Source organism: Ambystoma mexicanum, chromosome 6q, assembly GCF_040938575.1.
Source record: "Ambystoma mexicanum isolate Mex_15411 chromosome 6q, UKY_AmexF1_1, whole genome shotgun sequence".
NCBI lineage: Eukaryota > Metazoa > Chordata > Amphibia > Caudata > Ambystomatidae > Ambystoma > Ambystoma mexicanum.
In genome coordinates this window covers 1,667,158,300-1,667,402,092 of record NC_090937.1, presented here as the reverse complement: position 1 = coordinate 1,667,402,092, position 243,793 = coordinate 1,667,158,300, and the positions used below count along the sequence as shown (strand labels likewise).

At 48.0% G+C, this 243,793-nt stretch overlaps 1 protein-coding gene across 1 annotated transcript; it reads left to right on the top strand.

Moving 5' to 3' along the window:
* The first annotated feature begins 6,869 nt into the window (after positions 1-6,869).
* MRPS26 (mitochondrial ribosomal protein S26) lies at positions 6,870-194,325 on the top strand. The gene is made up of 4 exons (XM_069632521.1): positions 6,870-7,197; positions 54,462-54,608; positions 105,148-105,271; positions 193,596-194,325. The coding sequence occupies exons 1-4, from the start codon at positions 6,965-6,967 to the stop codon at positions 193,725-193,727; spliced, it is 636 nt and encodes a 211-aa protein (XP_069488622.1). The 5' UTR covers positions 6,870-6,964; the 3' UTR covers positions 193,728-194,325.
* Positions 194,326-243,793: the final 49,468 nt, after the last annotated feature.

The following is a 243,793-nucleotide window of genomic DNA, read 5'->3' as shown; positions in this document are numbered from 1 at the left end:
GTTTAGGATATTTCTTCTCTGTGAAAGATAGTGAGCTAAAGACTCTGGGTAAGGCTCTTGTAACCAGGACTCATGTCTGGCAGAGAGTCTCCCAGGACCCCCCTTGTTATTTGCGGATTGGAGTCCAGCCATAGCACTCAGTATCAGGGGGGGGTTGGCCTGGATGTGTTGAGCGCTAGTATCAGCGGGGAGTGATCAGAGACAGAGATTCCTCTGGGAAGTTGGTATGCCTCATGTGTGCTATGTATGTCAGTTAACGGAATGAGGAAATAGTCTAATCTTGACGTGGCGTGTGCCCCATAATGTTGGACGTGTCATTGGTGAGTAGTGGGGATAACAGGGTGGGTGGCGCATAGATTGCCAGCAACGCGATGGATTGTTCCCAGAGTGTGCCTGTGGTGTATACATATCTACCGCCCGTGTCTTGAGTGACGGTATTAAGATGGAAGGGAAGCCTCTTGTGTACTAGTATCATGACCCCTCAGGATCCCATGGTGAAGCCGACATGCAATGCGAGCCTGTAGTTGGTACGTTTGAATAGGGTGCAATTGGTACCTGCCAGGTGGGTTGCAGAGAAGAAAACTATATCCGGGGCGTGCCTGTTTAGGTATTGCATGACAAGTCGACGTTTGACTCTTTTACCAAGGCCATTGACATTCCATGTCATAAACTTAAGGACCCTGGGGGTACTAGAGGCTGGGCTACGTGTTGCCATGATCATATGTGGCAGGGAAAGTGTGTGCTAGAGGAAGTGGCTTGGCAGGTTTCACTAGATTTTGTTTGGGTGTCACTGCGCTCTTGTCTGTCTTTGGTATGTACTGTGTTTGATGAAACCGTTTCTAATCTAAACTAAACAAACCCATAACCCCCACCCTATACTCCTCCCAACTAGAAGTATCGGTCGCCCGAACAACAAAACTTTCAGTTGTCAACCGGACAACTTACATATACTGAACTAAACAATAGCTCAGATAGCTACCCCTGCAGCGCGTGGTTTGGGGGGGTGCTACTTTCCGTGCTGTAAAGAGAGAGAGAAGCACGGCCAGAACAGGGCAAGTGGGGAAAGAGAGGGGGTGAATAGAAAAGGTGGGGAGGCCTCTGCGTAACCGCATTGTGTAAGCATGATATGATAGGTTATTTATAACACGCTTGATACCCAGAGGTTTCTAAACGCGGTCCCGGGGATCGAACCTGTGTTGCTCCTTGTCATCTTGCTTCCCAGGCGGGCACGTTGCCGCTGAGCTATCCTCTCAAGCATGTCACGCTCTGTGTGAGGTATCAGGGTTCTTCTGCGGGACCGAATAGAGTGCTGCTTTCTACTCACAGTTCAATCGTGGGCTTCGCTAGGGATCAAGGTGGGGATCAGCCACTTATGTCTTCTGATGGGTCCTGTGCTGGTGGACGCAGTGGGGCAGTCGCTGGGCAACCGTTGGCCCGGGGTTTCTGCCCCTGTTGCTTCGCGATGTCGCCCAGTCCCCGTCTATATGCTGCTCGGCCCAGCGCCACGCTTCTTTGGCGTCGTTGAAGTGGACTGTTGTTCCTCTATGGTAGATCTTGAGCTGCGCAGGGAAATGCAGACTGTATTTTACTCCTAGTGTTTGAAGTTGTCTTTTAAGCTGGTCTAAAGATTGTCTAGCCTTTTGTACTTCGCGTGTGTGGTCAGGGAAAAAGGCAATTTTTGAACCGTTGAAGGTGATTGAGCCTTTAGCACGAGCCCGCTGCAGCAATGCATCTCGGTCTCTGTAGTTTAAAAATCTCGCTATTACGGTTCGTGGCGGAGCATCTGGTACTGGCCGTCCCGTGGGCATACAGTGTGCTCTTTCAATGGAGAAAAACTTAGAGAAGGAGTCCGGATAAAACAGATCTGTGAGCCATTGTTCGAGAAAGAGTTCCATGCAAGGGCCTTCCCGTTTTTCGGGTATGCCGAGTATGCGCACATTGTTGCGCCTGGATCTCCCTTCTCCTTCCTCAATTCTGTCTTCCAGGGACTTGAGCTTGGCTGTGACTCCTTGGAGCTGCTATTGCACATTTGTTAGGCTGTCCTCTGCGTTTGAGAGGCTTTGTTTGGCCTCTCCAGTACGTGATGTCAATTTTTGTAGGTCATGCCTGAGGAGAAAGACATATAGACTTATCACATCCATCTTCTACTCCATCGATGTGCGGGAATCCGCTATTGCGGCCATGACGTCCTTCAAAGAGAGCATATGTTCTGGCTCTGTTTCCACGTGTTCCGTTGGTTGCGACTCCTGAGATTGTGCTAGAGATACAGTGTATTGATCTATTCTGTTTTGTATGGCAGGTTTTTTTAATCTGTCTTTACCCATGTTTGCTACCAGGTCTCGCCGCTGGGCAGGAGCGCTTTTGGTATGGTGCTCACTGATCTTGCAGGATGGGGGACCGTGTGATTTGGTCCAGGGTCTCCTGGCGTTTGATGCTCTGCCTCCTCGTTGAGCCTCTGGCAGTAGTCCTGTTCTGTTGGGGGATTCGCCATGGCCACGCACCTCAGCAAGGCACCCCGCGATCTGCTTCACCAGGCACAGAAGGTGCGCTGCACAGTTTCGCCCTGCTGCCCTTGGTAGCTAGCGGTGCTGCTGTGGTGTCTTGGCTGGTTAGGGTTGTATCCGGAGTCGCATTCAGTATGCTGGGTCTCTCCTGGTACCCGCTGTTTTGCCCTTGCCCGCTCCCTGTCGTGGTCAGGGCCTGGGGCGGTGTCCCTCTGCGCTTCGGGCTGTGTGGTGTTAGATTACGGGTCTGGATTATGCTAGCCCTTTGGCTCCGGGTTCGTGGATCTCCTGGCCTTCCGCGTGATCAGCCGTCTGTTATTCAGGGTGGCGTAAGTGCTGTTGTCGCCCGGGTGGCCTTGCGTTTACTTAGTTCCCCCCGGGTGGAGCTGTTTGGGTAGAGAGGATTCGCTAACAGCAAGCTCAGTAAGCTGTGCACCGCCGGTCCCCCATTCGCCCACTTAGGCTAGTGTGTGCTCCGGTTGGGCAGGGAGGCTTGCGCAGCGCCTCCCAGGTGGGCTCCTGGTTGATAAAGGGGCTCTGTCCCCAAACCTGATGTGTGCTTTTGCCGCGTTACCACACGGGTCTTCCAGTTTTCATGCTGGGCCGCACTCACCCTCGTTGCTTGAGGGGCTGTGCGGTTGGACGGTTTATGGAAGCGAGCCGGGCGCAGGCGGAAATGAGCTTGCCGGCTCCACGCGTGATACACGATGCAGGCCTTCAGCACACCCTCTCTTAGTATTATGTGGGCTACTGGGAGGGAGTGTTGCACGGGCACCCCAGGGGGCACTCACTGGGCAATCAGCATGGCCGCGCCTCTCCTTCCCCGTCAGTCCACCCTTGCTCCACGTGCTTCTTCGGCACCCGCCCTCGGCGAGCTTCAGTGGGACGGGGACAGCGCGGATGCCACAGGGCCGGAGCGCTCCCAGCGTCCAGCAGCACGGCTCATCCCGAGCCGGCTCACCCCTCGGAGGTGCCCGCCACGAGGCGCCCCAGTCCTGCCTTACGGGTAGTGGCCGCTGCTAATCCGCCAGAGGGGCACGCTGGTCTTTCTTTCCTTCTGCCGGGGATTTCTTGCCCAGATCGATCGTATGGCAGCCGTCCCTCCTCGCTGCAGGTGTCGGGCCTCTCTACAGCGCCACACTGCTCTCTGTGTTCCGCCCGCAGGCTAGGAAACCATTTTGGGGATGCTTGAATCGGTCTCCGCTCTGACTTTCACCTGCTCCCAATCTGCTTTCGCCTGGCCGATTCTTATCGTTCTTCGGTCGGGTGAAGCCCCAGGATGTCCGTCGCACGGGAGGAGTATTTGTTGGTCCTGTGAAGGTTTAGAACAGGTGATTTTGCCAGGATGTAAGCTGCGGTCACGGAGCGACAGAGACTCACGTCTGTCTCATTGCGCTGCTGGCCACGGCCCCCGCCCCCTGAAACCACTATCATAAATAGATCCCAGGAGTGTGTGTTTTGGGCAGGGAAAGGTTGAGAACGGGGGGGGTGGCACTAGGTATAAGCATGGCCATGGGCAGTCAAAGGATGGGTTAATAACCAAACAACATAAACAAGTGTTGTGTCCCTCCTCACATCCCATCTCTCATCCCATCTCTCTCCTAGATGTTCTCAAGTGCAATAGTTTCTTCTTATGGGTGTAGAGCCACCTAAATGCCAATACTGAAAACCCTATATGCAGCTCCAAAATGGCTAATTTCTCGTCACAGTGGCGTCTGGGCAGAATTCTCCCCCGAAACTTTCAATATCTGCTGGAGGGCAAAATTATGTTCTCACCCCCATTGCTCCAGAACAATAGGGCAGTTGGCACCTTTGCCCCCATATACTCTGCGTCAAAGCTTGTGTGGATTGTAAGCTCCTGTGATGTTAATAATAGTGGCCATAACCCAAAAGGTTAGGTAAAAAAGTCAAAAACAAACTTAACATTGCTGTGCTCACAAGTTTATCCTGGCCATGCGTGAGAAATCATCAAGTCTTGTTTTTGCTTGAAATTCTGGGACTTGCAGTTTTCCTTAAATCCAAATGGGTAGCAGGATCCAAAGGGGAAAATTGGGACTAGATGGCCTTGTCACCATGGTCACTATAAACTTGTGGGCTCAGTGCGTGTCATGCTGTAGTGCAGACTGCACGGACATATATAACTGGACAAATCTGACTAGTGTTCGGAGGCCACTCATTTAGTAATATGATTTCTCATGCTGATCTAGGTTAGACCATGCCAGAAAGCGCTTCATTGTGATCTGTTTAGGGCCATATATCAGGTGGCGTTATTTTCGGTGATGTCATCAGGTCAAAGGTGACATGAAGTAATTTCCTACGATATCATTATTCTAATGCCTATTTTGAAAATTAAAAAATCCTACATCTTTTTGGTCACAAAATGTTGGCAAGTATGTATTCCTTTAACATTTTATGAAGCCCTTGATCAGCGCTTCCCTGCATACCTGCCTAATCTTCGGGTTTTCCCCCAGAGACTTCAGGTTTTTAGCCATTTCTCCGGGGAAGACCCTGGAGTCCCTGGGTTATCGGGTCCTGTCCAATCCTCCATCTGATTGGCTACGAGCAGCTGTCTTTTCCCACCAATCGGACAGACGATTGGACGGGACCCGGCGTGAATGCTGTATTACCGCGTTTATTTTGCTTAAACTTTTATTCTTATTGGCCAACTTGCATTATGTTTTAGTCACCCCAAATTGAAGGGTGACTAAAACATCAGGCAAACTGGCCAAAAAGAATGAAAGCTGAAGCAAACAAAAAAAACGTGGAATGGCAGTATTCCTATTTTTTCAGCCAGTTTGCCAGGGCTCAAGTTGAGGGTACAAGCGGTTGGACGGAGTCCATCCACTTTTTTCAGAGTGTGGACTCGGTCCCCCCCCCCAGCTAAAATGAGAAACATTGAAGGTCCTCTTTGAATTCATGAATTAGCCGACCTCAGGGATCGAACCACAGCCATCAGGTTTGCAGGCTGAACACCTCACCAACGCACTATATAACCGCATGAAGAATAAGAAACTACTAAGCTGAAATGTCCCATTTCGGTAATGCAAGTTCAGGGAAAATCTTTGTATTGGTTCTTGAAGTTAAAAACATGCACACATGTTAACGTTTTCAAAAACATTGTTTGAAGAAAACATCCTCTCTTGGTTTTGTGTGAGTATTGCTTTTTTGGAAGGCGAATGCCATTCGTCCAAAGCAATTAGGTTGGTTATGGATGTCCTTGGACATTCACATGTATAGAATTCCATTGTAAAGTGCAAACTGCAAACGTGTTTCTAATGAGGGCTACAACTGCTGAGTTTACATTTTTGACAGGTGGGCGGGGACGTGTACAAATGGGCAGAGTCTTTTGTGACTGTGGGCGGGGCTTACATCTCAGGATGTTTGACTTTCAAATGTAGGCAGGTATGCTTCCCTGGCAGGAGCAAATAAAAGTAACCCTGATTTACAATTTTAAAAAACATCCTTTTCTGAGCCCCAGCAAATCCGGGGCTGCGGCAAAAACCCTAGTCTCCGGGTGAAACCCAGAGGTGAGGCAGGTTTGGTCTCCAGGCGAAACCGGGAGGTGAGGCAGGTATGGTCTCCGGGTGAAACCCGGAGGTGAGGCAGAGCGAGGCAGGTATGGTCTCCGGGTGAAACACGGAGGTAAGGTAGGTATCCGGGTGAAACCCGGAGGCGAGGCAGGTATGGTCTCCAAGTGAAACCCGGAGGTGAGGCAGGTATGGTCTCCGGGTGAAACCCGGAGGTGAGGCAGAGCGAGGCAGGTATGGTCTCCGGGTGAAACACGGAGGTAAGGCAGGTATCCGGGTGAAACCCGGAGGCGAGGCAGGTATGGTCTCCGGGTGAAACCCAGAGGTCAGGCAGGTATGGTCTCCAAGTGAAACACGGAGGTCAGGCAGGTATGGTCTCTGGGTGAAACACGGAGGTCAGGCAGGTTTGCTTGCTGCGGAACTGACCAGACCTTCCACAGTGAATGAACGGCCATCTTAAAATTTACAAGGACAGTTTATAGACAGTGGGGAGAAATCCCATGTAGCCACAGAGTTCAGCTTGGGTAGTACTTTGACATCGTTGGGCCAGGAAACATTGTTATATTAATAGAGGCAGTTTTTCGTCCTGTTGCACTTGGAGAGATAGCGCGGAGGCTCTCGTTATGGACGCAGTGAAAGTGGCGGCCATCTCGGAATGGGAAACGCAAAGGCCATTCCAAGATGGCCGCCATGTTGCAGGCAAGGGGACCGGCGTGCCGGCTCTCGTTATGGACGCAGTGAAAGTGGCGGCCATCTCGGAATGGGAAACGCAAAGGCCATCCCAAGATGGCCGCCATGTTGGAGGCAAGGGGACCGGCGTGCCGGCTTTCGTTATGGACGCAGTGAAAGTGGCGGCCATCTCGGAATGGGAAACGCAAAGGCCATCCCAAGATGGCCGCCTGACCCCTGGCGCGCCTCCACTGGAGCCTGATCATGGCGGCCTCCCGGTGCTTGGTGTCCGGTAACTCAGTGCTGCGGGCCGCTCCTTGCTTTCTCCGCTTGCGGCCCCCGCTCCTCGCCCAGTCCCGGGGCCGCAAGTCTCGCAGCGACCCTCCCGCCAAGTCCAAGGCTGGGCGCATCAAGCTGCCGCCCCCGGTGGACCCGGAGGAGCTGGTGGTGGTGCAGGGCCGCTACCTGCAGTACAAAGGCATGATGGCGGCGCTCAGGTGCGTGCGGGATGCGGGTCCAGCAGCACGTCTCTGTTCTAGGGTGGCTGGCTGGCTATCACGAGGCACTGGGCACAAGCACGTGTTGCACTCATTGCACTCATCCTGGGCACATGTTGCCACTGCAAACAGTGCCGTCATTTATGCTCCTTACCACCTGGCCACGCCGTTGCTTGCTTATCACAGGACCTCAGCCCATAGAAAAATGCAAGCTGTCTTTAAGACATTTTTATTTATGCCAGTAGCCATTTACAGCAGAAATGAACTCTCAGCAGACTGCTTAGGAGTACAACTTGCAGGTTAAAGTTTGATGTTACTTCTTGATGGAGCTAGCGCAAAGAGGTCCCAGAAGGATGTGTTTTGGGTGCAAATTTGCTAGGTCAGAAGAAGAAAATAAGCCCAGTGTACCTTGGAAATAAGCCTAAAACATGCAGACATGCAACCAAACAAGCCCAACTCAGGGTTATGATATGTTAAAAGGGTCTTATACCGTGCCCTGTTGCCTCCCGCGTGGTCTCTTGGCGCTCAGGTGGGTCTGTAATACAAGGAGGGTGGCGGGTATATTAGTAGAACAGAGCGGGGGAAAAGAACAAGAGCTGTGATGTGCTGTCGGCAGCTTCAATTTGGAGGAACTGGTCACTGAGCGTATTGTTATTCGGCTGGTAAACTCCAGGACTGATGTGTTCCCTGTGCACTGTCTGTCCGTGAGCTACACAGTTTCTGCATCTAGTTGAATTCCTTTCTGTGTGACAAGTTTCACACCTTCAGTGGTAAAATTAAGTGGGACACGTCGTCCTTCCCTGTTCCACCTTTGGCCCTCTATTGGGATGAGATGCACTTCTGGTCTCCAACCACCCTTCCAAGTTAGACTCCTCTCTTCTCCCCTACCCTCCACTCTGGTCCGGCCCGCTCCTTTTCTGTTGTGTGCATTTCATGGTGCACGAATGTTGCTCAGTCGTTTTCCTCCTGTTTGGAGCTGAAGAGCCAGGTTGTATTGCTATCGGGAGGGAGTTACAAAGATTTACGGCTATGCAAGAGAATGCTGATCCACCAAGTTTTTTAGGTTCCCGGCAACTGTCGTTGCTGGATTAACTGCTTGGAGTGCAGGTGAGTTGGAGACCCCTTCCCTTGTCCCTCCTCCTTTCACCCCTCTTGCTTTAATGTGTTTTGTCTCCCTGTTTTGTGCCGCGCTCCTCGTGTTGTCTCCTCCGCCAGCCTCGTTGTTCTGTTTCCCCTCCCCATAGCCTTCCCCCCTATAGGCTGCAGATCTCCTCATTGTACAGCCCCACAGGACAGCCCAGTGCCTGATCAGCCCCTGTGGCGAAGGGCAGCTCCTGACTGTTTGTCAGTGTTCGGCGGTGGAGCATGCAGAGCAACCGTCAGTCAGCTAGCAGCGACTGACAAGGTAAGAAAGGTGCGGGCAGGGTTCACAGCCGTTGCTGCTCCCTATTAAATGGTCCAACCTTTGTTACTTTTGTTACTCCGTTCACCAATGCTTTAGTCTGCTGTAGGTCGCCCACTATTTGCATGTTGCCCATCTCGGACACCTAGGCCCTTCCAGGTAACTTTCTTTGGTGTTTTGCTTTTTTCTGCTGCATGTGGAAACCTAGGGTTTTTCCCCGTGCCAGGAAATGTGCATCTAGGTGTTTTGCTTTTCTGCTGTATGTTTAAACCTAGGCTCTCCCTTTATCCTGGTCTTGTGCTATAGATGGGTGTATTGCTGTTGTGTTGAAGTTGCTTCGTGCTTCTCCCTCTCCAGCTTTCAGGCCTCCCTTGGCAACACTTTCCTCCTACTCTTTGTTCTCTCCCAAATCACCTGGTGAGGTCTTTGGACAGCCCGCTCTCTGAGATTTCTCATCCAACAGGTGTTCCCCCTGCTCCTCCTGAACTTCAAAGTCAACATCGCCTCTGTTGCTCCAGCCTTGGCGCAATCTGTGTTAGTTCCTTCCTGCCTCTCCTCTAGCACTCCCTTGTGCACCCTCCTCTAATTGCAATTGAATCTGTTCACTTGCACTTAATGTTCCCTTCTCCTCCCCCTCTTCCCTCATTTTTGTTACTGCACTTGCACGCTCCGAATTGTCTCACAACCTAGCCGGAACGTTGTTTGTTTTCTGCCTGTTCCTTCCCCTCCCATGTCTTGATAAGCTTTGAAACACCTTTTGGCTGTAGGTGCATTGTAATTTATAAATGTCCAATAAATAAATACAATCAGTGTTCTTGTTGGCTTGTAGATGGTGATTTTCTATTGTATGACTTCCGCTCCTTGGCTGTGGCTTGCTCTGTGTGTTATGCACATTGTTGCCTGATTGTTATGCTATTGTGGTTATTTCCCGCACAATTGGGCTACTTCACAGGAAATTACGGGAGAGTGCAGATTGGGGATTGTTGGTCTACTTTGCACGTCAATGCTTTCAAGAAATGTTTGTTCCTGTACTGTCTGCAGACGTGGGAGTGTAACACAAGCACTGGTACACATAACACCAGTGCGTTTTCATTTTGAAGTGCTTAGCTTTAATTTAAACAGTCCCAAAAAGTTAGACTAATTTAGATTCAGCGATGCTCCACCAAGCATTTCCCAAGTCCTGGGGCTGCAGTCGGCCTCTCCTAAGGAGCTCAGCATTTTCCCAAGTCAAGGCCTGGTGAGACAGACACACAGTGTAGCCTGGGGTTGCAGTCGACCCCTCTTAAGGAGCTCAGCATTTACCCAAGTCAAGGCCTAGTGAGACAGAATTTTTTATTTTTTTATTCTGCTGAATCTGTCACCCTTTCAATTTTTCAAAAGTATATAAATATACAGACGAGAGAACAATTTACAATTAAATATAGAGCTTATAAAAACAACCACACATGTTTCTGTTATCCAACTTAAACGCAATACAGTTCAATACCCAACCTACATTAGTCAAAATCATGATCAAAACTGGAAAAGAATCCATATTAACATGTAAATTAACTTACATTTAAAGCAAACAGTAATCTGATGGTAGCTATCTGGACGGCTGTTAGTTTAGTGCATAAAATGTGATACCAAAGTCCACCTGAATTCAAGATTTTAAATGCTTTTGTTTATAAGCGATCTTGGGGCATTCAGTAATTGCATGTTTTAGCGATTCTGCCTCTGTTGGCACCTTGCAATACCGACCTATGTTTTGAGACTTTGCAATGGTTCTCCGTCTTGCTAATATCTCGTCAGCCATAAATTGAGCCTGAATTGCAAAAAGGCATTCCTGAATGCTGGCCAGGGGAACTTTACCAGATAGGTCTCCAGCACGCAGAACTTTTTGTGAACGAAGGGATTATTAACATACCTTGAGCATGTTTGTCGAGTTTTAATCCAGTCCTATTTATACAGTTTTTGTTTGGCGGGTGTTGGATTATCTAGTAAGAGCTTTATAGGTTTATCAGCAGCTGACAGGGTGTAGTCAAAACTTCATTTTTCCACAGTTCTATAAACTTGTGACTCAAAGAAGTTAGATGGGTGGTTAGTATAAGTAATATCAGGTTCGATTTGGGAGCCATCGGGCATTTCCTATACAAGGAACACAGCTTCCATATGTAGATGTTGATGGCATGCCTAGTTCATGCCTGGTTATTGCCATTGGGGTAGGCCCAACACACGTTTCCAGAACATGCTCTCCGTTTTGAGCCAGAATGATTCTGGTAACCCAAACTATATCTGCACTATATCGAACTACGGGAACTACTTTTTGATTATAAAAGGACAGCACCGGTGCACAAGTACATTTCCCATGGAGTCGAGGCTGCAGAGTCAAGGCAGTCCGTGGCAGTCCGAGCCAGGACCGCTAGGGCCCCGACGTCCTGACAAGATGAATCGAGCGGCACATGCATCAGAATTAGAAACACACTGGCTAAGAAGCCAGAGAACCCGTAGTGAAGACAGCGGGCTCGAGCACCGTAGCCCTCATAAACACTTCTCAAGAAGTAAGAAAATACAAGACGAGCGGCCGCCTATCCCCCCCAACAGAAGCCTGAACCCTTGATAAACCTACAAAATCAAGGCGTTCGAGGGCCATTGGGGAGGTCGATTGAGGACCCCAAGTCGGAGGCCTCCAGCTTGCCTACCTTTCCGCAGGCGCACCGGCAAGCAGCAGAGCCCCACTCGGAAAAGCCGGCCCGTCACACAGCGACGGCGCCGCTGAGGGCAGCCAGGACGGAGAATGACAGGCCACCCGGGGCCGTCCCTCAACTCCTGGGGGGTTCGGAAGCGTTCGCTTGTCTGTCAGGCCTCGAGGAACAGGGGGGGTCACGGGATGCCGCCCTCAACTCTCGTATGGCCCTCCCTCAAGCCTCAAAGGGACTTGAACTAGCGACTCGAGTGCGAAGCACGGAGGAACAAAACCGAGCTGGGAAGGGCGCGAACTTTACAGCACCAGCGCACAGCCCGCCTTTGAACGGCCTGGATGCTGGCCCAGCTAGACCAACAGAAGACAACGAGCGGGGCAAGGAAACCCCGGAGACAATCCAGCTGCAGCCAGATACCACAAAGACGACGGATGGTTTGGGAGCGTCGGCTCGACCCCCAACTGCAACGTCTGGCAAAAGGGAACCCGGAGCAGACCGCCCACCTACAAAGCCCGACTTACCCACTGGCCCGGACGTGCCGGATCGACCTCCAACGATCATCGCAGGGGCGGGCACGCTGGCTCCTCCGATGAGACGTGTCCAGATTTCCCCGCTGCCGGAAAGCCTTGAAGACGGGGCTCTTCCCAAAGAGACAGCTGCAGAGCACGAAGTCTCTCCAGGCGTGGCGAACAGCCCCACAGGCAGCCACTTTGACCCAGAAGACGCCAGCGAAGAGGCAGCGGGCGAGAGCTCCCAGGCACGGTCAGGTCCTACAGGAGGGGGCTTGGGAGTTTATGGCCCCAGATGCGATGGAGGATGCGCTGTGTTAGCTCCAGCGGCGTCATCAGACTCACCCAAGAACTGCGAGCACTCTATCACACCTGAGACTGACAAGAGATCTGACCCCAAAAACGTGCTCAATAAAAACGCACCTTACGACGGGCCTAATAAAATCAAAATCGACCTGGAGATTCATCCTACAATAGCAAGAGAGGACTTAGTCAGCCCTCCCTCCAGCTTGGGAAACTTGGAAACAGCCTGGTCAGACGACGGTTCTTGTTCATTAATAGAGGATTTAGAAAACGAACCCATGTCAAATCAAAACTCAGCGCTTTTTCCAGACACCTCAAAGACAGCGCCAACGGAGTGCCCAGAGGAGGCCTCCTCACTAACTATTGACAGAAAGCCGCTCAAAGACCCAATCCCAAAGGAGAACAAACAAGCGCCGGAAAGGGAAGATAGATTCATCTCAGGAATTACAAATAAAATAAACCCTCCTATGCCCAAGACTACAAAGAATCATCAGCAGTTGGTTCCCACCAAGCGGAGCAAAGAGGCCCCGAAGCCCTTGGCGGGCACCTTGGACAAATTTTTTAGCAAACAAGGAAAAAGAAATCATAATGAGAAAAGTGAGATATCAGACGCAGAGCTTCTGGAGGGGTCCCTAGAGGAATCAGTTAATTTCAACTCTCCCGCTATTCCACTGAGACTTACTTTCAATGCACATAACCCGAACCCCAACACCTCGAGTCCTCAGCCGCTTACCAACAAAAGATGGCATTTTGGGAAACCGCCAGCTAAATCCACGGAACTTACATCAACAGAGCCTTCCGCACAGTCCTCTGCCTCATTATACAACCTCAACAAGGCAATTTTGCCCAAAGAAAATTCCTCACATGGGGGGGTGGCAGAAGCCACACCCTCAGTGGGAAAATCAGACAGTCTCGGTCCACCTCTTAGGATCTCAGAGCCAAACAACTCTAATTTAACGAGACCCATAACGCAACCCTTGCCATGCAAGCAAACACAAGCCACAGTTCATTCAGATCACTTGACAACGCTCAAAACGCCTATGACTAGGCGACAATCGGAAACTCAAACCTCTAAGCCATGTACGTCCAGCCCACAGCCAACGAACAGGAGACAAAGTGACACTGTGGGTAATTCAACAAAAGAAACTCCAAATAAAAAACCAGACTTAATGACGATAATGTCAGCTATCACCATAGCCCTAGCTCCATTTACAAAACTATACGAATCATTGAATGACTCTAAAGGACCAAGCATCACTGGCGGTACTGACCCAAACTAAACTCACGTTTTTAGAGGGATTCATCACTTCGAAAATGGAAAACAGGAAGACTTTAAAACACGCTTGCACTCAAACAATGGACCAACACTTCCGAAAAACGATAGCAGCTCAGTCTAAGACTAACTTCTTGCCGGAGAAAATATTCCACTTCAAAGCAGACACTGGCAAAACAATTGCCAACTCCAGTCTGGAGGATCACGTAAATACCTCAGCAGTGTCGACAGCCCCGGGCAAATGGAGCATTAAAACACCCCTCCTAAGTCTTAATCTCGAGCCAACAAAGAAAGCACAGGAGGGCCACACCAATGGAAACCAAAGCACTCTCAAATTCCCCAAACTTCAATCGAGCAAGAGCACAATAGAAAAAACCAATGGTTGCATCGTTAACGAGAAAGAACAAGATCTTAGAGCTCTCTCGGAAGACACACCTACGCTTTCGGCTCCAACAAAAAAAGTAAAAAGCGGTCCACCTGCGCTCCCTAAATCGGCTACGGCCAAATCTCAGATCTCGAATAAATCCTCACCATCGTCAGATAGAAAGTACATCAAAATCCGCACTAAACCACTGACCTCAAAATCCAGTCAGCAAAACAGTGACAGCCAAAACATCAACAGATCTCCCTCTACCACTGAAAGCGATCTAATGGAAGACGCTTTGGAACTTGTGTCACTTTGGCAGAACAAAGATCCAAACCTAGACAATAATCAGGGAGCCAAAAGAAAAACGGTGTCTTTTAAACGAAGCCAGGACAAAGACTCACCTCCAAAGAAAATCAGACAGTGGGAGTCTAAACCCCCCAGCACCACACAGGGGGGAAGGTGCGTCTTTGGCCGGGACCAAACTAAAACAGAGCTCGAAAAAACGGGAGGAAGACACCACAGTGAAACACAAGTCCACTCCCAATAGGTGGAAAACTAGAGTGCATTTGAAACAAAAAAGAGACTCCAGAGAACGTAGCCAAAAAAGGGAAAGCACTAGGAGGACTCCACTGAAATCCCGCGAGAGAGAATGGAAACGCCACGGCTTAATGAGAAATAATAGAACAACGGCAACGCGCTCCTTCTTTTTGCAGCCGAATTCTAAAGCAAAGCACAACCGGGTTCTAAACAGAACCGCCATATTGGACTTATTTCATCAAGTCCCGGCGCTTAGATCAGTAACATCAGACTGCCTAGACGTCATCGAATTTTCGGGCCCTCACAGCATAGACAGCGTGTACATCCACATATCTTCTGCTAGCACGAGACTCAAACTCAAGAAGGAGGCCAGAGCCCTTAAAAAATTAGGCTACTATTTGGAAGAATTATACAGCGACAGGGAGATCCCCAGTAATACACGGAGAGGATCAAAGGACCGAGACCTCATAACCACCAGAGATCGTACGCCCCAACACAAGACAGTTTCCCCTTCAAGAGAACGAGCCTCTCGCCACGCTTCTCGCAATTTTCACCCAGGAACAGAAACTTCACATAGGAGTGAAAGTAACACATCTGATGTTTCTCAAGACGAACCCCCAAGACACCGGATCTCCCACTATAGACCCTACAATAACCTTGAGGAAATCAGAACAGGGGGCCAGGAAGAACTGAGCCCTTTTAGCAACCAGCAAGGGAGGCCACCTAAGACTAGAAGAACCCTTATCTATAGAGACAGATGGGACCCACAGTCCACTCCAACTAACACCCAACAATGGCACAAAAGTGCCCGGAGTAGCACCAGGAGCGAACACAACGAAAAACAGAGTAATATGGTCTCGGATCGAGCCCCCAAGGGACCCCCGCAGAACTGGAAGTCATCAAAGGACCCAGCCGATTCCAGAAAAAGGTCAAGCGACCAATACACCCATTCACGGCTAAATCGTCATGACCTGGAAAAAAAAAAGATGGTCCTGGACGCCGGAAAGACTCTTCACAAAAACAAGAAGATAGCCACAAGTATACACGACGGGAGTCAAGGAAGAATCAGGTAACCCTCACCAGATGACAAACAAACTTAAAATGGGGTCGTGGAACACAAGAGGATTCGTTCACTTGACACTCAACTCAGATGTACAACTGGGGACCTTTGACCTTCTTTGCTTACAGGAGACTTGGCTTCTCAGGAAGCCAACAATAGATGGCTTCGAAATCGACTTCTCCCCAGCTACACAAGGAGCGTTGGGCAGGCCCTCCTCAGGTCTCCTGACAGCAGTCAGAATCTGTAGTGGCCTACATCTCAAACAAACAATACTATCTAATACGTCAATTCTGGCCTCCTTGGTATCAGAACAGAAACCTGGCGACTGGGAGAATAGAAACAAACCAACATCTTATCTAGTGATAAATACATACTGGAACCCAAAAGTCGTGAAAGAAACAGCCCTTCTCGAAATCATCGGCCAAACGATAGAGACATGCCTTAATACGATGACAATTGATCACATCATAGTATGCGGGGATTTAAATTCAACATTACCTAACATTGGCCTAACCACATCGAATTGCAATTCACACTCCACATTGGCTCCTACCGTCTCTTCAACAACTCGAGAATCTGACCGGAGAGGCAAGGGATGGGAACTGCTCATGGATGCACTAGATCTCCATAACCTCCACTATCTGATCTCGACCACACTAAACCAGACTCCAACTTGGGAACAAGGCTCACGTAACGCCTTTCTGGATCACATATACGTATCAAGAAATTTGCTCGCAATGATATCTGTATACGAAGTTATAAGAACTCAAAACAGTGACCACAACCTCCTGACGGCCTCATGGTCAGCCCCAGAAAGGAAATCGGAGGCAAACCGACAGGAAATGACTACTTCAATTCTTACTAATGGTGCAGGGACCAGACTAAGACTCTCTGATGAAGCAATAAGAACCATTACAAGGAACTTCGAAAGAACTATTGCGGTGCCAGGGGAAGCAAATCCACCTGACTACTATCCCCTGCTGATCCCATATCAACAACAAAGGAAAGCTCAATCTGCAGTAAAAAAAAAAAAAAAAAAAAAAAATCATATATACAATAAACCACTGGTGGAGAAAAGAAGGGAAATGAGAAGAATCTTACGCAAAGCGAAATCTTGCCCCTCAAAACAAACAGAGGAGGCAGCAATATCTGCGAAAAAGTCTTACAAAAACTGGCTTAAATCGCACCGTGCCATTTTGTACCAGGAAGACTCTGAGACTATGCTAAAGACCCTAAGTGGGAAACAATCTAAAACTTTCTGGGCCTTGATCAACCCGAAAGGAAATAACTCAAATGAGGCCCTAGCTAACTCAATCGGAGAGAATCACTGGAGATCATTCTTCTCGGATATGTTCGCCCCACCAAAGGGCAACACCCAAGAAACAATAAGGCCCAAAAAAAATCGATGGGACATTGAAAAGGATGAAAAGGAAATCTGCGAAAAAATAAGGAAACTGAACAACTCAAGGGCACCTGGACCCGACGGAATCTCTAACACGGATCTCAAAACGAACATCGAAGTATGGGGCGGACTCATAGCCCGAATATTCCAACAATGCGCGGACACCCAATCCATCCCGAAATCTTGGAAATCAGCAAACGTGGTCCCAATTTTCAAGAAAGGCGATAAAGGCAACCCAGCAAATTACCGCCCAATAGCCTTACTGGACACCATTGGGAAATTGTTTGGAGCCTTTCCTCTGGATAAATTCAAGAACTGGGCAGTCACTTCCGAACTACATGATGAATTTCAGACAGGATTTGTAAAAAACATCGGAACACTGGCTAACATAATGCTACTCAGTGTACTGAAAGCCAAGGTGCTAGAGGGACGACCAAAGATACACCTGGCGTTCATAGACCTCTCACACGCATTCGACACGGTGAATAGAGAGTGCCTCTGGACTAAATTGAGGACTGGGCACTGCCCGACATCAATCCTGAACCCAATCATGGAGCTGTACTCTGGAACATCCATGAGAGTCAGACTTAATGGAAAAGGACAACTTTCAGAGGAGATCAACACTTAGAGGCGTGAAACAAGGCTGCCCACTGGCCCCCGCACTGTACAACGCGTTCATTGGAGACTACCAACACTGGGACCCCACCATTAGAACATTTCCGCCTAGAATTGGAGGCGAAACGGTTGGCAGACTACTCTACGCCGACGATATCTTATTACTGGACCAAACTGCCATAGGGCTACAACGCAAACTCACTTCACTCGGAGAATATCTTGAGACCAATGATCTGATTCTAAACTCATCAAAAACAAAAATAATGATTCTGGAAAAATCCACCACACAAAAAGAAAAATCTAAATGGTTCTTGGCTGGAGAGAATTTGGAGAAAGTAAAATCATTCCGATACCTGGGAGTCACGATAAGCGCAAATCGCTTTGAAACCCCTATGCAGGAATCCTTGATAGCCAAGACCAAAATCATGATAACACAAGCCCGACTCATGGACAAAAAATACGGAAGATTCTCACTGAAACCAGTGTTGAACTTCTACACAGCGAAAGCGGTACCTGCTATCACCTACGGTGCAGAAGCGATGCCTATGATTCCAGAACGGACCTGGCAGAAGCTAGAAGGCTTATTTTGGAGGAAAATTCTAATGCTCCCAAATTCTACTCCGATGGCATCTATTCGCAGAGAAATCAACGTCATCTCTTTAAAAGGAAGAGCCAAGCTAAACATCTTAATGCTGAACCGGAAAATCAGACTATCCTCTGTGAAGATCTTCAAGTTTATAAAGGAAGAACTCAAAACAGGAGAGAATAACATCTTAGCCTCCTGGGAGCAAAGAAACACAGAAACCCTTGAGGAAATTGGAAGCTCATGGGAAGAATTAGAAAGCAACCCCGCTAAAACAGTAAAAAAAATTCAAACAAATGGACTGGATCAAAACGCTGGAAGAGGCCGCCAATTACAAACTGGCCGCGGACCTACCAGTCAACTGCCAAAAACAAAATGAACCCATGAGCTATTTACTACAAGGTCCAAGTAAGCAAATTAGAAACACCTTTCTAAGGGCCAGGCTGAATCTTTTACACACGAAAGAAATCCTATTCATCAGAGGCTCTGCGGCTAATAACCTCTGCAGATTTTGCAACAAACCCGAAACAAAAGAAACCTTGAGGCATCTGCTGCTTTCATGCCCGGGACTAGCGGCCAAAAGAAGGATACACATGGGCCACTTATCCAAAAACAGCAGTTGCGGGGAGGAGGAATATTGGTGGAACATCCTGATGTCAGGTCGAAATGTAAAATCAGTAATCGCAGTCGGCCAGTTCTTCCAGAATATAAACTTGAAGAAAGAAGATCCAATCTGACAAGCACATTTTCACCTGTCTAGACACAGAAGCGCAACAGATCAGAATTCCTCTGGGATCACAAACTCTTTGAACGACAAACTTTGTTAAAACTGTGAAAACAGTTGAATCAAAAAAAAAAAAAAAAAAATGTCCCATATTTGGCATGAATTATCTTGGCCTGAGATATTGAGGTCTGCGTCTTTGATTTAATTTCAGCAAAATATGGTAGGTCTTGATCGCGATCATTTATATTAACTCCCAAATAACGATATTCACGTACCACTTCTAATCTCGTATCGTGCAGATTCCATTCATAGGTTCTTCGATCATTCTGTCTCTTCACACAATGTAGAATCTTGGTCTTGGTTAAATTGATTAGGAGCTGATTTTCTTGTGCATATGTGTTCTGAGCATCTACCAGATTCTGTAAGCCTTTTGTTATGGAAATTAAAACAAGTCATCTGCTTAGAGCCGCCATAGGATTTTATGCAAACCCAATTTTGGGGCATCTTTGGTGATTTTGTTGAACCTTTCCTTGAGATCGGAAATGAAGAAGTTAAACAGGGCTGATGCCAAGACCCAGCACTGCTTCAATCCTCTGAAGGTGGAAATTGGTGATAATAGAACACCATTTAACGTCAGCCGAATCTGGATCGTGGCGTTGGTGTGTAACAGTTCAATAAAGGAACCAATATGGGTCGGCCATCCTGCTCTGTATAACTTGGCCATTAATAACTGTCTGGACACTGAGGCAAAGGCTGATCGAAAATTGACAAAGCCCATATAAAGTTGCTGCTGGACTAAAATGCTGTGAGCTTTCATTTCCACAATTGACATCAAGTTGAAGCCATACCTAATCCGGCAACAAAGCCTGTCTGGAACGGATCTTGGCGTTGGGACTGCATTGTCCACTGGTTAACGCCTTTCTGAATAAACCGTGCAAATATTTTACCGGGGGTGTCGAGGAGAGCAATCAGCCTATAGTTGGAGGGTGCTTGCCGATCCCCTTTTTTTAAAAAATCGGTATGATTATGGATTTCAACCACGAACTTGGCAGAACATATGTAAAGATGTTAAGGAGGATTTTAGACCAAGCCTCAGGGTGGTCCTTAAACCATTATGATGACCATCCGGGCCAGGCACTCTAGAGAAGCTAGATCTCTGTATGTAGTACAAAATGTTCTCTTCGGACACTTGAAGTTGTAGATCCTTTGGAAAACACTTCTTTGTAGTACGCGTTGCTAGAAGGAGGCATACGCATATAAGGTTATAAAATGATCTCTCAAGTTGTTCTGTAACTCCATTCATTCGCATAGACACTTCGGTTGAATGGTTGGCACGATTAAGGAAATTCCAAATCTGCGCTGAATTGCTTTCAACCTCCGTTCTCCATTTCTCTGAAATAGTAATGCTTTACAAGCTCTTACACCATTTTTTGTACTGGGTCTTTAATTGTTTGAGAGCATAAGCTCCCTTTGTCGGATTCAGGACACACGTGAGTCTCTTAGCTCGGCAAAGCCAGCTTTCCTGTCTTGCGATTCTGGATCGTAGACCTATTTATTTTTGTCAATCTTTTTTCTAATCGTGGGCTGATACTGGCATATGATTTGTAGTGCAGCAACATACTATCACTGTGTCATATAAGGTGACGAGGAGTGATATTCATGTGTAATACAGTCATGTAGATCTTTTAGAGACGGTTCAGTCCATCAAAATCGATTTGTGCCTTCATGGGTGTTAACGGACCATTATAACTATTCATGGCAGTGTGGGGTGTCTCTGCAGGCCATGATCAAAATACAGATAACATCCCATGGTCACTGTGTTTTTGTTATAATTTTTAAAACTTTCTGCATGTGCAAATAAGTTTTGATCTATATAAATGTAATCAATGATGGCTTCTTGTGGACGACTTTTCCAGATGCATTTTGGTGGTATATCACCAGGAAGCGATCCATTCAACATGACTAGATGTCTCTGCGCCATTAAGTTATTCCAACGGCGCCTCACCATATGTTCCTTGGAAGAACATTTTCGAAAAGCAATCTCCTGCTAAAGGGGTATGATCGATTGATGACTCCTGCAAAATGAGATCAAGAACTAATTTCCAGATCTCGAAAAAATCTGCAGGCATCAATGGTTGCTTGGTTCCAATAAATGTTAACCACAGCTTCATTTTTTTTGTAGGACGTTTAATCTTCACCAATTGAATGTATTGGTTTGGGGTAGCCCATGGTAAAAGAGAGAGACCAGATTCAATTTTGTTTCAAGAAAATGTAAGAGGCTTAATTACAAAGTTGCTCGGGCAGGCGACTGGTCACTGGATGTGGACGGGTGTTGAGCCCTAACCTTTCAGAAATGGCTGCGGGGAAAAGGGTGACTCCAGGACTCAGTGCCAGTGGAAATGAATTCGATTATTTTTTATTGCACAATCAGAAATTTGAGAATTTAGCCCTCTGCTAGCTGCTCTCTGCTACCGATTACACGTGTTTAGGCTTGCCTGAGCCTTTATCAAATTGGGGCCGGTATTTGAATAATAAACTTCATGTGACTGTTGTCCGGTAGTTAGTAAATGGGACAAATCCCCAAACATCAATGGTCCTGTTGTTCTGGATTCAAACGCGCCGGCTGCACCAACGCGTCGGCAGTCACATGAAGTTTATTTTTCAAATATCGGCCCTGATTTGATAAAGGCTCAGGCGAGCCGAAACATGTGTAATCGGCTAGCAGAGATCAGCTAGCACAGGGCTAAGTTCTCAAGTTTCTGATTGTGCAAAACAATCTAATTCCTTTCCACTGGCGCTGAGTCCTGGAGTCAATTTTGGTTGCAATTAGGAGTCCCAACGTCAGCCTCCCTTTGATGGACGTATTCGCTGCATGCAGGGAGACATGGTGGCCATCCCAAAGGGGTACTTGTTTAAACCAAGTCTCCTGCAAGGCCACTATATTGTAATCATTCAAATGATTGCTAGAGGCGTCCATCAAGTGGACAAATACTTGCATGTTCCAGTTAGCAAGGGTAAAATGGTGTTTATGTTGTACTTCAAGTTGTTATGCGTGGGAGCCCGGGTCGGGCCTGCTGGTGATTCTGATTAGTAAGAGCAAGATCAGAAGGCCGAGAAATATGCTGAGTCATAGATGTAAATGTGACTTTCAGTGACGGAAGTGCGATCCTTGAGGTCTGTGGACCATCGGGTCGCCTGGACTCACAGTATTATTTATCTTTACCCATATCTTGAGTGAGAATAAAGCCCAATGCAAATAGGTCAGCTCTGGCTTTCCATATTGCATTGAGGACCACTCCTGACTGTATCCACAGTCTTGCTACAGATAAGTCAGTTTCTTCAATTGATTCTACTTGATCTATGTCTGAAGATGTTAGATCTTCAAGACTAGGGACATCGCTAAATATATTAAGAATTCTCAATCTATTGAGGTCATAAAGCGAATAGGAACCAGATCGACCCTTCATGATCAAATGGTGATAATGTACTTGCTGAGGCTTATATTGAATAATAAAATCTCTGTCTGCCTTAGATTTGATTGCTGCATGCATCAAAGGAGGCATGCTGTGTTTGATTGTTTACGCTTGAATATTCGTGTTAGCCAAAGGATGAGCATTTTGAACATCCGTGGTTAAATAGCCATTTGGGAGTGTGGACTGTCGAGCATTTGGATTTTTTTATTTTTTCCAAATTCAATTTTATTGAGTTTTAACATCAAAAGTGAACAATCTGGTGGTAACATAGCTGGGCATACGTGGTTACTTCACAAGATTATCGCGATCCTCCCCCATAACATTCCAACATTAACATACATGTCTACTTTTAATGGATGAACAGTACCAACCCCTGTCCCCCGCTGCCCCCCTTTGTCCATTCTCCGACGACTTCCAGGTGTCTGCGTTTGCTGTAGCGATCTATAGTATGTGGTGTGACGGTGATCGTTGTTAGTGTCATGAGTTACAGGCGAAGTTTGTGACAGGCATGGCTATTAAACGGTATTGAGTGTGGTGATAGTTCCCTGTGGGGTCCGTTGAGTGGTATTTTGATTGGAGCGGTGAGTCGGTCGCGACCGTACTTGTAATATACTGACGCGTGAAGTCGATCCAGGCTTCCTCATGTCGCGTGGCCCTGTCATGGAGGGCCGCGGTTATTTTCTCCATCGTATATATGTTCATGGCAATTTGTAGCCAGTCCTTTTTGTCTGGTAGACGCAGAGACTTCCATTTGATGACTAAGGCTGCTCTTGCCGCCAACAGCAGGGGGGATATTGGTCCTTTTATGCCCGCCACCTCGTCGTCGTCTTCTTCGAGGCCAAATAGGATCAGAAGAGGGGATAATTCCCTTTCTATGCCGTCTAATTGCTTTATCCATCCCAGGACCTCTTGCCAATAAATGCATACCTTAGGGCACTTCCACCACATGTGCCATTAATCGGCGTCCATGTCACAGTGTCGCCAGCATTTTGGGCTGGAGGTTTGGAACATTTTAGACAGTCTTAAAGGATCATACTGCCATCGGTGGAGTAGTTTTAGAGCAAGCAATTTGTTCTGGGTGGCAATTGACGTTTTGGCTGGTGTTTTGTCCCAGGCTTGCTGTTCAAATTCTCTATTAAAGTCCTTTTACCATCGCTCTTTGAGGCGAAGACTCAGAGTTTGGTCTTTGGTGATTAAAGTCTTGTACATGCGAGCTATTAAACCTTTTGTTGAGTTGGCCGTGTCCAGAATAGATTCAAAAGGCGTCAGCTCTCTTCGTGTAGTGTCCTTCCATTCTTTCCTTGACAGGACCCCTTTTAATCATAGGTACAAGATCGGAATCTGATGAATTTAGAGGGCCTCTTCTAGTTCCGAGATTGAAATGAATTCCCCATTGCTCCACAGTTGGCCTACTCTCTCAAGTCCGGCATCGAAGCAGGCTTGGTACCTGGCATGTTCGGGGTTTTCCTCTCAGATCCCGAGGGACCAGAGATGGCTTAGGGGGGAAGGCCATGTCGTGATTCCTGTCATCCCTTTCTTCCAGATGTTCCACATGGTGCTCATTATTGGGTGGTCGCGTAGGCGTTTCGTGAGCTTTGCTCTGGGGACCCATAGCCACTCTGCGAGAGTAACGTGGACCAAAATATAATTATCCAGTTGGACCCATTGGAGGTCCTTTCTGTTGCGCAGATGTGGAATCGGGATTCTAAGTTGGGTTGCCTGGTAGTATCGTTCTATGTCCGGGAGGCCCACTCCCCCCATTTCCTTCGGGAGTCTCGGGATATTGTACGGTATCCGGGGTTTCTTTCCGTCCCACAGGAATTCCAGTATGGCCTTCTTGACCTGCTTGAAGAAGTGGTCAGGGATTGAGATGGGTAGGACCTGGAAGGGGTATAGGAAGTGCGGGAGGGTCACCATCTTGATGGCGTTTAAGCGCCCCATCCAGGAGATTGTGAGGGGTTTCCATTTCGCGAGATCGGTTTTGAGAGCACTTAGGAGTTTTGGGAAGTTTGCCTCATAGAGCTGTTTTCGGTCTCTTGTTAGGTTGATCCCCAGGTATCTCAGTGTGGGGCCTCCGATGATCAGGCCAATGCGTGCAAGCTCGTTATGCTGCTCTGGGGATGGTCCGTGGAGTGGGAAGAGGGTGGATTTGGATTTGTTTATTTTGAAACCAGAGAGTGTCCCGAATTCCTCAATGAGGCGTATCCCCCTTGGGATTGATGAAGTGGGTTGACTACATGGAGCAAGATGTCATCTTCATACAAGGCTAGTTTATATTCTCTGCCATTCACCTGCATTCCTTCGATGGCGGTGTCTGCTCGGAGGGCTCGGGCGAGGAGTTCTAGGGAGAGTGCAACAAGGATCGCCGAAAGGGGGCAGCCTTGTCTCATTCCCCTCCTGAGAGGAAACCAACGGGAGTACTGGGCGTTCACCGCTGCAGAGGCTCTTGGGGCTGTATAGACGGCCTTGATTGCTCGTCAAAGTGGGTCCCAGGCCTATTTGCTTCAGCGTGGCCGCCAAGAAGTGCCATTTGACTCTGTTGAACGCTTTCTCAGCATCGATCGAAAACAGTGCTGGCATGTTCGGCGAAGTTCTGGCCTCATGTATGAGGTGGAGGGTCTTGTGGGTGGAGTCTGCGCCTTGCCTGCTGAGGATGAAGCCTACTTGATCGATGTGGATTATTGTGGGCATGTGTGACTCTAGCCGTGCGGTGAGATCTCTCGTATAGATTTTGGCGTCGATATTCAAGAGCGATATTGGCCGGTAGGAGGCACATTGCTTGGGGTCCCTTCCTTCTTTAGGGATGGCTGTTATTAGAACTTCAGAGAAAGATTCGGGTGCCACACCAGTGCTGAGGATGTTGTTGAAGAGGTCAACCATGAACGGGAGCAGGGCGTTCTGGAAGGTTTTGTAGAACCCTGCCGTGTATCCGTCGTTTCCCGGTGCTTTCCCCATTGGGAGTCTTTTGATTGCATCTTCGATTTCTTCCTCTGTGATGGGAGCTTCCATGGCTTGTGTAGTTTCCGATGGGAGGTTCGGCATGGATACTTTGGTCAAATAGTCTGTAATCTCCCCTTAATGCGGTGCATCCTGCGCGGTCTATAACCTCTCGTAGAAGTTCGGGAAAGATTCCAGGATAATGTGGGCGATGATGGTCTGGGGGTGTGTCTGTATCGTGCACCGTCGGCACCCATCGCTCACGGCGTTGGCCGCGGAGTCTTGTAGCGAGTAAAGTACCAGCTTTGTTCCCTTACTCGTAGTGCTTTTGCTTCAGACATTGGAGTTTGTGCACAATGCTATTTGTTTCTAATTGCCGTAGTTCTTCTCTCTTGACGTTGGCTTGTTTGATCTATGTGCTCTATCAGAGTCCGCCGATTGGGCCGTGAGATCGAGTTGGGCAATTTCATTTCGAAGTTTATTTTCTATGAGTAGGCGTTCTCGTTTTTTCGCTGCTCCCTCCCTGATAAGTCCCCTCCATGTGACTTTGCCTGCCTCCCAAACTGTTGATGGGAGTTTAACCTGTGTTGTTTTGCTCGAAGTATTGGGTGATGTCCTGCTCAAACTGCTCCCGAAAGACTGAGTCCCTGAACAGCATCTCATTGCATCGCCATTTGGAGCTCCTCCAAGAGAGAGCCATCTGGTCGATGGTGACCATCACCATGTCATGGTCCGACCATGTAATAGGCGATATGCTTGCTTCGGTCGTTAAGGTTACATATACGTAGTCAATTCTGGAATGCGTGGGATGTGGAGTAAAAGGTGAAAGCTGTCCGGTTCGGATTCGTGCATCTCCATGTATCCGTAAAATTGTAGGCGTCCATCATATCTATAATCCGGGAGTGCCCCACGCCCAGTGAAGAGGTTGTGGATGGGTTGCCTGCTTGCCTGTCCATGTCCGGGTCCATCCACGTGTTGAGGTCGCCTCTTATTATCACTTCCCCTTATGCCTCATTCATGACCTTGGGGATTGTTTGTTGAAGGAACCGGGACTGTCCGGTATTGGGTGCATATACGGACGCGAGTGTGATGATGGTGTCCTGTATCCTGCCAATTAACACTAGTGTTCTACCACTCACGTCTGACCAGGACCTCAAGAGCTCAAATTGGATTGATTTGCTGACTAGAATACCGACTCCGGCTTTCTTCAGTGGGCCGGAGCCCCAATATTCTGTGCCCAATTTGGCATAGAGTACCCTCCTTTCTTCTCCTTTACTGTATCAGGTTTCTTGTAGGAAGAGTACATCTAGGTTCGCTCTCTTGAATTCTGGGGAAACTAGCAACCTTTTGGTGGGGGAATTAAGCCCCTTAACATTGAGCGTGCCAATTCTAAGTGTGCCATGCCTGTCACCTGATTCGTCATGACCACCGATGAGTGGTAAATCCTGTGGGTTCGTTAATCACGTCACCTCGGTCTATGCCGTGAGTCGCTGGCGTGGAAGTATTCTGATGGTTGTCCCAAGTCCAATGGGACTACAAAGGTTTTTGCTTCCCACCTCCCCTCCCCCTTTCAGGGTATTGAACATAATGCCCATTGTCTTAGGTCCAACTTTTTGCACATCATTGTCCTTGCAAGGAACTGAATCCCAGTTTGGTGGCGTCCGAGTTGGACCAGGTGCATGGTATACCATCTTATTAACGTTTTGAGGCCCCCCCCCCCCATTCTTTCAAAAGTCAACTAAGTTACAACTTAACAAACATCAGCAACTGTGTCATCATTGAATAGCAAATATGGTACATGCGGTTTCCGGATCCCTTGGCCACTAGCCGATCATCCGTTATGGCTCTGAAGAGAAGATCGTTCTGGGCCGGACCTGTTGGCTGGAGTGTGCCGGTCTCAAGCACGTTGGAGAGTCTCAGAACTATGATTTCTGAGTAGACCTAGCCGGATTGGGAAATTTGTGTGTACTGCTTCATTTGGCATTTTCCGGCGTATTGTTAGGCCGTCTGTATTTTCTGCCTCCTTTGACTTTCTTCCTTTTCGGGCCTTGAGGTCTCCATCGCGCTCTATCCTGTGGTGTTTCATCTTGTGATCCTTCGTTGGGGCCATGGCCGAGGAGATCTGCGATGCAGTCTTGAATCTCTTCTTCGGAGCGGAGTGTTATCTTTCTGCTCCCATGTTCGAATGTGAGGGAAAAGAGATAACCCCACCTATATCTCGTGCCTTGGTCTTTGAGACATTTGGTTAGGGGGCCACCTAGGCGTCACAGGGCCAAGGTGAGCGAAGATAAGTCTTGGAAGATGGTTATTTGGGCTCCCCCGAGGGTGAGGGTGCCACCTGACCTGGCTTTTGCGAGTATCCTAGTTCTATCTTGGTATCTATGAAATCTGGCCCGGACCGACCTCGGGCCCCCTAATGGGCCTCTGTGTATTCTTTCTATTGCGGGTTCATCAATGTTCTGATCGGCGGTTAGGATTCTGATGATGTCATGTATGGTATGTTTAAGGTCCTCTTCTGTTTCTCCCTCCCCTTCCGTAATTCCAAAAAATCGCAGGTTGTTACGCCTTTCTCTATTTTCTAAATCGTCCATCTTCAGACGTATGTCTTCTTCTCTTTTCTCTTTTCTTTGCGCATTCGGAGGTCCAGTTGGGCTTCTAGCATGTCGATTGAGGCTTGGTTGTTCTCGACACCCTCAAGTCTCTCCTCTATATTGTCCACCCTCTGGGTCATTCTGTCGATTTTGCCACCCAAGTTGGCGCCCATATTTCTGATTTCGCTCAGGAGGGCGGCTATGTCCCCCTTGGTGGCCGCTGCCCCCGTCTCGGAGGGTACCACCGACATTATGCAGTTAATTCCTGGATCGGGGTGTAGGCGTATCTGGCTAGCTTACTTTGGTGCTCATACGATGTATGGGTGCGAGGAGGCACACACCCCTAAAGCGGGGGGCTCTACCCTCAACACTCGATGCAGTAGACCGGTCCTGGGGTGTGTTGTGGAGCAGTGTCCGGTGTGTCGTGGCGAGCAAGGGTGTTATGGTGGGAGGAGGCACACGCCCTGAGACCAGGGGCTCTACCCTCCAACTGTGTCACCCTCTGTTCACGTTGGCTCCAGCCTTCGGCTCTGATGCGATGTCCGAGGTGTTCCGCCGGTGTTGGGGGTCGACTTGTAGGCCCTGTTAGGATTGCGTAGAAGGGGGCCCGGGGCGGGAAGCCTAGGTCCTTGCGGAGGCTCAGGAAGAGTGTACAGAGGAGGGCACACCCTCCACGAGTGGGGGCCCAACCCTCTGTGTTGGCTTCGGTGTGGGGGCAAGTTCTGGTCTGCCCTCGCGGATGGAGCAGTGGCGGTCGCATGTGGAGTCTAGGCCAGGGCAGAGGGCACAATGTTCGTGGGACGGGCCCATGTGCCGCCGGGTGGGAAGAGGGCACTCACCCGTATGATCGTCGGGCCTCGGTCCGTGTAGCGTCTGGGGCTGCCACCACGTAGGCCACAGTGCCGTCGATGGGGACCGCAGCACGGCTCAATGGCTCCGCAAGAGGTCGGTGGGCGGAGCCGATAATCTCGGGCCTCTGCAGGACGTGGGGCTCGATGAAGGTTTTGCGCAGAAGGCCTGGAGGGGGAGGCGCGGGCCGGGAGGCTTTTCTCGGGGCAGACCGCTCCGATTTCTGCCGGATTTTCGCCCAGTGGGTGGGGGTCTGGTTCCTACAGCCCGGACAGCTGTTGTTGCATGGTTGGGGGGGGGGGGGGTCAAAAGTGGGGACTCAAGCCACTTTTGAGGCCCGTGGGTCGGAGCTCACACGGAGGAGATCCACATCCGTGCGCCCCCCGCGGCCGATGAGCATTTGGATTTTTAATGTAGTTTTGACTTGGCTGCTGAGAAGAGTCAAAGTAGAGATTGACTGATTTCTGAATCTCATCTCGTCTCTTTTCCAACGTTAAATACTCCTTGCCTACAGACACTAGCGGTGTGTGGCAAGATGTTTCACCAGTAGGGGTGTCACGGTATTAGTTTTATGACGATACGATAACCTTCTTGCCAAATGACGGCATATCATGGTTATCGCGGTATAGCAGGTGGAGTTAACCAATCTTAAATATTTTCTAAAAGGTCATAAATTGTTAGATTTATCATCACAAACAAAACCAGGCACCCAGGGCCAGAATTGGGCTTATCAACATGCTTTCCACTGAAATGCAACCCCTTGCTTCCACCAAACACATGTGTGGAGAGGAGGGGGGAGAGCCCTACTGCGACTGGCAAAGCAAACTGAATAGCTTTTCTTAAGTGGTCATTTAGGCTTTTAGCTCCCCCACTGGCTACTGGTGAAGATGAACATGTTGCTATATTTATAACCTGCATGCCACAGATCAATGGAGGCTGATGGTAGAATAAGCTTGTGCGCATACTCGCACATGCACACTCTCTTTACATTACAGCCTTTAGTTTACTTGTGGGCCAAAAGGTGCTCAGTAATCACGGACATTACACTTTGGTATGACAGCAGGGAATACCCACAGAGATGAGTGAATTTCGCAGTGTGACTTATTATATGTTAATTCAATGATAGAACCAGGGAAATCTCCCATTGGCATATGTTTAGCACACATTATACATTATAAATATATAAACCCAAAAGCCGCCAACCCAAAGTAAACCCTTTTCCTTCTTGGCACTGTATTTATTCTTCCTATTGCTAACATATTGATTTTGTGTCAGGTGTTAGGGAGAATTCTCTGTTTAGGCTGAATTTCCTAACCTAGTGAGTCCCCCAGCAGCTTTGCTGGATTTTTGGGGTTTATTCTTTTCTCCTGCCAAGAGTGAGACTCTCTTACCCTCACTCTTGGACATGACTTGAGTGTTTCTGTGACTTGCTATGTGCTTATGGGCTATGGGGTATTTTTTCCCCATAGGCTATCATTGGTTTTTGAATGTGTGTTACACAGCACCCTCCGTGCAGTAACACAGGGGTTTCATAGTGACCCCCAAACATAGACTCCACACCCTGGGACTGACTGTCTCCCTGGGTCTGTAAAGTCACCATTGACTTTACTAGTCTTAATTTAGGAACTTAACCAGTACAAACCATCATGCTGTGGAAGTACTGGTAGGGGCAATTAGATTGCCCCTGGGTCCGTTGTCAAGGGGGTACTGTCCCGTCCCCCCTCGCCGAGTTTCTGGCTGGTGGCAGTGGATACCACGGAAATATTCCACCGGAATATTTCCCAATGGGATTTCCCATTGATTTTAATGCACCACTTTTTGGTGCTATGTTAACGATACCGCCGGTTTATTTATTTAATATAAATTCACCGGTTGGGATTTTTTGCCAGAACTCGCCGCCAAAATGGCGTCTAGGTTCACTTCAGTAACCCTGAACCTGAGTCGAGCCTTTGTTCCACTTTTGGCGGGCTTCTGCACAGAAGCCCTCCAAAGTGGTGCCATTCTGTCTGGGTACCACAGGGGGTGCGGGAGGGGGGTATAGGCACCCTGGACTGAGTTGCCTTGCCAACTCATGTCGCACTCTGGTGTGATTGGCCCAAGTGGTGAGCCACCCCGCTCACCACTTAGCATGTTTGAGTGACAGCTAGGCTGTATGAATGGGGGTTTGCTGCATAAAAGCAGGGTTTTTGCGACTGGTTCTTCAGAAGTCGCCACAGGACCTAAGAAGCCGAAGAGGGAGAAGCCGAGCCGACCTGCCAAGACGACACCACCGGTGGAGCCCTGCAGAACCGTCTCACCACTTTTTCCCGACGACAGAGGAGATCTCCCGCCGGAGAGTCTTCTTCCCTTGACTGGTGGAGACAACCAGTTTCTGCCTTCTTTTCGCCGTCCCGAAGCATCTCGTGGCCGCCTTGCCTGTGCCAAGCACCCCGGCAACCGGGATACCACTTTTTACCTCAACCGCGAAAGAGGGGTAAAATCCTTTGTAACCGGAAAACTCCACGGCTGGTCTCTTCCCTGGTAGTGCAACGACCTTCAGCTTTCCTCCACGTCGAGATCACCTCTTCCTCTGGACGACGCCGCGACTTGCACCCACTACCAGGAACAACTACTACCGCTGGAGGATCCTTTCCACTTTTAAAGGTACTGTGTTCCGCCCGGCTTCCCTTGCCACCGATTGTACGGGGTAGATTTAGCCCTCAGCTCTCGAACCTGGGTAAGCCTGGGACACCCTAACTAAACTTTTCTAAACTTAGAAAAACCTTTTCTACTCACCTGCAAACACTTGTGACATTGTGTGATCTTGGGCATATTTTCGCCTGGCTCTCCCTAAAGTGGGCCTCGAACCAATTCTCCTTGTTCCACAATTGACTGCCTTTCTAACCTTATGTGAAAAGTGTTTTATTTTGCTGTTTTCATTACTCCTGCCTTTTTCCCTCCCTTTTTAACTAACTTGTTGGAGTGCCATCTAACGTTAAGCGCTCACCTCTGTTTGGAAATAAGTGGTGTTAACTTAGACTTGTCCAACAAATGACTAGGGATGTACATATAAGTAATAGTGACTGTGCTTTGACTTACTTACCTTTTTCTGTGCTAGTGTAATTTAGGAGTGTGCCTTTAAAATAAATAAGTATATACTTTTACACCTAGCTCTGGTCAGTGTTTGCTTGTACTACTGTGCCTCTGTACCTATCCTGTGTCCTCTATATACTGCCTAACTCTTCTTGAGGGAAGTCTGACTGCTCAGCCACAGCTACCACAGTGAATCTGTGTGGTACAGACTGCTACCAAGTGGGTTTACTGTCAACACCTGTAGTCTTAAATCTTTTGCAGTGGTCCCAGAGGGAACTGCACAGGTTTCTGCCTAACATCAGGCACGTGTGGTTTATGGAATGGCATTAAAAACTGCTCCAACTGAAACTACTCGACAGATGGCACATCCAACAGTGCAAGACCAAGACTGCGCAGCACTTGCTTACTGCAGCTTTCCAAATCAGATTGAAAAGCACACTTAACGGTATAAACGGTATACCGGTATAAACAATGTGACGGTTATTATTGTTCAATTGAGTGGTTCACGGTATCTTTAACGGTATACCGTTACATCCCTATTCACCAGATGTATAATTTCTTCTAACATTCGTCCAAATTCAAGTGTCATCCACTTTCTGCTGCTCTCTAACAGCTGAGACAAGGTTGTCTAAAGGATCATACAATAAATGTGTGATCTCCCTTCTAGTTTTGTTACCTTTTCTAGTTTTTTACCTTTTTCTATTTGCGTAATCTTTCCATATTTTTAATTACTGCTGCCACCTCGCTCTGACTGTTGGGTAAAGTTATAGATTGTATGAACTGCTTTGAGCTAGTATTTGTTCATGAGAGGTTTGTTCATGTTTTTTTGTTTGTTTTTTCACATTATCATATTTTATTCTTATTTTGTTTTTGATTCAAAAATTGTAAAGGACTGTTAGACGACTAACTTATGGTTCAACTGCAAGTGAGACTAATGATTGTGTTAGTCCACATCAGAGATTCAGCAAAGAGAACGTCGGTTGCACACGCTATGTGATCAATTGGGTACAGTTTTGTCGACTGTGTTGGCGGTCCCCATATTGTTGCATTAGGTGCTTTCCCCTTTGGTAACTCTGTTAATCAGTCTCTCACGTTCGAGCAACTGGACAATAAGAGCTGTCTGTTGATTAACTTTCTTGTCCACTGACTTGAAAAGTTTTGTTAATGTAATTAAAGCTGTATTCATTGCTGTTGAAGTGATGGTCCAGTAAAGGGGATTCAGCAGCTTGGCACAAAGTTAGCCTGTGTTGTTGTCACTGTTCCCACTTTAGGCGGCGTCGGGTGAGTGAAGGATATGGATAATGGTGACGAATTGTGGCAGTCTTGTGGAAACAATATCAGAGATTGTGAGAGAATAAATCCACCAGTTGGTGGGGGCGAGGCAAGCAGTATGACTCTGAAGGGGGCCAGGCCCCAGTCGCAGCAGCAGATGGGGAGCTAATACGCGAGGGGCTGATGGAAGGAAGAGCAGAAAAGGAAAGTCTTGAGATGTTTCCGGAACTTGAGAAGATCCGGATGAAGTCTGAGGGGGAAGGAGGCTGTTTCAGAGGGAGGAGCCAGCCGAGGGAAAGGGTGCTACCTCCCACTCTCTGCTTGGAGTAATGTTTGATCTGCAGAAAGTTGGAGCCAGAAAACTGAAGGACCCTGGCTGGGAGGTATTTAGGGAGGGAAAGCTGAATGTAAAGATGTCACTGGCCATAGACAGCCTTGTGGATGATGCAAAGGGTATTGAATTTGATCCTTGCGGTGGCCGAGAGCCAGTGGAGAGTTTTTAGGGCTGGAGAGATGCGGTTTCTGGGCTTGAGGCCAAGGATACGTCTCGCAGTCCTATTTTGGATTAGTTGAAAGGGGCTAAGGGAGAAAAGAGACAGGTTGAGGATGAGGCTGTTGCAGTAGTCTAACCTAGAGACATTGAGCTTTTGGGGGAAGGTGAGGAAAGGCAGAATGCCCCTGAGGAGATGCAGCTGGAAAGTGGACTTCTTGGCAAGGTACATGATGTGAGGAGAGAAAGCGTGAGTGGATCAAAGATGATCCTAAGGTTTTTTGCTTCACAAGTGGGTGAGGGGAGAGGACCGTGGGAGACTAGCCGGAGAAAGGGGCGGGGGAAGGGGGAAACGAGCATCAGGTATCCAAATGAGAAGGCTCTATGGCTTCAGGCAAAGATCATTGGCAAAGCACTATGCCTGAATAGAAGTTGGGTGTGAGATAGGGGGAGGTAGAGGAAGGCATCTTGTAGGAGAGCTGTGTGTCTGTGTAACACTGGAAATTATGGGAGAAAGTGGAGATCAGGTGTGCCAGAGGGGCCTGGTAGATGTTGAAGAGCCATGGCGATGGGATAGAGCCCTGAGGGGCGCCACAGGTAGAGAGTGAGGTGGAGGAGAAAAAAGGACCCATTTGCACTTGGGAAGTCTGTTTGAGAGGGAGGTCAGCCACGCCAGTGCCCTTTCTGTGATGCCAAGAGTATCTTGGAGACGGTTTAAGGATGGAGTGGTTGAGTGTGTCAAAAAGCAGAAAAAAGATTGAGGAAAAACAGGACATGGGGAGTATTAGAGTCCAGGTTAGAGAGTAGGTCTTCGTGGGTGTTCAGGAGAGCAGTTTTCGTCTCTCTGGCTGCCCTGAAAGCCGACTGGTCATGGAGGTAACCAGCCATTTCAGTGTAGGGTTGAGGGAAGGAGCCAGTGGCAAATGAGTGGTTATACTGGTCAGCCAAGGCTGGAGCGAGAGAGGCGATGTTGTCCTTGGTGGTTCTGGAGGAGCATGTGAGCACTTGTTTAGAGGAGACTTTCATAGAGCGGACAACTCTCAGGTGCAATGGGAGAGAAAGAGGAGAGTATTGGGGGGTTGGGGAGAGGAAAGCCAAGGGAGGCAGGAGGAACGGGTGGTTGGGGGAAGGAGGGGCCAAGGGAGGCAGGAGATGATGGGGGGGGGGGGGGGGGGGCAAGCAGAGGACAGGATGTCCAGAGTTTTGGAGGAAAAGTGGGCGGCCAGTGAGGAGCAGAGGGCCTGGGAGGGATGAGGAGACTGCAGTAGGTTTGACAAGTTCTTTGCAGATGTTCAGCCGTTTTATTGGTTGCTCCAGATATGCAGACTTGGACATGGGCCCTCTTCTTGGAGCAGACGGAGAGACGGTATTGCCTTTGAGGTAGGCGGCAGGCCAGTTTGTCAGAGGAGGAGCTAGATTCATGCCACTTCCGCTCTGTAGATTTGCACTTGCGTTTCAAATCGGCCAAGTCTTGAGTCATACCAAGAGTTAAGTTTGGAGGCAGGCTTCATGTGGATCCTCATGAGTGGCTCTCTGCGCACTTACTTGGCCTCCACCGATTGGAGCACTTTGGACACCCCCCCCCTGTAACCGCCTGTGCACTTGCATGATCCGAATGTATTGTGCCTTAAGATCGTCTGTCTGTTCACCCCTGTCTTCACCCCTTAATTGCACTTGGTTAAACTGCAGAATATCTGTCAGACCTATTTGCTGTCTCTCAACTGTTAAGTGTATCATATTCACTTACTCTGCCTGTGCAACCTATGATCGTCTCTGAATTTCAAGGGCTCTGAGCGACAGTTTTTTTTCCCCATGTTCTCACCCTCCGTGAGCGCTTTGAAACAATTGCCTTGTGTAACGGCGCTTTATAAATAAAAATTACCATTACCAGTGGGGCATGGGGTGGATACCAAACGCTGCTGTTGCGTGTTATGTGAAGATGTGAGAACTAGGCTCGGGGCATGTGCACAAGAGGACATGCGAGGAGTCCTTGATCACATGGTGCAGGAGCAGCGCATCCACACTTCTTGGCTCGCTGCTGTCCCCTTCCCTTTGTTTGTTTGCATATTTGTGTGCTGTGACACCCGTCTTTACTTTTCTAACACGTGCTGACTCCTGTCTTGGGTTCTCATTTTTTTAAAAGTAAGAAGCAATTCAATTTGCTTTTGATTGTTGACCTCTGTGTAACTTTGTACACAACATAATCCTATATCTCTTGACTTTCATGCTCTAATTGGAGATGCACGATAAACCTGTGTTTGTAGAATGTTCTCAAATGTCTTCCCCCTTTAGCAGGAAACTAGTTATGCTTTGAGTGATGGAGTCTCTGAAAGATTGTGATATGGATGATATCAACTTTGGAAGACTTGGGAGTGACCTTTCCTGGTGTATGTTTGTTTGTAGTTCCTGGACTACTTGCTAATGATTACTGGTGCGAGTTAACAGCCTGCCCCTGGTCAATTGCTTCCAGTATCGTTGGATTCATGGACTGCAGGGAGATGGGATATTGTTTTAAACATCAGAACAACCTAAAGATTGTACTTGTGTTACTGTAACTCTTCCCAAAGTGCTCTTGGGATTGTGCTATTTTGCCATATCCTTTGTATGGTTCTCTTGTATATGCCAGAGAAATTCCGGGGACTGCAGTCTACTCTGTTCTAAACTGTGATATACTTCTGTGCTGGGGTGAGATTGATTGATTTGCCAATTCTGTCGGGCAGCAGATCAGTGTTTGCTTAAATAGTATAAAACATTTATATTTGATGGATTTTATTGCCCCCCACCCTAGTCCCACAACTTTATACTGATTAAACATGGGATGCAGCAGATTACGAGCTTCAACGTGGATCTCTCACCTAATTATATGCAGCATTCTCATTGGAAAAGGACATTTCTGAGCAAGAAGAGACCTCTGTAGGCGCCTAAAGATAATGACTAGTTGTGGAAATAGTGTCTCTCCTTTAATGGCCTGCGTGATGTCCTGGTGCAGAATAAACAATTCCATAACAAACCTTGTCAAATGGCAGACATTAGGCCTCATCACGAGTTGGCCGGTATCCCGCCTGGGAAACCGCCCACCTGTATTTGCATTACCGCCGCCCGTCCAGCATTTTTAGCCCTGGATCAAGGTAACGGATATTCCCCGTCTGCAAATCAGCATTTTGCCAGCGCTTAGAGCTGGGTGTAAATGCTGCCAACTCATGTTTGGGCGGTCCCTTGTGTGCGGCAGTAATGGCACTACCGCCGCATTTGAAGGGCTACCGCCCAACTCGTGATGAGGCCTATTGTGTAGTCCTCGCACAGTGTAGTGCTATTGAACTGGGAGACTCGAGTTAGCAATACCCTTGAGATTAATGGGGATGCAGAATTAACACAAACATCAATAATTGAAACGACTCAGGTAGTTGGCAAAAGGAGAACTGTTTTAATATCCATCATCTAAAACAAGAAGTACAACCGACATCAACGGACGTCTCGGCGCATAGTTTCTCAATGCATCTTGAAAAAAGCTTTATTTTATAACAAACTCGTCATAGGTGACGTCAACCTATGTATTTAATAAGGTCTTCCTACGTGGCAAACTACAAATGATTGGTTCTAAGGGAACATCTAAGTATAGATGTTCTCGCGCCTTGAAACACTTGGTATAGGCGTGTTATAAATGCCATATCATATCATAGGTTCCATACTAGTCTAAGAAAATGGGCTTCTTAACATCAGGTGGGGCACCTAAGCCCTCCCCTCAAACAGGTCACTATGAACATCAATAAATACACAACGTCCCATTGGTTACACAACTATAGGACCCTTAATCACACGGCCCCCTAATCATTGGTTGGCACTCTAACCTTTGTCAGTACTTTTCCACCTACGTTAGCAGCACACGCAGGCTGGTCTTCCAGGTGCTGGTGAGCTAGTCCTTAACCATAGCTTCCCACCAATTAGCATGTCATCTATCATCACCACAGTGGTCTGCTGTCAATTAAGACTTTGAACTTGTCCTTGGGAGTGTTCTTTTGCTCTGGAGAATTCAGGGGAGTGAAGGCACGCTATGCCCTCATGCATAGGTGTGCAAAATAGAGCTCTGGTCTATTTAAAATACTATTTTCTAATAGACCTCAGATGTTTTCCTTGTTTTTGTCCATGTCTTCTGAACAGGAGTTTTGTTCTTTCACACGATTTGTATCAAATGTGTGCTTAGCTCAGCCTGATACGACCTTGGCTTCTTGGGCTCATCCAGCCTCGCCTTTCTGAGTTTCACTTCTGTTAATTCATTCAATTGTTTTGAACTATGACACACTGGACAGGAGGCCTTCCTTTTTTAGTCCAGCTCCTTTCTTTACTTGCTCCTATATATGTATACATTGACGCAATCTATTCACTATAAAGCTAGCCTCAAGAATACTTTGTCTGCTTGCGTTTCTTTGCATATGTACATGTGTAAAATTACTTGATATCATCATCAGTTCTGTAGCATAAGTTTCTTCAGCTTGATCCCAAGATGTCTGTCAAGGCTCCAGTCTTCAGGCTCAGGAGTGGCACGAACCAACCATCCCCTTTGCAGTCTGCAGTCTGAGCGCTTGCAAGTCTGACCTTACACAAGACACCAAGACTCCAGCGGGGAAAGAGGGTTAGGAACACAATGGTTGGATGGGTTCAGCAGACGGGTAACAAGTGAGAGGGTTAGGAGAGAGGAGGTGGATAGGGAAGGGGACAATGGATAACACAATAATCATACACTACACATCGTACAATACACAACAGAGAGTTAGAAAGAGACTTATCTCTCGGTTGAGCACTGGCCTCCTGCCTGCGTACTCTCAGGTCCGGTGTCTGTCTGGAGCGTATTACCGCTGCAAGAGAGCAATGAGTTACTATATTGCGTGTTACTGCACACACCTTAAACAACATTTTGCCAGCATGCAATTGGTTAATTTTCACCCTGTTGCGTGTGCTAAGCAGTGCGGAGCACTATGAGTTAGTGTGCAGGTTAATGCCTTTAATGAACCGGCACATGCGGAATAAGCCGCATTTGGCCCCGAACTGTACTGGTGGATTCACTGGGTCGCGGACGCTTGAGCAATCCGAGTTATATGGGTGTGCGATTTGCCGCACGTGACGTGTGGCGGCCTAACCGCACTGTTACGCGGTTCCTCCACGTGGCTAATTGTCATGCAAATCACATGCACTGCTCTGCGCTCATGGCCTGCTCAGCGGTATGCGCACGTTATATCAGTTGTGCTCCCGTGCCCAGGTAAGAGACGTGGCTGTCTTGTAGCAGGGGGGACAGTGGATCGTGGGCAGAGTCCCCTGCGCGTGCCCCAGGCAGCCTTCACTGGTCGTGCTAGCCCCACGGTGTGGTGTCTCCACCCTGCCGTGCCCCAGGCAGCCTTCACTGGTCGTGCTAGCCCCACGGTGTGGCGTTGCCGCCCTGCGTGTTCTCCCCCATGCAGCTGGAGTGCTTCTATTGCACGCGCTACTTGGCTTCCTCTGGCGAGGGGCCTGGGTAGAGGTTGTTTGGGGCGCGGCCACTCGTGCTGATCCCTGTACACGGAGCTCTTCAGGACATGTCCTTTCCGGTCGGAAGCTTAAGCACAGCCCTGTGCTTTGGTTGTTCTTGTGCACACGCGCAAGTCCTGCCCTTTTTGGGCTTGTCCCTGTAGTTCTCGGCCCAGAGGAGTCTGGGTAATGTAGTCTCTGAGGCCTTTCTCCTGCAAATAGGGCATAAGAGTTTCCTATAAGGATGGATTCTGTGTCTTGTGTGGTTTGTCCACATAACCTGGTTTTGGCCCTTTACTGGGTCCATATTAGAGGGGTTTACACCCTGCCCCATGACAATGTCACTTATCTTTGATACTTTCTTGATGCCTTATAGAATATCTTCATTCTTTTGTCCCTGCATCTCTTCTATGTACGTCAGCTGGTTTCATGTGTGACGTCACCACTCTTCTCTTCCATTCAGCTGTCCTGTTTCTTCTGGGATTTCAGTCAAATGTCCATCACACTGTCTCGTATGCAGGTATGGTTTTCTCAATGGGCACCTTGCTTCCAGGATTCTCCTTGGTATCTGTATGTGCAATGGTTTTGCTCGTGTCTCACACTCTGGTTCCCAACATATAGGCAATATGGGTGAAGTGGTTGAGGTGGGGATGCTTGGCTCCGTCTCTACACTATGATATATGTTCTGGTTCTAGAACATCCTCCCTGTGGAAATGGATGTAATTTACATTTCTATTTTGCCATTCATCGTGCTGCTGTGCTGGGTGCTGCTTCACAGCTCCTCTATGCAGGTAGGCCTTCCAAGGCACTCTGTTTCCTTTTTCTCTGCTTGCCTGCACCGCCTTGCATTGTGGGTATTAATCCTTTGCACAACTGAGTTGTTTGCACAGGGGTGCAACACAGCCCTTTTTGGTGGCTAAATTAATGTTTTGTGCTCTCACTGCCTGCCGTGGTGCATATCTCTGAGCTGCACCCTGAATTCTGAGTTTTTGGTCGCTCAGTGTCTTGTTGTTCTTGTGCTCCTTTGTCCCTCTACCTACTCCAAGATGGCTGGCCCACCTTAACCATTTGGTGGCTTTCCTCACAAACTTCCGCCTGGCCCCTTGTGATTGGTCCTTACTTCCATCACTTTCTCGGCACCAGCTACTAAGGCCCACACAAAGGCCCCTGTCTGCTTTCTGTCCGCTACCGGAACGCTACATTGATCCACTACCGCATCCTTACCCTGCCTGGTGCTACCAGCTCACTCAGTTATGCAATTGGACTACCAAGACTCTCGTACTTCCCTCTCCATGTGCTAGTTCCCTCCTTCTGCTTACCCTTCTCTTCCCTTCATGCTCCTTCACTCTCCCTTTTGCCTGCTCCAACTGGTCTCCTTGTTTTGCTCTCTTATGCTCTTGTTTCAGGACTCTCCTAACTCATACCTCATTTCTTTTACCTATGGTGCCTTAGCATCTGCCTTTGATAGTCAAATTTGGGTGCGTTTTTCATTTAACGTTTGGCCCTCAATTGTAACCTGCTAGCCCAGTGACTGTTCCTTTACCGCTGTACTTGCATATTTCTCCTGTTGCCTCCTCTCTTTTTTTAAAGCATTTTAAAAAGGACATCTTGGCCTCCAACCCAGGTCTCCCCATATCTGATACCTATTCCAGCGCCACTGCCAGACAAACCCTTACGGACATCCTCTTTGTCGTTCCTTCGCCAGATCTCTGGACCCCTCATATGATTTCTGTGCTCTGTCCTGTCTCCTCCTCTCCCATTAATGGAGGCACCCGCTGGGGAGTCCTCATGGATTCCTTTTGACTCCTCCAGAGTCGTCATTAATGTTTACATGAATGTCTACTTAAATGACACTGTCCTGGTGCAAGGCCCCGAGGCCAGTCAACTCCTCTTTGATAGGTGGTTCCCTCGCCTCATTAACTTCCTCTCATCTCCTGCTGTCCCCTACTCTCCTCCCTTGGCTACCTTGCCCTCTTTTCCTTCCTCCTCTGCCCCATCTCAGGCTCCCTCCACAGGGCGTACCTCATATTTGTACCCCTCTCCGGAAGGTCCTTAAGGCTGGCAACCTTCTTCACCCTGCCACTCAACTCTCGCTCTGCTGTCAAACATTCCTCTGGCATGTACCACCTCCTCAAAGAACTTGACCTTGATGTCCTCTGTCTAATGAGACATGGTTCACGGCCTGCTCTGTCACGAGCTTTGACACTCTCCTCCCTGATGGCTACAAGATCCTCTCCGCCCCCAGATCTACCCGGCCTGGAGGGGCTGTAGCCCTGCTTCCCTGAGTGGATTCCTGCCTCTATCATCCCCACTCAGACTTAATCCTCTTTTGAATGCCTTGTCTGCAGGCTCTCTCTCTCTCCTAGCCACTCTTACTGTTACTACTCTCTGCTGCCCCCCTGGTCAATTTTCATTCCAAGTGGGCAGACCCATCCTCCTCCCTCCTGGCCTCAACCACTCAACTCCTCCTTGGTGACCTCGATATCCATTTTGATTCGCCCTGTTCCTCATCTGCGCTCTTTCGCGACCTCTGCGATTTGACTCTCCCTCTCTATCCTCCCCTCTGGCCCGACTCGCTCTGCTGGTCACACACTTGATGTCTTGATCTCCCCTGGCCCCCCTCTCTATTCCCCTCACCACTCCTCTTTCCTGGAGTGATCACTGCTTACTCTCCTCCCATCTTTCCATCTCCTCCCCTCAAGCCAAGCCTACCCCAAGATTCCCACCACCTTCTTGGACATCCGGCCCATGAAGCGTGTCAGTTGATGTTTTCGATGACACCTTCCCCCCTCCACCCCTGGTTGACTCTCACCCTGACACAGCCCTGTCCCTGCTTTACTCGTCTATTTCTGCTACTCTTGATGCTCTTGCCCCTGTCATGAGGATCCGTTTGAAGTCGAAAGCCAAGTGCAATTGGACTGACCTGCTACACTACCTAAGTGTAGGGTGGCTGAGATTCCTGCTCATCCTCTGACAAACTGGCTTGTTGCCTGCTCCAAAGGCAAGAAGAGAGTCCACATTCAAGCCTGTCTCTCTGCGGAATCTAACAACTCTGCCGAACTCTTTAAAATCTGTAAGGAGCTGGCCAACTCTGCTTCAGTCTCCACCCCTTCTCTCGCCTCCCAGGCTCTTTGCAATGCCCTTGCCTCTCACTTTATCTCTCAAACCCTGGACATCCTGTCCACCCTCTCCTCCGCTCTCCATCCTCTCCGCTTACTAACCCTCCTTCACCAACCCCCCATTCTCCTCCTTTCCTCTTTTCTCCCCAGATGAGGTCGCTAGACAATCCTGATCTATGAAAACCTCATCAAAACAGGTCCATCCCTGTTCCTCTAAAACCATTAAGGATCCACATCGATACCCTCACCGATTTCTGCAACCTCTCCTTTGCCTCTGGATATTTCCCCTCCCCTCTGAAGCACTCCCTTGTGCATCCTCTCCTCAAGAAACCCACAGCTGATCCTTCTTGTCCGGTTAACTATCGCCCAATTTACATTACTCCCTGTTAGGAAAGATTTCCATTTCATGTGGTGTTTTCCCTCCAGTTGTGTACCCCATCTTTTTGCTGATGTTTAACACCATAGTCTGACTTTACAAGAGGAGCCCAGCCTTCTGCTGCACTCCTCTGGGTATTTCGCTCACTTTCTTTTTTTCTTATGTTTTATTTCACAAGTCAGTTAGTTTACAATTGAAAACTTTTAACCCATTCCATGTTTAAAAGAAACAAGGTCCAAAAAGAACAAAAGACAAACGGCGGAAATAAGGACCTTCTGTAATCGCAGAAATGTTCAGGTCTCGGGGTTCTCAACCAAATTTGACTTTTTGAAATTTTGTTTGTGTTAATGCGTCTTTGGTTGCATTTTCCCGGTTTACCGCCAATTAGATGTCCTGCAGCAATTCTTCAAGTCTTATTGCCAGTCTAATCAAAGCCAAGTTGATGCAGATTTTTTTTTTCACCTTCGATCAGGGTTCTCAACCAGTCGTCAATGTCTCTATAATTGTATTTTCTCAGGATGTCTCCTGAGCAGATTTCTCTTTCATGTCTCAATCTTTTGCAGGTTAACGCCCGATGTTTCAACTATTCTACAGTGACCGCATCCTCACACAATCTACAACCGGATTCACCTTTTAGTTTTTTCCTTCTCTCTAGTATTTCTCCAGTTTCTAGAAAGTTCATTCAAAATCGTATGTATATTGACCTCAGGTACCAGTTCGGAAACAGCTTCAGGTAACTGGAAAAGTTGTTCAGTTTGCAGGGGTGTGGGGGAGGGGGTTGCCCAGAAATCCTCATAGTTTTTATATTTCCAAAGATCTTCCTGGGTCTCAATCCAATCTCTTGTATAAAGTTTTTTCTTTGTTTTGTCTCGGTTCCTCAATAGGTCTTTCTCAGTTAGGTCCTCTAACATTGCTCTGCAGGTGTTCTGCCAATCTTTGAGAATTACTTCTGACTGATCTTTCAGGGCTTGGTCGAGTACTTTAAAGCCTCCTGCCGAATTCTTCTCTAAGCATTTGCGATAGAATTGAATGCTTCCCCATTCTGCTATGACTCAGCGAAGACAAGGCAAGTTCTCTCCTGATTTATCTATACCGGTAATGATTTTGGCAACTATAGCACTGCTCGCCAAAATAGTCCTTCCAGGGCCGGCCATATCTCTGCTGGTAGAAGAAATGCAGTTTTGGCGCCATAGGTTAGTATAGAAACGACCTTCATCCTGTAGGAGGTTACCAGCGGTTGGAGGATGAACTTACAAGGTCTTTATAGAATGATCTTCCCTTATGTGGCCAAGTTGACTGTCTTTTCTCAGATCAGCAGTTCTTGGAGCCTCGCACCTGCTGTTGTTGACGCACACTCCCAGATAGCTAAATGAGTTCACTTCCAGGATTCTTTGCCCTTTAAGGTACCATCCAAACCAGGCTTTTTTCCTACTGGTGATTCCAGCACTCAGCCTTAGGATTCTGACTTGTCGGGGTCGATGGTTAGGTCGTTACAGTCCACGTATTCCTGGAGGGCTACTAACTGGCACCGGAGGCCTATCGGTGTCTGATCCATCAGTACTATATCATCTGCGTACAGCAGTCTTCCGATAGTCGTACCTGCTACCTTTGGAGGAAAACAAAAAATTTGATCAAAGGCTGCGTCAACATCTGAAACAAAAAGGTTGAAGAGTCCTGGGGCCAATGGGCAACCTTGTTTCAAGCCCATCCAGATGTTAATATGGTCGGGCAATAACCCAGTTTTATCCAGCCTGATCTTTGACTGTCTTCATATAGGTCTTTCACGGTTTCCAATATTGCGACAGGACAGTTCCATTGTCCAGTTTGTTCCACAATTTCGGCCTTCTAATGGGGTCAAACGCCTTTTGAAAGGTCTATAAATGCCACAAATGTTTCCTGCTCCTTATCTCTCAGCGCTCTGAATTTAAGTTAATCAGAAAAATATTATCAATTAACCTGGCAATTTCATCTGGAAGGGTGTTATTTGTAGGGATTGCCGGGTTCCAATAAACATTGAACGGTATCAGAGTTCTTGTCCGACCCACCATAGTTTGTTCTAATTGTAAGACCACCATTTGGATGCATGGAGACAGATTCTCCGTCTGTAATAGGGAACAGTTCAGATCATTTCTAACGGCCAACAGTAGGCTTGACATAGGTCTTCCCTTCTGACCTTTTAAGGCCGGATTCAGCAACACACAGTATCCCTCTAATAAAGGACTTTCAATCAGCCACATTTCCTGCAGGCACATCACTTGATGGACGTCCTTTTGTAGTACTCCAAATAGCCAAAACCCTGGTGTTCCAACTAGCCAGAGACCGCGCTCCTCCCGGGTCCTTCTTTTGGCATTGTTTCTTCATTTTGTTGGCAAGGTGGTTTGATAGCCACTCACACTTGTCTTCGTCACCCCCAGTTTCCCTGCTTGGTTTTTTGTCTTTGGTTGGAGCACTCTCATATCTAGTTGTCTCAGTTGACTCCCTCCTAAATTTTAGCTGTTTCGTTGGAACTGGTCTTTGATAGCGCATCGTAGGACTTTGGTGTATTTCAGTCTTCTCTTTCACTGCTCCGGTCTTTTTTTCATATAGGTCGTAGCCCATCTGTCTTAGTTGAGCTTCGTCCAACAGGAGTTGTCTCGCTAATCTCGAGACCGTGTGTAAGATCACCTTGTCTGTACATGACTCTTCCACAAATTCAACTATAGCCAAATCATTAGACGTGATCAGTCTCAATGCTGATATGTGCTGGAGGAGTCTAACCACATTAGCACTATTGAGAATGAATCTGTCCAAGTGTAGCATCCTTTCCAGACGCAGCCTATAAGTGTTTCTTGTTTGAGGCCTTATATCAGTTACTGATTAACGTCTCTTGCGGTCCTTCTCAGTAGGGCACGATAGCTTGTGGCTAGGAGAGGATACTCTTGATCTTCTTTCTTCTTTTGGAGTTATGGACTGTCTTCCGGGTTTCTGCTTCTGTCGTTTTTCTTCTCCCCCCCTCCCCACTGTATTACATAGTTCAGTGCTACTTGTCTCGTTATTTGACTGTATACCAAGATTCCTGTAGGACATTGGTCCTGTGTCCTGGTAATTTGTTCTTGGGCGCTTTGGCATTAAAACTGCTGTTTTGAAGTGTTCGTGAGGCCACGTGCTGAGTGCGGTCTGCTCCCTAATTCTTCGGCGGCCTTGTTAGGCGAGTCCGTCCCACTCTCTTAAAGTGCACCACCTTCCTCTTGGTCCGGATCAGACTCCTTTTCTGAGTGGCTTCCCTCTATGTTCCTCTCATCATCAGAAATTGAGTAGGTTGAGAAGTCCATTGGGTCAATTTCGGATCTTTCTTCGTCCTCTGGCATCTCTATTACCACTTTTCTTTCTCTCAGTTGAATTTTGAATTTGTTCGGTGGATCTTTGGGTAAATTCTTTGCACTGCCGAGAACCTTTGGTAGCGTCAAATATTTTATAAATGTTCGACTTTGGTTGGATTTTTGTGGCACAGTTAGGGTTTGGTTCTTTGGTTTCTTCTGGGCTGCCTGTGTGAGTGGCACTACAATTTTCTTAGTTTCCGATGTCTTTGCTCTCTTCTAAGTAGTCTCTGGTCTTTTGTTGCCGCCATTAGGCCCTCTTTTAGTGAAGATCTCTCAAATGGGGACATCGGAAGTGTTTTTTGTTAATTTCCCCTTCCACGTTGTTGAAACCTATTTCGGAGTCTTCAACAATCATCATGTCAGCCGGGTCTTCTGTTTTTTTTACATGTGTTTCTTGTTTGAGTCTGTTCTTGATTCCAGAGCAAGAGTGTTCTGACCACCTGGAATCGTCTCTGGTAGAGATGTGTTTGTGTTGGGCATGCCTACTTTCTTTAGCAGTAGTGTTGAAGCCATCAGGGTTTCAGTTTCAGAGGAGTTCTGATTGTTTCCACTCCTGGGGACAACCAATTGCATTTCGTTCTCTGCCGAGATCCTGATGTTAGTTGAAGCTGTGGTTACCTCGTGCCTCTGTGTTAGCACCAGCCTAGTAGATTTGGCCCGGTGAGCGTTAACTTGCTCGATAGTTCTCCCCACTATTTGATTAGCTGTGTTGATGTCGTTAATCTGGCCCAGTAAGTGAGGCAAGTCTGAGAGGCTACATTATCCTACTGTAGCGTCGGGCACCCTTGAGGCTAGTCTCCTTTCTTTTTTGCCTTTCATGATGGACTCTATTATGTCATGTAAAAGTTGGGAGACCTGTGCCGTACTGTTGTCCATATTATTCTGTACTGACATTACACCCTCCTATAGCTTCATAAATGGCACTAAGATTGCCGTCATTGTAGTCACTAGGAGGAAGTTGTCATCCTGCTGGGTTCCTGGGACCGTATTTTTGGTGGTCTTCTCACTCCCTGGGCATTCATCCTCAGTTGTCATTGTTGAGGCCTCCTTGTTCCTCGTTAGTGATTCATTGCTTTCCTTCTCCTCTTCCGTCAGATCTGTGATTGCAGTCATTGATTCTCTTGATCTAATGAGGGCTGTCAAGTTGTTGCCTTTGCTCGGTTGTGCAGCGCCCGTTGAGGTCACAGAATTCAAGTTCCCATCTAGGCTTTCAATTGCTCGATGTTTCTAACAAAATCTCTTCTGATAGTTCGGGGGTCTCACAACCTGCTTCTTGTCCAGCCGAGCAAGTGTCGTTCCCTCAAGCTCTGCACTTCAGGCTGGAGGGAGTGTTTTCCCCAAAGTTAAGTCGATATTGGAGTATTGAAACTGGTATGGTTTTGTGGTTTCCGTATACTATTAGCATCTTGCTTCCTGAAATACACTCCATGTTTCTGGGTGTTCAGGAAGTCTCTCCTTGGGGGAAGCCACGGGCCCATTGTAAAAGCGGCACTCCTGCTGTCGTTAGTTAATTTGCACCTTTTAACTGTATAAGAGGACACAGGGCTCGGGATAAATAAACACTCACACTTGACCTTGGCCCTGTCTGTCTTTCTTCTCCAATGGCAAGAGTAATGGACTCCACTTGAAGTCAAAGTTTTTTGAGTTTTTCCTTTTCAGGGTAACGCCCGTTGAGCAGTTTGTATTTGTAATTGGTGGCATGGCTTCCACAAGAGTTTTCGTCCTCAAGTGATGGGTTTTGGTGTCATATTGACCCTTTTTAGGAGTAGCTACGGGGACCCCCATTTCCGGGTTTATTTTCTCCCATTCTAATTCAGGTTCCTTCTATTTGTGCGCCATGCATTCATTGGAACTCTCCACGGGGGCTTTGGGGGGGTTGCCGTTGGCCACTGGGTATATCCATCTGTGGCTTGGTGTACACTCTTTGTGGTTCCTGCAACAGGGTCTACTGGTGGTTGGTTTGAATTTGGAGGAGCCACCAGGGGTTGCAGGTTTTCAGTGGTACTTTCTGCCAGATTGTTCATGTACTGGGCAGTACTTGCCCCAAAGTTGACTTTTCTCATAATCGGGCAATTAGGTGTGGATAGCTTTGCTTCAAATTCGTCTGGTCTGGGCTGTGGCGGATCTACTTCCGCTGCCCATGATGGTGTCGAGCATTGTTCACCCAGCTCTGCTTCCTCCAGGTTGGGAAGGGGGTGTGCATCATCCAGTCCAACAGACAGCGGCTCAGTGGTTTCATTGCTAATACCCGCAGACTTGGAGGCATGCGGCAGCAAATTCTGATTAGGTTGCCGCGCAGAAAAGAATAAGGACGCAGCCAATGCGATGTTTGAATTGTTCAGGAATTCACCACTCTCCCTTACCTGGTCATTCTGCGAGGGTAAAGCCGCTGTCGAGGGTCCACGGACACTCTACACACTCCGCTTCGCTTGGCTTCCAGGTTTTGCGCGCCAGCGATCAGGGACGGAGCGTTCCGGTTACAATGAGGAAAGACTTCTTTTCTCAACAGTCCGGGCCGTAGAAAGAAGGACTGCTTTTCCGAAGGTTTACTGCAGTCTTTCACAGCAATCTGTAGAGCAAAGAGCTGTTTCTCAATTCAGGATCCAAAAGTTACGTAGCAGTAGAGGCGGCACACCAGACACTCTACACACGCCGCTCACTTTTTATGGGGAAACTGACATGCCCTTAAGAAAGTCAGTACTGGGAGACTGTTTCCCTTAGTCCTTTCCAATGTTGCAACTTTTCTGCGACATGTAACAATGTACCTTTCAGTACAGTACACTTGGGTCTATTAGTAATTTCCAAAGGCCCTAGATACACTCTAAGGATATTTTAGGAGAAGTGCAGATGTGCCTTGGACAGGGCTGGTAGCAGCTTATTTTGTATATTTGTAACCCTTTCTTGGCAGGTAAACCACGATTACCGCGTTTGGCGCGAATAGGTGGTCTGGCTCCAAAATGGCCATGCCATGAGGTTCTTTGTCCTGTCCTTTGGCCATCTTGCCCCTTTACCTTCCCCCAGGTTGAGCCGACCCCCGGGTCAGTCATTATTTGGGCATGCATTCTGCTGCGAAACGCCAAGCGTTCGCAAGCTTCTGCATTCCTTGTGTGTGGGCTGGGATGTCTGTTCCCAATACACTTATGGGTGCCAGAGAGTCTGGAGTGCTGTGAATGCCTGGGACCACCGTGGTCCGTGATTGGCCCACGCACAGTATGCCTGTATGTGAGCAGGTCTCCCATTGGGTCCTCTTCATTTTGGCGCGAAGGAGATTCTGGATAAGAGAAGGCCCCAAACACCCATACCATGTCGATCTCTGGAGTTCTCAGTGAACGAAGGATAGGATCCAAGTATCCTGAAACTAAGAAGCCGAGTCAAGGAACCGCTGGTGACCCGCTGGAAGGTTTGGCACCTTGAGCCTGCTGTCGTTCCGTGGGATCCCTCTGCAACTGGTCGTCCTAGAAGGTCTGCGAAGACGCTTCGACCCATTGAAATAGTGGGAACTACTATTCTCGGCACCTTCATCAAACCCTGCAAGTAAGCCTTCTCGGAAGTGTCCCTGGGCCATCCAGTGGGCTGACCAGCTTACGCAGACTTTGCCTTGATACCGCCACCATTTCGAGGAGGCACTTGAACCTTGGTACGTCGCTAGCTCTGTGTTCACGGCACTCGCACCGAATTTCGTACACTGGGCGTTCCCCGGTCTGGAGTAAAGTGAGTGCGCCTGAACAGTATACGCGGTCACTGTGACGAACTTTGCAGGTGCCCCTCTTGCCCCTGAAGCCTGCTGCAGTTAAACTGGCCTGATCCATCCACCAGTAGCAGAGAAATCGCCACTGTCCCGTTTGGGATTCATTGCTGTATCTTCGTCGCTGAAAGCCACAGAGCTGCCAAATTACAGCACTTGAACCTGCAACCGAAGTGGACTCGACTGCCGAAGTTTGAGTGCGCCCGGGTTCAGTCAGTAATTGCAACCCTAACTGGTCGCCCCTAGTGCCTCCCTCCATTTTAACACACGAGTGGCCCCTGGGCCCCCCCCTCTCCTTTCCACTACTAGTGTGAACTAGAGAACTATTCCCAACTCTTGGAATCGACTCTGCCCTCAAGTGGAGACCCTCCTCGAATAGTGGGAAGCTATTCTTCATCGCTTCACCCACCTTCCTGAGCTGCTACAGACCCCAGAGAGACCCGTTTTGCGCATTTGAACTACCGCGTGCGCTAGCATTGCATGCACATTTGAGCAATAGGCTCCGCTCTTCTTAGGGACTGGACTGCCTCTTAATTAGGAGTGTGTTGGATGCAGAAGGGACTAAAGACTATTTGCACTGCCTGTTTCCTTCTCCTTTTAGGTTTTGTACCCATTTAGTGCATTAACCCTTTAGACCCCATTGGTCTTACATATATGTATTTAGATAGGATTGTGTTGGCTTAATAGTATTATTGTGATTTGGTTTGTGTGTTGAACTCAAACGCATTGAAATACATGTATTTGTATTTTTAATATATCTACACCTGATTGGGAGTGATTTGTAAATGTCCTTTACTCTGTGTGCTCATTGAGGTCTTTCAGTCACCCTCACCCCTCCTGAGACCTAGTCTTGACCGCCGCCAAGCTACCTTGATTGGTCTGGCTTGTCCAGAAGGTTACCCTGTTCCAAGAAACTAGGCTGGCCACCTGAACATCTGCCCACCAGGTCAGAGTTCAGAAATCCCTCTTAACACTCCCTTTTTGGGTAAACTCCTGTAAAAGCTGGCCATCTCTCAGCTTAACCTTCATTCTGATTCTGTTGGCTCTCTCCATGACCACCAATCTGGCTTTAGAGCTGCCAGAAGCAAGGAAACTGCTCTCCTGAACATCTGCGAAGACCTGCTCTCCAGCCTTGACTCTAACATTCCCTCCGTCCTTCGGTCCCAGGTACCTACACACCCTGCCACCCTCCTACACTGTCTCCGGGCCACCACTTGCACTGGGGTCTGAATCTGTACCCATACAGTTCCCCCACCCACTCTTCTTCTGCACTTATCAGATATTCCCTATCTGACTAACCCAGCACTTGCTGGCTGCACTACCACTGTATATTGCCTTTATTTTACTTATTAATATTTATTCAGTTCTCTCCGCTGTTCTGCACTTTCCAATTCTCCCCCCTTCCATGCACTTTCCTCCTTTTCCCTTTCCCATGCACTTGCACGTTCTTTGTTACTGGGCCTAGTAAGACCGTTGTTTTTGTTTCTCCCCTTTCCCCTCCCTTTGCCTGGTTGCACTCTCAATCACTTGTGTATGACTGCGATATAAATAAAATATTTCATTTCCTCCTAAATTCTAGTGTGCACATTTACATTCTGTCTCTCCCACCCTACCACTAGCCTCTGATGAGTAACAGAGCACGTCTTAAATAGATGTAGTTCTCTAAAATGAAGTTCTGCATACTGTATTATACATGTTATATCAATTCAATAATTTTCATAACAGCCAATGTTGTGTGGGGAAATGATATCAAGAGATCCACTTGGATTTGCCTGATACATAAACATGAAGATGAGAAGGCAACATGGCCATGTTAGCAATACACCTAAATTCTTCGTCCTGATTAATTCCTCTACGTAACGTGTCCATAATGGTCATCAGTTTGAGTTCTTTACGTCTGAGCAATTATACTTTGTTCCCTCCTCTGAATGGTGAAGTAAGTCGTTCTAATAAAACGGTACACAAAATAGATGCATACTGGATTACAACCCGAATAAAGGGAGTTGGACCATAGGTCAGAGGCGATATCTTTTAAGTACGAAATAGGAAGTATGAGGGAATGGAGCAAACGTGTAGTGGTAAAGCATTCCAGAACCTGGGGGCAAGAAGACAAAGAACGAACGCGAGATTGAGCGCAAGGGGGCTTAGGATCAGAAGGCAGGAACTGGGAATTGGATCGCATAGGTTGGGTACAGAGAAACCAAGGCACAAAGGTAAACCAGTGCAAACCCATAGACTTGTTTAAAAGTAATAGAGAAAACTGAATTGTAGACAAGATTCAAAGGATAACCAACTGGCAGTGAAGGGGTAATGGAGGAACGAGGAGGAAATGCAACTGAGTTTGTGAATAGCAGAGTTCTGTGCAAGAGGGACAGATGCGAATCAGGAAGACCATAAAGAAGACCAGAACAATGGCAAGGTGGAGAAAAAAACAAGGGTAGTGATTATCATTTTAGTGGCACGGTAGGTAGGTAGGTGAGGAAAGGGTGAGCTTTTCAATTGTTACAGTTGAAAGCGTCAAGACCGTGCAGTATTTAAAATATTTGAGGCAACTCCTGTGAGGGAAGAATCGTAAAGAACGCCTACGTTGCGGATATAAGATGAGAAGGAAAAAAAAAACAGGCTGGAAGATGATAGATGGGGAGAGATGGCGGGGGATGTGGGGTGCACAGTAAGGTCTGGAAAAGAGAATTTCAGTCTTGGAAGCGTTAAGATGCAAAATGCATGAGTGCATCCATGTTTGGATAGCAAGTAGATATTCAGAAATGGAGGAATGTCGAGAGTCAGAATAAGAGATCTACAGTTGGGAGTTTTCAGTATAGAAGTGTGCGGACAGCCCAAGAGAGACGATAGCAGATGGGGGGGGAGCATTGTATAGTGAAAAGAGAAGAGGGCCTAAGACTGATCCATGAGGGACTCCGTGAGCAAAAGGAAAGGAGGGGGGATAGTTCATGGCTCTAAGGTATTCTTGTTTATGTACTGGGTTTTCTAATTGAACTTCCAATGTACCATTTTCTGAGTTTGCACTGGGTGCCATAGATGACCTAGCTAGTGTTGCAGTTCATGAATGTTGGGATCTTTTTACCATTCCGCACTGTAATATCTTTCAGTTTTTCCAACATTTATTGGCATATATTCATCATCCAGTTTGTGGTTCTCCTTTGTTTGTGGCATCCAAGTTAGTGCATCCTTTTGTTCATATGGAACGTGGGTTTAAATAACAGACTAATCTTGTTTCTAATTGTCAGTGATGCATGAAAAGTTAGTAAAGGTATACTTAATGCATATTAACTAGTCTTTATTCACGTTCAGTATGTTCCAATGTTTATTTTTCTTTAAAGTCAGTACTGTATGTAATTATTAAACTAACATTAACGTCTTTCTCTTTTTTCTTTCTTGTGTTTGGAGATTAGTTTTCTGTAGGGACTTTTCTTTCCAGTGCTTTATTGATATGCCATTTTTGTGGTGTAATAGTAGTTTCTCTCAAATTCCTTATACGTGCTGCAGTTCCTCTTTATTCTCAAATTTACCCCAGGGTATATTTTTGATAATGTTGTATGGATGATTGTTCTTGGCGCGTAGGAGACTGTTTCCTGGTGTTGGTTTGATGTGCAAAGTGGCTTGAATCGTCACATTCACAATATAACTTTCGAAGTCCAGAAAAAATATTTGTTCTCTGTTGTAATTCATACAGGCTTTGAAATTAAGTGGAGCTGGGATTTATTTAACTCCTTCTTGTAGCCTTGAAGAGCCTCCTTAGCGTGACATGAACTGCTCCGAGGAGCTACTTTTGGCTCCTCAGGCAAACTAGTGCTGAACAAACACTTTTCTGAATATAGCTCTGTGCATTTGGGACAATCTATAAATAAACATTAGGGCACATCTAGAAGATGGAGCATACTTTGTGCCCATTTCTGTCACTTGCAATTGTTTAAAGTCAAACCGTTGAAGCAGAATATATTGTGCAGGATCCAAAATTAAGATTCAACGAGCAGGGGTTAAAACCAGCTTCTGGGTTTCGGGCATTACCTAGTAGGCAGGAGCTACTGCTGGGGAGCTAGGAGTGAATGCACAGCGCACTGTAAATCTCACTTCCATATGAGATGCACACTTAACCTTTTGCCCCTTCTGTATGATCCATTAGATTTAAAGGTCTCTTGATTCTTCTTTATTTACGTTCCCAAAAACTGTTATGTTTGTAAGGCACCAGTTTACTGTGTAGCCAAAGGTAGCTCCTAGTAACTGTTGGTTTTAAGCTAACCAGGCTAGAAGCGGGAGCTAAATGGCTTCTGGCAATTTCAAACCCTGATGTGTGTTAACATGAATTCCAACATGTCATTGTGTTTGAGAAACAAAATGGATCTAGGTTTCAAAAAAGAAATTGCTTGTGCATGTGAAATCCTCGTGTATAGTGATGTGACATTAAGTGACGTAAAGACATCCTCACTGTTCCTAATCATCCTCACCTTTTGGTTAATGACACATTTGGTGTATTTTTATATGAAGATAGACATACGACCATGGGGTTGAGATATTTGTCAATATATTGAGGTGTTATTTTATTGATCCTATACTTTTATAATTTTTCTACAGAATTTTAGGAAGAAAATATATTGTTGCAAGACTGGGTATCTTACACTAAGATATTGATGTTCGTCTTCATTAAGCAATCCCAAATTAAGCCATTTTGTTATTTTCAACAACCACTCGGTTATTTGTTTAAAAGGATTGTTATCAATGGCACTCGGTTTTCTGTCATCTGCCAACATTTATTTTCAACAGTAATGGATATTGATAACGAGGAGTGAATGTAGGAACACGTTGAACAACCTTGCACTATGTTAGAAAAGAGAAGGTGCATTTTTGTTAAATATCTGCTTGGGTGGGACTTGGCCAGGATTCGTTTGGTGGCACAAGGCCTAGATCAGATTGAGTGGAGTAACGACAGGCAGCAGCCAAGGGTGTGGTGATCCGTCGAGTGTTGGGATTACCCAATGCTAACTCAGATTCTTTTCCTTGCTTGTAGGGCTGACTTCAAGGAAGAGGTACTTCGGAAGCAGTACGAGGAAAAGGTGGGCTCATTGGCTGCTGAGCGAATGAAGCATGAGACTGAAGAGCACCAGATGCTCATGGCGTGGAACGATGCTGAGAATGCACGATTGCGCAAGAAGCGGTAAGACGCTGAGCTTTTCCATTCTCGATGCTGAGCCTTTTAAAATTTCAGAGGCCCGTTCTAAAATGACAAATGCGACCTTCACCCTTGCCGCCCATGTCCACAAGCGTGTTAGGCAGAGTTTGCATGCAGTACCCTCTGCGACCACTACACACAACTTTGACTACAGGTGTAAGCAAAACCAACCTTTGGTATAAGTCTGTACCACACAGTTTTTGGTAGCGAGCTGAGCAGCCAGGCTTATCTCAAGAGGGAATGTGAGCTTGTAAGGGTACACAAAGGCCTACAATGACAAGTATTCAGATAGGAACTTCTCAATTTATTATACAATCATTTATAAAGCATTCACTAAACGAAGCAACCAATATCACCCACAAGTTATACTACAGTACTGATGACTAAGCAGTTCAGCTCCCTTGAAGTAGGAGCCAAATGGCATTGAAGTAGGAGCAAAAAGGCATAAGTTAATAAAAACGAATATTACAGTTACTTTAAAACCATGCAAATAGTTTGAGTTCACCAGAGGAGTCGATTCAATGCAATAGGTAGGCCAAAGTCAAATGGCGAGTGTCTTGTAGAAGTAAAAACGGCTCTGGTATTTAAAACGGAAACGTTTTTGCCACTGTTCTTGGAAGTAGTTCACGGAAGAAAGGTTTGTTTCTCGGGTCACAAGCTAACTAGGCCAGCAAGTTGCCAAAGTTCCACGAACCTTTGCAGTGAGTTCTCTCGACGGGTCTTCACAGTACCTTTTATATTGAAGAAAAAGATGCAGCTGAAGACTTCTGTTCCAGGCAGTTTCTGCAGATCTCGCTGTTCCTTTGCCTCAGTCGTGGGGACAAGAGGGAGGACGTCGGTGGACTCCTGCACTGCACAGGGACTGTTCGCAAAGCTGGCAAATTGGCAAATCTTCGATTCCGGTTGCTGTTCTTAAAGCACACAAGCTAGTGTCCTTCCCCCTGGTTAATCCTAACCAGCTCTGAGAATGGTATCCAGGTGGCTTATGAGTTGATTAGTCCCACCAACTCAAAGGAAGAAGTCGTCCTTGAAGGGCCTTCTCTATCGAAGTGAACTTGGCGATTCGGACCTGCAGCAGGGCTCCACCGGGCAAACCAACGTTCCAGTAGTTGCAGCAGCCATCCTCTTCCAGCTAGTCTTCGGGTTCCTTTGTTCCAGTGGTCGACTCTGCCTTTCAGTCCGAGAGACTCGCCTTTTAAACAGTTTTCCTCCCTTCATTCCAGGCTAGGTGCCACTCACCCAGCAGGGTGGCTGTCCTTGCCGGACAGGCAGCCAGCCAATCACGCCAGAGTGCATTTGGGTCTCCTGGGAGACTAAGCACAGGGAGCTTCGGGCACCTCCCTCACTCGGGTGCCAGAGGCGGTCTTCAGTCCTGAAGCCCGCCAAAGGCTAGGAACAGGGACCAAACCTGGTTTGGTGCAGGACCTTTCCAAAACGAAATGGCGAAAAAAGAACAGTGGGACCTGTTTAAACAAAGTGGGTTTAGGCGCCATCTTGAAAAACATGGCTCCCACGATTTTTAGCTACCGGTGTTCGGGGTCAGGATAAATCATGGTAGTTCGTTGTAAAACCACTGCCACCAGCCATTTCGATAAGAAAGGGTAGCATTCGACTGCTACATGAGTTTCTAGACCTAGGGGATACTAGGTAACCCCTCCAGCACTCCAGATTGTGTGTGTGTGTGTGTGTGTGTGTGTGTGTGTTGGGTCTAGGAATTTAAAAAGACTAGTAATGTCAATTTAACTTTACATTCTCTGAGAAACCATAGTTTATCCCAGAGAAGGTATTTAAACCTTGGGACAGCCTAAAAGGCTTCCCTGTGTCACTGCACTGAGGGTGCTGTGTAACGCACATGAAAAGATGATGCCTATGGAGTTTATCTAAAAACCCCATAATCAAAGAACACAAGGGTAAAACACGCATCAAAATGCATGAGTGGGGGAAAAAAGGCTCACACTCTCTCCAGGTAAAAAAAGAAGTCCTCAAAATCCAGCAAAGTTACTGGGGGTCTCTAAGGTGAAGGAAATTGGCACATTTATGAGAATTCTCCCTAACAAAGCGAATGGCAATACAATATGACACTCTATGCGCAGCGCTTGTACGTTGATGGGTAGGAATCCATCTCGCCATATGGCCAGGGCTGCGGCAGTGGCTTCGGTATAATGCGGTTTCATCGACAGTCGTTTTTACGACTGTTTTATTATTATTTTTCTTACAAGTACACTTTGCTGAAAGAATTAATCTACATTTTGTGAGGTGGGAAAGGTCAGATAAGGGGTTGGGGGTGTCAGGAATAGATGAAAATAGGCAGGGGAAGGGTTGGGGGAACCCCCCCTCAAAATAAATGTTTGATTACATTTTTCAGAAACATATTTGTTAGAAATACCAGTCGTAAAAATAACTGCCGATGAAATGACATGGAACCGTCGCTTCCAGGGTTAGCTGTTGATATTTAGGTTCTTTTATCAACCATTCCATATAATAAGGTGTTTGCAAGAAATGTAGTATACAGTAAACCAAATGACTGTCTTCTCACCGCTAGCAGCAGCCGACCCGATTCCCATCACCTGTGGTGTCCCACAAGGCTCTTGTGTATCGCCCACTTTGTATAATATATTTACAAAGCCCCTATTCGACAAGCTGGACCATCTGGGTGTCACCTACACCAACTACGCAGATGACACCCAGATACTCCTAACCCTATCCGGTAACTATAACTCGGACGTCAGCCGGATCAATGAAGTCTTCGCCATCATTCAGGCATGGATGGCCATACATGGCCTCTGCCTGAATGATGACAAGACTGAATTGCTCCTTGTCGGATCCCCCAACACCATCCTGAGGCTCAGCCCCAATTATTCCAGCTTCATTATTGATGGAAACACGATTCCTATCGCGAAAAGTGTAAAAACCCTTGGTTTCTACCTAGACACCAACACTAACCTCTCCAAACAAATCAGCATGACCGCCTCAGCCACTGCTTACACAGGTAAGCTGATTAGAGCCTGTAGACCTCTGCTATCCACCACCAGCTGCCTTACATTAGCTACAGCACTACTGCAACGGCTTATACGTAGGGGCTAACAAGTCTGTAATCAACAAACTGCAGGTCCTCCAAAATAATGCACTCCGAGCTGCTCTCAACATTCCTAGGAGAGAACATATCTCGGCTACTAGAACATCATGTAAATGGCTTTCCATCCAACAGAAAATCGATCTAAAAACGATCTGCCTTACCTACAAAGCCCTCAATCATCTTGCCCCGCCCTATCTAACCAATAAATTCTCTCTGAACCCTGATACCAGAATCACCAGATCCTCCAACACACTACTCCTGACGGTGCCTAAATACACCCTCAAAAGAGCCGGCGGAACCAGTTTCCCGGTTCTAGCTGCCCAACTCTGGAACACTATTCCACTGGACATCAAATCCATCCCCACTTTTCAACCATTCAGAAGCAAGGATCACCTGGCTACTAAATAAATAACCAACACGTCCGCAGGTCCTTCGGGATACCTCACTCCCACACTAGCACGCACCCACCACCACCCTGCGTGTGCCGTTACTAGCTTCTTCAGCCTCCGTATCTATGGGTACTTGCTACTCATATCCTTCACAACCTATTGTATTGTTTGATTGCTATCTGCATTAACTGTACTTCTGTAAATTGTATAAATGCTGCACAAATGACCTAATGTATTTTACCTATGCCTGTAACCATGTCCTTGAGTGCCCACATACCCCTGGGTCTGGAGCGCTATACAAATAAACAAACTGCATGCTTTGGCCAAGAAAAGGCAACCAGTGTTGGGTGCATTAACACATTACTATATCAGTAAATTTAATAAATACATTAGTTGTGTAAGAATGTATTTTACGGGGACATAAAAGTGAGACCTCTTTATGTGAATGTATGAATGGAGTTTATAAAGTGTAAACCTACCTGGGAAGGAACCTTGGGTGTTCTTTGGGGGGTGGGGAGATTCACCCTGTTTGGGTGGGTAGGGAGAGAGGTCATGGGTATGATATGGGGGGTAGCAGAGGTTGCTGTGATGGGAAGCAGGGGAGCGCCAGTGATCCCGAGCGGGAAACGTAGGGTTGATCTAAGAGATCAGCGATTAACAAGATGCTCTTAGAAAATGAGTATTCAGGTACTTCCTGAAGTGTAGAACGAAGCGTGTAAACCTGATCTCTATCGGAGACTCGAGTGTGGTGATGTCTTCACTGGTGTTTAGTTAGCATGTGGAGATGGTGAGCTACTCGCCAGGTAGACTGATGTTTTGGTTGTGACTATTTTGCAGGTATTTCAGGCTGTCTTGAACAGGATGCGTGCTCTATGGGGTACTCGGTGCAGCTCCTTAAGGAGGATGGTTATGTGATGAGGTTCAGCATCCTCGACTACTTCTTTCAGAGGTGGCTAAGGTGGTGGCTGGGATCCTGCGAGGTGATTGAGTGCTTCACATTGCAGAAAGGCACAATCTTGTACTGCCCTCGGTGACACCTTGAAGATGTGCATGGTTGGTTGGGTATTCTAGCACGTGAGACCTTCACCAGTTGCAATGCAGCACAGGGAGGATGCTACGGAGGCATAGCACACTTTAAAGGTAGTAACGAGGAAATATAACTTGTAAGTTGACTGCTCTTTTTCCAGGGTTTACGGTGCCCTAATCACGGCATAGAGCTGTGGGTGTTGAACCCACTAAGCATTGCCATTCACCTGTTGGTAATTTGTGAGGTTAAGAGATAGGTGAGGGCAGATCAAGTTCCAACTCAGGTTTGTGACGTTCGTCGTGGTAGGATGGTGTTAGGAAAGACTTATTTTTTTGCCTCATTCTTCATATCACCAAGCGTGCCTGCTGACCCTTCTTTTATTTCTTTTCATGACCCTATATGGTAAGTGTTTTTTTTCCGCCACCCCCAGTTTCCATTACAACTCGCGTCTTGGACATGTGTTGGCCACTCCCTAAGGCTGTCAGCACAGGGCACATCCCTCTGCAAGTAGCCTGCAGTTCAGGATGATGGCATATACCCTTTGACTGAGCCTTTTGGCATGAGATCTAGTAGATCATCCGCCCCAGAGGATCTGCTCTGCCGGTAGCCAGTGCCTGCTCCTCTGGAGCATTTTCTGGCACCTCTTTCTGCAAACTCACAGGAGAGAGTTGCTGCCATCAGTCACTGTTAGTGAACAGTAGTTTCCACCAGGAAGTATGGTGGTCCTTAAGCAAGCATTGGCATATGCTCCTGGGGTGATGAAGGTCGTATCTACGAAGGTCGTGCCTGGCCCCAGTGTCTCTCTCACCAGTGCTTTCCTGGCATTAACAACACCACCCTTCAGTGTTTGTTATTATTCGTAGTTTACTTTACTTTATTACATTTATATTGCGCAGCCATAGACCCATGGGTGTGAGGGCGCAGACAAGACAGATACAAAGACATGGAATAACCGGGAAATCCCTAAGTTTCTCCAGAACAGGGAAGAAGAGGCGCTAAGAGATTCGAAGCCTCTATTTAAAAAGGAAGGTTTTGAGACCCTTCTTGAAGTTACTCAAGTCTACGGAGCTTCTCAGCTGATCTGGCAGGGCATTCCAGAGTGCCGGAGCCGCAAAGGTGAATGCGTCCCATTGTGCTTTTTTAGTTTTAAATTTGGTCTGGTGAAGCAGGTTCTGGTTATTTGAACGAAGGTTTCTAATGCAAGATTTTATTCCTATGTACCTTTGTAGGTAGGTGGGCATAGTGCCCTTGAGAAATTTAAAGGTGATAACCATGAGTCTGAAGGATATTCTTGACTCCACAGGCAGCCAGTGCCGTGCTCGACGTGCCTCAGATACATGTGCCCCATAGGCAAGTCCAGATACCACTCTAACCGCTACATTTTGAATCACCTGGAGACGGTTAATGGTCTTTTTACTAGAACCTGCTAGTAAGCTGCAGCAATAAAAGGTCTGGGGTTATGTCACCCTATTGTTTGCTGGCCCTAGAAAAACTAAAGGTAACATCTGCTTGAACACCTGGGTTCTTCAGCAGGCGAGAAGGATTAACCATAGCTAGGCTAGCAGAAGGGACCTCCCAAAGTGTGTTAACCTTACATCGGAGTGTGTCCTCCCTGGCCCCTGTAAAAAGAAACTAGCATTGGCAGTGCCAGCAGTTTGTGCTTTTGTTTAGACATGGGAAAGGTAATTGCCAGGCACAGCCGCAGTGGTATTAACTGGCCATTGATGGTAGCAGGTGCAAAATGGTGCGAGTACCTGGGCATCCAATAGCAGCGCCTGACAAATGCCTAATACTTGTACACAAGCCAAAACTGTTGGCTTTGCCAATGCCCGCTTTTAACAGGACTGAAGAGCACGCAGAGTGCTTATAAACACCTGGTTAAGACGTATTGTTACACCAGTAGCGGGTTCACAAATCCAATTAAGTGATTAACTCTCAGACTGCTTTAAATTAAAACCAGGCAAGCACTCCCAGTGTGAAGTTGGCTGAGCCCAAGGAGTTCTTTGAGGTGTTTTGGGCGTGGTAGGAATGGCCATGGGATTAGCATGGCCTCGGGCAGGCCATAGCCCAAACTAATAACAATTGAACTAGCATATGGGAGCTTAATACGTCCAGACTCTTGGGTTTTCAACAGGAGCCCTACTAACTCAATATTGAGATTCCCATGGCACTTAAAACAGGATCCCAAGTACAATGCTTATGTGACTCCCTCCTTTCTTCGCTCCTTCGCTGCTTCACGCTTCTGAGGAGCGCCTTCGGCCTTGTTTTACATCCAACTCATTTATCAGCCAAATGCATTTTTCAAATCGGGGGACAAGAATTGGAGAGATGCTCCAGCATGACCAAATGGATCATGCCTGTAAAATCACTAGTTTCTTAAGGCAAGTATTCAACTAATCTACAATTTTTCCCAAAATAGCCATTCTGTGTATGCTGCATCCCATAGTAGCTCTTCGGCTCATTACCTCTCATGTCATTAAGATTGTTGATCAACTGGAAGGCATACCTACTCCGGTATCTAGTATTTGGTTTACATCTGAAGCCACACTAGAATACATCTTGCAATACGAAAATGAGTTGTATGGACTAGAATGTATTTGTAGAATTGTCAAGATGATGTCATACAAAAAAAATAACTCCCCTCTCCCCCCCCCACCCCTCGAGCTAAAAGGACAATGCTATCCATCTATCGACCTATTGAGGTGAGGGTGCAGGCACAACGAGATGACGCAGCAGATAGTTTGTCATGCGGCGTGATATGGGTGAGAAAGAAATAAACCAAGACGAGGTTGATGACGGAAATGGATAGTGGCAATGGCTCCCTAAGGTCTTTAAGGACCACTTTTCAACAATATCTTGATGTCAATAATATAATCTGCTCTGGGAAGACTAGAGGGTTTACACACCTATCTGCTGAGGATGGCGTACAGTCCCTTGGAACACTATAGGGCTATACGTGTATCTGCTGAGGATGGCCTACTGTCCCTTGGAACACTAGAGGGTTTACACACCTATCTGCGGTAGGGGTGTCACGGTATTAGTTTTATGGCGGTACGATAACCTTCTTGCCAAATGACGTTATATCATGGTTATCGCGGTATATCAGGTGGAGTTAACCAATCTTAACAAATATTTTCTAAAAGGTCATAAATTGTCAGATTTATCATCACAAACAAAACCAGGCACCCAGGGCAAGAATTGGGCTTTTCAACATACTTTCCACTGAAATGCCACCCCTTGCTTCCACCAAACACAAACACACGTGTGGAGAGGAGGGGGGGAGGGGAGCCCTGCGACGACTGGCAAAGCAAACTGAATAGCTTTTCTTAAGTGGTCATTTAGGCTTTTAGCTCCTCCACCGTCTACTGGTGAAGATTAACATGTTGCCTTATTTATAACCTGCATGCCCCAGATCAGTGGAGGCTGATGGTAGTATAAGCTTGTGCGCATACTCGCACACGCACGCTCTCTTTACCTTATAGCCTTTAGTTTACTTGCGGGCCAAAAGGTGTTCAGTAATCAGACATTACCCTTTGGTATGGCAGCAGGGAATACCCACAGAGATGAGTGAATTTCGCAGTGTGACTTATTATATGTTAGTTCAATGATAGAACCAGGGACATCCCCCATTGTCATATGTTTAGCACACATTATACATTATAAATATATATAAACCCCAAAGCCGCCAACCCAAAGTAAACCCCTTTCCTTCTTGGCACTGTATTTATTCTTCCTATTGCTAACATATTGATTTTGTGCCAGGCAGGTGTAGTTTATGGAATGGCGTTAAAAATTGCTCCAACTGAAATTACTTGGCAGACGGCACATCCAACAATGCAAGACCAAAACTGCACAGCACTTGCTTACTGCAGCTTTCCAAATCAGATTGAAAAGCACACTTAACGGTATACACGGTATACCCGGTATAAACAATGTGACTGTTATTATTGTTCAATTGAGTGGTTCACGGTATACCGTTACATCCCTAATCTGCGGAGGATGGCGTAAACTGTCCTACATCAATCTTTTCAGTATAATTGCTCTGTAAGAAACATGTCTGACAGAATTGTGGGAAATGGATGGAAGGAGCACAATGCAGATACTGACGACGTAGGGAGCTATTGGTCATCCTAAGGCAGGACTCTTGACCTCTGTTCGTCTACCGTGGATCTTTTATTTATTTGGATTTGTATAGCGCACTACAGCCCACATGCATCGAGGTGCTATTACAGGAGCAAGTAGGTAGGCTTGATTCGGGGTTACAAAGAATGCGGCCCAACAGTAAAGTCACTTTGTGGTACTTGATTACAAATGCATAGTTACAATTACAGGTAGTTGGTAAGATTAATATAGACAGAGGTAGATGAAAATTTGGCTTTGGTCTGTCAATTACATACATCACACTGAGCAAAAACAAGGATGCAAAGGCGGGGTGTACAGGAGCAGCGTCATGCAAATAACCTAGTCTTGCGTTGCGGAAGGCTATGTGAGAGTTAATTATCCTGATATGAGCATGGAGGGAGTTCCAGTACGTGGCGGTCATGGTCGGAAAACCGGAACCACCAGCACGAACTCTGCGAGGGTAGGTTTGGTAATCCTTTGGACCAGGTAGGGGGGGTGCCAAGTCATGGACAAATTTATGTATCGGGCGAGGGTTTTAAAAATCATCCTTTCTTTAACGGGAAGCCAGTGGACCTGCCTTATCACCTCAGATGTGGTCCCTTTTTGAGATGCCTGTGGCAGCCCTTAGGGCATGTAGTTTAGAAATATTCTTACAGGAGGTCCCTACAAAGAGTGCTTTACAATAGTCTAGTCTTGACCCAATTGTTGCCCTAGCAATGGTGAGGCAATTCTGTTGGGATAAGAAAGGTCTTGCTGCATTAAGGAATTTGGAATGGTAGGAAGAGGCAGTTAACGTGCCTATTCATAGTCAGGTTAGAATCCAAGTTCACAGACTGGGACACAGTGATGGGGAGATTATCAACAGTGAAGGAGCTGTATTGCTTTTCCAGTTTGCCCAAGGTGGCCGGGGATCCAATTAACAGAAATTCAGTTTTCTCGCTGTTGAGGCATAACCACTTATCTGCCATCCAAGATTGGATCGTTGAGGGTATTCAGGTCAGACTTATAATCACCCGTAAAGGGGGCTAAGCACCTGGGTGTCATCAGCATAGTTCGTGTATGAGATGCCCAGTGCGTCCAGAACAGAGGCCTCGTGAATAGGTTGTAGAGGGTGGGAGCAATGCACAAGCTCTATGGGAATTCTAGCAAGAGGAACAGTGGGCAGATGCAGGTCAGTACTTGCAGTCGTCAGATTAGAGGTGCTGAAGCTGGACGGAGTGGGCAGGTGCCGGTCTTGCTGGAAGGCTTTAGCATAGTAGGTGTATTATGATTAACTTTGTGAGGTGATGCGTAGTTAATTTTATTGGCACCCTGAGGTGGAAGTGTTGCGATCTGTGGGGTGTGCACAAAGGAGTGTGTGCTCGGCAATGCCTGAGCAGAACTGGTGGGATTATCAAGCTGTGGCGAGGGGCAGCAGGGCTTTAACCGCAGATAGCGACATAATAGCGATCGGTGTCATAGGAGGCAGAGGTGCCTGAGGATCCATTGCAGACGCTAGGGAGCAGGTGCGCGCTGCTTCATAGGTAAGCAGAGGGCTGACTAGTGGTGCATTACTGGGGAGGACAGATGAGGCGGGTATCGTAGCAGAGGGTGGAGGTGTGCCAGGATACAGTGGAATGAAGGTAAGGTGTGTGCATCTGGCTCCTAGGCGTGCATTTCTGGAGATCAGGTGAGGAGTAACGGTGAGGGGAGGGAGGGCATGCAAGTTACGCAAACTGACGGTGTCGCAGGGGTCGGTAGATTGGGATTCTTGCCGTTAGCCTCCTCAGGGGCTGTATAACTGACTGAAGCAGTGGGCAATCGGGGAGTGGCAGGACCCTTACCTTTGGCAGGGAGGGCGGTTAGCAGCAACCAACAACGTCTAGTAGCGGAGAGCTGCAGAGAGGGAGCTAGGCCTTTTCTCCCAGCCTTACCTCCCGGGGCACCTCCTCTCCATTTAAAGGAGGGGAGGGTCAGACAAGGTGTGGCGGTGAATCAAGGTCCTGGGGCTCATCTTAAGTCATGTACAGGGCACGACCACAATGGTCCAAGTAGTTAAAATTGGCTATATACAGAGTGACCTGATCTTAATTAACACGTATGACGCGCCAAATGTTGTTGCGACTAAACAAAATATTAGTTCTGTCAAAAAGATTGTTGAAAAAAATTATTTATTTTGCAATTATTTCGCGCACCTAACCTGTAGGCATCTAGGTGCTGTTCTTACGGAGGATGGCAATAAATAAGTTATTTTCATAGTTGCATGTATACATGACAGAAGAGATAATGACAAAAGGAACTATAAACTTAGAGATGATTGTTACTTCTGTAGCTACCTTACTGGCTGAAGGGCATGCGATAGTTCCATATTACCTGTGTAAAGAGACTGGGTTTTGGTGGTTTTCGGAAGTTCCAATAGGAGTCCTCGGCCCTTAGTTTGGCTGGTAAGGTGTTCCAATGTTTAGCACCTATTGTGGGGAAGCTACTGCCGTTTGCTTTCTGAAGTTTGAATGTCAGTGTGGCTAGCAAGTGCATGTGTGCTGAGCAAGTGGGCCTGTTGGATTGGGATTTGGAACCTTTGTAAGGTAGGTGGGCGTTCACTTGTGTAGGCATTTGTGTGTCAGGGTGAGTGTTTTGAACACGATGCGCTCTTGAACCGGTAGCCAATGGGCATTTGTTGTTGTAGAGATGTGAGAGTTTCTGGGTATGTTTAGGGTTGCTCTTAAGGCGTTCTTTTGTATCACCTGCAGTTTTCTGATGTTGTGGTTCTTGGTGCTAGCATAGAGGGCATTGCAGTAGTCCAACCTGGACAAGATGGCGGCTCTGGCCAAAGTGATACAGCTGTCTGGAAACAGGAAGGGTCTGCATGCTTTTATAAGCTTGGAGGTGTATGCTGACGCTGTGGCATTAACTTGTTTAGACAATGTGAGGGATTAGTCCAGGTAAAAACCGAGTTTGTATTTCTTTGGACACCTTTTTTATGATTCTGTCTATATTGAAGGCTTTAAAGGAGTCAACCAGTTTATTAAGACGAGTTGTGAGCCTAGGAGGAGAAGTTCAGTCTTTTCGTCGTCCAGGCATAGATCATGGTGGGCCATGCAGACTTGGATAGGTTGATAGATAGCGTGACTGAGCCGACGTCATGGGAGCCTGTGATGGGAATGAGGATCTGGGTGTCATCTGCATAGTTGGTGTAGATGACCCCATGTCATCGAGGCGGTCAAAAAGGGGTTTTGGAAAAATGTTGTAGAGCATCGGTGAGGCACAAGAGCCTTGTGGTACACCACATGTGACCGGGGCTTGGTTGTGCTGCAGCACTCGTGGAGAACTCTCATTGTTCTGTCTGTAAGGAATGATTGTATCCATTGAATGGCATTAGGTGAGAAGTGGGCCGCAGATGCTATGCGTCTACATAATATTTTGTGATTGACCAGATCAAATGCTTTAGAGAGGTCGAGTAGGAGGAGCATGGCTAATTTACCTTTTGTCTTTTAGTTCATCCATTTGGATTTTCAATTCTAGAAGTGCTGTTTCTGTCCCATGTCTTGGGTGGAATCAAGATTGTCATAGGCCAAGGAGGTTGTTTGCTTTCAGGTAATTTTGCATCTTGAGATACGCCATTCTATCTAGTATTTTGAGTAGGAAAGGCACTGTTGTAATGGGTCGGTAGTTTGTCGGTATATTAGGGTCAAGCAAGTTTTTGTTTTGTAAAGGGAGTCCCCAGGCGTTTTTGCGATTAGTTGGGACAGAATTGTTTTTGAAGGAGGCGTTGATTAGACGGGTAATGAATGGGGCGAGTGAAGGGGCACCGTCCTTGATGACTGCTGATGGGCATGGGTCGCCCTGGCACCTTGATGGCTTGAAGCTGTTGGGATTTCTGAATTGGAGACAGATGTAAATTCAAACTTAGGCACTGTACTGTTACCCAGGGGTTTAGGGGACAGATGAGGTGGTTGGGCAGGTTGGATGGTAGTTTTTTCTTTTTTTTTTAATTCAATTTTGGATTGAAGTAGCGCAATTTTATCAGTGTGTGCATTCTGAGTGTTGGTGCACCAGTTAGTATCTTTGTTGCAGACTTCTAATGGTGTACGGGGGACTTTATTACTCTGAGGATGGCAAAGAGCTCCTTCGTTCCTGATTTGGCATTGGTTATTCTCCCATTGTCGGAGGAACATTTTGTAGCAAGGACCGCTTGTTTCTACTTATTTGCTGCCTTAGCAAATTTTAGTTTTTTTGGATCATTTGGAGATTTTCTTTCCAGTTAGCCGCAGCCTTTCATTGGGACACCAATGTTCCCCTGTGGATAGTAGCGGTGTCTAACGCAAAGAGAGGTGCGTGTCATCTGTTTGACGTGGCTGAGTCTGCTCCTGCCAAATCGTTCATCTCCAATCGGCAGGGAGACGCGTGAGCCACGTCGTCATACTCTTAACAACTAACAAGGTTAAATGGATTTTGCCTGGTGATGCTCAAAAAGCCTTCATGCGTGTGAGAGGAAAATGGTGCTATCTATAGTAATAATGGCAAGAACCGCAAAATATGGAATGCAGTAAATCTAGATAAAGCGAGGATTGTTGTTGAAAGAGAATTTCCAACATATATTGAGAAACATTTAGATGGTCATGAAAGTGATGGATCTGCTATAAAGGAGGACTTGTACTACCTACAAGCGTCAAGGAAGCTATGAATGTCCCCAAGAGCGTTGGACAAGGCAGTCTAAAAAAGGGCAACGCTACGATAAAAGAATGAATGCTGCTAAAAAAACAATTGGGGGTGAATATTGCACAAGCAATTCCAGAGCGTATTAAAAAACTAAAAGCAGAGTATTGAAGGTGGCTGGGAGCTCACAGATATAAATGTGAGTTTGAAGTCTGGCAACAGATAGCTGCCCATGCCAAAATTGGTAATACCATGTGCATATGGATGGTGATTAGAGGTGTGGCTAAAGTAGTTTGTGAAGATGCATGGCGAATACATATTGCATTGACATTGGGGTCCGAGTCACCAGTCGACATAGAGGAATCTATTCAATTTGTAAATTGGACATGCTAAGTGTCAGTGGCTGACATAACCAATATTATAGAGATGCTGCATAACTCAGCGCAGCTGGCCCTGACGGGTACCTGTAATAGCATGATTAAGCTTTCACCAAACACATGGGCCCAGGCATTGCATATCCTTTTTGTGCACATTGGCAGTGGCATACTTCCTGCCTCTTAGTCACATTCTCCCTGTGCACAAGAAAGGATGTTGGAATAATCGGACTAATTATAGGATGCTTGCAATGCTGGACATACTGGCGAAAAAGTTCACCATGGTTTTTGTTGGTTGGATTACAGATAATGGGATATTACAGCCAAATCAAATTGGGTTTAGGTTGAACTCTAGCACGACACTTAACTTGCTTCTTTTAGTATCAGCCATTGGATATGTGTGGACGAGACGACAGTTGCCTTTTATATGGCGCATATATCTACTTCATGCGGTACTCGACACGGTCATGAGGAATCGACTGTGGAGTAAATTGACTGCATGGAACATTCCTCGTGACCTGGTGAATGTGATTATGATACTACATAAGGGAACTAGTGTGAGGATCTGTTTGAATGGTCCGGGAAAGTTGTCAGCATCATTCCCAACTAGCAGGGGCGTTAAACAAGGATGCGTACTAGCAGCTACGCTCTTCAATTTCTATCTTGCCGACGTAGTAACCGCTTTGGATAACTTACCAACTTGTCCTGTAAAAGTGGGCACTGTAAAATCATCTGGCTAGGTTATGCTGCAGATTTGCTATTACTAGAATATACACCGCTGGGTTTGCAAAATATGCTTTGAATCTCTAGCAACATATGCAAAACTCAACGAGCTTCGTATTAATATTCAAAAAACGAAGATGATTGCATTTACAGGGAAAAGAACAATAACGGGTTCAAAATGTGTTTGGAAACTTGAAATGACCAGGTTGAATGTGTTGTGTTATAAATACTTAGGTGTGGTCATTGGCCCAACTTAAAATGGAATCAATAGCACAGGTCCAAGTCTATTAAAACCCCTGCAATCAGTCTCTTGCTTCTTCAGCGCACGGGAACAACGGTAATTTCTTTCATAAAAAACAGGGCCCGGGCAAATCAAACATCCAGTAGAAAGACAGTCTCTTCCAAACTCTTGTAATGTCTCGAGTCTGTGGCTGATAGCAAAGCTATAGACACTTTCTACTTAATTTATTTTCAATCTAACAGAAAGAAACATGAGCCTTTTTAAGGAAGTTAGTATCTTTCCCAAAGGCACTGAGAGGTTTTCCATTATGTCTCTTAGAAGTAGGAAGTAACAGTAGTTGGCTGAGAATTCATTAAATTGTGAATAATAAAATTGGAAACAGTTGGTATAGCCAAGTTATGTTATCATTGTGAAACATTGAATTCATTGAACAATCTGCCGTATTCATGAAAATGATACCCTTACCTTGCCTCCAGGCACACCAGGCATAGATGCAAGTATGAAGGAGTAAACAATATTGTGAAAGGAAACAAACATTTGATTTATCCTAATGAATTGAAAACCGTATTCATGGAAGCTTACACATTGATGGGGAGCACAATGGCCTACACAGGAAGGCATGGTCTATCTATTAGATTTTTATATCGAGCCAAACACCCATAGGCCTCGAGGCGCTCACAAGAAGGCAGATATCAGAGGAGGAATCGAATAACGGTAGCCAACGAACCTCATTACACTAGTGCAACAGTCTGGAGAGCACCAACTTCTTTAAGCCAGTGAAGAAAGCCACATTTCTTTTCAAGAAAACCAAGATCTTGTGGTTCTGTGCTAGTCCTACAGACCTTGGAAACCGAGCTCTTTTAATCCTACCCCTATGCCCTCCTGAGGTTCCTAAGGACCTATTAACTATAGCAAATGTAGTTATTACTCGCTGAAGAATGCAAGTATTATAGACCTGAATATAAGGCGTTATCAAACTGGCTTTAAAGCATCAGGATAATGGTGCATGAGAACTTCGGTGACCTATTGTAATGCATGCACATACATCGGGTGGACCCACGGGTGTGCTCAATGGACCAATCACAGTTTCAAATGAGTGTAGATGCACCAAGAGTCGAGTGACTGTCTGCCGGTGACGGATATTAAGTGACAGATCGGTGGGAGTGTTGGTTCTGGGAGTGGAGTGCTTAAAGGACAGTCAAGAAGAAGCCTCTGTCAGTGGGTGACCAGTGTGGCCCAGTGACCTCAGTGAATCGCATAGGATGATTGGTTCCTTCACTCTGAATATTTGTATGGGACTGTGCAGTGCATACTGAATTGAATGGAGTCATTTATAACGCGTGCCTGACAAACTGGATCGTTTCTGGGCGCAGCTGGAGCCATAAGGGGACCCATTAAGGGATCAACCATCTCAAAACGGAATCCTACCAACTTTCACACCCACTGATCACCCGACTAACCAGATATATTGGAAGGTTTCCCAAGCTTAACCATAAGTGTGTTTTCAGAACTTTTTCAGAAAGCCGGGAGTGTTTTTAAGGCTTGACATTTTCATGGGAGTTTGTTACACAACTCTGGGCCATGAATCCCTGAAAACCCATTTAGAAGGGGGGGACCAGCAACAGCAACCCATCACAGGAGCATAGCTGACGTGATGGTGATTGTGTATACAATTTGATTTTGTCCACAAGATAGCTAGGGGCTGAATGATTAATACATTTAAATACCATACAAAGAATACTCTCCTTCACTGCAAGCCAATGCCTGGTCTGACGCATGTCTGAAATTAGAGACTGTTCTCTGCAATCTCTGGACTTGACTAGCTTGACTAACAGAGCATTGCAATAGTCCAAACGTGAGTTTATAAGGGTTCGCACCACTGCTGCGTGATCCTTTCCTGATCTAAAAGGAAGAACCTGTCTTAACAGTTGCAAGATACCAAAGGCTGATAGAACATTTGCACTCATCTGCGCTTTACTCGCCTGATCCTCCTCCCAAATGCAACTCACATTTTTAATCTTGGGTGCTGGAGCCAGATGAGAGACCAAACAGCACAGGGATAGCGGATGCCTGTCATTCTGAAGGCAATGTTTTTGGCCAAATGGAGCCACCTCGTTTTTCCCAGTATTCAGCAGGAGCTAATTCACACACATCCACGCTTGAACTTCCTTTAGGCATCTTTCGGCTATCTCAAGTCTTCTTCGATCTTACCGACCTTTAGGAGCACCTGTTTATCGTATGCGTATGAGTGAAATTTCCCTTTGTGTTTCCTCAAGATGTCCATAAGCGGTCTCGCATATTGGTTAGAAATGAGGGGAGGGGAAGAGGGAGGGGAAGAGGGAGGGGAAGAGGGAGGGGGAGGGGGAGAGGGAGAAAACGAACGAACACGACACCCCTGTGGGACACTGCAGGGTCTGTGGGAGAGCATCCGGCAGGTAACCCCCAAGTCTAGTTCCTGATCTGACAGAAAGGACCAGAACCATCCACAGGCCTTCTCGGACACATTCCCGATCTCACTAAGACGTTGCAGCATGATACCATAATCCACTGTATCAAATAACGCTGACAGATCCAACATGTTCAGCAGCAATAACTCCTCCTGATCAGTCGACCTCGTGGAAGTCATCCCAAACTGTCAGCAGGGCCGTCTCTGTACTGAACCCAGGTCGAAAGCCTGACTGAAGAGGGTCCAACAAGGGCTCCCTCTCCTCATACTCCTGCAATTGAGCGATTACAGTTTTCTCAAGAATCTTACTTGGCCAGGGTAGCCCAGCCACTGGCCTATAGTTCAGCGCGTTTTGAGGATCTAATTTCGTTTTTTTAAGAACGGTAACCGCTGTTTTTTTTTTTTTTTTTAACACTGTAGGTATTGAGCCTGATGGTAAGTATTTGTTCATCAAATCAGTCACAAAGGGTGCTATATCTGAAGCAACCCTTTTGGCTACTCAGGCGGCATGAGGAATAATGTATCATTTTTGAGTTTCACATTCTGGGGAAGCGATCGTACCGTAGAGAAGTTAAAATGAACCCTAACTAGTGAACCACTGGGTTCCGTGGATCTACTACGGTCACTTGTACGCTCCAGTTCAGTGACATACGATTGTGTTAATTTTTTCTTTTTTTTCTTTTCCTGAATCGGCTCAATCTTTTCAAAAACATGTCCGCCTGAGTCTGAGAAGCTTCTAAAGCCAGTGAGGTTCGTTTTGGTTCAACAAACTTGGTAATGACAGGGGTATAATTCTCTAGGTCTACTGGTAGCCTGGTGGATCTCTTATCAAAAGTTTCGATTTAGCTTTAAAGATGGCTTTACTATAGGCAACTTGTGCTGCCTTAACCACCTCACTAAGGTTAGGAGTTCTAGCCCTCCTCCATTTTGTTTCCACTGATCTAAGATGAAGACGTAACGTGAGCAGTTCTTGTGTAAACAATGGCTTAGAAACTTTCTTGGTTTACCCTCTTTCATAGGGGCAACTTGACTACAGATCGTGTCCATGTTCTCCATCCCAGCATTAAAGAACTTGCCACAATTCCAAGAAGGAATGATTACTTTGAATGCATGTTTTAATTCACTACCAGATATTTCCAGCAAGTCCTGAGATCTCCGATATTGGGCATACGTAGGGTGGTCCTTCCCGAACATCCTGCTCTAGCCCACTTAAACCTAAACATTCTTGCGGCATGTTCAGACCACGGGACAGCAAGGGTGTCTAGGAATTCTATGCTCTCTCCCCCTATATAACAATACAACGAGACAGTGTCCCTGATTATGCGACGGGGCTACTACTAGTGGTGTTAGCTCATGAGTGGATAAACTGTCCAATAGCTCCTTTTGTATCCAGAGAAGTGGTATCCTCCAACCAAATATTGAAGTCTCCCACACACGGAAGCTCCTTATGTTTGCTTCCAATATCTTTAAGGAACTGATCTAGTTGTTTCAAAAACACCCATACTGAACCCGGTGGTCGATTTCCAAACAGAATGTTTGTGAACACCAAATACAGGGGTGTCCTATCTGTGTAGAGGCTTCCCAACCTAACACTTATAAATGAGACCGCTTAAGTGAAGAAGTAACAAATACTGATGGACAATATAGGGTACCGAGGCTCCGGAGAGCATACAAGCAAACTGCTTATGGCAATTAGCCATTACAAAGGAAGGAGTAATTGACATGTTCCTACCTTCCCGGTCTGTAGTAATGTGTTCTACTTTTGACAGCCCTTCGGCAGGATCCTATGAGAAGCGACTGGGAAGAGGCTTGAGACTAACTTCTAGCTCAGGGTCCCTTGGGATGTTCTTATAGTTCAGTCAATTTGGTAGTGCCATAGCTTAGTGAGATCTCACTGGGGCTCAGTGTTTCGAGGCTGTGGGTTGGATTGTGCCTTCCTTGGATGGAGTCGCCTCTGAAGCGCTCATCAGCTTTGAATGTGAGGTCCCATTGTATCCTCTTTAGGAATTGGAAGGTGGGTCAGTTGAGAGAGTGAGTTGCGATGGACGGCTGGTGGAGGATGAGAGATTTGATTTTTAGGGTACCAAAATGTGAGTAATTACTGAATGATGTTCCCAGTCCGGTCTTTAGTAAGGGCATTGGGCGGAATTTAAGTCCAAAGAAGGCTTCGCACAATTTGTAGCTCCTTTAGGAAGTTGTAGCATACAAAGGTATTCCAAAATTGTTAGAAGTCGTAACTATTTTCTGAGGTCCATTATACAGAGATTGCTGTCCCAAGAATGACCAAGTTCTTACAATTTATTTAGTTTATTTTTATTTATCTGAATTTGTATAGCGCACAGCGTGCCTGAGGCATCGTGGCGCTGTAAGAGTTTGCTTGGTACATCCATAATAGCGTAAAAAACAATACAGCACAAAAATTAACAGCAAAAAGGATACATTATGTACAGAGAAAGTGCGGTTGTACTAGTTGAACAGATTGGTAAGATATGGTAGGATTCTTCATTCCTGAGTGCAGTGGGGAGGGCATTCCAGTTCTTGGGGGGGATAGGTGTTGGAAGCTGAGCCTCCTGCTTTTACCCTTTTGAAAGAGGGAACATGGATCTAGTTGGAGAGATGTAATTTGGTAGGTCTGACTGGGGGTGGCGGGTGATCCTTTCTGTGAGGTAGGGGGGTGCGTTATGTGAAAGGCACTTATGTGTGATCGCCATTGTTTTAAAGAAGATGCGTTCTCTGATGGGTAACTAGTGAGTGTCTTTTCTGGCCTGGGAGATATGGTTCCTTTTTGGGAATGCTGAGTGCTGCTCTGAGGGCATTGTTTTGAATTACTTGAGTTTCCTGATGTTTTTGGCAGATGTGTCGAGGAAGAGAGCGTTGTAGTAGTCGAGCTTGGTTCCTACCGTGGTTCTGGCAATGGAGAGGAGATTGATAGGAACGGCTCAACTGCGTTGATAATCTTTGTTGTAAGTGCAGTGGGGGAGGCTATGGCACTAACCTGGCGTGACATAGTCAGCGAGCAGTCAAGATATACTCCTAGGGTTTTTACCGAGGAGGATGCTGTGATGGGGCTCTCGGGCTCCCCGTTGGAAAACGCTGCGGTTTTTCTTTCCAAGTTTCTCAGGCTCGTCCAAGCCAGAGGAGCCTGAAAAACTTGGAACGAAAAACCGCAGCGTTTTCCACCACAATAACGTTGTATTTATGTTTGCGGTCGCTTCAAAAGCGACCGCAAACATAAATGCAACGTTTTTAAAGCTGTGGTTTTATCGAGCCCGGAAAACTTAGAAAAAAAAACGCAGCTAGTGCTTATTTTTTGCAAAAAAAATAGCACTTACCGAGATTCAGCTGCAGCTTTCCTGCTCTGGTCTCCGGTCCGCGTCCTCCGAGTCCCGGCACTAATGAAGGGAAAGCCACCCAGCGGTAGACTTTGTTTACTATAGCTGGCTGGCTTTTCCTTCATTAGTGCCGCAAAAGCAAAAGCCAGTACAGGAGGGCCTCCATTTCACAAAATGGCGGCCCCCCTGTGCTTGCTTTTTCGAATTTTGAGCTTGAATAGCTCAAAATTTTACATAGGAAGTTTTAAAACGGAGGATGCGATTTTTTTTTATTTTTTTTTTTTTAATTTTTTTTTTGTTAATGTGGCCTATCTATTTTTGAAATAAAATGTTTTACTAGAGTATGCCTTTAAGGATTTCTTTAGTGCCTACCATGAGGATCTCTGTTGTATCCCCATTTAGGCTGAGGCCATTTGCTGCCATCCAGGTTTGGATGGCTGTGTAGATGTTAGTGCAGTGGCGTATTGTTCGTGGATGGCAGTTAGTGGTAGTAGGACTTGTGTATCGTCGGCATAGTTTGTGTCGGCTATTTCGCGACGATCTAGGTCATTGATTAGAGGTCGATGTTATACAAGGTGGGTGCGGAGTGTGGGACACCGCAGTGTATGGTGGTGGGGGAGGCACAGTCGGAGAATACTCCCATGAGTCTCCCTTTTAAGGAAGGACTCGATCCAGGCTGTGGCTTGTGGGGAGAAGTGGGCTGCATCTGTTAATTGCTTGCAGAGAATGTCATGGTTTACGAGATCAAAGGCTGCCGAGAGACCTAGCAGAAGAAGTGCCGGTTTGCCTTTGGCCATAATGTCGCCCAGTTGGATTTTAAGATCAAGAAGGGCCGATTTCTGTTCCGTGGCCAGGGCGGAATCCTGATTGGCTTTTGCATAAGATTTTATTCTCTTCTAGGAATTGCTGGATTTGAGTGTGTGCCACTGTGTCAAAGATCTTGAGCAAGAATGGGACGGTGGTTAAGGGCCTGTAGTTGTTGGCTACTTCAGGGTCCAGAGAATGTTTTTTAAGAAGTGGGCAAAACCACGCTTCTTTAGGCTATCGGGAACTGTTAGTTTTGAAGGATGCATTAATGAACGTTTTTAGAAAAGGGGCGAGGGTTTCTACGCAATCCTTCATTAGTTTGGCTGGGCATGCATCGCCTTTGCAGTTAGGCTTGATTTTGTTGACGATGTCTATGACTTCGGTTTCTGTAACTTCCTTGAATGAGAAGGGTTTTATGTTGATGGCTTTACTTTTGGTTTCAGGGCGGAGGCTGGGTTGGTCAGTTTAGAGAAGTTAGTGTGATGTTCTTCTATTTTCTTTTGCAGAAGCTTGATCTTATTTAGTAGAGTGGTCTGTACGCTGGTACACCATGCCTTGTCTTTGATGATCTCATGCGATTTAGTAGCTGGGGTGGATAGCTCTTTGAAGATGGCAAAGAGTTCCTTGGATTCGGAAGTGGCGTTTGTAATGCGTTAATTATAGGATGAGCATATGGCTGTCGTTATGGCTTTCTTGTATTGCGTGGCTAGAGTTTTGGAGGCGGATAGTGTGGATTCCTGTGGGGGGGTCAATCAATTTCCTTAGGGCTTTACGTTTAAGGGTGCACAGATAATTTAGTTCTGCAGAGAATCAGGTGTTGCAGCTTTTTTACTTAGAAGGGGTGCAATGGTGTTGACCGCTGTAGTTAGGGTGGCAGTACCGATGGGTCTGGGGAGATTGAGAGGTTGAGTGTTATCGAGTCTAGGTGGGGGAGGATCCTTTCTTTAGTAAGGTTCCGTGCACTTCTGGCTATGCGGGTGGGGTAGGGCTGAGATTTTTGGGTGAGTTGAGCCTGGTCGGTATGAAGAAATGTATCAGGTGGTGGTCAGACCAAGGGGTAGGAGTGTTGGTGCGGACGTCTATACCACAATTGTGATCTACCAGCCAGTCAAGGGTGCGCCCTTTGCAGTGGGTAGGTGTGTGCATTTTTTGTAGGAAGCAGAGTTCCTGTAGTGCTTGGGCCAAGGCTTTGGATGGTTTGTCATTCTGGTCATCGAGGCCTAGATTGAGGTCCCCTCGGAGGACTGTTTTGGTGGATTTTTTGAGATTTTCTCCTATGAGATGCATGAGGTTGTCATGGAAATCTGCTATGGGACCGGGTGGACGGTATGCTAGGTGTAGGGTGATGGTAGTGTTGGGGGAGATGGAGATCTTGACTGTGAGAGCGTCTGTGTTCTCACCGAGGTTGGCAGGGATTTGTCTAGTCTCTAGGCAGTCTTTAACCCTTTGGTGGTGTGCCTATCTTGCCTATCTATCGATAGTGTCCTTGTGGGAGGGCTAGAGTGAGGGCAGGACCAGCAGCTTCGTGTAGCCAGGTCTCGGTGACCGCAAGAATGTCGAGGTCGAGATTGGTGTTGAGGACGTGTGTTTGTGTGGCATGTGCTGGGAGGGATCTGGTGTTAGTGCGCATTGCAGATAGGTGGGTGCTGTGGTGTTCTTGGTTTTGATTTTGGCTGGAGTGGGAGGCTGTTTTGTTGGTATGGGGGTTGTATTGGATTTTGGCAAGAGAGGAGTAGCAGGAGCTATGGTATTGCGGTGTATCCAAGAACCTAGTCTGGCGTTTCTAAGATTGAGAGGGCAAGCGATCAGTGGTGTAGGGGGAGTGGCAAAGCGTGTGATGCATTCAATGGGAGATAGGAATTGGGTGGCAGTCTGTACGCCAGTTCTGTGTGGCTGGTATGGGGTGAAGGGCAGGGAGGAATTTGGTAGGTGTTATTGAAAGTACGGTGCCAGTCATGGTGAGCGTACCTTTTGGTGAGGGGTGCATGTTGGGTGGGGGAAGGCAGGGCAGGTAGGATGTAAAGGGTCAGGGATATTGGCTGGCTAATGTATCTATAGGGTGATGTGCACGGCGCTAGTAGTAAGGCAGGCTGGCACGGAGCAGTAAAATAGTGCAGTTAGGGGAGGGGGGCTAGTTGGAGCTTAGTGCATTTAGGATGGGAGAAATTGGGATATGTGATAACGGTTCTTCTTAGGCCCCAAGGCTCCTGCCTCTCACCCACCCTCTACAACATTTTCACACAACCCCTTTTCCTCATCCTCGACGCCATGGGCATTTCATATACTAACTACGCGGACGACACACATATTCTCCTCACCCTCACTGGCGACTACGACACTGACTCCGTGACCCTCAACAACCTCTACAACACCATCCAAGCCTGGATTGCAGACAATGGACTATTCCTCAACTCCGACAAGACCGAACTCCTCCTGGTAGGCTCACCCGACACTCTGAAAAACCTAGACTCCCAATTCAGCCATTTCACCATAGATTCCATCAAAATACCTGTCTCAGAATCGGCCAAAACCCTTGGAGTCTACTTGGATTCCAACCTATCCATGGATAGACAAGTCAACGCAATAGCCTCTGTGCCTGCATATCATACCAAACTATTCAACGCAGTCAGGCCCTTTCTCTCCAAAGAAAACTGCACAAACATAGCCAGAGCAATCACTGGATCTAGGCTGGACTACTGCAACATACTCTTCCTAGGCACCTCCAACAAAAACCTAGAGAGGTTACAAATCATACAGAACAGTGCTCTCCGGGCAGCCCAAGGCATTGCCAAAAGGGAATACATACCGGAGGCCAGAAAACTAGCCCACTGGCTCCCAATAAAACAAAGAATCATCTTCAAGACTCTGACACTGACCCACAAGTGCATTCACCTTACTGCCCCTGACTACCTCTCTCAAAGGATCCACCCCGTCTCCTCTACTAGGCCAACCAGATCACCATATACAAACATGCTGTCTGTGCCATTAGTAAAAAAAGCTAGAGTGGGCGGATCCAGCTTCCCATATCTCGCACCCACCCACTGGAACGCCCTACCTCCCACAATGCGAGGTGAGGCCTCCCTCAGTGCCTTCCGCAAAACCATCTTATTCACATAAGTGCACTGCACCAGTGGTATCCATACTGTATGCATGTGTTCCTACTGCATAAACTGTATTGTAATGACTAACTGTAACAACCAAAATATCTGCTTTATGACTTGTAGAATTAATAATGTACCACTGAATGCCACTATTCCTGTAACTAACCTCTTGCAAGTAACAGTGCCTCAATGCCCATGGGCTGCTAGCGCACTATATAAATTTAAATAAATAAGAGTACACAGTACAATAGGGGCCAGGTAGAGCAATTGGCAACAATTAAGCAGCTTCCGTTTGGGCAGGGGTACAATAATGCAGTGCGGGCAGAGCCGAGCAATCGGCAACAGTAATGCAGTTACAGTTCATGTGCATGTACAAAAATGCATTGTGGGCAGGGCCGAGTCGGTGACCTCCGAGATACAAATCTGTTGGCGCAGTTGGCACAGTAGTACAGGTATGGCAGAGCAGTTTGGGCGATTGCTGTACATGTTAAAAGGGGCCCATGGGAAGGCAGCAGCTGTTCGCAGGGGTAGGTGGGTGCTCCTGCATGGAAGAGTCTGGGGCTGGTAGATGTGAGACTGTTGAGGTGTCTGCAAGTGGGCTTGAGTAGTGCAGCTGTTTGCATGGCTGTAATGCCGAAGAAAAGTTAATAGCTGCTTAACGGTTTATCGGTATACGGCAGGTAGAGGAGCGGATTGTGGCGAGGGTACGATGCGTATTTGAGTACGATGCTCACTTAGAGAGACGTTTCAATATAAAGAAAGATGATGCGGGAGGCATATAGGGGCGACAGCATCAGTAGAGAGTACACAGTTTGTGTGCATCGGGTGGCCTGCGCCAGGCGACGCGTCAGACGCAGACAGGCAGCACCCTTTGAGTACGCCATTCGATACAGCCGGCTCACGCCTTCCGGTGACCCAGCGTCACGGAAGCAGAGTTGAGCAGCCTATAAGCGTCCATATATATTGCTTAGCAATGATGTAAACAGCTGACTGTGGCCATTTTGCAGATCCTCCTCGTGGGGAATGGCAATTGGCGGCCTGTAATGCCTCTTGGAAGGTGGTGTGAGCACAAATGCAGCATGGGGGCACAGGTGGTTTGAGGTATGGGGCAGCAGGCCTACCCAGGAGATGAGGGCAAGCAGAGGGGCACGTCAGGCGGCTGTGGAGAGCTTGGGCTCAGCAGGGCTCTCCGACAAATCATGGCAGAAGTTGCAGGGGGCTCCTGCCCTCGTGTAGGCGATCAGGGTGTGAGGGCGCAGACAGGCAGCACCCTTTTGAGTGATTGAACCCCAATTGTGTGACATGATTGGTCGGGTTTGCTGGGAAGGACCCATTAGGCATGGGTGGATGAACAAGTTGTAGGAAGTCTTTTCGACTGGGAAACTGTATTAAATCCACATTTGTGCACAGCTGGAAACATCATCATAGACGGTAGACTCAACTGCATGCTATTAAATAAGGCTGCTTTTACCCGCTTTTGGTGAGTCAGAATTGGGAGACAACTAATTTTGGAGCGAATTAAAGACTTTTATTTTGGTGCAAATCTAGTCTGATCTTGCTCTTGCCATTACAAAGTAATAAAACTACAATTAAAATGATTAAGGGCTTCTTGCCCGACTGTTTGACTTCTGACACATACTGGGTTGTCCCAGATTGTGGTCCTGAAGCCTTTGTCCTTGGGGCCTGTAGTTCAATTCAAGCAAAGCCTCTTAAAATGTCTTTCGGTGGCTGGGACTCTCCCAGTATGGTCAGGAACCCCTTTGGTTCTTACCCCTGCCTGGGGTCTCAGGGTTTTCACTCTCCCAACCCTGCTTGGGTGGTTTGCTTTCTTGAGCTTTCTCAGACTCTTTAGGCTCTCAGCCCCTTTTTATTGGAACTAGTTCCTAACCCCCCCTACCCTTCCTCTCTCCTTGGGGTGTTCAGGTTCCTGCTCTGACTCAGTTCCTCTTGAGCTTTTGTTTCTTCACTCCAGCATTTTGTTCGCAGCCTCACCCCGTCATGGGCTATATGGCGGCTTGGTCCCTCTTGGATCCTTCGTTCCTTTACCTCTTGCACTATCTTGGGCTGTATGATGCTCTGTCCCTCCTTGGACCTTTCCGTTTCTTCATCCTGGTCTTTTTGGTCTGGGACCTATCCTCCCTCCCGGCTCCTCGAGCGAACCGCGTACCTGTCTCGCAACCGCCTCGTTTGTCCTCTCTCGGTGGTGTTGAATCAAATCTGGTTTAAGGCCGTAAAGTGATATATCCAGGAAGACGTTTGGGGGGAAAGGGAGGTTATGAAATTGTATGGGTACAAAGTGTATTAATGGATTATTTTCATTTTCATTGCAGACCCAACGCGCTACATCCTCTGGGTTATGGTGTCGGTGACCTTGCGGCTGTCCTTGTGGGCCCTGCATCTTGGTATTGCTTTCTGGGCATTCCAAGCCCTCTTTCTTTTTGGGAATTCCCAATCACTCAGGTTATTGGATGTTTCGGAAGGTGTAGTTTTTAAAAAAATTTTTATAGCAAATCTGGTATTTGTAATATCTCAGCACTGTACATGCGTCTATTCGGAGAACAGAGTTGTCAATACCGATCAGCAATGCCTTCCGGGAACACAGGTACAGATGGCGGAGGATCCCCGGAAGTGTGCCTGTTCAATAGCACAAAGATGCAACTAAGTTGGGAGCCAGAGGAGGAACAGAGACGTAAGAGATGAGTAGACCGAGATGCAGTCAGGTACTGAGGAGTGAGACCATTGATTGCTTTGTAGACTAGACGAAGGGACTTGAAAAGGGAGTGGTTAATCATGGGAGAGCCAGTCTGCATGGTGCGACTAGGTGGGGCGGGGAGGCGTTTGTAACAATCTGGTTAGGTTGCTGAAGGAATGGGTAGCCAAGTTGAGAACTAGGCCAAGGAGTAGAGTAGAGTACACGGTGGAGATTCATTTTTGTACAGTGGTGAGTAAGAAATGCACACATTTTTCAAATGTTGATGAGAGCAGCAGAGGCTGTGGCAGTGATGCATTGGTGTAGTGGGAGGGTGGTATCTGAGGACCCCAAGATTGCAAGCCTAGTCGGAGAGCGCTCTAGTTTGCCGGGTAGTCTGGCCCTCTAGTGCGCTCTAGTACGCCGGGTAGTCTGGCCTCCTAGTGCAGTAAAAGGACTGTCTTGTTGGCAGGCCACAGGATCAGCAACAGTTGACTGTGTTGATTATGGTTCTTTACGACAGGGTCTCCACCCAGTATTCAAGGTTTCAGTGGCTGTATAAATCCGGCCTATTTAGATTGTGCTACGTCCCAACAGAGGAAATTAGGCCTTTCAAACATTGTAAGTGGTGCAGCAGGTCATGTATCTATTTTGCCAAAGAGACGGGACCCCAGGCTGTTATTTTGAGGTGCATGCGTTGGCACCGAAATATGTTTTGTTTCTGCTTGGGTTTTAGGAATCGCCTTGAAATATACTGAAAAACATGTTTGTAAGATAATTGGTCCATTTGCCCTGAATTATATTTTGTGTAGTGCCAGAGTCTTGAATGATATGATAGGTTATTTATAATACGCTTAATACCCAGAGGTTTCTAAGCGTTGACCCGGGGATCAAACCTGTGTTGCTCAGTGTCGTCTTGCTTCCAAGGCAAGCACGTTGCCACTGTGCTATCCTCCCGAGTCCCGTGCATCCTTGCCCGCATCTATACACCACGTCAGTGCTGATTATGCTAGGTGTAGGGACTATGCAGTCTGCCTAGCCGCATATAGTGGAAAATTGGCTATGGGCAAATGTGGGCCCAAGCTATACACATAGTGGGGGGGATTTATATAGAAAAATGGGGGTGTCCAGGATTTGCTATGGTTTGTATAGGGATGTTAAGTTGTGTTGACTTATACCGTGCACTGCTACCATCCAGGGGCAGTCTGGATGAAGAATTTAACATAAAGTTGACATTTGAGCTGCAAAACTTGGTAAATTAAGGATTTCACTGGAAAGCCTTCTTAAACTGTGGGGGCGGGGAGGGGCTCGGCTCCTGCGCTTTCTTCATTGCACTGTATGTGGGAATGGAATACAATGTCCAATCCAAATACTGAGTGGTAAATGCCCAAGATGCTCACTGCCACCTTGTGCATAGGGGTTGGTTGGGAGGAGATATTGAAGTCCTTCAAAGACTTCTGCTTGGAGCCTCTGTTGGTTTTTTGTGTGTGCAGCCAAGTGTCTGAGAACAGGATCCGTTTCTCAAGTTTGCATAAGGTAGGGGGTACATTTCATGTGGGTGTAAAGGAGTATACGATCAGGGTTTTAAGTGGGCCTAGATCAGAGGGTCTACACCGTTTGGCTCGTTCAAGTACCCAAACATGAAGGACTTCAACTCCATATAATAAAAGCACCACTTTTCCTTCGTAAGATTGGGGCTGAACCGAAAATGTACAATGTTTGTAACCTATCTTTAACATCTGGCCGGATAGTAAGAGTGCCTTGTACTTCCAAAAATGAAACTGAACTCTCTATTCGGCCTTTCGAGGGGATGGGGTCCTCCGACGTATTCCATATCTATGACAGTTATCACCACAGCTGTGCTGATTTGGAAAAGTTTCGGCGCCTGCGTCGATGACGTCGATACGCTGTCCTCGAGGGCCTCCGTCAAGCCAACGTCACTGGATGTTATAAGTAGGACGCATGACGCCCGTAGCCTCAGTTCCGTTTTTTCCATGAACGTGTTCGCTTCGGAGATCTCGGCGCACCTTGGTTCTACTGAATCCTGTTCTTTCTGTTCTTCGAACCTGTTGGTTTGTGTATTCATTGTCGTCTTCGGCTTCTTCCACCCAGCGGGCTGGTTTTAAGAAGTGTCGGGTTTGCTGGTCCAAGATGTCATTGACGGACACGCACGTCGGGGAGGACCACAATACGGATGACTGTCGACTGTCAGTCACTTACAACGAAGGCCTTGCTGGAGCATAAGAAGAAGCTGTCGGTGGGTAAGGTGGCCAAGCCCCGGAAGTCGCGATCCACTGGACTTTTGACGGACGATTCGAGGGGTGACTCTCTGCAGCGTCGTTGTGAGTCCGGGGGGGGGGCTCGGTCCAGGAGTCGGTCTCGCCATTCCTCTGCCTCTTCGAGGCACTCGGGGATTGGCCGTCACAGGTCGCCTTCCCCGTCCTCATCCGAGGACTCCGCCCGTCGTCGGGTTGCTTGTCCCAACAAGCATTCCACTCCTGCGGAATGGGATTCGTTCCGGCAGGAGATGATGGCGATTTTTCAGTCGCAGGGCCCCGTTCCGTCCGCGCCGTCAAAAGATGCCGGCCGTGAGCCTGCTAGAGACGCCACTCGTACGCCTTCTGGCTCGAGCGGTTGTCGCGACCACCTGGCGCCTTCGAGGTCCCGGTCGGACAAGGCTGGTCGCTCTAGCCATGCCAGTTCTAGGTCCTCGACACCCTCGAGACCGTCGGAGCCTGTGAAGTCTTTGAGGAAGACATTGGCGCTGAGGTCGTCGAGGGACTCTCTCGAGGCTGTGCCTCAGAGGAAGCCGTTGACGCCATTGGCACCCACTGTCGTACGACACTCTCAGGGCTCAGCCCTCGAGGACTGTGTCAGCGCCACGCTCTGTCGACGCCGCTTCCGTCGACGCCTTTCGAGGCTGCTTTGTCGGAGGTACCCCATGGCATGGTGGAACCCCCCCCAGAAAGGCTCTGGCCAAGGCAAAAAATGTCTTTGTCCCTTTTTCTGTGCCCTCCTTCCGACCTCTGGATTATATTTCTGAGGGGGATGAGGGGTTTAAGGAAGGTATGGTGCCTGAGGAGGTGCCTGATGAGATTTTGTCTGGTCATAGCCAGATTGAAGACCTGCGTCAGTCGCTGCATGACGCCAGCGGTTTGGACACCTCTCCGGAGTTCTGTAGGCCTGAGCCTGGCACCCAATGCAGAGTCCTCGTACCAGCGACTTATTTCGAGGGTCACAGAATACTTGGGGTGGTCTGCGCCACCTGTGGATTTTCTGCAGGATGACCTGACGGACATCCTCAACCAAGGTCCTCCAACTTACCCGGTACTGCCTTTCCATATGGCTTTGCAAAGAAGGGTGGCGGCGGCTTGGACTGCCCCGGAGAGTCTCCCGGCAGTGAGCAAATCTTTGCCACGAAAATACCGCCCAGCCAGTAACGACCCGTGTTACTTGACCACGCACCCCACTCCGGAGAGTTTGGTGGTGCAGGCGGCTATGGCCTCAGCAAAGCAGGCGTCGTACCCTACCATCCCTCCTGATAGGGCCAAGTGTTTTGATGGCTGGGCGAAGGTGTTTTCTTCAGGGCATATGGCTTTACAGGCGGCCAGCTCTGTGTGCCTTGTCACGTTTCACGCACACTCTACTGGAACTGTATTTCATTGGCGGCTGAACATATTCCTGAAGGGGAGGAACGGGATGGTTGTCTTGCTATTGTACAGGATGGCAAGAATGCTATGTATGAGTCCGTTCAGTCGGGTCTGGACATGGCGGATTGTGTCAGCCGGTCCATGGCGGCGAGTACCGTAATACGCGGGTTTACGTGGTTGCGGAAGTTGGGGTTTGCTCCTGATGTGCAAGCCCGGCTCCTCAAAATGCCCTTTGATGGTGAACATCTTTTTGGCAGCAAGGCTGACTAGAGCCTTCAGAGGTTGCAGACCTCAAAAGCTGCAGCGAAGTCATTGAGTGCTGCAGTTCGCCAACCTCCGCCTTTTCGTCCTAGTGGACAGCAATGGAGGGGCGGTTCCTTTTGATATTACTCATCCTTTAGTAAATTGAGAGGAGCTGCAAGTCAAAGGGGCCTTCTTAGGAGTGCCAGAGGTGGAAAACGGGGTACTCGAGGTGCCAAGGCCGCTCGGGCAGTTGCCTCTTTGCCCTCAGGCACTGCCGCAGCTACTTCAGCTCAGTCATGAGGACATGTCCCATGGTTCGCCGGTTGGGGGAAGGATGGAGCAGCATCTTGTAGAGTGGCGTGCCATTACTTCAGATGTGTGGGTCCTGGAGATCATAGCCCACGGCTACTGTCTTCCTTTCCGGCAGAGGCCTCACGACAATCCACCAGGGAATTTCTTTGAAGTGTCCGGATCTGCTCCTTGCGCAGGAAATTTAGTTCCTGCTGGAGAAAGGCACCACAGAACTGGTGCCTGTAGCGGAGAGGAACAAGGGATGGTATTCCCCTTATTTTTTGATTTCAAAGAAAGACTGGGGATTGAGACCCATCATGGACTTGCACGGTTTGCACAAGCTCCTCAGGAAGTTCAAGATGGTTACTCTTTCTCAAGTCCTCCAGGCCCTTCAACTTCAGGACTGGTTGGTGTCTCTCGACCTCAAGGACGCTTATTTTCATGTGCCGATCCATCCCAAGCACAAGTAGTACCTGAGGTTCGCGGTTGGAGACTCGCACTTTCAGTTTCGGGTCCTGCCGTCGGATTGACCTCTGCCCCGAGGGTCTTCACCAAACTCGTGGTGGTGGCAGGGTATCTCAGGAAAGGGGGGGTTCACGTCTACCCCTACCTGGACAATTGGTTGATCAGGGCACGCTCTCCCGAGCAAGTCCTGGATCATCTGTCAGCCACCTGCCACTCCCTTCACAAGTTGTGCTTCTCCCTCAACTTAAAAGAAGTCCCATTTGATGCCAACCCAGCGGCTCCAGTACATTGGAGCAGTGCTCGACACATCCCTGGGGCAGTGTTTTGCTCCCCAGGTGAGGGCTCATCGCATTCAGCAGATGATGCACAAGTTTCAACACGCCCAGAGTCTCCCGGCGTTCGAGTTCCTGAGGTTGCTCGGCCTCATGGCATCCTGCATTCTTCAGATGCCAGCGGCCAAGTTGCGGATGAGATCTCTGCAATGGGCCCTCAAGATGCAGTGGTCACAGTCCTCCGGCAGGATGTCGGACCCCGTTCAGGTGCTGCCCTCGGTCGCCCAGGACCTTCTGTGGTGGGCCGTCGAAGGCAATCGGATGAAGGGGGAGGGGGGTCCATTTTGGCTACCCTGGCCGGAGGTAACGATCGTGACGGACGCATCCCTCACAGGATGGGGAGCGCATGCCAACGAGTTGACAGTCAGCGGTCGTTGTTCTCTGTCAGAGTCCAGACTCCATATCAATCTGTTGGAGCTGAGAACCGTCAGGCTTGCCCTGAAGGCTTTTCTGCCGACTGTGCGAGGGAAGAATGTCCTGATCCTGATGGACAACATGGTGGCCATGCACTACCTCAACAAAAAGGGAGTGCAGGGTCACTTCCTTTGTACAGGGAAGCGATGCAGCTCTGGTTCTGGGCAATTCAGCAGGAAGTTTTGATCTCTGTGGCTCATCTGGCCGGAGATGAAAATGAGACGGCGGACACTCTGGGCAGGCAGAGCGCGATCTCTCACGAGTGGGAGCTGGCTCAGGAGATTCTCCTGGAGATCTTTGCCCTTTGGGGGACCCTTCAAGTGGATCTCTTCGCCTCCAGTGTCAACCGGAAGTGTGAAAGGTTCTGCTCGCGGGAATTGCCTCCAAAAGGAGCCTTAGGAGACGCGCATGTGGTGGAGTGGTCCTTCCCACTCCTGTATGCGTTTCCTCCAGTCCCCGTCATCCCACAAGTGCTGCAGAGGTTAGGGAGGTTCGGTTCCCGGATGATCCTCATTGCTCCGGCTGGGGCCCGGAGGACGTGGTACCCTGACCTTCTCGACTTGTCAATCTGCCCTTCACGTCGTCTTCCCTACCGAGACATCTGCTCTCATGGATGGGGTCAGGTTCTCCATCCAGAGGTCAGATCCCTCAACCTTCACACTTGGCTTCTGAAAGGTTGAGGTATAAGGATTGGGACCTCCCTGAAGACCTGATGGAGGTGTTGCTTTTGGCCAGACGGCCGGCAACAAAGTCCCTGTACCGTTGCCATTGGAGAAAGTTCTGCGACTGGTGCAGGGTTAAGAATGTGGATCCTTTTTCATGTGACATTCCTGTGGTTCTGTCCTTTTTGCTTTCGTTGGCCCACAGGGTCCTGCAAGTGGGTACTGTTAACGGTTAAAGGTCAAGCCACCCTTCACTGTGTTTCATAAGGACAGGGTTGTCCTTAGAGTTTGTCCTTCCTTTCTTCCGAAGGTGGTGTCGGAATTTCATTTAAGCCAGAAGGTTATTCTTCTGGCATTTTATCCTCCTCCACATCCTGGTAAGGAAGAGGAGAGGCTCCATAGGTTGGATCCTAGGAGAGCTTTAAGTTTCTACATTTCAGGCATGTCCCGGGTCAGAGTGGACGATCAGCTCTTTATTGGTTACACCGGAAGGAGTTTGGGACAAGCTGTTACTAAGCAGACTTTGTGTAGATGGATTATCTTGGCAATTTCTGAATGTTACCGCCTGGCGGGTAAGGACCATCCAGTAGGCTTACGGGCCCATTCTACTAGGGGTATGGCTGCCTCTACTGTCCTGCAGAGGGGTGTTCCTATTCGTAACATCTGTGAAGCAGCCACATGGGCTTCGGTCTGTACTTTTGTACACCACTAATCCCTAGATTCTATCCATGGGCAGGATCTGGCCTTTGCCAATGCGGTCCTTTACTCTGCAATTTGTTTGGGCATTCTAAATTTCTATATTCTAAATGCTTTTTCCTTCCTCCATACGTTGGTACTGCTTTGGGAGTCTGACATAGATATGGAATACGTCAGAGGAACCAATCCCCTCTAAGAACAAGTTACTCTCTTACCTGATAACGTTCTTTCGATGGGATGGTCCGTATCGCTCCCTCCCTACCTGCCCCGCTACAGAATTTCTTATGCGATTGCAGCTTATGTTTCCGCAAGGCTTTCTGTGGTCATACTGGCAGTGGTTTGGTGCCACACGTTCTGGGGAAAAAACTACAACTGAGGCTACGGGCGTCGTACGTCCTACTTACAACATCCGTTGACGTCGGCTCGACTGAGGCCCTCGAGGACAGCGTATCGATGCAGGACGCAGATGCCGAAAATTAATTTTCCGAAGCAGCACAGCTGTGGTGATTACTGTCATAGATATGGAATACGTCGTCGGACAATCCCATCGAAAGAACGCTACCAGGTAAGAGAGTAACATGTTCGTCTAGGACATGTTTCGAGTTAGAACCAATCATGGACCAAGTGAAATTAGCAGCCTTAAGGGAAGTTGTCAAACACATCTCCTTTGTTTTGGCAGAATTCTCCTTAAGGTAATTTTCTTACACAAATTTTGAAAATGCAGTTATTATCTTTTGCAGCTCTATATGCTTGCAATCGGATTAGAAAGTCATTGGCGTAGGCTGTACACATGAACTTCGTTCCACCAATATTGGGAGTTAAAAAAGATTCTTTTATGAGGTGTTCAACTGCATCGGAAACGTAAAGATTAAATAAACATGGTGCAATGAGGAACCTTGTCTTACCCAGAGATCGTGGGAATTGACCCTGACAATCCTCAGTCCATGTTTAAACTGACTTTGATACATGAGTTGTTATAAAGACATATGAAGATATTAAGAAGGTCCTCAGGGATAACCCAAGATTGAAGTTTAGCCCAAAGATGATGACTAACCAGGTCGAAAGCACAAGAAAGATTGCCACATAAATATGCTCGTATTTCTTAGACCAAGCGAGATCTATTAAATATTTTGCTATAAACCAGTTTATGAATGTGCTTTGGAATTTATGGGAACCAGTCTGAAATGTTTTCACTCTTCCAGCATTAGCGGCCCAAACATGCAAGTGCGACAGAATGATGGATGCAAATACTCTACCATCCCCGTCATCACCATGATGGGTTGATAGTTCATCTAGTCCGTTTGATGGCCCCTCTTATAAATTGGTACCACATAAGATGTTGCCCAGGAATCGAGTAACCTCTCTGCCCGAACTACGTTGTTATAGAAGACACATAAAATGGGTACCCAATTAGAAGTCAGCCTTAAACATTGTATTTGAAAGCCTATTCGGGCCACATGCCCTTGAGCTGCTAGCTTTGACGATGCAGTCGATAACTGTTAGGCAATATTGTATGCAGTACCCTTTGGGTGCACTACAACAACCCTGCCCTCCTGGCACTAGGAAACCAAGCTTTGGTACAGGTCTGTACTACACAGGTTGGTAGCGTGTTGTGCAGCCAGGCTTATCTCAAGAGGAGTCAATGTGCGCTGTAGGGGCACACAGGGATTTACAGTGGCAAGCATTCAAATAAACTTACACACAAGGTTTCTTGATTAAACAGTTTGAGTAAGCCTTCTTCAGAAGGGTCAATATAATAGTAACACACACATACACTCCAAAATACACACTCTGGGTTTCCCTAAATCAATACATACCCATTGGGGACGGCACACAGACACTTCCTACACCCTCCGGTGACTTCATTGGCCGGGACACTGTGGGCATTAATATATTACGGTTGCATTTAGAGCAATACTTAGGAATAGGTCAAAGAAACAGATCATTAGAATAAAACAAGAGATCCCACACATATTCTGAAGTAGGTAAGTACTTTTGGTAACCCCCTGACCCCCACCCCACCCCCCCTTCCCCGCATGCAAAGTAAGTTAACCCCTTCCTGGAAGGAGGGTTAAACACAGAGTCGGAGGGAAGAAGTTATTCAGGGAGCCAGGCCAGGCCAAAATCAATTGGACAAAAGTCAAGGTGAGCTGAAGCAATTCTTGCAGGTAGGTTAAAGTCTTGTTTTAGAAGTCTTTGTAGAAAAGAAGAAATCAAAGTAGAGCCACAAGCTGATTAGGCTTGTGAGGTAAAGAAGCTGTTAGCAACTCTACAGAAGCAACCAAGACAAGTCTCGACTGAGAACAATTGAGATTACACAACAAGAGGTAAGTTCTTAGACTTTACAGTACCTTTAGTTAGAAGAAAAGGGTTTTGGCTGGCTTCTGTTCCTGCGCAGTTCTGCATATCCTGTGTCCCTGTGCCTCAGTTGTGGGGACAAGAAGGACGACTTCTGGACTCGATGACAGAAAATGACCAACTTCTTTTCAGTGGCACTCGCAATTTCAGCTCCTCGCATCTAAGCAAATAGCAACACTGCGGACTCTTGGCTGTCGAGCTGGGCTTTCCTTGCATCTGGGGTCCAGCACTCTGTTGAGGCTCAGGCGCGGTCAGTCCTGCTTCCTAGGAGTCTGCTGTTCCTCTCCCTGGCTCTGCGGTTCCAGAAGCAACTGCAGTGGAAATACAACCAGCTTCGAGAGATGTCCAGGTGGCTTACTTTGGAGTTGATTGGTCCCACCAACTCAAGGGGAGAAGTCGTCCCTACAGGACTTCTCTAGTCGAAACTAATTTGGAGCTTTCGCACAGCAGCAGGGCTTCACCGGGTAAACCAACGGTCCTGAAGTTGCAGCAGGCGTCTCAAGTTCTTCTTCGGATTCCTTCATCCAGTGGTCGACTATGCCTCCCAAGCCATAAAGCCTTGCCTTTTATACAGGTTTCTCCCATTCATTGCAGCCTAGCTGTCGGTCACCCAGCAGGGTGGCTGTCCTTGCCGGACAGCCAGCCGACCAATCACCTAAGAGTACATTCCTGTCTCCTAGGAGACTAAGCACAGGGAGTTTCATGCACCTCCCTCGCTTCCTGCCCCCGCTAGACACCCTGGAGCCAGAGGCGGCTTCTCTCTTGAATCCCACCTAAGACAAAATGAACAAAGGGACCAAACCTGGTTTGGCACGCAAAGTAAATCTCATGAAGGACCTTTCCACAAAGAAATTGTGAAAAAAGAACAGGGCCATTTTGACAAAAATGGCACCCATGGATGCTGTACTGCATCTCTGAAAGCAGTGTGCGGTAAAAGCACACCACGGTAGTTAAAAGTAACCACTGCCATCAGCCATTCATTGAAGAAAGAGTAACATAAAAATGTTACATGAGAAACTAGACAAAGGGGATACTAAGTAACCCCTCCAGCACCCTATTGTAAGATAGTGTGTGCTGGGTCTAGAAAGTTACAAATGTAAGTAAAGTCAATTTCACTTCACTGCTCTTGGAAAGAGTAGTTTATCCCAGAGAAGGTATTTAAACCTTTGGGAAATTTGAAAGACCTCTCTATGCCACTGCAATAAAGGTGCTTTGTGACACAATGTAAAAGATGTCTATGGAGTTTGTCAGACTCCACAACCAAAAAGAAATACAGGGTTCAAATCACATTTAAAATACATGAGCGAGTGGGGGGGAAAAAGGCTCACACTCTCTCCAGGTTAATAATTCAAGTCTTCAAAATCCAGCCAACTTGCTGGGGGTCTCTAAGGTAGAACGAATTGGCACATTTCTCAGAATTCTCCCTAACAATAACTGTTTCAATGTCAATTTCCAATAAACTGATGAAGGAAACGGGAATAGTATTAGATGTACAAGATGTCAAAACAAAGTCTGTGTCCTTTCTAGAATAAATTGATGTAAAATGATCCACCAAGCTGGCTCTGAAATAATATTGGATTTTCTGTGACTTGCAAGTTCCCCACCTCTTTTATTAAGGCCCAAAAATGAATGCCGTCTTTATTCCTAAGCAATTCCAACATCCAGCCCCCTTCCCTTTGCAGTCTGAGTGCCCGATGGTTCTTAACCAAATTCCTAAAGTGAAGCATTAATTGCCTCGTTTTAGAAACACGCGAGAGGGGAGGGATTGTTTGGCTTTTTAACAACCTGACATCAGTTTTCAGACCTATCTTTCCCTCCCAAAGGAGGGGTTAAAAAACATGGGCGGGCTGCTTAGACTTGCCAATAAATTCATAGGAGGAAAAATCATGCCCTCAATAAGATTATACCTATAAGGGTGGAACGCCTCCACTGTGAAGGTAGTCTCTGGGTTTTCACTCCATAGAAGTATTCGCCCAGATTTTCACCCGTTCATATTCAGCGAACCCATCGCACCTGGGTTCATAATCAACTCTTTAAGAACCCTCCCCTCGGTGAATGCTGCCAAAATGCAAAAGTAGCCACAACCCTATTATGATTGCTGGCAGCAGAAAGGACACTACAAAAATAACTACACACAGAGAACAGAAAAGCATCAGCATACATATAATCTACAACGGCACGTGTATTCCCACATTGCCAAGTGTCCTGTAAATATTCATCACTCGTAGCTTACAATAAAGATTTTCCATAATAACTTACTAGGGAGACTTAATTCTATTAAAGACTCGAAGGCGAGCAATATGCTTCTTTCTTTTATTCGACAATAAAGAAAAAGCTCAGCAGCAAGATATTTGTGCACCAAATGTACCATGAGTAATGTGCAGAAAACAGGTGCACCAAATATGTAATATAACAGTAACATCATAATATAAAAGGTAAAAGTCTCTGAAGGAACTACATTTCCCAGGGAGCTTAGCTCCAGTTCATTTAGAGGCCATCAACACGTGACCTAGTCCACCAATAGTAGTTCAGATCCCCTGCATAAACAGTCCTAAACATGATGACGCTTCCTCTTTCTAGGCTGCAAACTTGGCTGTCCATAGTAGTAGATTACTGTAGTCAACTTGAAGAAGAACTTGTGTCGGGCCGATCAGGCGGACTTGTCTGTAGGCGCTGTCAAAGAAAAGGAAAAATTAGTCTCTTGTATATGACAACCCTAGATCTCTTATCAGGGTGGGAGAAAATCATGGAGTTATTCCGATAGAATACATGTAAATTTCAGAACATTAACCTTTTCATTACATATTTAATCAACATCAAGTAACCTGCTGTTATTTTCTCGCCGGGTGGGATAATGCTCGCCTCCGAGTCTTTAATAGAATTAAGACTTTCTAGTAAGTTATTATGGAAAATCTTTATTTTATGTCAAGACGGGAGGCTCCCATTGTGCTTGTTTAAAGCTTACTTGCCACAATGGATGCCGGCTGATCTACCGGTTTTAGGTAGAATTGTTTGAATACTGATTCACTTGCCCAGTCTGCCATCCTCATGATGTCTTCTAGGTGAACTCCTGCCTGAAAGGCTTTGGAGGCCATGGCTCCTCTAACGGAGTGGGCTCCGAAGTGCTCGGTGTCTATCCCTGCTTGAGCTAGCGTCCACCGGACCCAACGTGCTAAGGTCGGCGCTGATGCCGCTTTGTGCGGTTTACGCAGAGCTATCAGTAGCTGCCCGTTAGGGGAGGTTCTGCGTGAAGCCGTCTTTTCTTCGTAGACTTTTAAGCATTTAACCAAGCAGAGCTTAGGTTGATCTCTAAAGGCGGGATAAGAAATCACCCTGGAATTGCACTTTGTTCTTCTATGAATATGGAATACAATACCATCAGGAGAAAAGGCTCTGCCTACTAAATCTAGAGCTCTGATGTCCTGCAGGATACCAAGCAGAGTAGTGAGTTTGCCAGATAGGGCCTTACGTGACAGTTCTTCGTTACGAGGCCATGACAGAAAAAGGTTCAGTACTTTATTAACGTCCCAAAGGTTGTCATAGCGAGCTGAAGGTGGGACGGTAAGCCTTACACCCTTGAGCAACCTGCAGACGAGGTGGTGTTCTCCTGCTGGTACTCCTTGGATAAGGTCATGACCTGCGGAAATTGCTGAACGGTAGGCGTTCAGACCTGTAGGTCAGCCCTCTTTCCACTAGGGATGCTAGAAAATTCAAAATCTCTTCTATAGGTGCTGAAATTGGATGTAATCCTTTCTCACGACACCAGGAGCTCCAGATGCTCCAAGAGTTGGAATATCTCTTCCGGGTACTAGGAGCCCAGCTCTCTTCGATAAGGTTGATCGCTTTGTGAGATGCCTGGGACTCTCCATCTCGACCTGAAATCCTCCAGGCCGCTAAGGTCAGAGATCCGCTGAGGAGGAGAGGATGACGCTGACCTGATGGATCTAATGGGAGATCCGGAAACTGGGGTAGTAGGATTGGAGAATCCGAAGAAAGCTCCAGAAGAACTGGATACCAGGTCTGAGATGTCCAGACCGGCGCTATAAGGATTAGATTTGCATGCTCCTGACGGGCCTTCGCCAGGGTCCTCGCTATCATAGTGAAAGGAGGGAAGGCATACAGTATTCCCTGGGACCATGACTGCAGGAATGAGTCTGTTGCAGCTGCTGCCGGGTCTGGCCTCCAGCTGTAGAACGTTGGTAGTTGGGAGTTGAATCTGGAAGCAAAGAGGTCTATGGACATTTGACCCCAGATCTCCTGAAGACGGAGGAAAACCTCTGTTGATTCTCCAATCGCTGTAATCTGTTGAGTGGCGGGAGTACCAGTCCGCTACTACATTTGAGAGGCCGGGAAGGTACTCCGATGTAACTGAAATCTGATGATCCAGACAGAAATGCCAGAAGTCCTTGGCTAATTCTGCTAGGGGTCTCGACTTGGTGCCGCCCAGATGGTTGATGCATCTGTCCATCTTTAGTAAAATACAGCAACTCGCTTTGTCTTTGGCAAAATAGCGCACTGCAAAGGAACCTGCAAGAAGCTCTAGACAATTGATATGAAGGTCCAGCTCTTGAGGGGGACCAAGTCCCTCCCGTGGCTACGGAACCGCCTCTCGCTCCCCAACCGGAGCGACTGGCATCCGACTCGATAATAACATCTGGAGCGGAGCCGAAGATGGCTCTGCAGTTCCAGGCTTCCATGTGAGTGAGCCACCAGTTGAGCTCTGTCCTCGCTTGAGGAGACTGTGTCAGGAGTTGAGAATAAGAATGTGTTGGCCTTTTAGTCTTTGCAGGTTTCGATAGTGAAGAGGGCTGAGAAATATTGCTTGAATGGAAGATGAAACTAGCCCCATCACTCTTGCTAGTTCTCGAAGAGAACATGTTCTTCTGTAAGAGTCTGCGTATCTCTCTTTTGGTAGAGTGAATCTTGGCTGATGGGAGTCGAAGTTGAGAATTCTGTGTATCCACTATGAATCCCAGAAATTCCATATTTTTGGATGGAAGTAGAACTGACTTCTCCCAGTTTATAAGAAAACCGAGGCTGTGTAGCAAGTTTATTGCCAATTCGGTTTGTTTCTGAACTAACTCCTGTGAGTGGGCCATGAAAATAATGTTGTCTAGATAAATTATGAGACTGACACCTTGCTCTCTTAATTGAGCTACAACAGGTCTTAAGAGTTTGGTGAAGACCCAAGGGGCCGAAGAGAGTCCGAAGGGGAGACTTGTGAATTCCCAATCACGATTTCTCCAAGAGAGTCTGAGGTAACTGATGTGTGCTTGATGAATCGGCACTGCGAGGTAAGCCTCTTAAGTCTAGGCGCATAAGCCAGTTGTTCGGTCTCGGAAGATCTCCGAGCATGTGTATACCTTCCATTTTGAAATTGCGGTAAAGGATGAATTCGTTGAGCGCTCTGAGGTTTATGACTGGGTGCACTTTTTGCTTCCTGCGTACCAGAAATATGGGACTGAAGAAGCCTCCCTGACTTGCGCAGGGGCAAATCGCTTGCTTCTGATGGAGACTGAGTATTTCGCTGTCTAAGGCGGTTTGATCTGATAAGAGACATTACTACGGGAGTGGGGCGACATGTCTGAAAGGGCTGCGTGAAAAACTCTAGGTGTAGACCCCGAACTGTGTCCCTTACCCAGGCGTCTCCCGATAAGGTATCCCAAGCATTTGCAAACCTCCTTAATCTCCCTCCTATAGGTGTTAGTGGCGCTGGTGCTGTTATCAGTACACTTACCTGTTGGGCTGGGTATCTAGCAGCTCTCCTCCAGGGACGCCCTCTTCCACGACCTCTCGAGGGGAAGAAAGTGTCGGGCGTTCTTGCCAGGAATTATGCTGGCCTCTGGATTGTTGTGGTCTCTTGTCGAAGAAGTAACGGCCGGAAGAGCAACCTCTTCCTCGTCCGGCCCTGGAGAAAACCTTGGTTGCAAATACTCTTTTTATTGAAGCCTGTGCTTTGTCCAATGCTGTGAATGTCCCGACGAATTTTGTCATCTCCTTCATAAAAGGATCTCCGAAAAGCTGGCCTTGCGCAGTTGGGCCGGATTCTGTCTGCCAGTTCGGTTAACTTGGCATCTATTTTGTATAGGATGCCTTTCCGTCGCTCTGTTGAGATAGCGCAACTGGCGTTGCCCAAGAGGCAAATGGCCCTCTGGACCCAACCGGACAGTATCACTGGGTCGATGGGGTCTGAGGAGGTGATGGCTGCATTTGCAAGATCGGAGATTTTTGCTAGTGGACCTGCTATGTCCAGTACTTTATCCTGGCAGGCCTTCCAGGCGCGATCAATACCCTTCCTGGGGTCTTTAACGTGTTCACCTAGAAAGGTAATCATTTTAGAATCAAGCTCTGGAGTCAGAGCTACTTTATCCGCAATGTCTGGTCGTGGACATTCAGCACGTAGTCTGGCCCTGACTTCTTTATCGAGTGGCTTGCGCAGCCTAAGGTGGATGTAACTCGATGTCTTGGAAATGGTTCCCAGTCGGTGGACCTGGGGTGTATTAAGTCTTCTGGGGTAAACATACCTTCATTAGAAGGTTTGGTCCCGGTTGTGTCTTTATGGATGGGGTCTGCCGCAATCCCTGACGCAGAGGGTTTTGAATCCTCTAAATGAAATTCCTCATCTGAAGAGGAGTGGGAAAGATCAGCGCCGTAGACATTCTTATTATGATCTTCTTCCGAGCCCTGTCCATATCCCTCCGGGCTTGAGGGTCTATTTCCCCTGATTTCCTCCTCAGGGTAAGAGGGTTGATGGGAAGGGGTTACCTTCCTGTTCATGAAGGCTTGTTTCAGCCTTGAGAAGGTGTCAGTTACGGCAGCTGTGGCATTAGATGCCTGGCTCGGTGGGGAGCGGGGGGGTCATAGAGCTTTTACTCTTGCGAGCCGGTGTACACCCCCCTTCGGTAAGGTGCTTCCTTTTCTGTGCTCTCTTCAGGAGGGGAGGTCCCTCTGAAATGCTCCTCCATAGTGTCTAGGCGATTTTGTATGGGAATGAGCATATCCGTTACAGCTTTCTTAACACTGGTCTCCAATTACAGCTTTCTTAACACTGGTCTCCAATGAGGATCCCAGAACCTTCTGTAAACTATTAGCCATTGCCACTTCATCTATGTAGCAGTGATCTCCCTCAGCCTCAGACCAAGCCTGATCTGATAGAGGCGCGTACTGTTCTGCCATTATAAAATAAATGCACCTTACTCACTTTTTTTTTCTTTTCTGGGCTTCTGAACGCCTTCTCTCACTGCCCAGTAATCTTATTTCAGTTCAGCTTTGTAGTTCTTAATATGCTGAATAGATTTTTCTCCTCCTTTATTTTTTTTTTAAATATGGAAATTTGGATTAAATATGTATTCGTTCATTCGCGTGGGTTCTTTGATCTATCCGCAGTGAAAAACCGCGAGAAGAAACACTTGTTCTGGTCTGAGGAAAGATTCCGGCGCTCGAGCTGCAAGAAGCCGTTATACTAGAACAGGCATGCGTGCTCGAGCGCTGGAATGGAGAGGAAAGGACCAGGAGAGCAGGAGCTCCCCTGGCAGCCTGCAGGCGGTGCAGCGTGTTCCGGCTCGGCCGCGCCAGGCCCCCAGTGTTTCAGGAGCGCAACGAAGCTGCAGGGAAGCCGGCGCGAGTCCGCTGAGGGATCTGCTCGACGAGCGGATCAAATATCAGCTGATCAGCTGTAACCGCGTGAAGCAGAGCTTCACATTAAGCGGTCTCCGAGGCCAGAGGACTGCCGTCGGAGCGCAACACAACAGTACGAATTATATATATATATATTTTTTTTAAAATAAATATTGAAAGTAAAATTCGTATAAGCCTAGAATCATGCAGTAAACTTATATTATAACATTTTGTAACGTTATCTTTAAATTAAAAAAAATCATGACATAAGCAGTGCTAAACATGAAGTACTTATCTCTTGCTGTGAGCAGCAAAGAAAGAGAGGAAGTGTCATCATGTTTAGGACTGTTTATGCAGGGGATCTGAACTACTATTGGTGGACTAGGTCACGTGTTGATGGCCTCTAAATGAACTGGAGCGAAGCTCCCTGGGAAATGAAGTTTCTTCAGAGACTTACCTTTTATGTTATGATGTTACTGTTATATTACTGTTATATTGCTATGCTTATTATATATATATATATATATATATATATATATATATATATTTGGTGCACCTGTTTTCTGCACATTACTCATGGCACATTTGGTGCACAGATATCTTGCTGCTGAGCTTTTTCTTTATTGTCGAATAAAAGAAAGAGAAGCATAATGGGAGCCTCCGGTCTTGACATAGAATTGGACTGTCACGAGCAAGGTTATTGGAGGACGCCAAAAGCGCTACAAATTTGATTGTTGCAGCAAAAAATGCTGTGATTTTTTTGCTGCATTTTTCCCTTTACTTCCTTGGACAGGAGGGAAAGGGCTGAAGCAGTAGAGGGCTGAACTGACTCCAAAGGAGAAGCGGGGTTAAGGGTAGAGCGCGAGCTTTCTCCAGGAGGGCGATGTCCTGAATAGGCGGATCATTCATGATCTTGCTCCACAAAACATACATGGAAAGGTGATCAGCAAGTCCGCACGACTATAAAGATGTACAATCTTGGTACCAACCAAGTATTTTTTCTACCTTCTGGCCACCTGAAGGCCAACAGCACTCAGCTAGTGCTCCGCGCTTCCGTGTAGTATTTGAAGCTAGTGAAGTCCCACCCAAAACTCTGTGAAAACGGCATATAATCCACAGGAGGACCGTGAGCCGACAGCACTCGGCTAGCACTTTATATCCTCAATCTCCATGCACTGTCACACAACCCCCCCTTCACTTGAGGCTGTGAATAGCGGATCTAAACGACCTACCACCCCTCAAGAAGAGCAGCACTTGTATGCTGAATGAGGGTTAGAACCCACTCATGTCCTGCAAGCAGTTGAGAGTAGCAGCACCGGGGCAGTTCCCCCAAACTCTAACTGGGCCACATCACTCTATCCCTAAACTACACGTTACAGCCTAGATACCAGCGACTACCACCTGAAGGAGCAATTGCACTACTTTTGTTTGGCTCAAAATGATCCAACTGTGCCCAGCTGAGTCCTGGCCAGTCCACACCTTAGCAGCATTAGAATACATCTCTGCTACCTCAACTGATGCCAACTGTTAGGCAAGGTATTCTGCAGCCCTCTGGTGAGGGATGTAGAAACCTATTGTGAATACAGCAGGTCTACCTCGGATAATCCAAACTCTCTACATTGTGTACCTCGCAGGTCAGTTGGGCGTCACTCGGGGTAGGGGAGAAAGCTGGTTGGGCAGGCTCATTTAGGTTTAATATATTTCAATATTATTGCAACATTCACTACACTGGCACACTGACTGACGTATACTCTAGTCTAGAATGAGACAAAGTAATCCTAAAATCACATAAGTAATGATAATGATGTGTTATGTATATAGCGCCTTAATCCAAAGGGAATGGTTTCCTAGACAACCCGTAAGTACATATTCATTTAGTCACAATATGATTATCAGCGATTCCTTCTGTCACTAAGACTGCAAACCCAAGATAGGAGTACTAAGCATGCAGTAATAGCTGATGAGTGGAAAGGGTTAAAAGAATGCTTAGAGGGCACACAGCTGTTAGATCGGGTAGCCCCTCACTACTGGACCTGAATAGTCCCAGGGCACCCCTAGAAGCAGGCTGAAACCAAATAACCAAAGTGTCTATGGGCAGGAGTAAGCGGAAGATCAAACACATCCTTCCTAACTGCCGTCGACCCCAGTGCTGTTCATGCTGGACTAGGGCAATGCTCTCCTTTCTGCCCCCTGCAAGGCAATACAAAACACAGCAGCCACACATAGCCTACACCTACCAAAACATTGACATATCACCCATGTTTTTTGCCCAGTTGCACTGGCTGCCCACGCACCCTACACATTCCACTCTGCAAATAACATGCGCTCAAATGAAAGCATTTACCCACTGGGCACCCAGGGCACAGTGCAGCCTATCTCCATGCCCGCACTCTCCCACTTTCTGAAAGAGCCTCAAAACATACCTATTTCCCCGCACATAACCGCACTCCTCCACCTCCGCTGCTACCACTTGCCTATCCTAATCTTAGCCTATCCTGAAAATATTGTGTAACTTCTGTTTCACTTAATCTTCTTTTTAACATCTGTGCTGAACAAAAACTCAGATGAAATAATAGTTAAAAAAAATAAAGGAGTTAAGCCTCAGTGAGTGATCGCTTTTTAAAACGGCTTAAGTTCTAGTCTTTGGGGTAGAACTCAAGGGAGACCCAATTCCAGGTTAGCGCTCTTTTCAATAATTCCCAGCTGTTCAAATTTGTGTAATGGTCCCCATTGTTTCCTCTGGGCGGGGGCATGGGGAAGGGCGGGAATCCTTGGGCAAGCCGCGGAGTACCAGCTCTACCGCACAGGTGTATCCAAAGCAGAAACCAACCAAATCAGACTTGCATGGGGACTAATTGAAGAGCCCTCAGCTCGAAGATCACTACCCAGCAAGCCAGTGTTGGATGGCTGTAGAGCACGGGTTCAAAGGAAGGCAAGTGAATGGTAATACACAGAGGTCATGTAAAACCCCACTACAATTGCACTTGGGGGACCTCTGATAAAGATCCTAAGGAATAAATTAAGACCATGCCATATGTCTCCCCAACCCCAAGGGACAAGTACACTACAAATACTGTCCAGGAATGGTGGGAGAATCCCCAGAAGTACTCGGGTTGCTTTATGGGCATTGGGGGAAGAACTACTACACCCTCGACAAGGATCTACCCCGATGACCAAAAGGAGGAATAGTCCGGATACCAATGAGGATGACCCAGGTAGCAATAGCAGAGAACCTCAACCAAGGCTTCAGGTCTGCTCTAGAGAGCAGGATGTGGCGACTGTTGGGCAACGTTTGCATGCAGTAGCCTCTGGGACCACTACACACAACTATGACTACAGGTGTAAGCAAAACCAACCTTTGGTATAACTCTAACAAACAGTTTTTGGTAGCGAGCTGAGCAGCCAGGCTTATCTCAAGAGGGAATGTGAGCTGTAATGTTAATCAGAGGTCTATAATCACAAGTATTCAAATAGACACTTACACTCAAGGTTTCTTGGTAAAACACTTATTCATTTATTACATAGTCAGTTAGAAAACATTTCACTAATAGGAGGCAATCAATATCACACACAAATATTCTACAGCACTTCACACCACCCGGGTCTGAGGCATTTAAACTACTTTGAAGGAGGAGCAAAATGGCATTCAGAGCGTTTGAAGTAGGAGCAAAAAGGCATAAGTTAATAAAACGCATAGTAGTTATTCTTAAACAGTGCAAATAGTTTGAGTTCACCAGAGGAGTTGATCCAATGCAATAGGTAGGCCAAAGTCAATGGGCTAGAGTCTTGTATCAGTAAAAACAGTTCTGGTAGTTAAACGGAAAAGTCTTTCCCACGGTTCTCAGAACTAGTTCATGGAAGAAACCGTTATGTCGTGTCACAAGCTGACTAGGCCTGCAAGTTGCCAAAGTTTCACGCACTTTCGCAGTGAGAGGTAAGTTCTCTTGGTCGGGTTTTCACAGTACCTTATGTTGAAGAAAAAGGTGCAGCTGAAGACTTCTGTTCCTGACAGTTCCTGCAGATCTCGCTGTTCCTGAGCCACAGTTGTGGGGACAAGAGGGAGGACGTCTGGGGACTCCTGCACTGCACGGGGACTGGTCACAAAGCTGGTAAACTGGCAATGCTTCGATTCTGGTAGCTGTAGTCGAGCACAAACTGGTGTCCTCCTCACTGGCTATTCGGTTTCCTGCAGCACTCTGAGGAAAATGCAACCAGCTCCGAGAATGGTATCCAGGTGGCTTACGAGTTGATTGGTCCCAACAACTCAAAGGGAGAAGTCTTCCTTGAAGGGCTTCTCTGTTGAGATGAACTTGGCGATAAAGACCTGCAGCAGGGCTTTACCGGGCAAACCAACGGTCCAGGAGTTGCAGCAGCCGTCCTCTTCGAGCTCATCTTCGGTTCTTTCGTTCCAGTGGTCGACTCTGCCTTCCAAGCCAAGAGACTTCCCTTTTATTTAGTTTTCTCCCTTTCATTCCAGCCTTGTGGAAATTCACCCAGCAGGGTGGCTGTCCTTGCCAGACAGTCAGACAGCCAGCCAATCACGCCAGAGTGCATTTGAGTCTCCTAGGAGACTAAGCACATGGAGTTTTTGGACCCTCCTTCACTTCCTGCCCACCCTAGACACTCGGTCGCCACAGGCGGTCTTCAGTCCTGAAGCCTGCCAAAGGCATAGGAACAAAGGGACCAAACCTAGTTTGGCGCGCAGAGACAAACTCTAGAAGGACCTTTCCAAAAAGAAATGGCGAAAAAAGAAGACCGGGGCCCGTTTAAACAAAGGAGGCTCAGACGCCATTTTGAAAAACATGGCTCCCGCGATTTAACGCTACCGGTGTTCGCGGTCGGGAAAAATCATGGTAGTTCGTTGTAAAACCACCAGTCATTCGAGAGGAAAGGGTAGCATTGGACTGCTACATGAGTTTCTAGACACAGCGGATACTAGGTAACCCCTCCAGCACTCTATTGTAAGATAGGAGGTGCTAGGTCTAGGAATTTAAAAAGACTAGTAAAGTCAATTTCACTTTACTTTCTCTGGGAAACAGTAGTTTATCCCAGAGAAGGTATTTAAACCTTGGGACAGCCTGTGACACACATGAAAAGATGCCTATGGAGTTGTCTAAAACTCCATAATCAAAGAACACAAGAGTAAAACACACATCAAAATACATGAGTGGGAAAGAAGGGTCACACTCTCTTCAGGAAAAAAAATCAAGTCCTCAAACTCCAGCAAAGTTGCTGGGGGTCTCTAAGGTGAATGGAGTTAACACATTTATGAGAATTCTCCCTAAAGGCGACCAGTGAGGAACAGTCCCACGAAGAGCGCAAAGGTTGCAATGGAAGGGGCCAACCCAGAGTGGCCTGAGATGGAGGCGAGGCAGACTAGCAGCAGATCCTCATTCGCGCAAGACATGCGGACGCCTCGCCTCAAGGTGCTTAGTAAGGAGGCACCAGAGTACAGCTAGCTAGGAGGATGGCACTGAAGAAAAGGAATCAACCCGCCAGGAAAGGCACAAGGACGACTGGGCAGAAGATCCCTAGGAGGTGCCAATCAGCACTAGGCGTCGTTAATGTTTGGCCTAATTTGCATACCCACAATGCCTTGATGTGACTCAGCAGTGGTAACTAGATGGCAGCTGAGGCATGTGTGACTTGGCTGAAATGGATTATTCTACTTCTGCATATTTCATCGGAAACCAGTGATTCTACCGAATAAAAGAGGATTACATTTAAACTAATAAATAATGAAAAAAATACTGAATGTTTTAAACATATATGTGGGGTGGTGTAAGGGGTTCAACATGGTGAAATTGCGGGCTTGGGTGTGGAACCATCCCAAAAACAAAATGGATATTTTGTTTCGTTAAAATGCCATTCCCTATTTTTTCATTTGGTAAAATCTCATAGAACCAGCGCGTCTGGCTGTTCTTTCAGATTTCTGCAGCATTGCTTTGCTGGTAGAACTGATTCCATGCGATCCGTGGCAGGCTGCTTTGTCCCTCGTTTCTTATTTATTATGAGTCCTTCTCCCTTTTTTGGGAGGAGAGGTGGGTTAGAATTTGCCTCTGTATTGTAAGGTACATTGCCATTGATCAGCCGCTGCTAGCGGTTCAGTCTGTATTGTAGGGTACAATACAATTGATCAGCCGTTGATGGGGGTTCAGTCCCTGGGTAAGAGCTGGAGTAGGCGGCTCCTGTAGGCTACACCTAGGACCGGATGGGAAAGGTCTCGTTGATCACTCTCCCCAAGCAAGCCCATCCGGGGGAAATTGTAACTTTGCACCTGGTCTACACCTTGTCCCGTGTGGGCCACTTAGTTGATAAAGCTCTGTTTCTTGTGGTTGTTACCTGTAAAAAGGAAATGAACACAAGTTTCACCTGAGGTATGGGCCATAACGGAGCTGAATTAATACCAGCGTCTTCGATGGAACTCCTCCATATATTTCAGTTCTTGATGAAAATGAGCACCCGTCTAACTTGAGGCTATGATCATTTCCATTGTTGCAAGAAAATTGTGAAGCGTCCTAATTGCAGAAAGTGCCTCTTATGTTGTGTGTTGGGCAGTTATATGGTGAGCATCTTTCCCAGTGTTCAAGATTAACTGCATGGGCTTTAGTCCAGGCTATGCTATGACTGTCAATATTATCATTGCTACAAAATACAATACATTTTTTTTTAAAAGACTATGCGTTAAATGTTTTTTAAAAGATGAGAAATGTAGCCCAGTACATTGAAAAATCCTGGGCTAGTACAGACTGACTGAGCTTGATGCTTTCACTGTCCACCCAGCAAAAGGATGGGGGTTACTAACTCTGAACATCTTACACGTTCCCATCACAGGGAAGAGCGCTATGCACAAGAGCAGGAGCAAGAGAAGCAGAGGCAACTGCAGGCCACCATCAGTCGAGAGGCGTTCCTGGAAAAGTGCCGGATGGAGAGGGAGGAAGAGATCCTACAGCTCCAGGTAAATGGCCAAGTCCGTTCTTTGCATCTGAGGGTCCAGGTGAAAGAGGCCCATTTTGATTCTGACATGTTTCTGATTTGTTTTCTCGTGCACTGCGTGACAATAGGATCTAGGATCTGGACTATCGTCTGGTTCTCTTCTCTGTTTCTCTCTTCTTAGTCTCCTGCTTTCCAGACCACGTGTCCAGTCGCTATTTCAGGGTAATTGCCCAGCCCCAGGTTATGGCCTGACAAATTGCAATTGTCCTGAGCAATATGGACTACTCCTAAAGTTTACAAGGCTCATGGGGGGTTATAACCGGACACTGTGTATTTTGGGACACATTGGCACCTGCTGTGTGGAAAGATTTAAATGGACAAGGGACCACGCAGTCACCAAAACATTCCAGCAAACCCCCACCCTCCTCCCTCACACCCCGTATGTGGCGATCTAGGAGGAGAACTCGAACAACAGTAGGTCATGGCATATGTGTTAATATAAAATGAAAAAGGAAAATGCCTAACTGGCCCTATCACCATCCGCGCCTTCTAAAACAAAATCTAAGGGTGCTCGTCAGTTAAGGATGAGAGTCCTGAGTCCAAATTTCTACGTTCCTAACTGGCCCTACCACTTTAAAGAAACGTCTCTAAAAAGAAAGGGAGGCTTGCAAAACACCCTTGTCATGTGCTTCTGCCTGTACTGGCTCTCAGAGTGCTCATCTCCGTCTCAGAGTTCTGTTAAAGTATCCCTATTCGATATCCAAGCCTTGTGTACAGTTTGTCAATTAAAATAGAAGTGCGTCTCATACAGTTCTTGCTTTCCCCCTCTCTCAAGAATGAACGACAATTCCTCTTGCTTTATCTCACTCATGTTTACCACTGGCTAAATAAGCCTTTACCAGTAGAAAAAATCCCTTCAGCATTACTTTTGCATATATTCTCTTTCTACCACCTCTTGTGACACTGGGACTCTCGTCCTGTGGCTCTGTGGTATATCTGTTACTCCTGAAATCAAGCCCTTTGGGGAAGCCAGCAAATGTATCAGACTGGATATAAATTGCTCGTAATCCTTTGATTCCCTGGTCCACAAGACGGGTGTCCATATATATATATATCGTCCATTCTCACTTTCTTATACTGGACACAGCTTCCCCATCCTTCATGGATAGTGTTCGTAGTTTTGTCAAACTTCTTTCTCAAACTCCAAACCAAACACGACCAAAATCTACAGCACAACAAACCGCACAAACTTCACTACATTGCAACAACAAAACAAAAACACGCATAGTCTTGCACAACATTACACGACGACTACCGGCCGCAAACACCCCAGACCCAGCCAACGGACCCACCGGGCTGAGGCCGCCAACAGCACATCACTGCTCTCTTGCACTTTTCCTGCCTCCTCCCACTAACTCAACCTCCCCTCCTCTTTCAGAGCCGTTAGAGCGCCAGGGGACCACTCCGGTGGTGATAGTGCGTGGTACAAATGTCCTTTAACATTAACATGTGGCTGCGTGCCAGTTCCGCTCGGCGACTTCTCCCACCTTGATAGACAATATTAGCAACACTCATATTCCAGATTACCTGGGCCTTGTGCTTGTTTCGGTTTTCCAGGGTTTCACACCAAGAATGGTTTCGGCAGTCTAACCCCACAGCTTGTCGCCTTTGTTGGTGTTCTCGCGGTGGGAACGTTGTCCACCCATTTGTGCTCATCCCGCTGGACCGGCAACTCTGTGTGGAGCTCCTTGCTTGTTTCTGGTTTCGGTGTTGGTTGATGGGCCCTGGCCCACCACTGAGAGTTAGTGGCCGCACCACCAGAAAAGACTGTTTGTTCTGAGCCTCCCGATTGGTCAGCGTCCAGCTAACGGGCCTAACTTCTACTACACCAACATTGAGTCCGTGCTTGTCGGTAGCTCCGCCTCTCCAGGACTAGTTTCCGGAGGCTCGCCTCTGCTTACTGTGGATTCTCCTCCCTGCGTGGGAGTCGCCCAGGTCTTCCCCATTCTCTCTCCATTCAGTTCTTATCCTGTGCGCATGTGGCGCGACAATAAGAAAAGGTGTCCTTTATGTACGGCAATCCTCATATAATAGTCAGCATTACCTGAAGCTAATGGGCAAGAAGATTGTTGGTACTTGTTAGGGGAGTTTTGCTAAATTCCTACTTGGCAGTAAGACTTTAGTAAGCTAACTCGGTGGTTTGTAGATCCCCCAACTCTTAGGATCCGTCTGTACTAGCTCAGGACCTTGGTAGTGTTGCTGAGTAGTCCGGCTTATCTTAAGAGGAAGATGTGAGCTGCAGGTAAGTACACTGAATCTTAGCTAGACAGGCACAACAAAGAAGCACTTGCACATATATTTATATAAAAGATATATATTTATTATATATACACCAGAATCACTTTAAATACTTCAGATGTTTACGGTAGAACACTTAGGAATACTTGATGATATACTTCAAAGGGCACTTTCACTTTTGTGTTTGTTCACCGTTACTTTTGTAGCAAGGTTAGAAAGAGGAAAGACGAGGTTATCGTATTATCGGTAATTGCGCACTTGTGCGTTTTTCAGCGGTTTATACGGAAATTCATTCTATGTGTAAACACATAGAAAAGTCACTTAAAGGGAGGAAAATAAGTGGTTACTGCAACATGGTTCTAGAGACGGTTTCTTCGTCTGGCAAGTCAAAGTCCAAATACATAACCCTAGCTAGAGGCACTTGGGAGAGGCCTTGAAGTCTTGGCAAACGGCGAATATGAATAGTTCCTTCGGATTTCTTCCAGTGGCTAAAGTTATTGAAGCAGCAAGTTAGCAACTAACAAAGGATACCTAAAAACACACTCAAAGGGGACACCAGCAGCTTGGGTCAGAGATAAGAGGGGGCTGCCCTGGACACCGACTTGTACTCAAACGCTCTGGAGCAACTTTTTCCCCACAGTACCTTAGGTTAGAAGAAAGTGTTTGTGCTGGATGTTCTGGACCAGACCTCCAGATTCCTTGGTCTGGTGACGAAAGGCAGGACAATGGACATTGTCTCAGCAGCAGTCTCGAGGGTGGACCTGCAGCACGACTTTCAGCAACTTCTTGGTTCACTCTGGTTTTGGCACCTTTTCAGCAGCACCAACAAAGGACACAGATCGCCCAGTCAATTTTCTTTGCTTCCTGTAGTCCCACACTCTGGTGAGGGGGGGAGGAGGTCTGGCCGAGTTGCATCGGATCTCTAGAGTGTCCTTACGGGTTCGTCAAAGATTTGGACGGATTCGAACCTTCCACAGCAATGCTTTCGTAATGGCCAGTAGGTCTCCTGTTAGCGTTCCGTAGCTCTGGAAGCTCCTAGGACCTCTGGAGATGGCTAGTTTCAAAGTTCGTCTTGGGACTGGTTGATCCCACCAACCAAAGGGAAGGAGTCCTCTTTGTAGCTCCTCTGTCGCATAGAAAACTGGGTCAGGACAGAGTGGTCGCTTCAGTCTTGCGTATAGTCTGCAGGCGTCTCTGGTCGTCTTCTTCTTTGGTTATTTCTGTTTCCTGTGGTCAACTTGCTTTACACTCCAGATGCCTCCCCTTTTTTACAGTTCCAGCACACACTCCTCTGCGATCTCTCTCAGCATTTTACAGAAAGGGGCGTTTGGCTGTCCAATCAGGACAGCCAGACCAGACCCCCTGTGGGAACTGGACCTATTCAGGCAATCTGTCAGACAAGGGACGGGGTTGGGGGTAGGGTTGGAATACTCGTCCCCCACTTCCTGCATATCCAGACACTCTGGAGCCTAGGCGGGAATACCTACTAGTTCCCGCAAGGCAAAACGCACACACAGACCTCCCTCTCCCAGAATGGGAGAAGAAGGGCTAACGAAGAGCATCCACGCTACTAATGGCGAAAAAAGAAGGGAGGCCCTAAATTGGTACTTGGGTGGCCCTATTGTGTACTACCAAGGCTATCCACTGCCTGTGCCCGAACAAAAGCGGGAGCTCTGCCGTCGTGCTGCCGGAGCAGCTACACTATCCACACCATGCGGGCAGTCAAAGGTAAGCTTGGGCTCCGTTGGGATTAGCCCCAAGGACCTCCCCCATGCTACTGTTGTTTTGCTCACCTAATCCAGAAACACCCCCGAAATTCGCCTTAACGAATTAGGAAGCATCCAGCAACCCTAATCCGCACTATCTCGCAGACCCATATCATACCTGATCCCACCATCCGCTTTAACACGGCATTCCCCTTCCCAAGATGGCCGCGCCGCCTGGATGAACCACATTACGTCCTACCATAGTCTTCCCTGCAAAGACTGCAGCATCCTGATTGGGTGCCCGACCACACTTGCCTGACCAATCTTTGCCGGCTGGCGAACGCCGGCCCCGAAACGAAGGCACGACGCAAAGGCACACAGCTGACTGAGCAGACCGAGGATGCCGCGCTACCGGTTGCCCTGGAACTCTTCACCTGAACACAGCGACACACCGCCCAGCAGGTTACTGATGCAAACCCAAGTCTTTGCTGGGTAAGGCCATACCCCCCATGCTGAACTGCACCATCAGCTCCCTGCCCCCCATTGAGTACGCACCTTTGAAACCACTCGCAACGTCTGCTTTCTAGTTACGCCACGGCAACTAGCCGCCCCGCCCCCAGTGCCGTCCTGCACCTTGTATACAAGCCAGTACTGCCGCAATCTCAAACGCCTTACTCCGAGGCCAAGAAGTCTTCTCTGCAAATGTTCACCAGCACTACCTATATATAGCTATCTAACCCACCTTGCCTTTGCATTTTTATACTACGAGAAGACTTATGATGGCAGTACAGTGTTGCTCAAAGTAAACCGCGACTTAGCATGCCGCATTTGCTGCCTTAACTTTACACCAAGCTCACACTGTGGAGCATCATTTACCCAAATCCTCACTACTGTTTGCTACGTGTTTGTTTATCTAACCTGCCTAGAATGATAATCGGCCTAGACCATCACTACTCTTTGCTACCTGCCTTGCCTACAGCGGAACAGCCTATTCTTGTGTATCTAACAGCCTATCTTGTGAATTTGCCTTGCTTACAGTGGACTAGACCATGCTATGAATCTATCCTGCCTATTTATAGTGGACTAGTCTACTCTGCTAATGCAACCTGCCTACGTTAAGAATTTATCTAAAACCTGCCTAGACCCTGACCACTGGTTGTACCTACCTCTGCCGATATCGGACTAGCTTACTCTGTGGTACACATTTAACGCCATGTATACAGGAAAGAACCAGCCTCACCTACCACGACTACTCCTCAATCAAACCCTCACCCTGCCCCTTACTAGACAGAAACAATAGACTCCGAGCTAGACTACCCCGACTCTATGAGCCTAGAACGAATAACACCATCATCCCGCTTCTGCACCTTAAGGTCACTACCAATGGCCCTGACCCTGAAGCAACAGTAGGATCTGCTATTGAGACCATGCCTAAAGGCCCTAACCTCACCCATGGCCATAACATCTCACACCAGAACCAATCAATCTAGCTCTAGTCCAACCAGTCGCCTAGAACGCACTAACATGACCACTATCTCTGGAGCCCGGATCATCACAAGATCCCTAGTGGCACATGCCACTGATATAGCAGACCTATCCGCCGATAACCTAGACTTCCTGGCGGTCACTGAATCTTGGCTGCATGACGCAGCCGGCCCAGCCCTAATGCCAGCTGTCCGTGACAATTATCAATCTCAGAGTGGACAGACCTAATCCCTTTTGCGCCACTCCCCTTATGGGGAAAACAAACTACAACTGACCCAGAGGGGGGTGGTATAGCGATCATAGCCAAAACAAGACTCCTCAACCCACCAACTCCTAAATCTTGTGCACTGCTTACGGCCAAACTATCTATATCTAGTAACCGTACATTAACCATCTACCTGCTATATAGACCCCCATGACCTATCCGTACCTTTGAGGGGTATCCGGTATTAATATCCCCAACAAAAATATCGCTGTAAATATGGCCGTTTGGTTCGCCATAGGCGATATTTTTATTGGGGATATTATGTCGGAGCGAGGATTGCGGGGGTGTCCCCCGCAGGGTCCCTTGTGCATTTCGCCGCAAAAATATGGCGACATTTTTGTAGCGCCAGATTTTTGCGGCAGAATTCACATGGAACCCTTAGAGGACGACCTATCTAGCCTGCTAGCCAATAATACCAAAGAGTCATCACAGATATTGAAGCTGGGTGACTTCAGCCTAGGCTTTAATGACCCTGAGGACAAACGTGCACAATCTATTGCTACCATCCTATCAGAGCATGGACTTACCCAAAAAGTCCACGCCCCAACCCACGACAAAGGAAGGACCCTTGACTGGGAAGCTGACCTGAACTGCACCACCACATCATGAATATAACCCCGCAACCATGGACAGACCATCACTTGATAGACGTCCCACTAACAATAGATAAATGCCGAAAGCCACTCCTATGGCACCACCACTGCCTACCAGATGCAAACAAATATATAACTTCGGACAATCTACTACCTCTTCTCCTCCCAACTCTTAATTCACTACCAAGCATTCCTGACCCAAACCTCCCAGTCGATGTCTTTAACAACACAATGTCCATCGCCTTTGATACCATTGCACCAGCCAATCTCCGAAAAAGTAAACAAAAGGCTCACCTCAACGCCTGTTTCACTCCCCAGCTTAAAAAGTTAAGACTTCAGAAAAGAAAACTGTAATCCCTTTGGCGCCACTCCCCTTATGAGGAAAACAAACTACAACTGACCCAGCCAGCCAACAAATACAAAAATGAAATGATCTGCACCAAAAAAGACTTATTCAACGAAGGAATTGCCTAAGCTAGTTCCAACACCAACAAGCTTTTTGTGATACTCTGGGACCTAGAATCCCCTATACCCCCCCTAGACAACGCACCGAAGGACAAACAATGGTGCATGAGCATCCAGAATGCCATATCTAGCAAAATAACATCTCTCCAATCTAAAATTGCAAATAAAAAAGCCACACTACGCCCTACTGATCCACAAATCGCTGCTCCCACTGAAACCCCTAATATGCCAGCACCCTTAAGATTTACCAAAATTTCTATCCTGGAGACGGCGAAAATCATCTGATCATTGAAGCCATCCAACTGTCAAGGCGACAACTGTCCTGCCCAAATAGTCAAAGATGCTGCGAGAGATCTAGCGCCATTCATTTCAAAACTAATCAACGCTTCCTTCAAAACCAACACCGTCCCAAAGAGCCTAAAAGATTCTTGGGTTCTACCACTTCAAGAAACACTCTCGACCCATCGATCCCCACCAACTACAGACCCATCACCACGGTGCCCTTCCTATTTAAAATAATTGACAGAGTAGCATACCTGCAAATTCAGGACTATTTTGAAGCCAACCACCTACTAGGATCTCGCCAATCCGGATTCAGACCACAACATGGCACCGAAATGGCACTAATTGATCTAAAGACCCAAATAGACGAGCTTAAGGACAAAGGAAAAAACTGCCATGCTACTCCGCCTTGACCTGTCCGTGGCCTTGGACTTGGTGGACCATGCAGTATTGTGCCAACACTTGGTGTCGGCGGCCCACTTCTCGAGTGGCGCAATAGCCTGGGTCGAGTCCTTTTTAGCTAACCGAACAATGAGGGTCTTCTCCCACTCAGCCTCGGCAGACCCGATCCAGACCACCTCTGGTGTCCCAAAAGAATCTTGTGTCCCACATGCTATGTATAACATATTTACCAAGCCCCTATTCGACAAATTGTACAGACTGGGTGTCACCTACACTAACTATGCAGACAACATCCAGATCCTCATTCCCCTTTTGGGCAATTTTGACAAGGCTATGTCCTTGGTAAATTTAAATATACCTCCTCATTCAGGCATGGATGGCATCCCATGGCCTGTGCCTGAATGACGATAAAACGGAGATCCTACTCCTGGGCTCCAAAGCCAACCTAAAAAACTAAACTCCAGCTATGCCTCATTCAACATTGATGGCAACATAATCAAAGTAGTAAATGAGGTAAAAAAACTAGGTTTTTACCTCGACTCCACCCTATCTCTAAAAAAAAAAAACAGGTCATCTCCCTTGCGTACTCCACTGCCTACACAGGGAATCTTATCAGGGCCTGCAGCCCATTCCTATCTGAGGCAAGCTGTATCACCCTATCCAATACGTTAATATTATCGAAACTGGGCAATTGCAAACCCTTTATCTAGGAGCCAACAAACATATTCTCAACAAACTACAAACACTTCAAAATAATGCCCTGAGAACTGCCTTGAATATAACCAACGGAGAACACATCTCCAAGCTTAGAAGAGACTACCAGTGGTTAAAGATAAGTGACAGGATCCGACTTAAAACCGTATCACTTACCTTCAAATGCCTCAATAATGCAGCCCCCCCTTACCTAACAGAGAATGATCAGAAAAGCCTTGACTCGCCCGTCCAGAGCGGCCAACTTCCACTGTCTAGAAATACCCAGATTCAAACTAACCAAATCGGGAGGAGGCAGCTTCCCAGTGAAAGCTGCCCAATACTGGAATACACTGCCACTGACCCTAGGAATTGACCAATCCTACTACGCAACACCTTAAACTGGCTGCGATCCAATGATATGTGATCCTTTGGACCCCATGCAATACAAAACTATGTACCCGTCTAACATTTGTAATTTTCTGTACTATTTTATATGAATGTATATAACCTCTGTACCACCCTTCATTGTAATTTACTTGTAACTATACTGATTTCTATGTTGTAACTAAGCCTAAAGTTTTCCTATCTGCTGCGCCCAGTTACCCACTGGTTCGGTGCGCATTACCAAATAAACAAACATGGTATAAGAAATACACAATAGTTGGTAGTACACGTTTGTTTGTTTGTTTGTTTTATTTAGTATAGCGCTCCAGACCCAGGGGTAAATGGGCGCTTAAGGATAGGTTACATAATTGCAGTAAATAATCAGTTATACAATTGTGGCGTTAAGATGCCAAATATAGAATGTACAGGCAGGAAGTAGGAACATTTCAAAGTATGTACAATATATACAGTTGGTACTGATCTAAGTCAAAATATTCAAAGTATGTACAGTAAATGCAATTGGCACGTCCACTGCCACCAGGTGATTGTCTGTGACTAAAAAGTCACAGGAGCAGAGAGAAGGGGGATAACAAGTATCCCTTTGGCACTTCACTGAAGGATGGGTGTGCCAATCACCCAGTCTATAAAGTTTTGGGAGAGGTACAATGTATCACTCTATCCTTAAGAACTGTAGTTACTTGAGAATATAGGTAAAAGAATCTTAAAGGAGGACCCCAAGGGTCCCCAGCTGCCCATAAGGAGCGGTGTGCTGCAGTAGTAAAGTACAGATGCCTTTAAGAACTATGGAGCAGACAGCCGCCATAGTACAGGTAGAATACAAAGAATAGAGTTCCAAAAGACCGAGAATAAATGAGTGGAAAAAGCCTCCACTCATTCAGAATTGAAAGAAAAAGGTCCAGAAGTCCAGAAAAAAGTGCTGGGGGTCTCACTAGGGAGGGGTTGAAGCAAGCAAATGCTAAATCTCCCCAACAGTACCCGACTCGTCCTCCTTCACGGGGACCTTCAGAGAAGCCGGAATGACCTGAAGCCAATAGGGTTGAAGGAAGATGACTGGTGTTTGTAGTAAGTCTGAGAACACTCTAGTCCCATGTATGCAGACCATGTAGTCCTTTCAGGGAGATCCTCATTGGACTGTTAGTCTTTTTCCCTTAACGGTGAGTCACTCTCGATGAGTTCCCGCTTGCCCACCTCCTTAGGCTCACAGGGGTGACTCCCCTCGGGGGGGGGGGGGGATTAATTGTCCAAATTCGTCACACGCCCCATCTTCCCCAAGGCCCACAGCCAACAAGCCATAACATGTCCCCTCCTTGTCTCCACATGATGTAATCCTCTTTTTGGGCACCATGCTATAGGCACCCCGCCATAGACGCCCCATTTATCTATGTTCTTGAATAATCTAGATGTACTTGAGGGGAAAAGTAAAGTGATGGCACATTGTGGTTGACGGTGCATCAACAAATTGATCGCATGAACATTTGAAGACCCAATCACGCTTTCACAAGCAACTCAAATGATGCAGCCGGGAACCAGAATCGGACGTTGACAAAGCAAAGTCCCCAACGGCAGCAAGAGAACATTGACTTGCACCCTGAAAAATATGCTAATGATTGTAAAGTAAGCAGCTCTCGGCTCTTACCAGTCTGTCCTATCACACACATTACCAAGCCACAGATTGAAGACCAAAAGTTCAAGGGGTTCACCCGGGATACAATGCATGCTGTTATTTATTAAGCCGTGCTTATCCACGTTTGAATGGTTCTGTCTTGGATCGGGGGCACAATAGAAACGAGTGGTCAGAACGTAGCATAGCGACATGTCAAAAGAATCCAACTAAGGCCACCATCTGTGCTGTGGTACTTGGGGCAAAAGCAATCTTCTGCAGTGTGTCTTCCAATTATGAGCTATGGGGCAATTGCTCAAATCAGAATTGGTTCTGATACCTCCGGAGTTGCCAAGGCCATAGAACTCGGGATGAAAGGTACCAAGGGCCACGTTCCCAATACCAAAACCTATCTTTTAAGGCATGCTCTCTATGCACACTATGTTTCTATGCCACCTCTGGGCACTGATCACTCGCTAGGGAAGTCAAGTAAAAGGTTGTCCAGTCAGTACTGACGAATACAAAAGTATGCTCGCAAAGTCCCTAATGAGGCTGCAACATTTATTATTACAATTGTTGGGCAATCTTCTATGCAGTACCCTTTGGAAGCACTAAAACAACCCTGACCACCTTGCAATAGGAACCCAAACTTTGGTATAAGTCTGTGCTACACAGGTTGGTAGCGTATTGAGTAGCCAGGCTTATCTCAAGAGTGTCAATGGGAGCTGTAGGGGATTTGCACAGAGATTCACAGTGAAAAGTATTTAATTTAACTCTTACACACAAGGTTTCTTTTTAAACAATTCTTGAATTTATTTATCAGTTAGAATAAGCCTTCTTCAGAAGGGGCAATATAACAGTAACACTCAAATACACTTCAAAAATACACACTCTTAATATTTCTAAATCAGCAAGTACCCATTTGTGATGGCACAAAGACACTACCTACACTCTCGGGTGACTTCAATAGTTAGGGTGCTGGCGACCTTAATATATCACTGCTGCATTTAGAATCAGATTTAGGAATATGTCAAAGAAAAAAGGTTATTCGAACAAAACAAGAGATCACACAAATATTCTGAAGCTGGTAAGTACTTTTGGTAACCCCCAATGCAAAATTAGTTAACCCCTTCCTAGAAGGAAGACTCGCCTAAGCAGAGGAGAGAAGTGTCATTCAGGGAGCCAGGCCAGCCAAAGTTGGCAAAAGTCAAGGTGAACGGAACCACTTTTTGCAGGTAAGTAAAAATCTTGCACAATGTTTTAGAAGTCTTAGAATAAGAAGAAATTCAAAGTAGGGTCACAAGCTGATTAGGCTTGAGGTAAATAAGCTGTTAGCAACTCTCTACAGGGACAACCGAGACCAGTCTCCCATCGAGGACCAGCAAGGTGGCACAGCAAGAGGCAAGTTCTCTCAGACTTTACAGTACCTTTAGATTGAAGAAAAGTGCCGCAGATGGCTTCTGTTCCTGTGCAGCTCTGCAGATCCTGGTGTTCCTGGATATCAGTCGTATGGTCAAGAGGGAGGACTTCTGGGTACTCCTGCACTGCAATGAGACGGTCAGCTCTCACAACCAGCAATCTTCAAACAAGTGGCACTTCGGTGTTTCAGCTCCTCGGTTCTACCGCAAATAGCAACAGCGTGGTGCCTGGCTGTAGAGATGAACTTTCCTGCATCTGGGGTCCCCCACTCTGTTGAGGGGGCTCTGGCTCGGTCAGTCCTGCTTCCTGGGAGTCCGGAGGATCTTCCTGGAGCTCTTAGCCAGCTTAAAAGCAACGCACACAAACTGGTGTTCCTCTCGCTGGCTATCCAGTTCCAGAAGCGACTGCAGTGGATACTCGACCAGCTTTGAGAGGATGTCCAGGTGGCGTACTTTATAGTGGATTGGTCCCACCAACTCAAAGGGAGAAGTCGTCCTTGCAGGAGCTTCTCTGTCGATACGAATTCGGAGTTTCAGCACAGCAGTAGGGCTTCACCAGGCAAACCAATGGTACAGGAGTTGCAGCAGGCGTCCTCTTCAAGTTTTTCTTCGGATTCCTTTGTCCAGTGGTCGACTCTGCCTTCCAGGCCAAAAAGCCTCACCTTTAATGCAGCTTGCTCCCATTCATTCCAGCCCAGCCGTCAGTCACCCAGCAGGGTGGCTGTCTTTGCCGGACAGTCAGCCGGCCCATCACCACAGAGTGCATTTGGGTCTCCTAGGAGACTAAGCACAGGGAGTCTCTGGCACCTCCCTCGCTTCCTGCCCCCGCCAGACACCCTGGAGCCAGAGGCGGGTTTCACTCGTGAACCCCGCCTAAGACAAAACGAACAAAGGGGCCAAACCTGGTTTGATGTGCAGAGTAAATCTCAAGAAGGACCTTTCCACAAAGAAATGGTGAAAAAGAAGACCGGGCCATTTTGACAAAAATGGCACCCTTGGGTGTTTTTACCACGGGCTGCGTTCGCAGCGGCAGTAAAACACACAATGGTAGTAAAAAGTAAACCACTGCCACCAGCGCGAAAAGGGTAATATTAAAATGTTACATGAGAATCCAGACAAAGGGGATACTAGGTAACCCCTCCAGCACCCTGTTGTAAAATAGTGTGTGCTGGGTCTAGAAAGTTACAAATGTAAGTAAAGTCAATTTCACTTTACTGCTCTTGGAAACAGTAGTTTATCCCAGAGTCACTGCCCTGAAGGTGCTGTGTGACGCAATGTAAAAGATGTTGCCTATGGAGACTCCACAACCAAAACAAACACAAGAGTTCAAAATCACATTAAAATACATGAGAGTGGGAAAAAGGGTCTTGCGCTCTCCAGGTTAAAAAGTAAAGTCCTCGAAATCCAGCAAAGTTGTTGCTGGTCTCTAAGGTAGAAGGAATGAGCACATTTCTGAGTATTCTCCCTAGCGATCATATTTCTCCCCGCTATTAGTCTACATCTGCCTATCTCTATTAATCAACATCATCAAAAGACACAGCCTCACCTGCTGCAACTACGCAGACGATACACAAATAATTTTCAAAATACAAGACACCCAAGAAGAAAACACAACACTAGAGACCTGCCTGTGTGAGGTATTCAACTGGATGAACTCGAACCACCTCAAAATTAAACCAGGCAAAACGGAGCTGGATTGTCACAAAAAACGGAGGAGACAACAACTACATACCTTGGCCAAGAGAACGCCATCGTCGATTGTTAAAGAAAAAAAAGGAAAAAAAACCTGGGGGTCCTGGTGGACAACAATCCCACTCTAGAGCCACAAGTAAATTCTCTACTCAAGAAATTCTTCTTTCTCCTGCAAGCGGCAAAAAGGATCCTACCGTTCCTGTCATTTGCCAACAAATCAACACTCGTCATGTCTAGAGTAGATTACGACAATAGCCTGTACCAGGGTATGCCTGAACGACTTCTAAAAAAAAAAAAAATAAAAAAAGACAAGCTGTCGCACATCGGGGTCCGAGCTCCGGTGCTTCTGCGCCACTTTCATGCCCGCAAGGGGTTGGCGCTGCCTTTGGGGGTGGATGCTGTCACACATCGGGGTCTGAATGACCCGCGCACCTCTTCATCACGCCAGGTGAAACAGACCACCAAGGTACCTACCAAACTTGTGACGCTTCACCACAATATCCGTTGTTTCTCAGCTCCTTACTTCTCTCGGTCACGGTTACCCTGGAGATTGGGCTCAACAACATCAAAGGTATCGACAACCTAGCCTTTGCCTACAACTCCCAGGAAACCTACTTTTTGAGTGTAGTTCCGACTATTCGGAACGTGAGCTCTGACAGGCTTACGGTACTCCGCCTCCTGAGTATATTAGGCACTGCAGTGGTAAGGACGCTGCTTCTGATTAAAGTTGCAACCGGCATCCGAAGTTTCGTCTTCTGTGCCTTCCAAATCATTGCCTTCCCGTGTACCAATTCCTACTTCTCCAATTACGGACTGCCTTGAGACTTCTCAAACTCTTTTGACTTACTGTGTACCGGACCCTTGCCTGCTCTACGGTTTGCTTGTTTCCTGATTCTGTACGGTTTTCTGCCTACCTGTGTACCAGACATTTGCCTGTCCTACGTATTGCTTATTTCCTGATTCTGTACCGTCCTTAGCCCGCCTGTGTATCGGATCTCGCTGCCTGTTTACTGGATTTCCTTCCTTCTGTCCTGATTTACCTACCACCGCCTTCAACTGGTTTTCCTCACCTTCCCAGCTGACTCCAAGTACTGGGTGCTGTTCCTTCTTTAATTCGTGTTCTATTGTGGATTTCGACTCCATCCCGAGGTTTTGGATTGCTCCCTCAAGTGCACACAGGGACGCCTTGCTGAGAAGTGTGCACCTACCCGTATCTAGTGCGTCCCTCGTGCCGCCCGGGTATAGAATCCCTACTAACCTTCCTGTTTGTTGTTTTGTACCTCCGTTGCTCTAATCTGGATTGTTTAGGTTATTTCAATTCCTGTTCTGGTAAGACTTCCTTCACTTTATCAATTGATTCCTATCTGAATCTATTCATTCTTATCCTCATCCTCAAAATAGAAGTAAATCTCTTTTCTGTACTTACAGGGGAAATTCCATTTCTGTTCCTTTTCGATGATAAGGGGAGTGGGTGACCCAGGTACTTTCTGTTTTTGCGAGGCTTTTCTCTTGTGATGATCTTTGCTCTTTTCCAAATATTTACCAATTGTCTTTTTCTTTTAGCTGGGTCCGTGGCGGTGTGTTCTCCCCGCTCTTTTGGGTGATCAGTCTCTCAGTCTGTAATTTAGTGCAGCTGAGTCATATCATCAAAAAGAGCTTATTCCCTCAACAGAGAGGAGGCTCAGGTGGAGGCTCCATCTCGAGCTCTTCAATCAACATCCAGTACTACCTTCCTGGTTGCTTGCCCGAACCACTCGCCGGCCGGTGAGTAACAAAATCAGAAGCCATGGATGAGACGGACCCTCTGAACGCTTTGGTTCGCTTGGTGTCTGAACTCTGAACGGATATGACGGCAGCGTATGATGCATTGCATCACAGGATTGACAGTCTGCAGAGATTTCCAACTCCTTAGACTCTGGGCATAGATTCCTCCGGTGCTACGGCTTCAGGTTCTGGCCCCTCTACGGCTGCCGCCTCTGGGTTTTCCGCAAACCCTGTGCTCATGGCTACACAGTTCCCGTGGGGCCCCCCGGAGCGTTTCACAGGTGATCCAAAACAATACCGTACTTTCATTAATCAGTGTAAACTACGCTTTCTTTGCCGCCCAACTGCTTTCCCCAATTCCACGACAAAAGCGGCTTTCATTCTTTCTCATCTGGGGGGACGGCAGCTGCTTGGGCTAATCCCCTACTTGAATCTAACAGTTACGTTCTATACGACTGTGACGCTCTTATCACAGCCATGAACAGGGTCTTTGATACCCGCTACAAATCACAGGCCACAGACCTGGAATTTTTGAATCTACGCCAAGGCACTTCCTCTCTGTTTACCTACCTTACTCTTGTCTGTTCTCCAAGCTGCATTGATGGGCCTCTCTCCCACTATACAGGTGTCTCTCAAACTTAGCAGATAGAAGGGCCGCCGTGCCCAAATTGCATTGCCTGTTCTCCAAACTGCACTGATAGGCCACTCCCACACTATACAGGTGTCTCAAACCTAGCAGGGCCGCCGTGCCCAAACTGCATTGTCTGTTCTCCAGACTGCTTTGACAGGCCTCTCTCCCACTATACAGGTGTCTCAAACCTAGCAGGGCCGCCGTGCCCAAATTTGCATTGTCACTAAGGGAGACGGAGACTAAAGAGAGCCACTGTTAGAACCCAACTATATAACTATACAACCCTTAACTCCACCCTTACACCCCGACCAAGACAACAACTAGACTAAAACTACTCGGAATCGTACAATGCCGCGCAAACGACCCACCCAGAGGGAAAGAAGAGAAGAAAGAACAAACACCCCGAAACTTCAACTAAGAACCAAAACAACAGAACACACCCCCACAGACAGGTTCAAAGATCGGACCAACACTGAAAGAAGAGACAAATCCCTTTACCTAACTCCATACCTCACTGAGACCTACTCACCAGATCGAACCAGCGCGACGCCAAAACCAACTACACTGAACAACCTACCAACATCACGAAGAAGGACAAACCCCACCAGATACAACAAGCACACAACTGAAGCAATAACACCATACATCACCAAAGCAAGAAGAACCCCCAACCCACAACCATGTCCCCTGGAAGACGAACCAGATGAAAACAAAAACCCTAGGCTAAACCTAGAAGTACTACTCGAGAACGCCGACAACCTGAAACCTGCTCCTGAACAAGATCAGAAAACGACCCTAACAAAAAAAGGCAAACCAAGCTACACCTCTAAACTCCACTGCAATCTAATAAATGCAAGATCCATGTCAAAACACTCTACAGAGATCTTCGACCTACTCGACGATAACGGCATCGACATCCTCTTCATCACAGAAACTTGGCTGGACGACAACTACAAAATCACACTCCAAAGCTGCCTTCCAGCAAACTTTAAATGCCTTCAAATAAACAGGAAAAACAAAAAAGGAGGAGGCATCGCAATAGCATTTAAAGAGCAGCTGAAAATAAGAACAGACGAACCACTCAAAATCCCCAACTGCGAGTCCATGGTCATACACCTAACAACTAGCCCAAAAACCAACATCACATTCATCCTGGTGTACAGACCCCCAACTTATGATGCATCCTTCGTCGACAACTTCATAGAAGCCACAACCAACATAGCCATCAACCACGAACACCTAACCATACTGGGGGATTTCAAAATCTGGTTCGAAGACAGTCATGCCAACTCCCAAAACTCACTGAACAACTCGCCACCATGAAACTACGACAACTAGTAAAGGGGCAGCTCACTCGGCAGGACACACCTTGGACGCAACATTCGCAGAGGAAAAACTCATCACCATGGCACCGCCGATACAAATACTGTGGAGTGACCATCTCATCATCCCATTCGTAATCACTCTGCCTACTCAAGTCTACATCCAACCTCCCAAACTCACAGCCACCACAAAAAGAAACTGGAAAGACGTCAAAAAAGGCAACCTATTTGAACAACTGGAGTTAACCAAGCCCTCAATAACAGAACTAGACCTAGCTGACCGAGACGGTAAAGCGGAGATACTACACAAATGGATTGCAGATACAATCGACAAGATGGCCCCAGAAAAACCATTCACACCATCAAAAAAAAGAGCAATGGCAAAATGGTTTACCCCACTACTAGGCACCATGAAAAAAGAAAACAAAAAGATGGAAACGGAATGGAGGAAAGATTACAATCCAGACAAAAAAACAATGTTCCAGAAGCACATTCGCGCATACAAGAAGGAAATTCAAAAGGCAAAGAGAAGGCATTATGATGACAGAATCACAAATGCCACCAACACACAAAAAGAAATGTTCCGTATCATTAAAGAAATGAGAAACCCACCAGGCTGTGACAACACCCCAACCCCCTCAGAGAAACTATGCAACAACCTTGCAGACCACTTCAAAAAGAAAATCAATGACATCCGACAAACCATCCAATAGAGACCAACCAGCAGCGACTTACAACCAAACGAACCTAAATCAGAACCGCAGCACAAACTCAATAACTACCCTCAAATATCAGCAGAGGCATTCGCAATGCTGATAAAACATAGCAAGAAAGCGGGCTCACCGATGGATCCCTGCCCCCCGGACATCTACAAATCAATCCTCAGACAAGGAACACCAGCAGAATACTTCAGAAACCTTCTAAATCTATCACTGGCAACGGGAACAGTACCAAGGATCTTCAAATCAGCTTACATCAAACCACTTCTGAAAAACACAAGCGGGGACGTAGATGACCTCAAACTACAGACCAATCTCCAACATCCCCTACCCGGCCAAACTCCTCGAAACCTACGTATACAAACTAACCCAAGAATACGTTGAAGAACACCACCTGCTAGACCAAGCTCAAGTCGGCTTCAGACCCACAAGAGGTACAGAAACAGCACTACTATCCATCTGGGATGACCTAAAAACAAACGCAGACTCCAACACAACATCTGCCCTTATCCTGCTCGACCTCTCTGCAGCCTTCGACACAGTTAGCCATGACACCCTAACCAAAAGACTAGAAGACATAGGTATAACAGACACAGCGCTACGCTGGACTAAATCATTCCTAGCAGACGGAACTGAAACCGTCTGGATCAAACCCTTCAAATCCACCCCACGAGTCAACGACTGTGGAGTACCACAAGGATCCTCACTATCTCCACTGTACTTCAACATCTACCAAACCCCAGTAATCAGAATCTTCAAGAAACACAACATCAAATGCTACAACTATGCAGACGACACTCAAATCATCTACAAGATCGAAGACACCCAAGCCGATCATTCAAACTTAACCGACTGTCTAAAAGAAGTCTTCAACTGGATGAATGCCAACAACCTGAAAATCAACCCAGGAAAAACCGAAATCATGATCATATCCAAAGACCAAGAGAAGGAAACTGCCATCCCGTGGCCAACGGAAATGGGATCTACACCATCACCATCTAAGGTAGTAAAAAATCTGGGAGTCCTGATGGACAACACCCTAACCTTAGAACCGCAAATAAACGCAACAGTCAAGAAATGCTTCTTCCTCCTCCACACGGCAAGAAAAATACTACCTTTCCTCTCCTTCACACACAAAACACTTACCATCGTCGGCCTCATCATGTCAAGTATCGACTATGCAAACAGCCTCTACCTCTGTATACCGGAATACCTACTGAAGAAGCTACAACGGATCCAAAACACTGCAGCCAGACTACTCCTCAAACTATCCAGAAGAGACCACATCACCCCGGCCCTAAAAACACTACACTGGCTCCCAGTAAAACAGCATATCATCTTCAAAACAATGTGCATAACGCACAGGGCAATCAGCGGACAAGGAGCAGAATTCCTACCAAAAAAAATAACAATCTACAAGCCAACGAGACCGCTCGGGTCAACCAACGAAATCCGACTGGAACAAAAACCTTACATCAAGAAGAAACTCAGAGGCACCGCTTTCTACCACTTAGCCGCGAAAACCTGGAACAACATCCCAAAAGTAATAAGGAACACCAAAGATCACCTTAAATTCAGAAAATTTCTAAAAACCTGCCTCTTCAACACCAGAGACTAAAACCGAAACAACAATAAGACAAACGACTCATCAAAAAAGGACATTGACAAACCCCTAGAACCGACAGAAGTACCCTGGGCACCAGTAGGGCTGACGCTGGACACAGGGGTCCACCTGCGAGACCCAGAGAAACGGATACAACTACTCCAGCCAACCCTTAACATCCCCCACCGCCCGTACAGCCACAACTAGGTTCCACGAGGCTGTGGAACGGACAAGATACCACCAATCACCACACAACCGGGTGTATGGACACTAGCAGCGGCGCTAGTCATGTGGAGGGGGTGAGGAGCATGCAAGGTTATTAAGGGAGCGGGCGGAGGGGACAGCTAGATCCTCAAACGGCCTCGAATGAAAAAATGGGCACGTACCTCCTGAGGCTCAGTGTGTACAAGCATCCCGTCGGGTAAGATTACACGAGCCCAACCGGTTCAGTCCAGGATAGAGATGACTAACGAATACCATTAACAATTTCCTTCTCTGCATACACCTCTCAAACTCCAAACCAAACACAACCCTCTAGCGCAGCAAACCGCACGAACTTCACTACACTGCAACAACAAAACGAAAACACACATAGACTCGCACATCAGCACACGACTACCGGCCGCATACACCCCAGGCCCAGCCTACGGAACCACCGGGCTGAGGCTGCCAACAGCACATCACTGCAATCTTGCACTTTTCCAGCCTCCACCCACTAGCCCACCCTCCCCCCCTCTTTCAGAGCCGCCAGGGGACCACTCCGGTGGTGATAGTGCGCGGTACAAATGACCTTTAACATTAACATTACTCGTTTCAACCAATTGGCGGCTGAAACAGATTGGCCTGAGGAGAAGTCGTCGGCAGTATTCTATAAAGGGCTGTCTGAGGAATTAAGACATCCTAGCTACTGTCCCCGTAGTTCCTACTGTTTTTGGGGAACTTTTGGATTTAGTTTTGCAGATAGATGCCAGAAGTTCCGAAAGGAAGGGGGAGCGTAAGCCACAAGCCAACTTAACTCCCACCTTTTGACCCTGTGCCAACACAATCTTCCGCTCCAGAGCCAATGCAAGTGGGGGCAGTGCGGGGCCCTCTAACCCCTGCACAACGTGAGTACCGACGTTCTCACAATCTATGTATGTACTGCGGCTTGGCCGATCACCCGCTGAAAGACCGTTCAAAGAAACCCAACAAGAAGGCGGGAAACGCCAAATCCCGGCGATAGACAATCTTATCATTGGACTCTCATGGTACTGCCTCCGCCCCTGTCACCTTGCCGGTAGTATTTACTGCAACTGCTGACACTTCTTTTTCTTCTCTGGCTATCATCGATTCTGGGGCAACAGGGAATTATATGGACTATGATTACGCCATCAATCACAAGGTTCCTGTATTGGATAAGGCCCAACCAGAGGCGGTCCACGCAGTGGACGGCACTTCTCTGGTTTCTGGGTTGGTAACCCAAAACGCGTCTCTTGTCCGTATGCAAACAGAAGACGGACATGTGGAGACTATCTCCTTTGATTTGATTAAAGCACCCCAATTTCGGGTCATCCTGGGAGTTCCATGGTTACGCTATCACAACCCGGCCATTGATTGGGCTGAAAAAACCGTCCAATTTCCTTCCTCGATCTGCAATGAAAAATGTTTTCAGGACTCAAATGTGTGTCCGGTGTCGTCTTGTCAGGCATTGGCAGCCTCCAATGCATTTATCGGTGCTATTACCACTACCAAGGAAGTTCATGTTTCCTCAGAATACAGTGATTTCCGGGATGTCTTTGACAAAGGGGGTGCAGATGTTCTGCCCCCTCACAGACCCTACGACTTCCCTATTGATTTAGTGCCAGGAGCTAAGATACCAGCAGGAAGGGTGTATTCGCTTACACTGCCCGAAGACAAAGTACTTAAGGAATACATCGACATCGGGTTCATCAGACCATCTAAGTCCCCTGCCGCATCTCCCTTCTTTTTCGTCCCTAAGAAAGAAGGCGATCTTTGCCCCTGCATTGATTACAGGGCCTTGAACGCTATAACTGTAAAGAATCAATACCCTCTTCCGCTGATATCTGTTCTTTTAGATCAGTTTGGTTCTTTCGGCAGTTTTCACTAAACTAGACCTTCGAAGTGCATATAACCTTGTTCGAATACGAGAGGGGGATGAGTGGAAAACAGCCTTCAAGACCCGGTATGGACTGTTTGAGTACCTGGTGATGCCCTTTGAGCTGTGTAATGCGCCTGCTACCTTCCAGGCATTCATGAATGATATTTTTCATGACTATCTGGATCAATTTGTCATTGTCTACTTAGACGACATTTTGATATACTCTTCTTCAATGGAGGAACACATTGACCATGTTCGTCTCGTGCTTCAGAGACTACGAGACAATCATTTATTTGTTAAAGCTGAAAAATGTGTTTTCAATTCTACGGAAGTAGAGTTCTTAGGGTACGATCTTACTAATCATGGCATTAGAATGAGCCGTCCTAAAGTCAGAGCTGTTCTCGAATGGCCTGTGCCTGCTACTACCAAGGCATTACAATCCTTTTTGGGTTTTTCAAACTTTTACAGACAATTCATTCACTCGTTTTCATCCATCTCAGCTCCTTTGACAGCATTGACCAGTTCTAAATGGGCATTTCAATGGAGTCCAGAGGCGCAACAGTCCTTTGAAGCTCTGAAAGCCGCCTTCTCGACTGCTCCAGTACTGCAACATCCAAATCCGCTCTTAGCATTTCTAGTGGAGGCCGATGCCTCAGGTTCCGCCATTGGAGCAGTACTATCCCAGCGTTGTCCCGATTCAGGTGAAATCCATCCTGTTGCTTTTCATTCACGGAAGTTGACTCGATATGAACAGAACTACCCTATCACGGAAAGAGAGTTGTTGGCCATCAAGGACGCTTTTTCTGAATGGAGAAATCATTTGCTGGGTGCGCGTCATCCTGTCAGTCTTTTCAGATCATCCGAGTCTTCTTGCGTTCAAGTCCGTGAAATGTCTTACTTCTAGACAGGCTCGCTGGCATCTCTTCTTTTCACAATTTAACTTCACCATTACTTATCGGCCAGCCCGATTCAATACCTGTGCTGACGCTTTGTCACGTTTGTCTTCTAATTCTGGTGGTAAAACTAACGACCACTCTCTCTTGCTACCCTGTAGAGTGGTCTGTGGGTGCACTCCTCAACCTCCACTACGCTCCCTGATCTCTGAGTGGGTTTCCTCACATGCAAGGGAGTGTGAGGCTCTCAACCTCGATATAGTGCAGGGTTTGCCCTACATCCAGGGCAGATTGTTTCTACCTCCTGGTGATGCGCGTTTACTTGCACTTGCTTGGTCTCATGATTCGCTTATGGCGGCTCATCCGGGACAACAAAAGACTCTTGACTCTTTGCGCCGTTGGGCTTGGTGGCCTTCCATGTCCAGCGACATAATCAATTACTTGGCCTCCTGTTCTGTATGTTCTCAGTCTAAAATCTGTAGATCTAAACCTGTGGGTTTATTGCAGCCTCTTCCAGTGCCACATAAACCATGGTATATGGTCTCTATGGATTTTATAGTCGATCTACCTTCTGTGGATGGCTTTGATACTATTTGGGTTGTCATTGTTATTTCACTAAAATGGCACTGTTCATTCCGTGTTCCGGGCTGCCTTCCGCACCTATATTGGCCTCTCTGTTTCTAAGACAGGTTTTCCGATTCTTTGGGCTCCCTTCCATTGTGGTTTCGGACCGCGGCCCTCAGTTTACGTCTCGCTTCTGGAGGGCATTGACATAGTCTCTTGGTGTTGATGACCGGTTCAGTTCTGCTTATCACCCGCAGACGGATGGGCAAACCGAAAGGCTCAATGCAACTCTTGAACAATACCTGCGCTGTCTCTCTTCATTTCCAGTCATCCTGGTTGGCGATGTTGCCACCCGGCGAATTCGCTTATAACAACTCGCAACATTCGGCTTCTGGTGTTTCTCCTTTCTTTGCTTTGTATGACTACTATCCTCGGTCCTTGCCCCTGGATCCTACACTTCCTATTGACAATCCGGCTGCACAAGCTTGTATTCGGGATCTCAAATCTGTTCGCAAATCTGTTCTGGAACATCTCCTCCATGCTCAGGTTAAGGCTAAAAAATATGCGGATCAGCATAGGATTCCTGCTCCCAGTTATAAAGTGGGTACGAGAGTTTGGTTGTCCACTCGTAACTTGAAGATCCCTGGAAAACGCTTGCTCCTTCCCAAGTTTGTGGGTCCGTATGCCATCACTGAGGTGATTAGTCCAGCTGCGGTCCGGCTTTCATTGCCTTCTTCTTGGAAAGTGCATCCGGTTTTTCATGTTTCCCTGGTCAAGCCTTGCCCGCCTTCTACTCGTTTGCCTGCTCGTCCTCCCCCGATCAGGGTGGATGGCGATGTCGAATACGAGGTAGCGGATATCCTGGATTTCCAGCTGCGCAGGGGTCGTCCATACTACCTGGTTGATTGGAAGGGATATGGCCCGGAGGATAGATCCTGGGACCCATTGGTGAACATCCGAGCTCCGGTGCTTCTGCGCCACTTTCATGCCCGCAAGGGGTTGGCGCTGCCTTTGGGGGTGGATGCTGTCACACATCGGGGTCTGAATGACCCGCGCACCTCTTCATCACGCCAGGTGAAACAGACCACCAAGGTACCTACCAAAGTTGTGACGCTTCGCCACAATATCCGACGTTTCTCAGCTCCTTACTTCTCTCGGTGGCGGTTACCCTGGAGATTGGGCTCAACAACATCAGAGGTATCGACAACCTAGCCTTTGCCTACAACTCCCAGGAAACCTACTTTTTGCGTGTAGTTCCGACTATTCGGAACGTGAGCTCTTACGGCGCTCCGCCTCCTGAGTATATTAGGCACTGCAGTGGTAAGGACGCTGCTTCTGATTAAAGTTGCAACCGGCATTCGAAGTTTCGTCTTCTGTGCCTTCCAAATCATTGCCTTCCCGTGTTCCAATTCCTGTTTCTCCAATTACGGACTGCCTTGAGACTTCTCAAACTCTTTTGACTTCCTGTGTACCGGACCCTTGCCTGCTCTACGGTTTGCTTGTTTCCTGATTCTGTACTGTTTTCTGCCTACCTGTGTACCAGACATTTGCCTGTCCTACGGATTGCTTACTTCCTGATTCTGTACTGTCCTTATCCCACCTGTGTATCGGATCTCGCTGCCGGTTTACTGGATTTCCTTCCTTCTGTCCTGATTTACCTACCACCGCCTTCAACTGGTTTTCCTCACCTTCCCAGCTGACTCCAAGTACTGGGTGCTGTTCCTTCTTTAATTCCAGTGTTCTATTGTGGATTTCCACTCCATCCCGAGGTTTTGGATTGCTCCCTCAAGTGCACGCAAGGACGCTTTGCTGATTATACACAAACTCATTTTCTGAAAGTGCACACAGGGACGCCTTGCTGAGAAGTGTGCACCTACCCGTATCTAGTGCGTCCCTCGTGCCGCCAGGGTATAGCATCCCTACTAACCTTCCTGTTTGTTGTTTTGTACCTCTGTTGTTCTAATCTGGATTGTTTAGGTTATTTCAATTCCTGTTCTGGTAAGACTATCTTCACTTTATTTATTGATTCCTATCTGAATCTATTCATTCTTATCCTCATCCTCAAAATAGAATTAAATCTCTTTTCTGTACTTGCAGGGGAAATTCCATTTCTGTTCCTTTTCGATGATAAGGGGAGTGGGTGACCCAGGTACTTTCTGTTTTGGAGAGGCTTTTCTCTTGTGATGATCTTTGCTCTTTTCCAAATATTTACCAATTGTCTTTTTCTTTTAGCTGGGTCCGTGGCGGTGTGTTCTCCCCGCTCTTTTGGGTGATCAGTCTCTCAGTCTGTAATTTAGTGCAGCTGAGAGTCATATCATCAAAAAGAGCTTATTCCCTCAACAGAGAGGAGGCTCAGGTGGAGGCTCCATCTCGAGCTCTTCAATCAACATCCAGTACTACCTTCCTGGTCGCTTGCCCGAACCACTTGCCGGCCGGTGAGTAACACAACACATACAAAATGCGGCAGCCAGACTTCTTCTCAAACTACCCCATAGAGAACACATCACACCTGCGCTAAAAACACTACACTGGCTACCAATAAAACAACAAATAAAATTCAAATCGATGTGCATCACACACAGAGCAGTACACAACCAAGGCGCAGAATTCCTCAGACAAATTACGCCTACATCAGCCTACAAGAATGCTCAGATCAAGCAACGACATCCGATTGGAACCGAAAACTTACAACAAAAGAAAACTCAAAGGATCCTCTTTCTCTCACCAGGCACCAAACTCTTGGAATGACTTGCAAAAGAATATACGGAACACAAGAAACCACCTTCTATCCAGGAAACTGCTCAAATCCTGGCTCTTCGCTGCATAACTAGATGACCATCTACAGGGACACACACACAGCTAAAACAATGATAAATGAAGATACCGATCCCGGTTCCCACCTAGCAATTGACTACAAATAGAAACTAAGGAAGACACTCCACGACATACCAAACCACATAATAAGAGATGGCCATGAGAGGAGGACACTAAAGATTGAATACTTAGGCAGACCAAGACGGAAGCACTTGGACCATTCATCAATGGCATCCTGGCCCTGTACCACTCCCAAGCTCCAACAGACCTATTTCACATAAATAGCAAGGGAATAGGGGCCACCCAACCCCCAGCTCCGATACCCAAGGAGGAGAATAGTCGCACCCTATCACATTATACAAAGTTTGTTAGCGCGGCACACTCCCTGCTGTATTCTAACACCCACAACAGTCAGACGGTCAAGAAAGGATAGTAGCAACTAATCCCTCTTAGGCAGAATTGCAGGCAGTGCCCTCTGGGACAACCACTTACAATTAGAACTACAGGTGTAAGCAAAAACCAGCCTTTGGTATAAGTTTGTATTACACAGTTTTGTGGTAGCGAACTGAGCAGCCAGGCTTATCTCAAGACGGAATGTGAACAGTACAAGGATGTTGCACAGAGGTCCTACAATCACAGTGGTTCAAGTAGACACTTGCACTCAAGGTTTTTTGGTAAAACACTTATTAATTTATTACACAATCATTTGGAAAACATTCACTTGATATTATACACACACAATTCAATAACCAATACGTTTCTGAACAAATTAGGCTCCCCTGAAATAGCAGCAAAATGGCATTTCAGTTACTTTCAATGGGAGGAAAAAGGCACAAGTTAGCAGAATAGATCACAAATACTTTCTTGGGCAGTGGAAATAGTTTTGGTTCACTAGAGTACTCGATTCAGTTAAATAGGCCCAGGCCAAAGTCAATGGACTAATGTCTTGGATAGGAAAGAGCAGTTCTTGAAGTAAACAAGTCTTTGCCACAGTTCTCAGAAGTAGTTTGTATGAAAAAGAATCATGTGTTGGGTCACAAGCTGATTAGGCCTGTAAATTGGGAAAGTTCCACGAACCTTCACTGCGAGAGAGGCGTTCTCTCAATCGGGTTGGCACAGTACCTTGATGCAGCTGAAGATGTTGGTTCGTGGCATTTGCTGCAGCTCTCGCTGTTCCTGAGCCTCTGTCGTGGAGACAAGAGGGAGGACGTCGGGGACTCCTGCACGGGATTGTCGGAAAACGCGGACAAAATGGAGTCACTTCATTTCGAGTAGCTGTAATTCAAGCACACAAGATGGTGTCCTTCCCCCTGGTTAATCCTAATCCGCTCCGAGAATGGTATCCAGGTGGCTTACGAGTTGATTGGTCCCACCAATTCAAAGGAAGTCTTCCTTGAAGGGGCTTCTCTGTCGATATGAACTTGGCAATTCGGACCTGCAGCAGGGCATCACTGGGCAAACCAACGGTCCAGGAGTTGCAACAGCCTCCTCTTCCAGCTCTTATTCGGTTCTTTCGTTCCAGTGGTCGACTCTGCTTTCCAGTCCACGAGACTCGCCTTTTAAACAGTTTTCTCCCTTTCATTCCAGCCTAGCTGCCACTCACCCAGCAGGGTGGCTGTCCTTGCTGGACAGTCAGCCAGCCAATCACGCCAGAGTGCATTTGGGTCTCCTAGGAGACTAAGCACAGGGAGTTTCGGGCAACTCCCTCACTTCCTGCCTAGCCCAGAATTCGGGCGCCAGAGGTGGTCTTCAGTCCTGAAGCCAGCCAAAGGCATACAAACAAAGGGTCCAAACCTGGTTTTGTCACACAGACACTAGAAGGACCTTTCCAAAAAGAAATGGTGTAAAAAAAAAGACCGGGACCTGGGGCTTAAGGCGCCATCTTGAAAAACATGGCTCCCGCGATTTCTAGCTACCGGTGTTCGCGGTCGGGAAAAATCATGGTAGTTTGTTGTAAAACCACTGCCACCAGCCATTTTGATAGAAAAGGGTGGCATTTGACTGCTACATGTGTTGCTAGGCACAGGGGATACTAGGCAACCCCTCCAGCACTCTATAGGAAGATAGTGTGTGCTGGGTCTAGGAATTTAAGAATACTTGTAAAGTCAATTTAACCTTACATTCTCTGGGAAACAGTAGTTTATCCCAGAGAAGGTATTTAAACCTTTGGGAAGCCTAAAGACATCCCTGTGTCACTGCACTGAGAGTGCTCTGTGACACACATGAAAAGATGCCTATTGAGTTATCTTAAAACTCCATAGTCACAGAACACAAGAGTAAAACATACATGAAAGAGTGGGGAAAAAGGCTCCCACTCTTTCCAGGTAAAAAAAAATCAAGTCCTCAAAATCCAGCAAAGTTGCTGGGGGTCTCTAAGGTGAAGGGAATTAACACATTTTTGAGAATTCTCCCTAACAATCCCACCCATAATAATACAAATGAAATAGAACAAGATGTACCACAAGCAGGATTCTCACCCCACTAACCCCACCTTCACATCTCTGCGTATCTAACTCGCATGAAAATTCACACAACCAACTCTCGCCTAGAAAACCGCACGCACTTTACCCCACTGCATCAACAACAAACCAACAGCACATAAACGGCACCAACAGCACATGAGGCCCCCATTCCCCCGGTCCTGTTCTTACACCAAAGCTCAGCGCACAGTGTATACCGAACTGAAGCCGCCAACAGCTCTCTCTCGCTCTCTCTCTTCCCAAATAACGCATCCCACCTTCTTGTTTTACAGATCCGCCAGAGCACCTGGGGACCAACTCCATTGGTGACGGTGTGCGGTATAAATACATTTTAACATTTAACAATACCTTAAAAGGTTTAGTGACCATAAAAAGAAAGATGGTACCCCTTAGGCTGCTTGGGTTTGTGAATGCCTGAAAAACATAGATAGTTGGGTGAAAGGCTGAAAAGTAAAATCCTTTTGAAGGAATGAGGAATTTGTTTTTAATAGAGAATATTTTTGATGCCTGCTCTCTTGAGCGAAGAGCACCTGGCTCACTCTTGGGAACTTCATCCCAAGAGACAAGCTCAAGCTGCTGATTTATTGGTAGACAACAAGGCCACTCATAGATTCTGGGGCAACTCAGAAAAAGGGTGAGGGGGGGGGGGGGAAGCACAAGAAAGGTAATTCTAATCCTCCACCACCTAAAGAGGGCCACAAAAAACCATAAGCGTTCATTTCATGGGTTAGGCATAGTGTTCCAGACATGCTTATGCCGACGTCCCCTTTCGATCCTTGAAAGACAGGGGGCAATACTCTGCGGTTACCACTGGATGTCGGCCCATATGCACAGCATGTGAATCTAAGCAGATACAATCATCAGAAATGCTATTACGGTAAGTAATGTATGTTTTATAGGGCTAGTGAAACCACTGGGGCCAAACCAGAGGGAGGTTACCAGAATCCCCATTCCAGAAAATCTTTGGTAAATGTGTGGTTTGTGCGTCTGTTGACCATGTGAAAGGGGATCCCAGATGTAAGGGTAAACCTTCAGGGGTCCACACTGTCTCCTTAGCCTTCACTCCAGAGCAGGAAGCTCCAATGACCGATGCTCACTTTTCACCTACTAGCTAATGACCCCATTGGAGTTCAAGCTAGTGTTTCTTTAGTGTCCATGGGTCTGTGTGGAACACCAGAATATAGATGTGTATAACTCAATACCGGACAACACAAAAGAATATTATAAGGGCAGTGCACTTGTAAATGGCCAGGAGACTCCTGCCATCAGGCACACTGGGGCCAGCATTACAGTGGTGGATGAATCTATTTTCAAACCTGAGGATGTAGCTAAGGCACCCAAAGGTGTCACTAAACTTGCTGGAGGCCCTATCCAAATGGTTCATATATTGACAGCCCTCATCCAGTGCAATAACATGACTGTAATATTTCCTGTTAGTGTAAAATCTGAAGTGCCCGGGGAAGTTCTGTTGAGTAGTGACTTTACAACTCTTGGAATAGTCTACAGTACCCCCAGGCCTCCCAGCAAAAAGAGACGGGAGCTGACAATATTGGTTTAGAGGGGCAACCTTAAGAGAGACTCAGTTTGCAGTCGGGGAGGAATCCAGTACCTCAAACAGACAGGCCAACCTTCCACTTCTTGAAAGAAGAAAGATGCCAGGGAAAAATCCAGAGTCTCTGGAAAGCAAAAGGGTCTCAAACCCTAACCTGCTCTGAAAACAAGGACTTGCCTGAGAGGACAGTCCAATGTCACCTCAATGACCCCATGCCCAGCTCAAGCTGAGTGGGTGGACGAACCAACTCCTGAAAACCCAGCTACTGGTGAAACAGAACTGGAGGAGATCCTTCCCTGCTTGGAAGATCTGGATCCTAGAGACCATGCTGAAAGCAGTCTTTGCTTGCAGACGGTTGGGCCCTCTAGGGCAGATTTAAGCAGAGAACAGAGTGTTCCTCTAGAAGGTCTGAGACAACAGACCGCTTCCCAGCTGGAAGGGCAAGAGCCAGGTAAAAATGTACTCTATTGGGAGGATAGACTGCTATACAGTGAGCATACAGAATCTACCCCAGGGGAATTCAGGCGACTGGTAGTATCTCAGGAGGTGAGATCTATGCTACTACAACTAGCACATGAGATACCTCTGGCTGGTCAGTTGAGTTCCAAGAAGACCAAAGAGAGGCTTTCTCTGCACTTTTTACTGGCCCAAAATGGGTGCAGTTGTTGACAAACACTGTAGAAGCTGCTACACATGCCAGACATCTGGCAAACGTGGATCCAAGAATGTGGCCCCTTTAGTGCCCCTCCCAGTAGTTGAGTTATGATATGGTATTTGTAACGCGCCTATACACATGTGTTTCAAGGCGCGACGAGGCAGGGAGGGGGGGACAAGGGGAGACAGACAACGATCTTACTAGGCCAAGTGTCATTCAGATTGCGCAAGTGCAGGGGTGGGGGTGGGGGAAAAGTGCAAGGGGAAGGGGAGGTGGGGGGAAGTGCAGTACAAGGTAAGTGGCATAACGTAATAAATAAATAAATAGGGCCAGCTGGTGGCAAGTGTGAGGTAAGTGCAGAACAAGTGCTGGGGGAGGGGGGGGGCTGTAGGGATACAGAGACAGTCCCGCAGTGCAAAGGGGTTCCAGGGCATCAGTGCAAGTGGAGAGTGGCAGGGCCCAGGGCCGAGGCCGTTTAGAGTGGTCCAGTTGCAGGATCAGTGCAGTTTCAGTGAGGAATTAAATTAGCTGTTCAGCAGGGGAGAGGGAGGGAGAAAGCAGAAGCAAAGAGGAAGGTTTTGAGGTGCTTCCGGAACCGGAGATGGTTCTCCTCAAGTTTTAGGGAGGCAGGAAGGCTGTTCCAGAGGGAGGCCCCTGCCGCGGAGAGAGATCTACCCCCAGCTCGTTGCTTCGAGAAGCGGCTAACCCTGAGGGAATTGGAGGCGGATGAGCGAAGGGCTCGGGAAGGAAGATATTTGGGAAGAGAGAGTTGAAGGTATTTAGGACCCCGGCCCCAGAAGGCCTTGTGGACAATGCAGAGGGTTTTGAACTTTATCCTCGCAGCCACTGGGAGCCAGTGTAGAGATTTCAGTCCTGGAGAGATACGGTCCCTGGGCTTGAGGCCAAGGACAAGTCTCGCAGTTCTGTTCTGGATGAGTTGCAGAGGGCAGAGAGTGGAGGCAGGCAGATTAAGATAGAGGCTGTTACAGTAGTCCAGCTTCGAGAGAACCAGGGCTCGGGAGACAGTGAGCTTCTGGGGGAAGGAGAGGAAGGGAAGAATACCTCTGAGGAGGTGCAGCTGATAGTGTGACCTCTTGGCGACATCAGAAATAGAAGGAGAGAAGGAGAGTGTGGAGTTGAAGATGACCCCAAGGTTTTTTGCCTTGCAGGGAGGGGGCCAAGGGAGGCAGGCCAGAGAGCTACAGGGAAGGAGGGAGTGGGAGTACCGATGAGTAGGATCTCAGTCTTACTGGCATTAAGGCAGAGGTCATTGGCGGCACACCATTCTTGGATAGCAGACAGACAGTCAGAGATGAGGGAAGGAGAGGGGGAGGCTGAGGGTAGCCTGAAGATGAGTTGGGTATCGTCCGCATAGCACTGGAAATTAGGGCAGAGAGCGGCGATGCGGTGGGCAAGGAGTGCCAGATACTGGTTGAACAGCCAGGGAGAGTTCATTTTGAGAAGGTAGGGATTGACATTGTTGGTCCTCTAGACACTCCTACTTCATCAGACAATCGATTTTATTTTGGTTAGATTTATAACCCGCCTATACACCAGTGTTTCAAGGCATGACGAGGCAAGGAAGGGGGAACAGAGGGAAGACGGACAACGATCCTACTAGGCCAGGTGTCATTCAGATTGCGCAATTGCATGGGATGGGGGAAGGGGGAAGGGGAAAAGTGCAGGGGGAAGAGGCAGGGGACAGTGCAGTACATGGGATAATAGAATAAATAAACAGTAAGTAAAAAGTGCGGCTAGCTGGTGGTAAGTGCAAGGGTAAGTGCAGACATCAGGCGTCAAGTGCTGGAAGTGGGACTGTAGGGATCCAGAAAACAGTCCCCAAGTGCAGGGGTTGCCATGAGGCAGTGCAGGTATGCGACTGGCGGGGACCTGGGCCCGAGGTCAGAGAGTGGCAGTGGTAGACCATGCTACCAGGTACCCTGGGGCTATACCTTTTGAGGACTGTTACTGCCCAAGTAGTCGCTAAGGCCTTTCTTGGTATTTTTACCAGCGTTTGGTTTCTTAAGGAAGTTATCCGACAGGGGTCTACTTTTAAATCCCACTAAATGCAGACCATGTGGAAGAACTGTGGAGTAACATACAAGTTCTCAACTAACTACCACCCTCAAACAAATGGGTTGGCAGAGAGGTTTAACAGAAGCATGAAGAGCATGATTGGTGCCTTAGAAAACCCACTGAGAAGAAAGTGGGACATTGTACTGCCATGCTTTCTATTTGCTTACAGAGAAGTGCCTCAAGCTGGAGTGGGTTTCAACCCCTTTGAGCTCCTCTATGGTCATTCGGTCAGAGGCCCCTTAGCCATAACTTAAGAGGGATTGTAGAGTCCTCCATCCCTGAATCCAGTCTGTGTCACTGACTAAGTGCTGGGCCTCAGAAGGAGAATGGTACTTTTGATGACAGTAGCAACAGAAAACCTGAAAGCTGGTCAGGCTCTGGTCAAGCATTGGCATGACCAGAAGGCCAACATGGTGGAGTTTACTCCAGACCAGTTAGTATTGGTTATGCTTCCTACAAGGCAGAGGGCCTTGCAGGACAAATGGTTTTGACCCTTCAAGGTTGTAGCCAAGTTTGGAGAGGTGAAGATGGTGCCAAAGAGGCCCCTACGGTCTTTCACACCACTGTCTGAAGGCCTATGTCTCTAGACCAGAACTGGGAGCTTTGCTTATAGCCTCTGATCAAGAGGAGGTGGAGAGTGAGCCTCTCCCTGATGATCTCTGGGACACCTTTCAGATGAGACAATTGAAGGAGTCAAACTCTCTTTAGATCTGACAGTACAGCAACAGGAGGAGTGCAAAGCTCTGTTAAGTCAGTTTGTCTCCCTGTTTTCTCTGACACCAGGTTTGACCTCTTGGGGCCAGCATGATATTCTCACTGGCGACAGTCTGCCTGTCAAAAGCAGGGGCTACAGAATGTCTCTGATCATGTCAACTCACATTATGGAAGAGGTTAACAAGATGCTTGACCGCAGGGTTATTGAGCCATCTACAAGTCCTTGGGCTAGTCCAGCTGTGCTAGTGCTGAAGGCAGGGACCAAAGAATTGATATTGTGTGGACTATACAGCTCTAAATGCAGTCACACAGCCGGATGCCTATCCTTTACCAAGGACAGATGAGCTGGTGGACAAACCTATCTGCCAAGTTCCTCAGCACATTTGACTTGACCTCAGGCTTTTAGAAAATAGCACTTACAGACCATGCCAAGGAGAAAACTGCATTTTCCACCCCAGAGGCTTATACCAATTTAGGGTTATGCCTATTGGACTAAAGAATGCACCTGCTACATTCCAAAGGATGGGATGGAGGACTTCTGCTTGGCATACCTGGATGACATAGCAGTGTTCAGCCCCACTTGGGAAGACCATCTACGTCACCTTGGATGTACAGGGCCATCTGACCACAAAGGCTGCAGAAGTTCAATACCCGGGGGGTACCTCAAGTGCATTATCTTTCAAAGTCCGAATCCGGCCAGATCTTCGTAGGTATCCACAGGTCCCTACAGAAGCAAGAAAACTGCGTCCAGAGTCCAGAACCAAGGGCTCAAGGAAATCCTAACCAGAGTTTTCATTCTCAGTTGGCGCTGAGAAAAAAGGCGCCAACACCACAAAGATGCTGAATCAATGGAAATCCAGTGCTGCAGAAGCCATCTCTAGAGTCCTGCTGCAGGAGCCCACCAGACGCCCTCACTTTCGTCACCACGACCAAGGACCAGGAACAAGGGTCTACTCTATTGCATCGTGAAGGCAACCCGCTTGAACACTTTCTTCATTTTCAAGGTACTGTGGTGCTTGGGGTATTATATCCTTTTGCCATTTGGGGTGCTTCCTGCCTTTTGAGAGTGCGTTTTAACCCGACACCAAGTTGACGTCAACTTACCTGCACTGGCCTTAAGGTGACTCCTCTTGAGTGGCCGTGATTTCTCTTTTGAACACGGACTATTTAAGAACACCTTTCTAAGAAGAGCATCAGAACTTTGGCTGTCCAGGCTCCCTAAAGGCCTCCTTTTGAACCTATTGGCTTTGGCATTGCGGGTTTCCTTACAGGTCTTAAATGTTGAACACTTTAATGCTGAGATAATCCCTTGGGAGTATCAAACTGTTCTTATAACCTATCAGTCTGTTCTGATCTAACCCTAACATTTCCTTCCTGAGAAACCCAATATTGCAAAGGTGATACTATATAAATGCTATACTGACCTCAAATGACCTCATCTCCGGGTGCTGGAACGTGTGTAACACATTAATGAATTACTCGCCTGCTTTATTGTTCACTATTTGAATTGAATACTAACTTGGGATTAATATTAAAGCTAATTACTGCTTTTAAAATAATTATTTAAATATGTCATGTATAAATAAAGAATTAATTTATTTTAACTTTGTGCTTTTTTTTTTTTTTGCTGCATTTATGTAGCGCTACGAACCCTCGGGCATCTGAGCGCTGCTTATTACCCACGGTGTGTAATGCTCATTTCTGATGTCTGTTAATCTGCCTAGAATCACATGCTGTGCATATGGTCCGACGTCCAGCGGTAACCGCTGAGTATTGCATCTTGTCTTTCGAGAATCGAAAGAGGACGTCGACATGGGAGTGCCTGTAACACTATCCCTACGTGACGCGTAGTGTAGCCAAGATCCCTCATGCGTCGAGGTCCCTCAGATTGTTTTTTTTCGCCCAGCATACTGGTCGCCTTGATGCGGAGCTTGTAAAACTTGCTTATTGTCCCATCGACCTTTGGTTGAATAATTAAATAAAATATCCATATCACCCTATCCGTCCCTTATTTCGACGGCTGTTACAGACTTCTGCCGAAGACCTTCAAGAACTCGACGGACGGTGATCCCAGTCAGCACTGCCGACCAGGTAGCCGGGCCTTCCGCCGGCCTGTACAGTAGCGAGAGTGGGGTCGGGGTGGAAATTTCTATACAAATTGAGAATGCCTTTCCCTTTCCTTCCTCTTTCCATTTCGGTCTTTGTCACTCTACCCATCCTCAGCTATGGAGAGGACTCCATTTAGGTTTTGCCCTAATTGTAGGAGCAAATTCCCTTGGAAAGATAGGCACAGACGGTGCAACCAGTGCTTGCCCCTCAATCACAAAGAAGGAAGCGCGGCTTGTAAGCTCCTCAGTCCTAAGAAATGGGCGGCCTACGGTATGACATAGGCCGAATTACCTCCCGCTGCCGCAGCCACCGAATGTGACGATGGCGAGAGTGACGATCATACCTCCGAACCAGAGATTGTTGACCTTTCGACCCCACTAGGCACAGCTTAGGCGCTGCTTTGGGGAAGTTACACCCCGGCAACAAAGACGAACATGTACACAGCACAAAGCACACAACCCCAAGTCATTTTTCGTCCAGGTCGAAGAAGACTTCAGCGCCAACAGGTACACCATCGGGATCGGCAGCCCTCTCTGCAGCCGCAAATGCGCCTAGCGACTGGGCAATCAAACAAAGGGCGCTACCCCTAATATACCAGGTTCCATCAAGACGCATCGCAAGAAGGCGTCCGGCGACGAAATGGTTCCGCCGAAAAAGGCGGTCGCAGAAGATAAGGCCCTGGGACCGCCAAAAAAGGCAGCTGTTGAGGATAAGGCCCTGGCACTGGGAAAGAGGACCCCCTCGCAATCGCAGGCTGAAGCTACGCGCCTCCCAACCACGGATGACGTCGCAGACAGCTTAGCTAGGATTGTCGCCGCCGATTCTCAGAAACAGCAACCCGGGGGATGTGCCGAAGCCCACGGAAAGGCCCAAGGATCTGCCGAAGTCCAAGGATGGCCTAAGGGGGGGTACTGGAACCCACCCATAAGCCAAAAGAGAAGCACAGAGACTTCTCACCTCTGTCGGTACCTCAAGAGGAGTTCTCCGAGGGCGAAGAAGGGCTATTTCCGACGATAAGATGAAAATCTCAATGCTTTTTGACGGATGAACACTATCAAGACCTTTTTCCACCTCTAGACCATTCTAGGTCCTCTGTTTGGACTAGAGAAAAGTTTGAGAACTGTATGGAAAGGCTGGACAGGTTTCTTTCCTGTTCAGAACAACCTACACCATGGAGGCCTAGGGATGAGATCCCTATGGACCCCAAAGCTAAATTTCCAAGACTTTTTGACCTCTCCTTAAAAGAGGATATATACAATTACGACCTAACTGAGGATGACATTCCTGCTGACACTCAAAATGAGGAATTAATCAACCCTGAGGACATGCATGATCCCATAGAGGGCTGGGAAGAAAACCCAGATGTGGGTGACCCTCACCCATAGCAGTCACCGGATCATCAAGACCCTGATGCCCTGTCTCTGGACTCTCCCCAGTCCACTCCCACTAGGCAACAACCCTCGCCAGTGGATGACCAGTTGACTTTTAACGTAATGTTGCGTAAAGCAGCTGATCACTTTAAAATTGCTACAGATGAAGCGGTCCACAAAGCTGACTTCGTGGAGGACATCCTTAAGGAGAAACCGCTGGCCAGCCAGACTATTCCTCTCCTCAATTCAATCAAGAAACGTCTAGCACCCTCCTTATCAACACCTGCTCTCACAAGAGCTGTCAACCCACAAATGGAAAAACTCTTTCACCCTTCTCCATCAGACCCTCTGTATATCAGAGATCATTCCACCCCAGACTCCCTGGTGGTGACTACAACACAAGAGGGCAGGGGTCCCTTTGTCAACACTCGAGGCACCACCTGATAAAGGTAAGAGATTTTACGCCCTTGGGAAAAGGATCACAGTTGCGGCAGCGTTCTCAACACGCATTGCCAACAATACCTTGTTGGCCAGCTATGCCGATGCCCAGTGGGCCTTACTACAGGAAGGCATACAGGAGGTTCCAGAAACCCTACGTACTCATCTCCTCGCCACTGTCACTGAGGGCAGACAGGTGAACCAAAGCATTCTTAAGAATACTTTAGAGTCTGCAGGAATGGATGGTCGATCCCTTGCTCAGGGCACACTGCTGAAGAGACATGCGTGGCCACGGAACTCTGGATTCAAGCCAGAGACACAAGCGTGATAAACCAGTGGAAGAATCCAATCTGTTTGGTAAGGCGGTAGAGGAGGCCCTCGAGACCACAAAAAAGGAGCATGACACCTTAAAAACACTGGACCAGATTACACAAAGACCCTCTACAAGAAGAGGATCTGGGTGCAAATGGCTTTTTCGTGGCCAACGCTTCCCTCAACAAAAATATTCACCGGGAAACAATTGGAATTCTACACAGGGAAATAGCGGATACACCACCCCGTATCCCCAGAGAGGTCAGCAACGTTACAAAGGAAGAGGCTGGAACTCTACACCTAGAGGCTCCCTGGCCTCATGTTCGAAATGACCCAAAGATTCGGGTTCCCTTCCATGCCTCCAGGGGAACTCAAATCTTCTGGCAGATATACGAAGCAGAGACTTTCCGTTGCCCAAGGAGTACAAATGGCGATTACACTGAGACAACGTCTCCAATGTTTTCACTGAATGGGGCTTCCCAGAGATCGATTTGTTCGCAACTCTGGCGAACGCTCAATGCCAAGATTATGTCTACAGGTACTCCTAGAGCCTTTCCAAGGGAAACGGACTCTGGATAACATGGTCAGGGAAATTTGTCTACGCTTTTCCCCCCTGACTCCTTCTCAACACGATTGTGCACAAGATGTACCAGGAACCAGTCACAATGATACTGTGGCCCCCATGTGGGCCTGCCAACCCTGGTTTGCTCATCTGATGGAGATGTCCCTATCCGCTCCAATCAAACTGCCTTGTCCGTACAACATGTTGTCACAAGACAGAGGGCAGACGCTTCACCCATGCCCGCAGACATTGAACTTAGCGGCCTGGCTCCTGAAGTCAGAGTTTGGACACCTGCATCCCCCTCAGAGATGTATGGACATCCTCAGGCAGGCAAGGAAACCCAACACTAGATATTGCTATTCTAGTAAATGGTAACGGTTTGTCATCTGGTGCAACTCAAAGAGCATTAACCAGATTAACTGCTCTCCCACACACATTGTTTTGTACCGAACTCATTTGCTTGACCCAGGCCTGGTCTTTAACTCCATAAAGGTGCACTTAGCTGCGCTTTCAGCCTACACGACATCGCAACAGAAAGTGTCATGGCGGAAGATACCAGTTATTAAAGATTTCATGGTGGTAGTGAAAAGAACTCGCCCTCCCATTTCTAACCCGGCACCCGGATGGGACCTAAATGTGGTGTGGACTAGGCTTATGGGGGCTCCTTTCGAGCCCAGGCACAAGGCAAGTCTTAAAGACCTCACCCTTAAGACTGCTTTTCTAATAGCGATTACCTCCATCAGGAGGGTAATTGAACTACAGGCACTCTCGATCCTAGATCCCTTGTAACAGTTCACAAAGACAAGGTGGTTCTGCGCACTAACCCTAGATTTGCGCCTAAATTCATTTCCAAGTTCCATGTGAACCAGTCAATAGAACTACCAACGTTCTTTCAGAATCCTTCAAGCCTGGGAGAAAGACCCCTGCACACACTGGTTGTACGCAGAGCTGTCATTTTCTACATGGAAAGAACTCGACCACTTAAAAAGACCAATCAGTTTTTCGTTTTGTTGGCAGCAGGAAGAGGAGATGCGGTCTCCAAATCCACAATCTCTAGGTGGATTGTTAAATGTATCGCACTCTGCTACACCCTTGCTAAGAGAGAGCTGCCCTTCAAGCCTAGAGCACATTCCACTCAAGGCACTCTAATCTATTTGCAAAGCGGCAACATGGAGTTCTGTACACACCTTTACAAAACACTATTGCCTAGACACTCATTCTAGGTCTGATTCTCAGGTGGGACAGGCAGTACTAAGTCATCTTTTCACTATTGTTCCTTCTCACAACCCACCTCCAACTCTGGGTACTGCTCGCTAGTCTATGCACAGAATGTGATTCTAAGCAGATTAACAAACATCAGAAGACATGCATTACATACCATAATAGCATTTCTGATGATTGTATCTGCTTAGATTCACATGCGCCCACCCTTCCTCCCCGCTCGGATGGAAGGAACATATACGTCTTACTACTTTATCTTTTTTATGTACTCACTCACGATAGTCATAAGGCTCCCTCACGGCAGAAAAAATACAATCGGATGGACCTCAATGTGTGAGGGATCTTGGGTACACCACACGTCACGTAGGGATACTGTTACAGGTACTCCCATGTCGACATCCCCTTTGATTCTCGAAAGATGAGATGCAATACTCTGCGGTTACCACTGGATATCGGACCATATGCACAACATGTGAATCTAAGCAGATACAACCATCAGAAATGAAATACGGTAAGGCGCCATAGGCGCCAGGACTGCACCCAAATAGCCCCTAGCGGGGGTTGTTGGGCTTGCTTGGGGGTAACTTGATGCCTGCTACCGGGGTTGCTGGACTTGGTCTGGGTCCCCGGGGGTAGGCATCATGGCAGGTTAATTACTCTCAATCTAAGTTAATTTGAACATTTCATCAGACCAGTCTTTCACCAACGGGGCGTTCCTAGATTTCCACCCTCTCAATATTAGCTTCTTTGCAGTTGAAGATCCCCTAAATATCCATTTCTCTTGGCAGGTGTTAAAGATTTCCAACATTTCGTCATGCCCTAAAATAAAGGTTTTGAAATCCTAAATTTCTCACCTAATATTTCATCAAATATTTTGCACACTTTCAACCAAAAATCATGTACTCTTACACAGTCCCATAACATGTGCTCCAGTGTTCCATTCTGATGAATACATCCCTGTTAGGGAGAATTCTCGGTATGTGCTAATGGCCCTTATGTTTTGAGACCCCCAGCAACTTTGCTGGATTTCTAGGATTTGATTTTTTTTTACCTGGGAAGAGTGAGAGCCTTCCCCCCCCCCCCCCCCACTCTTCCATGTATTTTGATGTGTTTTACTTTTGTGTTCTTTGGTTATGGAGTTTTAAAACAACTCCATAGGCATCTTTTTCTGTGTGTCACACTGCACCTTCAGTGCCTTGTGGACAATGCAAAGGGTTTTGAACTTAATCCTTGCAGCCACTGGGAGCCAGTGCAGAGATTTCAGTCCTGGAGAGATGCACTAAAGAGTGCTGGAGGGGTTGCCCAGCTTCCCCTGAGTCAAAGCACTCATGTAACCGTAACATGTTACCCGTTCCTACTTTAAATAGCTGGTGGCAGTGGTTTAGATCAAACTACCATGATTTTTCCCGACCGCTAACGACGGTAGCTAAAAATCGGGTCACCCAAGACCGATCTGTAAAAACAGACTCTGGTCGACTTTTTTTCACTTTTTTTTTTTTTTTTTTTTTAGGTAAGGTCCTTGTGTTTGTCTCTGCGCGCCAAACCAGGTTTGGTCACTGTTTGTTGGCCTTTGGTGGGCTTCTGTGCTGAAGCCCTCCTCTGGCCCCAGGGTGGGGTGGACAGGATGTGACGGAGGTGCCCGACACTTCCTGTGCTTGGACTCCTAGGAGACCTGAATGCACTCTGGCGTGATTGGCCGGCTGACTGTCTGGCAAGGACAGCCACCCTGCTGTGTGAGTGACAGCGAGGCTGGAATGAATGGGGGAAAACTGTTTAAAAGCAGGTCTCTGGGACTTGGAACGAAAGAACCGAAGAGGAGAGGAAGGAAGAGGACTGCTGCAACTCCTGGATGACTGGTGAAGCCCTGCTGCAGGTCTGAATTGCCTGAAACTCAGACGACGGAGAACTTCTTCCCTTGAGTTTGGTGGGAACAACCAACTCGCAAGCCACCTGGACACTGTCCCCATCTGGTCAAATTTTCATCAGAGTGCTGTTGAAAACCAGATAGCCAGAGGGAAGGAAACCAGCTTGTGGACTGCATTCACACCTTAAACCAACGTCTTGCTACAGCTTTTGGCCTCTTCCCTGGGCAGTGCAGGAACCTCCTGATGTCGTCGTCCTCGTCACCACGACTGAAGTTCAGGAGCAGCGAGGTTTGCATGAACTGCCAGGAACTGCCTCAGCTACAGCTCTTCTTCATTGATAAGGTACTGTGCAAACGCGTTCCGGAAATCTTTTCGGCCATCATGAAAGTGCGTAAAACTTTCCTCAACTACGAAGGCTTGCCCTTCCCTTAACTTTCGTCAAACTTTTCACTTAGCCAAATCCGTGGCAAAGACTTAACCGTCAGAACTGTGTCATCCTATACAAAAGAGTCTGAACCATTGACTTTGGCCCAGGCCTATTGAGAAGAATTGCTGGTTATATTTAACTGAAACCCTTTGCCCTGCCCATGAATGTATTTGGGCTGTCTATTCTTATAATCGTGTCTTTTTCCTCCTTTATTAAGTATCTGAAGTGCCATTTTGCTCCCACTTAATTTTGGAGCTAAACTTGTTCATTTACTTACCAGTTGGATATTTGTGGTGTATTAGATATTGAGCTGCATATGCCAGTGTAATGTTTTCTAACTGACTGAGTAAATGTACTGCTCACTTAAACTCTTGATCGGTCTGGCTGATCAGCCATCGCTACCACTTTACTGTGTAGTACGGGCTTGTACCAAAGGTGAAATTGTGCTTATACTTGGAGTCCTAATTGCCTGTAATGTTCCCCAAGGGTACTGCAGGTGATTCTGCCGAACAATCCCCAACGTTCATCTGAATCAGAAAGACCTCTTTTGTGTAATCGCTCAGGGGTCCAATAAACCCTATTCAAGATTTTAATTTGGTGAGACAGTTTGCTTAAACTTAATGAGCTTAACCGAACATTTCTACACAGTCGACCATTGCTCTGATGAAATTTCACATTGAAGTCTTCTACTCCACTCTAACAACAATTAATCATTTTCCTTCTATCGGGAGACAATTTCTTTATACAAACGACTCGCCAATTCCCCCCCATTTCTGTTTTGACTGTTATTGCTTCTAAGTTGAGTACCTCCTTGCAACCAACCTCTCCTATTGCTTTCTTTGAACGTGTGTATTCCATGGAAGAGAAGTTGCCTATGACCCATTTGCTTCTTACTTATTTCACGGTGAGCCATTTTGCATCTTTACGCAGGTCTCAATCCGTTTTATCCCTCCCAGAAACCAGTCCGGCCAAAACAAATTTCTCCCTTTTTTCTTTGATTTTTGAATTCAGCCAAATTGAATTATCTGGGCTTTTAAAAGCATTTCTCTCTATTGTGGTCAAAAATGCCTTCTATGATAGCCGTAGAGATTCTTTGACCATATTAGTTTTAATTTTAGGTCTTGATGATGTTGTTAAAATAGCCTTCGGCGTCAATGGTCCTACAGAACCTCCCTCGGCTGTTGCCCATTTATCTAGTTGATTCACCAAGAATGGGATAAGAAACAGAGCCCTGAAAGCAAGATGAAAAACATACATGTTTGGAATTCCCAATGCACCCCCTTTTCCAGTGGTAGCTGTAATTTACATAGTTTTAGTCTGGGCAGTTTGCTGTCCCATAGAAAACTCTGGATGAGCCCATCAAATTCTTTCCAGTATCGTATATTAATTTTCAGCGGTAGGAGACGAAGGGCACAATTTATTTTCAGAGCAGAATTCATTTTGAGAGCGTTTACCTTACCCCACAAGGAGAGGTTTAGAATCTACCATCTTTCCATAGCTTGTCGAAAACCTCTGATTAGTACTTTCTTATTTTCAGATATTCTCTCCTCCAAACTCGGTGTTACCAGATGCCCAAATATCTCATTTGTGCACCATTTAAAGACCAACGATGTAATCCATTTCCTGTTGCAGGTTATTGTCAATAGCAGTATTTCTGATTTTGTCCAATTCACCTTAAATCCAGAACGTGTATGAAAGTTTGAAAGGATCTCCATCAATGGGTGCAATGATTTATCTAGATCTTTCAAAACAAGCAATAGGTCCTCGGCAGAGAGCCATAATTTTTGTTCGGCACCCCAAAAGTTTACTCCACTTATCGAACTCTCATGTCTAATGGCACTGGCCAATGGCTCTATCGCGATTACAAACAGTAGTGGAGACAATGGGCACCTTTGCGTAGTACCTCTTTATAACTCAAACAGTTTTGATATCATTCCATTCGTATTAACATCTGCAGTTGGCTTGGAATATAACAGTCTAATCCAGGAAATAATGTTCTTGCCTAGGCCCATTTTATAAAGCACCGAATACAGGTAATTCCAGTTAACTCTATCAAATGTTTTCTCGGCATCTAGGGATAATAATGCAATATCCTCATAAGTCTCTGTAGATTGTGACATTGTTGGAAGAAGCTTCCTCATATTGCTAGACACCTGTCTTCCTTGGCCAAAACCTGATTGATCATCATGGATTAACTTTGGCCAATCTCTTATTGTCAGTATTTATCAAACTAATCGGGCGATAACTCGACGTTAAAGTCGCATCTTTCTTTCTTTTTAAATACATTGATTACGGCGTGTCGAGGCGTTTGTGATAAGATACCGTCCTTTAAAGATGACATGAACATATCTTTTATTAACCTCAAAACAGATGGTGGCATGATCTTATAAAAGTCTGCTGGGAGGCCGTCGGGTCCCGGTGATTTCCCCGAATTTAGCTCTGTAATTGCTCTTCTAATCTCTTCAACAGTCGGTAGTTATTCTAATCATTTCTGTTCCAAATCCAATAGTTTAAGGACATTCAAGCTTTCCATAAAATGCCCTATTTTGCCCGACACCTCTGGTTCATTACAATATAATTTCTCATAGTCATCTCAGAAAATCTCTTTAATTTCTGTGGGTTTAAGCATAATAGAGCCATCTGGACCACGTAATGATGTTATCGCACTATCCGACTCCTGCTTCCTCAAGCGGTGTAACTGCCATCTATCACATTTTTCTCCTTTCTCAAAATGCATGTATTTTAGATGATATAAATTGCGTTCTGCTCCTGCCATTAGAAGTTTAATTTCTGTCTTTAGTTTCTGTAGCTCCTTGATTTTAATTGACTGTTTCGGATCATTCATCACTTTTTTGCGACAACCTTTTGATCTATGTATCCATGTACATCCTCTCTCTTTCAAGCCTCTTTTTTTACTGCTAGATAAACTCGGCAACAAGCCACATTGTGCATTTAAAAGCCTCCCATACACTATTTGCATCTAAGCTCCCAGTACGATTTTCCTCTACAAAACGTTCGATTTCAGATATGGTCTTATCTAGTAGCACTGCTTCCCTCAATAACGTGTTCATTCTCCATGTGAATGTCTTTTTAATTTTGAAATGTAGACTCCTGAGCATTTCCACTGGTGCATTATCCATCATGAGTATATTACCTACTTTCCCTGTCTTATAGTTTTCTGTTAACTTGCCTGCTGTTAGCAGCATTTCTAACCTGGAGTATGTGTCATGTGTGTGAGAATAAAAGCTATACTCACGTGCTGCCGGGTATTCTAGTCTCCAGTTATCCTTTAGATTAAATTCCTTGAGTAAAGCATGGAGTGACATGAAGTGATCATTTCTACCTCTCTGAACTCTACATTTGCTTTTAGCCAACTGTGGGTCTAGAATCTCATTAAAATCCCCACCTAATAGTATATTGATTTCAAATCTTGTAGGACTTGTGCTGCTTTTCTACAAAAAGAACCATTGTCCACTGTCTGTGCATAAATATTGCACAATGTCAAACTTTCTCCTTGGATATTCACTAATGGGGCAATTATTCTACCCTTTTTGTCAGAATAATGTTTCAGTATATATATTGGAGAATTCCTACAAATTAAAATAATTAAATACTGCCTTTCCTTTTAAATGATTGATTCCGTTCACATTCCTAGACACAATGCAAATTTCATCTCCAGTCTTCATCCTCCAACCATTTATTTCACAAACTTGGAAATCTATCAGTCCCAACAATAGAATACATATAAGAAACCCCCTATCCTACCCCCTAAAGGAAAAACTAGTAGCAAGCTTCAACTTCCACTCCATGCACAATTGAAACATTTTAGAGGTTCCTATACTCCAGGCTCCTCTCCTTGAACTATGAACACTATACAATTCCCTTCCCCAGTCCCCTAAAAAACATTCCCCATTCCCGACTGGTGTGAGAATGTAATAACCTAATATTAGGTACCATTTGAACATATCTCATTAGAGCCCATCGAATCAAACACATTCCTGACATAAATTGATGGCTACCTTTCAACATATATAGTATCCATATCTTTGTTATCCTAATATCATGAATATTATCTATTGTCGGCCATACCCACTTTTCTATATACATACAGCCAATTTGTGCTCACATCTACTTCTTACATTTTGCTAATTCCTAATATTAGCATACATCTTATATTGTTGTCTGATGCACTTCCAAATCTGCCTGTTACAATCCAACCATATAATATGATCTAATTTATTGTCCCTTCATCTAACATACATATCGAATGTAATTATCACGTCGGAATACCAATCTTCATTAGTACTTTTCAGCTCCATTTCAAAATGTTGGCTTTGTAGTCTATCTAAGCCGGTTTCTTAGTAAACATCTGGTCTTCTATTGTATCACAAGGTATCTCCATTCACATCTATCGTCACACTCTAAAACAAACATGTTATTTGATACTAGATGTCAAAGTGAAGTTCTCTGAGCTTATCACATATCTCTTTTAGAAATAGGCCAATTCCCTCCATCATATCTTAGTTTCATGGGTTCACAGACGCCTAAATTCAGGCCTTGGTCAATATGACTCACACAGCTAATGAGCTAACCAATTGTCTAACCCCTTTGTACAAGTTATCGAGATATCCGATTAATTCACACCTTTAAGATATGTTTTAACAGCCTTTAATAACAGCTATAAACCAATCTTTGACCTTTAGACTTACTAAAAGCACGAAATAGGCTGCATTGAAAGATTCTAGATTTTCAAAAGGCCATATAGCCCCACTTGGCTTACTGAAATTGTGTATCTTCCAATTGCTCTATTACATGTAAGAACAAGAAAATATACACCAATCACGGGCTGAAAAGATTCACAGATCGTTTATTACTGTACAGTTTACAAAGTAACACAGATAGCTATCTGGCTCCCAACACCCCGCAATGTGTACCAGCCCGACAGAGGTGAGAGAGTGCTGGACGTGCTTTTATACAATTTCGAGAAATATTGTCAAGCCCCCTCTTCACGTTAATTTGTGGTCTAGAGTTCGTGTCTAGTTCACATACGGATCATACAATATTATACAAGGGATTACATAGGTTTGTATTTCCGCAGAGGCACAATTTGTTTTTGTTTGTTTGTTTATTTATTTGGTAATGCGCTCCGAGCCTGTGGGCATCTGGGCGCAGCAGTACAAGAGGACTCGAAACTTAGTTACAAAGCCTGACACAGGCTGTTACAGAAAAACAGTGGTTGGTTACAGTAGGTGATACAATGCATATAGAATATCAAGTTTAAACGCAAAGAGAGCAGCATTTTAACAGGTTGTGCCGTTACCACTAGGGTGAGGGACGTTGCATGTCGTTGTTGTGCAGCCATTTGAGAGCGTAGGATCTGAATCTTGTGTAGGGTAAAGGGCATCTAAGGTCGGGTGGGAGTGTGTTCCATGATTGTGCAGCTCTAACTGGGAAACTTGCACCGCCCGCTGTGGTAAGTTTGAATCTGGGGACTTCCAGTAGGAAGGTATTGGCAGATCTCGTCAGTCGGTTAGAGGGTCTCCAGTTGATTCTTTCCGCTAGGTAGGGGGGTGCTTGATTGTTGAGGCATTTAGAGGTGAGGGCGATAGTTTTAAGAAGGATTCTGTCCTTTATCTTTAGCCAATGGGCTTCAATCCGATGTTTGGAGATATGTTCTCTGCGTGGGATGTTCAGAGCTGCTCTAAGAGCGTTATTTTGCAATCTCTGGAGTTTGTCAGTGACCGACTTGTTGGCACCTGAGTATAAGGCGTTGCAATAGTCGAGTCTAGACATGACAAGGGCATTGGCCAAGGTGAGGCAGCTGGCACTGGACAGGAAGGGTCTGGCGGCACAGATGAGTTTACACGTGTAGGTGGTTGACGAGGCGAGGGAATTCACTTGCTTTTTGAGGGTGAGAGCTGAGTCAAGGTAAAAACCCAACGTTCTGACCTCGCGCATAACCTTAATAGTATTGTTATCAATGTTAAATGAGGTGTAGTCCGGGGTGAGTTTGGATAGTTTGTGGTCTGAACCGAGGAGCAGGATTTCAGTTTTATCGTCGTTCAGGCAGAGGCCATGTGTGGCCATCCATACTTGAATGAGGATGTAAATTTTGTTCACCAGAGCCAGGTCCACTTCGTAGTTGCCCGAAAGGGGTATGAGGATCTGGGTGTCATCTGCGTAATTAGTGTAGGTGATGCCCAGACTGTCCAACTTGTCGAACAATGGCTTGGTGAAGATATTGTACATAGTGGGTGAGACACAGGAACCCTGTGGGACTCCACATGTGATTTGGATGGGGTCAGCACAGGTAGTGGAGGAGAACTCTCTCATAGTCCGGTTGGCTAGAAAGGATTGGACCCAAGCTATAGCGTCTCCTGTGAAGTTGGCAGCCAGCTTGAGGTGGTTGCATAAGACTGCATGGTCCACCAAATCAAAAGCTGCTGACAAGTCCAGTAAGAGTAGCAACGCTGTTTTCCCATTATCCTTGAATTCCTCAATTTTGGTTTTGAGGTCCATCAGGGCAGTTTCCGTGCCATGGAGCGGGCGGAAGCCCGATTGGCGCGAGCCTAGTAGATGATAAGCTTCTAGGTACTCTTGAATTTGGAGATAGGCTACTCTGTCGATAATTTTTAGTAGGAAGGGCACTGTGGTAATGGGCCTATAGTTAGTCGGGATAGAAGGATCGAGGATTTGTTTTTTGAGAAGGGGGAGGACCCAGGATTCTTTTAAGTTGGCTGGCACTGTGTTAGATTTGAAGGATGAGTTAATGAGCTTTGAGATGAAAGGGGCTAAGTCTCTGGCAGCGTCCTTTCTTATTTGAGCTGGGCAGCTGTCGCCCTTACAGTTAGAGGGCTTCAGTGAGAGGATGGCCTTTTCAGTGTCGATGGTGGAGATCGGTTTAAAGCTAAAAGGGGGGATAGTGATAGGTTCAGTTACTGGAGGCAGTTGTTGATCAGTAAGAGAGGGCGTCTTTTTTGTTCGTTATTTTAAGTTGGAGGGTGGAGATTTTGTTAGATAGGGCATTCTGTATATTAGTGCACCATATCTTGTCCTTTGGGACCGTGCCAGATGGTTGGATAGGGGATTCCATTTCCCGGAGGATGGCAAATAGTTCCTTGGTATTTGATTTGGCATTGGTAATTTCATTGAATACATTTCTTTTGGTGTTGATGATTTCAGACTTGTAGTGTTTTGTAGCTTGGGTTAACTTGGCTTTGTTGTCGTTAGTGGGCGAATTACGCCAGATGGTTTGGAGTTTTCGTTTCTGCTTTCTAAGGTCCTTAAGGTGGGGGGTGAACCAGGCGTTGAGGTGGGCTTCTTGCTTAGCTTTGCGTAATTTTGCAGGTGCAATGGTGTCTAGTGCGTGAGACATAGCTTTGTTGAAGGTGTCTACTAGTGTATCTGGGTCAGTGTTGTCCTTCAGACCGTTAATAGTGGGGAGGAGGAGGGGGATGAGTTTTTCTGTAGTAATATCTTTTTTATTTCTGGTGGGGAGTGGTGGTATCATTTTGATAGTCTTGGGGCTGGGGAGGTCAAGTGTGGCAGTGAAATTTATTAGAAAGTGGTCAGTCCATAGTTGAGGGGTGATGGAGGTGATGACTGTTACAGTTGAGTTCTGAGACCCAGTCAAGGGTTCTGCCTTTAGCATGTGTGGGGGAGAGAATTTTTTGGGTAAGGCCTTGGTCGTTTAGGATAGCTGTTATAGAAAGGGCATTTTTATTGCCTGGTTCATTGAAGCCGATGTTGAAGTCGCCCATCAGCAACATTTGCGAGTGTTTTTGGGTATTGTTCGCTATGAGGGTAGTAAGGTCATCTTCAAAGGTTCCCAGGGGACCTGGGGGCCTGTAGATCAGGTGAATGGATAGCGTGCGGTTATTGGAGAGTTGCATTTTTGCTGAAAGTACTTCGCAGGAAGCGCAGGGGTGTGAAGTGGTGAGTCGGATAGGCAAGGTGGTTTTCGCGATGATTGCTAGGCCACCGCCTTTAGCATTAGGTCTGTCTACTCTGTGGATCTGGTAGTTGTCAGGTATGGCTAACATCAGTGAGGGTCCTGCTGCCTCATGGAGCCAGGTTTCTGTTACGGCAAGGAAGTCAATGCTACTGTTGTTCAGTATGTCAGCAATTTCAATTGCATGTGCTACCATGGATCTGGCATTGATAAGGGATCCAGTAAGAGTTAGGGTGTTGTTGGGAATGGGATGACTTACAAGTCTTTTTGTGTGCTTATTTTGACTCTGGCGTAACTTTTGGTAGGGGTGAGTAGGAGTTAGGGTTGGAGTTAAAGGTGTCGTAGCTAGAGTTTGCTTATCCATGTGTGTCTGTAAAGATGGGAGTCTAGCAGTATTGTTTGTACTATTTCTTTTAGGTTCGTAAATGCAAGGTAGCCTTGCCCTGAGTCTCAGGTTTCTATCAATGGGGGGGCGAGAGCTGAGGGTAGCAAAGGTCATGATTGTAGCTAGGAGGGTCGAGGAGGTCAAGTTTCTGCACATGGTAGTTGGTGTGGTCCGCAGATGCAGTTTACTTTCCTTGTTTGGTTGAGATGTCTGGCTAGGGTGGCACAAAAGTATAGTGCAGGTGGCTGGTTGAAGCTGGGGCTGCGCCTAGTGATAGAGGGCGTGATATTCACGAAGCACAGTGTGGGCTAGAGTGCATGGTCTGTTAATGATGATGGGGCACAACACAATCAGGGTGGTCCGTTAGCGACCATAGGGCATAACACAGTTAAAGTGGTCCGTTAGCGACCATAGGGCACAACACAGTTAAAGTGGTCCGTTAGCGACCATAGGGCACAACACAGTTCAAGTGGTCCATTGGCGACCATAGGGCACAACACGGTTAAAGTGGTCCGTTAGCGACCATAGGGCAAAACACGGTTAAAGTGGTCCGTTAGCGACCATAAGGCACAACACAGTTAAAGTGGTCCAATGACTATGACTATGTATGTTCTCAAATCCTGCAGCAAGCACGATTTATGGTTCCCTTACAATTGTGTTTCGCCTGTGTCAACGCTCGAGGTTTGCTTTACGATGTTCCCAGCGTGTAGTCAAGGATGAGTCTTGTGAGCGCAGACAACACTTAAACAGTTCATATGCAGTGCAAGGCGTCGTTGCCTAGTCTAAACAATCGGCTCTTGGACAGTCTTAAACATTAACAGAACTCAAAGGTCGGGTGGCTTGGTTGCAAGTTGAAAACGCAGTCCACCATTTTAGAACAGAGAACACACGAGTAGAAATCAAAATGGTGGATGAATCTTAAAATGGCGGCAAAGTCAACCCAAAATCAAACTTTGCAACAGTTTTCCTCGTGGAGCGACTAGGCTTAGGCCAATATAAAGGAGGCACTATACAATTACCATTTAACAAACCCTCCTTTTGGCCTAAACCAAGAGCTTTACTAAAAATAGTCGCTCTACTCGCAACTCCACGTTTCAATGTCCATACATCCTGAATCGCATTCATCAGATATATCAATCGCCATTAGATCTGTGACAGTAATATCCTTCATCACAAATACATTAGTCATCTTTTCAGGTGTGTGCACTTTTGGTCCTAATGTTCCCACAGTTTGGGCACAACATCTCCCTAACATCGAACATATGGCAGGAAGACATTGTATACAACAACAGAACAATAGAATGCCAAGGATTACCATTAAGACTGAAAGAAGCTTCCATCCCCAAGACAGTAAGAAGTCCCAAAACCAAGTACTAAGATCCCAGTTTCCCTCCGGAACATGCACTTCTTAGCTTAGGACGTGCAGATTTTGTATTGCCTTAAATATGGTCGGGGAGGAGTCGGGTATGAAAACACAGCAAGCGAACCCCACTAATTTGCATACTCCACCACGCTCAGCCAGGATGACGTCTAATACCATCCGGTTCTGTAGAGCCACTAATCTAATTGCTTTTTGTTGAGTATGTCAGTGGTCCGGTTGATGGTTCTCTCCAATACTCTTGCCAGTCTCCTAATATCCTCGGAATTCATGATCTGCCTCAAAAATGGTACAAATGATTTTGCTACATCACCCAGGACTTGTGAAGGAGTATCACTGTTCTCGTCCCGCCTTGGACGAGCCCTAAAGATCTCAGTGGTACTAGCTACATATACCCCTGGCAGCAGGATACCCAAATAACAAGTTCCCTGCCAATCCCTAGGTAGCCACGGATAAGCCTCATTACCGCAAACAAAGGCTCACCTACATACAAAGGTCTGTCCTCACTGGTCAAGTTTGCAACATTGGTACAACCCTTGAAATTGCCCTTTGACTGAGTACCATTCCTTTGCATGCAGAAAGAGACGGAGTTGGGGCTATGGTTAACAGCGTATGAAGGTGGCGTGGCATCCCTGTTACCTATAGGAGCCTTCTTGAAAGAGATAAGTTATTGGAAAAGGTCTATCGGAAGGCCTAATGAGGCAACATTAAGCTTGCACCTATTTGCAAAAAGTGAGCATCCCAGAGGCGTCAGGACTCGTCTTTCAAATTCATTCAAATTAGTTCCGTCAAAGTTCCCTGAGATGCTATCATTCCAACGACCAATGAATAGTGCCCTTAGAGAGGCATAACATGCAGTAGTTAAAGGCAAAGGATTAATATACCAGCCCAACCCCTTTTCCCCATGCTGTGGCAAATGCAAACAGTTCTAACAGTTTGTTCTATTCAAAATCGCATGAGTTGCATTCATTATTAACAGAAGTTTATTGTTGTGATAGCTCTGTGTTGGGAGTCCCTATGTGATAGTGTGCAGGTGCACGAAAGGTGTAGCCATAGGAGAAACATTCTCAGTATGCAAAAATGTTTCAAGTGGGCGCACTTCTTCTATATACCAGAACCCAAAACTAATCAATACTGTAAGACTCGTTAACGCAATTACAAGAAAACAATACATCTTTAAGGACCATGTATTTGATTGTCCAATGTCATTGTTGGCCACACAATTGATCGGTTGCTCCGCACGAGTAGTGACGACAGGCATTGTTCCTCCAAGCTCTTTCCTGAAAAGTTCTGCGGAAAACTCTGTAGTCAGTTTGCTGGTGATCTCCTGATCACATGGTTTCTTGATTGAAGATAGTCCTTTCCCAGTCTCCAGCCACTTGCTTATTCTTCAGTGCAAAAGGCAGCAAAGGACAAGCTCAATGATCGTTCCACTGTGAGGACAGTCATATTTGTGCAGTGAGACTTGTGCCGTGGACGCAGATTGTACCTTGTGACTCCTGGAACTGTGTGATCTGCGAACAGTGTGTCGTTGCTTCTTGGTGGAAGTGATGAAATGACAGAAGCGTGCAAGGGTGCAGAAGGATCTGTAGAAGAGTTTGGAGACAAAGCAGCAGTCTCCCCAGGCCCTGCGGGCTCAGGAAGTGTCTCCGGAACACACCTGGTGCTGTTGAAGGCTGATTGATCATTGGGAATAGAGCAAGTAGGTTTCTTTTTGTCTTCTCCGTCGTGTGGCAAAGTGAAAGGTATCCTCTTGACATGCGTAGCATGGATCCAGTGTCGTTTCCCAGTTACTTGTACGGCAGTCTGTGTGGTCAATAGGACCTGGAAAGGCCCTCTCTAGCGCAGTGCGAGACTGGATGCTTTTTCAAATGATTTCGTGAGCACCCAGTCACTGGGTTGAATTCTGTGACCTGGCCCCTCGTATTTAACTGGGAGGGCTTCTCGCACCTGTTGATAAATCAAATACAGATTTTGAGGTAACCGATCACAGTATTCGGAAAGAAGTGCTCAACATCTTTTAGAAACCTAGGCTTGGGGAGGTTCCAGATGTTAGCTGGCCTCCCCATTATAATCTCATAAGGGGAGAGCCCAGTCCTAGTCTCTGGGGTCGTGCGCATGGAGAGAAGCACTATCGGTAAGGCATCCGGTCATTTTAAATTGCTGCCGGTAGAAACCTTAGCAAGTTTATTTTTTAGAATACCATTGTGACGTTCTACAAGTCCAGCACTTTGAGCGTGTCTAGCCTAATGGAACAGTTTATCAATCTGTAATCCCCGCACATACTTGCAGAATAACAGCAGCGATAAAATGTGGACCATTATCCGACCAGATGTCCCACGGCAAACCAAACCTAGGAAAATATTCCTTAAGCATGGGTTTCGCCGATTTCATTGCTGTGGCATCTTTCATAGGGAAGGCTTCAACCCATTTACTAAAAGCACAAATGACTACCAGGACGTATTTAAAATTGTTACCGCGCTCCATTACAATGAAATCAAAGTGAATTACCTCAAGGGACAGAAGGTGGACCAAAACTACCCCTTGGCGTTGATGTACCCTTCCCCACATTATGCTGTAGACGGACCATATAACTCTGGACGAAACGCTCAGCAGTTTTCGAGATGTTAACATTTACCCAGACAGATTCTAACATTTTGCAGATCTTTCTAGCACATATGAGTGGGACCATTGGCCATTGAAATCATCATGGTAACGTATGCATCGGGCAACATCCATTTTCCCTCTGAGTTAACCACCCAACACCCATCTTCATCCAACCTCGTCAAGCCCTCAGCCCATTACTTGGTTTCTTCTAGAGTGGCATCTGCTTGAATATTCTTTTATAGAATCAATCCCTTCATCTATAGTACAAATGTTTGTGGCTTCCCTTGTAGTATACGTATCTGAATAAAGGTCAGTAGCAGTCTGTTTGGCTATCTGGTCAGCAAAAGTGTTCCCTTTTCCTACATCTATGATTTTCTGATGTGCTGCGCACTTCATAATTGCTAGTTGAGTGGGAAGTGCAAGCGCTGAGAGTAGCTGAACTATCAAGGTGCCATATTGGATCTTCGTTCCATGTGAGGTCAAGAAACCTCGTTCTGCCCATAGTCTACCGAAGTTGTGAACCACCCCAAAAGCATACTGGCTGTCAGTATATATATTCACTCTAAGCCCTTCGGAAAGTTCACAAGGTCTAGTCAGTGCAATAATCGCTGTGGCATGCGCGGAGTTATGCGAAATTCTCATGGTTTCCATGATTGTGCTTAGTGTAGTGATGGCATAAGCCACAGTGGATGTACCCTCCGGAAGCTTGAAGCAGGAGCCATCGCAAAACAGCTCCCCTTGTGGATCGTTCAGAGGTGTATCTTTCAAATCAATCCTGCCTTTAGTTTCTTGTTCTGTGGTATAAAGGCAGTCTTGTGACATTTCGTCACTGCTAGCAATATCTTGCGGGAGAGGTAATAATTCAGCCGGATTTAATACACAACATCTTTTTATTTGAATATGCGGTGCAAACAAGATCAATTAATATCTCGTTAATCGTGCGGAAGTAAGATGTTGTGTTTACGTTCCGTTTAATAGAACGTCTACAGAGTGAGGTACCAACAAGGTTAAAGCATAGCCTAGGACCATACCCTCGCTCTGTTTTACAGACGCAGCAGCAGCAGCGACAGCTCTCGGACATCTCGGCAAAGCGCATGCAACAGGATCAAGGGTGGAGGAAAAGTAACCGCACGGCCTATTCTTCCCCCATGTTCCTGCGTTAACACAGCCAAAGCACATCACGTTCATGCACATACAACTCGAAGGCCTTTTCATAATTTGGTGTGCCCAAAACTGGTGCTGAACACAGTGCAGTCTTGAGCAGATCAAATGCTTTCTGGTGTTCCAAGTTCCACGGTAGTGGCAAAGAAATGCCCTTCTTTGTCAATGCCAACATTGGTTTTATAACTAGTGAGAAATTGATCCACTGTCTACAGTAAGAAGCCATGCCTATCCAGGCTCTGATTTTCTTCTGCGTATTTGGGACAAACATGCTAGAAAGGATTTTAATTCGTTCATATGTCAATCTTCTTCCCTCCTTTGACAGGAGATAGCCTAAATAGGCGACCTCCTGTCGACAATATTGGAAATCTTTCAGTGAAGCTTTATGTCCATGTTTTGCTAGATGAATCAGCAATAACACAGTGCCTTCCTTGCAAGCACTTTCTGAATCTGCAGCCAGAAGATAATCAACATACTGTAGCAATGTACAAGTAGTAGGCAACTCAAGTGTGTCTAGCTGCTCTTTCAAAGGCCTACTGTAAATGCTCAGACTTTCCATGTAGCCTTGTGGCGCACGGGTGAATGTAAATGAGCGCCACCCTAGGGTGAACGCGAACAAGTATCTGCTATCCTAGTGTATAGGGTTGCTAAAGAAGGATCCATGACACTAAAATGAGTAGCAGAAGCTGGAATCATAGTTAATATCATCGTTACATCAGGCACAATTGGGAATTATGGAGCGCGTAAATCAATAATGAAACCAAAAGGAATTGCATTATCCCCTTTCTTATACACAGGTAAAATCGGACTATTGCACAAACTTTCTTCAATTACCCCACGATGTACAAAATCAGAAACTGTACACTTCAAAGCTTGCTCACCATCAACTGAAATCTTATACTGTGGAATTCGTGCCAACTTTACTCCTGGTTTCAAAATGATTAAAATAACATAAACACTCCGGAACTTGGCAAAGGTCTAGTCAGAAACTGTGAGGCAGAAGATTGCTGTGGTGAAATCGTCAAACGACCTCCATCCGAAGAACAATGAATTACTGCATTTAATTCCTTCAACAGATTCAACCCCAACACATTCTCTTCACAGTTCGATGTCAAAAGAAACGGACAGTGATCCATGAATGGACCCAGTGAAATCGGTACTGGCAGAGAAACCGGACTAATCACTGGCGTACCAGAAAACCCTACAGAAAGGTTAGTTTGCCCTGACAGTGGAATGTCTGGAACCCCTGAATGGTCAATAGAACACGTCTGTGCACCTGTATCTATCAAAAATAGATGCTTCTTGTTCCCCACCATCATTTCAACGTAGGGACCTTTCTGATTAAAGGGAATAGATGTTAGTTCCAAACCCTGCTTCGGGCAATCCTAGCGAAACAATATATCGTCAAAGGGAAGATCTTCAGAAAGATGGGCAGTAGAAGGATTATCGAAAATATTTCTACTATCCACACTAGGTTGCTGATGATCTTGCGAAAGACTGAGAATTTTGAGCAAACTGGCTTTTACCAGGACCACCTACCCCAGTGCGGCCTCTGGTTCATCTACCCATGACACCATATGTGTTATTCGACCTCTGCTGGAGGATCAGGCATTGTGCTTGCCAATGACCCTCTTGTGTGCAGTAAGCACATTGGTTTGCGTGTACAGGACCCAACGGCATATTACCTTGTGGAACATACTGTCCCCGAAACTGTGTACTACCCCCCACCTCTAGGTCCTCTATCTGTTGCAACAATACCTTTTTTGTTTTGAGATCTCCTTTTTTCTTTTCAATCCTTTCTTTCTCATTAGTGACTCTATTCTTGTAATACTAAGCCATATGCAATATTTCGGACTACGATTTAGCTTGCCAAGCGCTCTCGGAAGTCATAATTTGTGACTGGATATCAGGCAACAATCCACGCACAAATTTGTCTACAAATAATTGTTTTCCGGACTTGGTGCTTAAATACTGTCCGCTAAAATCTGAGAATACTTGTTCGAACCGATTAAAGAATTCGGTAGCACCTTCAGTTTTGCCTTGGGTACAAGCAGTACGTTTGTCCCAACTATCCTTCTCTCGGGAATTAAGGTCTTCAATTTTGTCACTATTCGATCTGGCAAAGACAGTATCACCTGTGGTGGTCTTTCACCAGCTTTCCTTTCTCTATCTTGCCTAACCAAGCTATCCCAAGTGTCACCCAACCCCGCTGCATCATCTACAATTCTAATCTGTTTACATAAATCAGCAGGTAGGAGCACGGGAAACGACAAATCTATATCGCCCAAAGTGAAAACTGACGATTGCAAGACAGATTCTTTGTAAAACCCTGTCTGATTTTTCCTAACACCTTGCGAACGGGACATGAACAAACTGTGATACATAATGTGCATCAATATCATAGGCGGCTACACCCGTTGTGGCATTAGCCGGGACCTCAACTTTAGGAACAAATGTCGGAGGAACCTCTCTCATAGGCGACTGAGAAACAGGCAACTCCGAACGCTTACTAAGCAACAGAGCTAAATCGAGCGCTAGAGCGGTGGAAGCGGTGTCAGATGAAAATGCTCTTTTGTAAATAATCAATAATTCTGCGGGACAACAAGTCTTTCTTTTTATACATTCATCCTGTAGGTATTCTACCGTTACCTGTATCACTTTCCTCTGCATTTCTGGAGTATACTGACTATACGTGTCATATACTTCTACGGGAGATATCGATATGTCTGAAATCTATCTAGTGCATCTCTTGTGCAAATTCGCGTTTCTTCACTCATCGACTTACAAAGAGGAAGGAACCGTTTCTGTACAAAAATAGCATCCAAACTGTCACCATCTATTTCATCATTCTGTAACCTTTCTAACTCCCTTCAAAACTCAAAAACCCTCTCAACGTGCTCATATACTCTCCCCGCAGTATCTCTTGAATAGGCTAAAACATTCAAATCCCTCAACCCTTGTGGGATATCTACGTCCTTCAGTCTGTTCCACATTAGTCAAATGTATTCCCAGCCCTTCAATAAAGACATTTTTCTCAGGAAGACTTTCTAAATTGGAGAGCGTAGCGAAGATATCAGATTGTTCACCTTTCTCCATACATTGTTTAGCCCATGCATTCAAGTCTCTTTCTCTCTTTAGAAACTGTATTACAAGTTACAATTTTTGATTCAGCACCCGCTCCCTTATCAACTACAAGCGGAGCAGAACCGCTTGGAAAAGAAAGTGCAGATAAATCCTGTACAATAGGCAATGGAGGTACTATTACTGGTGCCAAAGACAGATCTACTGGAACCACAACAGCTGGCAAAGGTGGAGGTACAGGCGGAGGAACAACAATGGGGAAACGGAGCAATAACTGGCGGCGGAGGAGCAATAGGAAACGGAGCAATAACTGGCGGCGGAGGTGCAATAGGAGGAACAATAAGAGGAGCAGGAATTGCTACGGGAGGAGGAACGACAGCAGGAAGGGGTAAGACAACAGGAATAGGTACATAAGGAGGTGGTGCAGTGGCACTAGGCCTACGTTTATTTAAAAGTTTATCAATCAACTCATCTGATGCATGAAAGTCTTTAGCCGGATATATTTTCTGAATGCCAAGTTGAAAAGCCCTATCCGTGTTTCTAGCAGACTGACTGTTTTTGCTGATCATACAATAATGCCTTTTTGGCGTTTGACATATGTCGACGCACATGTTTCTCTTTACTTTTAAACTGCTGCATAGATTCATTTTTCCAATTTTATACTACATCAAATGCTGCAGGTCTAGCTTCTTTCTTTAACAATATAGACTCTAAATACTCTATACAAGAAATCTCAAAGCTACCATTGATTGGCCACTGAAGTTCAGAAGCATGTGTAGTTTGTCTGTGCCAAATATCATTGAATACTATACTACCAATGCCGTACTTACAGTACATGGTACATGCCGGTGACCCCTCCTGTGGTGCCGGACGGCCAAATTCCAAAGATTGTCTCTGCGGAATAACGCCCTGAAACAGGCAGACAATTTCCCAGGCATGTCAGATTACTGGTGTTACCTGGCAACGATTGCGCTTGCGAGAATACTACAACCAAATATCAGGATACTTAGGAATCGGGGCACGACTCACCTGATTCAAAGAACTAAGGGAGGCCCAATCAGATTACTAAGGACAACAGAGGACCTTCGTGGTTGGTGTTTTCTGCCTGCCTCGATATATGGACCCTCGTCAAGATGCTGTCTCGGACCGCAAGCTCACCGTCCAGGGATGGGGTTGTGCATTACTGTTGAGGTGTCGCGTCTCATCCAAGAAGGGGCCCCCTTTCTCACCGTCTGATCCCGGACTGATGGCCGCGTCATCTCTTCAACGAGATGGCATCAATCTTGAGGGTCCCTATTCGGGCGCCATCTGTAAGAACAAGAAAATATTGAGGCTGAGTACCACAAAGGAAATACACCAATCACGGGCTGAAAAGATTCACAGATCTTTTATTACTGTACAGGTTACAAATTAACACGGATAGCTATCTGGCTCCCAACACCCCGCAATGTGCACCAGCCCGACAGAGGTGAGAGAGTGCTGGACGTCTAAACTATTTTGAGTAATATTGTCCAGCCCCTCTTCACGTTAATAATTCGTGGGCTAGGGTTTGTGCCTAGTTCACATACGGATCATACAATATTATACAAGGGATTACACAGGTTTGTATTTCCATAGAGGCACAATGACGATGCATGTTCTCAAATCCTGCAGCAAGCACTATTTTTGGTTCCCTTACAATTGTGTTCGGCCTTTGTCCACGCTCCAGGTTTGCTTTACATTGTCCCCAGTGTGTATTCAAGGACGAGTCTTGTGAGCATAGACAACACTTAAACAGTTCATATGCAGTCAGTGCAAGGCCTCGTTGCTTAGCCTAAACAGTCGGCTCTTGGACAGTCTAAACATTAACAGAACTCAAAGGTCGGGAGACTTGGTTGCAAGTTGAAAACATAGTCCACCATTTTAGAACAGAGAACACACGAGTAGAAATCAAAATGGCGGAGGAATCTTAAAATGGCGGCAAAGTCAACCCAAAATCGGAACTTTGCAACGCGGTTTTCCTCGTGGAGCGACTAGGCTTAGGCCAATATAAATATAAAGGAGGTACTATACCATTACCGTTAACAAAAATTGTGTATCTTCCAATTGCTCCATTACAGACTTGACTATGAAATTGGAGACATCAAGAGTGTACAATGTATTGTTTGTCAGCAGCTACCTAAATAAATACTGGACCTGTTGAATTCACTGAAATCCTGTCAACTTTTTCCGAGCTGTAGTCCAATGTTCCTAATTTGGAAAATACCCCCAAACAGCCATTCGTCGGGAGCAACTAGTTTCGAACATTCCTAGTATTTGCAAATATCCAGAACCTAATTTACTTCCTTACAAAGTTGATCAAGATCTAAGGTTACGTCTTCATGCATTAGTGTATGTATCTGTAGAATTCCAGAGAAACCAAGCAGTAACACGGGCCATTCCATCATCAACCAATTCATTTCACAGAGGTACAGAAGAGTCATTGGAATTAACCTCTCATTCATATTAATCATAATTCTTTATAACATGTTCCTCTTTGATATAAATAAAGCATTCTCTTCATGTATTACTTGTGTCCCCTATATTGCCGCCGGCCGCATGGGTAAATGAGAAAAGAGATAACCAGAATCCAGGCCTATACTTGAACTAATACCACCCTGTAAAGACAATGTTATGCTGCTTTGGGCAGCTATAGACTTTATATCAGTTTTGGGTGTCGGGCCAGATGAGAAAAAAAGCAAAGGAAACAGTGACATACAAACATACAAAACAGCAGCAGCGCTTGCCTCGTATGAATTACTCTGCACTTTTGAATCCTGTTCAAAAATCCTCTAACCTGCTTCTTTTCTGATTTCAGTCACCACGTTAGTACCATTAAAGATCAATGTGGGTGGTTTTAGTTGGCAGCCATTGACAATGTACCCTCCTTGGGCGAGAGAATAACCTCAAGATCAGCACCCCCTGGGAATTAGTCATCCTTCCCTATCCATAGGGGTATGAATGAATAAGTGCAGGGGGCGTGGCCTGAGCGCGAGATGGGAAGATGTGTTGGGATTGAACTCCCATCTAGATCCTATCACAGATTCTTAAAAAGCATGGTAAAACTCGAGAAATGAACAAATCAGCGAACGTCAATATAGTACCGATCCTACACATCGTGTGAAAAACACGAAGCAAATCCGGGCCTGCAACCTTTAGAACCAAGCGACCGAAGCAGAGCCCCCGGGGAAGCCAAGATGGCGGATGGCCCTGAGGCTCACGACGAGGGGAGCTGCGCATGGTGAGCGACGTCCCGGAAGGGAACAAGGAGCAGGCACTGCCTCAGTGGACCTGCCCGGAGACGAGGTCGATGTCCCTTGGGCTTGCGTAGTGGAAGCTGTGGACCGGCTGAAGAAGTGGAGGTCACCTACCAACTACTGCGGATGCCGGCACGAGCAGCCGGCGCTCACAAGGGGGCCGTTGCACAACATGCCAAGAACCAACGGCGCAGACAGAAGGCATCATCGGAGGACCGGAGCCGGACGGGGTCCGGATTGAGGGGCACGCACCTCCGAGAACCGCTAACCTCTACGAGAAGAGCGATGGTGGCAGGCAGCAGTACGGAGACAAAGGGGCAGAAGCGCAGAACGCCCTTGGGCCACAATTCCTCTAAAAAACAAACCCTAGCCTCTTGGGAAAGGAACACTGCGGCCACAATAATAATCCCTCGGTGCAGCGGTCACTGAAGGGACAACAGACTGCTAGCTGGGGCATGCACCAAGACTGAGCGGAGCCTGGGAAGTAACGGCCAGGGTAAGGGTACACACTGCCCAAAGCGAGCGCAACGGGACATCACGCTGCGCCTAAAGACAGATACCCGGCAGACGACTGGCACGCGGGCACTGCACTTGGGGAAGCGAACACGAAGTGCACACTGAAGGGTCGCTGACACAGCCCTGCGCAGCTACCCACAGAGCAAAGAGTTCCATTAAAGCAAGCCACAAATAGCGGGGCAAACCAAGCCGAACCACAATACCAAGCACCTGCACTAAGTGGGTGAAACACTAACCAACCACACCAAACAGCACAGCACCCCAGCCAAGCTCGAATCAAACAATGAGAGGAAGACACTCCGCACCAAGCGACACCGCACCCCAAACTGGGTCGGTAGGGCAACCAGCGGGGAGTACGCCTCAAGGGCTCAACAGGACAGAGAGTTGGCCCCACATACCCCAAGGCATATTGCAGGACTATACAGTGAACAAAAGCAGTGGATCACCCACGGCTGGCCCTACTGCGGGGAAGAGCAAATCCCAAAACTAGCAAGCAACAAACGGCAGTGCCCCAGACCAAGAGAGGACATGAGGAAGCACACATACGCGCAGGGACCCAAACTACGAGCGTCGCAACCCTACTAGCCCATAGCTGTCCTGACCCTCGACATACAGAGATGTCCTCCTCCAAGGGAAGAAACAAAACCAATATCATGGAATCCTTTGCTGCAGTCAGACCAAAAGAACAGATCAGAGACCAAAGAGCCTGCACCGACCCAACAGCCCACAGAGGAACAAGCTAAAGACATACAGATTCTAGAGGCCATATTAGGGCTGCGCTCCTTTATTGACACTAAAATAAAGGAGTTGAAATCGGATATGCAGCTAATGCACCAAGACATACGCAACCTCACAGAACGAGTAACAACAACAGAATGGGAGCAACGCGAAATGACCACAACACTGAAACATGTACAGAACAGAGTGGTGGTGCTTGAAAGACTCAACAGGATACTGGAAGAAAGGGCCAAAGATGCAGAAGGACGCTCCAGACGCAATAATGTTTGCCTACTCTGTGTTCCTGAAGGACTGGAGGGCCCCAACCCCACAAACATTGTAGAAACCCTGCTACAACAAGAAATCGGCGCTGGCCGACTCTTGCAGGGGTTTGTAGTTGAAAGAGCGCACAAGGCCCTCCAGAAAAAACCACCACCTGGATCGCACCCACGTCCGATCATAGCGAGAATCCTCAACTTCCAAGACCGGGAAGTCATACTACGTTACTCACGCGAAGGAGTAATAAACAGGGACAACGCCAAAATCACCATATATCCGGGCTACACCCCGGCAGTTCAGAGAGTGAGAAAACACTTTTGTCCCAGTCAAAGCCAGGCTGCGTCAGCTGAATCTCAAGTACATGTTGATGTATCCGTCCAGACTCAAAGTGATATATAAGGTGCAAGCTATATTCTTAAGCGCCAGCATCAGCCAACATGAGGAATCGGCTGCATGATCCACACAATATCAAACGACGAAACTTCCAGCTGAGAACAGATGGTCACTTAAAGGACACAAACTAAGCCAATTTCGTCCTTGTCAGAAGACGGGGGACCTGTCGCAACGTCGGACACAGGCGGGATGGCTGGGCCCCGCGAAAGGACTGGTGCCAGCCTGTTGCTACCGCACCACAACCTGCCCGAGATGTCCTGGAAAGGTCGAGATCTGGCGGGGGCACCTGAGCATGGCCCTCACGGCGCAACTGCTGGGTGCAGTGGGTTGAGTTTAACAAGTTGTTGTTTGGAACGTTTCTCAGCCTTCACTACAAGGGGTACACTGGCACAAAGGGCACTGGAACTGATAAGGTCACTAAGGCACAGGGATGGTGGCTGACATTAAGGTGCTGATATGGAATGTCAGGGGGATGGGCTCCTACATGCGCAGAAACAGGATCAGATCCTACTTGAAGAGGAAGCACGTCTCCATTGCACTCCAAAAGAAACACATCTCAATGCCGAGAACTCTGCAAGAATAACGGAATGGTGGGGGGGGACAGGACTTTGGCACCGCGTATTCCAAATATGCAAGCATGGTACACACATGGATAGACTGTACTGTACCATTCAGGCTGCTGTCGAAGGAGGAGGACGCACCAACAATTTGAAGGACGCCTGGGTCATCCGTCTGCTGAAAAAGCCTACACTTAATCTGTCCATACCCACTAATTTCAGACCGATCACCACGGTCCCGTTCCTCCTAAAAATCTCAGATTGGCCTACCTCCAGAAACAGAGGTATTTGGAGACTAACAACTTACTTGGCACAAGACAATCTGGCGTCAGACCCAGGCATGGGACAGAAACGGCCTTATTAGATCTGAAAACTCAAATAGAAGAATTAAAAGATAATGGCAAACTAGCCCTACTACTACTCTTGGACCTCAATCACCAAATCCTATGCCAACACTTGAAATCTGCTGCCCACTTTTCGGAAAATGCCACTAACTGGATCAGATCCTTCCTGGACAATAGACTCATGAGAGTATTCTCACCCACTGCATCTGCTGGCCCATCTGCGGTCCCATGCCGAGTTCCTCAAGGGTCGTGCGTATCGCCTACGCGCTACAATGTTTTCACCAAACCATTGTTCGATGTGCTTGACTATCTGGGTGTTAACTACACGGATGACACCCAGATACTCCTCCCCATCACTGGTGACAACACCGCAGACGCCAAAGCTTTGAACGACGTATACTAAGTCGTCAAAGCATGGATGGCACATCACGAGCTCTGTCTAAATGATAAGACAGAGCTCCTCATCCTTGGCACCCAACAAAGACTTAGCAAGCTTGACCCGTCCTTTAGCACCTTCAACATTGATGGTAACTCCATCAAAGTGGCTAAAGAGACCAAAACTTTAGGGATCTACCTTGATTCCACACTGTCCCTAAACCGACAAACGAATGCAGTCGCCGCTGCCTCAGCCTACACTTGTAAGCTGATTACAGCCTGCCACCCATTTCTCTGTACCCAGAACCACATTACTCTGGTCAGGACGTTGGTTATGTCTAAACTTGATTACTGCAACGCACTTTATCAAGGCACCAACTAACGCAACCTCAACAAACTGCAGATCGCCCAAAACAATGCCATCAGAGCAGCCCTCTCTATTCCTAGGTCGGCGCACATCTCTGACACTAGGAAGAGCTTACATTGGCCCTCTGTTGCCCAAAGAATTTCGCTCAAATCACTGACTCTGACTCACAAATGTGTCAACAACCAGGCCCCTACCTACTTAACTTCCCGCTTCTCTCAGTACATTCCCTCACGGACTCTAAGATCTGCCCAAGCACAATCCCTTACTATTCCTAAATACAACCTGCATACTGCCGGAGGCGTCAGCTACCCAGTCCTCGCGTCCAAACTCTTTAACTCCTTGCCATTGTCCATCAGAACCCTCCCTTCCGCCACGCTTTTCAAACACAAAGCCAAGCTCTGGCTATCCTCTACACCCCACTTACTACCAGCCTAAGCCACCTGCTCCACTACTCCCGTACTACTGGCACTTTTTGCTTGAGAATGTAAAATGTTTTGCCTGTATCTATGCCACTTTTGTATCGTTGTGCCGCAAGATATGCACCTGTGAATTTAATCTTTGCCTGTAACTGTATCAATGCCTTTTTTTGTACCCTTTTCCTTAAGATATGCGCCTGGTTGCCCTCGGGCCTAGCACGCTATATAAATAAATAAAATACAAATACAAATGCAGAGGGCAGGTATTTAATACTGAGGGGCAGCATTCAACTGACATTTGGATTGTCAACTCTTATCTCCCCAACAATGGGACCTTGGCATACCTAACTAAATTGGGAGCCAAGCAAACACCCTACCGATACTGTTTTGGGGGGGGTGATTTCAATTGTATACGTGACCACACACTGGACAGCTCGAATCCCCCGACACTGCTGCCCAACTCTACCCACTCCTCACTAAATCAGGTGTTAGAGAACCTAGACCTAGTAGAGGTATGGAGGGAACTACACCCGGGGGATAGGGAATACCCCACACACCCTATACCAGAATCGACTACTTGCTAATAGACGCGCAACACCTACCCCAAGTGGAGTCGGCATCTTACCTGGGTAGCTCAATATCTGACCATTCCCTGCTCCTCATGGAGAGGAAAGAATGGGGTCCTAAACCACCTATACCAATGTGACGAATGCCAATAGAGGCTTTAGCAGGTTGCGCTTTCATAGAGGACCTCTGAGACAAAATAAGCGAATACCTAGATATCAACGTGGGGAGCGTAAAAGGATGGGACACGATCTGGGAGGCACTGAAGGTGGTGGTCAGAGGGGAAATTATTGCTAGTACTGGGGGTATCGGGGGGGGGGAAAACACTGAGGAGGGAGAGAGGCGGATTACACAGTTGGAAGCTACCGCCCCGAGGACAAGAGAGGCAGAAGAGGAACTTGCTGTAGTTAGAGGAGACTGCCAAAATGCGTGGGCCAGGTTGGCTAAATTTGACTACGTGGCCAACACCAACAGAGCACACGCGGAAGGCGACAAACCAGGCAGACTCTTGGCGTGGCTGTGCAAGAGGGAATACCCGAAACACCCAATTACCAAAATTAAATATCCCACTGGCAAGGTTCATACATCAGTCGGATGTTAATGACACATTTAAACAGTTCTATTCCCGACTGTACAGCCATGCAACGATCACACCGCAAAGAGACATCTAGACACGCTGGATGAGATGGGCCTGCCAACACAGAGCGAACCACAACGGGCCACCCTAAATGGGGACCTGACCGTCGAGGACTTAACTGAGGCATTTCGATCACTGTCCATGAGTAAGTCCCCGGGCAGTGACGAGCTAACCCCAGCCCCCCCCTCCCCGAGATCTATAAAACATATGTGGACTGGGCCTTCACCCTCTTAGAAGTGTACAACGATTCATACGAAAAAGGGATACTACTGAGCAGCATGAGGGAGACACTAGTGGTACCGATGCCCAAACCAGGGAAACCAGGAAATGAATGCGGCTCATACAGACCACTGGCCATGCTCAACTACGATGTTAAGATATTAACAACCATATTAGCCAAGAGACTGGCAAGAGTGATAGGAACACTAGTGTATGAGGATCAGAATGGGTTCATACCAGGTCGGAATACATCAGCGAACCTACGTAGACTACAACACATGGTGGCACAAACAAAGGACTTGCACAAATCATATGCCCCGGGAGGATAGCTCAGCGGCAACGTGTTAGCCTTGGAAGCAAGACGACACGAAGCAACACAGGTTCGGTCCCCAGGTCCGCTTATTAAGCACATTATAAATACGCAACTAAGACAACAACAAAAAAACACAATTACGCACTAAAAAAAGAATTCCTGTAACAGCGCCTTGATGCCCGCGGCTGTGTGAGCGATTTAAAAATGCAATTATGCGTTTGTATCCCTAGAAGCCATAAAGGTATTTGACTCCATGGAATGGTTGCTAGAGTTTCTAAGGCAATTTGGACTGGGGGAACACTTCATCCGATGGCTACAAATTCTATACAAGTCACCGGTGGCAAGAGTAAAGACTGGGAGGACAGTGTCAGGACTGTGGGAAATCCAGAGAGGCACCAGGCAGGGTTGTCCACTTTCTCCAGCATGGGGTCTGGCATGGATTCACATGCTCATGAATATTCCCCGTCGTCAGGCTGGGAATCCTCGGTAAAGAAAAAACCAGTATCAGTTTCGTTTCTGATCTGTCTTTCGTAGTAATAACCAATCACTGGTCTCTGCGTCATACTGACCACAGCCAATGACTGCCCTCTACCTAAGCACCGCCTCTGGCAGCCATCTTCAGATTTTTACCGCACGTTCATGTGTTGGGATCCTCGTGCTATTGCTCTCGAGCGTTAGTGCTATTTTTTCGCGCTTTTTACAAAAACTTCGATTCTTTCGGTCAAAAGAGCCTCAAGCTCCACCGATCCTACATCCGATCAACGGGGACCCGTGTCGGATTCATCTGTGCCCCTCAAGGGTGAAGATTTCGTCGAGCTACACTTCGGAGGACTCCAGAAGCTTCTCAGGCCCTGTCTCGGAGATGGCCCAGGAGAAGGGAAGCTCGACGCCCGGAAAGCTGTTCAGGGTCTGCCCTGGATGCCAGCTGCAGAACGTCTTCAAGGAGGACGAACACTCTTTCTGCCTTTACTGCCTTCATGAGGACAAGACGCACGTGGAGAAGGACTGTGCGTTTTGCTGCAACATGTCGGAACGGACCATGAAGGACCGCCATCAACGTCTCGCCAACTGGCTGGAGGGTAAGAGCCCGTCTGGCGAGAAGAAGAAGAAATCCGAGCGGTCTTCTAAGACCTTTGAGGGCGCCCCGGCGACGGGGGCCCAACATAAGGCCAAGCACCGCGAGTCCGCTGGCACCGGGAGCGCCGAACGGTCGGGCTCTGCGGGCGCCAGGCAGGGCGCACCCTCCCCGGCACCATCAACCACGAGCCAACGCTCTGGGTCGGGTAAGAGGAAGGCCGAGCACCCGGCGAAGCTCCTGGAGAGGCCCCGGTCGAGCTCTAAGGCAGAGGAGGAGCGTGGCAGTGCCCCCTCCCTCAAGGATAAGGCGGTGAGCGCACCTAAGGTGGTGAAGGCCTTGATCCATCCGGCCAAGCCCTCTATCGAAACGGTCGCGGCGGCCCTGGCTCAGCCTGTGGTGGCTGCACCAGTGGTGGCGACCTCAGGGCCCAGAATCTCCCTGCCTCCTCGGAGGGAGTCTTCCTTTGTGCCCATCGATAGGACCCCCGTGAAACCCTCCGTGGGGAAGAAGAAGGGGGGGCAGGGCGTCGTCGTAGAGTCGGCCTCAACCTCAGAAGAGGAACTGATCGAGGTCTTAAGCCACGGCCTAGGCGTGGAAGAAGGCCAGCCCGTCGGAATGGACCCCGACGCAGGTGACGACGACGACATCGTCGAGGATACCGACGGGGCCCCTGCTCGCCCGTCGGATTCCCCTCTGCCAGCGCCGCAAGACAACTCGGCGGCCATTTTGTTGGCCATACAGTCCTTATGCTCCGAGATAAGGACGAGGCTACCGTTACCGACGGAGGAACCTCTCCCGTCGGGGGATCCAGAACCGGGACCTTCTGGTGTTCCCCCTACCAAGAAAAGAAGGATCCATCCACCACCTCCTTTTCAACCGTCGCGCCCCTTCCAGCCCTCCTCCCCGTCCACCCGAGGGGATGATACGGGGACTGACACGGCAGCGACGGGTACGGACGACGAGGCATACGACGAGGATTTTCCGTCGTCGCCTCCCACCAGGGCCTCTCCGCCCGACGAGATCGGATCTTTCCACTCCATGATCTCCAGGGCTTCCGAGCTTTTCCAACTCTGCCCTGAGGAGAAGAAAAAGGAAGGCTTCCTTTATCAGCGGCGCGAGGCCAAGAGGAAGACGGTCCTCGCAGTGCCTCTGTTGGACGACATTTGGGATGAGGGCCTTTCCCTCCTCAAGAACCCTTCCACGACGCCAGCTAGAAGAGACCGGTACGAGAAAAAGTACCGGGTCCCGGACACGGCCCCCCTATGCCTCCGGGCGCAGCCTACCCTGGACTCCGTCGTCTCCGCGGCAGCCAGGAAGAAAGCGGGGGGGGGGTGCGGCCTCCACATCGACTTCCCCGCCGGACGGCGAGGGAAAGAAATTGGATACTATGGGGCGTAGAGTCATCTCGTCGGCAGCGACGACGATTAAAGCGGCCAACGCCTTGGCTATCGTGGCCCGCTACGACAGGGAGCTCTGGTACAAGATGGCTCCCCTGCTGGATTTTCTGCCGGACGACAAGAGGGCGGAGGCCCTTGAGATCCTGCAGGAAGGTGAGGTGGCCTCGGACCACGCCATCACCGTGGCGACGGACATCGCCGACACTGGATTCCGCCAGCTGGGCAACGGTGTTTGCCTTCGACGTCGTGGATGGCTCAAAGCTACGGACTTCCGGCAGGACGTCCAAACCAGAGTCCTGGACATGCCCTTCGACGGGAACAACCTGTTTGGTAAGACAGTGGACGATTCCCTTCAGGCCATCAAGGCGGATACTGAGACGGCCCGGGCCCTTGGAGTCCTGCAACGACGGACGCCCTTTCGGAGCGGCGGAGGCAAGGGCGCCTCCAAAGTTTCCGGCGGCGGTTTCGCTTCCTACCGTCAAGCGGCCCGCTCGTCGTCGCAAGAGGCCTACAGAGGACGAGGCAAGTCTAGCGGACCCCGCCGTCGTCGCCAAGGAGGTCAAGGCGGCAAGGCCGCGTCCAAGCAGGATTGAACCGGCCTTGGGGTCGGGCCCCCACCGAAGCACCCCGGTGGGAGGCCGGCTGGCGGGCTTCGTCAGCGTGTGGGAGTCCATCTCCACCGACCGTTGGGTGCTGGACGCCCTGGCCCGGGGCCACGCGCTCGAGTTTCAAAGAAGGTGCCCGCGCGTCCCCCCCGTGGCCAGGAAAGAACTTCACGTCCCTCAACTTCTCCTGGAGGTAAAGGCGATGCTCAGAAAGGGCGCCATCGAACTCGTCCCAAAGAGGCTTTGGGGCTCCGGAGTCTACTCGAGATACTTCCTCGTGAAGAAGAAGACGGGAGGATGGCGCCCCATCCTGGACCTGCGACGTCTGAACAAGTTCATCAAGGCGCAGAAGTTCCGGATGGTCACCCTCCAGCACATCCTGGGTCAGCTGGAGGAAGGAGACTTCCTATCGTCATTGGATTTGGAGGATGCCTACTTCCACATTCCCATCCTAAAGGGGCACCGCAAATTCCTCAGATTCGTGGTCCAAGGGCGTCATTACCAGTTCAAAGCCCTTCCCTTCGGACTACGGTCGGCACCCAGGGTATTCACCAAGTGCCTTGCACCGGTGGCGGCGCAGCTGCGCCGCGAGGGGATCCACGTCTACCCCTACCTGGACGACTGGCTCATCCGCGCCAAGACGAGGGAGCTCGCCGTGGTCCACACGGCAAGGACCGTCCAACTCCTCACGGACCTGGGATTCTCCGTGAACTACGCCAAATCCCACCTGGTGCCCGCGCAAGTCGCACTGTTTCTGGGAGCGAGGCTCGACACAGTGTCCCTTCTGGCCTCCCCGTCGGAGGAGAGGACCAGGACCATCTTGGGCAAGGTGCAACGGATGTTGGTGGCCGACGCGGCCAAAGTGAGGTCCATCAAGTCCCTCCTCGGGATGATGTCTTCCTGCATCTACCTCATTCCCATGTGCAGGCTCCGGATGCGCCCGTTGCAAGAATTCCTGGATGCGCGCTGGATCCAGACGACGGGCAGCTTCGAGGAAAGGATCAAGCTCGACGAGAGTTTCCGACGAGCGATACGGTGGTGGGGCACCCGCGCGCATCTGACGGCGGGCATGGACTTCCAGACCCCAGCCCACCAGGAGACTGTGACCACGGATGCCTCCCTGGAAGGGTGGGGAGCGCACACCGAAAATCTGCACGCAAGGGGACTCTGGCTCCCGACGGAGAAGTCCCTACATATCAACGTCCTGGAGCTCCGTGCAGTGTTTTGGGCCCTCAGGTCCTTCCTTCCGTCCCTCAAGGGCAAGGTGGTGAGGATCTTCACCGACAACACCACCACCATGTTTTACATCAGGAAACAGGGCGGAACCAGGTCCCCAGCGCTGTCCAAGGAGGCGCAGGACCTGTGGCATTGGGCCGTCGCCCAAGGGATTTTTCTGGTGCCGTTTCATCTGGCAGGGATAAAAAACACCATCGCCGACTCACTCAGCAGGGAGCTGCGCTCGTGCCACGAGTGGGAACTACGGCAGGATCTGGTGGATCGCCTCTTCCGACGGTGGGGCACACCCCAGATCGACCTGTTCGCGACGGCGACGAACACCAAGTGCCGGAGGTTCGCCAGCAGGTTTCCCCAGACGAGGAGCATGGGCGATGCTTTCTCGTTCCCCTGGGAGGGCCTGTTCCTCTACGCGTTCCCTCCCTTGCCTCTGCTAATCCGGCTCGTCAACCAGCTCAAGAGGTCACGGTGCAGGATGATCCTCGTCGCACCTGCGTGGCCGAGGCAGATATGGTTCCCGGACCTTCTGGACTTGTCAGCGTCCCCGCCGATCAAGCTGCCGGCGGACGCGGATCTACTCTCCAGGGAAGGAGGCGCCATCCTCCACCACGACCCGAAGTCGCTGAACTTGCAGGCCTGGCTCCTGCAGCACTAGAGTTTGGAGGATACGACATACCGGCCGATTGCAGAGAGGTTCTTGCAAAGGCCAGGGCGTCCTCGACTCTTAAATGCTACGGACACAAATGGAAGAGGTTCTCTGTCTGGTGCCACGCACAGAAGATTAACCCTCTACGGATTACGGCTCCCCAAGTACTGCCGTACCTGCTGACGCTGGCCAAAGCTGGTCTGGCACATGCGTCCATCAAGATTCATCTTGCTGCGATCTCCCGATACACCAGAACCACGGGCCGGACGTCCTTGTGGTCTCATCGTCTGGTGAAAGAGTTCATGAAGGGACTGTTCAGATCGTTCCCGCCGGTGAAGGCTCCGGCCCCGGCGTGGGAGCTCAACGTGGTGCTGACCAAGCTCATGGGACCTCCGTTCGAGCCTCTGCACTCGGCCCCGTTGAAGTTTCTATCGTGGAAAACAGCTTTTCTTGTGGCCATCACCTCCGCACGACGAGTGGGAGAGATCCAGGCCCTTTCCTGCAAGGCCCCTACTTGACTTTCCACGACACGAGGGTAGTGCTCAGGACGCACCCCTCCTTCATGCCCAAGGTACCGTCGGACTTCCATCTCAACGAACCCTTGGTGTTACCTGTGTTCTTCCCGTCGCCTTCGTCGCCGGCTGAGAGGACTTTGCACTCGCTGGATGTAGCTAGAGCGCTGAAGTTCTACGTGGACCGCACGAAGGGTTTTCGGAAGACGTCACAACTCTTTGTGAACTTTGGACCTGTCAATCAGGGGAAGGCTCTCTCGAAGGCTTCCATCTCCAGATGGCTCTCCGGCTGTATCATGTGCTGTCACCGGTTGGCAAACCGACCGCTGCCTGGCCGTCCGAGAGCCCATTCCACCAGAGCGATCGCAGCTACCACGGCGTTCCTATCTGGTGTGCCCCTGCTGGACATATGCAGGGCTGCTACGTGGAGGTCGACGCACACCTTCACGAAATTCTACTGCGTCGACCGGGATTCCAGGGAGGAGTCCAGGGTCGGCCAAGCAGTGCTGCGCAACCTGTTCGCCTGAGGTGAGCCTGGTGAGGAGGTAAGATGCTTAATGTTGAGTTGATGTGATGCTTAATGTTGAGCCTTTGCCACCTCCCGTGGTTGTGCATGTGTGTACTGCTATGTATTCTTTATTCATGAGCATGTGAATCCATGCCAGACCCCATGCTGGAGAAGGAACAAGTTACTTACCTGTAACTGTTGTTCTCCAGCATGGGTCTGGCATGGATTCACATGCGAACCCTCCCGCCTACCCCTCTGCGGCTCTTCACTTGGTCATACTGCCACTTCACGTGCTTCCAAATCTGAAGATGGCTGCCAGAGGCGGTGCTTAGGTAGAGGGCAGTCATTGGCTGTGGTCAGTATGACGCAGAGACCAGTGATTGGTTATTACTACGAAAGACAGATCAGAAACGAAACTGATACTGGTTTTTTCTTTACCGAGGATTCCCAGCCTGACGACGGGGAATATTCATGAGCATGTGAATCCATGCCAGACCCATGCTGGAGAACAACAGTTACAGGTAAGTAACTTGTTCCATCCCCAATGCTCTATATTCTGGGCCTAGAACCACTCACCATATACATGAGGAAACGGGTTCTTTGACGCAGGCATCGGAGTTGGTGGAGAATATCACATAGTCTCTTTGTATGCAGATGACGTACTGCTGTGCCTGAGGGACCCCCACCTCAACGTACCAACAATACTAGAGGTCCTAGGAAACTTTGCCCGGGTGTCGGGGATCGCCTTTAGCAAGGAGAAGTTGTGTGTATTCCCGGTAGCAAGGTTGGTTGGGTACGAAGAAGCAGACCTCGCAGATGTGGGAATCCAATGGAAGCCACGCACGTTTAGATACCTAGGGGTTAACATTTGGCATACACCCAAACAAACGCATGGGGATAACACCATGGTTGCAGTGCAAGGCCTAAGGAAATCAACAAAGTTCTGGTCCAGATTGCCACTGTCTGTAATGGGGAGGGCTGCGGTGGGCAAAAAGATAGTGCTGCCAAGGTTCTTATACTTCTTCCACAATGTACATTACCTCATCCCGACGCCCTTCTTCCGACTACTCGAAAAACTACTGAGAGAATTGTTATGGGGCCACACCAGACACAAATTGTCTTAGTACACTAACGCTACCGTATAAAGCGGGCGGAATCCAACTACCAGACCTGGAGAGATACTTTCTGGCGGCTCAGCTAAGCCACGTGACCAAGTGGCTGGCAAACGAGATTGGCCCGGAAACTAGACTGCTCGGACAGCTGGTAACACCGGCAAGCTTGAAAGAAGCCCTATGGGTCCCGGTGGAGTGCCTGGGGAAGACCCCGATGATAGTAGCACTTGGCAGGAAAATCTGGGACAGGACACTGAAACTATCAGGAGGGGTACACCCCAATTGTGCTCTGGATGTCCCAATCGCAGCTAGGGTGTGCAAAACGAAGGTGGACCTGGCCCAGATGAGGAAATGGGAGGGTCATGGCATCTACACCTGGGGAGACACATATGAGGATGGGGCCTTCAGAGACTTTGTGTCCATGGTAGAGAAGGAAGGCCAGAAACGCCTGATTCAGACTAATCCAATTACAGATCCTACACAGGACATACATGACACCAGACAGGATAGCCAAATTCAACAAGCGCACAGACCCCCTGTGCCCCTGGTGCAACGCAGAAGGAGCTGGGATGCTGCACATGTTCTGGGGGTGCCTGAAGACACAATTTCTGGTTCAAAATAGAACAAACCTGCAGAAGAGCTGGGCGGTGAGGTATAACTGGACTCCAAAGGAGTGCCTCTTGGGTGCCTACCCAAGGATAAGCAAAGTGAGACATGTAGTGAAACTCATGGACATGGTTTGCGTGATAAGTAAAAGAGCCATAGCATGGAAATCCCTGAGGGGACCACAGTTTGACAAGTGGCACAGGGAATTGGAGCATTGGACAGGGGCAGAAACCACAGTCTGGGGAGAGGGAGTGGCTAAAGCGGGAGGAGAGGCTAGCCCTGTATAGGAGGACTGGAAGGCCCTGATCTGGGACATGTTCCACCCATCGGATGATAAACCCCTGTGAGCGCCCCACGAACATTGATAACGTAGTAGATCTTTGATGAAGCTTGTGTGAAGACCCGGAGGGGGGTGTCGGTACTTCTGCTCTCTATATGGTAGAGGAGAGGACCCCAGCCAAGGTTCTCTATTGTGGTAGCAATGGACGAACAATCAAGGCCTAGCTTCTCAGGAGATGATGCAGGCTGGTTCTTAAAGGAATGGTTCGGTCAACATTTTGTATTGCTCCTACGGGTCGGCCATGTGTTTTTAAGCCCAAGTCGCTCGATTTTAGAAAAATTTCCTATGGACCTTACCCGAGTTTTCGTCCATAAAACGCATGTGAAAACCGGCATCAGGGAGCTGCCATTTTGTGATAATCCTATCATTTCCCCCATCGCCCTGGCTGACCTGCTTTTGCGGCACTAAATCATATCCCCAGCCCCTGAGCCTGACATTATCAAAACATTCATATTCCCCGCCTCTCTCCGTGAAGTTTCTGTGCTGCATAGGCAAACGCGCCCAGTCTTCTACGCGACTTCACACAGAACCCGGAAACCAACACAGATCAACTCACAACACAGCGCGCCACAATTCGGAATATGAAACTGTACTTTAAAATCAAACAGCAACACGGTACATTTGGTAAAGTACATTTATTTGACATTAAATGTTTATGGAATATTCAGCAATTGCCATATGAACTCGGAATGCCATTTATTTTCTTTTATCTCTATCCGCAAATCCGTAAAAGTTTATCGTGAGTCTCGCTCTGTTCCTTTATGGTACACAGGGTGTTGGTTTTCATTAAAAAAGCACTTTGGTCGCCCTTTGAACCGCAAGGCTGTTCCATCAAGTAGGCACTAGGCCAGCGTAAAGGTTGATATGTTGCTTCTAGCCGCTAGTACCGCGTAAAGGCATATGGGCCCTTGGCGATCGTCCCATAAAATCATCAAACTGGTGGAGTTGTTTACAAGAAGCTGCAGCTGGCGGTTGAAAAAACAATCTGCCGGGGTCTGAAACTGGTGGCAGTAGCAGTAGGGAAGGATATACTTGTTTTGAAAACATAAAATGTATAATTAGTCTTGCCAGCCGATCTTTATTAATATTATTCATTTTATCTATTACGGCCAAGCTGAAACTATTTGCTTTCAAGGATAGTGCAATGGATTATGTTCGGCTCTAAAATCAATGCGAAAAGTAACGAAATAAATCGAGGTTAGCACACAATGAGAAACGACTGTTTGTCTACATGCGTGTGGAATGTGGACCTGCATGCCCATGTGCCGGCTACAAGGACGATCCCACAAACGTTTTCCTAGCTCTTCATTCATTCATGCATCCAGTCTTCATTCTGGTATAAAAGCATCTAAAGAGTTACTTACATTATGTTTGCAATTTCCATTGTGTCTCTGCGTAATGCAGTCCGTAAATCCCACAGTGCTCTTGACAACGATTTTTCGTATACTGAACTAACATGAAACTGTCTAGTTTCAGAATTTTCTGCCTTATCGTCCTACGTTATTGCACCCTTCCCCCCCCCCTCTCCCCTTTCAAATGAAGCTCTTTCGGCATGGTCCCTGTCTCTCAAGGTCAAAAAAACAATAGAACCTTATACTACCAGTGCGAGTTGTGGACCTCTTCAGGGCGCGAGCTGAAAATCAAAGCCGCTGACCTTCACTAGAAATGAGCATACATTCTTTCTTTGCAACATCCCGTAGTAAAGCCATCTGTGAGAACTTGAAGTTTCGAATCCATCTATGTACTGCGCCTCAATGTGCAAATGCGAACTGGCTTCTCTCCCATCTGCAACGGCTCGCTTGGCGTGTTCTAAGGCCCCCAATTCTCGTTGTCTGCGAGCTTTGAAGCCCCAAAGAACCATAACTATTGAGACTTTTAATTTTTTGGGGAAGGTCAGGGAAAGTATAAAGTACCCGAGGAGTTGAGTTGAAAGTGAGATTTTTTTTTTTTTTATTATTTGCAATACGCAAGCCTCCCCTCGGTTAACAGTGCGCAGCATTTACATGAGATTGCAAAAATGAGTTACATCAACAAAAATATATACGTACACATATAGACAAGGTCAGCAATATGAGGTGAATAGAGAGAGAATTCAAAGATGATACCCAGGTTGTTCGCCACCCAGGATGGTGAAGGTAGGGGTTAGGGTTAGCGTACTTTGTATGTACACTGTACAATAACATTTATTTACAAAAAGACAATCGTATTAAAATTATTTAAACCGGGATTTGTACTTCACAACCAGCTCTCCTTTGGGTGGACATGGCACAGTGGCAATGTTGGGTGGCAATGGATCATTGCTCTGCACAGACACGTTCAAAATTCCATATCGGTGCTTCTCTAATACAGCAACAATAAGGCTTTTGACAAAGTTGAACTCCATTTCCTCATAGACTGGTTTGATCACCCATTGCTTCTTTTTGAAAAGGCCTCAGTGTAGTGAGGCATCCTTACATTACCCATAGTCCTAGATTGTTCACGGCCGAGATTTTCGTTATGGGCCAAGACGGCAAGTAGAGTCCTATGTCTCATGCCCTGTATGCTGAAATGCAAGTGCTTTGGCCTGTACTTTAGGCACATATTGTGGAACACCTCCAAACCTCCTGTGTGACAGAATTCTGTCAGTCGCCTCAAATCTCTTGATAGAGTTTTATCGAAAACCATCTTCTCAATGGCTTTGTGTGTCGGTGAAGATGGATTCAACCACTTCTTCTTCCGTGCCTCCACTGGGGACAAAGGGCCATGTTCACATTGGTGGAAATGTAGGTTTTCTGACCAGCGGTGCACGTTGGTACAGAGGTGTATCAGTGACCGCCATTTTTCAAGTAATATTTCCACTGACCCTTCACAAGTTTTGGAGCTCCAACAAAGATGGTTGCTGATAGACAGGGACCACTCTGAAATACTTTCCAAACCTTTTTTTTTCCCTGCAGCCGAGATTTTCTTATTGATTGATGTAGCAAGATGCCATACGTCAAATTGATGTTTAATATGTGGGAACTGCGCTCTCATTGTCTTGGCAATTGAAACGTGTCTGTCCGTGGCTGTGACGTCGATGTGAATTCCCCTCGATTGTAGATATTCCACTGATTTTATAAATCCTAGTTTCTCCATGGCCACTGAGGATGTACATTGTGTTACCTGCACGACCAAAGAACTCGCAATTTTCTTACTATCCATGTCCTGAAAGTGGTAGGTGCAGTACTTGGCAGAAAATCCAGGGCTGTCGCACTGTCCATCGCCGGCTAGCCTGAATTGTTTGCCTTCGAATGTACTTGCTAGAGACAATTGGTCAATTTTCCATGCATCACTAATGGCCGGAAACAGATAATAATGTTGGTATTTGTAGTATGCGTTTTAGAAATGAAATGGAGTCCCACAAACTGAAAGAAAGACTCTAACTTTCTAAAACTGGAGCCACTAAAAAGTGATGCAGCTGCACACAGTAGATTGCCTGCTGGCAGTTTCCCCAGCATCGGTTGTGCAGACCATGAGAACGTATGATTTAATCTACAGGTGGTATGTATTGTGACGTTACTGCCTTGTTTTTGACGAGTCACATGAATCAATGGCTTCCCACATACTTTCCCTCTGACGGAATGCCCACATTTCAGCATACTGAAAACTGTCTATGTATTTGCCCTCTTTCATTAGACTGTCATCCTGCTCAAAGTTGTTTCGGCCTGTGACGTTGAGGACCTATCACCACATTTGAAGGCAATATCGCTGCTATCAAGTTCTGATGCGTCGGTGAATGATGCTGCTGGTTCATTCTGTCATTTCAACATCTGCTACTTCAACATTGATGGGAGAACACAACAATGTCGACAGCTTTTTTGGTGGCAATTTTTTGGCGGGTGTAGATTGTGTGAATTGATCTGCGACTAATTCAGAGCTATCTTCAATGCATCCAGTATCATGTTGTTGTGGTGCTGTGTTCGCACTGTAGCAATGGTCCTTTACAACTTTACTGGATTCTCCGGACACATTAATTTCATGTTCTGGCCATTGGACATGAATATCTCTAGTCTCAACACGCGGCGTCTGAATTAATAGTTCCTCCATAGCCTCCATAGTGTAAATGGTCTGGCAAGCAACATCTCTCATTCGCTTCACTGTCTGTGTATGTATAGTTTGGACACCCACGGGTAACTAGAGGACAGATTAGAAAAGGGATGTTCAGTTTAAACACAAGATAACGTATAGTACAATTGACTGGAAAAAAACATAAAATAGTCCCCAGCACAAAAGAAATTCTAAAGTTATGAACTGTTTGTAACTAATCTTATTTTTGTTTCTTTTCTTTGCAACTTTTTTGACTCTACCTTCAAGATCTGCACACTGTTGCTCTGATTCGTATCCGCATATCTCCCCTTCCTCTTGCGCTGCAACGACTATATTTTCTGTATCCGCATAGACAGCACGGAATGAGGCTCCATCGACTCCCTGAAACATAGTATTTTCATTACTGTGTATCAAAATATTGTTAGCATAAAACGCATGTGAGGACGAACACACAGGTACATCTCAATAGCCAAACACGATTTAAACATTGTGTGGAACAATCAAACCACAAGTATTCGAGCTCTGATGACCTAGTTCGATGGAGCTGTCAGTATCCATACCTCTGGCTCTGCATGGACTGCCACGAATGATTGTATTGAAGAGGAGGAATCAGCAACTCCTTGAAACACAGTACTTACGTTAGTATGGTTTCAATATTGTACGGCACAGGTACATATAAAGAGATAACCACAAATGTTGCATTGTCTAAAAGAATCAAAGAATATTTAAATATGATCAGATTTAATCCACTTATTTCTCTGATTTCTTTACATCTGCATCATCTAAATAGGATCTTGTGGTTGTAGTGGAAGCTCCATCGTCTCCCTGAAACACAGTACTTGCGTTAATAGGGAAGAAAGTATAGCAAATGGAATCACGTTATATATTTATATATGATCACGCTTGATGGAGCTGTCAGTATCCATACCTCGTGCTGCTGAAGAATATCTATGGATGTTGTAAATGTGGTGTGCACTTCCGAAAGCTGTTGCGCCGATTCATAACTGCATGGTCCCGCCACCACTTCCCCTGGAATTACTTGAATGTCAGGCTCCACATCAAGTTTGTGGGTTGACGCTTCAACAACTGCCTGAAACATAGTATTTGCATTAGTAAGGATTACAATATTGAAAACACAACACACTTGCGGTCGACCGCACAGGTACCTATCAATGGCTAACCACGAATGAAACATGGTGTAGAACAATCAAACGACAAGTGTTCCAATCCTGATGATCACGGTAGAAGACCATGAAATAAGAGTGGCATGACAAGCAGAGTATACTTACTCGTTACTCGGATTACGAGGACGAACAGTTGCGCGAAGTTCGTGCATAAGCACCATCATCATCCTCAACACGGACCGTGTGAGGCAGGCTGCCCTGAAGTCTGGCAGCTCGGTGATGCATTGCGGTCGTGGCTTGCCTTCCGAAATGTAGGCCACGCATCCTGAGTTTTCACAGCAGCAGCAGTTCTCGTTCTTGGTTGGCATTAGCTCGCACCGATTGCATGTGCACTAGGTGGAAACACCGTCCATGCGACTAGGTCCAGGCTCTTCAGCTGTTGAATCGTCCTCCCAACTGCCGTCCGAAGACCCATCGTTTTCGCGTGTTTCCTTTTCCAGTAGTTCCTTCTCGGTATACTCGGGCTCGTACATGTAGGGCATTATTGTAGCAATTGTGTGTTAAACAAACTAAAATAATTTATAGCGGTGATACTGGTATCTGTTCACACGGGCTACAAGCAACGAAGGTAGCTGACCAGAGCACAGAAACGAGTCACAGAATACTCAAAGTAGCACAGAGGAATGGAATAGAAAATCTGCTGCTGTGTGTTGTGAAACGGTCTGTTTATACTTATTGAGGAAAGAGGCGTCCTTCCATTTCTATGACGACACGTCATTAGCTGAAGTGCAGAGAATGTTGACACAAGACGTGCTTTGGCGTTGTGAACTGGGCGGTACGCGTCTGCTGATGACAGGCTCAGCGGCGGGGGATATGATTTAGTGCCGCAAAAGCAGGTCAGCCAGGGCGATGGGGGAAATGATAGGATTATCACAAAATGGCAGCTCCCTGATGCCTGTTTTCGCGTGCGTTTAATGGACTAAAACTCGGGTAAGGTCCATAGGAACTTTTTCTAAAATCGAGCGACTTAGGCTTAAAAACACATGGCTGACCCGTAGGGGCAATAAAAAATGTTGACCGAACCATTCCTTTAAGTAAAGTGTAGTCCCCAAGCACCCACAAAGGAATGTCCACACACTGTATTAGTTAAAACAGTCTTTATATAATGAATATTCAAGATTATGTACAATATCACGATAACTCACTTTTTACTCGGTTATCTATACAGTTCTACGTGGTACCACAATTACTATTAGATCGCTTTAAAGTGCGTCAATTTTACGGTTAAATGGCAGAATACTGGCCCTGATACCTAGACACAGTTCTGTGTGGAGATCCCCCCAACCTGGACAACCTGTAGAATAAAGATATATCTCAAGCACAGTCCATATATTGTTCACAAGAGGCTTTCCAATAGTTCTGCAACCCCAAAGTACCTGGCTTTGTAGCGTTCTTCGTCGGGGAATCGACGGCCCTTCTTAAGTGCCCTGCCTTTAAGGCAGCAGTCACGAGTCGTTGAACGTCCGATGGAGAACAGAATGAGCTACGACGGTGAATTGGCAGCTTCTTTCCTAGCGGTGCTCGTTGGCGGGGGAAGCGTAAATGTCCTGCAAGGAAGAGGCGTGCGGGGCACCTCGGTGTCGATAGTTCAGGACTGCAAAGAGTTTGAAGAACTGTGGCCCAGCAAGGGCGTCGAGTCGTCGGCGTCTCTGTGGTCTTTGGGTGGCGGGAAACTAACTGGCGGATGCTCGTCGATGGCCTGGCCCTCTCCGGCGCGAGCGCGTCTGTATCGAAAGTTCTTAGGCAACATGCACTGCGGCTCCGGTCAGCAACGCCGGTAGTCGACAGTGGCGGACAACAGTCCGGGCGCTTCTCTTTGGTATTCCGCGGCAGTCCCCGCCTCCGGTCGGCAGCTTGTTGTAGGTCTGTCTATCAAGGAGCTTTGGCAAAGATCAGCTGGTGCACGATGCTCCCTCGTAGCTTGGGAAGAGGGCTCCTTACCAGGTCCTCTCTGGGTCAGTCCTTGGAGACACAGCAGCTTTCAGATTGATGAAGACGGGCAACAGCAATTCTTCTCTTCCAGCAGGGCTTCAAGGTTAAGCTTCCGGTTTACTCCAGTTACTCGTCGTAGTGGACTTCAGCTTCTGAACACGAATTCTAGCAGTGAGGTCCCCAGATATACTAGTTGATCTCCCATTCATTCTGCTGGGTCGCTCTCAGGCAACCAATCGGTCAGAAGGGCATTCATGCAGGCAGCCAGCCAGTCAGGTGCACAGTGCTTTCTGGCCATTCACTTCTCTCCAGCCACTCACAACAAGTTGTGTATTGGGACAAGTACCTAGCCATTCAACACTCCACCCTGTATTCATACCAGTTTCAGGCAGGGCCGTCTCAGTCATTGTGTCAAACACCAGAAACTAGACATCCACAACAAGAAGTGCATATTCGTCACACACTCCATTCACCCAGGTCCCACCCACAGGGTGTACCCGTAACATGCAGTCATTGGGAAGGCGACAGCCAGTCTAGTCGGCACTCCCCAACCCCCCCCCCCCCTCTCCCCACTACCATATATTGAACTTCCACCCAACTGCCTGTCAGGAGGAAGGGACAGAGTCAGGGCTATAGAAGGCAGAAGTCTCCATCAGGAATCTACCGATTCCATTGACCGGGCCTGGGCATCCCAAAATGGAGGCCGCTCAGGGCACCAGTCAATTCAGCACAGAGCTGCCACCAGCCCGTACCCTGCTCTGTGGGCCACACACAGGTGCCCAACAACATACACTAGGGGCACAGGGTTGTACCCCCACCCATGGGTGCCATAAGGGTATCCCATGGGTCTGTTCACCAATACTGAGAGCTGTACCGCCAGGAGTCCCATATGAACTCCTGTGCGGAAAACAGAACACACGATAAGAAGCAGTAAAGGACAAGGATACGCAGGCCCTGTCCCTCCGATGCATTTCCAGCCTCACAGCTTGCACCCCAATAGCCAGGCAATTGGGCCTGGCAATGCTGGTCAGTACACCGCCCAAAGCTTCCTTGACAAGAGTACCCTGCAAGGGAAGACCGGTTATTGTGTTTAGTTTGAGTTCTTGTGCATTTCAATGTTAATTTCAATTTTCTTTTTATGTACACACGGACCAATGTTGCTAAGTGAATGTTAAACTGGTAATGTACAATATAAATGCTAATAAAAACAGTTTAAAATAAATAAATGAATGAATACATGCAGAGAGACTGGCTTTAATACCTTCCATAACTGATAAAATACCAACTTCGCTACCCCCCATTCACAGCAATCTATCACTCTGCTGCATTGGAAGATTATAGTCCTTTACTCCCAGGTTAGATGAGAGCAACCGTATTAGAACCATTACACAATTCACCTGCGCAATTCGTAAAAAAAATTGCCTTGATATGCACATCACATCCATTGATATACGCCACGTTGATCATATCGGTGGTCATTATAGTTGAAACCTAAGGCGATAAACATTCCTCGGTGGAGTGTTTATATGTTGGATTATTGCTTCTTCTGCAGGCTACCCCTGGGTTGCTGTTTGTTCTGTCAGTGTACCGGTTGACATTCATATCATGGCCTCCATCACGGTCATTGACAAATCTCCGTATGTGGCTTTCGAGGTAAGCCCATCACAACTTTTAAAAACATTCAAAAAGGACTTGGAGATCCATAAAATATAATAGCTTGTCCGTCTCGCAGAGCAATTTAGCCTCAGTAAAAATACCACTATTTAAGGGTTAACCAGAGTCCAATCCTCTCTCGTCACCATAAAATGAAAATCAACAGCTGTTAAATAATCTCCTCTCCGCAATAATTCTCTTGCAAAGATATTGCCTTAAGGTGGGCGTCGGGGCCAGTGTAATAACAATGTACTACTGTATATCCGTGAAAGATGTGCTATCTCCGGCTTGGGCAGGATTTTAATATTCGCAAGTTCAGCCTCAGGAGTACTTGAAGCATGCTCATTGTGAATCCAAACAAAGCGTCCTTATCGTTCTCCATGTCGCGCCCCCTCGGGTCCGAGTCAGATTAGGCGACTCGTGTTACCCGCTGTATCTATAAATCTGAGTGGCTTTGTCGTTCCAGATGTAATTCTTTTAATGACTCGCCGCTTTATATTTTATAGCCCGAAGCGATGCAGCAGTGTTGTGAAGGTCTCTGGAAGCGGTCGGCTGACCGAAACATTGTGTGTGCAGCACGTCAATAGGACCTTTCTTGTAGTCCATTTCGTTAAGATACTTCAGTGCATCGATCGCATTCTGTGATACGGTGTATACATTCCATTAATCACTGTTTAACTGACGGATTATGCAGGCGCCATTTTAAGGGCTCAATTTAGAGTAAATCAAAGAAAAAAGAAAAATGTACACTAAAAGAAAAAACACTCATGTGGTAAATAAATTAAAGTACCAGCCAGGGGAGGGCCAGGCACCAGCAGTTAGTTAATCCATGTTAGTTGCAGATAAAGATTTCTTCCTTATAAAATTAAGCTACTGCAGTGCTTCTTTGGGCTCATTAGTGGATGTTTCTCCATCTGGGAGGCAAACAGTCACAATGTTTGATTTATTTAGGTATACCTTGACTCCCAGTTCTTTATCAGTACTTCATCCCCCGTAAAAGATCTCCTTAGCAGGATCTCCTTGGGTAATCTGGGTATACGAATATCGGCTTCTCGTAGGCACGGGCGCTGCCTTTAGCTCTGGCTGCCCGCAGAAGTTTCTTCTGTCCTTGTATTAATAAAGGCCATTAAGATTTGTCTAGCGCTGGTTCCAGAGGGTTCCCCCAACTCTATAAATGGAGTCAACGTCACAATTTAAAGTAGATTCACAATCAAAGCATTCTTTAAAGATCTGTAACACAAAGGTAATTATATCACCACCTTCAGCTTTTTCTTCAGTTCCCACTAGCCTTAGATTCCTTTCTCCAAGATATAAATCCAGCTCCAAAGATCTTTCTTTCTGAAGTTCTCCTTTCAAATTATTGTAGGCTCTGAAGCCTCCTGCAATCTCTGCTCCCATAGATGTAGATCCCTTTTTTCAGTCAGTAACCCTAATGTCCACTTGTGATACCTTCAGATTGAGTTCAGCCATAGATGTCTTGACTTCCCCCAACATCTTGAGCCACCTTTAATAGCAGTGCATAAATGTCGTGGGAGCTTGGGACTTCACCCATCTCTGAGGTCTGCTTTTGGTTTTTTGGGGATTGGATTTTCAGCCACTTCAATTTTCTTCTTGGTGCTCATTATCTGATGATTATATATCTTGAAGGAGAGGGCTCGGGAGCTGCAGAATTAAGCTGCTGCTTCAGTAACCAGCATTGCAGAAGTTTCTAAGCGCGAGACCGGCATTCAAACCTGTGTTGTGATGCGTTGTCTTGCTTCCAAGACTAACACGTTGCCTCTGATCTATCCTGCCGGCCATAAGTAAAAAGATACATGTGTACACGGAAAGTTCATCTTTACATCCGGCTATTAGAGCTCATTCCTATTCCACAGCCCTGCTGGAGCCCGTGATCCAAACATGTCTATGGAGTTATGTGGGTGGAAGCAGGATGCAGGGGAGAGCGCTTCTATGTTTCGGCTGTTACCTACTTTCTGTTGGGAGTACTTGTACTCCCATCTTTTCTTGGTTGTGAGCATTCAGTGAATCAAAAATGTAGTAAAATGAAATTGGAAGAAATTCATCTTTAGGAAAAGTGATTTGTGAACCAATTCCCAGTCACTCTACAGCTGGTTCACTTCCTAAAGCACGTTGCATGCGGGGATGTGATTCTTACAGAAGGCTAAGTCAGTCAATAAGCCTTTAATTCTTCCTCTACAAATGTCTGCACATTTGATCTCTTCTGTGTACATTTTTATAAGACCTAAACAAACTTCGTCAGACCAAACATGACATGTATTATGTGTTTTTAAGGTTTGATAGCAGAATGTCTGTTTAAAGACCTAATTTACTGGAACTAGTACTACATAATGGAATGCCCGTGTTGTGATGCGATAGCACAGATAGGTGCTCAATGCTATAATCTACGGTCCTCCGTACAAGTTAGGTGGTGCATGAGAAAAGCGCTGCCCCTTTTTTGTGCTAACCCAATCAGCACCCTGCTTACCACACCACTGAACTATAGGTTTGATCTTGAAGTGGAGGATTTTCTTCCGGCATTCTCATTGAGTAAGCCCTCCACTTTAGAGCCAAATTTTGGTGTGATTGCCGGTAATTTTCATGCCAAAGTCCACTTGGCGTCCTATCGGCTCAAAAATGTGGATTAACGCTGCACGACCACCACTTGTAATCCCAGGATAAACCCACAGGACCATGTAACAGTAAGCAAGTTTGGTGATAATTTGGTGGCTTTCCCGCTGAATGACCACCAGTCGTAATGAGGCTGTATATGTAATCTCGCGGTCCTATGTTGGCTGGCATGAGTTACCCTTACATCCTTCAGAGGTGAGTAAATCGACTAAGCTAATAATTACAGTGCTTAGCAGTGGCGTAACCCCGCATGAAACACCCGTCTTTATTGCCGCTACAAGGGACATGTTTTGCTGAGTTACCATTTCATTTGCAAATGCAACAATTTGATGTTTTGTAAGGGCGCTTGACTTGATTGGAGATTTAATTTTTGAATGTTTTCTGTCCAGTCTTGATGATATGAGCGACTGTGTCCCCTGTGATTGGTGGAATGATAATTACTCGTCCTTGAGCAACGACCAGCTATAGTACATTTGCCGCATTGACTCAAAGTTCAGGTTCAGTGGAGGTTTAAACTAGACATTACATACTCACCCGTACCTCAGATAAGGTTTTGAGGTGGGAGTATTTTACACACTTAACAGAGTGTACATTACATTGTAAGAGTAAAAATAATTTGCCTCAGCAAGAGTGTAAAGTATGGGACATGCTACCAGAATGTTCCTAGTTATTTTCTGAACCAACTGTTTTGATCATTACATTTGTGAAACACCTTCTACCACACATGAATGTGTATGAACACACCACATAGATCCATCTTGAGGACACACGCCCCATCACATGAACTTCGAAAAAATATCTTTCTGCAATGCAAGCATGCATTCACTGAAAGATCGTCATTTGTTCGTTAAAAGGATACTTCCCAACTGATGATTAACGTTTCCATCTGATTATTTCTGTGATCCTAACATGCTTGGAAAATAAATATGCATTCATTATGTTCCTCCCTGAGCATTTCCAGACACAACGAAGAAGTTGAACAGAAAGAACCCATTTCCTTATCTCAGTGTGTGCTGTTTCTGAGAAGCCCCTTTGTGTCCTGTTAATTCATCCATGCAGATAAGAATCTAAGCATGTGTTCCGGATTCTGCCAAGACATCTGCCCTTTGTACTGAAATCTGCTCTCAACTGGTGCATAAATGATACACACAGAAAGATGAAAAGTGGTGTATGCAGAAGATTTGAACGAGTTAAAAGGCCTGGTATGACATCTGGAGACCTGACAAATGCTACAGAGGCTTACCGTGTAGGTATTGGCAACTGGTTGCCTCCTGCTAATGTGGCAGCGCCCAGGGTTTCCTACGCTCTTGTGAAGAACCAGGCCAAGATTTTTTCTAGAACTCTTTAAGCATTAGCTTCTACTTGTTTTAGTAGTGAAAACAGTCTATCCTAATCCTAAACCCTTAACTCGTTTTGCCTACCCGTTTGTAGTGAAACTGGTAAGTGTTCAAGCGATGGGGTAGGGACTGGAAAGGGGTAGAATGCATAGAGGCGTGAATTGAGATGTATGCTTACACTGATGGGTTGGAGAAGGACGGTGATATGACGGGTAAAATGAGTGGTGGAGAAAAGTAAAATGTGAGGTGGACTTGGCGATTAGCTAGGAATACACCCGGCCAAGGATACAGGTAGATCACACATGCACTCAGAATGGAATACTCTGTGTAGCTGTTTGAAATCCTTGCTGAGGTGCGCTGTCCTTGGGATGCTTCCTAGAAGGGGGTGTTGTCTGTAGAGCTAGGCAGGTAAGGAAGCTGGCTTACCGCTGTGTAACCATTGGCTGTCAATAACTCCAATTTCCGTCTTTTGTGTTTCACAGGAAGAAGCAAAGCATTTCGTCACGCTGGAGAACCTGGATCAGCGAATTGAGGAAGCGTTGGATAACCCCAAGAACTTGAACTTTGCTGTGGATAAAGAAGGCCGAGTGGCTAAGCGCACTGCGCTGCAGTAGAACTTTGCCCATGTGCACAGTACCCACCACAGGACTTGATGCAGACACTTCAGTGCTGCTAGGTATTGGCCAACCATGAGGCGACCACTTGGTCTTATGCCACACACAGGAATCTATGCTAAAGGATCTCCGAGCTGTGCCATGTGCGGGGCCTCCTTTTGTAACTGGAGAGAGCTGGTGCGGGGGTCAAGGGGTGGGGCGGGGCGGCAGACATTGTACAGAAGTAGGAGTGGCATTGGTGGTCCGAGGATATACTCCAGTCTGGGAAGCTTGGGAGCTAGGCTCTCTCAGTAATGCAAGCAAGCTTGCTTTTCTAAATGTTTGAACTGTTTACTTTTGCAATGCCCTGGTGTTCTCAGAAGAACACATCTGAAGTTAATGTTTTCAGATGCAAATGATGCAGGGTTAAAATGCATCTGAATCCAGATTAAGGAAAAAAAGCAGCTTCTGAAGTGAGTTCTAGCTGAGAATGTTTGTCAAAGGGTGATCTGATGCCCCCAAGACTCAGGGGGTCGGGTGGGGAGGGGGCGCTCACTTTAGATAACCAATGGCACCAAGTGAAAGTGCCATGGCACTTAATAAAGACATTGGAATGGAATTTAATGTGCCTTTTTTGATGTTTCTGAAACCATGAATTGCTGAAGTTGTAGACTTGGATTAGGAGGAGGTGTCCTATCATTGTGTGTGTAGACCATTGGGTGTGTCCTGATTTTATTGATTTTAATTTTATTCCTAAGGCCACTCGGCAGTGGGCACCCATGAACAGAGCACTATCTCCCAGCAGACCACTCAGCAGGTGGAACCCATGACCAGAGCACTATCTCCCAGCAGACCACTCAGCAGTGGGCACCCATGAACAGAGCACTGTCTCCCAGCAGACCACTCAGCAGGTGGAACCCATGACCAGAGCACTATCTCCCAGCAGACCACTCAGCAGTGGGCACCCATGAACAGAGCACTATCTCCCAGCAGACCACTCAGCAGTGGGCACCCATAAACAGAGCACTATCTCCCTGCAGACCACTCAGCAGGTGGGCATCCATGAACAGGGCACTATCTCCCAGCAGACCACTCAGCAGTGGGCACCCATGAACAGAGCACCATCTCCCAGCAGACCACTCAGCAGGTGGGCATCCATGAACAGGGCACTATCTCCCAGCAGACCACTCAGCAGTGGGGACGTGTGAACAGAGCACTATCCCCCAGCAGACCACTCAGCAGTGGGCACCCATGAACGGAGCACTATCTCCCAGCAGACCACTCAGCAGTGGGCACCCATGTACAGACTACTCGGCAGTGGGCATCCATGAACAGAGCACTAGTTATCTCCCAGCAGACCACTCAGCAGTGGGCACCTATGAACGGAGCACTATCTCCCAGCAGACCACTCAGCAGGTGGGCACCCATGAACAGAGCACTATCTCCCAGCAGAACACTCAGCAAGTGGGCACCCATGAACAGAGCACTGTCTCCCAGCAGACCACTCAGCAGGTGGAACCCATGACCAGAGCACTATCTCCCAGCAGACCACTCAGCAGTGGGCACCCATAAACAGAGCACTATCTCCCTGCAGACCACTCAGCAGGTGGGCATCCATGAACAGGGCACTATCTCCCAGCAGACCACTCAGCAGTGGGCACCCATGAACAGAGCACCATCTCCCAGCAGACCACTCAGCAGGTGGGCATCCATGAACAGGGCACTATCTCCCAGCAGACCACTCAGCAGTGGGCACCCATGAACGGAGCACTATCTCCCAGCAGACCACTCAGCAGTGGGCACCCATGTACAGACTACTCGGCAGTGGGCATCCATGAACAGAGCACTAGTTATCTCCCAGCAGACCACTCAGCAGTGGGCACCTATGAACGGAGCACTATCTCCCAGCAGACCACTCAGCAGGTGGGCACCCATGAACAGAGCACTATCTCCCAGCAGAACACTCAGCAAGTGGGCACCCATGAACAGAGCACTATCTCCCAGCAGACCACTCTGCAGTGGGCACCCGTGAACAGAGCACGATCTCCTAGCAGACCACTCAGCAGGTGGGCATCCATGAACAGGGCACTATCTCCCTGCAGACCACTCAGCAGGTGGGCATCCATGAACAGGGCACTATCTCCCTGCAGACCACTCAGCAGGTGGCACCCATGAACAGAGCACTAGTGTTAGCTCCCAGCAGACCACTCAGCAGTGGGCACCCATGAACAGAGCACTATCTCCCTGCAGACCACTAAGCATTGGGTACCAGTGAACAGAGCACTATCTCCCAGCAGACCACTCAGCAGTGGGCACCCGTGAACAGAGCACTATATCCCAGCAGACCACTCAGCAGGTGGGCATCCATGAACAGGGCACTATCTCCCTGCAAACCACTCAGCAGGTGGCACCCATGAACAGAGCACTAGTGTTATCTCCCAGCTGACCACTCAGCAGCGGGCATCCGTGAACAGAGCACTATCTCCAAGCAGACCACTCAACAGGTGGGCATCCATGAACAGGGCACTATCTCCCAGCAGACCACTCAGCAGTGGGCACCCGTGAACAGAGCACCATCTCCCTAGAGACCACTCAGCAGGTGGCATCCATGAACAAAGCACTATCTCCTTGCAGACCACTCAGCAGTGGGCACCCATGACCAGAGCACTATCTCCCAGCAGACCACTCAGCAGTGGGTACCCGTGAACAGAGCACTATCTCCCAGCAGACCACTCAGCAGTGGGTACCCGTGAACAGAGCACTATCTCCCAGCAGACCACTCAGCAGTGGGCACCCGTGAACAGAGCACTATCTCCCAGCAGACCACTCAGCAGTGGGCACCCATGAACCGAGCACCATCTCCCTAGTGACCACTCAGCAGGTGGCATCCATGAACAGAGCACTCTCCCTGCAGACCACTCAGCAGTGGGCATCCGTGAACAGAGCACTATCTCCCAGCAGACCACTCAGCAGTGGGCACCTGTGACCAGAGCACTATCTCCCTGCAGACCACTCAGCAGAGGGTACCCCTGAACAGAGCACTATCTCCCAGCAGACCACTCAGCAGGTGGCACCCATGAACAGAGCACTAGTGTTATCTCCCAGCTGACCACTCAGCAGTGGGCATCCGTGAACAGAGCACTATTTCCCAGCAGACCACTCGACACGTGGGCACCCATGCACAGAGCACTATCTCCCAGCAGACCACTCAGCAGTGGGCACCCATGCACAGAGCACTATCTCCCAGCAGACCACTCAGCAGTGGGCACCCATGACCAGAGCACTATCTCCCAGCAGACCACTCAGCAGTGGGCACCTGTGAAAAGAGCACTATCTCCCAGCAGACCACTCAGCAGTGGGCACCCGTGAACAGAGCACTATCTCCCAGCAGACCACTCAGCAGTGGGCACCTGTGAAAAGAGCATTATCTCCCAGCAGACCACTCAGCAGTGGGCACCCATGTACACACCACTCAGCAGTGGGCACCCATGAACAGAGCACTAGTTATCTCCCAGCAGACCACTCAGCAGGTGGCATCCATGAACAGAGCACTATCTCCCAGCAGACCACTCAGCAGGTGGGCACCCATGTACAGACCACTCAGCAGTGGGCACCCATGAACTGAGCACTATCTCCCAGCAGACCACTCAGCAGTGGGCACCCATGAACAGAGCACGATCTCCTAGCAGACCACTCAGCAGGTGGCACCCATGAACAGAGCACAATCTCCTAGCAGACCACTCAGCAGTGGGCACCCATGACCAGAGCACTAGTTATCTCCCAGCAGACCACTCAGCAGGTGGCATCCATGAACGGAGCACTATCTCCCAGCAGACCACTCAGCATTGGGTACCCGTGAACTGAGCACTATCTCCCAACAGACCACTCAGCAGGTGGCATCCGTGAGCAGAGCACTATCTCCCAGCAGACCACTCAGCAGTGGGCACCCATGAACAGAGCACTATCTCCCAGCAGACCACTCAGCAGTGGGCACCCATGAACAGAGCACTATCTCCCAGCAGACCACTCAGCAGGTGGCACCCATGAACAGAGCACGATCTCCTAGCAGACCACTCAGCAGGTGGGCATCCATGAGCAGAGCACTAGTGTTACCTCCCAGCAGACCACTCAGCAGTGGGCACCCATGAACAGAGCACTATCTCCCAACAGACCACTAAGCATTGGGTACCCGTGAACAGAGCACTATCTCCCAGCAGACCACTCAGCAGTGGGCACCCGTGAACAGAGCACTATATCCCAGCAGACCACTCAGCAGTGGGCAACCGTGAACAGAGCACCATCTCCCAGCAGACCACTCAGCAGGTGGGCATCCATGAACAGGGCACTATCTCCCTGCAGACCACTCAGCAGGTGGCACCCATGAACAGAGCACTAGTGTTATCTCCCAGCTGACCACTCAGCAGTGGGCATCCGTGAACAGAGCACTATCTCCCAGCAGACCACTCAACAGGTGGGCATCCATGAACAGGGCACTCTCCCAGCAGACCACTCAGGAGTGGGCACCCATGAACAGAGCACTATCTCCCAACAGACCACTCACCAGTGGGCACCCGTGAACAGAGCACCATCTCCCTAGAGACCACTCAGCAGTTGGCATCCATGAACAAAGCACTATCTCCTTGCAGACCACTCAGCAGTGGGCACCCATGACCAGAGCACTATCTCCCAGCAGACCACTCAGCAGTGGGTACCCGTGAACAGAGCACTATCTCCCAGCAGACCACTCAGCAGTGGGTACCCGTGAACAGAGCACTATCTCCCAGCAGACCACTCAGCAGTGGGCACCCATGAACAGAGCACTATCAACAGACCACTCAGCAGTGGGCACCCGTGAACAGAGCACCATCTCCCTAGTGACCACTCAGCAGGTGGCATCCATGAACAGAGCACTATCTCCCTGCAGACCACTCAGCAGTGGGCATCCGTGAACAGAGCACTATCTCCCAGCAGACCACTCAGCAGTGGGCACCTGTGACCAGAGCACTATCTCCCTGCAGACCACTCAGCAGAGGGTACCCCTGAACAGAGCACTATCTCCCAGCAGACCACTCAGCAGGTGGCACCCATGAACAGAGCACTAGTGTTATCTCCCAGCTGACCACTCAGCAGTGGGCATCCGTGAACAGAGCACTATTTCCCAGCAGACCACTCGACACGTGGGCACCCATGCACAGAGCACTATCTCCCAGCAGACCACTCAGCAGTGGGCACCCATGCACAGAGCACTATCTCCCAGCAGACCACTCAGCAGTGGGCACCCATGACCAGAGCACTATCTCCCAGCAGACCACTCAGCAGTGGGCACCCGTGAACAGAGCACTATCTCCCAGCAGACCACTCAGCAGTGGGCACCTGTGAAAAGAGCATTATCTCCCAGCAGACCACTCAGCAGTGGGCACCCATGTACACACCACTCAGCAGTGGGCACCCATGAACAGAGCACTAGTTATCTCCCAGCAGACCACTCAGCAGGTGGCATCCATGAACAGAGCACTATCTCCCAGCAGACCACTCAGCAGGTGGGCACCCATGTACAGACCACTCAGCAGTGGGCACCCATGAACTGAGCACTATCTCCCAGCAGACCACTCAGCAGTGGGCACCCATGAACAGAGCACGATCTCCTAGCAGACCACTCAGCAGGTGGCACCCATGAACAGAGCACAATCTCCTAGCAGACCACTCAGCAGTGGGCACCCATGACCAGAGCACTAGTTATCTCCCAGCAGACCACTCAGCAGGTGGCATCCATGAACGGAGCACTATCTCCCAGCAGACCACTCAGCATTGGGTACCCGTGAACTGAGCACTATCTCCCAGCAGACCACTCAGCAGGTGGCATCCGTGAGCAGAGCACTATCTCCCAGCAGACCACTCAGCAGTGGGCACCCATGAACAGAGCACTATCTCCCAGCAGACCACTCAGCAGTGGGCACCCATGAACAGAGCACTATCTCCCAGCAGACCACTCAGCAGGTGGCACCCATGAACAGAGCACGATCTCCTAGCAGACCACTCAGCAGGTGGGCATCCATGAGCAGAGCACTAGTGTTACCTCCCAGCAGACCACTCAGCAGTGGGCACCCATGAACAGAGCACTATCTCCCAACAGACCACTAAGCATTGGGTACCCGTGAACAGAGCACTATCTCCCAGCAGACCACTCAGCAGTGGGCAACCGTGAACAGAGCACCATCTCCCAGCAGACCACTCAGCAGGTGGGCATCCATGAACAGGGCACTATCTCCCTGCAGACCACTCAGCAGGTGGCACCCATGAACAGAGCACTAGTGTTATCTCCCAGCTGACCACTCAGCAGTGGGCATCCGTGAACAGAGCACTATCTCCCAGCAGACCACTCAACAGGTGGGCATCCATGAACAGGGCACTCTCTCAGCAGACCACTCAGGAGTGGGCACCCATGAACAGAGCACTATCTCCCAACAGACCACTCACCAGTGGGCACCCGTGAACAGAGCACCTTCTCCCTAGAGACCACTCAGCAGGTGGCATCCATGAACAGAGCACTATCTCCCTGCAGACCACTCAGCAGTGGGCACCCATGACCAAAGCACTATCTCCCAGCAGACCACTCAGCAGTGGGTACCCGTGAACAGAGCACTATCTCCCAGCAGACCACTCAGCAGTGGGTACCCGTGAACAGAGCACCACCTCCCAGCAGACCACTCAGCAGGTGGGCATCCATAAACAGGGCACTATCTCCCTGCAGACCACTCAGCAGGTGGCACCCATGAACAGAGCACTATCTCCCAGCAGACCACTCAGCAGGTGGCATCCATGAACAGAGCACTATCTCCCAGCAGACCACTCAGCAGTGGGTACCCGTGAACAGACCACTATCTCCCTGCAGACCACTCAGCAGGTGGCACCCATGAACAGAGCACTAGTGTTATCTCCCAGCTGACCACTCAGCAGTGGGCATCTGTGAACAGAGCACTATCTCCCATCAGACCACTCAGCAGGTGGCACCCATGAACAGAGCACTAGTGTTATCTCCCAGCTGACCACTCAGCAGTGGGCATCCGTGAACAGAGCACTATTTTCCAGCAGACCACTCAACAGGTGGGCATCCATGAACAGAGCACTATCTCCCAGCAGACCATTCAGCAGTGGGCACCCATGAACAGAGCACTATCTCCCAGCAGACCACTCAGCAGTGGGCACCCATGAACAGAGCACTATCTCCCAACAGACCACTCAGCAGTGGGCACCCGTGAACAGAGCACCATCTCCCTAGTGACCACTCAGCAGTGGGCACCCATGACCAGAGCACTATCTCCCTGCAGACCACTCAGCAGTGGGCACCCATGACCAGAGCACTATCTCCCTGCAGACCACTCAGCAGTGGGTACCCGTGAACAGAGCACTATCTCCCTAGTGACCACTCAGCAGGTGGCATCCATGAACAGAGCACTATCTCCCAGCAGACCACTCAGCAGTGGGTACCCGTGAACAGAGCACTATCTCCCTGCAGACCACTCAGCAGTGGGTACCCGTGAACAGAGCACTATCTCCCAGCAGACCACTCAGCAGGTGGCACCCATGAAAAGAGCACTAGTGTTATCTCCCAGCTGACCACTCAGCAGTGGGCATCCGTGAACAGAGCACTATTTCCCAGCAGACCACTCGACAGGTGGGCATCCATGAACAGAGCACTATCTCCCAGCAGACCACTCAGCAGTGGGCACCCAGGAACAGAGCACTATCTCCCAGCAGACCACTCGGCAGTGGGCACCAGTGAACAGAGCACTATATCCCAGCAGACCACTCAGCAGTGGGCACCCGTGAACAGAGCACTATATCCCAGCAGACCACTCAGCAGTGGGCACCCATGTACACACCACTCAGCAGTGGGCACCCATGACCAGAGCACTAGTGTTACCTCCCAGCTGACCACTCAGCAGTGGGCACCCATGAACAGAGCACTAGTGTTACCTCCCAGCTGACCACTCAGCAGTGGGTACCCGTGAACTGAGCACTATCTCCCAGCAGACCACACAGCAGTGGGTACCCGTGAACTGAGCACTATCTCCCAGCAGACCACACAGACGTGGGTACCCATGGACGGAGCACTAGTTATCTCCCAGCAGACCACTCAGCAGTGGGCACCTGTGAACAGAGGACTGTCTCCCAGCAGACCACTCAGCAGGTGGGCATCCATAAACAGGGCACTATCTCCCTGCAGACCACTCGGCAGTGGGCACCTGTGAAAAGAGCATTATCTCCCAGCAGACCACTCAGCAGTGGGCACCCATGTACACACCACTCAGCAGTGGGCACCCATGAACAGAGCACTAGTTATCTCCCAGCAGACCACTCAGCAGGTGGGCACCCATGAACTGAGCACTATCTCCCAGCAGACCACTCAGCAGTGGGCACCCATGAACAGCACGATCTCCTAGCAGACCACTCAGCAGGTGGCACCCATGAACAGAGCACGATCTCCTAGCAGACCACTCAGCAGGTGGCATCCATGAACAGAGCACTATCTCCCAGCAGACCACTCAGCAGTGGGCACCCATGAACAGAGCACTATCTCCCAGCAGACCACTCAGCAGGTGGCACCCATGAACAGAGCACGATCTCCTAGCAGACCACTCAGCAGGTGGGCATCCATGAACAGGGCACTATATCCCAGCAGACCACTCAGCAGTGGGCAACCGTGAACAGAGCACCATCTCCCAGCAGACCACTCAGCAGGTGGGCATCCATGAACAGGGCACTATCTCCCTGCAGACCACTCAGCAGGTGGCACCCATGAACAGAGCACTAGTGTTATCTCCCAGCTGACCACTCAGCAGTGGGCATCCGTGAACAGAGCACTATCTCCCAGCAGACCACTCAACAGGTGGGCATCCATGAACAGGGCACTCTCCCAGCAGACCACTCAGGAGTGGGCACCCATGAACAGAGCACTATCTCCCAACAGACCACTCACCAGTGGGCACCCGTGAACAGAGCACCTTCTCCCTAGAGACCACTCAGCAGGTGGCATCCATGAACAGAGCACTATCTCCCTGCAGACCACTCAGCAGTGGGCACCCATGACCAAAGCACTATCTCCCAGCAGACCACTCAGCAGTGGGTACCCGTGAACAGAGCACTATCTCCCAGCAGACCACTCAGCAGTGGGTACCCGTGAACAGAGCACCACCTCCCAGCAGACCACTCAGCAGGTGGGCATCCATAAACAGGGCACTATCTCCCTGCAGACCACTCAGCAGGTGGCACCCATGAACAGAGCACTAGTGTTATCTCCCAGCTGACCACTCAGCAGTGGGCATCCGTGAACAGAGCACTATCTCCCAGCAGACCACTCAGCAGTGGGCACCCGTGAACAGAGCACCATCTCCCTAGAGACCACTCAGCAGGTGGCATCCATGAACAGAGCACTATCTCCCAGCAGACCACTCAGCAGTGGGTACCCGTGAACAGACCACTATCTCCCTGCAGACCACTCAGCAGGTGGCACCCATGAACAGAGCACTAGTGTTATCTCCCAGCTGACCACTCAGCAGTGGGCATCTGTGAACAGAGCACTATCTCCCAGCAGACCACTCAGCAGGTGGCACCCATGAACAGAGCACTAGTGTTATCTCCCAGCTGACCACTCAGCAGTGGGCATCCGTGAACAGAGCACTATCTTCCAGCAGACCACTCAGCAGTGGGTACCCGTGAACAGAGCACTATCTCCCTGCAGACCACTCAGCAGTGGGTACCCGTGAACAGAGCACTATCTCCCAGCAGACCACTCAGCAGGTGGCACCCATGAACAGAGCACTAGTGTTATCTCCCAGCTGACCACTCAGCAGTGGGCATCTGTGAACAGAGCACTATCTCCCAGCAGACCACTCAGCAGGTGGCACCCATGAACAGAGCACTAGTGTTATCTCCCTAGTGACCACTCAGCAGGTGGCATCCATGAACAGAGCACTATCTTCCAGCAGACCACTCAGCAGTGGGTACCCGTGAACAGAGCACTATCTCCCTGCAGACCACTCAGCAGTGGGTACCCGTGAACAGAGCACTATCTCCCAGCAGACCACTCAGCAGGTGGCACCCATGAACAGAGCACTAGTGTTATCTCCCAGCTGACCACTCAGCAGTGGGCATCCGTGAACAGAGCACTATCTCCCAGCAGACCACTCAACAGGTGGGCATCCATGAACAGAGCACTATCTCCCAGCAGACCACTCAGCAGTGGGCACCCATGAACAGAGCACTATCTCCCAGCAGACCACTCAGCAGGTGGCACCCAATGATCAGAGCACTAGTGTTATCTCCCAGCAGACCACTCAGCAGTGGGCATCCGTGAACAGAGCACTATCTCCCAGCAGACCACTCAACAGGTGGGCATCCATGAACAGAGCACTATCTCCCAGCAGACCACTCAGCAGTGGGCACCCATGAACAGAGCACTATCTCCCAGCAGACCACTCAGCAGGTGGCACCCATGAACAGAGCACTAGTGTTATCTCCCAGCTGACCACTCAGCAGTGGGCATCCGTGAACAGAGCACTATTTCCCAGCAGACCACTCGACAGGTGGGCATCCATGAACAGAGCACTATCTCCCAGCAGACCACTCAGCAGTGGGCACCCATGAACAGAGCACTATCTCCCAGCAGACCACTCGGCAGTGGGCACCCGTGAACAGAGCACTATATCCCAGCAGACCACTCAGCAGTGGGCACCCGTGAACAGAGCACTATATCCCAGCAGACCACTCAGCAGTGGGCACCCATGTACACACCACTCAGCAGTGGGCACCCATGACCAGAGCACTAGTTATCTCCCAGCAGACCACTCAGAGGTGGGCACCCATGAACAGAGCATTATCTCCCAGCAGACCACTCAGCAGGTGGGCACCCATGAACAGAGCACTAGTGTTACCTCCCAGCTGACCACTCAGCAGTGGGTACCCGTGAACTGAGCACTATCTCCCAGCAGACCACACAGCAGTGGGTACCCGTGAACTGAGCACTATCTCCCAGCAGACCACACAGACGTGGGTACCCATGAACGGAGCACTAGTTATCTCCCAGCAGACCACTCAGCAGTGGGCACCTGTGAACAGAGGACTATCTCCCAGCAGACCACTCAGCAGATGGGCATCCATAAACAGGGCACTATCTTCCAGCAGACCACTCAGCAGTGGGCACCTGTGAAAAGAGCAGTATCTCCCAGCAGACCACTCAGCAGTGGGCACCCATGTACACACCACTCAGCAGTGGGCACCCATGAACAGAGCACTAGTTATCTCCCAGCAGACCACTCAGCAGGTGGCATCCATGAACAGAGCACTATCTCCCAGCATACCACTCAGCAGGTGGGCACCCATGTACAGACCACTCAGCAGTGGGCACCCATGAACTGAGCACTATCTCCCAGCAGACCACTCAGCAGTGGGCACCCATGAACAGAGCACGATCTCCTAGCAGACCACTCAGCAGGTGGCACCCATGAACAGAGCACGATCTCCCAGCAGACCACTCAGCAGGTGGCATCCATGAACAGAGCACTATCTCCCAGCAGACCACTCAGCATTGGGTACCTGTGAACTGAGCACTATCTCCCAGCAGACCACTCAGCAGGTGGCATCCGTGAGCAGAGCACTATCTCCCAGCAGACCACTCAGCAGTGGGCACCCATGAACAGAGCACTATCTCCCAGCAGACCACTCAGCAGTGGGCACCCATGAACAGAGCACTATCTCCCAGCAGACCACTCAGCAGGTGGCACCCATGAACAGAGCACGATCTCCTAGCAGACCACTCAGCAGGTGGGCATCCATGAACAGGGCACTATCTCCCAGCAGACCACTCAGCAGTGGGCACTTGTGAAAAGAGCATTATCTCCCAGCAGACCACTTAGCAGGTGGGCACCCATGAACAGAGCACTAGTGTTACCTCCCAGCTGACCACTCAGCAGTGGGCACCCATGAACAGAGCACTAGTGTTACCTCCCAGCTGACCACTCAGCAGTGGGTACCCGTGAACTGAGCACTATCTCCCAGCAGACCACACAGCAGTGGGTACCCGTGAACTGAGCACTATCTCCCAGCAGACCACACAGCCGTGGGTACCCATGAACGGAGCACTAGTTATCTCCCAGCAGACCACTCAGCAGGTGGGCATCCATAAACAGGGCACTATCTCCCTGCAGACCACTCGGCAGTGGGCACCTGTGAAAAGAGCATTATCTCCCAGCAGACCACTCAGCAGGTGGCACCCATGAACAGAGCACGATCTAGCAGACCACTCAGCAGGTGGGCATCCATGAACAGGGCACTATCTCCCAGCAGACCACTCGGCAGTGGGCACCCATGAACAGAGGATTATCTCCCAGCAGACCACTCGGCAGTGGGCAGCCATGAACAGAGCACTATCTCCCAGCAGACCACTCAGCGGTGGGCACCCATGTACACACCACTCAGCAGTGGGCACCCATGAACAGAGCACTAGTTATCTCCCAGAAGACCACTCAACAATGGGCACCCATGAACAGAGGATTATCTCCCAGCAGACCACTCAGCAGTGGGCACCCATGAACTGAGCACTATCTCCCAGCAGACCACTCAGCAGTGGGCACCCATGAGCACTATCTCCCAGCAGACCACTCAGCAGTGGGCACCCATGAACAGAGCACGATCTCCTAGCAGACCACTCAGCAGGTGGCACCCATGAACAGAGCACGATCTCCTAGCAGACCACTCAGCAGTGGGCACCCATGACCAGAGCACTAGTTATCTCCCAGCAGACCACTCAGCAGGTGGCATCCATGAACTGAGCACTATCTCCCAGCAGACCACTCAGCAGTGGGCACCTGTGAACAGAGCATTATCTCCCAGCAGACCACTCAGCAGTGGGCACCCATGAACAGAGCACTATCTCCCAGCAGACCACTCAGCAGGTGGCACCCATGAACAGAGCACGATCTCCTAGCAGACCACTCAGCAGGTGGGCATCCATGAACAGGGCACTATCTCCCAGCAGACCACTCAGCAGTGGGCACCCGTGAAAAGAGCACTATCTCCCAGCAGACCACTCAGCAGTGGGCACCCATGTACACACCACTCAGCAGTGGGCACCCATGAACAGAGCACTAGTTATCTCCCAGCAGACCACTCAGCAGTGGACACTCATGAACTGAGCACCATCTCCCAGCAGACCACTCAGCAGTGGGCACACATGAACAGAGCACGATCTCCTAGCAGACCACTCAGCAGTGGGCACACATGAACAGGGCACTATCTCCCAGCAGACCACTCAGCAGTGGGCACCCATGAACAGAGCACTATCTCCCAGCAGACCACTCAGCAGTGGGCACACATGAACAGGGCACTATCTCCCAGCAGACCACTCAGCAGTGGGCACCCATGTACAGACCACTCAGCAGGTGGGCATCCATGAACAGAGCACCATCTCCCAGCAGACCACTCAGCAGGTGGGCATCCATGAAAAGGGCACTATCTCCCAGCAGACCACTCAGCAGTGGGCACCCGTGAACAGATCACTATCTCCCAGCAGACCACTCAGCAGTGGGCACCCGTGAACAGAGCATTATCTCCCAGCAGACCACTCAGCAGTGGGCACCCATGAACTGAGCACTATCTCCCAGCAGACCACTCTGCAGGTGGGCACCCATGAACAGAGGATTATCTCCCAGCAGACCACTCAGCAGTGGGCACCCATGAACTGAGCACTATCTCCCAGCAGACCACTCTGCAGGTGGCACCCATGAACAGATTTTGAAATGGATGGTCGTCTTCTGTGGTGTAGATGTGCTAAAATCTTTTTATTGAAGGAATGGCAGTAGATCTGCAATACTTGGTGGACTTGAAATGTTGGCACCAATGGTGAGTGAGAGGTTGTTATATGTTGTAAATATTCATTTGCATCCGAGACAATCCCGTTATTCCGAGACCATCATGTTATTTGCCTCGCAACATACCCTGAGGCCCCGGTAAGTCCACAGCAAGCAGACTCCAGTAGAATGTTCGTTCTAAGCTGTGCACTTGACCAGCTTCCGTCTTGGTGCTGCTCAGAAGAGCATTTTCAGTGCCCGCAGACCACGCATTGCTAGATCACAGTAGTTACCTGCCATTTTCTTTCCCTGTTAAACTATTAGTCTCAATATTCTGGGCTAGCCATGTTTACATGGCACCCACTATGTGTTTGCCCACTAAACAAAATTCACACTGAGCCTCTCCTACTTAACCAGTGATAACATTACTCTATACGGATAGAGGAACACTACAATTTAATTTGCATTGCCTGCAAAGGATTATGGGTATGATAATGGCACCACTCATGCATAGCATTTGTCCTGGTATTTGTAACCTGCAGCGCTCCCAGATGTTTTGGCCTAGAACTCCCATGATCCTTCACCATTATTAATAGTTGCTTGGGCTGCTGAATATTGTAGTTCTTAACATCTGCATTGCCAAAGTTTGATTTGTAGTTGGATGGATTTAGTGTTTATCCTTGTTTTGCTTTTCGGACACGTGTAAAATCTTCAGAACTATTCACCCCATTACACGGACCAAACGTTCTTGTATTCAGGAAGGCAATAATACACACTTAGACCAATGATTGTAATATAATTGGCTCTTTACAGGCCCTTCATTAACACAGATTATAAACATACAAATAATTATTGGAATAAATACAATTGGTTATACATAAACACACAAGCAAGGCAAGGATAGCTATAAAAAGGTCTACATCACTGTTGGTGCAGTTGTAAAAGAAAACTTCATCTCAACCACGACAATACTACCGAGTCCCAAAGCAAGTAGGCAGAGAGACTCCCAAGATGGCCGCCGGGAGTGGAAGTCGCGTCTGACCGCGCTTCCGCCGGGCCGCCAACATTGAAGAACTTCTTTGCGCTTATCCCGAGAAGTAACGTGTTGCTAATTCACCCACCTCCTATGTGCAGCTTTGAGTGTTGAAGCGGAACGGAAATTCCCCGACAGGACCCCCGGGCGGGCACGGCCAACGTGGATTGCGGGTCCCACTCCCCCATTGTGGGTGATCCGGGAAGGTCTGCAGAAGTGTCAGCCTGGTTCTGAACGAGTGCCGAGGCGGGGGAGTGAGCGACCGCCCCTCGCGCTTCCACCCGAGGACGAAGGGAAGGCTGGTTGGATGCTGGGGGGCTAGAGGCGCGAGCGGAGCTCGTTTGACTGGAGAAGGAGCGCTCGCCCTTCGGACTCCCATCAGCGGGAGCGGTGACTGCTGGCTGGTCGTGGGCGGGTCTGGAGCGCGGGGAGCATAGGAGCCGCTTCCTCGCTGGCTTACACACCCGGCCAATTGAAGAAGCTCCGGGTACGCGTGCAGGGAGCGTACCGAGAGTTTCCCAGCGGGACACCCGGGGGGCCGCGGGTTGCCCTCTCCCCCTCCGACGAACTTCTGGGAGAGACGGCAGGCGCTCAGAGCGGGACAGCAGGCTACTAACCAGAGGATTTGTAGAGCGCCCCCCGAGGGACTCCCTCCGAGCACCACGGACACAAACGCAGGTGCGGGGGTCAGGGCTGGGGGAGAGAGGGGCATATGAGACTGCTCCCCCTGGCCGCGCCATTGCAGGTAGCGGCGGGAGTGTTTTTTCGGGCACACAGGTCCGGGTGCCGGAGGACAGAACGGGGAACAGGCCAGAGGAGGCGGCATCATCTTTGAGCTGGAGGTTGGAGCATATCACCGGCGCGAAGGACGGAGGGCGCAGTTGCTACAGGTGAGCGCGCCGACGGAGGTGCCCTGGACCCGGGTGGGGAGTCCGCACTGGACAGCCAGAGCATCAGTCAAAGGCGGACATGCCGGCGGGGGTGCCCCTCTGGGGCGGGGGGCCTGGTGGGGAGCCCGCATAGCAGGCAACAAGCAATGGTCTGAGGCGCGGAGACCCCCTTGCGCCTGCCCCACTCCCTGTTGCATTTCACTAGCAAATAAGGGAAGGGGGCGCAGTGTACCGGATGGCCGTACAAGGACAGCATCATGCTGGCGGGTACACCCCACTAATAGACAGTCAACAGAACAACTGACCAGCACTGCGGTAGAGGCCGCGCCTCGGAGACGGGGTCGAAGGATCACTATAACCCCCATGGTTGGGGGCGATGCCATGGCCGCCATCTTATAGGCCAGTTGGAAATGTCTAAAGGGGCCGTTGGAATTTAATATTAAGGGGAGATGTCACGTGCAAAGGAGAAGGGCGGAGCATCTCAATCGGGCCAGCAACCTTCCAAACAGGACACAAGTCTGCTTCAAATGTGGTTGTCCGATGCCACGACATCTGCAAGGGACAGGGGGATGGGAGATTCCTCAGCAGAAACTACCCCCACATCTCAGGGCGCCCTTCCCCCAACAAAGGACGACACGCGTGCCTGGTTTGTGGAATTACAAGATAAGTTCATGTCCACAGTCCTGGACCCATTCGTAGCAATGAAGAACGAACTCAAGCAGGCAGTCCAAGAAGTGAAAACGGAGGTGGCCAAGCTAGACGAGAGAACGGACACCCTTGAGAGAATAATGCAAAATGTGGAAGACGAGGCGAGGCAGAGCAGTGAAACGCAAGAGCACTTGATCAGGCTGACCCATAATTTAGAAATTCAGTGCGAGGACTTGGAAAATGGGTCACGTAGATCGAATATTCGCTTCAAGGGTATGCCTGAGTCAGTCTTAGATAAAGATCTCAAGAGAGCAGTCCAAGAAGTATTTAGAGACATTATAGAAGAGCAAGAAACGGAATGCATTGGGATCGATAGGGTGCACAGGGTGGGCCCGAGAAGGTCTGGTGCCCCAGGGGAAAGACCAAGGGATGTTCTGGCAGCCCTAGCGTCGTATCCACAGAAGGAGCAAATCCTCAGAAGAGCGAGACAACCGGACCATATAGGGATGAACGGGGCGGAAATACAGCTATATCAGGATTTGGCTGCAACGACACTCTTAAAAAGTAGACAAATGGCCCCACTGGTGAGGGTCCTGGTGGAGAAAGAGATGAAAAACAAATGGACATTCCCTTTTGGGCTGCTGTTCGAATGGGAAGGAAAACGGCGCAGAGTGACCACCAGTGAGGAAGGTCTTCAAATTATGGACCTGCAATTGGAAGAAGCAGACCCGAGGACTAGCTGGAGCACGGGAGATCCGCCCAAGAGGCCGAGAGGATGGGAAACAGTGCGGAAAAAAAGAAGCAGAATGGGAGGGGAAACGCAGGGCCACCGGAAGGGAAGTAGAAGGGGATCAAGAGTGGGATATGACCGATTGACCTCAGATAAGAGCGGTAGGGAGTTGTGAATGGATGGGAACTCTCGGCTAGACAGACATGTGGCGACCCGGGAGGGATTACGGAAGGGATATTATCATCCGGGTGATAGGATGACGCGGGGTTTAGGAATCCCTGCAAAGTTAATCTCGAGATACGAGAGGGCAAGGAGCGATAGGCGAAACGCCCTAGCTACCATAGGTGCCTGGGCCCTCCTCTGGAACACTGTTTGGGTTGTGTTTGGAGTTGGGGATCGTAGCGGTGGGACGGGGGGACGGGGAGGGGGACACCCCGGATGGGGGAAGGGACCAGTACAGGCAGGACAGATAACGGACAATTTCGGTAAGATCCGATGGGTAAACTCTGCATTTTTTCGATGAACGTGAGGGGGTTGAACTCGCAGGTGAAGAGGAAGAAAATGGAGGCTCTGCTCAAAAGGGAGAGGGCAGACATTTTGCTACTACAGGAGACGCATATACAAGCCCAAGACAAAAGGAAGGTGAATCTTAGAGGGTATACGGTTTGGGCGCAAGCAAATGCTGGTGATAAACGGGCAGGAGTGATGATTGCGACCAGAGGGGGACTAGGGGCAGTAGATTTGGAGACGCAGGTGGACGGGGAAGGGAGATTTGCTTTTGCAAATATTACAATAGAGGGCCTCCGACTTACCCTAGCATTGATATATGCACCTAACTCAGGGCAAGACGGATTCCTCCGGAATGTGTTGGAGAGACTGAAGAGGTTTGCCATGGGAGAGGTGATTCTGGGAGGAGATTTCAACTTGGCCTGACAACCAGAGTTGGATAGGAGTGGGGGAGGGAACCAAGGTCAGAGGGCTCCGTCCAAACAACTTAAGCGCAAGATGGAGCAGTTAGCACTGGGCGATGCATGGTGGGAGATGGGGGGTCGAGCAAGTAGTTATACACACTTTTCGCACGTGCACAACTCTGTCTAGAATTGACTTCCTTTGGGTATCGGTGGGACTAGTTGGAAAGATGCAGGGAATAGAAGTGGGCTCGATAACATTATCAGATCATGCTTATCTTTGGCTAGACATGGAGACCCCTGCTGGGAGCAGAAGACTATGGGGGTGGAGGTTACCACCCGATATCCTTGTGGACCAGGTGTTGGGCGAAGTAATTGGGGATAAAATCAAAGAATACTTTGAATTTAATGACACCAGAGAGGTACCTCTTGGGACAGTGTGGGAAGCCTTCAAGACAGTGATAAGGAGGCATTTGATCACCTTGAAGGTCACCCGGGATAGGCAGACACAAGACTGGGAGAGGACTTTGGAGAACAAAATAACTAACATTCAAGGTGAACTGGTGACACATCCCACTAGAAGCCTCAAGATGGCTCTGCAGCATGTACAAGGCCAACTGGACATGCTCCGCAACAAAAAGGCTATTAAATCCCTCCTGTATGTAAAACAAAGATATGACATCAAAGCCAATAAAGTGGACAAATATTTGGCAAGTCAGCTTAGAGAAAAAAAGAAATTGCTGACGATCCTATCTATCGCGGATGCACAGGGCAGGCCTCAAACCCGTAATGAGGACATAGGGAAGACCTTTCAAGCCTTCTACCAAGAGCTCTATGCATTAGAACACCCGGATGAAGAAAAGCAGAGTGGGTGCCTCCAGTCTCTTCCCATTCCAACAATATCGGAAGCGGATAACGCCAAGCTGGAATCATGGATCATTGAAGAAGTCCGGAAAGCAATAGCAGCCCTCCCAAACGCGAAGGCCCCAGGTCCTGACGGGTTTACGGCCCCCTTTTATAAAAAAATATGCAGATATCCTCACTCCAGTATTAACAAGAATGATGAATACGTTCAAAGACACTGGAAATATAACTCCCTCCATGAACGAAGCGAATGTACTCTTCCATAAACCGGGCAAAGATCCCACCACCCCAGGCTCGTATCGCCCTATAGCCTTGATAAATTTAGACGCAAAAATCTACACCAGAGTGCTGGCCTGCAGATTATCACCCCTTCTCCCGACACTGATAAACTCAGACCAATCGGGTTTCATTCCGGGTAGACAAACGCACAACAATCTAAGGAGAATAGCCCACCTGGTAGAAAAAATTGGCATTACCCAAACACCCGCAATACTCCTCGCGTTGGATGCCGAAAAGGCGTTTGACCGCGTTGAGTGGTCCTTTCTCTTCAAAATACTCAAAATCATGGGGTTTGGAGAACAGTTTATTAACATGGTTAAGGCCAACTACAATACGCCCTGCATTAGAATAGTAATAAATGGGGACGTCACGGAGAAGGTAGAGATTTCACGAGGAACCAAACAGGGGTGCCCTCTTTCCCCACTCCTATACGCCCTATTCTTGGAGCCTCTACTAATCAAAATCAGGGAGTCGGTATGGGTTATGGGGATAGAGATGGCGGGCAGCCAACATAAAGTCATAGCTTATGTGGATGATATGCTTCTGGCCTTGGAGGACCCTGGGAATTCCTTGCGGCAAGCAATGACAGAGCTAGAGGCATTTGGCGAGATATCTGGCCTCAAAATAAATAGGAACAAATCAGAGATTCTGGTTTTAGCCGGGCAAAAGAGGTAGTTGAAGGACGAAGCGGGCTCGCTGGGTCTTAAAATGGCTGGGGAGGGTATTAAGTACGTTGGGGTGATACTTGCGCACAAAGTGGATAATATATACAAGAGCAAGTACCCACAGCTTCTGACAAGAGTCAAGAAAGACCTAGACAGATGGTACCCATTACGGGTTTCGTGGTGGGGCAGAATCCAGGCGATCAAAATGAATATACTCCCTCGCTTGCTATACTTTTTCCATGCCCTGCCTATATCAGTCCCCAATTCCTTTTTTAAAGCGCTATCAAGGGCCATCTCAACCTATGTATGCAGTAGGAAGCCTCCTAGGGTTGCCGGAGCCGTTCTCGCGGCCCCAACCAGGGCAGGTGGAATGGCTCTTCCACATTTCAGGAAATACTTTCAGGCAGCACAACTCTGGGTTTTAAGGGAATGGTTGGGGGATGGCCAGCGTACAGTTTGGGTGGCGCAGGATAGGTCGGTTGCCAGAACCCGGTTAGACGAACTACTGTGGAAGAGTAAACCACACCGACACCCGAATCTGAGTATCAGTGAGGTTATTAAAACCACCTTAGAAGCTTGGGATGCACAAACCAAGAGGGGGATTATGACCACCCCCTGGCCCCATTCACGCCCATATGCCGGAATCCGCAGTTTCCACCGGGACAGGAATCGGGGGCATTCGCTAAATGGGAGGCTGCAGGTTGCAGGAAGATTGGAGAAATGTTCCATGACAAGAAACTAAGAACATTCGCGGAATGTAAAACACTTTGGGGCCTGGCGGAGGCAGACAGATACAGATATGAGCAAATCAAACATTGGTTTAGCACACCAGAAGTCTTACAGGGCGCTACAAGGGACCTGACCGCCTTTGAAAGATTCCTAATCACCAATTCAGGAGAGAAGAAGCTGGTGTCAACGCTTTACCACTTTATAAACACACAAGTGGAGGATATCAAATGGACATACATGAGGAGATGGGAAGCCATGCTAGGGGAACGGATATCTAGACAACAATGGGCGGACCTACGGGCGGATATTCCAAGACTTACCAGAGCAATCCAAACTAGGGAAATGCGGCTCAAGATCGTCATACAATGGCATTATACAACTGAGAGGCTTAAATCCATGTTTCCAGAGACATCAGATCGCTGTTGGAGGGGATGCCCAGAAGTGGGCACATGGAGACATATTTGGTGGGACTGCCGAGGGGTCAAGGGCTTTTGGAAGGAAGTGCAATCAGAAGTAACAAAAATGTTCCCAAAGGCAGGCCAATTGATGGCAAGGGTGTGGCTATGCGGACTCAAGGACCTGCAGCTCAAGAATCTATACAAAAAACGGTGGAGGAGCCTCATTGGCCTAATTATTGCAGCCTGGGCAACGATCGCCCAAAGCTGGAAGACACAGGACCCTCTGCTGGTTTTTACATGGTTGCAGAAGGTGTGGTCGATGGTGGCGATGGAAAAGATTACACATCGCCTACAGGACCAGAAGACCTCCTTCATGGAAGAATGGGGGGCAGTTCTTGAATATTTGAAGTCGGACTATATGGAGCAGTGGTGTCCGCATAACAAATTTCAGATATTTTCAATATCTGAGTGTTCCTGAAGCAGAACTGACTGGTCCCTGAATTTCCTCTGGGGTGATTGGACGGAGGTAGGAGGGGATTTGTTGTGGGGATTGTTCGCATTGATGGTTTATTATTATTTGAAACACAATAAAAAAGAGTTTAAAAAAAAAAGCAAGTAGGCAGAGATGATCACACATACTAACGGGGTCTGGAGCGGAGCGTCGTCCTTCTCAGCGAGACTTCATCACCCGGGGTTCCAATTCTCTCTCTACCATCAGGGTACCTCTTCTTATGGGGGACAAATCCCTGCCCCTTGTGGGTTGCACAGATAGGACAGATAACAAGCATGGGTGGCAAAGAGCGGAAATGCCCACTCCAGGTGAGTGCATCATGCCCACCCAGGTGAGCGTATCATGCCCACTCCAGATGAGTACACCATGCCCACTCCAGATGATTACATCATGCCCACTTCAGATGAGCGCATCATGCCCCTCCAGGTGAACGCATCATGCCCATCCAGGTGAGTGCAGCATGCCCATTCCAGGTGAGTGCATCCTGCCCACTCCAGGTGAGTATTTCATGACCCTCCAGATGATTACATCATGCCCACTCCAGGTAAGAGCATCATGTCCACTCCAGATGAGCGCATCATGCCCACTCCAGGTGAGTGCATCATGCCCCTCCAGATCAGTGCAATAATGCCCCTCCAGGTGAGTGCATCATGCCCACTCCAGATGATTACATCATGCCCCTCCAGGTGAGTGCATCATGCCCACTCCAGATGATTACATCATGCCCACTCCAGATGATTACATCATGCCCCTCCAGGTGAGTGCATCATGCCCCTCTAGATGAGTGAATCATGCCCACTCCAGATGAGTACATCATGCCCACCCAGGTGAGTGAATCATGCCCCTCCAGGTGAGTGAATCATGCCTACTCCAGGTGAATGAGTACATCATGCACCTCCAGGTGAGTGCGTACATCATGCCCCTCCAGGTGAGTGCGTACATTATGCCCACTCCAGGTGAGTACATCATGCCCACTCCAAATAAGTACATCATGCCCACTCCAGGTGAGTACATTGTGCCCACTCCAGGTGAGTACATAATGCCCCCTTAAGGTGGGTGCATCGTGCCCACTCCAGATGAGTACATCGTGCCCACTCCAGGTGAGTACATAATGCCCCTCTAGGTGGGTGCATCATGCCAACTCCAGATGAGTACATCATGTCCCTCCAGGTGAGTGCATCATGCCCACTCCAGATGAGCACATCATGCCCCTCCAGGTGAGTGCATCATGCCCACTCCAGATGAGCACATCATGCCCCTCCAGGTGAGTGCATCATGCCCACTCCAGGTGAGTACATCATGCCCCTCCAGGTGCATGCGTACATCATGCCCCTCCAGGTGAGTGCATCATGCCCACTCCAGATGAGTACATCATGCCCCTCCAGGTGAGTGCATCATGCCCACTCCAGATGAGCACATCATGCCCCTCCAGATGAGCGCATCATGCCCCTCCAGGTGAGTGCATCATGCCCACTCCAGATGAGCGCATCATGCCCACTTCAAATTATTACATCATGCCCCTCCAGGTGAGTGCATCATGCCCACTCCAGGTGAGTACATCATGCCCCTCCAGGTGAGTGCATCATGCCAACTCCAGATGAGTACATCATGTCCCTCCAGGTGAGTGCATCATGCCCACTCCAGATGAGCACATCATGCCCCTCCAGGTGAGTGCATCATGCCCACTCCAGATGAGCACATCATGCCCCTCCAGGTGAGTGCATCATGCCCACTCCAGGTGAGTACATCATGCCCCTCCAGGTGCATGCGTACATCATGCCCCTCCAGGTGAGTGCATCATGCCCACTCCAGATGAGCACATCATGCCCCTCCAGGTGAGTGCATCATGCCCACTCCAGATGAGCACATCATGCCCCTCCAGGTGAGTGCATCATGCCCACTCCAGGTGAGTACATCATGCCCCTCCAGGTGAGTGCATCATGCCCACTCCAGATGAGTACATCATGCCCCTCCAGGTGAGTGCATCATGCCCACTCCAGATGAGCACATCATGCCCCTCCAGATGAGCGCATCATGCCCCTCCAGATGAGCGCATCATGCCCCTCCAGGTGAGTGCATCATGCCCACTCCAGATGAGCGCATCATGCCCACTCCAGATGAGCACATCATGCCCCTCCAGGTGAGTGCATCATGCCCACTCCAGGTGAGTACCTCATGCCCCTCCAGGTGCATGCGTACATCATGCCCCTCCAGGTGCATGCGTACATCATGCCCCTCCAGATGAGTGCATCATGCCCACTCCAGATGAGTACATCATGCCCCTCCAGGTGAGTGCATCATGCCCACTCCAGATGAGCACATCATGCCCCTCCAGATGAGCACATCATGCCCCTCCAGGTGAGTGCATCATGCCCACTCCAGGTGAGCACATCATGCCCCTCCAGGTGCATGCGTACATCATGCCCCTCCAGGTGAGTGCATCATGCCCACTCCAGATGAGTACATCATGTCCCTCCAGGTGAGTGCTTCATGCCCACTCCAGGTGAGTACATCATGCCCCTCCAGGTGCATGCGTACATCATGCCCCTCCAGGTGCATGCGTACATCATGCCCACTCCAGGTGAGTGCATCATGCCCCTCCAGGTGAGTGCATCATGCCCACTCCAGGTGAGTACATCATGCCCACTCCAGGTGAGTACATCATGCCCACTCCAGGAGAGTACATCATGTCCACTCCAGGTGAGTACATCATGCCCCTCCAGGTGCATGCGTACATCGCATCATGCCCACTCCAGGTGAGTACATCATGCCCCTCCAGGTGCATGCGTACATCGCATCATGCCCACTCCAGGTGAGTACATCATGCCCCTCCAGGTGAACGCATCATGCCCCTCCAGGTGAGTGCATCATGCCCACTCCAGATGAGCACATCATGCCCCTCCAGGTGAGTGCATCATGCCCACTCCAGGTGAGTACATCATGCCCACTCCAGGTGAGTGCATCATGCCCACTCTAGATGAGTACATCATGCCAACTCCAGGTGAGTGCATCATGCCAACTCCAGATGAGCACATCATGCCCCTCCAGGTGAACGCATCATGCCCCTCCAGGTGAGTGCATCATGCCCACTCCAGATGAGCACATCATGCCCCTCCAGGTGAGTGCATCATGCCCACTCCAGATGAGCACATCATGCCCCTCCAGGTGAGTGCATCATGCCCACTCCAGGTGAGTACATCATGCCCCTCCAGGTGCATGCGTACATCATGCCCACTCCAGATGAGCACATCATGCCCCTCCAGGTGAGTGCATCATGCCCACTCCAGGTGAGCACATCATGCCCCTCCAGGTGCATGCGTACATCATGCCCCTCCAGGTGAGTGCATCATGCCCACTCCAGATGAGTACATCATGCCCACTCCAGATGAGCACATCATGCCCCTCCAGGTGAACGCATCATGCCCCTCCAGGTGAGTGCATCATGCCCACTCCAGATGAGCACATCATGCCCCTCCAGGTGAGTGCATCATGCCAACTCCAGATGAGTACATCATGTCCCTCCAGGTGAGTGCATCATGCCCACTCCAGGTGAGTACATCATGCCCCTCCAGGTGCATGCGTACATCATGCCCCTCCAGGTGAGTGCATCATGCCCACTCCAGGTGAGTACATCATGCCCCTCCAGGTGCATGCGTACATCATGCCCCTCCAGGTGAGTGCATCATGCCCACTCCAGATGAGCACATCATGCCCCTCCAGGTGAGTGCATCATGCCAACTCCAGATGAGTGCATCATGCCCACTCCAGGTGAGTGCATCATGCCCACTCCAGGTGAGTACATCATGCCCCTCCAGGTGCATGCGTACATCATGCCCCTCCAGGTGCATGCGTACATCATGCCCACTCCAGGTGAGTGCATCATGCCCCTCCAGGTGAGTGCATCATGCCCACTCCAGGTGAGTACATCATGCCCACTCCAGGTGAGTGCATCATGCCCACTCCAGGTGAGTACATCATGCCCACTCCAGGAGAGTACATCATGTCCACTCCAGGTGAGTACATCATGCCCCTCCAGGTGCATGCGTACATCGCATCATGCCCACTCCAGGTGAGTACATCATGCCCCTCCAGGTGCATGCGTACATCGCATCATGCCCACTCCAGGTGAGTACATCATGCCCCTCCAGGTGAACGCATCATGCCCCTCCAGGTGAGTGCATCATGCCCACTCCAGATGAGCACATCATGCCCCTCCAGGTGAGTGCATCATGCCCACTCCAGGTGAGTACATCATGCCCACTCCAGGTGAGTGCATCATGCCCACTCTAGATGAGTACATCATGCCAACTCCAGGTGAGTGCATCATGCCAACTCCAGATGAGTACATCATGCCCACTCCAGATGAGTACATCATGCCCACTCCAGATGAGCACATCATGCCCCTCCAGGTGAGTGCATCATGCCCACTCCAGATGAGCACATCATGCCCCTCCAGGTGAGTGCATCATGCCCACTCCAGGTGAGTACATCATGCCCCTCCAGGTGCATGCGTACATCATGCCCACTCCAGATGAGCACATCATGCCCCTCCAGGTGAGTGCATCATGCCCACTCCAGGTGAGCACATCATGCCCCTCCAGGTGCATGCGTACATCATGCCCCTCCAGGTGAGTGCATCATGCCCACTCCAGATGAGTACATCATGCCCACTCCAGATGAGCACATCATGCCCCTCCAGGTGAGCGCATCATGCCCACTCCAGATGAGCACATCATGCCCACTCCAGATGAGCACATCATGCCCCTCCAGGTGAGTGCATCATGCCAACTCCAGATGAGTACATCATGTCCCTCCAGGTGAGTGCATCATGCCCACTCCAGGTGAGTACATCATGCCCCTCCAGGTGCATGCGTACATCATGCCCCTCCAGGTGAGTGCATCATGCCCACTCCAGGTGAGTACATCATGCCCCTCCAGGTGCATGCGTACATCATGCCCCTCCAGGTGAGTGCATCATGCCCACTCCAGATGAGCACATCATGCCCACTCCAGATGAGCACATCATGCCCACTCCAGATGAGCACATCATGCCCACTCCAGATGAGCACATCATGCCCCTCCAGGTGAGTGCATCATGCCAACTCCAGATGAGTACATCATGTCCCTCCAGGTGAGTGCATCATGCCCACTCCAGGTGAGTACATCATGCCCCTCCAGGTGCATGCGTACATCATGCCCCTCCAGGTGAGTGCATCATGCCCACTCCAGATGAGCACATCATGCCCCTCCAGGTGAGTGCATCATGCCAACTCCAGATGAGTACATCATGTCCCTCCAGGTGAGTGCATCATGCCCACTCCAGGTGAGTGCATCATGCCCCTCCAGGTGAGTACATCATGCCCCTCCAGGTGAGTGCATCATGCCCACTCCAGGTGAGTACATCATGCCTCTCCAGGTGAGTGCACCTCTTTATTAAAAGGGCAGCTGAGCATTTTTTCATTAAGACACAGGAGCCGGTCCAGGACGCTGACTTCATGGAAGATCTTATGCAGGAGAAACAGATTTCTTATTGCAAGCGCTCTAAAAAAGCCAGTTAGTACGACTTTATCTGGCTCCCACTTGGTTCACTTTCTGTTAGTTTCCCACCTCCCCCCCCCCAGGGTCCTCCAATTCTTTTGATCCCTTTTTGGAGCTAGGGGCTTCTCCTCCGGTGAAGTATTGCAACTTGGTAATACTACGTGATTTTAACATTAGATTCAACTCTCCTCGTACTCCAGTATTTGAACTATTTTTAAAGCACTTGCTAACCTGGGCCTCATTCAATGGGTTCAGGAACCTACTCATCAGCAAGGAGACATTATGGAAATCATCATTTCAAGTGAAACCTGTCTTTCAGTTCAATCTGTAAGGCTGGTTGTGTTCTCTGATCAGTTTTTCAGTCTGATTGTGTTCTCTGATCAGTGCAGTTGTTTCTCATACGTGAAACTGGTGATGGGTGGACATAGACCAGATGGTGTCACTGGTCAAGGCAAATTGCCTTACAGGATCATCTTTGGACATTTCAAATATGGCTCCAATTAAATAAGAGCTGGTGCGTCGTCCCTACCAGCCTTGGTTTTCTGCCGAGCTCAAGAAGGCCCACTTAGACTTGAAGCAAGCTGAACGCAAGTGGTGTGTAGCTCAGTCAGTGCTAAAACTATTTTCGGGGGAACTCTTAAGAGTTAACATAGAACAATTCAGTTGGTTAAGCTGAATATCTTCACACTTAACGTCGAGATGGCCTTAACTCACTCCAAGGAGTTATTTGCAGTGGGCAAGTCCTTTTCTTCTACTGTGCGGAGTACTCTGGTAGCAGCTCCATCTCAGCTACGCTGTGATGCTCTAGCAGACTTTTTCCACAAAAAGATTATGGATACACGCCATCATATCCAATTGGGTCAATTGACCAACCCTCGGACATCTGATGATCTAGGTCTGCAGTTAGTTTCTACTTCATCACATTCTTATTATTCGATAAATCGAAAACAAAATCTCAAATTATCCTACTGGGGGATCTCAACTTGGGTTTCCAAGACCCGAACAACCCCATTGCAGCCCGTTTTGCTAATACTTTAACTGACCTGCGGTTCACTCACCACATCCAAGAACCTGCCCATATTAAAGGGCGGACACTTGAATGTCTAGTCAACACCAATTGCAACATTAGCCTACAGACTATCTCACCTTGCGCCTGGTCAGACCATCATATTATTACCTTCAACATAGAAGCTGTCCAATGCCCCAAACAGACTACTGCTCCTGCACTGCCTACCAGAAATAAAAGGGACCTAGCAAAAGACAAACTACTCGCACATATCCTTCCCACCCTCAGTAAAGCCTCTGCTTCCTGCTGCAACCACTCAATCCTAGTGGATACCTATAACCATGTTATGCTCACGGCACTGAACTCAATTGCTCCAATCAAATTTAGGAAATCTAAACCTCGTGCACATCTCAACTCTTGGTTTATTCCACACTAGAGTGCTACAAAAAGAAAAACGTAACGCTGAAGCCCGTTGGAAAAGTCATCCGTCTGATGCCCATAAGGACTGCCTCATGATAGCGTCCACCAACTACAAAGAGGCTATCTTCCAAGCCAAAAAAGATATCTTCAACAAACGTTTATTACGCAAGCAGATTGCAACACCAAAGAATTCTGATTCTTGCACTAAAGACAGCAAATGGTGCTCGAACATACAGAAAGCACTTTTGGACAAAATTGCCACCCTCCAAACTAAAATCAAAGCTAAGCAAAACTGCCTACATTCAGATCAGCAACTCAATACCCCCTCGAGTGTAAACACCCAGGCCATTCCTAATATTAAACCCTTCAGCTTCTCTCCACTCACTATTGCTGAAGTTGAATGCATCATTAATAAAATTAAACCTTCCAACTGTCAAGGCGACTCGTTCCCAGCCCCCATTATCAAGGAGGCTTCCCATGAGCTAGCCCCATTCATTACTGCCTTTATAAATTCATCCTTCAAAACAGGAATAGTCCCAGACAACATACAGGACGCCTGGGTCCTTCCTCTGCTTAAAAAACCTTCCCTTGATCCCAGTTTACCAACCAACTACAGGCCCATCACCACTGTTCCATTCTTGCTCGAAATATTGGACCAAGCCACTTCCCTTCAGATCCAGGACTATCTTGAAGCTAACAAACTCCTTGGCTTAAGGCAATCTGGTTTCCGGCCTAGACACGGGACGGAAACCATCCTCATCGACCTAAAAACTCAGATCGAGGTGCTGAAAGACCACAGGAAATTAGCTCTGCTATTATTACTTGATCTTTCAGCTGCCTTTGATTTGGTTAATCACCAAATCCTTTGCCAGCACCTCATATCAGCCGCCCACTTCTCAGACCCTGCCACCGCCTGGATCAAATCCTTCTTAGGTAACAGATCTATGCAAGTCTTTTCCCCGTCAGCATCTGCTGAGCCCTCTCCCATTCACTGCGGTGTACCCCAAGGTTCATGCGTGTCACCAACACTTTATAATGGGTTCACCAAATCATTGTTTGATGTTCTTGACTATCTGGGTGGCTTGTACGCTAACTACGTCGATGACACTCAGATACTCCTCCCCATCACGGGTGATTATGCAGTGGACACTAAATCCTTGAATGACGTCTACATGGTTATTCAGGCATGGGTGGCGCACATGAGCTCTGCCTCAATGACGACAAGACGGAACTCTTCATCCTGGGTTCCCATCAACGTCTTAATAAACGTGACCCTTCCTTTAAGTCGTTCATCATTGATGGCAACATCATTAAGGTTTCTAAGGATGCTAAAACCGTAGGATTCTACCTTGAAGCCACACTATCACTGTCTAAACAAACCAATGCTGTCAGGTCAGCTTCCGCCTATACATGCAAACTTATTACTGCCTGTAGACCATTCCTGACAACTGCCAATTGCACCATCCTGGCTAGAACACTTGTCATGTCCAAGATAGACTACTGTAGTGCCCTTTATCTAGGGACTAGTCAATCCAACCGTAACAAACTGCAAGTCATTCAGAACAATGCCATCAGAGTGGCCCTAAACATACCTAGAAATCTGCACATCTCTGACCACAGATGTAATCTACACTGGCTTCCTGTTAAGCACAGAATCTCCTTGAAAACACTTGCCCTTACTCACAAGTGCCTGAGCAACCAGGCCCCCATTTAGTTATCCAACCGACTCACACCCCACACCTCCACTCGACCCATGAGAGCTGCCCAATCCCACAGTCTATCCCATCCGAGATTCAAGCTTCAAAAAGCTGGCGCTATGAGCTTCCCAGTCTTGGCCTCTAAACTTTGAAATACCTTACCTAATTCTTATCAGAGGTGAGCCCTCCTTCCAATCCTTTAAGTGCAAATTCAAACTGTGGCTCACAGCCCAAAACATATGCGATATCTGGCGCTGTATTACGGACACTGCCACTGTGTCCTGCACTGTGATTGCCCTCTGTATTCTTCTTGTTTATTCTACGGGTATATAACTCTTGTATTCTTCATTGTATAGATCTTGTGTATTCCTCATTGTATTGAGACAATTTATATACTTGTACATTCTAGCGCAACCTCTTGTATATCTTTTTTGCCTGTACATGCTATATTGTATATTATATCTGTACATGCCATACTGTAGTTCTACCTGCATGTTGTCTGAATCTGGTAGAGCTACCGATTTCTTTGTGTGTAATTGTTATCTCTGTTACCCAAGATATGTGCCCAGATGCCTTTGGGCCCGGCACGCTATAGAAATAAACAAAATTCAAATATAAATACTTGTTCATCATTCCCAGTGTTCTTTAATGACGAGGTGTTGCTGGCTGTTCATAAGTTGAAGTCTGCAGCCCCCTCTGATCCAGTCCCGTTGACTGTCCTTAAGGACATTCTTCCGGCCATATTATCTCTGGTCACACAAGCAGTCAATAGGTCCTGTCAGTCAGGATGTATTCCACAAGAACTAAAATAGGCCATTGTGGTTCCTTTTTTTTTTTTTCTTTTTTTTAAGTCACTGGATGTTTCTGTTCTAGCAAATGTTTCTTATTTCTTTGCTCCCTTTTTAATGAAACTTCTTGAGTCCTTGGTGGCTCCACTCCTGTCCTCTTTTCTGGAGGTGCAGACTTAGCTGGACCCCTGTCAGCCGGGGGTTCCGTTCCGCGAGAGGTACAGAGTGTGTCTGTGTATCTGTGGTGGATGATCTGATCAAGCTGGTCGATGCGGGAGGGGAGGGGACCCTGATATTGCTCGATCTGTCAGCGGCCTTTGACACTGTTGAACATGCTATAATCCTATCCCACCTGGTCACGGCCGGCATCTCGGTACCTGTCCTGGCATGGTCTACCTCTTTGTTTGACTGATAGGGGGCCAATCATTGTCTTTGGTACATTTTCTCTCATCTTCCTATCTACTGTCCTGTGGGGTCCATTAGGGCTCTGCCTTGTCCCCGATGTTATTTAACATCTGTGTTCAGTCACTGGTTGTCCTCATCCGCTCCCATGGCTTCAGGTGCCATATTCCTATGCTGATGACACTCAGATCCTGGTCAGTTTAGATTAAGACCTGGTTGGGGTGCCGTCTCGGCTGTGTGAGTGCCTTGGGGCTGTGAGGGGCTGAATGAGTGACAACTGGCTCAAACTCAACGGGTAAAAAGACTGAGGGGTTGGTGGTGGGTGTCTCTTCTAGTTTGGGTGCTTGTTCTCCTTCATTCTGGCCTGGTTCACTGGGTGTTTTCCCTACTCCAGTGACGGTTGTGAAAAATCTCGGTGTCTATCTCTCTTCTTCTCTTTCTATGGGCCATCACATGAGTGAAGTATGCAAGACAGGACCCTCCCTGTTGAAGTTCCTCCATAAGGTTTTGGCTTTTCTGCCTGTGCACCTGCATCCTGCGGTAGTTGCCTGACTTGTCACCAGCTGCTTAGAGTATTGCAATGCACTGTATCCAGCCCAGCCCAGCCCGCTGGCTTGGTCCATTGTCTTCAGCTGGTACATAATCGTGCGGCTAGTGTGGCTACACCCACCCCCTATGGCTCCCACATCAGTCCCGTCTTGAGATCTCGTCACTGGCTGCCGGTGAAAAAAAGTAAAATCTTTAAATCTCTGTGTTTAGTTCTCTGGGCCTTCTATCCCTACTGGGCCTACTTCGCTCCTTACATACCAGCGACAGAACTTCGCTCCAGCAATGGAGGTCTACTTGTGGTCCCTCCTATCTACAGTGTGCCTGTGATGCAGGTTTGGCAGTACCTTTTGAGGGCCACCCTCCTTTTATACTCTGGGGTAAACCCCCGGATTCTGGTTCCAGATCATTTCTGGAGGTGGCATTGTTCAGTGGAGTTCTGCATCACTGACCTGCTTTTGTAAGCAGTGGATTGCTATTGCAGGCCAGGATCCTAGAGCAGAGTCACATATCCATTCTACAATCACATTTCCTGCAAATGTCAAGACACAGTATTTAAGCAAGTTAGATGTGATCAGGTGAGACTTAATCACATTAGAAGGTATGGCAATCACTACTTGACTTTCCATTGGCTTTGAGGAACAGCAATGAATAGCACTGACAGTGACACTTTCCAAACTAAACTGCTATTCAGAGGCACATATGCTGTCTCCCCAGGGCAGCGTGCGAGTTCCCATTCACTAAAGCACCAACGCCATTACTAACTGGCCGCGAGTACTCTCTAATGGTTGTGAACTAGTAGCCCGGCGCCATTAGCGCCTCATATATTTCATGAACTTGGGAGAAGGAGGAACACACAGCACTACTACAGGATAGGACAAAATACACTGGACCTGATTTACAAAAGTGTTTTTTAATGGTAAAATCCCATTGAAAAATGCTTTGTATCTCCGGCTGTCTGTCTGCATAGGGCGAACGCCGTGCAAACTGCCGCTCCTCACACATTTCCCCTCCAAACATGTTTAAATAAAAAGAGCAAAGCAGAAATACTGCCTGCCTTATTCTGCAATGCCATCTGACTGGCATTCATGCACTGCCTGAATAATGCAGACCTTTGAGAATGCCATGTGGTATTCCTGCTGGAAATACCGCCGTACCCCAATGTAGTGCTTAATGGCATTTTTAGCAGCCAAGTGAAGGGATGGCATGGCCATCCTATCTTCAGGCTCTAAAAAGGTTCATCCGGATGGACAAAGGACGTCTGAGGACGTGCACGTTCAGATGCCAGTCCTCCTCGCGTGGAAACTGGCGTGTCTATGCATTTCCAATGTACCTCCTATATCACAGACCAGATGCCATTTGTAGTCTATAAAAGTAGGAAAATATGCCAGTGCTCTGATGTTGGCAGGCACAGGGGGATATCTACAGTTTGCAGACGCCATTTTGGAAGGGGGCTCTGGATGCTGGTACAGCCAGCAACGATTCTCGAGTGGAACCACCGGCTACACCACTGCCCGGCCACAGCTCTGGAGCTTTGCTGTTTTAAATAAAAAAGAGATGTCGTTTTTCTTTTTACATTTTAAAATAGGGGTCGCAAATGAGATTGCAGGGGTGGTGGCTGGGACCAGAGGGGTCACAGCTGCGACACACAAATGACGTCCTTGGAGAATCGGTAAGACATCAGTGTCAATCTAGGTGAAGTAGTCTAGATCACAGACATCCTGCACCCTTTAATAGGTCATAACCATAGCTGGCAAGTTTCCCAGTTCCATGCAGAATCGTTCAGCCACTCCTGTGTTTCTTTTCGCATTGAATGTTGGAATTTATAGATCCACCCTTGCACTGGGAAAAGCGAAACTGCAAGTTCCAGCATGCATAGCTCTCAACTCACACGCTTTTGGCGGGTGTCACCCGCCTTCTAAACAGCTGACTCACCCGCCAAGCCTCCTGCACGCCCATTCATTTCAATGGGCCTCTCACCCGCCAAAAATAAAATCGGGTGTTTTCACCCGCCTTTGTGACACAAATGGTTGAGAGCTATGAGCATGCAATTGGAAGCAAAAAGTAGGACTGGATTGAGGGTCCTGCATGGAACTAGGAAAGTTTACAGGGAGGCAAAACAGATGCACGTAGACAGCTTTGCCATACACAGGTCAGCTGTGGAGGCCATTGTGGTGCCTGCCCCTTTAAGGGTGCACACAGCGGCGGAGTGACGTGACTCTGCCGCGTGTGCCTGTAATAAACTGGGTGCATCAGAGCAACCGTGGAGCCTGGACAACAAGCACGTCTCCGAGTGTGCTCTGTGGCTGGGGGCGGGGGGCTCTCAAAGGCCAGAAGTCTATCATTCTATACTCAGCCGGCCCGGGGGTACACAACACCTTTGAGACTCTATGGCCCATGGATGATTTTTTCATTCTCTGCGGGAGTACTTTGCGCTCATGGTGAATGTGGACTATGAGTGGACCCTCATAAAGACTGCTGTGCAGAAAGAAGGGGAATCTCTTGACGCTTTTCACAGCAGGTTGGATCGCATGTCAGTGGTGTGTGCCTGGTCTGACGTGGGGCATGAGGTATGCCAAGAGGTCATACGGGGCTGCCTCGAAATCAAGCTGCGGCACCAGATACTGCGCAAGCCTGGAATTGGGCTCACCCTGGAGCTTGGACGCTCCCATGAGCTGGTGGATGTCCGGGCGAACAAGATGTGCTCGGGATGAAGGCAGTCAAGTTAGAGGACACATGTGTGGTAGGACGGAGCCAGTTTCAAAGGAGCATCAGGCGTGCTAGCAGTGGCAGGAAAGAAGACAAAAGGGTGGACATGTCCCAGTGCCTCAACTGCAGCTATGACCTGCCCACCCCAAAGACTATCCAGCGAAAGGCTACGCGTGTGGTCGCTGTAGTATAGCGAACCATTTTGCGCATGTCTGCAGAGCACCGGTGCCATGAACTCATTCAAGAGGCCAGGCATCCTCGAGACCGGTGACGCAGAGGTCACAGTGCAAGGTAGCCCAAGTCGAACAACCAACGGCAGAGGAGGATGAGCCCGAGGAGCAGGAAGAGGATGAGGAGGATACCTTCTTCAGTTCGGGCATGTCAGTGCTGCAAAGGTCAAATCTTCGTCAGCCCAGGTACGTAATTCGCATCTGTGACTCCCCAATACCTGTGTTGATTGACACGGGCACCTCTGTGTACACAATGGTAGAGGACCATTACCGACAGCTGGATAGCGCGCCACACCTAAGAAAGACAAACGTGCAAATGTTTACATTCGGTGGGAAACCACTGTTGCCCCTGGAGGGCGCCTTCGTGGCCTGGGTCACTCATGAATCCAATATACTTTCAGCTATCCCTCTGCAAATAGCTCCACTCTCAAGCTCTTCGCTCCTCTACCCCCAACTCCCTCAGGGTCAGTCGGTTTTCAAAGAAAGGCTGGGGGTAGATCTCTGTCTTCGGCTGGAGCCTCCCTCTGGAACAGCCTCCCTGCCACTCTAAAATGTGAGGAGAACCATCTCCGGTTCCGGAAGCACCTCAAGACCTTCCTCTTTGCTTCTGCCTTCGCCCCCCCCTCTCTCCTGCTGATCTGTTCTCTCTTGGCACTGTGCACCTGGCCATCCTTTGTCCTCCGGGCCCAGGTACCTGCTCACATTGCCACCCTCCCGCACTGCCTATGGGCCACTCCTTGCACTGGGGTCTGTATCTGTGCCCATACAGCCCACCCTTTTTCCTTCCTGTACTTATCTGACCTACCCTGTCTGCTGCCTTAAACTTGGCACTTGCTGGCTGCACTACCACTTTTGTTGCTTTTATTATTTATTTATTATTATTTATTCTGTTCTCCATTTGCTCTGCACTTTCCACTTATCCCCCCTTCCATGCACTTTCCCCCTCCCCGTCTCCCATGCACTTGCGCGTTCTCAATGTCACTGGGCCTAGTAAGATCGTTGTTTTGTTCTCCCTTGTTCCCTTCCCTTGCCTTGCGGCGCTTCTTAACACTTGTGTATGAGCGCGATAGAAATAAAATATCAATTCAATGAAGACACGTCAATTAGGGCACGTTTTTTGTCATCAAGGTGAGCAAGGTGACTCTACTGGGGTGCGCTGCTGCTGAGGCAGTACACATTGTGAACTTCACGTTTAGAGTGTACATTGAAGACATCCAGATGCTGCTTGCCAGATATGCAAAGGTATTCACTGGAATTTGGAAACTGGTGGGAGACCCAGCGTGGTTGCACATCAACAACACGTCCAACCAGTCGCTTTCAAGCATGACAGGGTGCCTTTTCACCTGAGGGACTGCGTAAAAAAAGAGCTCAATAACTTGATCAAACTGGACATTATCGAGAAGGTGGAAGGGCCGACTCTGTGGGTATCACCGATTGTGAGTGCAAGAAAGCCTAAACAGCCGGATGATATACGCATCTGCATGGACATGCGTCCCCCGAACAGAGCAATCCGTCGGGAGCAACACATCGCGCCCACCCTGGACGACATCCTGGCTGACCTCCAGGGTGCCTGTTATTTGTCCAAGTTGGATCTATGTGCCAGATACCACCTGTTCGAGCTAGATCCAAAATCGTGCTATATTACCACCTTCAGCCAACAGAAATGCCTGTACAGATATAAGCGCCTGAGCTTAGGGATATCCTCAGCGGCGCAGGTATTCCAAAACGCCACCAGGGTGCGCTAGCTACGCTACAATGAGCAATTAACATCAGCGACGACATCATGGTCTATGCGAAGTCGGAGCAGGAGCATCTGGAGAGATTGTAGTGTTCTGCAATGCATTCAACATCTAGGCCGCACCCTGCACCAAGAAAAATGCGCGCTTATGCAAAGAAAGATCAAATTCTTTGGATTTGTGTTCCAGGAGGGTGGCATCTCCCCATATCCAGCAATGGTAAAGAACATCAGGGAAGCATGTGCCCTGGTAAATGTGTTGGAGGTGCTTAGCTTTCTGGGGATGGCCACGTATTGTGGCAGGTTTATACGGAACCTAGCCACCCTTGCCAAGCCACTTTGGAGTCTAACGAAGCAAGAATGCACGTGAAGGTGGACATCACTTAAACAATGACATCAAAGGGGCTTTGACAGCCGAGGAGACACTGGCATTTTTTGATCCGGAAAAAAGTTCAGAGATCATAGTGGATGTCAGCCCGTATGGCTTAGGAGCCGTGCTTATGTAGCTGGGCGAAAACAGTATGGACCGTCCAGTGGCTTTTGCCTGCTGGGTGCTCTCAATGACCGAGCAGTGATGCTCACAAATTGAAAGAGAAGCCCTGGCGGTGCTCTGGGGGTGGAGGCATTACCACTTGTATATTTACGGCAAACCTGTGAAGTTCATCACGGTCCATAAGCCCCTGATATCGATCATGACCGGCCCTTCCTCCAAGCCACCGGCGAGAATCGAGAAGTGGCTGCTCGCTCTACAGGCGTATGATGTTGAACTCTCGTTTCGCCCCGGGTTCACCAACGCTGCAGACTACTTGTCACGCCACCCTAGCCCGGATATCGAGAGTACTGAAGAGGTGGAACAGAGGAGTACATAAACAGTCTAGCGGATGCGATGACCCCAACCCTCATGCCGATCAACATTCAAAAGGCTTCAGTCGATGAGTGCTTCAGAATTCTCCAGGCTGCTGGAACAAAAGGCGAATGGCAGAGTCCTCAAAACTTGAGGCACGGACCACAGAGGCAAGAATGGTGCTAGAGCAGATGTGGAGAGTCAGGGGAGAACTCCTGTTTGGCCTGGTACTAAGGGGCATGAAGATGGTGGTTCCTGCCAGCCTTGTAGGTAAAGCACTTGAACTTTCACACAAAGGTCATCGAGGTGTTGCCAAGACCAAGGCCTGGCTCCTTATGAAGGTGTGGTTTCTGGGCCTAGAAGATTGGGTGTAAGACTTTGCACGAAACTGTGTGTGGTGCCAGGCGGCGCTGCCGTACAGACTAAGGTCCAACATCGAGTCTATGGAGAGGAGCTGTGTGCCATGGGGCATGATACACATGGACTTCCGATCAACCTACAGACACAACCACTTCGTGGTCCTCATCGATCAGTGGTCGAGATACCCTTAGGTCAAGTTTGTTGAATCTACAACCCTGGAGGACGTAATCCTGGTGTTGGAGAGGATCTTTGCCACACATGGACTTCCAGTAGAAATATGCTTGACAATGGGCCTCCGTTTCAAGGAAGAGGGTTTGTGGAATATCTGCGCGACCACAGTGTTACCCACCGGAAGATCACGCCACTGTGGCTGAGAGCCAAAGGGGATGCTGAGAGAGTAATGAGGACATTGAATAAGGGATTTCGGATAACCCATGGGCAAGGGCAGTGTGAAAAACATGCCCTGTACAATTTTTTGGTGGAGTATCATGCGACTCCCCACTGCTCCACGGAGGTGGCCCCCGCTGAAGCACTATTTCAACAGTGCCCACAAGGGTTTCTCCTAGACCACAGCCACGCACACCTGGAGTCATCAATGACGCTGCAGTATCTGAAGGCAGGAGAAGGGCAAACGAGCAGGAGAATGACCAAAGGTATCTGCAGAGCAACCGCCTTAAGATAGGGGATCGGGTACTGGTGAGAGGAATAAATGTACGAGGTAAATTGTCCCTGCCCCACGAGTCAACTATCCTCCGGCTGGTGGATACCAAAGGATCAATGGTGACCGTATCAGATGGCAATACGACGGTGACCAGGAATTCCTGCTTCTTTGGAAAGATGGCACAGTCCCCAGAGTCCAACCCTGAGCGACGATGAGGGGCCGAGTCCGCACGTAGGTGGCCAAGCATAGACAGCGAAAGAGAAGAGACGAACCAGGAGGGCCCGGGATCCAGCGACGGGGGAATATAGCCCAACCGACCAAGAAGGAGGTTTGACCTCGGCGGAGGACGACCCAGGAGGGGAAAGGCGCTTCCCTGTAAGAGAGTGCCGCAGGCAGCCCAGCTACCTGCGTGACTTTGAAGTGGACTTTCCTGATGCTGCAGGGCACCCGTTGGTGCAATTCTTCAGTTGGTTGTTCCCCCCAGGTGCATGCGCAGTTGGAGTGGGTCCCAGTAAAACCACAGACCTGTGTCCGTTTCTATATGTTCACCACTCTGGGGCCTGACCTGAACCAGGCCCCACACCCACCAAAGAGGTTAAGGCATTTCACCCCCGGTTGTGCCAGCTTCCATTTACCTGCACCCCACTAAATGGCGAGGATGAAGGGTGTGTGTTCATGGGCTGCTACTAGGAAACTGATCATGAGTGACATGCATTCCTAAAGCAGATCCTGGAGCTAAATTGGCCTTGGAGTGGGGGTCCTGCAAGGAAGAACCTTGTAACGAGAGGTGAACATAGTTTCAAAGCCTAGGCCCTGAAGACTAAACCACCACCTAAGGCCAGAATCCTCAGCCTTTTGCAGCAGGTGTGGGGTTTCAGGTCGTTATCATTTTTTCCCCTTCCAAGACTGAGGTGGCACCAAAATTCCACCCCCTCTTTCCTTGGTGCAGGTGAGTATTCTTTACTACCCTTTGGTTGGTTTATCTAGGCCCCCGGCGAGGCTGCCCCCCTGTCTTTCACACACCAGCGTCTCTGGGGTCTGCAGGCTTGTATCCTACCCCTCTTTTGCCCCAAGACCACAAGTCTTGCAACTATGTCACCCCTGTGATCTCCTTGTGTCTCCAAAATGGGCCGCACTGTTTCTACTTTCAATTTCTTGCCCCCCTGTCTCATTTCTGGCCGTCCTGGCTTGACCAATGTTTATTCGTTCTGGCCGCGGCCTCTTTCTAGCCTTCTCTTTCTCTGGCTCTCGTGGTACAGGTCCGCTGCCCCAATGTCTTTTCTTTTCTCTGGTTTGCCTTCCTCCACCTAGTGTTTGCCCCTCCTGCTCCCTCCTTGCCCTGCTCCCGCTAGTAACTACTGATATTTGGTCATCCAGACTCGCTGGCTGCTGCAGGATGAAGAGGGCCTGACTTCCCAGGGAACTATCTGGACTCTACCCTAAGAGAAATTGCAGGGGCTTATGGGACAGCACCTGAAATCTTCAAAGAACCTGATTGACATTGATGTAAGCATTAGGTTCCCGCCTTTAGATGCTACTGTTGTGATTTAATCCCCAGCAAGCCCTCTGTCACACTGTTCCCGAAACCTTCCCCAAAGGTTACTGGGCAGTCAGCTCTGGTGGCCAGGAGGAAAGCAACAGAAAGAGTCCTCGGAATTTCTGCAACAGTCCGGCTCTAGTTAGGGCCAGTACTCAAGCACTTGCTACTGGCCACTTATAGGATCCTCATTACCTAAACTCCTTGGACACTCTGGTACCTTACTTAAGCAGGTCAGTCTTGCACCAGTTTTATGCCGAATGCTTTCTTCCCTTGGAGAAATTTACATTACCGTCATGCCACCGGCCCGCGCTCTCCCTTAAATGTTCCTCCATTGTGCCAGATCTGCACACCTGGCTTCCCTTAGACCAGGGTCCAGTTATTATGACTTTAGCAGCATTGAAGGAGTAGGATAGAAGCAGCAACTCTGCCAATTATGACGAGGCTGATAATAGATTTATTTTCTGACTGGTGTCAAAAGTGCCCGATTAAACCCCGTGGAGGCTAGGCAGTCGGAATGTCAGAACCCCCCTCGCAAATTATCTCCCAATACATTTTTAATTGTATCAATGAACAATTCTACAAAAGACCGACGACACAATATTCACGCTTTGTTCATGAAAATTAAAGAATTCTTAGGTTTCAGCCAAAGATCAGTAAAAGAGCCTGCACAAGATAGATTTGTTCTGTTAAATTAGACGGTGAAGTTAATTGAACTTCATTATAACTCCGGAAAGCTACCTTACTTAGTAACGCAGATGTCTGGTATATATACACGTCGGTGTTCCCGAATATTCTACTAGGGTTTGGAGTCAGCGAGAACTCTGGCAGCACACAAACTCGCAGAAAGCTTCATTTCTGGAGGTTTCTCGTGTGCGCGCAGTGCTCTAGTGGGATCACACTGAACGGAGCGCTGTGCACGTCATCCGCTAGATGGATATGACCATCGCTACTGTACCTTATACGTACGTAGCTTTCACCAGATTCTTTTACAGACTGACCGCTGCCAGAAGAGGAGCTTTTAAGAGACACACTGTTATGTGAATCTCATATCTCGTTTATGTACTTTAAGTTGGTAATGGGTGCATTACATTAATACCATATTTTCTCTATAGTGTCTTTAATGTAAAGTGTTTGATTTTTTTTCTATCAACTCAAAGAAACAATCTTTTGGAAACAATTTAAGAAAGCTTGATTATAATTTTCTTTCAAGATCAAATAAATATTTTTTTGATCTGTTGTCGCGAGGCCCCTGGGGCCCATAGACCGGTGCCTATTTTGCCTATTTGGTCACCCGGAACTGGATGCCAATCCATGGTTATTCCTTAAACCCATTAATATAGGGGCCACGCACTTCTCTGTATTATTGGCCTGATAATTTAGGGGAATCTCTACAGCAGACCCAGCCGTGGCCGCACCAGGGCCCCGGGTGGACTTACTTGATTCTGGTCCCAACTTAAGCGCTGAATAGTTCCCTAGGCAGAACATTGCCTCGTTAACTCAACATATCAAACCCTGAACAGTGCATCCCTTTTCTATCTTCACACAGTCAGGCCTCTACTGAAACCATGTGGCAATGCTTTAAAATCTGAAGCGGCTCTCTAGGAAGTGCCCGGAATCTGAGCCTTTCCTGCCCCTTGTTTAGGTTGCGGCTAGGAACTGCATGTGTGTCTGTGTATCTTTCATGTGTCTTCCCCCTTGGGCCTGCCTGCTTGCTAGCCTGCAGGAGGTAGTCTCCTCTTTACTCCTCCAGCATGGTCCTGCAGTACAGTTTCTGCCCTTTGTAGGGCAGAGCTGCACCTGATGAGCGTAAGGGGGTGTGAGCACTATAGGGGTGTGTATGCACTGTATAGGCTATGTGTGCTATAATGGGGTGTGAGCTCTATAGGGTTGCATACACACTGTATATGGATGTCTTTGACCTGGAATGGGTCGTGAGCTCTATAGTGCTGTGGTGTTGTGGGTGCATTTTGACAAATAGGGATGTGGACCATAGAATGGTGTGGGACATTTAGGGGCTATTGGCTGTATGGGAGGTGGTGTGTGTATTTGTATTTTGTAGAGATTTTGTATGGCACTGTCACCAAAGAGACGGACAACACAAGAGAATGGTACAAGAAACCAGAGTAAATGTAAATCAATAATCCCAGTATGTGAAGGAGTTTAACAACTCGCAAGCTTCAGTCGGACGACTCGATGAAGCCTCCAACGCCTTCACCATAGATACCCTCACGAACCCTGGATCAAGGGATGTCAGAACGCTGAGCGTCTGCCTAGATGCCACAATGTCCCTCACGAGGCAGGTCAACCCCGTCAACGCTACCAAGCAATCAACGCCTGCACACCCTTTCTGTCCATCGCCAGTGCCTCACAATCCCTAGATCAAGGGATGTCAGAAGGCTGGGCGTCTGCTGAGATGCCACAATGTCCCTTACGAGACACGTCAACCCCGTCAATGCTACCAAGCAATCAACGCCTGCACACCCTTTCTGTCCACCGGCAGTGCCTCACGAACCCTGGATCAAGGGATGTCAGAACGCTGGGCATCATCCTAGATGCCACGTCCCTCATGAGGCACGTCAACCTCGTCAATGCTACCAAGCAATCAACGCCTGCACACCCTTTCTGTCCACTGGCAATGCCTCACGATCCCTGGATCAAGGGATGTCAGAACGCTGGGCGTCTGCCCAGATGCCACAATGTCCCTCACGAGGCAGGTAAACCTGGTCAACGCTACCAAGCAATCAACGCCTGCACACCTTTTCTGTCCACCGCCAGTGCCTCACAATCCATGGATCAAGGGATGTCAGAACGCTAGGCATCTGCCTAGATGCCACAAGTCCCTCACGAGGCAGGTCAACTCCGTCAATGCTACCAAGTAATCAATGCCTGCACACCCTTTCTGTCCACCGCCAGTGCCTCACAATCCATGGATCAAGGGATGTCAGAACGCTGGGTGTCTGCCTAGATGCCACAATGTCCCTCACGAGGCAGGTCAACGCTGAGTAATCAATATCTTCACACGCTTTCTGTCCACCGGCAGCTGCCTCACGATTGCCTGCACACTCATCTGTTCCAGATTGGATTACCGCAATGCCCCATTTGCAGGTACCTCCTCACGGAACATTAACAAACTCCAGGTAATCCAAAATGATGCACTTCGAGAGCTGCATTACACATCCGAGGAAGGAACACATTTCACTCGCAAGAAGAAAGGCACATTGGCTCCCGATTCGTGAGTGTATTACCTTTAAAACACTAGCCATCACCCAAAATGCCGCGCCAATATGGCTCCCAGATACCTCACTCAAAAACTCAGTAAATCGCAATCATCCAGAGCCACCCGCTCATCCCAATCCCACCAAATGATCACCCCCGAGATTCAGACTGAAAAGAGCTGTGGGCTCGAGCTTTCCGGTCATTGCCTCCACTGCTGTTCTCGTAAGAGCTTACCTTGGCCCGTCCTGACTGTATTCTGATGCTGATTACCCTTATGTATAATATTTGCAGTTGTGATGGAACCTCTGTAACCAGTGCCTTGATGCCCCAGGGTTTAGAGCACTTAACAAATGCAAAAATAAATAAAATAAACAAGCAAAATGAGTGGAATGAATATGGGACGTGAGACGAGAGAGAAAAATATGTGAGAAGTGCGAGGATCGAGTGAACGTAGGAAGGCGAGAGGAGGAGCCAAATAAAGAGTATGAACGAGTACGTTTTGGGATGGAAATGCGAAGAAATGTTTGGAAGCGGAGAAGAAGCGAGAGATCAATGAGGACTGGTAGAGAGGAGCGAGACCACGGATGCACTCACAGGCAATAGTGAAATAGTAAGTGAGAGTTAAAGGCAGGAAGGGAAATGGAGAGAAGAGAAGAAGTAAATAGGAGAAGAGAGAATAGGGGATGATGGCAGAATTAAAGACTGAGCGGAGAGGGTTGAGGTGAGAGGAAGGAAGTTCAATCAAAAGTGCAGAGCGATAGTTGAGATCAGAGAATATAAGAGAGAAAATTAGAAGTTTAGTAGCTTGTATGACAATTGAGTCACTTCTCCCAGGAAGGAGCCTTTCCTATGAGGCTCAGGAGGTGAGCCTGCTACGCGATATTCCACGTATGGGTGGCGGCAAGCGGTACCTTACAGGGAGAGACTGTACAAGTACTCCCGTTTTGATGAGGAACTCCCTTTTTGCCTCACTCAGAAACCCACTAATAACATACCAGTGGCCAGAAAACCAGACTCCTATTATATAATACCAGGAAGAAGTGAGTGATGCATATTGATCACTCCGCCATCCACTACTGTGAAGAAGAGGAGCAATGGGGTACTGCAGAGCTGTGAAGGATAGCGAGCTAAAGACACTGGGTAAGGCTCTTGTAACCAGGACTCATGGCTGGCAGAGAGTCTCCTACTGATGAGGTCCTACCAGACCGAAACACGTGTCTGGGGTTGCTGTTGGTACTCTTGTTCATAGGAGCATTGCCTAGCATTTCGGTGCTGGACTGCCCCAGGGCAGGACAAAGACTGATATGTTTAGGATATTTCTCCTCTGTGAAAGATAGTGCGCTAAAGACTCTGGGTAAGGCTCTTGTAACCAGGACTCATGCCTGGCAGAGAGTCTCCCAGGACCCCCCCCGCTTGTTATTTGCATATTTCAAGTAACTTTGGGTTTCACCCTAAATTACTAGGGGAATCCAGACTATTCTTAGAGAGGCACAGCTACACCCTACTGATGAGGTTCAACCAGACCGAAACACGTGTCTGGAGTTGCTGTTGGTCTCTTGTTCAGAGGAGCATTGCCTAGCATTTCGGTGCTGGACTGCCCCAGGGCAGGACAAAGACTGATATGTTTAGGATATTTCTCCTCTGTGAAAGATAGTGAGCTAAACACTCTGGGTAAGGCTCTTGTAAACCAGGACTCATGTCTGGCAGAGAGTCTCCCAGGACCTCCCCACCCTCCTTGTTATTTGCGTACCCCTTAATTATACAGGTACCCCTAATCACGCTCACACCAGATTAAAGTTGACCCCTCTAGGGAATTAAGGCCAAGAATCTATCTTGCAAGGATAACAAATGTAATCTTTACAGAAATGAGGATGGGATAAAGTACTCTGCTCCTGAATGGTCTGTTCTGCCCTCAACCGTTCCCAGCTCCTGCCAAACCTTTGCCAGAGAGGAGCTTGTATACTATTGACTAAGTCACTGGATACTGGCATGACTCATTCCAAAACTGTCCTTCTTCCCTACAAGGGATGCTCCAGTCTTCCTCTCTTCATGGTCTGATTTCCGCTTAGGGCATACTACTTAACATACTGCTAACCTATGCAAGAATACACTGTAGCTTTATTTTTCATCATTTTGCTACATTATGAACATTTATATATAAAAACATTTTTCCGTCATGCTCTCCATACTTCACTCATTATACTCATACTTCTATCTGGTCCAGTAATTCACCTTAAAACCTTGTTTTCCATAATTCTGCATGTCGTGCATTTGAGCATGTACAATCCCATTTTAGAATACATGGGCTTTTGACAGACAGCAGACAGCTGCTAAGTTACGGGCTGCTCTGCTAGAGCTAGCCTCAGTGGCGCAACACTGCATGAGCTCTACGATCCATTTTTTGCGCAGGCCACATTCCTTCCGGGAAGGGAGGGGGAGTATTTTTCACTCCTACCATGCTAAGAACTGCATAGGTTTTGACATTTACAAATTCATTCAGCTAATAGTTATTTGCAGCTTATATTTAAATACTACCTTCTCTTAATGCCCGCCCATGTTTGTGTGTGGGATTATATTTGCATGAGAAAAGCTTTCTCAGTGCTCTGGTGCCTAGAAACAGTTAACAGAAGTCATGCCTAATTTTAAAGCACTTGGGAATGAAGGAAGGCGCTAGCTTCTTCCCAACATTCCCCCCTTTTGTTACTTCTACAGTAACACTCATCCCCATCTAACATATCTACAACCCCAGAAATATTAGTTTTGCGTTTCGCTGTTTATTGTATGGCAAGATGTTTTAGATCACCCAATTGATACCATCACCTTTGCACTATTAGGGACTATATTAACACAACATCTGAGACCCAATCGGCACGTGCAGAAGAGGTCCAAGAAGAATACGATAACGGGAACCAGTATTTTCACTGCTTCTCCCAGCCATGACGGGACCCATTCAAAGGCAAGCAATAGCCAATCCGTGTTCCGAACTCCACCTTCATTCTTCATTGGAACACCTAGATGGTGCGCCGCCTTCATGACGTGTGATAGTGACCCATTCTCAGCATCCTCCGGGGGTATAAAAGTGCAGCAGCTGCTTGTACCCCAGGATCCTTTTTCATGAAAAAGATGAAAAAAAGTCTCTCCAGAGCTAAAAAGTCGATACTCATCAGGTATTCCTCTGAGCAGTGTGGAAGAGTCTGTTGATATGTAGTTCGACCTCTTCTTTCTTCCCTGCTGTTGAAATCATCCTTTTTCTGGCAGCATACCAAATACGTGTGTGATCTTCAAGTTTCTTTCTGCTTCTTTAGGTGCTGGAGTGGCTGTTAGCACCTCGACAGGCATTTCTTCTCCCTTCAGGTGTTCTTCCAGGATTACTAGTAGCGCTGAGTGTAGGGTGGCCAGTGAACGCTTGCTGCTCCAGGATGGTGGGAGGTGCAATTAGGCTTGTCAGCCACAGTCCCAGTAGTAATCCATCACTGCTGCTGTACCTTACGTCATATCAGGGATCACAAGAGTGTGGTTGCTCAGTGTGTTTGCACCAACAGGAACTGTTCCTTCATTTCTAAAACAAAGTTCATAGTCAATGTCTCTATGTATTCTCACTGGCTTCTCCATTGTTGCAATCCATATCAGCCTTGTGATGTATTGGGACCATATTTGTGCACCCATAGTCTCTGCTTGGCTATTGTTTCTATGCTGTACTCGATCTGCCGGGCACGTCACTGTGGTGCCCTGCCCTTTGTTGTTGCCATTTGAGTAACCTCCCAAGGAAAAATACGGTACTTTTAGACACTGGCGGTATTTCGTGTTGCCATTGCACAACGCTGGGTCTAGATCAATGCTCCTCAACTGCACGCTGTGTGCCTGGAATGTGCCCTTTATCCTTCATAGTGCAAGATGTACCAGGCATTGTGCCTCTGTAATTTGGACTGAAAGTGGAACTAAAACCTTAGGAGTCCATGATGTGTGCGGGATAAGTGCACACACGCAACAGTTTTCATTGATTATATTCCTTCCTGCAATGTGCATATCAGAGTACCAGTTATTCAATGTTTCTAAATGCTGAATGTTAGAAATGGCGTCAAAGCCCAACCCCTTATATAAATCATACATCATTTGTATTTCCTGTTTCATTCGTCTAAGAAAACTTGTAGGGGTGGCTGGCAAAAAGTGAGTAATTTTGTATTTCCTTTTTTTATATATTCATATTAGCATTATTTTCCAACTGTCCCACCCCATATAACAGACATACCGTCATCCACTCCAACCACCACGAACAGTGTCGTACAAAACAATATAACACTTAAAATATATAATACATAATTCCTAGAACAAATTACTTTTATCTTAATCTTATCCCTACATAACAGAGAGGTTTGAACACGTCGGTCATCCATCTTTGCTTTTTCCTATAGAGAAGAGAAAAGGTTATCAAGAAAGAGAGAGAAAGAGAGAAAGAGAGACAGTGGGGGAGAGGGAGAAAGAGGGAGAGGGAGAAAGAGGGAGAGGGAGAAAGAGGGAGAAGGAGAAAGAGGGAGAAGGAGAGGCCCTTTTCCCACCAGGGCCGACTGGTTATGGACCTTCAAAAATTGAAATAAATCAAAACAAAATTGAAAAAAGATAATAAAAATAAAAAATGAAAAAAGAAAAGAAAGAAAAAAGACAAAATCAGGCATGTGCCACTGCACACCACCCTGGCATGGATCCTAAAAATGTGCTTAGGCTATGTCCTTACTGAGCTTTGCCTTGTCTCGGGTGTTCTTCGGACATCCGGGAGATGCACCCAATATCTAACTCCTTCATAAAGACGTGAGAGAAGTACAGAACACCACCTCATAAGGACCTTCAAACCTAGGACTGATCAGTTCCCCGGTTAATAATGGTCCAGTTGTAATATGACTAATGCTGTGTATGGAACTGTGGTCTTGCTTTCTACAGGGGTGGTCACTATTTCTCCCCCCCCTTTACCATACCCCACTACCGCCCCTGTGTCTGTCACATTCACCTGTGTCTCTGCAAGAGTGATGGATGAGCATCCCTTGACCCCGAGTCTTCACTTCCCCTGTTTCACCCGGAGGAATACCTGTCAAATACGAGGTGTACACTCAGACCTGAATTCACCCGATTCCCCTGGGCCCTTCCCTTCTCTTTACTGTGTGCTGTGATGTCCCCATATGGGTTTACCTTGATCTTTAGTAGGGTGTGCACTGCATCCTGCATTTGTAGGGGCGCGATTCACTCATGTGATTGGTGCCAATGTCTGTAGGCTGAGTTCAGATGCCAAACGCTGTTTTATGCCTTCACAGCGAGGCCGAGAATTCAAGGTGCCAGTTTCTTCACTGGCTAGAAAGTCCTTCCCACAAGTGAACGTTGTGCGGAGAATGTTGAGTGTCTAAAATTGTCCATATTGTCTTTGTTTGCTGGTATTTTTGTGGGTGAGTAGTGCTGCGTGTAGAAAATAGCTGCTGGTAGGTTTGCGCAGCGCTTTCAATTCGAGCGCGCCTGGTAATGTCTCTCTCTTTCCTTTGCAGGAAAAATTATGTGGTATTAGCACCTTGAGTCCGGTTTCAGCGCTACTGGAGACTTGGTGGTTAGGTAAGTTTGCACAGAGGCTTTTGGTAAGTATGCACCGCATAGAGAGAGAGAGCGCAGTGAAATAGGTGTCCGCGCTATTGGAGCGAGCGCAATGGATAATGTCTCTTCTCTCTTACAGGGGTTTGTGCGCTCATGCAACTAACCTGGATTCCAGCGTCACGGGAAGATCTGGTGAGTATGCGCAGCGTTACTGATGTGCGCGTGTTAACGCTGTTCTTCTTTGTTCTTACAGGTGCCGGTGTAGAAGTCCCCTCTTGACTGGAGATAGCTGCGGCATGGAGTAAGAACCAGGTAAGCTGAAGCTGAATGATCTGGTGCTGTTAAGCAGAAGTAGGATGATCCGGAGCAGGTGAGCAGAAGCAGGATGATCTGGAGCCGGTAAGCAGAAACAGGATGATCCGGAGCAAGTAAGCAGATGCTGGCTGATCCAGAGAACCGCAAGTGTGTTGCTGATACAGCTCACAATAAGCAAAACGAAGCGCTGGAGGAATCTTGGGTGTGGCTTATATAGCCAGCCACACCCAAACACTAGAGAGCTCATGGGTTATCATGCACTTCCTGTTTGGCAACAGGAAGTGCTAACCAGGAAGTTACTACAAACACTAGGAAGGAATGAAAAGTGGGATTTGTTATGTGTTCTTTGTGTGCCTATGCCAAGCCTCCACCCAGCTTGCCCCAACTACCTGTCTGATACCCATGACAGTGTGCCTCCGTCCCGTCACCTGGTCAGTTATTGATGACCCATCAACATATAGTATGACTCCTTCCGTCAATACATGAGCTGTTCATCAGAGTAGGATAAAAAATAAATAAAAACTCCTGTGTATAATTCGGAGTTGCTAAAACAGGGGCCACACAAATTGCTGCTTGTAAGTCCTCAAATTGTCTATTCATTTTGTCAGTCCATTCCATTTTACTTTTAAGTCCTCTGTCCTTCCCTGAGACCTTGTAACAGCGGCCTTGTGTAAACTGGATAGTCTAGGATCCATGCCCTACAATAATTACATAAGTCCAAAAACCTACTGCATTTCCTTCACAGTCATGGGCCTAGGATTGGTGCGTACTGCCGCCGCCCTTTCTGGTCATATTTTTTTTCCATTTGCAGAAATGAGTTGTCCCAAGTATAGTACCTCCTGTTGGCAGTATTGTACCTTCTTTTTATCTGCCGTGTACCCTTTGTGTGCCAGCAATTACAATAATGCAACAGAACACCTCCTGCACTGATGTTCATTTTCACTACATACCAATCGATCATCCACAAACTGGATGATTGTGCTTGGCACGTGACTTCAATGTAATCT

What these genes read in the sequence shown, in the direction of transcription:
- MRPS26 (XM_069632521.1), top strand. Translation starts at nt 6,965, where the DNA reads ATGGCGGCCTCCCGGTGCTTGGTGTCCGGTAACTCAGTGCTGCGGGCC. An exon ending in GGCATGATGGCGGCGCTCAG is followed by an intron (nt 7,198 to 54,461) that starts GTGCGTGCGGGA and finishes CCTTGCTTGTAG; the next exon opens with GGCTGACTTCAAGGAAGAGG. An exon ending in AAGAGATCCTACAGCTCCAG is followed by an intron (nt 105,272 to 193,595) that starts GTAAATGGCCAA and finishes TGTGTTTCACAG; the next exon opens with GAAGAAGCAAAGCATTTCGT.